Source organism: Tachypleus tridentatus, chromosome 8 (genome assembly GCF_004210375.1).
Source record: "Tachypleus tridentatus isolate NWPU-2018 chromosome 8, ASM421037v1, whole genome shotgun sequence".
Classification (NCBI taxonomy): Eukaryota; Metazoa; Arthropoda; class Merostomata; order Xiphosura; family Limulidae; genus Tachypleus; species Tachypleus tridentatus.
In genome coordinates, this window is record NC_134832.1 from 98,304,100 (window position 1) to 98,592,457 (window position 288,358).

At 33.6% G+C, this 288,358-nt stretch overlaps 6 protein-coding genes, 2 long non-coding RNA genes and 1 pseudogene across 33 annotated transcripts in view; 4 read left to right on the plus strand and 5 right to left on the minus strand.

Annotated features, from left to right (window-relative positions):
- The first annotated feature begins 4,587 nt into the window (after nucleotides 1–4,587).
- On the plus strand, nucleotides 4,588–39,603 carry LOC143223026 (uncharacterized). 3 transcript variants are annotated; one of them, XM_076450382.1, is made up of 8 exons: nucleotides 4,588–4,784; nucleotides 9,302–9,879; nucleotides 12,304–12,410; nucleotides 12,665–12,708; nucleotides 28,054–28,116; nucleotides 29,621–29,684; nucleotides 30,758–30,850; nucleotides 36,172–39,603. In XM_076450382.1, the coding sequence occupies exons 2-7, from the start codon at nucleotides 9,302–9,304 to the stop codon at nucleotides 30,793–30,795; spliced, it is 894 nt and encodes a 297-aa protein (XP_076306497.1). In that variant the 5' UTR covers nucleotides 4,588–4,784; the 3' UTR covers nucleotides 30,796–30,850; nucleotides 36,172–39,603. The 3 variants fall into 3 exon arrangements, with proteins under 3 accessions (XP_076306497.1, XP_076306496.1, XP_076306499.1); XM_076450381.1 differs by lacking the exon at nucleotides 4,588–4,784 and adding an exon at nucleotides 4,823–4,957; XM_076450384.1 differs by lacking the exon at nucleotides 4,588–4,784 and adding an exon at nucleotides 8,842–8,989.
- Nucleotides 39,604–57,945: 18,342 nt separating this feature from the next.
- LOC143223024 (serine hydrolase-like protein) lies at nucleotides 57,946–74,710 on the minus strand. 4 transcript variants are annotated; one of them, XM_076450378.1, is made up of 3 exons: nucleotides 74,267–74,708; nucleotides 73,181–73,528; nucleotides 57,946–63,137 (listed from the first exon to the last, which is right to left on the minus strand). In XM_076450378.1, the coding sequence occupies exon 3, from the start codon at nucleotides 63,072–63,074 to the stop codon at nucleotides 62,142–62,144; it is 933 nt and encodes a 310-aa protein (XP_076306493.1). In that variant the 5' UTR covers nucleotides 63,075–63,137; nucleotides 73,181–73,528; nucleotides 74,267–74,708; the 3' UTR covers nucleotides 57,946–62,141. The 4 variants fall into 4 exon arrangements, with proteins under 4 accessions (XP_076306493.1, XP_076306492.1, XP_076306491.1 ...); XM_076450377.1 differs by lacking the exon at nucleotides 73,181–73,528 and having other exon boundaries at nucleotides 74,267–74,710; XM_076450376.1 differs by lacking the exons at nucleotides 73,181–73,528; nucleotides 74,267–74,708 and adding an exon at nucleotides 73,702–74,070.
- An 8,630-nt stretch (nucleotides 74,711–83,340) lies between these two features.
- Nucleotides 83,341–89,070, minus strand: LOC143223025 (serine hydrolase-like protein). The gene is made up of 2 exons (XM_076450380.1): nucleotides 88,756–89,070; nucleotides 83,341–87,464 (listed from the first exon to the last, which is right to left on the minus strand). The coding sequence occupies exon 2, from the start codon at nucleotides 87,399–87,401 to the stop codon at nucleotides 86,472–86,474; it is 930 nt and encodes a 309-aa protein (XP_076306495.1). The 5' UTR covers nucleotides 87,402–87,464; nucleotides 88,756–89,070; the 3' UTR covers nucleotides 83,341–86,471.
- On the plus strand, nucleotides 88,064–93,282 carry LOC143223027 (uncharacterized). Of its 2 annotated transcripts, XR_013012620.1 has the most exons (3): nucleotides 88,064–88,340; nucleotides 89,442–89,620; nucleotides 92,442–93,282. It is a non-coding gene; the product is annotated as an uncharacterized LOC143223027 (long non-coding RNA). The 2 variants fall into 2 exon arrangements; XR_013012619.1 differs by lacking the exon at nucleotides 92,442–93,282 and having other exon boundaries at nucleotides 89,442–89,716.
- LOC143223028 (uncharacterized) lies at nucleotides 92,483–97,397 on the minus strand. Its single transcript, XR_013012621.1, has 3 exons — nucleotides 97,299–97,397; nucleotides 96,407–96,471; nucleotides 92,483–92,619 (listed from the first exon to the last, which is right to left on the minus strand). It is a non-coding gene; the product is annotated as an uncharacterized LOC143223028 (long non-coding RNA).
- Nucleotides 97,398–98,839: 1,442 nt separating this feature from the next.
- Nucleotides 98,840–101,491, minus strand: LOC143223969 (uncharacterized). The gene is made up of 3 exons (XM_076452440.1): nucleotides 101,476–101,491; nucleotides 99,149–100,453; nucleotides 98,840–98,951 (listed from the first exon to the last, which is right to left on the minus strand). The coding sequence occupies exons 1-2, from the start codon at nucleotides 101,489–101,491 to the stop codon at nucleotides 99,906–99,908; spliced, it is 564 nt and encodes a 187-aa protein (XP_076308555.1). The 3' UTR covers nucleotides 98,840–98,951; nucleotides 99,149–99,905.
- A 7,930-nt stretch (nucleotides 101,492–109,421) lies between these two features.
- On the minus strand, nucleotides 109,422–224,711 carry LOC143223029 (ATP-dependent translocase ABCB1-like). 16 transcript variants are annotated; one of them, XM_076450388.1, is made up of 28 exons: nucleotides 221,346–221,363; nucleotides 220,672–220,779; nucleotides 212,023–212,157; nucleotides 209,048–209,102; nucleotides 194,364–195,023; nucleotides 188,645–188,778; nucleotides 165,193–165,364; nucleotides 164,385–164,509; nucleotides 155,257–155,373; nucleotides 151,761–151,815; nucleotides 151,002–151,115; nucleotides 148,911–149,021; nucleotides 148,395–148,520; nucleotides 141,146–141,349; nucleotides 139,053–139,223; nucleotides 138,021–138,222; nucleotides 129,636–129,739; nucleotides 129,036–129,179; nucleotides 126,986–127,087; nucleotides 122,982–123,143; nucleotides 122,055–122,258; nucleotides 119,146–119,246; nucleotides 118,715–118,855; nucleotides 114,477–114,633; nucleotides 112,074–112,268; nucleotides 110,962–111,165; nucleotides 110,358–110,504; nucleotides 109,422–110,048 (listed from the first exon to the last, which is right to left on the minus strand). In XM_076450388.1, the coding sequence occupies exons 3-28, from the start codon at nucleotides 212,121–212,123 to the stop codon at nucleotides 109,848–109,850; spliced, it is 4,209 nt and encodes a 1,402-aa protein (XP_076306503.1). In that variant the 5' UTR covers nucleotides 212,124–212,157; nucleotides 220,672–220,779; nucleotides 221,346–221,363; the 3' UTR covers nucleotides 109,422–109,847. The 16 variants fall into 16 exon arrangements, with proteins under 16 accessions (XP_076306503.1, XP_076306507.1, XP_076306509.1 ...); XM_076450392.1 differs by lacking the exon at nucleotides 221,346–221,363 and adding an exon at nucleotides 220,995–221,110 and having other exon boundaries at nucleotides 212,023–212,154; XM_076450394.1 differs by lacking the exons at nucleotides 220,672–220,779; nucleotides 221,346–221,363 and adding an exon at nucleotides 224,602–224,711.
- A 3,780-nt stretch (nucleotides 224,712–228,491) lies between these two features.
- Nucleotides 228,492–229,103, plus strand: LOC143223970 (uncharacterized; annotated as a pseudogene).
- Nucleotides 229,104–242,489: 13,386 nt separating this feature from the next.
- LOC143223030 (D-glucuronyl C5-epimerase B-like) overlaps nucleotides 242,490–288,358 on the plus strand; it is a 162,227-nt gene continuing 116,358 nt past the window's right edge. Inside the window, exons 1-3 of one of the 5 annotated variants that reach the window (XM_076450404.1) lie at nucleotides 242,490–242,654; nucleotides 264,746–264,845; nucleotides 270,983–271,563. In XM_076450404.1, the coding sequence (XP_076306519.1) occupies nucleotides 271,547–271,563 (17 nt within the window). In that variant the 5' untranslated portion in view covers nucleotides 242,490–242,654; nucleotides 264,746–264,845; nucleotides 270,983–271,546. Of the gene's footprint in view, nucleotides 242,655–264,745; nucleotides 264,873–270,982; nucleotides 271,564–288,358 lie in introns of all 5 variants that reach the window. The other 4 variants (XM_076450405.1, XM_076450403.1, XM_076450407.1 and 1 more) reach the window with 4 other exon arrangements.

The window sequence follows — 288,358 nt, forward strand, 5'->3', positions numbered from 1 at the left end:
CCCTTTAAACAGAATTCAAATGGAAAAAAATACCTGGTAGAAAATGAATGTAATAATTAAAAACAAAAACTTTTTGTGGTTTATAATCACTAAAAATGATGCAAATTGATTGAATTTAGATGAAGAACTTTTTAACTATGTTCGAATGTGAAATAATACAATACATAATAAAAATTAGCCAATTAAAAGTATCTTAAATTCATGATAAAGGATACCACAAAAAATTAAAATAATGAAATAAACCCTTTAAGAATGTGCAGTCTAACACACAAACAATTAATCACCAGAAAAAGTAAAAGGAAAACAAATAGAATAAAACCCCTTTAAAACGATACATATTAATTTCAGTTTTAACAACAGTCAGCTGTTTCCTTGTGACAGGAGCAGATCAATGATTATACATTAACAAAATTTTAACTATATGGCAAAAAACAAAAGAAATTCTCTAAAATAATTGTGATACAACAAAACTAAAATTAAAACTAACATTTAATATAAATGAATTCAAAAATATAATTGTCAATGAAAAAGGAAAATTGACCATTTTTGGTCATACTCAAAGCAATTGTTGCGTACATTTGCGAGTTGTTGTATGTTAAATAGGAGAAGAATATGTGTAAAAGTCTTTAAACCACGCTTCATGCATAAAAATGCCACAGTGTATCATTACAAAAGTACGATCTCAATATATGTATATAAACACACATAAAAAATTAAGACTGAAAAATACTTAGCTTGTGTTTTCCACACACATTCACAAATGTGGAAAGAAGAGGGCATTAATTTTTAATGCTTATTCTATAAAACTTAAGCTCATTTCATAAGTGGTTGAGGCTTCGCTCGCTTTAACTCCACAAGTAATGCATGCAGTGTGACTTGTATTTCGACTAGTAGCTGTAGATGTGTTGAGGTTTAATCAGGCCCTCCTCAGGTTTTTAGGCTCCATTAAGCTTCATCTAACCTGTTCCACAGGCACTGAACTTTTTTTTGAGGATTTTCTGGTTCCCTGACATCTTTGGACTTTTCTTTGACCAGTTATATGTGGCCATACTGCTCCCTGTTGCCCCATCTAAACAACAGAAACATGACCGCTACACTTTCCTACCCACTCTCATCACTGGTCTCTTATTTGGTTAGCATATTAACAGAACTTCGTTCAAGTAGGAAGGAATAGGGTAGAAACTGTTCGAGACCCACACAATCAGGGCTTGCCTTTAGTGCCTGGAAATTTCTTTTGGCTGATATTTTTAAATGTTATCTCCTGATAATGGTATTTAAATATTTAAATCTGGTCTAATATGAGCCAAAATTGTCATCACCTAAGATGACTTAACAAAAAGTTAACTCACAAAGCTGTTCAATAGGTTATCTATACTTTTTCATGATGGGTATAAAAACTCAAATTTCAGTTCTGTAAGTCCTTAAATGTATCATTCAGCCATTGGGGCTGTTTTAGAAACACAGCATAAAACTGGGTTAAAATCACAGCTGGACGTTTGTTTTTCAGAACTACAGTTTGCCGTCTCCTGACAATGGCATTTCAATATGTAGGAAATTACATATGATTGTTGTTGAAAGAGGCATAAAAAAGTATGTAGTATGCCAAACCATCAAAGACAAGAAGGCGTTAGGTAGACATACACATATATTAATATACATACTGTTGTGGCTACAACGTTCTGAGCAATGCCCTTCTACAGACTTCAAATTAAAAAGGATGGCGCAGATACCCCTCGTGTAGTTTTGCGCGTAATTCAATACACGCTTAGAGATAATTGGATTCTCTTGTTGGTTGTAAATCCAACTTTTCCTATCAAATGTGATAAAAATATCTAGCAAATACTTAAAGACATTATCTGTAGTTTTCACTACTCAGGTAGGTTGTCAAAGTGATTTTCTCAAAGGGTTATTTAGTAACTTTAGTAATTTATTATGTAAAACATGATCTAATTAATTTATATGTTAGTATTTAATTCTGCTGAAAATGGTCCCGAATAATTTTATTGCCTGGAGATAAAGAGTAAAATGAGAGATGAAGACATCGAATGTCGCTTTGACTACCAGATTTCCAAATGTAGGTAGAATTTAGCAAACCTTTAGTCCTCTATTTCAGTGATACAACTGCCTCATCTTAAAAATCAAGTGACATACATTCAACTTTTCAGCAAGAGGAGAAAGTGAATAAATAGATATACACTCATTTTAAAAATTCTAATAACAGGGGAACCACAAGAATGAGACCACGACTTGAAGATGTTGAAAATCAGTTTTCTTAGCTGTGAAAGCAAATTTTTCAGTACTGTACATTTGACTTTATAGTTCTGTTTTGAACAAACTAATTCTATCATAGAAGTCTGTACCTAAAACGTGAGTCTTCTATGTGAGGACAAACAATATCAGCACCGAAGTCTGAATGGCTTTGCTCAAGTGCTATGGACTGAAAACAAGAATTATAAGTTGCATAATTTACCTTTACATTGTTTCAAACTAAGCATAATCTATTGACATCTGAGGTTGTGCTTGAAACATTGATTTTTAATACGTCTTTGATGGAAACAAAACGAGAGAAAAAGAGAAAATCTTATGTTTATAACCTCTAAAAGTTATTGTCTCAGCGAAAAGAGTATTACTGCAATAATAGAGATAAGGTTATAAACAGTAACGCTGAATATATGAAACAAGCCTTACTCATTAATCCAGTCAAAGAAAAAGTTGCCACCCTGGCTACATGGAAGAAAAACTATCGCAAAGATATCAGAAAAATCCGGAAAATGTCGAGAGATAGTTCTACGAAAGGTATGAGAATGATAGGTATAGAACCCACTCATTCTCCAGACTTACCACCAAGAAAAGCTATGAAAAGGATAGGCTTAGAACCCAGTTACTCTTAAGAATTGCCACACATAAAAAAGGCCATAAGATAAGAGCAAACATTTGTTAAATAATAAAATTAGAAAGTAGGAATAGAAGCATCAAAAAGCAAAGAAAGAAGGTAGGAAATGGCGGGTTAAACTTATAACACGTTATGGTTTTTAATACGACGCTTACAATTTTCCCTTAAAAATGCGGGTAGTCCCAGTTTTAAAATATTAAAATCTGAAATTGTCCAGATTTTATTATTAAAAACTTAGCTTCCCTAAATCGGAAGTAATAGTATAAAATAAATTAAAGATATATCGTACTATGAACTGTCGAAAAACAGAAGTTTTAAACCACATCCTTGTGCAGCTAGGGAGATCACAAACAATGTGGAATAAAGAAATTTATTCCCATAGATATGGGAAAAGTGCCATTATAGACTGTTTAGTTTGTAAACACACCAGAAGATAGTTGTTGGATTGTATCGGATTACTGAACACGAAGATAAAATAACAAAATTTAAATATTTCAAAATTGTTATTCAAAATAGGAATTTGAAAAACAGTCTTACCTCAAACATTATGGGTAAACAGCATCCAATCATGCTCTTTCTCGAGTCTAACAGTGATATATACATATGTGTTATTTATACCATGCTTTTATATGTATATAATACAATAGTATTTGCCCCTCGCTAGTAAGCGGTATGTCTATGAATTTACAACGCTAAAATCAGGGGTTCGATTCCCCTCGGTGGGCTCAGCAGATAGCCTGATGTGGCTTTGCTATAATAAAACACACACACACACAATAATATTTATTCTTGCTCCAAGACTCAGCGGTAGGCTTAAAAGACTTACATCGCTAAAAGCCAGGTTTAGATTTTCTTGGTGTACAGCACACATAGTTTATTGTGTAGCTTTTTGTAGTCACTTCTATGATTCAGTAAAGGCGTTAGCTCCGTTTAAGTAAAAGCAAGTACACGCATTGTTAGTGTTTAGTGTTTTAATAAAGAGAATGTTCATTTTGTATTTCATTTTGTTTCCACTCTCGTTATTTTATTTTACATCCGCTTATTTAGTGAAAGATTTAGTACTTCTCTGTAATCAATATCTTAAGCGAATTTTCTGTTATCTAATGAAACTATCTGTTTGTTTGTTTGTTTTGGAGTTTCGCACAAAGCTACTCGAGGGCTATCTGTGCTAGCCGTCCCTAATTTAGCAGTGTAAGACTAGAGGGAAGGCAGCTAGTCATCACCACCCACCGCCAACTCTTGGGCTACTCTTTTACCAACGAATAGTGGGATTGACCGTCACATTATAACGCCCACACGGCTGGGAGGGCGAGCATGTTTGGCGCGATGCGGGCGCGAACCCGCGACCCTCGGATTACGAGTCGCACGCCTTACGCGCTAGGCCATGCCAGGCCCCAAACACGAGCTCTGTCTGTCTGTCAGGAAACTATCTGAAGTAGCTCTATAAAGTTAATTCAGCTTTACCTGGTTATACCACACACACAGTTTAGATCCAAAAAGAAAATTGAATGTATCTATAGGATCAAACGCTCTTCCAGTTTGAATTAGTAGAGCAACTTGAGTTTAAAAGTAATTTTTACCAATTTGAGGTTATTTAGAGCTAGATATATTCTATTATTTATTTCTAAAATTATATATTTTTCTGTGAACTTTATTGTTAGGGCAATAGAGGACGCTAAATGAAATATTTATTATTTACTGTCATGGCATGAAAAACCGACACAGTGAGAGAAATGATATACTGGTGAAAGCGTATAGAGTTTGAAGATAAGAGGGTTAAAAATTAATTTTTCTTTGTGTTGCATTTCCAGGGAAATGTTTTTATTGGCTTATATATAGCGTTTGGAAACAGTATGAAAGTATAATTGGATGTTTGGCAATGTGACGTAATGTAAGTTCTACTTTATTATAAATGTACATTGTAATTATAACTTGTCGAAGCTCAAGTTAAAAGTATAAGTGACGAAAGTTAAGCATTATTAGTATCGATACGATGGTACTGTCACTTATAGCTTGTGTTGTAATGTTCAGCAATAGTGTTAGTACTTGTGAATGAGTAAAGACGTTTGCAAGTCGATATTTCAATTTGTAGTAAACTATCAATAGTATTACTATTAGTATACATACTCGTACGACTACGGAGTTATAGTGTTATGTTTAAAAATAACTATTATCATAAATTATTGTGAAATAAATCGTAACATAAAATAATGCAGAAATCATTTATATAGTATATATAATAACATACGTGGCTGAGTATCAATTCAAATAATAAGTTAATTCTTAGAACATAACGTTGTAAATAATTTGATAAACTGAAATCTTGATGTGATATGTCCTGTAAATTAATTTCTAATGACACTAGATTAAAGCGTAATGGCATTGGCACCATTATACAGTATGTAAACTTATTTTTTATATTAAATTGCATGTTAAAAGAAATTACTACATAATCTTATGTCTTTGACTTTACAGTTAGTGCAGCTGACAATGTAACCTTGTAGATATTCAGTATATGGTGTGTGATTTAATGCTTATTTGTGATGTAAGTATAAGACTAGAATTAGTAAGAAACACAAGCAAAGATTTAAAGTTAATTAGGCAGCATTGCTCTTGTTATTTGACAGTTTTGTGAAAAGATAAGCTCCTATAATATAGAAATCCAAACTACCACAAAAAATATCAGCCAGAAAATTATCTTATATAATTAAAAAATAATAACTTACAGTAATTTTTTAAAAAAAAGTAATGTTAATAATGACATACCCTTGTACATTGTGGTAATCCAGCATAATTACTATACTATTATTATCACTACTTTTCAAGGCCAGCCACAGATGTATATTTGTTCATGTATTATTAATTAAAATGATGGAGATAAAAATGTCTTATTTTCTATGGAGAAATGTTCATTGCACTGCCACTACATTACAAACAAAGCAACACTAATTGAATTATTAATAAATTGACATTTCTAGATGGTCACTAACAAACGTGACTGTATTTACACAACATCTATATACTAGCCAGGTAGAAAGTACAGTAAAACTCTTGTTTTACTAGCAACATAAAATAAGCTATTGATTGTCACACAATCCCAATTTGTTTGTACGTGGTCATAGACATAAGTACATTGGTTTTAAGAATTTATATGCAGAAATGTTGAGAACCTCAGGCTATTCAAATTTTTGTTTTTTAAACATTTAACTTATGTTAAGATCCCCAATAAAACAAGACAAAATGTTCATATATGATTGATAATGACAGCACTTGTTAATAGAGAATTTTGTTCTTTTTGTTAAACCTGTTGAAATTTTCTTTATTCACCATGTGTCAAAGTATTTATATAAAACTTTGTATGTAATGCAAAATGAAAACATGAGAATTGTAGATGTGTTTGTAACTGTATATTTAGTATTTAAGTTTGTAAAGCAGAAACTACTCTGTACTAACACAGTCTGAGAACTTTAATCCATGATGATTGGGGTTAGGAAGCAATAATGTTTGTATAAAAAGCTACAGACTTACAAATGGAGTGTGAATCACTGCTTTAACCTCCAACAGATGTCTGTCCTTTTCAAAAAATTAAGTTCAAGCTCAGGTCTTGCATCAGTATGTTTTTAACAGGTAGGATATCTATTTTAGCAGTCACAGTTATCACAATATATAATGACTAATTTCAGTGACTTACTGATACAAAAATTATTGAAAATTGTAACTACAATGAAGAAATGGAATAAGTGATTAGACACCTCATTTCCAGTGAATAACAAGGAGACTTTGGCCCCTATAGGCTACCCCTATTTCAACAGCTATCCTACTAAAATTATGTACTAGAAAAACCCTTTTTTGTTATATCTAACCCTGATTCCCATACTCATTCAGTCTTCTCATAATCTTCTAAAAGACAAACTATCCAGTAAACTGAAAACTAATAGAAAATAACACTAAGTGAAATCATTTGAATTTTCTGTGTTTTTTTTTTCAATATGCATTCAATTTTGTAAAAATATGGTTAGATTTCTCTTTCTTGAAGAACTAGAATTTGCTGTAAGCTTAGTTATTGATTATAGTTATATAATTAGACATACAGTGGATCAAAAAATATTGTCCTATATGTATGTTGTATAATATTTTCCTTGGATTTAAATTTTGAGGACCTATTTTATCGTTTTTAACTTAATTTCCAAAGTTTCAAGGAATTATGTACAATTAAAAACAGTTTGCTCTTTCCAGAGATGTGATTAATACATGTTGTCTAATATATTATTTTTGTTGTGTGTTTAAGAGTTTCATAGGATGTTGATTGAGCAAAGTAAACATGTTGATAAATAATTTGCACTCATTTAATTTGTTGAAGTACTTTTTTTCCCCTCAAAACTGGATTTTGATACTTAGTTAAGTGGATAGAAACAAATTACTGGACAAAATGTCTGTACAACTTTTAATATCAGTGCATAAGCAGACTGCAGGAACTTCTAACAAATTTGAGTGCCTGATTAAAGTTGCATCTGATTTTTATATACTTAAGAAAAAATAGGCCTAAAACTTTAAACTTCTCTGTTTAGGTTATGTTTGTTAGATACCATCCCAGTAAATTTACTGGCCTGTCTCACATTTTGATATCTGTCCTGTTGTGGGTGGACTAAAACTGCAAAGAATGTTCTGTGTTAGATTAGGTCTGTGCTTAAGCTTTGTCATACAGTTTTAAACAAATGTTGTTTTCACTGTTACATTTTTAATCCCTATGCATGCACCATAATCCATAACTCTATGATAAAGGCTTCAAGCTTTTGATAAAATCATATCACAGCCATTTTTGTTTTCATTTTTTTCCCACAAACTTCAGTACTCTTCTATCATATGAATTACAATTTTTTTCCAGCTTGAAACTTGAAACTTAATATTACACATTCTAGCATAGTTAATAGCACTGTTGAGGCCCTTTTGAACAAGAGAAATCTAAATAATACACAAATTTAGGGACATCCAGGTCGTCCTGTTTACTAAACTACAGATTTTGTTTTTAAGTACCAGTCCTTATTTGAATATTTATCTAAACCTTAAACTCCCATAAATTTAACACATCCACCACATTTGAAGGCAACACATTCCAAGGATCTGAATCATTTTAGGAAAATAAAACTGTCTTGAGTGTAATTCCTATCCTGCTAAAATGTTTGTTCTCTAGTGCTAACATTCTTACAATTAAGTATGAAAAAGATGACATCAGCACTGTCAGTTTCTTTAACAATGGTAAAGGCCCCAACATCAGGTGCTCTCAGGTTCTTCATTCTCAATATTTTTAAAGTTTTCAGTGAAATAATCATTATATTATATATAAGGTCATTATTGTGAATTTCTACATTCTTAGAAAGAATAAGTGCAAAAAGTATTTATTGAATGAACCAGAAATCCTGAAATTACAATTTTAAAAACTGGGAAAAGAGTTCAAAGAACCACTAATTAGTACCATATTTGTGATTAATGGTGAGTGAATCAAAATTTACAGTTTACTGTATGAACATAATTTTATTTAGAATAAACAAATTAATATATAAGTTTAGATCTGGTCTACAATTAAATTTTATGTATTCATTTTCTAGATATCTCCAAAGGTATTTTGAATTCCATCTGTTTCCTTCACATACTCTAACTTGTATTTACCTCCCAACTGAAAATATTTTAAATGCATTATAACTTTCAGAAATGTAATTTTCCAAAATGTTTTATATGGCATTTGCTTAAATATGTCCTGTACTTGTTTCAAAATTACCTTTATGTTCATCTGGTAAGTGTTATCTCACTCAACCCCCATACATATTTATTAGCTCGTTATTTTGCTCTAGCTGATGTACAGTGTAAGGTAACACATATAAATATATACTGCTAGTACCTGCACACTCCATATAGTAAGTGAATCAGTTCACAGTGAGGTAATATAGAAGGTAGGACACGTGCTTAAGTACTGTTTTAAAATTAAGTGTCAAGCATTAATTGCAGTTTAGGACTGTGCATTATAAGAATGTTTCAGCACTATCACATGTTTTTAGAATAAATGTGTGAAGGAAGGTGTTACAGCTCTTTCAACATATAGTAAGTTATAATAGATCTTAAATCAGTTAATTTAACATTAAAATATCTGTTTCCTGAAAAACTAATTTTGTGATTACTACTAACAACAAATGGTAAATGATGTCTTGAAGGCATGAGAAATTAAAAAAAAAGCTTGTACATGTATGCTGTGTTAGTAAAAAAAAAAGTTGTTAATACATTAACTGCTCTAAATTATTCTGTGAATGATATTTTTTATCTTTACTTGTAATGTAACTGATTTGGAATACATGTTGATGAGAAGTAATATTACTAAAAACCTGATTTTTGTTTTTGTTATTTGAATTTATCTAGATGAAAAATAGAGACAATGAAAAGGAAAATTTTTGCAAGTTAAATGTTGAGATGGCTAAAGAAAAAATTCCTATATTGAAACCTGACCAGAATGTTAAGAAAGATAGAAGTTTTGAAGATGATGTGAAACATTGTATGACTAGTGTCTCAGTCACAGAGAACAGGGTTAGGGATGTTCAGGAGAGAAAACGATTTTCCAAAATAGTTAATTTTTGCTCAGGTGAAAAACCAGAACCAAGTGTTCATGAAGGAAGCAGGAAAAAGGGCCAAAACCAATCAAAAACAAGTTTGAGGATCCAGAGCTTTACTGAACGTGGACTTCATAGGAAGAGGCCTCAGTTATCTGTAAGTGATCTATCTTGGCAACCTTCTCACTTGACTCACTGTCCAAGTGGTGGTTTTGGATTTCAAAGAAAAGGACCAATCCCTCATTTAGACTCATCATCTCACTCTTCTGGAGAGGCAAGGTTTCCCATATCGAAATATTATCCTCACCTGCATTTAGACTCTTTCCCTGAACGAGGTTGTCTTCTCCCTCGTAGTCTTAAAGAACAACATGCAGCACACAGGTGTGGTTGGTAAGTGTACAACAGAGAACTGTGTGGTAAGCATACATATCTTGTATAGTAGTTATCTTGGATGAGATTTTTGAAAATTTAAGATCTTGTCATGCAAAGAATGAGATGTATTGTTTCACATTTTATGAGACTTGGAAGTGTTTTATTTTTTACTCACACTAAGCTTATGAAACTTGTTTATGTAAACATTATTAAAAAGATGGACTTTGCCTTTTTGTGCTGTCACTTTCATTTAATATTTTTTTTCCTAAGTGAACAAAGTTTGAACATAAATAAAACAAAATGCTTGCTGCAGCATGTGTTCCCACACTCTTTGCATATGAGAAAAGTGATGAAGTTGGTTTTTGATCTGCATACATTTGGTTATGCGTATGTATGTAATGTTTAAAAATTTCCTATATAGATTTAGTATCATGTATTCTTAAATGAAATGTTTTAGATTTTACTAACATTTAGTCTGAGACTAAATGCTAGTTGATGTGTTTTTCATGAACTTAGTCAAATTTATAAATTAAATATTTGAAGTTCAGTTTTTGCTTCCATGTCCTCTGTTTTAATTTATATTTAATAAATATGATAAAGTACTAAAATAATAAAAATGAGCAGAGAAAGAATGTTACTACCTCATGTGTAGGTGGCTTTTTTACTCTCTGAACTTGGCTCTTTACTTTCCATTATTTTGTACCTGATTATCTTTGTACATATAAATTACTTTAAAGGATTTTATGTAATTGAAAAAAAATAACTTGAACAATATTTTGTATTTTAATATGTTATAGTTAGTAAAATTAACTTTCTTTCATGCTATGTGTGAAATGCTTGTTGAAAAACTCCAACAAACTTTTCTGATGTCATTATCATTACTGTAATAAGTTCCAGTTTACTTCCTTCATTGGAATTCATATTGACCTCATTTTGAAGTTTAATGATATTTTTATATTCACTAAAGGGGTCATAGAAAGGCATGATCTACTAAATATCATATCTGTAGGTGACTAATACATGTAACCTAATTTCAAATTTAACTCTCCTCAGGGGATAACTTGACCTTTTAAAATGGTTGTTTTCTAACCTAGTATAAAAATACATGTTTTTGAAATGCTTAATAAAATGCATATATGTTTGTTTTAATACTGAAATATTAACCACATTTGATTGAAACTAATTTCTTTTTATTAGTGAAATTTTAATATAAAAACTGGACATTATTTGTACAAGTAGGTCCTTTTCATGGGCTAATGCTACTTGTGAAGAGACATACAAAAGTGCTTATGAAACTTGTGCCACATCACTCTGTTACTCTGTATTTATGTGGCTATAAGTAAATTAAATTTGTAGTTGGCATTCATAGCAGATAAATATTTCTGAGATACAAGTTTTTGTCCAGGTTACACTATTTTGTAACAGTGTATATATCAAAGGAAAAACGTTTTAACTCTTAGTAAAAATACCAATTGTAGATTTTGATTAGTTGCAAATTCAAAATTAATAATTGATGACAAAATAATTCTTGTTCAGATTTAGTTATTTTATATTAAATTGCTTAAAAATTGTATCTGATTTTTATAATTGAAAATAGGTGTAATAGTAATTACTTAGTTAATATTCTCACAGTTTATGAACAGAACAATACAGCTCATGTTACAAGATTGCATTGTGCCATTTTGTAACCTATTTGAATATTTATTGCTACTACTAGTTTTTCAAAAAATGCATACTTGAAAATAAAAGTTACTTGATGTACAATGAGGATCATGTCAAAGTATAAAGTCTCAGTGGTGGCATAATACAAAAATATGAAATACTTTAATTGTATTAGACATAACTGGTGGGACAGTGGTAAATCTTCAGGTTTATAATGTTAAAATCAGGGGTTTAATTCCTCATGGTGGGCACAATAAATAGCCTGATGTGGTTTTGGTATAAAGAGAAAAGACCTACAATTGAAGGTACATTTAGAAATTGGTGTCTGTCTTGTACCCTGGAGGAAGTTCCACCTGTCTGAGCTACATGTATCTAAGTATACTTATGTTTTCAGAAATTCGTGAGATATCACATGAATTTTAGATATAAGTGGGATAAAGTGCACAAGTTCACACATAAGCATCAGTGGATTTAACCTGACAACTTTGTGACCTGTATATTACATAATGATAAAACATAATGTAGTAAAAAATATGATTGATTTTCTCAAGAATCTTATTATATATATATATATAAAGCTGTTAATCTGTTTGTTAAAAAATAATTTGACTTCTGCAAGGTTAATAGTAATAAAATGATTATGACTGGAATGGTGATAGATAAAGCCAGAAAGGAAGTGTTGCATATATTATATATGAATTATTTGATTTTGTGTAGTCTTTTTCCAAATAATGTTGTCTTTTTTTCACTGTGTATTTGGAGTTATTTTATATTTTTCAGGTCAGAATCAGGTAGTGGTTCTGGTGTTTCTCCAGCAGAGGGCCAGACTAGTCCTGGCTTTCATGATGTTGTACCTTCTTCAGTTTGCACATTTGATATAAGCAAAAGTAAGAATTGAAAATATTTGTTATATTTTAGGTAAATCATAGTGGTATATTAAAGGAAAAGTTGTACAAAGAACATTACTTTCACTTCATAATCTCAATGTGCAAAAATAAGGCTCAGAGAGGAGGTTGGAATTACTATCCACATTATAGTAATATGTTTGTGAAGTTCCTTCTAAAGAATATTCAATTCCATATTTAAAAATGTAACATGAGTCTTGTAGGTACTGAATCGGCTAATATTTTTTTCTCATTAGAATTGGATAAAGTTGAAAAGATGCAGAAAAGGAAAGAATCGAAGGTGAGTGTTTTTAAAAGTTTTAATGTGTTTAAATTAGTGTAAACAAATTAATATGTATTTGTAAAAGCATGCTTCAGCCTTAATTTTTAAATGCACTAACAAATGGTTATTTTTTTCTTATTAACAAACTGAAGACTTGTACTGGCAACAACATAAATTTAACATTATCTGTAACTATGTAATAATTAATTATATCAAGTGTTAAATGTTAATAAATATGAATATATTTCATTTGAATGTATAGATCAATATTCTGTCATTTTTTAAAATATTATTTAATAATAAATTCATTTTAATGACATGCAAGTTTTAAAGAATTTTACAAAAGTTAAAAGTTGGTCAGTTGGAAAGGGGAAACTGGTGTACCTGGTCAGAAGCATATTGCTCATTAAATTCTTCAGTATTCTACTACTGATTGTCACTGTCAGCTATTTTGTTATTACAAGCTATGGTTTAATGCAAATGCTGTTCAATCATTAGAAGTTAATAAGTCCATTGCATGTGATAATCATAAACAAATTAAGAGAAATGTGGAAAGGATGATATTTAGTTTATTACATTTCTACTTTATTATTACACCACACCATATTTCCCCTAGTTTAAGTCTAGCTAGCTGAAAATGCCTTGGTAACTAATTAAAGTAGTTAAAGCTATGGTCTTCCTAACTCCATTTCCTGATCATTAAACTGGGTATGGCATGCCACCATAAAGTCTGACAATGCTGTTAATCACAACTGTAGTAATCATCTATGCTTGGAATCTTTCAATAATTGAAATGTTTGTATATTGTGTATATTGATACTTGATAAAAAGAATGTGTGAACATTTATTCTGTACTAGCAATGTATTCTAGAAATGTCTGGTATTGGACTCTTATCTCTTGTGCTCACTCAGTGCTAGTCCTGAATAACAGAATTATACAGTATAAATATACATCAAGAGTGACATATATGCATCATTGGTTCAGCCAAATATCATTTGGGGGGTTTCAAACAGTGGCAGGAAAACATGAAACATCATATGATGTCTGAAGCAGAGAAAAAGTTAAATGGCAGAGATATTACTAATTAGGTTATCTTTTATACCAAAAAAAAAAAAAATGTAAAAAAAAAAAAAAATTGAATAAATAGATCATGTTCAAGAAGTTACGAGCTAAAGAACTTTCAGGTTTATGATATGAATGTTTGGTTTAAATTTCAAACTATCCATGAATGCTGTACAACATGATGAAAATTGATACAATTGCAATATTTTTATAAACGTTTTATTAGCCCATCTTAACAACTTTTTTCATACTTAAGGGACTTGTTATATAAAACTCCTGTAAAATCTCAATTACTAATAGAAATAAGAACTCTAAGATGTTGTAAAGAAATAAAACTTGAATAGTTACAACAGAAAAAAATGGTTAAAAAAATTATATCCACTTTGCTCCAGCAGTTCAGTACCTAAATTAAACCCCTTGGTGTGGATTCCTGTACATGGTGAGGGGACTTCCTCCCAGGGAAGGTTCTGTTCTTTCATTTTACCTGCTGTTGGATCTAAACATTCACCCATGCATTTACCATGCATGGTGATCCATGAAAAGGAGGAGAGGATCCTGGTGGTTGAGGGGTCCAACCTTAACACCCCATTTTGGCCTTGAATTCATGTAGATGGACAGCTTTGGGGTGGGCCCCTTGGTTCAGTCAGCTGGTCCACTTGGGCTAGGATCAACCAAGTATCAGTGTTGGATGTTCTCAACAGGTGTTGTGGACATTGCATCTGATGCTGGTGTTTGGGTATAGTGTTCACAAAACCCTGGTGTTGCTGCAGTGTCCTTGTTTGGCATTGTAGTGCATCCCCTCGTAGGGCTTCATGGTGGGTGGGGTCAGTGGGCACCAAAATTTTCTTTTTTTCCTATGGATCCTCCTACAAAAAATTTAAATAGTCAATAGATAAAGGACTACGTCTTGACGAATCTGACCAGCAATCTTCAACATCTGTACCACCAGTTGTACCTCATTTTCTCATCCAACATTCTCTTTCAGAAAAACCTTTAGGGCAAATGTCCCTAAAGAAGGGACTGCAGGGACTTGCTAGCTCTCCAAAGTCAGTAAAAAAGCTTTGATCTGGAGACATATTGGTTGAAACATCCACATCCCAACACAGTGAACTCCTCTTGAATTCAAAGGCTATTGGGGATTTACCTATTGAGGTTACCCCTCATGCTATCTTGAATTCATTATGAGGAGTTATTGTTGAGAGGGATTTGAAGAACATCCCCAAGTCAGAGATTCTCACTGGTTTCTTCACCCAAGGAGTTTCTGCAGTGAGGTGCATCTCCACTCGCAAAGATGGAGTTACACTGCTGACAGATATCCTTGTTTTGACATTTATATCACCACGTGCACCTGCCACCATCAAGGCAGGTTATCTAAATTGCAAGGTATGGCCGTATATTCCAAACCCTCTCCGATGTTTCCAATGTCAGAGGTTTGGCCACTCAAAGACGTCATGTTGTGGTTCCCTGACGTGCTCGTTGTGGTGGCAAGGACCACTATGCCTATGAGTGTGAAATGGACCCACATTGTGTCAACTACAATGGTTCTCACCCTTCCTACTTTCATTCCTACCCTAAATGGTTGGAGGTAAAAGAGGTGCAGCATTTGAAAATGGCTTGTAACATTACTTATTCTGAGGCTCAGAAATTGCTGTCCACCACTTCATCTCAGACATATGCTGCTGCACTTTGTTCCACCACCACAGTGGGAGTGCAGACAGATATCCCTGTTCCTCCGAGAGAAGCATTCTCAAAACAAATGAAAAGCCTTTTGACCTTCATGGTTAAAAAAGTTGATGAATCAACTTCTTCACCCATCTCTGTTCCTTCCATACATTCCAACAAACCCCATGATCCATATCCTTTGGTTCCAGGTACAGGCATTTCTTTAGATACATCTTTTTCTCTCTCCCCAAGTTGCAAAACAATCATTTGTTCATGTCCTCAGTCACTGGAATCCCCTTCCAACAACAAAGACCTGCCCAATCAACCCAGGGCAGGATCCATGGAGGTCGATAGACCTCCCCTGAATAAGGACAGTAAGGAAAAACGACATGGTCATAAACAGAAGGGTTCTCCAGCCAATTCACTTTCACATCATTAAAAATGGCCACTTTGATACAATGGAACTGTTGATGTTTACATTCTAATCTAGATGATATTAAAACACTGATTGCTTCCTGCATGTGTTTCCTTACAAGAAATATTTCTAAAACCTGATGATACAGTCACCATTTGGCAGTTTTCTCTGTACAGAAATGACAGGCTGTGTGATGGATGAGTACATGGAGGGGTGGCACTATTGTTTGATCAGCATGTGCCCACCCTGTCTTTGTCACTCAACACACCCTTGGAGTCCGTAGCCATCCGTGTTTCCTTGGGTCATACCATCACTGTTTGTTCTCTCTACCTGTCACCTGGAGAGACATATGATCAATCAGACCTTGATGCTCTCATTGAACAGTTGCTGTCTCTCTCTCTAATCTTGGGGGACTATAATGGATATCATCCCCTCTGGGGAAGTGCTGTTATTGAGAGGCAGAGTCGCTCTGTAGAGAGTATGCTCTCTGATCAACTTTTCTCTTTTCAATACTGGTTCTTCCACTTATTTTCACACACCTTGTCAGTCCTTTACTGCTATTGATCTCTCAGTTTGCTCCCCTTCATTATTCTCCCATTTATCATTGAGTGTTGACAATAATCCACGAGGCAGTGATCATTTTCTTATACTTTTGAGAGAGACTGGCCGTGGTTGGTGCCACACGACCCACATGCCTTGATGGGAGCTGGATCAAGCAAACTGGCCCTCTTTCACTGCTCTTGCAGAACTTGATCCTGCCATCATCTGTAAGCAATTAATAGATGCCTGTGTGGCAGCAGTAACTGACTATTATACAAGCAGCTGCTCAATGTATTCCTAAAACCTCAACATGTTTTCCACAATATCCTCATCCATGGTGGAATCCTACCTGCCACATGGTGTGGAAGGTTCAAAAACGGGCCTTGGATTCTTTCCATAGGTATCCCACACTCTTGCACAGAATCGCTTTCCAGTTGGCCCATGCACGTGCTCTGTGGGAAAGATGTTGGAACGAGAATGAATCTTGAATTAAGTTCACAACCAGCATATCTTCTACCATCAGTTCAAAAGTCGTATTGGATAAAATTCGAAAGGTCAGTGGGCAATATAATTCTTTCCCCCTCTCGATCTTGCTCTCTGATGGTCAGGAAGTAGCTGATACCCAGAGCATTGCTGATACTTTAGGTGAAAGCTTTTGCCAGGTATCTAGCACTTCTGCTTCTTCCTCCACCTTCTTACCCATCAAGACTCAGACAGAGCAGTCACCTCTTTACTTTTGAGCTGATTGTTTCTATAACTATAATTGCCCCTTTACACTGGTGGAACTCAAACTGGTCCTTCATCGGTCTGGCAGTACATCAGTTGAACCTGATGATATACACTATGAAATGCTGCACCATCTATCTCCTGCTTCTCTTGCTAGTCTTCTTATTGTTTTTAACCAGATCTGGCAGGAGAATGTTTTTTCTGATCCCTGGCACCACACTATTGTCCTACCTTTCTCTAAGCCTTGGAAGGATCCCAAGGTTCCTTCACACTACTGTCCATTTGCTTTGATGAGCTGTCTCTGTAAGACCTCAGAGAAGATGGTTAATGCTCATATCATTTGGTTCCTCGAATCAGACAACCTCTCGCCCACCCAGTGTGCGTTTCGATGACAGCACTCCATCATGCACCACTTGATTTGACTTAAGACGTCAATCAGAGCAGCCTTTCTCAAACGACCACATCTTGTATCAATATTCTTTGACATTGAGAAGGCTTATGATATAACATGTAGGTATGGCATTTTGCGAGACCTTCATATATATGGGTAACGTGGCCATTTGCCCATTTTTATTAAAAGTTTTTGAATGGAGAGGAGATTCCAAGTTTTTCTACTTTGACTGTAAACTGACCTTTATACCACACATCAAGCAGCTACAGGTCAAATGTACAAGAGCACTGAACATCTTCCATGTCCTCTCTTCCACCACTTGGGGAGTGAATCGATGTTCTATGCTAAAGATATATCGTGCTCTTATTAATTCGAAACTTGACTCTGCCAGGACCTTGGCCTTAAAGGTGCTGGACCCCATTTATCATCAAGGACTTCTGCTCTGCGCTGGGGCTTTCTGCACTTCCCAGTTCAGAGCTTATACATAGTCTCATTAGCCTTCTTTGCACCTCCATTGTTTGCAACTGTTTTTACTCTATGCTTTGAAACTTCATTCCTTACCAGAGCATCTCACCTGGGGTTGTGTTTTCCTTTCTCATTGGGCTATACTTTTTCAAAACAGATGATGTGCCATTGTTCCTTTTAGCCTTCATATCCATGTGCAGTTGGATGAATTGGGTCTGGCCTTGGATAACATTGTTGTATTTGCTGGTCAGCCCATCCCACCATGGCTTTCTACAGTTCCCAAATGTGACCTGTCTTTAACTCATCTGAGAAAAGCAGACACTCCTTATTGGAAATACTGTCTGTTATTTGCTGAACATCTTTTCAACCATCCCTCCATTCCTATTGATACAGATGGTTAATATTCAGGTGACTGTGTGGGCTCTGCCATGTTTTATTGTGGTTTGGTCATTGCATATAGAATCTCCTCTACAGCTGCTGTGTTCACTGCTGATCTGTATGCCATTTCTCTTGCCCTGGATTGTGTAGAAGCTAAGCAGTACTCAAACTGCACTATTTATATTGACTCGCTTAGTTCTCTACTGGTCCTGGAATCATTTGATGTTAGTTCACACCCTGTTCTCGCCAATGTTCAAAACCTATTTCTCTTTAACATTACTTCTATCCAGTTTTTCTGGATTCCGGGCCACATTGGTATTCGCGGGAACGAGCTCACTGACACCGCAGCTAAATCTGTCTACTCTGGCACTATCACTGCTGGTCCTGTATTCAAGGCTCAGCTCCAGCCAGTCAACTGCCAGTCAACTTGAAACAAGCAACATGAAAAGAAGCTTTTCCAAATAAAACCCTATATTGGACTTTGGTCCTCTTACTTCTGTAAGGATCAGAAAGAGGAAGTTATTCTAACTAAACTACACGTTGGTCACAGTTTTTAACTCATTGTTTTCTTTTATCTAGAACTGATGCACCAGTGTGTAGTCTGTGTAACACTCAGGTCACGATAAGCCACATTTTACTTTCTTGCTGTCATTATGCCTCTCGCCGAAGGCACCATTTTAAACATGTTCTATCCCAAGGTTTGTCCATAATGTTACAGTGTTATTGGTGATGGTGACACTGTCTACCTTGGAAATGTTTTTAGTTTTTTAAAGGCCATTAATCTTTAATGCCATTTAAGTTTTTTAATTTATACATTAGACCTTTTTTAATGTGATTCACTTTTAAGAATCAAAGTTCATCTAGTTTGATTTGAAATTAGGAAATGGCCATAACATCAAATAACTTGAAACCAAGACTGGAAAGGCCAACTTCGAGCGAACAACTAATGCTGCTGTTTGAACTACCCATTAGTCATCCTGGAGAGTTATTAAAATTTTGCTACAAGTCTTTTAAAACTTTTATTACTTTCATTTTTGAAAATAGCCATAACCTCAAATAACTTGGAATCAGGATTGGAAAGGCCAACTTCAGGTGACTGGTGGTTTTTGTACTTACCTGCTAGTCTTCCTGGCAAGTTATGATAATTACAATTATACTACAGAAAGTCCTTTACAACTTGTATTACTCTAGTTTTCTCTTAATGGTGTAGACTGATGTAAACATTTGTTTTATGCTATTTATATTATTTTCTTAACTTTGTTTTGTTTTACCTTAATTTCCTTTTATGAATTTTACTAAATTTACTTTAACTTTTTATTGGATGTTTGGTGCAGATAGCCTAGCTGTTTTGTGCCATAAAACATCCAATCAACCAACCAACCTAAATTAAACACCTACCTACCCAAAAGACTTGCAAGACACCAACCTTGTGACAATTCTCACATAAGTTCATGGGTGTTCAACCATATATTTATCAACATATGGTGATGTATTATAAAGCAAAACTCTCTACCAGTAGGACTGAGAGACACCTCATTTTACAAATTAGCCCTTTCCATTCATTCATGAAAATCTTCATTCTTTTACCTCATACAGTTGTGTCAAGATGTTTGTGTTTGCTTCAACTTGTCAAATAACTTTATTCTTTACTTGTGCAGATAGCCTAGTTGCTTTGTGCCATAAAACATCAAACCAATTTTACTTGTTTTAACATAATCTCTTTGAATTCACAACTCAATATGAATTCTCATTCAGTTAATGTGGGTAAAAATATCATTCACACTGACCAAATTGCCAACAATTTTGGAAGTTCTTTACCTGTGGAAGATGTGACAATCATTGTACAATATATGGGAGAATCCTCTACTTCTGTCCCTATTATATATTTCCCTTCTTATGCATTTGATATTGATGCTGAGGATGGTGATATTGAATGTTTTATTTCATTTCCAGGATTTTCTCTGCTTTTCTCCAATGCTTTGGAAAAACAACTTCAATTTTCTATGGGTTTCCAGAACCTTATTACCCAGATATATACTATTCTTTCTCTGTTTTCCATAACCTATAATGCTTCCCATTCCCTCTTACATAACTCTTTCCCCATTTTTTTTTGTTTTACCTTCTCCCCTAATATTACCATATGCATTCATTTTTCTGATTTCATACATTCCTTACTAGCCTTCTTGGCTACCTCTCTCCTCTTCACCTTATGATAGCAGCACTTCACCATTGTCCTGCAAGGCTCATTTTTAACTTGCTTTTTTTATTATTAGGGAGCCCTCAGAAATATTTTTTTTAGTGGTCTGCAAATAGTTTCAGGGATCAATTCTATAGTTCATTTTCAAATGTACCCTACAGTGGAAGTTATCAGAAAAAATCACTGAATTAAGTAGATGTTAAATGAATTGAAAGGAAACAAAAAATATCAACATATTTAAATTTATTTTGCTGTGAACTCATATCTCATGAAAAAAAAAGTTAAACCATCTTTTTTTTATCAGACCACTTAAGTTATTTTTATTTCAAAAGTATGGTATAACAGTAACTTTTTATTTCCCTTTAGAATAGTTCCTTTAATTATTAAAATAAATAATGAAAGAAAATGTATGTATCACTGCCAGTTTAATCTCTTCTTTTGTTCCCTTTTAAAGCATTGTCCTTTCCTGATCAAAATAAATAACACTATGTAACACAAAACTTTGTTCCTGGATAGTACGTGTTATTTCTTAATTGCTTGTGTTGTAAATGTACAGAAAATGGCTATTATTCCCTTCAAACTTGTGGCTTGAATAATGAAATTTAGAAATTAACCTATTTTCTATATAAAAATGAGCAAATTTCCACATTTTAATTTACATAAGGTCTGAATAAAACAACATATGAATCAATATTTTACATGTATTTATACTAAAGTTGTATAAAAATGAACAAAAATATTTAGAAATGACCCAACAAAAACACCAGCTTTGACCTTTGCCTCAGACAGCTTAGGGAAGAAGTCTCAAAGTCACTTGAAAGCTGCAAGCTCCTTATCAACAGCTGTGACAAATTGTTTTATAATTTAAAATACAGTGGTGGGAACAATACCTTCTGGAGGTCCACTGGTGATTCACACTTGACATTGTGCCTCTTCACAGAGAACTCTGTCCGTTGTGCCTCCTGTTGTAGTGTGCTGCAGTGTCCCTGCTGTCCCAAAGGCAAAGATAACAGGGAAACTTAGAAAAGCCTCCTTGGATACCCATCATGAATGCCACTATTTTGAAGTCTTCAGTAATCTCCCAGCCATACTCATCATACTTTAAAGCTTCTAGCAAGGTCTTAATACTGTTGTATTCCTCTTTGAGATGCACAGATACTTAAATTTTAAAAGATCTAAAATTTATATAATATGAAATCTTACTGTTCAAGCAAACAAAAATTGTCTATCTTCTAGTTTTTTGCAGTGCACACAGGTAAAATGAGGTGCCCAGAGTTTGTCTTGATCCCCAACAGGCATGCTGAAATATGTCTTGTAGGCTTCAAACATTTTAGCAGATGCTGTCACAAAGTACTTTTTCACTCTTGTCTTAATAAATTGGCCACATACATAGCAGAATGCGTTTTGAGAATGCTTGCAGCTTCTTGATGCCATCTTTGATACAATCAGATAGGTAGATGTGTTCACTTAGGCAGCTGGAACCAAACTGAAGTGAAGAGTGGTGAGCCCCTGTATATATATATATATTACTATGAAAAGTTCTAGAAAATTCTAAAAGGTTCTTGAAAATTCTTGTAAGTTTGAGAAAATTCTCTATCAGCTACTCAGCACTGAATTTACCTGGAATGTTCTGGAAAATGGGTAAATTTAAAAATTTCATTACCCAGGCCACAAATGCAAAGTTTGAAGAGAAAAATAGGTCTTTTTCCATTTACTTTAGGCATAAGCAATTGGGAAATAACACTTTTAGCCCAGGAACAAGAGAAAGTAAACATTTTGTTACATAGTGTAATGAACTAAAATCTCTGCATCACTGTCAATGTAATTTGTTCTTGTTCTTGTATAAGTCATTAACATCTATCTGACATATTTATCAATAAAATGTCAAACACTTTTGACAGAAAGGTAGAAAAATCATACAACTTATCTTTCCACTACTTTTACAGCAGTCACTTCTTTTATATCCTGAGACAGTTGTTAAATAGTTGTTCATGAATTTGAATTTGTAATAAACAAATACAAAATCTGCAAATTTGCAGCATATTGAAAACATGCAAATAACTTTGTTAGGAAGTGATGAGTTAAACATAAGTTAGTGTCCTTTCCTAATCAAAATAAGTAATGAAAGGAAGTCTAGTATGCTCATGCATCAGTGTTCAGTGATGTCCCAACATTCATTTCTTGTATTTTTCCATTGACCCTCTTCTCCATCACTGTCCTGCACCTGCTTCTCAATTTTTAGACCCTCCCAGCATTTGGTTTCCTTGTGGGAACTGATTCTGAGTTGTAAAGATGAATAACTGTTATGGAATCAAAGTCATTTATTGTAGGCAAGTGGTACATGATCAGAAGTTTGAGTAATTCTGTTAACTCCCAGAAATTTAAGAATGTATTTTTAATGATTTTTAGATAGGTGACTTATTTCAGTTTCAAGTATGTTTATTGGTTTGCTCTCTGTGATTATATTTTTTTTTTTTTTTTACATTTAAACTGTGCAACTTCAAGGAATTAAATCAAAGTTTGTGCCCAGTATGACATTGATTAGAATATTGCAGCAAATATTCATTTATTAGTTAACCAGATCACATTTTTTGTTGAACTTGGGGTATTATGGTGGGGAAAACAAAATACATGGCCTAGCTGACTAATGAATGGGTAAGTACTGTAAAATTTCTTTCAGTGTTATAAATGCAGCTATCAGTTTGGCTTCCAATTTTTGATCTTATTCTGTTAAGTCACATGCTCAATTTTTTTTCTGGCTACACCTTTTTTGTACACCTAAAATGTTTTTGATTTGATATGATAACTTTTTGTCAGTATAAACCACAGTAAGAATGTGACACCTGATAGTGATCAACTTTAACTTTAGGATTGCACCCCTATTATTCAGAACAGACCTTTACTTTACAGAACTTACCAAATTATTTAAAATATATGGTGATGGATTTCACTTTCCAAATCAGTGTTAATAACTCCCTTTATAGTTAATGTCATGGGATCTACAATAACATATTATCTTCACTAGCATGCACATGGTTTAGTAGTATCAAGCATTATTATATAATAATCTTAATTGCTTAAGTTAATATCATGTGATAATAAACACTCTTTGTTTTGGAGAATTTCATATAATTTAGGAAATTTATGCATAAAAGTTGGCAATGAATTATCAATAACAACCATCAATCTGTTTGATTCATTTGACAACTTGAACTAGAAACTGCTGGTTTATTTGGCCTAACCAATACTTATGTTTCTGCATGTGTTCTTATCCAATAGTTTTGCTGCTCAAAATCAACCAGTTTTAATCTAAAGGACAAAAACTGAAAACAGTCTACTGTTATTCTTAGGTGAAGCTTTAGTAAAAATTTTAGACCAATAGTTGAAATGACTTTTTGCATGAGTAACTGTCATAACCAACTTGTCATTGCATCTGTAACTAACAGAGGAGTGTATAAGCCTTTAGCAACAGTAAAAGCTGAATATTTTGTGATTTTAGGTGTCAAAAGAGACAGTGTAAGTACTGAGATTTGAAACACAGTCAATGAGAGTACATGTGTTGAACCAGGAGGTGAAAAATTTTGAATAATTCAACCAGCATCATGTGGTTCTTTATAATAATGCATTTAAAATTGACATTTTTTTCTTTTTTAAGGTTGTAAAGTTGATCATTACATATGTAATAAAGACATAATTAGGAACATTTTTTTAATAAAGCCAGTTTAAAAAATTATTCAGCAACTGGTTTAAAGATTTCTTTCTATCAGAACAAAAACTTTCAAATGTTGGAATATTTCATTTGGTTTAGGAAGTGGTTTTGTTTAAAATGTGTAGTCACAGCAAAAGTTTTCAAACTTTTGGCTGAAGTAAATGGTGAATTTAAGCAATGAACCTCAAGAATTTGTCTCACAATGGTGAAATTATGTTATACATCAGTCATATACTAGTCACAAAATCAGTCCCATTTTCAAGTTTCACTTGTTTAAATAAAAACTGAAAAGAGATTGTGATTTATTTTTTACATGGCACATTTATAGATGGCTTCATTTAAAATTTAATGAAATTTCAAAATATTTTCTTTGTAGTTGTTACAGTTTTACAGTTACAGTACAACAGAGTAGCATCATCAACTTTACTGTACGTAATTTGAATCAACAATCAGAATTGGGCCAGTTTTGCTCCATAATTACTGCAGTCTGTGATTTCTAATTACTTATTAAAGGTATTAGCACTTAGATTAAAGTAAAGTACAGAACAATGTTTCAACCTTCTTAGGTCATCTTCAGGTTGATAAAGTTTTATGTATATATGTAGCAGATATTTTTTATTAGCCTAAAGTTATTATTTCTTTCTGAATAATCTTTTATTCACTAGTTTCACTTGATTTTTTAAAAATCATCAACAAAATAAATTAACATTTTTGCTTAAACTAGTGAAAAATATTAAGTATTTTATGATAAAAATTTAAAATGCAGTATAATAGTTTATAAAGTGTTAAGTACTTGAGTCTTCATAGTACCTTAGTGGGTCAGCAATACCTTTATGGATAGGCAGCTCTAAATTCCTAGATTCATTTCTTCACAACATAATGAAATTAAATAGTCCATTTTATGGCTTTGTGCTAAAAAACAAAGAAATGTGAGTCATGTAAAAGACAGAATGAAACATTTGGATAGTTTGTCATTCAGTTCAAAACTGATGTTAAGTAGAAGAATACAAATATTAATTTAGATATGAACTTGGATTGTAATGTAGTGGTTAGTGTGCCAGACTGTGAATGAAGGTTCATGGTTTACTTCCACTTGCAACAAAATCATGCTTCACACTTTTGGGCAGTCTACACATAATGAGTGATGATTAAATCCCACGATTTAATTATGGTAACCCAACAGTTGGCAGTGGATACTGATAACTAGATGCTTTCCATGCAGTCTATCCATTCAAATTAGGGATGATTAGTGCAGAAAACTATTACAGTAAACTCTCGTTGTAACGAAGTCGTAGGGACCAAAGAGAATTGTTCGTTACAAAAGAAGTTCGGTAAAAAGGATTTTTTTTTTCATTCACTAGCCAAGTCTGGTAATGGTAGGCCCTATAACTGATGGCTGTTGCAGTACCGGTAATTGGATTAAAGACTCAGAAGTCACACATGTGTAAACACTTAAAACACATTTAATGAAATTCAAAAGGAAAATTAACAGCACTTGTAAAAAAAAAAACATGTCAAAAAAAAAAAACATTCATAATATAGACATATGTAATTATAATGTACAGGATACAAACACCAGCAAGAACGTCTAACTGGAGTCACTTGAAATATTGCACAATGCTTTTTTGCGAACTGCTGTCCCTCTGGCACTTGGTCACAAAACGCTCCATCATTTTTAATTGAGAGATAAACTGTCCTGCATTAGCCTGGTGTTCAAGATATCTCTGAAGTTGCAGGCACATCTCACGAGCTGCAGAATGTGTTGGGATGGGGGGTTCCTCATTGTCGTCATCTTCACTTTCACTGTCATTTTCTGGTGTCTGTTTATTTTGCACCATGGCCACAATATCACTGTCTGTCCGGGGCGCGCTAGTGATCAGATCATTATCAGCAGTCTCGTAGTCATCTGCTGTGCCATCCACCGTAAACCCAGTGTCATTCAGCCGTGTCAAGAGCTGGGCCAATGGTATGTCATCCTCGGGGTCCTCACTGTTTTCTGCTGGCTCTGGAGAGGAGAAGCCACAAGTTCTGAAGCAATTGGCTATGGTTGATTGCCTTACCAATGACCAGGCAGAGCGTAGCAGTCGCATGGCTTCAAGCACAGTCACAGTGAAAACACTTTTATTGTCTATTGAATCAATAAGACGCTGTAGCAGTAGGGTGCGGTAATGATGTTTTAGATTGGCAATGATGCCTTGGTCCATGGGCTGTGTCTTGCTTGTGGTATTGGGAGGCAGGAACACCAGCTTGATGGCCTTAAGTCCAGTGGGGTTGGAGTGGGTGGGGCAGTTGTGAATTATCATAAGGACCTTTCTTTTCTGCAGCACAAAACACAGTTTTGCTGCCTTTCCTAAAAAAAAAAAAAGAAAATGTACATGGTTAATGTCTTGAAATTAAAAATGAAACATTTACATGTCAATAATCTGAAGAAAATCATAAAATAACAACTTCTATAGAAAACACAGGAAAATATTTTAACCTGCTTTTGACACTCACCTATGACAAGTAAAGGAAGCTTCTCGGTGCCGTCCATATTGGCGCATACCAAAACAGACAGCCGCTACTTCGCTCGCTTCCCGCCGTGACAGGAGTCTCCCTTGATAACAAGAGACTTGTCTGGCAGAAGTTTAAAGAATAAGCCAGACTCATCTGCGTTGAAGACATCCCGTGGGCTGTAGTTTTCTAGCAGGCGTGGCAGTGTTGTTGATGTCCACTGGTTTGTTTGCTCTGGTTCTACACTACCAGACTCGCCACAGATCGTACGAAATTGAATGTCGTGTCTTTTTTTGAATCGGGTTAACCACCCATCACTCATGCAAAAGTCAGTGATTCCCATTTGATCAGCAAGTTTTTTTGCCTTTGCTTGCATAACAGGCCCAGAGATAGGAACATTCTCTGATCTAGCATTTTTGAACCACAGAAGCAATGCTGCTTCTAGGTCAGAATGTTTTGCAGTTTGCATGCGTTTTCTATTGGGACAAAAGTTGTCTCGAGAAGACAACATGGCCTCTTTATTTTTCAACCATGTTGACAAAGTGTTCAGAGGCACATCAAATGCTTTTACTATTTCTGTTTTTGTTTTAACTTTTTTTTCAACTTCTTCTATTGCTGCAATTTTAGTTTCTATCGATACAAGCTTGCGCTTCGCCATGATCAATGATTAATGACCTGTTTAATTTGACTGTGATTAGCCTTTTATAGGCCACAGCATGCAGGCTGCCCAAGCATAATCTACTCAAGCCATAATCTGAAAATTTTATATCTAAGCTAATTTTTGCTGGGAGGGCGGGTGAGTTGGGGCAGGCAGGGGTTTAAAGTGTTATTGACCATAATTGTTGTAAAAACATTGCTAGGCTAATCTACTACCCCATCTGCAGTCTGCTATTTCTCAAGTGTAAGATTTTGATGGTGGCACCACACATTGTTGCGCGGAGACTGACTAATTGCACTTGTTAGCGGCGTAGCGGGTGGTCGGCAGCGGTGACAATTAATTTAGGGAAGAAGAGAAAAATAAATATCTTCGTACCTGGTTTGATACAAAGGATGTAATATTGATGTTTTTCACACCCTAGGGACTATAATTATACATCATTACAAGCCGACACTTCGATACATGCAGTTCAGTTCAAGGGGCTTTTGTTACTATGTATTTATATGGACAGTTGGCCGGACCAGTCAACAACTTCAATACAAGTGATATATTCGGTTTTAGCGACTTCGAAACAATGAGAGTTTACTGTATATAGCTTTGCACAAATATTCAAAGCAAGTAATCAGTATAAATTAACCCATGTGTCTAACTTTGTTTGTCTTGCAGTTTGAAGTTTTTGTACCTTTATGTGATGTTCAACAGAGTTTAAAGAAAGGAGAAGTCATTGAGGTGAGTTTTTATTTTACAACAATTTCATGTTCTTGTTTTTCAATATGGCTTCCCAAATGGACAAGTTACTCAAATTATTTGGTCTTCTCTGTAGGCTGTTCTTTTGGTGAATACTATGTATTTTATTAGCACTTCTCAGTTGTTTCAGTTCCAGTATATTCTTATGGATTTGAAAACTTTGCAGACTGGATCTGCTTGGAGTGTAGAAGTGAATGGTACTTTGGTCTCTTTTCTAAGACTTTTTACGTTAAAAGTAAATGCTGTCTGACAGAGATTGAAATGTATTTCTCTAGTGTTTGTATTTAAACTTGGTTAGTATAACATAAATCTTTTAATATAATATTATGATCAGGGCTACCTTTACTAAATAGACAAGGTAGGCAATTGCCTATGGATAAAAAAATAGGGATTTTATAAAATAAAAATAATTTTACCAATGAATTCATTAGCCATTTGTTTATAATATTATCTCTCTCATCATGTTTCCCCTAATGAAACATGTCTGCTTCAGATAGATGAGTGGTTTCAGAGCATTTACTTTCTCTCTTTGTACAGTGCATTTTTTTGTTTTTACAGAATATGTGCAAAATAAAATTATTCTAAAAATTAGCAAGAGGAAATTACTGAACTTTTAAAAAGTAGGCGACTGTAGTATACATTTGGCAAGGTCATCAAACAAGTAATTTATTCATGAAGTATTTAAAATAAAAATATCCTTACAAAATTGTATTTAAGTTTTTCAAAAAAGGTGACAGTTAGGGCAGTGATGACTATAGTGGTTGAGCAGTATTTTTCAAACAATGTCTCTTATGGTACTCAATATCAAGAAAGAAAAGAGTAGAGATGCAAATTTGGTAAACTGAAACAATGACCTCAGGTTTTTGCATTGTGAAACTAAAAAAAAGAAAAAAAGTCAAGAGACAATAATTAAAATAAGAGAACTTTTAAAATTATCGTAAAGACAATTTTAAAGAGGATAAGCAAATAGAAAGCAAAAATGTATGTGTATTTTGTTTGGATGATGCAGTGTTATTGTCAAAAACTGACACAAAGTTGCAAAAGCTGTTGACTGAAATAGGACTGCTACATATGTCTGCAGCTGAAATATGGTTTTCCTAAAAATTGCCATGGAGTCAAATTCACAATGGTGGTAAAGAAATATTAGGAAATTAGTTGAGTAGTCAGTGATATGCAACTCAGTGTTTTGTTTTTCTAAAGAATTTTCAGCACATTTATACAGTTTTTTATTCTAAGTTATTCAAATATGTATTAAACAAATGTTTGTTATTCTTTCTTGTTTAAGTCATTACTTATGCTAAATTGTTTATTGATATCAGACAACATATTTCTAAAACATTCCTGCAATTTACTAAATGAACTGATTACATTTACATAATTACATTGTACATTGATTACATATACATAATGATTTCTAAAGAAATTTAGGTTTTAATATTAATAATGCTTGATTATTTTGTTCTTATTTTTCCTACCTTCCCTACAGGGAGTGCTGAAAATGAATCCAAAGGACTACAAAGACTCTTACATTAGTGCACCAATTATTCTTGGTAGTGTTTTCTTTTATGTTATGCTTTATGATGTCTCTTACAAAAAATAAAGATAATTAAAAATTAGAGTTTCAGACTTGGGAAAATTAGTTTTTAATTAGTTTTCATTGATTTTATTTTGTATTTCCTCTTTTAAATTGTCTTCTGTTTTACTTTGTTTTAATAAATATTTTTTTTGTTCTGTTTATTGTTTATTAAATAGATATAAGAGTAACTGGTGTTAAAAAAATATAACTAAATATCAACCTCCTTTATGAAAAGGAAAGTTTGAATTTGCCTATAATTTTCCTTTTTGAAAAATTGTTTGCTTTTGTATGTACTCAGTTTTTGTCAATGGTATATTCATAAATTGCTGTACATAAATAGTACAAAGTTGAATGGTTTTTATTCCTTTTATATATAAATTAGTTATTCAGGAGAAAAATGAATCATGGCTATTTTTCTTTCAAAATATGAAACTTGAATTTTTTTCTTGTGGAAAATATGGATCTCTATGACTTAATTTTTCAGTTAGAAAGTACACCACATTGAATAACTTTATTTTTGTCATTATGTAGCAAAAATATTATAACAACTGACATAAGTTATTTAAGAAATATATATTTGGTTGTATTAAAAACTTTAAGTAACCAATAGTCATTGTGTTGATTCTTAAAATCACTTACTTAAAAAATGTTATACAATGATAGTTATATAAACAGATGTATACAAAATGGGAAGAACCTTCTGAAACAACAGTAAATAATGTCTGTTTTTATTTTTATGTTCTTTGATAATCACTAATAACAAAGCTTTAAGGTTCTTCTGCATTTGTAAGGATTTAATTATAAACTGTTATTTTTTTTAAGCTTTCAATGATCTTTTAATAGGTTTGAAGTTTTTAACTTTGATATATAATTCAGGCACTTACTAAATGTGCTTTGTTTCAAAAGTCTGATATTGGTTAGTTAAGATTCAACATGTTAAAAGTATAAATAGAAAAATGTGGTTATGAATTTGAAAATAGTGGCGAGTTTAAAATGAAAAATATATGGTTTTGCTAACTGTTCTTATATACTTCATGCTGGATATAGGACGCTCAGATGGACATTTATACTGGAGACATAAATAACAAAAATGATTTGTTGTAGCTGAATAATTTATTCAGTGTTCCACGGAAGAAACAGGTAAAACTTGTTATAGCTTTTGTGTAACTAATATTAAATAACATTTTTCTCTATATAAATTGTATAATTACTTACACAAGTTTATTTTGGCCAATCTTAAAGAAAAGTAATTCTAATACGATGGATCACCTCCTTGCACAGATTAACTATTTTCCTCTTGAGATCACACCATTCTACCTTAGTCTTACATGCCATCAGCCTTGAAAAATCCCACCTAAAGTTTGTATGAAATGTGAAATTCATGATGATTTATCACACACCAAAACCCTCCACTAATAGGAGTGTGATACACATTCTTGTACAAATTCTCTCTCACAATTTGCACATTCTCTTCCTAAGCACATTTGCAATTATGTATGTATGTCTTTGCTGAGACTTATTAAAGTAATTACTTCTACAACTATATTTTCAACCTTTCAATATGAATTCACAGATTAACATGAATTCTTTTTTCTGCTGTTGAGTACAAATATCACTCGCAGTTTTTAACAATTTGGGAAGCTTTTGCCTGTTGAGATTGTGACAGCCTTCATGTATTGTGAAATGTGCTGTTCAGGCTGAAAGTGTGGTGTGAATAATAGTAATATTACATCTTCCACTTTGTGATAGGGTCTATATTGCACCCTGAGCCTTCTTCCATTCTTGTCACAGATTTTAAAGCAGAAGTTGGGAGAAATAATATGGAGCAACTTTCTACCCAGTACTTCTCTACCTATTGAATATCTCTCAACTTTGTTGTCTTACATACCAGTGTTTCTTTTCTTTTCCTATGTTAGTGCTGCACCTGGCATTTATTTCATGTTTCAATTCACTTCTCCTATTTTGTGCCTCATCCTTCCTGCCCTACCAGGTAACATGAAGATGTTGTTTAGATATATTTTGCTCACTTAACACACAAATTGTAGGACTTAATGTTTAGACATAGTCTCCTAATCCTTAATTATTTTATTGTGGAACTAGGCACATTGTACCTGCTAAATAAGCATGTAAGTAACCGTGATAGTATTGGGTTGAGGAATAATTCGTGAGCGTTTTTTCAAGTTAAAAAATATATTCATAAATGAAACGCTTTCGCAAAATATTTCATGTCATTTGGTAGATAATTTTTTGCTCTAATAAATGGTGTGTTTGATTTTCATATGTCTTTAATTTTTGCTTTCATTTTCAGCTCATTAAATGGAATGTCAAGTGGACAAAATCGAGCGTTTTCGACACCATCTGCTTTTCACATTTAATTTCTTGCAATTTCGTTTACAACAATGCATACTATATACCTATGTATTACATGAAATAAAGTATCATAATATATGTTTTGGGTGTAATGTGTTCATGCATTGAAGTATTGTATAGTCTTGCATGTAATGCTTGAATGAAATTATTTAAAAACGCTCACGAATTATTCCTCAACCTAATACTTATAACATTTGATATTATATGCATATCTCCACAAAATGTTTTCAGATTATCATTGATCATTACAAGAGTTTCATACACAAAATTTCAGGTCTTTTAATTAAGTATCAAAATTTTTAATTATTTGTCTAATATGCAAAGTAATTTTGATGTTAAAAATATTTTTCTTATCTATACCTTGTCAAATTACATTTGTGTAGTCTCTCTAACCTCCTAAATAAATAATACTTAGTACATGGTGTACTTAGTACACATCCTTGTTATTGGTTATTTATTACTAACCATGTACACACCTTGTTAATCTTTATTAATAGTTCTTACTCCTTAACATGTTCACATGTTAGATAATAAAATGTAATGTTTTGATGTAATTTATTATTCTTATCATGTCTACTTAGAAAGTAATGTTTACATATAGTTCATTATTTCTTTACATGTAGGCATAGAAGATAATGCTTTGTCTTAGTTGATTATACCTTGCTAAGTAAACATAATTGTTAACGTTTGATTCTAGTTCCTTATTTTTCAATATGTATACCTAGAAGTTAATGTTTTATGAAGATACTCATAGTGTATTGAACATTATTTTATGGAAACACAAAGTACAAAGTAATTATTAGGTCAGTCAGTTTGATTGACCTGGTGTTGAGAGAGTTAACATGTCCAGCTGGAAGATACTGTTTTGATATTGTTAATAACTTTTTAATATATAACTCTTTGGGGTTAATGTTTGCTGCAGTTCATTACTTTTTTTGTACATGTCCGTAAAATATAATGTTTAGATACAGTTACTTCCTCCTTGCTATCATACTTAAAATATCATATTTAGTCCTGGTTTATTAATCTTTTCCACACACACAACATTTGATGTTTAGAAATAATTGTATTCTTGTATGTTAAAGTTTATTTCTCATTCATTACTTCACATATACAGAATACATTTGTAACCATACTTCATTACTCTTTATGTCACTCAGAAGATAATGTTTTGTAATAGTACATTGCTGCTTAACATGTAGACTCAGTAGGTACTGATTACTTGTAGTTAATTGTAATATGTACAATGGGTAGTTGATACTTCAACCCAGTTCCTCTTTAACAAGCACACTTTGACATTCATGTTTAATTGTCTTTCATTACTCCTCAACATTTACATAAATTATTAATTCTGTGTTAATCTCCTTGACTTTGATAATGTTGTATAAACATCATTTGTTACTCCCTAACATGTTATCTTAACTATTAATGTTTTATCTTAAATCTACTTCATATTCTGTACCCATGGATGGTTGTGTTTAGTTCTTATCCATTACTCCTCAACAACACACACATATACAATACTATTTCATTGTAGTTAATTACTTCTTAGCATTTACATGTAGTGGATAATGTTTTGTTTTTGTTCAATGCTCCAAAACATATCCAGATTAATTACAACTTCACATACCCTTAGTAGATAGGGTATAGACACAATCATTTGCTCCATACATTGTCACTCATCAGTGTTTATATAGGCTGCTTACTCTGTAACATGTACTCTTAGAAGATAATGTCTAATTTTTTTCCACCTTCCTTCCTTCCTTTACATACACATCCCAAAGAGAGTATTCAGACTTTGTTTTGAGTCATTGCTATCAGAATGGGTTTCATAACTTGTCATGGCTTTTAAAAATAGGATTTTATGGTTACCTCATGCACTAGCTCCATTTAAAAAAAAAAAAAAATCCAGACTGAAGGATTGATGGTATACCATATGTGAATTCTCTTTCCTCCCTTGGAATGGAGTGTGGGAAACCTTTGCCACTAGGATGAAGGACCCTGGAGAATCCACAGTGGTTGGGACCTGAAATCAGGTGCTAAAACATACAGTTCCTCTATACTGAGAAATGGGGCAGGAATGTTTCTAGAGCGTAGTTTGGACCACCCCAAATGTATTTTGAACACTCTCTCCTTTTTACTTTGCCAACTCCTGTAAGGTCATAATCTCAGTGCTTTTGCTTGTGAAGTTATTGATATTTCTTCATATCTAACTGTAATGTATCAACTATTAACCCTACTACCACAGCTGGCAAGGGGGCCATCGAGTGTGATGGTTGAGTGGTGGTTTGTTAGATATCCTTATTTTGCATCCACTGCAGTTCTTTCCTCCTGAAACTGTTGTGGGACTTTAGTGTTTAACCAGTGAGGAGCTTTTCACAGATATTTTTCACATGTGCCCCTCTTCCACAGTTGGTAGTTGGTACTGAACTGTTGAGTCTGAAGGTCAAAGTTTGGACATGCCTCAACCTAATTACATTAATTGGCCTTCTAACAGTTTGTGTTCAAGCTCTCATGTACCTTTTATATCCCATTTTGTGACACATTTTGGGCATCACACCTCTACCCATTGTTCAATTGAGTGAAAAGTATAACTTGATTGAGATGAGATGCAATAGAACCCCTGCCAAATGATGTCACACTGAAGGGGTTTTCTTTTGTCAACCTTGAAGGCTCATTTAGGTAGTTTCTGCTCTGGTCTCTCCACCATCTCAGTGTGGGATTTTAGCTAATCTGTGATGGAGGTGTCTCATTGTGTAAAAATTGTTTTCCTCACCTGATAATCTTATTTATGGTATTACTCACCTCTGTACACCTATCTTTCTACCCAAGTGTACTTTTCTTGTTTGCCCTATCAAAGAATGAGAACTTTCACATCCAAATGAAGAGGGTTATTTTGCACAAGAAAGTGTGTTACACTCCTTTTGGTTGAGGGTTTTTCTACATCATACATCATCATGCAGTAGTGGAAGTTCACGTGCTTCATGTGAATTTCAGGTGAGAGTTTAAGAAGGCTGGTATCATGCAAGTCTTTAAGGTAGGACAATGCAAGCTTAAGAGGCAAATAGATAATAAGTGCATGGAAGTAAGTATCCATCAGAAATACTCTTTTCAGATATGGAAAATGTTAACTCTTCTTAAATGCACAAATACAAAAGAAACCTGAAAGCTATATGATGTTAGTTTTATTGCTTGTTTAATGCATAAAATGGTGTCAAATTTCACTAATAGGAGAACAATGATAAGTGTACTAGTAACATAAAAAAACTGAGGTATTAACAACCAAAGTTTACCTTGTTATTGTATGTACAATTTTATGGCTCTATCACATTCTTATTTTTCCACTGTTCAGACTTTTTTTTTCATGAAATAGAAACTACTGAAGTCTCAATACAATGATAAAATTGCAGCTAGGAAGGATAACTTTCTTCTCGTTTAGTGCTTTTAAATCACCACATAAACTAGCAATGCTTTCTATATTCATTGACCACATTTCTATATTTGATGAATTTTAAAGTTTTGTGGTAAAAATAAATCTTTTGTTTATTTTTTCTAAATATAACATTATAAGCTGTACATGCTAAATTTTATATCAAACTTAAGAAATTAGTCAAAATAATATGATGAAAATTTTGTTTCCTATATTAGTTTTTAAATACTATATTCTACTCAATTATTAAACATTAATGTTTTTACCTCTTTAAATTTTCAAAAAATATCAAGTATAAAAACCTTTTGTATTTAATTTTAACATCTTTAGGCATAAGTTAGTATATTAAAATATTGATTTTGTTTTTACTTTCAAACTCATTTTTATTAAGACCTCCATATTGCAGTACAATGTAAGAAAGGTCAAAGTAGAAAAAATAAAGACTTACATTCTTTTATACATTGGAAATTTTCAAATGTATGATGTAAAAGATATTTCAAAATGCTCATCTCTAGACACAAGTAATGTCTGAATTTTTCAAACCTTTTGATTACTACCTATTTTTTTTTCCATATTGTATAGTGTGATGTTTAAAGTCAGTATTAAGAAATAATATCTATCGAACTAAGATGTTTTAAAATTCTCCACTCGTGCTTTACAGGGTTCACAAGTTTATGAAGACCTCACTAGATACTAGGTGTTAAAAAACCTCACTGCATTGTTTCTGCCTTTCCATCTACTTCAGACTGGGGAAAAAAGTATCAGAAAGGTTAACACTTGCAGTGAGGACCATTAACAACAGACTTGGTGTTTAGAAGGAAACTGTGTTTTTTCTCACTATTACTTTTCTACCAGCATATCCTTTTGGAAGTTTCATTTTAAACTTATTTAACAGAATAGTTGGTTTATGTATATTTATGTGATTTATTTGTGGCAAATGGAACAAGTATTTCATTGCAACAACAGATTTATGTGAGAACAAAAAGTTGTCATTGTTTGAAAGACATTATACTGTTTAGGTATTTTTATATATGTTTTACACAACAATCATCTTTTACATTAGCTGTAATATATATCTAAATGTTTTTTTCTTCAAGTTTAAGACTTTATGTTTTGTTTTTACTAATTAGCTGCATTCTGAGACCAAAAGGTCTTTCACATTACACTTTATAATCTATATTTTTTCATGCCTGGCCTATTCTAAACTAAAGTTTGCCTCATGCATCTTGGCATTTTACTTGTACTCTGACAGATAGTTGTACTATAGTGAAAAACCTTCTTTTGCTACCATAGTAGTTTTCCTCATCTTGCATAGTTAGCTGTATTCCAGGGCTAAAATGAACCTGATTATTTTAACCTGGGAGCTTGTACTATTATATAGCAATATGCATATTAAGGATAATACTTTTTGTTTCTTCCAACTTGTCTTTTTATATGGTTTCTGATTCAATAGTTTGAACTATTTCATTGCAACCTACACTGAAAGGCTTAAATCTGCTTCATCTACATCATTAATTTGTGCCATTGCTTAGCTAGTTGTCCTCTAGGGCTAAACCACATCCTCATGTTAATAGTATTTACCATTTCATAAGTAGTTGTGCTTATTCAATCCTGCTTTTTTGTTTTATTAGTTTATGGTATTTTGTAGTATCGTGCATATCAGAGTTTAAAATTGCTTTTTTAACTCATTAGTTTCTACTGTTTGATAGCTAGTTACACTCTGAAACCTTCTAGTTCAGTACTTGGTACTTTTTCATAGCAAGGCATAGTTTAGGACCAATACTTTTTTCTTGAAACTTATATTTCCACTATCTCATAGTGAACAGCTAAACACCAGCTCTTTCTAGTTTTATTGTTGTACTTCTGGCTGAAACTGTTTTAAAGCAACCTATAGTCTTGATCTGAGAAAGTTTTTACATCTCTGTAACTGTTACTGTTTTGTAGCAGACTTTAGCCTAGTACCAACAGTTTCTGTTTTCTTAATAACTGGTACTGTTTAAAAGCAAACTAGCTTAATACTAAAGCTTCCTTCTGTTTCAGTAACTGGCATTGTTTCATAATGTATACAAATGCAAAGACTGTATTTAAAAATTGTACAAAAGAAGTAAGACAAAGTCTAAGAAAGAAAATACATTAGATACAATGTCAATAAAAATTCTAGTACAACTTGACTTTGATACAATGTTTCACACCTAAACTCTTCTTAAGGTGATGTCTGTTAAAGTCATATATGACTTGAATAATATCATCAAAATAAAGGTTTAGGTCTAGACTTTGTGTCATATTAAATTTTTTTAGATTTTATTTCCATTATACCCAGTGTGTTTTTCTTTCACAAATGCTGGAACTATTTCATAGCAGACTTTGTTTACTATTAATAATTTCTTCTGCCTTAGTATTGGTACCCTTTAACAGCAGACTTTAGTTCTAAGAGTTTTTTAATAGCAAATTTTAGCTTAATGCTAAGACTTTCTTCTGTTTCAATAATAGCCACTATTTCACAGGAAACTTTAGTGTTAGGTCTTTATTCTGTCTTAGTGTCTGGTATTTTTGCATAATGAGTTGTGATAGAGTTAAGAACCAGCTTTTTCTTATAGCTCAGTAATTTGCAGAACTTTAACTTGCTGAAATCCTGGACTAAAATCTTTCTTTGTTGATAAGTATTTTGTACTTCATAGTAAACCACTGTACTGGGAAAAAAAGCAGTATGAAAATTGTATACAACTGGATATATATTACAGGACTTGCTTATGCTACTCATGCAAGACATTAAATACATGGCTATGTTGTGCATTTCAGTGACTGTAGGGTTAAACCTAAGTAAGTTAAAACTTGTTCCACAACACGTGATACCTGCCTAAGATTTCTAATACAAAAGACACTTAAGCTGAATAACATGATCTCAAATAACAAACCCAATCGATTTATCAAGTTTGAGACACTGTATCTACTGATACTTTAAAAACCTGGATATGTAAGTATTGAAACTCAACAGAGTGAAGGTGCCAGTGATGTAAGTGTTTACAAACAAATGGAAAAATCGCACACAAAACCCTAACACACAAACATTGCTGTATGAGATCAGGCCTGGAAGGATGACAGATGCATTCCTCAAATACCTTTCCTTTACAATGTATAATACTACCTACATCCACCTCTCTCTTACACATGTGATGGCATCATCAATGTTACCCTACTCTTAATTTTGTATTTGGGTAACTTAATTAAATTTAAAAGCTTTCCACATGGGCATGTATGTAAGTTACTGCTTTAATTATATACATTGTTATTCTAAAATAATGTGCAATTCACTTTAAGTGTGCATGGAATTATGAAGATTATTTAATATTGTTGGCCATTGATATTTTTAGTGATGATTACTAAAATAAACTTATAATGGCTGTAGTTGTTGCTGTCAAACAAATTCTGGGCCATTTTTTCTAGCTTATGCCAATCAGTTTCAATGAATGCAACTCTTGTTTTATGAATTCATCAACCATATGTATTTCTCATGTGTTGTTCCTCAGATATTTATTACAGTTCACTCTGTAACACTTAAAATTATTTCCTTGTAAACTGTTGAGATTTATTGGTTTTAAAGGTAGAAACATGTGGGGAGGTTAATTGTTTGTGATATGGTAAAAAACTGTAGAAATTTAAAGATGTGTGGCATACTTCCACATATTTTTCCACAAACTTGATTAGTAGGCTAAAAAGTGGACATAGAGCTCTGTAACACATATGATTAGTTTCTCATTTGTCATTTGATTTTATGTTTAAATTGCACAATTCATCTGCTCTTTGTAATAACCACACTATCTACAGGTGTCAGAATTTTGTGTTCTTGTTTACTGATGAACTGCAAAGGTTAAATCTGTATTACGGGAACCAAGTGTGTGTGTGAAAGAATAACACATCGGGGCTTAAACAATGAGATTATTAATATTATTATAAAAAGTGATTAACAGTGTTTTAGCTTCACTTTAATAAAAAGAAAAATTTAAATAGTCTGACTATTTCAAGTTTAGAATGTTTACAGAATATAAACATTTATTATTCAATGCTTTTTGTTCATGAATTCTTCATGTGCTTTAAAGATTCCCGTGTAACACATTTTGATATTTTACATTAATTTTAAGGAGCCAAGTTGTACCACTGTTATAGATTATGCATCAGTCTTAACAAAATATTGTGGTTGTTGTACTTCACTCTTTAAAACACTGACACTAGTTAACAATTAAGAATATAAAGCTAACTTTTTAAATTAATATGTTATAGGAGAGAGGAAATAAGATGTTATTAATGTTGTATAATGTATTGCAAGAAATTCTTGCTGCCATATAATGACCCATTAGTGTTTAATGATGTATGTTTTTTTTCTTACTGCACATATTGTATTTTTTGTTTGTTGTTGTTTTTTCTTAAATTGCCCATAATAATGCCTTTAAGTAAGTGCTAAAAATAAACTAACTCAAGAAATCTATTTAATACTTCTAATTAATAGTGAACCATTATATACTCACCTGTTGTAAAGCACTTACGACAACAAAATCTCACTCGGCAACAGACGTTTATTCTGTGGTCGACTATTGTTATCTAAAGATTAAGAGAACTACTTGTTGTATGCATTCTTCTAGGATTCCAGTGTTGAACACAATCATACCAGCAATGAACAAGGTTGTAAACATCAATGTCCAAAAATTGCCAAATCTTCATTTGCTTATGGGTGGAATATAGTTTTTATCCTGCATTCAAGGCAGTGATTTTGTTTGTGGTGTCTTTCTTCTACCTCTAATTTATATTCTAGAGCTAATACCTGCTTCTTCTAAGTCAGTATTTAGTATAGTTTTAAGCTATTTGTGCTCTGAGTTTAAGATCTGCTTTTTTCATCTCAATAGAATGTAACATTTCATAGGTTGGTGCACTCTATAGCTAATATATTCTATAAGCTTAGTACTTGGTACCCTTTAGTGTGAGCATTAATCTGGAACTAAACATCTGTTTTGTAATGAGCTTTAATATAGAATTTAAAACCTGTTTCATAACAAATTGTAGTTTGGAGCTAAAAACATATTTCATAATGAGCTTTAAGCTAGAACTAAAAACATGTTTTACAGTGAGTTTTAATTTAAAACTAATAAAACCTGTTTCATAGAAAACTCCAATCTAGGACTGAAACCTCGTTTTGAAGCAAACTATAGTCTTGGGCTAAAGAAATGTATTTTATAGCAAATTGTACTTTCAAGCTGATAAAACCTGTTTTTATAGTGAATTTTAATTCAAAAATAACCTGTTTCATAGCAAACTGTAGTCAAGAATCAGTAGTTAATATTGTTTTACAAAACATTACTGTAAGCCTTATACCTTGTACATATAGCTTAGTAGTAGGTAATAACTCATAGTGAGTTGCACTCAACTGCCAAAAATTACCTGTTTCATAGCAAACTGTAGTCAAGAATCAGTAGTTAATATTGTTTTACATAAAATCATTACTGTAAACCTTATACCTTGTGCATATAGCTTTGTATTAGGTAATTACTCATAGTAAATAGCACTCTACTGCCAAAAACTTCTTGTGCCAGTTCTGTAAATTTGCACAGTTTCATAGTAAACTATAATTTAAGACTAAAGCCTTCTAAATCAGAGTATGGTTCTGATTTATAGCAATTCATATTCTTGGTCAAAGTCATCTGTTTCAGAAGCTGGTATAATTTTTGAACAAGCTTTAGTCCCTTGATAAACACTTCAGTCATTGTTGTTGGCATTATTTCACTGTGAGATGCAGTCTAGGCTAAGTCTTTTTGTGTGAGGTGCTAGTGCTGATTTATATTGGGCTGTAGACTGAGAACAAAACTTTATATTATTAGTTTTTGTAGTGTTTTGTAATAAGCAGCATATTTTATGGATCAAAGGCTCTTGTCCTTTGTCAGCATTTTGTACCTTTTCATTGTTAATGTGGTTGCATTAATCTTCATATGCCAAAACTAAATCAAACTCTTACTATTTAACACGGAGTCATACATTATTTTAGAGATGAGCATTTAGAACAAAATGTTTTGCTAGTAGTTTCAAGAAAGTTGCAATGTGTTCTTTAAATAAAAGTGACCAAGTGATATATTTTACAGTTCATTTTGAACTTGATTAATTGTTTTGTTTATATACATTCCATACTTTTGATATTCAACAACTTTATAAAAACTATATTTGAAACAGAGCTGAGAAAAGAATAAATTTAAAAGTAGGATGCTTAAAATACAGTGACAGAGAAAAAAAATTATACAGTGAATCAATAAATTGTGCCATAACTCTCATTGTTAGTGTAAAGTATTTCTGGTTGTCAAAAACTAATATTACAATAGTAGCCTTAATAAGAAAACAAAAAACTGTACTATTACAAGCTTTTTTTTGATATATTATTATAGTGACACTAATGATTATACATAGTATAAACATTTTATTACATGCATTTAAAATGTTTAATTTTTGTTTTCCAACACTTTGGTCATTCAAATGCTGTGCAATTTATAGATTACATGTGTGAAATTAAGATTGAAGTAGTAGAACTATTGATTTCATCAGCTTGTAGTAAATTTTTACTAGGAAGGAAATTCAGATATACATTTTGATATTTGAATATCTCTTGTGCTCAACCATGAATGCCAGCCTATTTATTACTTCAATTTTAAATGCAGATTGGTAGCAACATTAGATCCATGTGTGTCTGTTAGGAATTCAGTTTTCTTATCAAACAGTCTCCAACTTTATCTTCAACTCTAAAAGCATTTATTCATTCAAGAAATTGTATCTAGTCAAATTAATATGTGAAAAATATATTTGATAAAAATTTCTTTAGTTTGATTCTGTATAAACAGATGAAGTTATGGACTCTGAATATTATAAGAACCAAATAAATTGGTAATTTATTAAAAGTTCTAATTAGTTAAAATAGATTGAAAATGATCATGTGACTTTAGTTGGTTGTTGAGGTGTTTCTTTTAATTATGGATTTTACATAAAACACTACATCAAATTTTAAGTTTATTGAAAATTCCAACAAAATATGAATTGACATGTTATAATAAAATTACTTTTTGATGCTCAGGTGGAGACCACATACACATTGTGTATAAAAGTTACCATAAGTAATTAACATGTTCTTTTTTAATTAAACTTTTTTAAACTGTAAGTCACATTTTATTCTGTTGTTAACCCTTTATTGCATACATTATGAAAACACTGTGAGAAAAAGGTTTATTTTACATCCACTCAAATAGTCCTAAACTGCACAAAAAATTTTTTGTAAAATATTTTTGGTAAGTTTTCAATGATTACATTACCTATTAGTAACGTTGTTTAGTTGAGGAATCAACAAAGTAATTCTATGGTTTATTTACACTGTTACTTGGAAGTAAGAACATTTAGCCACAGAATTGAAGTATTTGTATGTGTACTAAGCAACAAAGATAATTTGTTACCTTTGTATTACAATGTGCAATAGAAAATTAAGAGTGTATATGTTTTAGACCAGCCAACTCTCCATTGAGATTGTTTCTTAAAATAGTTAACTACACAAGACCTAGTATTGTAATCTGACATCTGATGAAGGATCTGTGTGATTAAACTATTAGTCGTTTTAAGTTGCACCTAATTTTAGTATTAAAAGTATTTGAAGATACCATAAGCTATAATTAGGTAATTCTTTACTTTACCTACAGTAGTAATTTTGTTACACATATAAAACAAATATTATATTTGACAAACTGAATGATAGTTACAAAAGTACATTATTAATTTACATAGTGTAATGTCATTGTTTACTTGCCATATTGAATTTTCAGCTAGATGTTTTTTTAAGATATTGAACTTAATACCTCAAGTTGTAAGTTTTCTGATAAATATAATTTTATAAATTAAACTGTCATTACATTTAAAGGGTTATTGCTGGAAATATTATTGTACTTTCTTCTGTAACATTGTCACATAACAGTTTGCAGTTTAAGCAAGTAAAACTGCTAGAATATATGTGGCATGAAATCTATACATTTTCTTGTCCAAAATAATGTACAAGTTTTGTTTCCAAAATGTAGTTGGTCAGTTGTTTTTTTTTTTTGTTTTATGTTGATCAAATTTTTTTATTTTAAATTTGATTGATGTTTTTCTCAGTTTAGTTGTGAATATGATATTTAGATAAATATTTTTATACTGAATATTTCATCAATGTAAATTTTGATGGTTATAAAGAAAATATATTGAGAAACACTAGCATTGTATCTTTCAGCTTATATACAGCCTTCTTTAGGCTATTTTCTGTAATATATTTTATATTCTCTGTTGTTGTAATGTTACTTTTGTAATGTTTACTTTATTTTCTTTTCATCCAGTTACATCCCTTTTGCACTTAAATAGTATGTAACCTGTTTATAAACTTGTATTTTAATAATGCTTTGCAACTCATTTTAAATTCACTATAACATTCTGTAATTTTTCTAACAAAATGCCCTTATGCACTGTAAGATTTTATATATTACTGATTGGATTTAAGGTGAAAAATTAATCAAGTATAAATATTTTTGCTTTATTAGTTTTCCCATGTGTATTAATTAATGCTCATTATCAAGATTTTGTTATTCATTTTCTCATTGGTGCATTAAGTATTTGTACAGTACAAGGTTTTTAATTGGTAAACTGTTTAAAAAAGTTGATTGTTTCAACCTCTGTGAACAGTTGTTACTTTTAATATGTCCAACTTCTTCTGTAGACAGCATTTTCAACAATTAACAGAGGCTAAGAGAGATGGTTTAATACATTTCAGTGTGTGACAAAAAACTTAAACAGTGTTCATTAGTCAAATTACTCGCAAAGGATCTGAATTCAAACTTGTACACTAAACACTGAATATTTGATTTCAATTTGAATTTAGCTTGTTATTCAGAAAAAAAGGATGATTACATTATACTAAAATGGTTTTGAAGCTTCACCATACCATTATAGTCCATCTTTCCAAGTCCTGTCTGATTACTAAACATCTGGACAAATAGCCCTAAAGCATCATAAGGCTTTCATGTCAAAAGCAAACTTCTCATTCTTGCTTGCTTTCCATAATTTACCCAGTGCAGTAAAATGATGATTTCCCAGTGACTTGAATGGTATGTCCATATGAAATAGCATGAATACCCATTTCATTCTTCAGCTACTTGAGGTTTACAACTTTTGAACCAGAGGTAGGCCTGTAAATCTTTATATTAGTAAACTCATAACCTGTTTGTTTCATTTCTGGATATTTATCATTATTATATTGTGTACTGTTGCCTAGGGCACACAAACAGCTTTAGGCATTAAAAAAATTGTGTTTGTGGATTCCCACTTTGCTTATTATAGCTAGGGTACAAGTAGCTTTCTTAATGGTGCTGGGGCTCCAAAATTGATTCATGTACCTTTGTTTCCTAATTTCTTTAAGTACAAAGAATATTCCTGATTTGGAAATATTATTATCTGAGTTTATAAATATTTTATGTTAAAGGGTGTTACATTTCCATTCACTAAAACAGTTTTTGGTGGCATCACACTACATATGCCAAATAATGTAAAAAATGTAATTCTAGTACATTCCATTTCATTTCAACTTTATATTGGATGTATTTGTCTCATGAGTAATTGGTTTAATATTCAAAATTGTTTTAATATAATGTCTTCAATCCTTTATAAAAAAATTTTTAGCCTTATAGATAATGAAACTTTTTAAATCTAGAAATATAGATTAGATATATTTTCTTTTAATACAAGATCTTAATAAACAGGGAGTTCAGTAAGGTCCAGTTTTATCATTCAAAATATTTTACTGAGTGTTCAGAAGATTTCCAAGCAACATTCAAACTATTTTAATTTTTTATCAACATTAATTTACAATAAGCTTCAATATTTTATAGAAAATTCATAATGGAAAGTGAGTTTCAGAGTCAATTAAATAATGCTTGAGATAAAAAACAAAATTGATACTAATCTTTTCTGAGAGAAGCAAATATCCAAGTGACAGGTGGTACTATATGTGTTCAAAACATAGTTAAGATGTTCCAATTACACACTGAAATTTTATTAATTTTTTATTTCATAATTTTGTTAACTTCAGTATTAGACTGCTCAGGTATATCGGTTGTCTTTTATTGTTAATAAAACACTTCATTTACTCAGGTTTGTTAGTCATCTTACAAAAGAAATTGATTCTTGGTTTTAATGTTTATGATACTTTTGGAATTGTTTATTTATTTAGTAGTAATTAGTAATTTAAATATAGTGGAAAAAGTAGTAATGTATTCACGGAACATGGTCGATGTTTATAATATAAATATTATGAAATTGTTTTCATGGCATCCAGTATTAATGAAAAGCTTTTTGAACTAAATAATTAAATGATTCTTTTGTTCTTACCTCTTAGCAATTTGTTATTTTTTTAAAGTTTATATAAAATAAACCCTTAAAAACTGAGAAAATATCATTTGCAGAATATTCAGTCATCAGTTTTACAAAAAATCAGAGTAGATTATACCTAACGAAATTATTTTAAAATGTGTTGTAATGACATTCTATCATTGTAGTTCATTTTAGTATCTTGTTTTCTCTTAGAAGTCATGCATTTTCAATATTTAAAAAAATATTCAAATTTCTTTTAGTACTGATGTTTTAAAAAACACTAAGAACATTAGTCCATATCATGGTATTTAAAACTCGTATATATTTTGTTCACTAGACCATGACATGCAAAAACATCATAGAAAAATTTCTCTTAGAAGTATTAACTCACTATTGTTCTTTATATTGAGCTTATTTTTATATATATTTATATATATATAATGTTATTATCTACTTGGGTATTTTCTGGACTTGGTACATGTGGTTGTCATACATAAATAAATAGGGTTCAAGTATGAAAGTTAAAGTAGTGTATCTAGCAATTTTTTATATCTGAAATCATAGAAGACGTATGTACTAGCATACATATAAGTTTGTCCTCGCATCTGGGTTATATTTCCATTGTCATTGTGAAATCTGTGATTTTGCACAAAGGAATAAGGAGCAAGAACAAAACTGGCCAAGTAATCTGGACTGTATTAGACAAAATAGTTTTTTTTTTTATGTATGTCTAATCGCTTTTTGAAATAGAAGTATTACAATTAATAAAATCAAGAAGCCATTTGGATTTCCATGTGTCTTTTATTGAAAAAATATACCAAAGTAAAATAACTTTTTAATAAAAAAAATCATTCAACTGAATTGCATTTTTTACAAACGTCTATAAAAAGTTACATACTTCTGAAATACTATTGGATGTATCAAAACTAACTACAAGCTAATTTAATTGGAATTTGTGCATTCCACGTTTTAGTAAGTTTTGTTTTGTCATACTTGGATTTATTTTGTGGTATTCCAAGAAGAACCAGAAGCTGATTCAACTACATCTGGATAAGACACTACAAAAGAAATTTGTGTAAATATATTGCTAAGTGAAAGATAGCTAATAAATGATGTATTAAACAAATCATACACTATATGATATATAGTGTATATGATATATATATAAAACAGAACAATAAATTCATCACTTTTAAATTTAAGTAAAGTTAAATGTGATGGCAACTTACCAGTACTATAGTTGTGACAATATCCTCACATTACTTTGGTGAGGGAGGATCCCTCAGTATTAGATGAAATTCAGGACTTATTTCAAAGTACTGGAACATTTTCCAGAGATGAGAGATCATCCATCATATTTTCTTAATATGTTTAAATGGTACAAAGTGTCACCTAAAATAATTAGAGATATAACTTGGCAATATCATAAAAATAAAAGTAACACGGATAGAAATAAAATGGTCTATTATTCTATAAATATCCACCCAAATCATATTTCGTGTTATCTTTAGGATATACTCATACGTAAGTCTAGTGTAGGGGGTGCACAGATATCAACAAAATTGTTATAACATATCATTTAGCCTAAATCTTCATTTTTTACGAGTAATATTGGCTTTTGGAGTCGTGAAAACCCTACTTCGTTAAATAAACACGAAAATTAACGGGGGTTGCTTTATTTATTCATTCAATGTTAAATTCGCATGCTGTGTTAGTATATAATTCTCTCATTGCAGTTTAGGAAGACTGCTGTATACACCAATAATACAAATTATGGTACCATATGATGTATATCATTTTTTATCGTGTTTTAAGAAGTATTCGACACCTACTGTTGTCTCCAATGCTTTCAATATGCAAAGTCTATGATATTTCCTGTCTTAGAGCTTTGGTTAGCACTAGTTGCATCAAAGATTATCATATTTCGATGGTTCATATGATGCTAAAACGTGCACCCTAATACTAGAAATAAACGATTTTATAATACTAAAATGTTTTTGTTTCGCTTTACAGTTTCTTCAGGAGCGTTCACCTAAAACCCAAACCGAAAGTAACAACACGGAATTCTATAGTCAGTGCAGAACGGCGTGGCTATATTGGAGAAATAAGTTAAAATCAGTGAAAATATAACCTAAAGCTCTCAACCTATTGCTTACATGTCGTTTAACATCTCTTGAATTTTAGCACTATTTATATCCCTTATGCTCCTAGCAAGCCTTTACTGCTGCTATTTTATTACAACCATGTCACCTGTGTGGATGTGATGGGATGTGCCTGTTATGTGACATCAACTGGCCATTGCATTGAGTTTACATTGTTTGCAAACCTTCAACTAGATACTTAATATGGTATTCAAGAAGCATATTTGTTTTCTGACACTATAGAGTGGCTGCATTAGTCAGTTGCTTTGAGCTTTGTTCACCGTCATGGGCTCTGGAAACTGGCAGAGCCGAATTCAAAGCTGCTAATAATGCTTGTTACTGGTATCTTCTGCTATATCGCTTCAGATCACATCACCAACCACAGAAAGCACTTCAGTAAGAGATGAGACGTTTCAAACCTATGTGGTGCTACAAGGGTTGGCTTAACTCACTGATGAATATCTTATCACAATCTGAGGAATATATGCTCAGGAATTCCCTCAGTACAGTCTCAACACAATGCCTTGTACATCAACAATTTCCTAGCCACCAGAGAACAAGATAAAAAAGAAATAGGAAACACTTTCTAAATCTTATCCCAGGTGACATTGAACTGGAAGTAGAAAGACTATACCGAACTTAATTCAAATTTTCTTCTGGCCTTGGTCTCTGACCAGCTGGCACAGGCATGAGCCTGCTAGAAAGAGTTGAAAATGTGCAAAATATCCCAGCCCTGTTTCTGAGCCTTCCATACATGCTCTCAGGCAGGAGTTCACTGTGGTCAAGGATACTACCATTGGAAACGTTTCGAGGTTTTGGAATAAAACTAACGACTACTTGAATAACATAATCAGTTATTCCTTCACACAGTCGTCAATTCATGGAAGACTAACAACAGTAGATTTAAGTTCTGAAAGACTAATGAGGGAGAGCCAGTCAACTTGCTCCAACTTCCACAATGACACACGAGTTTGTTAAGTCACCTTAAAAAAATATCACTACCCTGTGTATCCCTACCAACCCTCCAAGAAAAATGGGGAAAAAGTAAAAGTGGGCAGATAGATAGATCAATAGCAACCAAAGACTAACTAGGTCCATGAAAAGAGGTAAAGAAACCAGTACTGAAGATGAAATAGTTGTGATCTTAGAGCATATGCTCCACAAAACAACGCCTCCCATCAATCATAGCGCTACCCCACAGAGGATTGTGTCAAGGTGAAGAAATGAGATTGCATCTTGTCAGTAAGGTCATCTAGGTCTGATTGATCGTGAATATTTTCTCGTAACAGGCGAAGAAAACATATCGTGATGGTACAACCCATAGAAATATGGACGACCACAGCCCTCACGGACACATTGAGTGGCACAAATGTGTTACATCTCCATCAAAACATTCATCACACTGGAAGCTGAAAATAAATAGAGAAAATGTTACAAAATTAGAAAAACTATTAGTTGAGGAAAGATCACAATTAAAAATTGCATAAGTATTGTATATTCTTCTTTATTAATGAAATAATAAAATTAATAACAAGTTATTGAAAGTGATAATAATATAAAATAAGAAATTCTTAAATTCAAAGATAATTCGAATATGTAAATCATTTTCAGGAAATCCGGTTATCAGGGGGGAGGGGATTAAGACGGGTCTATAATTCCAGGTCCAAGCTTTAGCAGAGCAGATGAGTCAGAGAAAAAGTACCAGTACTGTGGTGTAGAGTGTATTTTTGCAGTCATAAAATTTCATTAAGAGCAAGTACCAAAGTAGTTTGTTCTCTGCATAACGACATTTACTTTGAAATACTGGAGTTATTAGCTTAGTATGATACATTTCTTGTTGAACACATTAAAAAATGTGCAAATAGGGGAAAAATCATGATTTATACTTATCCTCAACTGTTTGTGACGAATTAATACAAATTCTAAACAAAGAAGTTTTTACTACTGTTATCCAGGAAATTTAAACATCCAAGTATTACTCAGTGTATGTTAATTCTATACTAGACATAATCCACACAGATCAACTGACAATACTCTTTTTTTTTTAGAAACAATGACTATGAAGAGAGATTTGCTATATTATTACCTATAAGTAATCACACAGGAGTATAACTTACTAGTACTTTCATTAAATTTTGAAAAGAATGATATAATACCGTGAGCAGTCCTACGACAATGCATCCAATATGAGCAGCGATAAACTGGCATGCAAGTTTTATTCAAAAAGAATAATCCACTTGCAGACTATGTTCCCTGCTGTGATCATTTGCTTAGTTTGTGTTCTCAAGACGACTGATACGGGTATTAAAATTTTTAATTGAAATAAAGTACAGAACAACGTTTCGACCTTCTTAGGTCATCTTCAGATTTGTTTGTTTTTATTTGAGAATACATTTTTATTTCAAGCGGGTTTTTCGTCATCACGATTTTGCTTAGTTTGGTTGTACATTGTATTGCGAACTGGTGTAAAGCTTGTTTATTCTTTGCATTTGTGCAGAAGCTTCATATGTGTTTCTCAGCTTCAACCTGCCTGTAAAAGCCTAAAAATGTGCTTCAAAAACTCATGTTCCTAATAATAAAGGTGGAGCACCCACTCAGTCACAATACAAGCTTTAAAAATTAGGTAGGAAGCCATAACGAAAGTTTTTGCTTCCATTACAAATAATGACTTTGAAAAGCCTTCAGTTGGAACAACAAGAAATAGTTTCAATCAGAATTATGGAGTGTCATCCTGAGAAAGTTTCATAAGTCGTTCCTCGCAAAACTCATAAATGTAAGTCAATACAACTCCTAATCTGCAAATATTTCTCAAGATATTCATGCATGAATTACAATATTTATTTACTGAATATAAGGAAAGGGTAAACAATTGCCAGGATACAAGATGTATAAGGTCCAAAGATCATTGAAAAAGAAATGGAATATGCCGATTGGACAAAAGGATAATAAGAACAGTAATTTTCTAAACTTCAGACGTTCTTAACCGTAACTGATAAACTGTCGTTTGTACTAAACAACAAAATAGTGGCATATAAAAACTTCAGTTGGGTTTCCACGAAATTTAGAGTACATGCCTATAGATGGACTCCACTATGCCATCAAAAAGTTAATTAGTATGTATCCTAATGGCATGGAAGGTTGAACAAAAGGAAAGTTGTTCAATTTGCTACCCGCTACAAGACAGAATTATTTTTTTAAACAACCACAGAATGCAAGGAACACATTACCAATTTTTCTGTTTCTGTGTGAATTCAAATTATTAGCACAATCTTCAGCTAAAAATTTAAGATGCACTGAGGGTTATGCAACACAATTTGAACAATCTTCAATCAATATTTGTTTGTTGGCATGTTATATCCAAAGCAACACTAACTACTCTAACAGTTTGAGCTACTTCACTCTTGTACATTGTATCAATTATTACCTCAATGACTGGTAAAGTATTTTTGATATAGTAAAAAACCAGAACTAATCTTATAATAATGATCTTATTTTGGAGATTATGACTGTATGAGCAAGCATAGATTTATGTTTTGTAAGGAAACAGTGTTTCAGAAATCACTTCAACAATACAGCGTTAGAATTAAGTTGTTGTGTTACCTGAGAGCATGAATGCCAAAAGAGATTATAACACTATCTTCTACATGCATTCATGCAGTTCGCTGCTTTCGTGGATCTACTTGACAATTTTATGCTTTCATTAGAGAACTACAGTTCATCTAGGGGATAAGCTATATTGTTATGAATCTATAGGGCATATAAACCCAAGATTCTAATATTTGAATCAATAACTTCCACTATTATTCTTGCATGCCAGTAATGGCACCAATCATGGTACAGAGTCAATTTTCTCCATACATTATACTTCGATCGCCTTTTGTGTTTATTGGCTGAAGTGATGGTTGCTTTTATAGTGACTGATACACTACAAGTTCAAGAAGTTTTGGCAGCGTCTATTTCATCTAAAAATTATAACTCAATCTGTATAATATCAAGCCTTACTTGATACTATAGAGTTTGCACTAACCACAACTCTTAAAAAAAAACAATGCAGATTTCTGTCAGATCAGTAAGCAGGTCTGATCTTAAGCTTGATACTTTAAATTAATAGATAAGTTTGTTATCTTCAAGCCTATTGTTCATTTTCGTTCTATTTGGAGGGTGTTTGAGATCCTGAAAACACAAAGAAAAATCACACTAGAAATGATAAAGTCGGTCACAACTACAAGAGAATTTCTTATTTTCCTTTGAGTTTTTTTTTTTTATTTGTATTATAAGCACTGCTGGTATGGCATGTTGGTTATACTACTATAGCTCAGGCTAAACTAAGTAGTGTTTGTGGATGTAGTGCATGTGCCATTGTTTCTTGCAACTTGTGATTTGTGCGTTCAAGAAGTGCATTTCTAACAGAATCTTTGCAGTGTATTTCACGATGAAAACTTGAAAGTAAAGTTTTTATACTTTGTTGTCACATACATAGCCTTTGTTGGACATAATATCTCCAAACCCCAAAATGTATGTATTCAGGTAAGTTTCACAGGCACTACAATAATGTGTTGTATTCTTATTTACATTTGGTGTATTTTCTACTGTGTTGAATTGCTGATGAAATTCTGTGACCATGGCTTTCCAGCTGTAGAATTATTCTTTAGTTCAGGGGATCCCATGCAGCTACCCGATGAAGCTATTTAAGGAATTAGTATAATGTTTTTTAGTGAATATCTAAATGATGAAAGTAAAATTATGTTTATTGGATTGCGATATATAATTATTCTATCTCTTGTTTTTTAATAAAACTTGACTTTCTTTTTCACAGCAGGCAGAGCGTTTTCTGATACGTAATTTGAAAACTGACCAATTTTATACTGAACAATAAATTTATTTACTTGGAATAATGCTTCTCATTATTTGTTCACTTATGATTACTTATTTTTTCCTTGTTGTCTATGTTCATTTTATTCTTTATTTAACATTTTCTGAACCTGAAGTGTATTACAGATTTTTGCACCTTTTTTGCACGAAATTGGTGCACTCAAATATCTCAGATTTAGTTATCAAATTACATTTTAGTATAATGTTTTTGAGGTGGTTATTTTAAATGTACTCTTTTTCTGTTTTATTCTAACTCTGTACGTTTTTAAGCCACAACTATAATAAAACAACATGTTCTGAGAAGAACTTATGGTGGAGAGAAATACGATGTGGTTTAGGTGAGAACATTACTTGATAATATTTTGTTATTCTAAGGTAAAACCGATTCTCCCAGTAATAAATAAAAAAATCTTCAGAATAACTACGATGCAATTCTAGATTGCTTGCTTAGAATTAGTGTGTGAAAAGATAAAGACTGGACACATATATGAAACACAAAATGAAAACAGTCTTCTTTCAAAAATACAAAAGAATTGTGTTTATTACAATCTTAGCCAAATTATTTGCATATACTTCTATATCGATTTTTGTCTGCATGCATGGAATAGTTACCGAGTAAATGTCCGAGTAGTAAAAGAGAAGCTAGCACAAGATCAGTGAAGCATGTTCGAGTTGTTATTTTTCTGACTGTATAAGCTGTTTTAAGCATTTTTTCATCAAAGCATACATACGCACCTGTTTTGTATAAAAAGGTGCATTTTGGGAATAATGTTTTTGAAACAGATCACTGCTTTATTCACACAAGTTCACTATATTTAGTGTAGAATTATGCCTCATCACGTGTCAGAAGTTATAAGGCATCAAATTGTTTGACTACCCTGAAATTGTATGAAGCAAATGGACATTGCCAAAAATAGGGTACCCTCAGTGTACTGTATTCAGAATCATTAAACGCCATCAGATTATAGGAAATGTTGTTCGAGAAAGTCTACCGGTAGATGCCAAAAATTATTATTCGAGATAGCCATGTTTAGATCAGGTTAACACTTCAAAGGTGAAAAAAGTATTGACACCTTACGACAGGAATAGCATGACCACATTCATTCCAAGGTATCCACAAGAACAATGAAAATGAGATTGGCGAAACAGGTTATTTTGCAAGAAATGCTGTCTGCATACCAATATTAACCAGAATTCATCGCTGCCAGCGTGTTACTTGGGCAATACAACATGCTAATTTATAGTTAAGACACTCTTGAGAAGCCATCTTTACAGAAAAGTTCTATTTCTGTCTTGTTAAGGATGATGGTAGGATTTGTGTTCATTATTTGCCTGGAGAGCAGATGAGGTGATGCAATACACATTTGAGCAGCTATTCATCATGGTCTACATTTATGGTCCAGGTTTTATTACAGTATTCACAACTGCTTTTGCTGTAGGCTAGCGAAACAATATTAAATACTAATAAATAAGAACAAATGAGCATTCCCTATTAAGAATCACTACCATGGTTCATGATGGTAATCCACTAGATATATATATATGTGTTTTTGTTCAAACAACAGTTTACGAGTGAATATCTTTCAGATACAGATTTTGGTCAGTCGGTATGGTTGACATGGTACATTCATCAAATCCTAAAAAAAATTGGAAACATCGACTATTCCTTCCTGTGAAGTGTGGCTAGATTGTTGAGAGAGAACTTCACCATTGTTTTTATAAAGCGAGGAAGTCGAGATAATGAAAAGTATCTTGAAAAATATTTTTTAGTAATTTGGAATTGCTTGGATGCCTCAGGGTTGATTAACTTCCAAAATTGACCCTATCCTGTCCGTTTAATATTGAAAATCATTGTCAAAGTAGATGCATAAATAAACACATTTCATATGTTGTTTCTTGCAGTTGTGTTTATTTATTCATCACGAAGTTCAAAAACAAACAAACAAGCCTTCTCTCTAGTCTTTCACTGCTAAATTAGGGGCGGCTAGCACAGATATCCGTCGTGTAGCTTTACGCGAAATTCAAACCAAACCAAAATTGTGGTCTATTTTGAAGAGTGAAAATTCGAAAAAAAAGAGTGAAAAATGAGCACACACATTATTAAGGAAAAGGAGACTCAAAACATGAGGTATTTAGTTCTAGAGTAACGATCACATCCTGGTTCCATCAGCAAAGCAGAAAGAGATCCAACTAGTTGTTGCTCTTGCATAACATTACTCCGTTGCTTTCATAGGCGATCTTACTGAAATTATAGTTCAGAATGGTAAAGAAAGCACTTTGGGAAGCTTACAACTCCATCATATCATGTGGAGTCTATTGATTAGGCAGATTGTCTCTCGCCTTGAAGAATGACTTAAAGTAAGAAAAACAAGCGAAAGAGCTTACAGTGTTGATCAATGAATCAATTTTTGTCACAATTAAAGATAACCTCTGCATCTCCATTAGTCATGTCAATAAAAGATGACTGTTGTAACAGCTTTTGTGGGACTGGTTGTTGTTCAAACAAGTAATGAAAACTTGTTCAATGCATTTAAGCAGATCTGGCAGCTGTGGGACTTGATTACATGCATTAGCTCTTCAAGTGATGGTGCTTCCACAGTGATCAAAGAATGGAATTTAGTGCAGATTAAAAATGTTCTACATTGTATAAAGAATAAGTACATGTATCATTCACTTGCACTTTGCATTCAACAAACTTTTGAGAAAATGTCATCTAACCGCGGCTTCTTACTCAAGAAAATTCCAAGGTGGCTCTCCAAAAGTATCAAATTAATAGAAGCTTTCAAGAATCCAATTAAGGTAATGAATCCAAACTTTAAATAGTAGGGGAAACCAACTTCATTACAAAAAATGTTGATGAAATGCAATGTCATTTACAATATTCTAATCAACTGAAAAAAACTTATTCCTGTATAAGAGCTAAAATGCAGGCCACTTTTTGCTACAAAGCGTGTACGTTATTGAATATATTGAATGGCCATGTAAGTTACTCCTTCCTCCAGTTGTGTCTACGTTTGAGAGGGTAAATGCCTTCTTCTAGACCAATGATATAGATCCTGTTGAAATGGCCAAAGAGCCATTTCTCCACCAAATGTTACTACATATTATAGTTTATAGAGCAAAAAAGAGTTGCTGCAACTTTCAAGTGTAGAGTGGAGCAAAGCTCACCCTCAAGGCAAAGAATTATATGCTCAAGTAAGAAAATACTAAAGGATCAAAATTAAAAGTGGAAAAAATAACCGAAAAAAGACGACAAACATTCCTTATAGAAGTCGTGAGCCAAGATGAAGAAAGGCTTCCTGCAAGTGAATGTCTGTTTAAAAGACTCAAGTTGTCCGAGTCCAAAATAGTCGTTTCTCAAACCGATCTAGTATTATATGCAACACTGCCAATGCAATACATCACTGACGATCCTGGAAACTTTTCAGTCATAGAATAATGATATAGAAAGATTTTTCATGTCAAAATAGGCATCATCAAACGTTTTTGATGGAGAGATACTTTTAGATACCGTTCAATTCTGGAATACTCAGATATGTGATCAGTAAGGGAGACGGCCTTTTCAAAATATCGCAAAGTATGCTCTTCTTACTTTACCACGCCAGTCACCAACGCCATATATGAGGGCATTTTCTCTCAAGTCACAACTCTGAATACCAAGTTAACAAATAGAATGCAGAATGAAATGTTGGATGTGATCATGAGAATTCAAGCAACATCAAAGGTTGGCGACAAATGCTGGAAGGATTTTAAAGCAACGAAAGAGATGCTACAACACTTTAATGCTGCGTTTAAGTATAACAATCAGGAAAAAAACAATGAAATCAATCTTTGAGAATATATGCGAATTACGTACGTAATTAAATGTTTTCAAGGCAATATGATATTTGTTTGTTTGGTTTGTTTTGAATTTCGCGCAAAGCTACTCGAGGGCTATCTGCACTATCCGTTCTTAATTTGGAAGTGTAAGACTATAGGGAAGGCAGCTAGTCATCACTACCCATCGCCAACTCTTGGGCTACTCTTTTACCAACGATTTCTAGTGTTGTAAGTCCACAGACAAACCGCTTTGCCACTTGGGAGGGAAATACGAGTCTTCAATTTTTCGAAAGAAAGTGGTCCTTTTAACTCATTTCATTTAACATCTCAGATTGTGTGCTGTGCTAATAATGGTTGTTTAGAATACATTCTAAAGTGGGATAAAATTTAAAATAAATTGAAATCGCGTTATGCTTAATTATGTAAAAAGTCCTTATTTGGAGTGTAAGATGATTTTAGATAAATAGAAAGTTGTTTTTTTTTATAAATGCCCAAAAAGTTGAAATGAAAATGAGTCCTTTTTAGAATTAGTTTTGGCAGTTCAGAAAGCAATATTAGTGTTAATAAGGAGTGATAAAAGTTATATTACTATTCCATGTTGAAATTAGCTTATTTGTATTAAAATAGTTTATTCGTACGTGTAACTTATCAAACTGCTCATTTTTATAATTTTTGGTTATGAGAAGTAATAATGTTTTTTACCTTTTTACAGTTGTTAACGTTTAGCTACAGTTTGTTGTCCTCGCCGTCTAATGTTAGCCTTCATTGGCCAGTAGTCTGGTAACTCTGTCTGGTTAATAAAGTTACGCCTATCTCATTTAGTCACAAGTGCATCACACAGTTTAAAAAAAAAAAGTTTTTAGGGTAATATAATAATCAAAATAACGCATCTAATAATACAATTACTTGCATACCTATTCCACTGAAAATTAACAGAAAACTCTGCAGTTAAAAAAACAAACGTAAGCAGGTGTATTAGTGTGTTAAACAGTGCCTATTCTTGAAGAACTCAGATTAACATATTTGAAAACACACTGATATATATTTACTTATCACAATATGTCTCAGTTAATAATATATATTTGTACTGTTAGCTGATGGCCATGTTGTATAATATTAAAGAAGGTAAAATACCATTCATAATATTTCATTACCAAATATTTCTTACTTTAATACTGCAGTTCAAACAAATGTTAGCTTTTCAATATGCTTTATTTTTAAAATACAAGTTAAACTCACAAAAAATATGCAGTGCGTACTTTAATTCCATAGTATAGATAAACAGTTTACATTTGTCACTAGAAGTACACAAAGCCCTAAATAAAAATCCAACTCAACATTAGATAATCAAATCATGTAAAATAATATAGGTTAAACACTCATTTTTGCAAATATAATCCACATACTGTACTACACAAAATAAACATCTTCCTTAGTAGGTTTTTTGTGTGTAAACTGTAGAGTTTACACATTATTTAAATAGCACTTACATACACTTTAATTCACCAGATCTGTGAATATGATAAAATTAACCAAATACTTTTTACATCTAAACAATCAGTTACTTAAAAAAAAAAGATAACAAACTATGACTTGTAATATACCTTATGACTGAAATTGAGTAAACAAGTGAAACAAAACCGAAGTTTATAAATATAATACGGCTGATACAAACCAACAGTGTGCAGACTGAACACTGTATTTCTTTGCCTTATAGTATGTAATTGTAACATATACTGTATATATGCGATCTGTGATAAGTATCCAATTTATGTCTGTTTCCTTACCCACATCTACTGGTACTTTGTGAGCATGAGATGTCAGAACTACTTATAACATTCATCTACAATAGAAGGAATATTTGAATTAAGTTAACACAGCCTAGAATGGAATGTCATGAAATACTCTTCCAACAATATTGAGGTAAAGAGTAATACTATATATTAAAAATGATTCAGAACATATTTTAGATTCTACACTTTGATTGAACTTCAACTATGTGTATACTAATTGAATATACCAGTTGTTTTACTAGGTTCAAGTGTTATTTACAAAACACTTCTATGCTAAAAAATAAAATAAATAATATGTAGATGATGTTAAGAAAAGAATCATTTATATGACGTGAAAGCCTAAGCTATAAAAGCAAAAAAAGTACTACACACGTTATTTTAATACAAAAATAAATGACTTTACAAAACCAATTTTGTTATTTTTCTTCAATTGGACACTCAATTTTTGTTCAATTTCAAGCTCTGTACTGTCATTTATGAAGCTGTAAAGTACTGGGTGTCCAATTAAAAATTGAAAAAAAAAAAAGAATTCTATTGTAAGGACTTTCATTTCTAAAATAAAATTACTTTCATACACTAATATGCACTAGATAAATTAGATAATCTTTTATAAGATGTGAATGCCCAATTAAATAATAAACTTTTAGGCTATAAGGCCCTCATAAAAATTGTTCATAAACTCTTACTAAATCTAATTTGGGTAAATGTTTATTTAATAAAAGGAAGTTATTTTAGGCTTTTATGTAATGCCTATAAAATGGTTATTTTATTAATACATACCTACATCAATTACTTTGTTACAACAAATCAAATAACAAAAATGGGAATGAACATACGTGTTCCACACAAAATAAAAGTTCTGGTGAGACTAAAAAAAGATGTTACATGCAATATAAGTATTTCAGGTAAAAGATTTTCTTTCATTTTTCTTATTAATATCATGTGATCACTTTAACTATATCTTATAATGTTTAGTTCTACTTCATACAATTAGAAGTCATGAAACTTTATCACCTTAATGACCCATAAATTAATTGACTAGCATGTTTTAGATAGACAACCTTATGTTGTATTAAATATAGTTCATTCCATTAAAATACAAAACTATACAATACTTTGTTAATATTCTTCAGTAGATTTGTAATTTTAATAATATAATATTTGTGTACACACAAGTATTGCACAATACAGTAAAATTTATGCACAACAATATATTACAGATACCAAAACATTATATAAAGACTACATTTTCTGTAAGTCTACCTTTTTTTCAAAACTAGAAGGTAATAAAACTGCAATATGATAAGCAACATTCTTAAATAATAGGGTAATAAATAAAATGTTTAATATGTTATTAGAGAACTGATCTGAGTGAACGTCAAAACAAAAATATCTAACGTGAGTTTGTAGATAATGTAAAAGTTAACAATTTTATAATAGTTTTGGATCAAATAGAAGTTTTATAAAATACCTTTTCTCTAAGTTAAACAGAAATATCAGACAAAAGACAAAACAAAATACCATATGGTGGACTACCTCTTTTAGTGCTAGAACTCAATAACTGACCAGAAATAAAAGATGTATCTGGCAGGTCACAACCAATATCAAGATAAAGTATGCAGATAAATTCTATGTAGCATCAGCAAAATAACCATATGTTGATCTAAAAATTTCAAAAGCTAAATAGTCCTATGGCATCACCAAGATAAACATCTGTCGTGAGTTCTCGAGAGGCATTACTTCAAAAGCAATCCAGCCAAGAAAACAAATTGTTTCAAATACCAGAGTCAATTCTATGAACAATTTAAAAATTGTCCAAGGAAATATGGTGTCAACAACTGTATTGTAAAAATGTTTATTCTGAATATGAAAACTGTAGGAGTTAAGTCAAAGTGCATATCAAACTATATGGAAGGACTTTTACAAGGAATAAAAAAAAAACTACAGCTGGATTTGAAGTGATTTAATATATTAAACACATCTCGTAAATCATTTGATGGATTAACAACACACCCACATTTTTGACTACTGTCAAAGATACAGTCCAAATTGCCTATCCCCCCCCCCCCCAAATTTAGATGTGTTAAATTGAGACACTTGTCTAAGGGTTGAAAGATGCAAATTTAGTTCACATATGTATTCAAATATGTTTTCAGTACATTTCCTTACCTTCCAGAAGCTCACACTTACATAAAAATATTAACACTGAATATACTGGTGAGATTTTATCTGTTTAGTTTAACCTTCTATTCCTGAACTCATTTCTAAAACATACATGTAATATTATTGTAATGCTTTTAAGAAAATTCAAATTAAAGCTGCAAAATTCTGAATGAAAAAATAATGAACAGATCACAGAATAAATAATGAAACAAAAAACAATACCTGCACATAGAATCATAATTTTGTGGTGTTGGAGTGAACTTTCATGGTAAAGGTTGAAATGTACATTTTGTTTTTCACATGTATATTACTCTAGACTACAGCAAAAAGAAATATTCAGTTGAATATTCAGGTTGTACAGATAAAATAGAAAAAATACTGCAAAATCAAATTACAATTAAAATTTATATTGCTAAAGCACATTATGTTATCATGAAATAAGACCACTAGAAGTAAAACATTTAATGGACCAACCTATACCTTAACTCGAGTACAAATATTGCTAACAAATTCTAGTGCAATCACTTTATTAAGAGCATAAACCATGTTCATAATGAGTTTGTGCACAAATATTCTTATTACATATTTTTAAATATTCAAATAACTCAATAATTGGCTAATTCATTAATGCTATATTTCAATAACCAACAACAGAAATAAAATCAGAACAATTCTATAAAACATATAATTTTGGTTTACCAACATTATATTCAATAATTCAGTTAACACAGAATAAAAGATTTAATACATTTTTATCTAACATCGACAGGTTATAAACATTTTGATCATCTAAACAGTAAACTGGTGTCCATACATAATTGAACTTAAAAATTACAAACAAAGCCAAGAATATTAGATATATTGTAGTGTGTCCATTATTCGAACCTATACTTAAAATTACATATACATATATTGCTTAACCTGTAAGACTGTTATATAGATATACTGATACTTTTACATAGCTAACACAGGTTATGGTAATAATTTTCTGTAAACTATTTTCTTCCTACCTACCTTCATATTATAACTAAGATTTAATAATACAGTTATACTTGACACAGTTAAAACTCGAAAGGTTAGCACATGCAAAATCAAACATTTTAAGAATAAGACTTATCTAATAATTCTATGTCTTGACCAGTCATTTATATATCCAGATTTATGTACCTTATAAGAGATTGTGTTAAAATCTGAAAAATATTTTATAATGTACAAAGATATTTTAACATAAATTATACATGAAGAGGTATTAAGAAAATAAAACTCAAGAACAAAAGCTGTGTTAAATTAACCTTCTGTCAGAGTAAATAAGACATAAGATTTTGTTAACTAATAACAACAAAAATATTCAAATAATCCCACAATAAAACAACAAAATGTAACTTTTATATACCACTAAAATATAATTCATAAATTTCATTAAACTATGAGTATGCTTAAAGTTTTTCTTTATTCTCCAATAACCTCTTAGAGATGAATGTATTAATTATTGGTGAAATTCTTTCTGGGTTATTCAAGTGAACAAAGTGGGAGCCCTCAACCTCAGTGAACTGAAATCTTTTGCTATTTCTTGCATACAGGTCTAAGAAATCTTTTAGTATTTCTCGATCTTCATACCAAGGTCCTTCTTTTGCCTTAATAATTAACAGTTCACATTTCAGATGTGATAGAATGAGTTTCTGTTGTTCAATGTCAAAGTTAAAGAGAGAAATTTTCCTTGCATGTATGTCTCGGGTGAAAATTAGACCCTTTCCATCACTAGATAGTCTGGTTCCCCTTTTCATCAGGATTTTGGCTGACTTTTCAGTAACCTGGTTTTGCAATCCATCTATTAGGCGTTGAAGAGCCTGATCTTGTGTGTAAACTGGTGGTTCTTGTGAACACTTCTTTTCCAATAGCAGATGTTGGTCAATAGCTTCAGCAGCTCTCCGAGTTATCTTCTCCACAGGTGTAGCTACAGGCTTTATGAGATCAATACCAATCACACAATCAACTAGATTTGGATAAAGACTTGCAAAAAATACTGCTAATCCACAACCAAGACTATGGCCTATTATAGTAATCTTTTTCCATTCATAAAATTCAATAACCCTTTTAACATCAATGAGAAAATGGACAAATTCATATATACTACCAGGAGGCTTGTGTGAAGACAGACCATGGCCTGGTAAGTCTAGTGCAATAACTCTCAAATTTGGAAGCAATAATGGGATTAAAGTGTCAAATGAACCAGCATTGTCCAACCAGCCATGTAAAGCTAGTAGAGGTAGTCCATCTGGTGGTCCCCAATCTTTTACAGCCATATGCCCATATGGAAGAGGTATTTGTATCTCTTTTGGACCCAGCCTTTCTCTTTCTGAAGTCATCATTAAAGAACTCTGGTGTTCTTTGTAACCAACAGATCCCTTTAACTTAATCGTTGAGCAAATTCTCTAAATGTGGAAAAACAAACAAGTCTTGATACATATATTAGAAAACTAATTTTCCAACATTTAATGAATGATGAAAATCTTAGCTTCAGATATTTCTGAGAAGATCATACTAATTTATATATCATATCAAAATATTATAATTCCCTCTAAATATATATTCCATTTCAACAGCAGTTTAATTAATTCTATATAATATGATAATATGTTGAAAACAAGATAAAACTTGAATTTATGTGTATTCATCTACAAAATTTGGTTGTTTCTTTGAATGTTTCCACTGTGGAGTTTGTGAAAAGTAAACAGGATACTGCTCAAGATCAATTGTAGGGATAAAGTTGTAAGAAGAGAAAAAAGTTTAGCATAAGAAATTACTACAGCATACAGATTGGAAAATACAAGAGTCGAAGGATGAAGGTTTTTGAAACTGTTTAGGATGGCTTTATTGACCAATTGGTTAAGGAATTGTTAAAAACAATGCCATTTTAGATATATTAACTTCAAATGCAGAAATGATTGAGAGGGTGGAAATTGGGAAATGTTTGGTTGAGTTGATTGATTGATTGATTTAGTGTTTTATGGCACAAAGCAGCGAGGCTATCTGCACAGACATTCGGTAAAAATGTAAAAAAATAAAAAATAAATGTAGTAATAGACATAAATGGAAATGAAGGTAAAACAAAAAAGTATAAAACCAATGTTGACACCTAGTCTACAATGTTAAGATAGAAGGCAGATTATAAGAAGTTGTAAGGTATTTACTCTAGCAAAAAGGTAATGATCATAACCAGCCAGGAAGACTAACAGGTAAGTTCAAGAACCAACGTTAGTCACCTGAAGTTGGTCTTTCCAGTCCTGGTTCTGGTTATGTGTCATAGCAACCAGTATCAAAATGTAAAAGAATAGAAGTTTTAAAAGATATATAGCAAAATTGTAACAATGAGTAGCCAAATGTCCAGTAAAAGATAAAGTCAAGTAAATGGAGTAAAATTTGTAAAAGTAAATGAAGGTAAAAACAAAACAGCAATTAAAACAGAAAATGGTGTAAAACCAATGGTGACATCCAGTCTTCAAAGTTGTAAAATATTTACTCTAGCAAAATGGTAATGATCATAACCTGCCAGGAAGACAAACAGGTAAGTTCAAGAACCACCGTCAATCACCAGAAGTTGGCCTTTCCAGTCCTGGTTCCGGGTTATGTGTCATAGCAGCTATTATCAAAATGTAAAAGAATAAAAGTTTTAAAAGACACTCCACAAAATCGTAATAATGAGTAGCCAAATGTCCAGTAAAAAGATAAAAGTCAAGTAAATGGAGTAAAATTTGTAAAAGTAATTGAAGATAAAAGCAAAACGACAATTCAAACAGAAAATGGCGTAAAAACCAATGTTGACATCCAGTCAACAAAGTTGTAAAGAACTACCTGTAGCAGAATGGTAATGATCATAACCTGCCAGGAAGACTAACAGGAAAGTATAAAAACCACCGTCAGTCACCTGAAGTTGGTCTTTCCAGTCCTGGTTCTGGGTTATGAGTCAATATGGCCAGTACTAAAAAGTTAAGTAGTAAAAGTGTGAAATGATATGCAGCAAAAGTATAATAACAACTCGCCAGGACGACTAATGTTCAGTAGTGTCAGTCACCTGATAGTTCAAACAGGTGTTGAGTTATTTAATGTTCTGGCCACCAATGTCAAGTTGGGAGAAAGATTAAAACTGTAAAAAAGGAACCACAATTAAAAGGTGTAATGAATAAATATGCAACACTTAAATGAGATTAAAAAGATTAATGGCCATTAACAAATTAAAAACATTATCAAGGTGGACAGAGTCACCATCACCAATAACTCTGTCCAATGTTAGAGACTGACCCTGGGAAATAATATGTTTAAAATATTGTCGTCGTTGAGAATTGTAACGATGGCAAGAAAGTAAAACGTGGCTGATAGTGATTTGAGTGTTACACAAACTACACATTGGTGCATCAGTTCCAGATAAAAGAAAATGATGAGTTAAAAAATTGTGACCAATGCGTAGCCTAGTGAGAACAACTTCCTCCTTCGAACTTTACGAAGCTAGATGGCCAAAGTCCAATTTTGGGTTTGATTTGAAAAGTTTGTTGTCACGCTTGCTCACTCCAAGTGGACTGCCAGCTGGCACGAAGCCGAGCCTTGAAGACAACACCATAGTTCATGTAAGGAATAGGCATAGGAGTGATGGTGCTGAAGCAGACATATTTAGCTGCCATGTCTGTAAGCTCGTTCCCGCAAATACCAACATGGCCTGGTATTCAGAAAAACTGGATAGTAGTAGCTGCTAATGAGAAATGGGCCAGTCGGTTTCGAATATCAGCAAGAATAGGATGTGAGCTAACGTGTAGCGATTCCAAGGCAAGTATAGAACTAAGCGAATCAGTATAAATAGTGCAGTTGGAGTACTGCTCAGCTGCAATATGATCCAGGGAAAGAGATATGGCATACAGTTCAGCAGTGAACACAGAAACTGTAGAAGGGATTCTGCGCGCAACTACTGACCCATAGCAGAGCCCACTGAATTACCTGATTTGGAACCATCTGTATAAATGGGAACTGAATGATTGTTTGAAAGATATTCATTGAATAAAAGACGGTACTTCCAATCTGGGGTATCTGCCTTTTTTAGGTGACTGAAAGAAAAGTCACATTTGGGGGCTGTAATAAGCCATGGTGGGATGGGCCAACCTGTGGAATCTGCAATGTTATCCAAGGACAGACCCAATTTATCCAATTGCGCCCGGATGCGAAGGCCAAACGGAGCAATGACAGATCGTCTGTTCTGAAAAAGTACTGCCCACCGAGGAAGGAAAACACATTTCCAGGTGGGATGCTTTGGTAAGGAATGAAGTTTCGAAGTATATTGTAAAGATAGTTGCAAACGGCAAAGGTGTAGAGAAAGTTCATGAGATTCAATGTATGTACTTTGAACTGGAGAGGTACGGAAAGCCCCAGTGCAGAGTCGAAGTCCTTGGTGATGAATGGGGTCCAGCATCTTTAAGGCGGAGGGTCTGGCAGAGCCATAGACCATTGATCCATAATCGAGTTTCGATCTAATAAGAGCACAATATTTTTTAACATTGAACAGCAATCTGCCCCCCAACTGGTAGAAGAGAGAACACGGAGGATGTACAGTGCTCTTGTGCATTTGACCCGAAGCTGCTTTAAGTGTGGTATAAAGGTCAGTTTACGATCAAAGATAAGCCCCAAGAACTTGGTCTCCGGGACCACTGGCAGCAAAACTTCACCGATATGAAGTTCAGGATCAGGGTGAATACCCCATAGATGGCAAAAGTGCATGCATACAGTTTTGGGGGAGAGAGAAATTAAAGCCGTTCGCCAGAGTCCACTTCCGTACACAATTGAGGGCGGTTTGTAGTTGCCACTCAATATATCTCATGTTTGACGACTGACATGAGATGTGAAAGTCGTCGGCATACAGCCCATTCGCAACAGTGAGAGGGAGTTGTTCAGTGATGGCATTTATCTTTATACTGAAGAGTGTAACACTCAATACACAGCCTTGAGGGACTCCAAGTTCCTGTACAAAAGAACGGAAAGTGTCGAACCCACACGAACTTGGAATCTCCTGTCCATTAAAAATTTTTTAATAAACATGGGTAGATGGCCACGTAACCCATATGTATGGAGGTCTCGCAAAACGCCATACCTCCATGTTGTGTCGTAAGCCTTCTCTATGTCAAAGAATATTGATACAAGATGTTGGCGGTTGAGAAAGGCTTATCTGATAGATGTTTCAAGACGAATTAGGTGGTCTGTGGTGGAGTGTTGTTGACGGAACCCACACTGGTGGGAGAGGAGGTTGTTTGATTCAAGGAACCAAACAAGACGAGCATTAACCATCCTTTCTAATGTCTTACAGAGACAGCTCGTCAAAGCAATTGGACGGTAGTTTGAAGGAATCTTGGGATCTTTCCCTGGCTTAGAGAATGGAAAAATAATAGCCTGGTGCCAGGCATCAGGAAAAACATTCTCCTGCCAGGTCCAGTTGAAAACAATCAGAAGGACATCAAGAGAAGCAGGAGATAGATGGTGCAGCATGTCATAATGAATATCATCAGGTCCAACAAATGTACTGGCAGACCGATGAAGGGCCATTTTTAGTTCCACCAGGGTAAAGGGACAACTATAGTCAAAGAAACAGTCAGTTGGAAAGGAAAGAGGTGATCGCTCTGCCCGAGTCTTGATGGCCAGGAAGGTGGAGGAACAAGCAGAAGTGCTAGATACCGGCAAAAGCTTTCACCTAGAGTGTTAGCGGCGCTATAACATCAGTCACCTGACCATCAGAGAGTAAGATCGAGAGGGATAGAATTGTAGTGTCCATTAACGTTTCGAATCCTGTCCCATATGATCTTGGAACTGGTGGTAGAAGATATGCTGGTTGTGAACTTAATCCAAGATTCCTTCTGGCTTTGATGTCTTACCCACCTAGCATGTGCACGGGCCCGTTGGAAAGCAACCCGGTTTGAAAGTGTGGGATATCTACGAAAAGTATCCCAGGCCTGCTTTTGAGCCTTCCGTGCTAAGTGGCAAGGAGGATTCCACCATGGATGAGGATATCGTGGAAAATGTGTTTTAGGAATACACTGAGCAGCTGCATGTGTAATACAGTCAGTTACCGCTGCTACACAGTCGTCTATTGATGGCTGATTTACGATGGCAGGATCAAGTTCTGCGAGAGCAGTGAAAGTGGACCAGTCTGCCTGATCCAGCTTCCACCGGGGCACGTGGGTAGGGTGGCATCGACCACGGCCAGTCTCTCTCAAAAGGATCAAAAAATGATCACTGCCTAGTGGATTACTGTCAACCCTCCATGAAAAATGGGAGAATAATGAAAGGGAGCAAACTGAGAGATCAATAGCAGTAAAGGACTGACTAGGTGCATGAAAGTAAGTGGAAGAACCAGTATTGAAAAGAAAAGATTGTGATCAGAGAGCATCCGCTCTACAGATCGCCCTCCCATCAATAATAGCACTTCCCAGAGGGATGATGTCCATTAAAATCCCCTAGGATTAGAAATGGAGATGGCAATTGTTCAACAAGAGCATCAAGATCTGATTGATCATATGTCTCTCCAGGGGACAGGTACAAAGAACAAACAGCGATGGTATGACCCAAGGAAACACGGATGGCTACAGCCTCCAAGGGTGTGTTGAGTGACAAAGACAGGGTGGGCACGTGTTGATCAACCAACAGTGCCACCCCTCCATGTACTCGACCATCACACAACCTGTCATTTCTGTACAGAGAAAACTGCTGAATGGAGACAGTATCAGCAGTTTTGAGAAATGTTTCTTGTAAAGAAAGACAAACAGGATGGCAGGAAGCAATCAGCTTTTTGATATCATCCAGATTAGAACGTAAACCTCGACAGTTCCATTGTATCAAGGTGGCCATTTTTAATAACGGGTAGGTGAAGTGGCTGGTGAACCCTTTGGTTTACGACCATGTCTTTTTTCTTTACTGTCTTCAGTTGGAGGAGGTCTATCAACCTCCATGGATCCTGCTCTGGGTCGGGTGGGCAGGTTTTTGTTATTGGAAGGGGAATCCAGTGACTGAGGACGCGAACGAATAATTGTTTTCTCTCTTGTGGTGGGAGAAAAAGATGTATCAGAAGAAATGCCTGTATTTGAAACTGAAGGACGTGGATCTTGAGGTTTGTTGGAAGGTATGGGAGGAACAGAGATGGGTGTGAAAGTCGATTCATCAACCTTTCTAACCACAAGGTCAAAAAGATTTTCATTTGTTTTGAACACGATTTTCTTGGAGGCACAGAGAGATCTGTCTGCACTCCCACTGTAGTTGTGGAATGAAGTGCAGCAGCATATGTCTGAGATGAAGTGGTGGGCAGCAATTTCTGAGCCTCAGGATAAGTAATGTTACAAGCCATTTTCAAATGCTGCACCTCTTTTTACCTCCAACCATTTAGGGCAGGAATGAAAGTAGGAAGGGTGAGAACCATTGTAGTTGACACAATGTGGGTCCATTTCACACTCATAGGCATAGGGAACCACGACATGACGTCTTTGAGTGGCCAAACCTCTGACATTGGAAACATCGGAGAGGGTTTGGAATATACGGCCATACCTTGCAATTTAGATAACCTGCCTTGATAGTGGCAGGTGCACGTGGTGATATAAATGTCAAAACAAGGATATCTGTCAGCAGTGTAACTCCATCTTTGCGAGTGGAGATGCGCCTCACTGCAGAAACTCCTTGAGTGGAGAGACCAGCGAGAATCTCTGACTCGGGAACGTTCTTCAAATCCCTTTCAACAATAAATCTCGTGAAGAATTCAAGGTAGCATGGGGTGTAACCTCAATAGGTATATCCCCAATTGCCTTTGAATTCAAGAGGAGTTCACTGTGTTGGGATGTGGATGTTTCAACCAATATGTCACCAGATCGAAGATTCTTTACTGATTTTGGAGAGCCAGCAAGTCCCTCTAGTCCCTTTTGAATAAAAAAAGGGGACATTTGCCCTAAAGGTTTTTCTGAAAGAGAATGTAATATAAGAAAATGAGGTACGTGTGTTACTGATGTTGAAGATTGCTGTTCTGAGTATTCAAGACGTGGTCGCTACCCATTGACTGTTTTTTTACAATTTTATTTAAAGTTTTTAGAGGATCCATAGGAAAAAGAAAAAATTTCGGTACCCACTGACCCCACCCACCATGGAGCCCTACAAGGGGACGCACTACAAAGTCCCGCAAGGACAATGCAGCAATGCCAGGGTTTCGTGAGCACTATACCCAAACACCAGCATCAGGCACAATGTCCACAACACCCTTCACGGGTCGACACGCACGGCAAACAAGTGGGTGGATGTTTAGATCCCAGAGAAGGTAACCAGATAGAACAGAACCTTCCCTGGGTACCGGAATCCACACCGAGGGGTTTGGGTGAGAGTGATCATTGTTCTATTAAGTTTGATGCTTTGCTACATATGGAGACAAAAAATAACAACATTTTAATTACAAACTTCAAAAAACAAAATTTGAAAACATACGACAAGAATTATCTTCTGAACTGAGCTACAATGTTATTTGGAGATACTGATGAAATGTATAAAACTTAGATATTCAAAGTGAACACATTCCTTATGGAAAGGAAAGAGTAACTACAAGTAAAAAACTAGATTGGCACATAAAGAGTTTAAGACATAAAGTAAAAGAAAAGTATCATAAATTTAAAATGACTCATATGACAGATTTAAAAGATTATAGAAGAACAAGGAAGTTGGTGAAAGAGGAAATTAAGACATCATAACAGATGTATGAGAAAAGGTTAGTGAAAAATGTAAAAATTAACATTCAGGATTTCTTTAAATATGTTAAGGACAAATAAAATGTTATCATGAAAAACCTTGAGGAATGATAAAGGATGGCTTGTATCTAATGGTTAAGAGATGGCTGGTTTTTCTTCAGTTTATACTAACAAAGATTTAAACAGTATTCCACATCTTGGCAGGGTAGGAGTCATCTTCAGTTAAAGATACCTTCATTTTTTTAAAGTGGTGGTTGGCCTTTAGATATTTAGTACTGGGAGTAAATTTAAGTGAGTTTCAGAAAAACCTTGATAAACATATGAATCATAAGGGTTGGCTTTAAGATTTTTTAAAAATTATTTTAGTTTTGTTAAAGGATGGTTCTAAATTTTTGCACAAAGCTACACCTCAGCTATCTGTGCTAGCCACCCCTAATTCAGCAGTGTAAGACTAGAGAAAAGGTAACTAGTCATCACTACCCACATTCAACTCTTGGGCTACTCTTTTACCAATGAATAATGGGATTTACATTATAATGCCCCCACAGCTGATAGGACAAGCATGTTTGGTGTGACAATGATTCAAACTTGTGACCCTCAGATTGCAAGTCAAGTGCCCTAACCACCTAGCCACAACAGGCCAGTCAGAAGATGGAACAGCAAAGATGGACCAACAGGTTACATGTTGTCCCAAAATCATGTTATGTTAAATAAAACTAAATTGATTTCCACTACAAAATACAATCACTCCCTCCCAAAAACAACTAAGAAAGTCAAACCTAAATTTGAAGTAGTTTGTGTCTAAGTGTGCTTGGAGACCTTATCTTTTAGTCTTAATGCTATGCTTTTCTCAACACAAAACTTCAAATTTACTGATATACAAAGATAATATAATAATACAGGGTCTAAACATGGTTCTAGGAGGAAAACAGAAACAAAATATTCATGATATTTACAAGATAAATGTTGAGCTTGAAAGTCTACTGATTGCACACACACACTCATATATAAAACTGTAGATGAATCATAATTACAAATAAAATCAGTTAGTAATGAATTTTTCAGCCAAATAAATATCTGATCTGAAAACAACTGCCTAAATATGAAGAAAATATCAACATTTCAATATCACAACTTTGTATGACATTTTTAAATATGGTATGAATATCTTATATGATAATAAAATCTCTCTCTCAGAAAATAAACATACAAAATCTAGCTACTCGTATATTAATTTATTTGACATCATATTGTAGTACAAGTTGATCTGCCCAAAAACAAAATAACTCTGTTCACCTATAGCATGAAAGTAGTTTTAATAATGCCCTTTTCACAAAGCATCATTCAACTAGTTCAAGGTTATCCTTAAATATCACTCCTTGAGAGAAAGTTTGACTGCACCCTCTATTTTTCAGAACATTTAGTGTAAAGTGCTGGTCATTTATACTGCTGATGGAAATTAACTCCATAAATCAATGATCTTTTTACAAAAAATAAATTATTTTCAAATCTTGAATGTGCATCTTCTCATCTTGTCACCTACAGAATACAGTACCAAGAAATCAGATGCCTTTATCCTATTGATTCCATGAAAAATCTTGTAAACTTCTATAAGATAACCCTTCAATTCTAGGAAACCTTTCCTCTGAACCATTTATTCGAAATATATACATGTTAAAATTTTACACAAGATTCGGAGTAGGATGCAAAAAGTAGTTATCTCTTTCCACTTGTAATAAATAAATATAAATACACCCTAAATTTCTGGAACATGGAACTAGTTGTAACCTATTTGAGATGTTTAAAATCATAGGGGTGCTTCAATAAACAGCTTATAGGAGGTTTCTTAAAATAATAGAAAGCTATGGTTGGTAACAAAGTCCTGAATACTGAAAAAAATAAGTATAAGCTAGGGATTCCCACATCCAATCTGATTATTTGGCAAATTTTATTCACTGTTACCAAGTGTTAAACGTAATTAATATGTGAAATAGTCTGCTAAGTTATGTGGTTAGAATTCTACTGAATTTTTGTTGGATAATTTTATGGATATGTTTAGGTTAAGTTGGTTAACCTTTATATTTGTTATATTTGCTTAAAGTATTAAGGTCAGCTGTGTGACACATAAATGACTATATAAACAACTGCACTTGCTGAAAAGCTATATTTATCATTATCATATACATATAGTCACCTCTGAGGGCCTTATTGTATGAAAGGCATATGTACTGGTTTTCAAAATTAATTTGTGGCAAAGGATATTCTCATCTTGAGCAAACTCTTTTATCTTAAGCAAAGAGAGAAACTTTGTGGAAATTCTGTTTTTTACATGGATAACTATATAGAAATATTAATTGCATCACTTAGATCAGGTCTGTGTGTACCTCATCTAGTTGAAACTAAAAAATGTTTCAAACGGTTGTGAATATAGACAAAACTATAAACTTTGTGCATCAAAGTTGTATATTGTTGTTACATTGTCATTTTGATATTACTATACACACAAAAGCTATGCACACACTCTGTTGCAATTTATTTTCATTTGATAACTACTGTGTATGTGAGAATGTAGTTCAACTAGGTAAGTTGAAACTAGTAATATGTGAAATTTCAAATTGACCAAAATTATAGCTTGAATTAACATTCCAGGCATTTATTTCTCCCCCCTTGAATTAATATATTATTCTTTTAAACTTATCAATAGTAAAGAAAAAAAACTTTAAACTGACTTCATTCTAACTGTCTTTGTTCCTTTGTCATTCTCTTAAAGTTTCAGCTGTTTTATCAGGAAATAAGTGGTTAAACTGCTGCACTTTATATGATCAAATGTATCTCACAGCTGTGGCCTCCCATCAATAGTAAAGAAAAAAAAAACTTTAAACTGACTTCATTCTAACTGTCTTTGTTCCTTTGTCATTCTCTTAAAGTTTCAGCTGTTTTATCAGGAAATAAGTGGTTAAACTGCTGCACTTTATATGATCAAATGTATCTCACAGCTGTGGCCTCCCATATGCTTCAACAAGAATAACGAGTCATGTTGATAGCAGTTAGTCAGCCTAGGTAAAATCTCCCATTATCTACAAAATAAGAAACACTTAAAATTTGATTTTGACAGGTTAGTAAGTTATTTCAGTCTGATCAGTTTGAAGAAATAATTCCATTCCAATACAACTTGAAAGCAAAGGTATTTGTGCTGTATTCAGATTCTCTTGCATTCTGGGAAACTCAGTATTACAAATACTATATGTACCTTATCACATCTGTTATCCAGCAGGCTCACCCTAGTGAATATGGCTTCCAGTTTCAGTGTATCGTAAAACATTACACTTTAACGTTTTATATAGAATAATTGTACACTATATATATATATATATAATAACATGCTAATACTACTAACGTTTGTAACTAAACTTGATTATGAACACACTCATAAGTTATAACTAAGCATTGAAATTGAATAATAATACATTAAACTAAACAAGTTATTGCAATATTTAAAATATAATAAACTATACAACTTCAATTTAAATACATTATTATTTAATATTCTGCTTAATACTTCGTTAGTCTACTACGTTAACATATTGAAAAACACTGTACTTTCTACCTAACGTCGAAACAGATCGTCTGAAAGTGAAACTAAAGGTACCTTACGTTAATTTAAGTATAAGATAAATCGGTTAATACTGAATATAAAATGTTAATTACAAATCATGAAGCTGGTATTATTTGCATAATCAAGAAAATAATAGGAGATTCAAAATATAAAATTATTGGATATATTTATATATAAGACAGTTAACATTATTTCCAACCTTGATACCGTAGAACAAACCAGATGCGTATTTCATCACTATATATCTTCTATCAGAAGCGTAGGAGATACAAGTAAAATTGATTTAATCGATCAAGAATTTGCGATTGTTAGTTACATACGGCTGATTCCTTTAAATGTAATACGAAAGTTATGATTTAGATGGTTATAAAGTGCCAGTGTTAAATTTAGTATTTTTAGAAGTGATAGTTTATCGCAATTTATTTACGTAACTGTTTACGAATCATTTGTTGTATAGGCCAATTTTTGTAAATTGACGTCACGTTACAGAATCTTCTGAATTTTTTTGTTGCTTCCACTTTAAGTATGTATTGTTAAATCGTAAGGCCTCATAACTTGTATAAAATTCTAGGCCTCAGTCGAATATTATACATATGGGTGACCAGCTTAAGTAAATAAAAAAAATCAACAGAACAGTCGCCAAGTTTCCGTTATCAGCTGTACGATCTGACGATGAGCGCTAGCGCGAAACGTCACACTTCTTCAAATAAAAATATAAAACTTGGCGATCGATTTACACAACCTGTTCTTTAATTTTGATATCTTTGTTGCCTATGCGGGTTTGACTGTATATTTGTTTTGACCAAGTTAAGTAAGTTTAGTTCATGAAAATGAAGTAAAAGTGAAGGTAAACTGTGTGTCAGTTTAGCTGTAACAGAAATTCCTTGAACCCCGTCTTTGTGGACAAACACAAAAAAGACACAATTATTAAAAGCTCTGAATAAAAGTGTGATAACCAATTGTGTACCCGGTTGCGCCAAACATGCTCGCCCTTTCAGCCGTGGGGGCGTTATAATGTGTCGGTCAATCCCACTATTCGTTGGTAAAAGAGTAGCCCAAGAGTTGGCGGTGGGTGGTGATGACTAGCTGCCTTCCCTCTAGTCTTACACTGCTAAATTAGGGACGGCTAGCACTGATAGCCCTCGAGTAGCTTTGTGCGAAATTCCAAAACAAACAAACAAATAGTTGCTGCAATTGTCGAGAATTTCACAATACGTTGTTTTTGTTGTTCTTTTTTTATCAAAAAACTTCAAAACGGGATAGCCCTCGAATAGCTTTGTGCGAAATTCAAAAAACAAAACAAACAAACAAACAAACGAATGGTGTAAGGAATATTTGTGTATAGTTTAAATTGTTTTGAATATATATATTATTTAAAACAAGTGGATTGCAAGCAGTCCATTTATTATTGAAATCTAATACCAATAACTCACAAACAATTGTTGTCAAATATCGTGGTTCTGTAAAAACCAGATAGTGATTATAAAGTAATGTTGTATCTTTGAGTAACTAAGTTATGAAAATGAATGAAATAAAATGACTGGGTGCAAAGTGAAACACAAAATGAACATAATTATTATAAGTTTTTAGGAGAGAAAGCAAAGAAAAGAACATAATAATCTCATTACATATGTCATATCCAGTACTGGGGAGGCTTTTTGCCTAATAGCAAAATTAATCAAATTGACAAATATATGACAATAGTTGTGGCAGGAATTTAGGTTGTTTTAAAACCATCGATGTTCAGAGATCAGGTAACCTCTCATCTCCCCACTCTTGGCAATAATTTTTTGGAAATGTTTTGTGACAAAAATAACAAAACATGTGGAAGTGACATGGGTGATTTAATAAACTCAGAGATGTCTCAAGCAGTCAGAAATAGTTGAAAAAGCCATAAATATGGAAGATCCAGACATCAGTGCTTCTCAAAACAAATGGGTACCTGTGGGACAAAAGATCCTTCATGATGGCAGGGATCCATAAATCAAATGACAGAAAATTTTTGCTGTGAGGTGAAATGGCAGTGCTCCAAGAAGACTCACTTCCGTGGACACAGCCTAAAAAATCTGCCTGCAGAAAAGTCTAGAATGAAAAAGAAAGTCAGTGACTGAAATGGCAAAGTGAGAAACAGTAGATTAGTTTCTCAGGAGATAGTTGTGATCAGGATATTCCAGGTTTGAAAAAGAACAATTATATTCATCATCTCTGCTCTTATTATGATAGTTTGAGTCAAATACGTCTTTTGATTGTGTAGGATCATAGAATATTGGCATGTGGGATTGGAGTCTTAGAGGAAGGTTTTAACAAGGCTGTTTATCACAGATAAGAAATTGTGGTGTTTCTCCTCATATGGGGTTTGGCTTGTGTGGCAAAAGTAGTTATGTTTATTGACACAGATGAGTCTTTGCTTTTCAGGAAAGTCAGTCTGGGTGGTTTGATCACTGGTGGAAATCTCTTGGCTTGTTTGAATAAACTGGTTGGTAGAGGAGGAAATGGTGCATGGTGGTACTTAGGTTGAAGTTGTGCCAGTTATTTGATAGATTTAGAAGTGGTGGAGTTTGTTTACTATTACTCCTTTAAGAATTTTTGCCCTTTTTGGAAATGGCAACAAGGACTGAGGATAAGATCTACTGTTGGTTTTGATAGTGTAGTGATTGTCATAAACTGGGTTGTCTTGCTGGTTAATTGGGAGCAGATCCAGTGAACTGCAACTTTTTGTTGGTTGATTGTTTGATTTCTTTAGGTGTCAGGCTAAACTAATTATGGAATATATACATCCCACAATTTACATTTAAACATATTTGATGTGCAATCAATGTTTAGTTGTAGAGTTAGTGTCAAAATGTTGTTTGTACCCTAAGACCCACTATTTTTCAAAGTGAATGTAGCCTATAGAAATGCTATAAAGGGAATAAACTAAGTTCTTATTTGTTTGTGGATTGGATTTCTCTTGATTTGAGAAGTAATCATAAAGAACTTGCCTAATGATAGGACAGTTAAAGCACTGATGTCAGAAGCTGAACTACTTTGACAGGGCATTAGAATTACTTTTGGTATTGGAGGGACACCAAATATTCCTTAATTTGTAATATTAACATTCTTCAGTTATTTTGTCAATGCAACCCTTATTACTCTCATAATGCCATATTTAAATGCAATCATGATGATAACATGCATAAGTTATAACCTCACCTATTTCCAAACTCAACAGATTTAAGCAATTAATATAATATGGAAATAAATTAAAACGTTAAAGATACACACACACACATACATACATATATATATATTGATAATTATTTTTAAAACACCATTATCTGGATTTGCTAAAAACAAAACAAATAACATTAGAATACATCTTACATTTAACCTCCAAATAAAATAGGCTTTTCAAAAGATGATTCTTGAAAAAAAAATTATTTATAAATATAACAGTCAATAGTAGCTTGGTTTTATACATGAACACAAATTACTAACACAGAGTAAATTAAACAAAGTCAGCAGCAAGGTGGTGTCTACAAACCCACTAGAGATTCACTTTGTTCAGAATTAGCAAACATCAAAGAACCTGCATGAAGTAAGAGGATTTCTTGGTCTATATTCTTACTACTGTAATTTTGTAAAATTGTTTTCTGATACAGCTCATCTACACAAATGATCTAAAAATGTCAAATAATTGTTATTTGGCTACCATTATGAACAAGAATTCAACAAATTTAAGAAATAATTGACCACTACTCCTGTATAAGAGTACCCCAATTAAATGGGATGAGGTGGGCCATATGGCCTAGGCATCAAATGTAGACAGTTATTTGGTGCATATGGCATGTTTTGTGACTTGTTTTTATGTGCATAAAAGCTAGAAAGTCAGTTATTAAATATTAAATAAAAATGTTCAAATTATGTGTCACTTTTCTTTTGGATTAGTGATTATTTTACTTTGCTTTCATGTGTCATTGTTCTTTTTTTATCACAGCCAGGGTTATCAAACAACAGAAATGGTCCAGGTTTCTCTGAACCTCTGAGGGGGTCTGCAGTTAATTCTTGAATATCCACTCATTTAAGTTATAAATACCAATTTTGTTTGCAGTGATAACATTGTCGTCACAAGTACAACACAGAAAATAATGTTATTTCTTACTATAGTAAGGCAATGAATGCTGCAGAAAGAAAGTATTGTACAACTCAAAAGATAGCTCCTAAATGTTATTCAAGCCCTAAGTCATTTCCATCATTACTTATATGGACAGTGTTTTGTGTGTTTTTCTAATAGCAAAGCCACATCAGGCTATCTGCTGTGTCTACCAAGGAGATTCTAACCTCTGATTTTAGCATTGTAAATCTGTAAATTTACTGTTATCCCAGTAGAGGAACATATGGACAGAAGTTTGCACTTCAAATTGATCATACAGCATTGACGTGGCTGGAGAATCTTCATGATACAGAAAGCCAAAGGGTAAAAAGGCTCCAGATCACTGGGAGTACAACATCACTGATGTATTATCCTGAATACCTTTTGTTAACTATGAATATAAACTGAAAATATGGAAGTATAAGATAGCAAAAAGTTTTAATCTCAAGTACAACAAAATATAATCTAAAATACAGCATCCATAAATAATGATAACAAGCTAATAAGGCCTCACAACTAACTGAAAGATACTTAGGAAAGATATGCTGGTTCTAAACCAATTGTTCAATGGATCAAAAATAGTGCAAAAATGGATATGGAAAACAGTCACTCCATACAGCACAAAGACAATGTTTTGAATACATTAAAATTCATTATGGTGGTACAAATATCAATAAATGAACAAGTTCTTCACTATAATGAAAAAGTATAAATCACAGCATACGCATTTCTGCAGACGGAATTACAGCTAATCTGGTTGGAGTGTTTTAGATCCACGTTTTTTCCCCTTAGGATTACTATCAATAGAACTCAAACATTATTATCCAAATATATGATATAGAAAGCATGCTTGAGCTCAACATGTAAATTCAGTTTCTTTGTCCAACAGACAGCATCGCCTTGTAACATTTGTTCTCTCCTAGCATTTATTCATTTAGGTTAGTCATTTAGCCAATGTCGTATGGACAAGTAAAGGCTATTACAGTGCTAATTATTTCAATACAAATGTTGTGTGTTACTGCAATATCCTCTTGCACATAATAGACATGGTAGAAACTAAAATAAAATGATCTCAATGACTTTCTGAGACTCTTGTTTATCACCATCACAGCATAAAAATTAAATAAAAGTTCTTAAAACTTTCTATCTCACTAAAGCAGGTAGAAAACATGAAATGCCTGAATACCAACAAATTATACACTGAAAACTTAATCAGTCAGTCATGTGGATGAAAATAAGAAAATATGAGATAAAGATCTTCCACTGTTTCTTATGAATTATTAAAAAAACTCTTTAATGTCCAATGACAAATTCATACATTCTACACAATCCTTTAACATGTATAATTATGATGAAAGATGTAGACAAACATACATAATATCCAAGACTGAAATAAATAAACATAGTATAGACATTTACAAAATATACATTTAATTCAATGGCCAACATGAAGTCCAATTCTTCTCACCCTTATTTGAGTCCTGATAGTAGTTCCTCTAAGGTGGCTGTAAATTTTCTATTGACTATCACCATTTATTACGTGATACATTTGGCTTAAGCCCAACTTCTTCCTGATATGATCCGCTGCTGTACATAGCTGGTGAACCTTTTCTTTTAGTTTGGAAAGTGGTGTTGATCACCATCAAAAACAATTTTCTTTCTCGATAAACAAAACCCAAGTATCCTTGTCTGTATGGTAGCCATGTACTGGGAATAAAACTTTAAGACCTGAATCTGTAGTAAGGTCAGAACTATTATCATTATAACCTCAGCTATCAATAAGTTAACTTCCAGAATTTCTAGTGGTGATTTGATCACCCCTGAGGTGAAGGCACGATTATTTGCTTGATATATTGATTTCATTAATTTTCTTAATAATGGTGCTGATAGTAGCTCTGTATCACCAGTCTGTCGTCTTCCTTGGTCCTAGATGTAGTAGTCCTACTGAAACTGTGTACACAATTTATGGTATTTCTTAATTGTGATTATACATTACCAAATAGATAATGAATGTGAGGGCATTTTTATTTTAATGCCCATCAGGACTCCTTCTTTACAGGGGCTAAAAAGTATTATATATTCTTGCTTGTTGCTATGCCACCAACAGAAGTGTCTCTGCCACAAGGTCAAATCTGTCATAATTTCTGAAATAGCCAAGATAATTTTGGATTGTTCTGACTGGTTCAAGATTGACAGAGAGTGCTAAGCCCTTGAAGATATCAGGCCTAGCCCAAAACAGATGCAGCAAGATCCCCTAGATCATATATATTGATGAGCAACATATCTTCAAAAGGCAATAACTTGAGTGGCATTTTTGCTCAGAGAGTATGGAATAATTGTTTCTGTGTACATAATGTTATGGCCTGGCATGGCTAGGTGGGTTAAGGCATTTGACTTGTAATCTGAGGGTCACAGGTTCTAATACTGATTGCACAAAACATGCTCGCCCTTTCAACCATGGGGGTATTATAATGTGACAATCAATCCCACTATTCGTTGGTAAAAGAGTAGCCCAAGAGTTGGCAGTGGGTGGTGATGACTCGCTGCCTTCCCTATAGTCTTACAGTGCTAAAGTAGGAATGGCTAGCGCAGATAGCCCTTGAGTAGCTTTGTGCAAAATTCAAAAACAAACAAACAAACAATAAAATGTTATATTATCTACACCTAGAACATAATATCTGAAAAGATATCTTCAGCATAGATAGAGAATTCTAAAGTTTCTTCCTGTAATATGGAACTACCACTTGATATCCTGTGTTTCTGTAAATGTGTCACTTCATTTGATGGTTTGGATGAAATAGTGACTGATTTCAGTCTGTTTAACTATTTTCTTATAACTCAATCTATGAATATTTTCAGTTGTAGTTCACTGATTTTAATCCTATCCATTATTCTAATTATTATCCTTATCTCTAAGGTAAATCAGTGAATTTGAAAATATCACAGAGAGAAGAAAACTCCTCCATTGGATGTAGACCTTTTGCTAATGCTAAAAAGCCCTATGACTACTATAGAAGTCTAGCCACAAACTTGTCATCAAGAAACCTATTCCTTAACCATTTCACTGTTTGGAATATGTGGATTCAAGAATGGGTAATATGATGCCCAATCTTGAGCCTCAACAGACTATTTCTTGGCTTGATGGAGCACTTGGACAGGGTATAAGCACAGATGGAGAAACAAATATCTAGAACACTAAGTGCAAGGCTTAAGAAAGGTCCCTAAGAGAGTTTGGTCACTTATGTGGATGATTTGCTTTACTACATTGTAAGGCATATTTTCACTGTGGCATTGGCTTATTGGAAGGATATTATTAAAGTTAAAAAACTACCAAGTGAAGTATGTAGCATTGCATTTGTCTTAAAGGCATCTACACTCAAATAGATTCAGTATCTCTGGTGACAGTGTTCAAAGTACTAACGATGAGTAAGTCACAAAAAACAACTGGAGGTTTGTAGCAGCAACTTCAGTGGTTGCATTTCAGCCAGATTATCCTCCCGAAATGAAAATGTTATTTTTCTGCTTAAGAATACCCAGTCACAACACATCCTAGTATCACAACATGGCCACACTAAGTAACCATGAGTAGGAAAGACAGCTCACAGCATTCAGTGATTGTTGTACCATAGAAAATGCCATATTGATCTGACAGGGAGGCATAAAAAGATGTGCTGTGAGTTAAATGGCACCTATTCTTGAAGTCTGCAGATTAACATATTTGAACACATAATGACACAAACTTACGAATGACAATTTATCTCAGCAACATAGTTGTACTGTCAGCTATAAGTTACAATGTATAAAGTCAGGTACGGTAAAATAAATTATATTTCTATATCAAATATTTGTTACTTCAATTCTATGATTCAAACAGATATGCTAGATCTATTCTGTTCTTCTTTGTAAAACATAAGTAGAACACACAACAAATATGCAGTAAATCCATAGTACAGATATATATTTTATGTTTTTCACTAAATACATAAAGCCATTAAATTAAAATTCAGCATTAGTGAATCAAATAAAGTAAAATAATGTATCTTCATTTCGTAAATATCAACACAAGCCAGGTCTAGAAGTGTGGAGTTCTCTTTAGTCCAAACTAAATTCATTTCATGTGGAACTTTGATACCTAGAGCCAAAATACATTTTCTGAATACATAATGTTCTCTTTATTATTACAGCAAATACACATTTCTAGTAAATTTCTTCTGATACGTATGAAGTTGCACATCTGAACCCCCCCAGGCAACCCAATAAAAACACCCTTCTCTTAAAAAAACTTTTAATGAGGTAAATTGTAGTGTACATCTTATCACATTTACATACATTTTAATTGACGAGGTCTACATATACATTAAATAACATTAACCAAGTACGTTTTTACATTTAATTAAACAATAAATTCCTTTCCAAAAAAAAAAAGAAATTCCATACTTTGACTTGTAACATACCTTAAGGCTGAAACAAGTGACAGAAAACCAGAGCTTCTAAATAAAATACACCTGATACAAACCACCAGTGTACAGCTTGAAGACTTTCTCTGCCTTATAGTATATGATTGTAACAAACATTGTACATATGTGATAAGTAATTAATTTATGCCTGTTTCCTTACCCATAACTACTGGTATTGTGTGAATGTGCGAGATGTTAAAACAAAGCCTAGAAAGTTATGAAAAATGTTTTAGTCAATACTGCATTAGGAAAATAATACTCTTTATTAAAAATGATTCAGAACATATTTTACATTCGACACTTTGAATGAACTTCAACTGTATGTATACTGATTGAATATACCAGTTGTCTTTCTAAATTCAAGTGTTATTTATATAATAACATGTACATGGTGTTAGGAAAAGAACAACACAAGTTAAATAATCAATTATATGATGCAGACTCACATGCTAGAAAATCAAAAACACAAATTAATGTATTATTTATATGATCTGGATCCCTAATCTAAAAAAAACGATAGAAGTACTTTACATATCTTCTAAAGGATTTTAATACTTGAAATAAATGTCCTTATAAAACTAATTTATTATTTATGTTTAATTGGACACTCAGTATTTTGCTTAAAAGCTTCTTCAGAAGCTGTGAAGTGAAGTATAGATTGTTCTATTAAAGCAAAAGAAAATCCTATTTTAAGGACTTTTATTTCTTGAACAAAATTGCTTTCATACACCAATTGGTACCACATAAATTAAATAATCTTTTATAAGATGTGAATGCCTGTTAAAAAAAACTTTCAGAATATAAGGTCTTCCATAAAATATTGATCATATGCTCTAATTAAATCTAATTTGGTAAATGTTTATTTAATAAAAGGAAGTTATTTTTGGTTTATACATATTGCCCATATAATGGTCATTTTCTTTATACATAACAGCATCAATTACTTTGTTATGACAAATCAAATAACAAAAATGGAAATGAATATATATATATATATATATTCTACACAAAATAAAAATTCTGATGAGACTAAAAAAAGATGTTACATGCAAGATAAGTATTTCAGGTAAAACAATTTCTTTCATTTTTCTTATTAATAATGAAATCATGTGATCACTTTAAGTATAACTTATTATAATTTTTAGTTGTACTTCATCTGATCATAAACCATGAAACTATTAGCATATTTTAGATGGAAACTTTATGTCTAAATAAATATAGTTCATTCCATTAAAATACTAAATTATACTTCTTTAATATTCTCGGGCAGATTTCTAATTTGAATAATTTTTGGGCACACATTTACACAATACAATAAAATGCATGCATCACAACACACTCCAGATGTCAAAACATTAAATAAAAAATACATTTTCTATAAGTCTATTTTTTTGCAAAACTAGAAGTTAATAAAACTGCAATATGATAAGCAACATTCTTAAATAATAGGGTAATAAATAAAATGTTTAATATGCTATTAGAGAACTCACCTGAGTGAACGTCAAAACAAAAATATCTAACTCGTGAGTTTTTAGATAATGTAAAAATTAACAATTTTCTAATAGTTCTGGATCAAATAGAAGTTTTATAAAATACCTTTCTTTAAATTAAACAGAAATACCATATGGTAGACTACCTATTTTAATGCTAGAACTCAATAAATGACCAGGAATAAAAGATGTACTTGGCAGACCACAACCAATAAAGATAAACAAAATAAGCAGAAAAATTACATAAACATGTACCATCAGAAAAATAGCCTTATGTTCATCTAAAAATTTGAAAGGCTAAATTTTCACACTACATCCCAAAGATAAACATCTGTCATGAGTTCTTAGTAGGAAGCACTTCAAAAGCAATCCCAGCAATGCAAAAACCCATTTTTCCAAATACCACAGTCAACTTCATGAACAGCTTATGCCAAGAAAATATACTGCAAGCAATTGTAAAAAATGATCCATTTTGAATGTGAAAATTGTAGGATTTCAGTTATGATGTACATCAAACTATGGACATATTTTTTTCAGAACAAAAGTGATTTGATTACTAGACATATCCAGTAAACCATCTGATGAACTGGCAACACAATTATATTTTTGACTACTGTAAAAATATTTCTGAAATAGGAAATCAATTATTATAAACTGAAAGCTTTCAGAAAATTGAAGAAACTGAACACTGCTTTATTAAAAAAGACTGCTGACACACCAATGAAACCCACAGTTATCATCAAAATAAAATATATTTGTGTATAAAAATCAGAGGACCACACAAATAGATAAAAGATACAGTTCAAAAATTTGCCCCAAAAATTTAAACATGTGAACTGAGATACTCAATGAGTGTTGAAAGGTGCAAATTTAAATCACATAAATATACAAATATGTTTTCCGTACATTTCCTTTCCTTCTAGAAACTAACATTTTCACACAAATATTATTTTTATGAAAATATATATTTATACTAATTTTAGTTTTATTACTTTTATTGTATATTTTTGTTGGATTTTATCTATTTTGTTAAACCTTCAAATTTGTATCAATTTCTAAAACACACATGTAATATTATTGTAATGCTTATAAAAAATTAAAATTAAAACTGTAGAATTCTGTAATGAAAATTACAAACAAATCACAAAATAATTCTTTTAATTCTGAGACAAAAGCAATGCTTGCACATGGAATCATAGTTTTGTGTTGTTGGAGTGAACTTTCTTGGTAAAGGTTGAAATGTAAATTTTGTTTTACACAAATATTACTCTAGACTACAGCAAAAAGAAATATTCAGTTGAATCAATCTGTCTTTTAAGTTATTTTTACATATAAAATAGAAGAATACTGCAAAATCAAATTTAACTAAAATGTATACTGCTAAAACAAATTATGTTACCTTGAAATGAGATAACTAGAAAAAAAATGTTTAATATACCAAACAATGGCTTAACTATAAATATTACAAATAAACTATAATGCAGCCATCTTTATCAAGAACATAAATCATTACATCCTTGATAAGTTTGTGCACAAATATCCTTATTACATATTTCTTAAATGATATATTTAAAAAATAGGGAGAAAAATAAAATTAAAATTTTATAAAACTTCATAATTTTGGTGTACCAACATAATATTTACTAATTTAAATTAACACTGAATAATATATTCAATAAATTTATGTTTAATATATATACAAATTGTAAACAATTCTATGATCAAAACAGTAAACTGATACTCCGTATATTATGGAACTTAATAATTTTAAAGCCTAAAATATTATCAAATGTACTTTATTTTGTCTATTATTTGATGGTTGTTACTTAAAATTATGTACACATATATTAGACAGACCCTATATTGCTTAACTTGTAATGTTGTTATACAGATATATTGATACTGTTACATATTCTCAAATGTAGCTAACACATGTTAAGGTAATAATTTTCTGTAAACTATTTTCTACCCATATACCTTAACATTATTACTTAGGTTTAATTGTACAATTAAAACTCTAAAGGTTTGCATGTGCAAAATGAAACATTTTACAAATAATAATTCTTTGTCCCGACTAGTCATTTATATATCCAGATTCTGGTACCTTATAAGAGACAGATAAAATATTGAAAATGTACATAGATATTTTAATATAAATCAGGCACAAAGAGGTATTCGGAATACGGAAATAAAAAATAAAGGATATGAAGGATTCTGTTGTCTAATAACAACAAAACTGGTTAAGTAATCCCATAATAAAACAAAATACAACTTTTACATACCACTAAAATATAAATGCTAAATTACATTAAACTATGAGTATGCTTAAAGTTTTTCTTTATTCTTCAATAACCTCTTAGAGATGAATGTATTAATTATTGGTGAAATTCTTTCTGGGTTATTCAAGTGAACAAAGTGGGAGCCCTCAACTTCAGTGAACTGAAATCTTTTGCTATTTCTTGCATACAGGTCTAAGAAATCTTTTAGTATTTCTCGATCTTCATACCAAGGTCCTTCTTTTGCCTTAATAATTAACAGTTCACATTTCAAATGTGATAGAATGAGTTTCTGTTGTTTGGTGTCAAAGTTGAAGAGAGAAATTTTCCTTACACGTATGTCTCGGGTGAAAATTAAACCCTTTCCATCACTAGATAGTCTGGTTCCCCTTTTCATCAGGATTTTGGCTGACTTTTCAGTAACCTGGTTTTGCAATCCATCTATTAGGCGTTTAAGAGCCTGATCTTGTGTGTAAACTACTGGTTCTTGTGAAAATTTTTCAAATATCAGCTGTTGGTCAATAGTTTTAGCAGCCCACTGAACAGCCTTCTCAACAGGTATGGCTGGAAGCTTTATGAGATCAATACCAATCACACAATCAACTAGATTTGGATAAAGACTTGCAAAAAATACTGCTAATCCACAACCAAGACTATGGCCTATTAAAGTAATCTTTTTCCATTCATAAAATTCAATAACCCTTTTAACATCAATGAGAAAATGGACAAATTCATATGTACTACCAGGAGGCTTGTGTGAAGACAGACCATGTCCTGGTAAGTCTAGTGCAATAACTCTCAAATCTGAAAGCAATAATGGGATTAAAGTGTCAAATGAACCAGCATTGTCCAACCAGCCATGTAAAGCTAGTACAGGTAGTCCATCTGGTGGTCCCCAATCTTTTACAGCCAAATGCCCATAGGGAAGAGGTATTTGTATCTCTTTTGGACCCAGCCTTTCTCTTTCTGAAGTCATCATTAAAGAACTCTGGTGTTCTTTGTAACCTACAGATCCCTTTAACTTAATTGTTGAGCAAATTCTCTAAATATGAAAAAGAAAATCCAAAAGGAGGCTTCATATGTATCTTAAGTAATTGAAAAGTAATTTTATAAAACAAAAAGAATAACCACACTTAAGATAAACAATACTGTTTTTTTTATAACAGAAGACAAATGTTTTATAACTTTACAGATTTTCTCTTTAATATATAAAGCAAAATAAAAGAATTACATCATTACTAAACAAATAACTAAAATACACAGCTGCAGTAATGACAATTAATCATAACTAAAACACGTACAAAGTGAAGGAGTAACAAACAAAAATACTGCACATATTAAAAAATGTAAACTTAAAAGAAGACTACATGCAATTCAGTTGGTGAAAGTTGTTTTACGTGGAGTTTTTTTAATCAGAAATTCAAGACAAATGTTGGCCTTGCAAACGATATTGAAACTTGATGGATATTAATAATACCCCTTCACCATAGTGGGTAAAATGTTTTTATGAAACCAGCGCTGAAATTATGCAAATAACAAATGTATGTAGAAACATGTTCACACGTATACAGGTACATTTACTTTTGGTTCACACGTCTAACGATTAAAATAAACAACAGAGGGCTATTAACACGCTTTTTTTTTTTAGTTGTTATGCCGTGGAGACAAGAAAGACAAAGTAATTACACTCCCCAAGCACGTAAATATATACAAGCCACGATCAAAGAAAATTGAGAGGTTTTTAGTACAGTAAAAATCCTGTTCTCGTAATGTAGGTTTAAAAACTAATCAGAAATCAACTTGGGGGTAGTAATGAAGAATTATGCCATTAATTTGACTTCATAAAGTTAATTTTTCTTACCAATGTATGGAAGATGGCTATATGCAACAGTAAGTTTGGATAAATGTAGTAATCAGGGTAAGTATCTTAGAACGAAGTTAGTAATTATTTTTGTGATACATATGGATAGCTGATGCATTTTAGAGTATACTGTAGTTGTAAAGAGAAATTTCTCAGTGTAGATTTGGGCACGTAGAACATAAATTATGAGGTCTGTTTCATAAGCATATTACAAGATTTATTTTGTATATTGACGAGATAACACTACTAATTTGTGTGAACAGTCCAGTGCACGTCTTTTTTGCTTCTTTTTTTAGTAGTGTATGTTGATGTACCAAATCCACTCGTTTTATGGTCAACGAGAAAGTCTAAAGAAATTAAATTATTATTTCCAATCACGCAAATTTAATGGTAGGATGTTGTGAGTTAAAGTGTCCTAACAATTTTGAGCAGTTATCCTAAATGTAAAAACTTAAAACTATCGTCTACATACCTACTGTACAGAACACGTACGAGACCAACGAAGCAAGTGTCAAGATACAGAAAATATACGCGAACTAACGTTGAACTATAGAGTTATAAAAAGAGAGAGCACTTTAACACAGTGACCAATCACAGGCTGTGACGTAATGAGGTTTCAAAATGGGAACAATGTCAACAACACACAAGCACATGTAAGTTTCGAAAGGGGTGAGAATTTCCTGAGAAAACTATATAATTGACTAAACACGTCTGCGATTATAGCAATTATGAAGCAAATTACGTGCATGAACTAAATTTGCCCAGTTAACAGCCTGCCTTATTGTCGAATAACGTACCTGATTCCGTAGAAAGTTAGTCTTTATATTTACGTATGAGTACGAGCCATACATCCTAAATTCTCCTGTAACGTTATATATATTTCAACAAATAAATTTCCCATACTTTTGTGACTAAAAAGCAATCTGTAGGCAGTCTGGAATATAAAAAATTTTCAAATTTCCTTAGGATCAGTCTCACATGCCTTCAATTCATTCTTAATAAGATTTATGTTTAGTGACATTAAATAAACTTGCGCTTTGGTGAGAAGATTCTTTTCTGTTAGTATTTGTAGCAGTTTTGCGATAGATTCAGTTTTCCTTTTTATTTTTTGCTTGCATACTCTCAAATCGTTTTGTACTTTTTTTAACTTGTCCTTAGGTGCTTCAAGCTAATCTTCCACTGGGACAGTTGAACAGTATGAATGCTCGACACCTGATGTCTTTTTCTTCTTCGCAAGTACTGGACATGTTTTCTTGATTTCAGGAGCTCGTTTTCTTGGAGATGGTCTACTTTATGATTTTACAACTTGCTTATGTCGAGGATGACCTGGAAAGATGGTAGGCACTGCGAGAGGTTTCAGTTCATACTTCAAGATGTCATCTTGTATGTCTCTTAGGTGCACTATTGGAAATAAATGAAAACTTTTTTTTTAAGTTTTGTTATTGGAGCAGGTTTTCACAAAGAAGGCCACTGGTAGTTTGTTATTATATTATTTTTTAAACATACCTGAAATTAAAGATACATGTCCTATAAACGGTAACAAGCATAGGCAGTCATTATGTATTTTACATTTGTTATGAAGTCATTGATTTTATTTTTCAAAGATATTATTAAGTACTGATAGTATTGTCCAAGTCGTTTTATACCTCTCACATAATCTTTTGCCAGAAATTGTTCATTGCACATCCTGTGATTCCTGGATGGCTGAAATCCTTCACGACTTCTTCAAATGTTGACGAACTGCTTCATCAGAATGCAACCTAAAAAAGAAATTGTACTGTAACTTATTTTGATGATACACTTTCCAACATCTCTCCGCTACATCTGTCTAAAATCGTCTTTTCAAATTTTAAAATTGGACAAGAAAAAAAAACAGCATTTGGACCAAAATCGTGTTTAGTCTGCGCCTAATTTTTACCAGCGGCCATTACCATTCATGAATTGACTGCTTGTTTGCTTCGTCATACCTAAATACTGGTATATTTAATACCTCAGTCTAAATCAGTATCATATCAAACTCAATTCTGACGTCCAATATCTTGTTTGTTTTTTGTTTGTTTGTTTGTTTAATTTCGCGCAAAGCTACTCGAGGGCTATCTGCGCAAATTATAACTCTCCCACGGCCGAAAGGGCGAGCATGTTTGGTGTGACGAGGATTCGAACTTGCGACCCTTGGGTTACGAGTCGAGTACCTTAACCATCTGGCCTTGCTGGGCCATATTTGTAAATAGGGAGGTAATATCAAAGCTAGCTATAAAATGTTTTTCGAGGGAAGTGGAGGTTAGTTGACTTAATCTACATGCAACTTTGTAAGAATCGGGAATAATTTGTTTTTATTTTGCGCAAAGCTACACGAGGACTATTTGCGCTTGCCGTACGTAATTTAGCAGTGTAAGACTAGAGGGAAGGCAACTAGTCATCACCACGCACCGCCATCTTTTGCGCTACTCTTTTTACCAACGAATAGTGGGATTAACCGTTACATTATAAATCCCCCACGCCTGAAAGAGCGAGCGTGTTTGAAATAATATGTTAATTAAAGCAGCAGCTGACGCACATGTGTATTGTAGTACTTTTCCAGACAAAGATCCTTCCTGATCATGTTGCGTTCTATTGTCTTGGACATGTGGACAACTTTTTCCTCTGACCTTTGCGGTCGTGAATTGTCGTTTGCTACAAATCGCCATATTGTTTATTATGGCTGACGTACAACTTGTTATAGGCCTCCTTCTGAATAGTTTTAGTGTTCCAAGCTGTTTCGTGCTTCTTTGTTTGCCATTGATATTTAATATTTCCATCTGAGAAATTCTTAATCCTCTATTTTAACACATTTCTATGATTACATTGTGTGAATAACTTACATTGGTTCCCCTCGGTGGACTCAGCAGATAGCCTGCTGTGGCTTTGCTATAAAGACACATACATCTTACCTTGGAATGGGCTGTTACATATGCATTCCAAAAATAATCAATCTTAGTGCATAATGCTGTATATTATATTAATTAATGTGAAAATGTAGTTTGGAATACACATTAGCTAATATTAACAGTGATTGTCACATGAGTTTGTGATTTGAATATTCGAAATAATTTATATGTAATTTACTCAATGCTCTATGTGTTATAATTGTTATAGTTTGTTTGTTTGTTTTGGAATTTCGCACAAAGCTACACGAGAGCTATCTGCGCTAACCGTCCCTAATTTAGCAGTGTAAGACTAGAGGGAAGGCAGCTAGTCATCACCACCCACTGCCAACTCTTGGGCTACTCTTTTACCAACGAATAGTGGGATTGACCGTCACATTATAACGCCCCCACGGCTAGGAGGGCGAGCATGTTTGGCGTGACTCGGGCGCGAACCCGCGACTCTCAGATTACGAAGCGCACGCCTTAACGCGCTAGGCCATGCCAGGCCCCCAATTGTTATAGAAATTTAAAAACTAATCAGGTTTATGTTATGCGTTAAATGAAAAAAAAAAAAAACTGTTTATATCTTGAAGTAAATACGGTTATAGTGAAAGAGAAGGCTTTAAGTATCCCTGCGAATATTTGACTTGTAATATGTCAAGAAAGAGTAAGTAACTTTTAAAAATAAATATATGACAATGTAAGTTTAAGAACTAAGTATTGTGTACTGTATTCATATGGATTATTTCAGCAAGAAGTAGTAATATCTTATATGTTGGTTATACTTGTAGTTGTAGTTGTTCTGCTAATTTTGATTTAACTTTCCGCCATGTTGGATTGAATAATTTAAAAACTGCTGGATTTAAACATTTCAGTTTTAAGTACATTCCTCGTATTTTATATTGTACTTCTAAACAACCTACACAAGTTAAACAGTTAACGTGGAGAGTTGGGGTCTTTCTTTCATCATAACCACAACTATAATTCAGGAAAGCAAGAACTTCAAAATTATAAATACAGCCGAACCCTAAGTTACGCGAGATGCATTTGTGAAAAACACCGTGTAAGTTGAAATTGAGAAACTCCAGGCATTAAGTCTATGGAAAATAAGAGGATAGGCGCATGGACCAAGACATGATAACTTTATTACACATTGAAAGAATATTTAAAAACAAATAAATGAAGTTAATATTATTATTTACAAGTTTCAACTTGGTAAAATTACCAATTAATATTTTTTGTATATACCTAGAAGTTACAGATCATTTGATGAAGGGATAATCTGACTTCACGGGGTTATCTGGCTCCTTCTTTCAAGAGGTGCTGGCAGTCTCGGAGGAGGCAGGTTGAGACTTAAAGAAGGAGGTGATTCTTTGTTACTTCACATTCCTGTCCAATTCCTCATCAAAGCAATTACTTACACTCAGTTTCTAGGAAGAAAAAAACAACTTTGCTGAACACAGCTTTGTACATTTGAGATTCTAATTCAGTTTAACAGTAACTAAACTTTTCTAGTGAATCTAAATGTGTTTCAAGAGCTAACATTAGTAGATCTAGGTACGTAGTCTGGTCTTAGAAACACCCTGATTCTGATGATGCAATGTTTGATTTCAGAGATGGTTTCGTTGATTGATTCATCTTATACTCGTTGCAACCATATACTGTGAAGGTACCTTCTTCAGTTGAATGAAAGGATTTTCTATAAATCAAATATAGGCTTATTTTAACATTTAATTGAGTAACTCTGGCATAAATATGCAAAATATTAATAGCATTTTACATCTGGACTTTGTGGTTGTTTTCTCTCGTATATAGTTAGAAGGAACCATCTTCAATTCTATCAATAGGATTTCAGATTAGTCCAATGATGGATTACATGAATAAAAGAATGGTTTTACTGATTATTTATTTGTTTGATTTCGTGTTTTAGAAGGTGAATTCATTGTGCGATGCTGTTTATTCTAAAAATAAGATTTTTACACGAAGGTTGTCTGTTCTGACTGAATTTCCAATAATAAAAAAACAGTTGCATTTATTAACTGCTACCTTGCTGATCATAATAAATTTGTTGTTTAAACTGATCTTAAGAACAATCGTTGATTTGTGATGATGAAGGGAATGTTGTTTTATTCACAGCATGTTAGAAAGATGGATTTATTCAATAGAAATTAGAGATTTTGTTGATTCTGATATTCAGATAAAGATGTATTAAATACATTCCTGTTTGAGAGACTTTGCTAAAAATTTAATCATTTTTAGGTATTTGTTGGATATTTTTGAAGCTCAGTGGCTGGATACAATTATTGGTTTAGTAGATTTTCATATAAATCAATAGATACGCCGTTATTTATAATTTCTCTTTCTAACTATTTTCTCGTATATTCGATTCGCCTCCACAGTCAGAAGGAGCCACTTTCAGTTTAACTGATTGTATTTCAGACAACTTTCCGCCATAGATTTTGAATTGTCGTCTTGCTTTTTTTAAGTTATTCTTTCTTGAAGCTAATAACAGAGACTATTGCGAAAGACGAGTAAAAGGTTGCGTTGGAGCCACATTATAAACGTCATTTATTCCTAAAGTTAACTGTATAGACTATAAAAGAATTCTCGGGCATATAAATGTCATTGAAATTTTCAGAAGCTTCAGTTCTATGTTAGTTATTTTTTAAAATGATTAATATGAGAAGATGTACCTGGAGTGGGGGAGGATAAGTTGACGGGGATTTTGATATGTTATAAATACATTTTTTTTGACAAAACATGCTTATTTGACTACTACTTTCTTCTTTAACTTGGTTATCCGAGTATTGTAATGGCCTTGGTGTTTCATCAGTCTCACTACAATTATAGTGGATTTCCTTATCTTCAGCAAAAATATCAGACAAGAATCAGGATGAATTGATCTTGCGTATCGTTTTATAAAATTACGTGTTAAACCGTAATGCAGCGAAAGTACTGTTAACTGAGCTATATTAATTTATTTGTTATAGATTACAATAATACGTTATCAAACAACAATCTTATTAAAATATTCAAATCTTAAGCAAAATGATGTCTCGATAATTGAATTCTAAGAAAGGGAAAGGTAGGCGAAGTTTTTACACATGTCGAAATATTTGCGAATTTAGTGGTTTTGTGAAAAACTTTATAGACAGTATGATTTTTCTTTTGTACTAAAGATAAACAGAGGAAAACAAGTACTGACCAGTAGTTTCAGAAATTTTATATTTATTTTTAAACCGTAAAACTTGAGAAAAATTGAATCTTAGCTCTTACATCTACGTTTTTGAGAATGAGAAACTGTCTGTATGATGTATATTGTTTTAGGTCTGAAGGTTACCTGCGTCCATTACAAATGTTCAGTTTTGAATTCTACAGTTTTTATGGGCGTTTTTGATCACTACTTCTTCCCCTGTTCATGGATCTTCACCACATTTGGCAAGAAGTTTTGTTAGGTCTATGGAAAGACAAATACAAATTTTCAATTTTCAGGTTTTATGGGCTCTTTTCCCGCTACTCATTGACGGATTATCACCAAATTTGGCATTACAATTTGTTTGGAGATGCATGAAAATGAGTAGTTTTACATTTTGTCTTTTGCAGTTTCTATGGGCGTTTCTACTTTTTTTTGTTACAATTACATAAAAAGAAAACTAATATAGCCTTTCATAAATCATAAATTTACATGATTTCCGTCCAGAGGACGGGTACTCTAGCTGATATAAATATAATAAAATGAACTTTTTGTGATACATAAAAGAATCCAACATTTTAACTAGAATGTTTCTATGTGGCATAAATATAAACAATCTCAGAGAATTTCTGCTGTTTGCAAATTCTGGATGACGAAAGGAATGTTTGAATATCAGGTAAAAGTAAAAAGATTTGTCAAAGTACTGTAGTGATCTTATTAGAAACAAGGCTCTCAGGATCTCATATACTTTGACGAATGTGGTTTCTTAGACAGCGAAGGAAAATAAGCAAATATAATTAAAGAAATTAATAGGCTCTATTCACAATCATAGGGTAAGCTTCGAATTAATAGCCAACTTCTATAATTCGTTTTATGAACTAAAACTGGATGCTGGGGTTGATAACAAAATTTTAAAAATTTCGCAATGAAAAAAAAATACAGCAAGAAGAGTAATGAAGTACCACGCTGTCAACTTACACCAGATGTGTGGTGTGATATCTGAAATTCCTTAGCTTACACCAATATGGTAACTGTCACTCCACGCTGTCAACTCACACCAGATGTGTGGTGTGATATCTGAAATTCCTTAGCTTACCCCAATATGGTAACTGTCACTCCACGCTGTCAACTCACACCAGATGTGTGGTGTGATATCTGAAATTCCTTAGCTTACACCGATATGGTAACTGTCACTCCACGCTGTCAACTCACACCAGATATCTGGTGTGATATCTGAAATTTCTTAGCTTACCCCAATGTGGTAACTGTCACTCCAACTAAATATATATGTAGGAAATGATACCTCAAATCATACATATTTAAATCTATATCACCAAATTAAGTGAGTACGGCCCCACTATCGCAGTTAATGACTCGTAAACAAGCGAATAAAAGTACATGGAATGAACTTTTATTAAAGTTTGAATGGGTAATGAAAAAACATTATGTTATAAATGTACAACACTTTGAGAAGGTTATATCATGAAATACACATTTAATCCAAAGTTACAGCCTTCCTATATTACAGTAAGTGGAGTGTAAACTGCACGCAAAATATCAGCGTGAGAATATATGAAAAGTATATGAACATGCGTGATTAAAGATATATTACATATTCCAGGTAGAAGAAAATTCCGCATTTTTTTTGGCACCTTCGTTTTTAAATTACTGTAAAATTATCTTCTGTCGTTTCCATGGTTAACAGGGATCTGTTTGTTCTATAAGTGAATATTTAATGTATTTTCTTTCCTCGTCATTTATATTTCCTTTTTGCACTGATTAAACTGTTTTATGTCGATAGCACTTCGAAATAATGACACTTCGAAAGAACAATACCAATTAATAAAAGGAGATGATTCAGTTCGACTATGATTTCGACATCAGTATTGTTTATGTTGAAAAGGGAATCGAGTTATAATCTTAGAATGTTTCAAGGAAAGGATGCTTTGCCATTAATATTAATAATTAACAACGAAAAAATAGAGATGTTTCCACCTGAAACAACGGTAAGAGTAAGGACTTACAACGCTGAACTCATGGGGTCTATTCTCCTCGTTAGATATAGCTGATAGCCCACTGTGGCTTTGCTCTAGAAAATCAACAAATAGAAATAGGAGTAAAATGTTATAATTTAATAATTATTTCACTTGCTCACACATTTCAATTTCAATATCATATTAAAAGAAATTAAAAATTGGTTAAAAGAACCTGTTTGAATTATGATGTCTTTCATTATGTCTAAAGATAAGATAGTAAAAGTTAGTTAGCGAATCCAATGTTAAAGAATTTTGTAACTTATATTTATATTAAATTAATTTACGTACCTTAAACTAATTGTAATAGTTCAGTGCAAAATTATACTTCCAAGATGTTATACATTTTAAATTATGTATTTGTACTAATACAGTGTATATTACACCCTCAGTGACACAGCGGTGTGTCGGCGGACTTACAACGCTAGAATCCAGATTTCGATATCCGTAGTGGGCAGAGTACAAATAGTCCATTCTGTTGCTTTGCACTTAACTTCAAACAAACACTATAAATACTGTGTTTGTTTATAAAACAGGTTCAGCATTAAGATATTTACAGGAAGAATATTTTATCGAAAAAACTTATTGTATTCCAAAAAAATTCTCCCAAATTTAAATTTTAAATTATATTCCACATTTAATTTATAGTAACACGTAAACTAACGACGGTCATTTTCCCTTACCTCCCTTTTTCTGTTACAAAAGTTGGGAACTATTTGATTATTCTAATTAGAAATAAGGTAACTATTGAAAAATTCTGATTTCTCAACCACTTCGAATTAATTATTAAATAGATACATATATTACACAACTACAAATAACTTAGAAATGAAACTGAAATTATTTTTAACAATACATTAAAAATTACGCTTTTTGTTCTTACCTTAAGGAAACGATATTCCTGCTACAGCAGTCATGAAAGGAGAACTTGCTTGTTCTAATACTGATGGTACTGAAATGGAGAAACATAAGTTGCTGTTTGTTATTAAGCACAAAGCTACACAAAAAGCTATCAGTGCTCTGCCCAGTACGTGTATTGAAACCCGGTTTCTAACTGCATAAATCCGCAGACATGCCACTGTGCTAATGGTGGACACGAGAAATATCAGTTACCAGCAAATTACTTGAGTAACTTACAACCGAGCGTAAGTTGTGTTTGTTGTATGATAGTTTTGTGACGAGATTGTTTCGTTTAGTATAGTGTATCAGTATAGATTTACTTTCTTCCATGAAATCAAAGTAAAGATATTTAATTATAACATATTTAAATTTATTTTGTTTTAGGTTTGCAGCTTATAACATTCAGATACATTGAGTGTGTTTACGCATCAAAATAGACTGATCACGTGAATGATCACTATTAATGCGAAGATATGTTCATAACAAGACCAAAGGCATGAACAACGATTCATCAGATTTTCAAAGATGCATGATTGTCGATACCTGCTCACTAGAAAATTTGAAACTGAATATCCCTTACTTGCTTTACTGTTCAACGACATTTATAACTGGAGTCTACCTAAACTGCAAACGGAAGAGAATGCGTTTGTTCTAGGATAACTATGATTTACAGTAGAAAGTGAAAAGTGGTTGGACAATATTTTTAGTGCAAGCAGATATAACGTTATGCTTCAGTTGAACTTTTTTAAAAAATTAGTCAAGACCTGAATAACCCGATAGTACCAGGAGATATTTTATTATTTTGAATTTCACGCAAAGCTACTTAAGGGCTATCTGCGCTAGCCGTCCCTAATTTAGTAGTGTAAGAGTAGAGGGAAGGCAGCTAATCATCAACACCCACTGCCAACTCTTGGGCTACTCTTTTACCAACTAATAGTGAGATTAACCGTCACATTATAACGCCAACACGACTGAAAGGGCGAGCATGTTTGGTGCGACCGGGATTCAAACCCGCGACCCTCGGATTACGAGTCAAACACCTTAACACACCTGACTATTTATGGTTGGCAATTACTATTCCAAAATATTACCTCAGACATAAACAAGAAAACTCAAACTGTGAACAAGGAATTTTTAGAAATGAGTGATGTGGTTTAGTGAATCGTGTTTTACCTAAGTTGCTTGAGGTGGCAAAGTGGTAACCGATATATGTATTTTTTTAGAAGAGTGAATAATATCCATAATATACTGGAATAGTAAGTATTATGGATCGTGCTTTCACCACATCATTACAATTTTATTTTCATGAATGAGGGGTTTAAGAGAATAATTAATTTAATTGGGAGAAAGAACAATACGTGTTTCACACAGTCGTCGGATATTATCCTATACCGAGTCATATTTTTCTATCACGAAATTTTTCAACAACTTTTCTACACATATATCATCTTACATTGAAATTAATCTTTAAATAATCTGATTTATCGATATAACTTACTGCTGAATTTGTGTAAGTGCCACTTAGACATCGGAAACACCGTATGAGGCCACATAGATCATTGTAATGGTCATTTGGTCAAGGAATGCATGTCGATTTTCTCCCCTCCCCCTTTAAATTGTCCTGATTGCCAAGGGTCTGAGAAAAATGTTCTAGATTTAAATACTGTCAACTTTGGCAATTAAAAATAAAATATAAAGTGAACTATGTAATTACAAAATAACTGCTTAATTTATTCAAAGCTGTTTATTATTTTGTTATTTAGTGGAAAATTAGAAGTAACATCACAATTACTGTTCATGCATATAAACGATTTGAAGCAAAGCACAACTTACAACAGTTGCTTCATCTCAGCATGTATCGTCCAGGCATTGGCTGTCTTTCTTAGGCTGTGCATATGCTAAAATAAAGTACAAAGTAGTTTATGATTAAACTATTGGAAACATAATAAACACTACTTTGACAAATATGAATATCTGTAAATCGAGAAAATAGTTTTCGTTAAATAGTAAAATAATAAGATACACGATCAGAATTAGCTAATTTTGTAACTGGTAAAAATACATGTTAAAACATCAGAATTAGATTACACTATGTAACACAAACTTTGTTCCTGGATAGTATGTGTTATATCTTAATTGCTTATGTTGTAAAAGTACAGAAAATGACTACTATTCCCTTCAAACTTTGCTTTTGTGACCTGGATAATGAAATTTAGAAATTAACGTATTTTCTATGTAAAAAGGGTAAATTTGCACATTTTTATTTGCATAAGGTCTGAATAAAATACCATATGAACTAAGATTTAGTTGTATTTATACTAAAGCTATACCAAAATATTTAGAAGTGAGTAGTTTTTGGAAATTTGTGACTGTAATGTAAATCATTTTCACGTATCAGCCCCCAAATAGTCTCCCATCATGTTTTCGTTATACGCTCCTTGGTAGCAGCGTTCAAAGTCCAGTATATCTCGGTAGAAGCGCTTGCCCTGCTCCTCTGAGTATGCTCCCACGTTCTCCTTGAATTTACCAAGATGAGCGTCAAGGATATGGACTTTCAGGAACATCCTGCAGCTAATTTTGTCGAAGTTCTTCACCAGAGTTTTAACCAGTTCCACATAATTTTCTGCCTTGTGCTTGCCCAAGAAGCTCCGAACCACTGCGACAAAGCTGCTCCAAACTTTTTTCCTTCATACTGAGCTTCTTGGGAAATTCTGTGTAATCCAGGATCTTCTCTATTTGTGGTCCAATTTGCCTCAGACAGTTTAAGGAAGAAGTCTCGAAGGTACTTGAAGGCTTCAGACTCCTTATCAAGAGCTGTGACAAATGGTTTCATAAGACCCAATTTTATGTACAATGGTAGGAACAACACCTTCTGGAGGTCCACTAGTGGCTCACACTTGACATTGTGCCACCCCACAGACAACTCGGTCCATTGTGGCCAGTGCATCCTGTTGTAGTGCGCTGTGGTGTCCCTGCTATCCCAAAGGCAGAGATAAAAGGGAAACATGGTAAAGCCTCCTTGGTGACCCATCAGGAATGCCACCATTTTGAAGTCTCCGATAACCTCCCAGCCATACTCATCATACTTCAAGGCTTCTCGCAAGGTATTGACGCTGTTGTATTCCTCTTTGAGGTGCACTGAAAGATATTGAAATTTTAAAGATCTGAAATTTGTATAATATAAAATCTTATTATTCAAGCAAGCAAAAATTGTCTGCCTTACCTTCTAGAGTTTTTTTTTTTTGCAGTGCTCGCAGGTAAAATGAGGTGCCAGGGTTTGTCTTGATCCCCGACAGGCATGTCCTGATTGCCAAGGGTCTGCTGTTATGAGGTGGCATAGGATAACCACCTATGTTTATCCTATATATCCTATATAGTCTGTTAAAATAACAGACATTTTAATGTCTGTAAATTATGACATATTTTAGCAGATGCTGTCACAGATTACTTTTCCGCTCTTGACTTGATAAATTGGCCGCATACGTAACAGAATGCGTATGGAGAATGCTTGCAGCTTCTTGATGCCATCTCTGATAAAATCAAATAGGTCTATGTGTTCGCTTAGGCAGCTAGAACTAAACTGAAGTGGTGAGCCCCTGTATACTATGGAAAGTTGTAGAAAATTTTAAAAGGTTTTTGAAATTTTTCGTAAGTTCTATAACATTCGTTATTTTTTTTAATATGACACACGTGACAGTCTATATTTAGTACAGTGCAACTGGAATAAAGATTGAAAAAAATATATAAGAGCAATATATAAATATTTGACCAACTATAATAACTTCATTTCATCAATGTTCATCAACACAAGATTAATCCATTTTCAAATATGCTTTCCTGAATATATATGTATATAACTTCTAGCTCGATTATGTTCTTTATGTTGGTTCTTAAGAACGGTCAGTTTCACAGACCGTCAAACAAAAAGAATAAAGTAAAAACTGCAATGTAATATTTTTACATTTTTTTATCGCCGTTGTTCTATTATTTCAGCCACATTAGTAATTTCATGTTACACACATTTTGGATCTGTGGAAGCTTAAAGTTTTAACTTATTTTAAAATTATGAAGAATAAAAAAAGCTTGTGTTTTTCTGGACTTTTGTAATTTATAATAAAGGATAATGTGAAACTGGTTTTAATTTATACATACCAGTGCACCCAGTCTGTCAGCCATTTCTTTATTTATATGAATCACATTTACACACAAATTATGTCCATTTCAAGTTGTCATATTATAATGACAAGTCTTATCTTCAAAGCTAAGTCCATCGATGCTTCTTTTAACCCTCTATAGCAGGGGTGTGCAACATTTTTCGTCGGTGGGCCATATAACCAACTTCATCAATCAAGCGGGGCCACTTAAAAAACAAGCTTATTCGTGTACATGCACAATAAATTAAAAAAATTCTCAAAATGCAAGCAATAATATTTTATATTTTTGCATGAGTGATCATTTTAGTGCGACACTTGAAATTTAGAGTCCTTGCAGAGCTTGTCAATATCAGCTTTGACAGAAGTGGTTGCCACTCTTAACTGACTGGTCAAATGTTCATCAGTCAGCTGACTTCTACATTTGGTTTTGATGAGCTTCATTTTGGAGAAAAATTGCTCACAGCAGTAGGTGCTACCAAAAAGGGAGGCAATTCTTTGTGCATGACGGGACAAATTGGGAAACTTTTCACGTACACAGAGTTTGTAAAGTCTAGCAAACTGTTTTCAGAGAATTTCCTTTTAGTGTCCATGTCAGCCTGCAGTTCAATGAGTTCCATTTGGCAATCATCAGGACTGTCTTCCACTGCCAAATCAAAAGATTGAGCGAACAATTTCAATGTAATTTCAGTTTGTCTGAAATCTGGAAATCTGTTTGCAAACTCATCACGCAGCTTTTGTACACTGGTTCCATATTTGGTGCAATCCAGATTAGGAAATTCCAGTTTCCTGGTTGCAAGACATGTAAAATGGGTCAATATGGCTCTTCTCAACTGAACCTGGAAAAGTTCCAATTTCTTCTCAAAAGCACAAATATGCTCAAACAACTTATTCACAAGTTGACTTTTCCCTTGTAGTTTTAAGTTTAAATCAGACAGATGCTGTGTAATGTCTGTGAGGAATGCTAAGTCATTCAGCCAGTTCTCATTGCTCAAGAAGTCCACATTCTGACGTTTGCTCTCCATGAAGAACTTAATCTCCTCTCGCAGATTCCAGAATCTCTTCAAAGTAGCAGCTCTACTAAGCCAACGTACAGCAGAGAAGTACAAAACATCTGAATACTCACTGTCAAGCTCATCTAAAAAAGTTGTAAATTGTCGATGATTTAATCCTCGTGTTCGAATATAATTTACGCATTGGACGACATTTTTCATGACTTCTGCAAAATCCAGAACTTTGGTGCACAAGCTCTCTTGGTGAATAATGCAATGGCTTACAACTACGTCTTGTGCTCCAATTGCAGTTAGAAATTTCTTGGTGAATCCATTTGTCCTACCTGTCATGGAAGGAGCACCATCTGTTGTAACACCACATAATTTATAAGGATTCAGTTCAAACTTTTCTACAACCTTAAGCACTTGTTCACAAATATCCTGTCCTGTGGTTGTGGAGGAAAGGCTTGCCATATCTAAAAACTCTTCGAAAACATCAAAGCCTGCAGTAACAGCTCTGATGAAAATGACAAGTTGGGATGTGTCATTGATATCAGTGCTTTCATCAAAAGCCAGACTGAAAGCTTCACACGAATTCAATTTCTCTTTCAAAGTTTCTTTGATGTCCTCTGAAAGATCTTTTGTCCTGCGTGAGACAGTAAAGCGGGAAAGGCTAGTTTGCTCCACCAAATATTTTTCTCTGGACATGCATATTCTGTGAATATTGTTAAACAATTTTAATAAATTCTCCATCACTGAAAGGCTTTCCCTTTTCTGCCATACATTCACAAAGCTTAAAACACAGTTTTGTCACCAGTTCTGAATTTTTCTTGAAAGTGGTAAAACACCTTGTTGCTTTTCAATGGATGTTTTTAAATGTTCAATTTTGTCCTTTCGTGCCTGACCAACAATTTCATCAAACTGGGAGGAGTGCTTAGTTGCGTAATGTCGCTTAATATTGTACTCTTTCACGACTGCAATTGTAGTTTGACAGACGAGGCAGACAACACCTTGATTATGTGCGACAACAAGATATTTTGTGCACCATTCACTGTTGAATAACCTTCCCTCATCATCAATTTTCGTTTCTTAACTGCTGACATTTTACTAGCCCTGAAATCAAAACAAAAATTATTCTCACGAAAATAGCAAAGTAGAAAAAAACATAGAATTTATTTACACATGGAACCTTTTATGGACAGAAACACATGTTTCTAAATTGGCATCCGATCATAGCCTTCCGGTACTTAAATTAATTGAGAATAGCAAAATACAGTGTGACCTCGCCTATTCGCGGGTTATGCGCGAACTGCGTTTTGTAGGTCACAGAGACTGAAAGGGCTTTTCGAGGAGATTTCTGTTGTATTTACTCAATCAAGCCGTTTTATCAATTGTCGTCTTCACCAAACAAGATTGGACTGCTATTGGCTGACTGCCTCAGCTTCCCCAACAACGCAAACGGCAAAGCACAGCCCGGTAACGCACGGTACAATTTAGTGAAATACATAACAGTATGCAATATTGCTACATTATTACTGCATCAATGAGTATAAGTATCATTAGTGTTTGGGAAGCATTTCATATAGTATATAATCGCATACATATACGTTTTAAAATTGCGTCCAATATTCGCGGTTTTCGCTATTCGCGGTAGGGTAAAGAACGTAACCCCGCGAATAACGAGGTCACACTGTACATAGAATCAGATGCATCTGAAAGCAAAAATTTTAATAAATTCAGTAAAGTCACAACAATATGCTAAATAATAATCAATTTACCTTCAATCTCTTGTAGTAACTGTAAAAGGTAATAAAATTTTCACCAATAATGAATGACGGACAGCAGAGGTTAGGGAAAATTGTCGCCAGCGGGCGAAGGCGAGGTTCAGGACATGACGTTGAGTCGTAGACAATAGTGCTAGTGCACGTCACCTATTCATGCCCTAAGGAGGCCGACCAATCGAATTCGGCCTGCTCCTCTCTAGCAAAGATAATTTTAGAAGTTTGTCGAGTCGAAGCCTGGGAATCCCGTCGGATCGATGCTTTTAAAAATATTCCATTTGCGTTGGATTACAGATCAGGCCACATGGTTAGATTACAACAACTAGCGCCACACTAAATGGCTTGGCGGGCCGGGTTGTGGCCCGCCTGTTGCACAACCCTGCTCTATAGTTTTAACCATATTCATTTTGAGAAAAATATAAGTTATCAAAAGGGAAATATCATTAGACAATCATAATACAGGTACCAAAACTGGAAGGGTGTGTGGGCATTTGGTCCACGTGTTTTTCCTATCACTTCACTTGAATCCTTTTATTACTGAACAATGTTATGCCCACGAATCCCGGCCTTTCTTTCCACTGCTGCCTTTGCCTCCACCCAAAAGAACATCTAGTGAGACATTCTCCACCCAAAAAGTCAACAATAATAACGATAATTAATTTATTAAAATAACAATAAAAAAAAACACCACTTAATCTTTATAACAATCCACGAAAGGGGACGAAGAGGAACTACAAAGTTCCTGAACACCCCAGTTGGAGAGAGAACTCTTCTGATTTCTCTCTCTCTAAACTGAACCCCTGCCACGTTAGTTTAGTTTAGTTTAGTTAGCCCACGAATCTTAAGTGTCAGTCAAGCGATGCTACTGTTAGATTAGTTTTAAGTCAAAAGATAGCGTTTCGTCTGGTCATTGCTAGCTACTCTGGTTGTAGGCCAATTACAGTAGACACGATAACATGGCTCCAGGAGCTTACATATTACTGTTACATGCAATAGTTTATTTTTTCAGCTTATTTTTTGCCACTTGTATTTCAAATTGTAATAGATAATAAACGTGCAGTGAAACATTTAAGAAATATAACACTTGTGTACGTTTGTTTATCGTTTTTATAAATAATGGTCGGTAATCATATTCGTCTTTAAAAACAGAAATCACAAAATTTACACTAATTACTTTTCTTTATATAAAGAGAGTGGTTCGTGCAAAATGCATTCCTTATTATATGTATACTCTGACATGCAATGAGCAAGTAAATAAAACATAGCACCTGATAACGTATTTTTGGTTCAGATAAATAAATACAGAAATCGGAATTTGTATTATCGAACTCAGGTTATCTTTTCACTGTAAGACCTGGGAAAGATCATTAGAATCATGAACGTTTTTTTTTTTTTTTTTTTTGTCTGTGGGCGCTTTAATTAGTAATGATAATGTTAAATACATCATTGAAAAACAAATTTTCAGGATTATATTTGAAGTTTGCAAGTTTCATTCCAAATGCTTAAAAAATTGTCAAAATATTATTTCATCTTGTCCCCGGGTAGTATAGTGGCATATCTGTGGATTTACAACGCTAAAAGAAGCAGTTCGATTCCCTTCGATGTGGCTTTGCGATAAGAAAACACACACATTATTTCATCGTGCATATAAAAATAAAATATATAACGCATAAAAAGTTTTATTGCATCAAAAATTCTTGTACAAAATTATTTTGTAATCTAAATAATACTTCGTAATTATTTGAATTAGCGAAATATTAGTACACCATGTACAATTGTCTTTAGGCTACAACGTAGCCTAAACGTTTGTTTTTCGTTGTAATTCGAATTGTTCCTGTTGATTCTATTGTGTACTGCATGGCCAAGGACGTAAGGCGTGCAACTCGTAATCCGAGGGTCGCGGGTTCGCGCTAAACATGCTCGCCCTCCCAGCCGTGGGGGCGTATAATGTGACGGTCAATCCCACTATTCGCTTGTAAAAAGAGTAGCACAAGAGTTGGCGGTGGGTAGTGGTGACGAGCTACCTTCCCTCTAGTCTTACACTGCTAAATTAGGGACGGCTAGCGCAGATATCCATCGAGTAGCTTTGCACGAAATTCAACAACAAAATGTTCTTCGTCTACGAAACTATCAATTTGGTAGTGAGATGCACCTGTCATCTTAGCTCAAGTTACTCTATTTCAGAATTGACCAGTAAACGACTTTGATAATTTTCCTTATTTAATTTATACGCAACAGAAAGACAGTTTTAAATCTATGAATGGTGTATAAATTATATGAATTAATGTTTGTGCGTTTTTCACTTGATGCAGCCAGTATTTGGTCACTTGCACCCTCTAATTAAAAAAATAGTTGAATTATTAAGATTTTTGTTTGTTTTTAATTACGCGCAAAGCTATACGAAGGCTATCTGCGCTAGTCGTCCTAATTTAGCAATATAAGACAAGAGGGAACTACCACCAGCTATTTGGCGATTCTTTTACCAACGAATAGTGGGATTGATCGTGACTTTATAACGCCCACACGGCTGAAAGGGCGAGGATGTTTGGTGTGACGAGGATTCGAACCCGTGACCCTCAGATTGCGAGTCGAGCACTCTAACCACCTGACCATGCTACGATGTAAAAGGCACAGATCATTCAATTTGAAAATTTTGGTGGAATTGTTCAGATGCAATATATAATGGATTTTTAAGGCGTTTATGCAATAGTTAAAAAGCCATTGAAATTATAATCGGTATAAGATATTGTTGATTTGTTATTTTGTGTTTTTAGGTGTATTTGTAAATGAATAAAAATATTAACCTAGCAGAAATATGATTGTAAAAGTGAGACTTGAATTTCACTGACACTGGACGAGTATAAATCCACGTGCAAGCCCGCTAGTTATGTAATTAAATAACACAGCACTCGAAGATGGTTTAAGCTGTACACAGTTAAAAAGGGCACTAAGACAACAAAGTATAAAAAAGGAAATAAAATATTACAAGCTGTAAACTATTCGCTATAATCACATATAGTTTAGAGGCCAATGTTTTTATCAAGTACACGTGCACACTGTGCTGTATCTAGATTAGAACTAGTGTTCTTTGAAATCTTATTCCAAATCTCTCTAATACACTCACATAAAGTTTCTTTGGAAGCAATGTTAGATTTATTAATTTTTTTATTTATGAAAACTAAAATGTGCTCAATTGGGTTGAAAATGTGGCTCTGTGGGGGGCCATTGCATAATTTGAGTGACTGGACCTTCTCTTTCAGCTAAGTAATTTCTGCATAGGTTGGTTGAGTGTTTCTGGTCATTATCTTCTTGGTAGTAAGAATCCTTTAACAAAACACAAACTACTGGATATACCATGACAGATCGGTATCTAATAATACATGTACTGGTCCATTATTCCATCTATTTTGCAAGTATCACTTGCTGCCTCAAGAAAAAACAACCAAACAATCACACTGCTTCTCTCATGCTTCATGGTAGAGGATATTCATTCAAGCAAGTATCTACCACCTTTCTTCCATTAAATGTAAAACCTATGTGTTGAACCAAATATTTCAAACTTGGACTCATCTGTCCATAACACCCTTTTCCAATCATCAACAATCCAGTTTCTCTACTTTTGAGCAAATTTCAATCTCTTGACAATATTTGCAGATCGAAATAAAAATTTCTTAACTGCTACATGACCAAATATTCCATTCTTGTTGAGTCTTTAGATATTGTAGATATAAGCACTTATCTGTCATTTGATAAATGGTCATTCATCTCATGCTTAAGATCAGTGGCAGTCTTCATTCTGTCCTGACGGCTGTTTAAACAAAGATATTTAAAATCAGTATCATTGAATCTAAATGTTCTGCTTCTTTCTTTCCTATTTCTAAATTTACATGTATTGATTTTACTATCAATAGTGTATTTAACAGTGTTTGGAGATCATTTCAAGTTTGCTGCAGTTTGGGGAAGAGCCCAACTGGTATCACACAAAGCTTTAATTCAAACTCTCTGCTTTACTGCCAATTCTATACAGGTTTTGGGCTATGGCATGACAACAAAAGTTAACACGTAGTATTAAACACTGATTATATCTAGGTTTATTTGTGGAGTGCTATTAAATTAATTTCTTCTAGCATATACTGGTACCATATGCTATCTGCATTCTATATAGTTAAAACACTGCATGGGGTATCATGACAGTTATTTCAGACCCTAAATTTGATTGGTACGTTCATTCAACCAGAACCTTTATTACATTCTTTGGTACAAGTATATGGGAATTCTAATAAATGATAAGTATTCTCACCCTTACTCATTCAATTGTAAACTGGGATCAATGAAACATTAACATAGTGCTGAAAGTTACATTCTATTATGATATGGGTGAATTAGCCCCATAAAACAGAAAAAATGAAAACATATTCTCTTGTTCTAACACTTTTACACAGTATTGTATAACTTATTGTCTGATTATTAAGTTGTTTTTTTTCCCCATGTAAAGCTTTTACGTAAACTTTGCCAATCACTTTGTTTTAGGTACATTAATTATTTTAGTCAGTTATGCAAGTATTAGATTATCATGAAATAAGTAAATTTTTTACAATTTACAACCATCTTTTCCATAAATGAATTTCATTAATACTCACATAAAAGCTGCTGTTTATATTAATTTCGTATGTCTTTTTTTTTCCTTTCTCCGACACTTTTTAACAAGAAAAAATAAGACAGTGAAACAAAAATATTAAGAATTATGGCAACATTTCTATTTCCAACTTAAAAAGTATATATAATCAGTCTTGAAATATAAGATTCTGGTGACAAAATGCAGTCATGCAAATAACTGTGACACAAATTTATAGTACTTTTAAACGGATTAAAAACTTATTTTTCAGTATGTAATTTATGTAGGTGTTTAAACAAAGCAAACATTATATTTTCAATTAAAAGTTCATACACAGTTTTAATAACATGAGAAAATAACCATTTATATGATTTTTTCCCAATGGCGTACACGAACCATAACAAATTCATATTATGATTTTAAACATTAAAAAAAGAAAGTTTTAGTAGAAACCATAAATTCACTTTCATTAAAAATAAAGCTCCATTCCCAAAAGTTTGGACAAAAATAACAAAATACAATAAAATGTGAAATAATGAGGATATGAAGCACAAAGAACATTCAACATCATGTTTACATTGGAAATTTATTAAAATATTACAAAAATAATACAAGTTCTTCATATTACTACACAGTAATGATATACATATATTACTTAAGTACATCACAGAGTGAGATACAATTTGTAATCACAAATAGGATATTTGGCTTTAAGAATCAAAAGTGTAAAAATATTTTGATCAAACTAATTTGAAGTGAAAAACAGAAAAAAATAACAATAAACAAAAAATTAGTGAACATTATCCCACTTTATAAATTTTCTATAAAATGTAACTTCAGGGATTGGTAAAAGACCAAATAAATTTCTAAAGTATATTGCTTAGTTGCCCAAGTTAGGAAAAGATTCACATCACTTCGTATGCAATCAGAAGAGTTCTGAACTTTGAGGTACACAATAATGTTTACATATTTTACGTATGAAACCACAAACCATCACTTAATGATTCTCTGTCGCTTAGTAAGGTGATAATAAACACCTTTATTAAGTAGTAGTTGCTCGTGATTGCCCTGCTCTACAATCTTCCCACGGTCAATTACAGCTATACAGTCAGCACCCTGGATTGTTGATAAACGATGGGCAATGACAATACAGGTACGACCTTGTTGTGCTTGGTCCAATGCTTCTTGTACAAGCTTTTAAGAAAGAAGGAAGTTAGTAACATCAATATCTTGTTTCTGTGAAAATGCCAAGAGTTATGAATAACTTCATACCATTTAACTGATATATATATTTGCAATATTATATTTGAATCACACCAGTTTATTTTCTTTATTGCAAACATTTCTCATCTTTAAAGTTCCTCATTCAACATCAAATTTCATTGATTTGGCTATTTAAATCTGTCACATAGTTTGATGTCAGTGCTAATCATAACCTTTAACTTATAATTATTACCAACAGATTATATAATATAACTATAACCAAACTATTATTTTTGGCACCTTTTCACTTTCAGTATCAAGGGCTGATGTTGCTTCATCCAAAAGCAAGATCTTAGGGTCTCGTACAAGAGCTCGGGCAATGGCAATCCTTTGTTTTTGTCCACCTGATAGCTGTGTCCCTCGCTCTCCAACCATTGTATTGTATCCCTGTAAAAACAACAGCTCCCAAAAGTTTCAGACAGTTAAAATTATTATTTAAAATGATAAAGACTACATAAATAAGTCTGAGAAAAATGAAAAAGGTTCAGAATCAGTATCTATAAACATTGCAATGGGTTATATACAACATTTTTTTTGCTCTTCTCTCAACATCAAGTGACTGTTTAACTTTTGTTACGTTTATTACCTCCTACACTGAAAATTAAATGGCCAATTTAAGGATTGGATTTATAAAAATTTAAGATTCTGGCTGATATATAACCATTACTACTTGAAATGAATTTTTACCTAAAGTTATTTTTAATTTTTACATTTTCTTGTAAAAAATAAAATAATTACAAAGTTTGTTTGGAAATATGTACACAAAATTTTTATCCTAATGCATTTGATATTTCTTATAAAAAAAGTGGCTATAAGAAATCTTGGGCATAAAAGTTTGTTTTACCTGAGGTAGACTTCTGATAAAGTTATGAATGTTGGCTATTTGAGCAACATTCTCAATCTGCTGTTGTGTAACATGGTCTTCTATTCCATACTTAATATTTTCAGCTATTGTACAGTTGAAGAGAACAGGTTCCTGACTAACCACAGCAATGTGTTTACGCAGATAAGACAAGTTCAGAGTTTGAATGTCATAGTTGTCCACTTTCTAAACATAGTTAAAACTGAGGAATAAATAACTAAAAAATAATCATTTGTGAATAAAATTGTAGGATAGCATTTAATAAGTCTTAAGCTTATATTGAAAAATGTGAAATTATAAATATATCACATAGAACTTGACTTTAGAATTATAATTAATATGTCATTCACATTAAAGCCATATAAACATAAACGTTTTTATTTCATTTGTTTGCTGTATTTTATACTGTAACTTTTGTTTCACCATGGTGGTTTCAATTTTTTTTTTATTCTATTTTCCCTGCTTTTCTGTTTCATTAAAAGCAACTGCTTTTCCAAACCTGCATGAAGTTTTTGAATGGATCACTCATATTTTTTTCCCAATATGTTTTATTTTTATGTATTTTCCTATAATTTCATATCACACATGAGCTTGCTAAGAGACGTTTAATCTGAAAATAATGCATCATTTATCACTCTGCTATGTAAGCTCTAGTTTTGTAAATAGACCTTTTTCTTATTTATATACAATTTAACTTTTCCTAGTTGTATTTATCTGTGCCTTCTCTGTGTGTGGTGCTTCTTGTTTTTGGTTTAAATGATGAGAATTTTATTAGATATCATACTAGAAAAGGATAAGGTGTTTATTTCTTTAAGATGTTAAAATTAACAATAACAACTGTCATCTTTATAAGTACATAACTTGTATGTGTGTGTACGTGTGTGTATATATACGTACATAATACATATACGTAAACATACACCTAAAATTAACACAAAATGTACAAACTAATAATAGTTAATTTTACTAATTAATACAACTTGATTACTCAAAGTTGTATATTCCTTTCAATACTAAATTCAGAAGCTTTAAGCAATACCTAAGTTATAATACTTAAGCAGTGAATAAATACAGATGTTATCTTCAGTGCTTACTATATGGCCTTTCTGTGGGTCATAAAACCTTTCTATTAATGACACGATAGTACTCTTTCCACATCCGCTTGGTCCAACAAGAGCCAAAGTCTGACCACGTTGCACGTTTAAGTTAATCCCTCGCAGTACAGCTACATCTCTTCGACATGGATATCTGAAGTGAACGTCTTCAAAAGTCAGTGCACCTCGAATTTTCTAAAATTCAAATGAAAAACAACAACATTTAATATTATACCTCAGGCTATTCCTTTTTAAATTATTAACTGAAAAATATAAAATGCAAAATAGTAAAATTTCTACCAGGTAGATATATAAATAATCAAAATAAGTGAAGGAATATGAAACATGAACAAATAAAACTTAAACCCTTTCACTGCAGTTTGGCCATATATTTCACAGTGCTCACACCCTTTCACACTGCAATTGGGACAAATGTTTCCATTTGTCATTGGAGTTTATGCCTTCGTCTGCTTGGTCCAGGTTTATCATCCTGATTATCATCACTAGATGGAGAGCTAGGATTTTTTTGTTTCTTTACCTCTTCCATCATCACACATTTAAGCACCACCTGAATTATTTTCACAATCTTCCAAGCCATCTAAGCCAAAAGCATCAAGCATATTTACACAGTAATTAGGTTACCATACGTTGCTCTAGAAATGTGGACATGGTTGGCACACAGTTATTATACATTCTGCTTAAGCATCTTGTTGATTACTGAAGGGCTTAGTGGAAAACACTGAGGAAAACCATGTACCAACATTAGGTTGGATGTCAGTAAATACTTTCTAACTCATTTTACTCCCACATGTGATAATTTTGCAGTGTGGAGTATCTGAAGCACTGGAATATACATATCCAAGATGAAATGAAATGTTTATTTGATAACTTATTCAGTCTTCATAAAGCATAAAGACATTACTATTAAAAACATAGTTAAGAAACAACAACTAAACATTGAGCTAATGCCATACACCTCCCATTCAAATCTGTTATACAGGATTTTTTTTTTCATTTTATTTGCAAATTACATTGTTTATGCTATCCTGTTATCCTTTAGACATACACTGATTAGTAAAATGGAAAGAGTACATCATGCACAAAGTATGACATCAGTTTAAACTTTCAGTATTCCTGAAACCATTAAGAAAAAACAGAATTACAAGATCTCTTTAATGGATTAAATAATGTCTACCTAAATAAATTGAAGTAGTTTTAGGTTTTGTTTTTCTCCAGTTTTTCCCATTATTATGTTAACTGTTAAACTACATAAAAGAAGAAACTATAGAGCACTACTATGTTTAAAAGGTTTGTTTTAATATCAATTTTTTTCTTCCTTTCTATAAGATTCTATCAGAATCATCATGGTCATTACTCACCTTCAGAATCATCATGATCATTACTCACCTTCAGAATCATCATGATCATTACTCACCTTCTTTGGTTTTGTATCCAGATAATCTCAAATTTCCAATAACCTTTAAAAATTTAATAATTTGACTGTATTGCTTTTGGCTGACATCTTCTCTGCTACTCAAATGATCAAAATGTATTAAAGTTCTATTACTATGATGCTCAATACATTTTGTAGGTAATATGTTACCACTTTCCTCAGGGATATTTAAAACTATAATAGTATGATGGAAAAAAATGTTAAACAAAAATATATCTTAACCAGTGCAATTTGATCAAATTGAAACATGTATAAAGAAAATTATTTTTGAAACCTTTGTAAGATGAATTTTTTTTTGCTGGTTTAACTGAGCATAGCATATTTATTCATTTACTTGTGATGATTTAGAGGAAAACAATGTAATGGAAATACACACATTGAAAGCATATATTACAAAATAACAAAAACATAGAAAATACAAAAAAACAAAAACAAAAGTAAGTAAACATCTAAATGTTTTGAAGTATTTTATGAAATGTTATTGGCGTATATAAAAAAATAATAATATACACAATTTGATAAAATGAGAATAACATGATCAAGTGTAAAACAAACTTTTAAATCCTAAAATGTATGTATCATTTTTGCTGGTCTAACTGGACATAACATATATTTTCATTTATCACAATTTTTATTAAGCACAAAGCTAAACAATGGAATAACTGTGTTTAGTCCACTATATCTGAGCTAAAGACTTTGGTTGCACTCTAGATTATAATGATGCAAATGTAATTTTAATCAGAAGTCCTTCCCCTTTATTCAAGATAACAAAACTGTTTAAACAGTAACTAGTTTACATTATTAAAAGACCAGTAAGTTATTCATTATCCCAGGCAGATAAACATCTGAAGCTATTGAAACCTTTAAAATGTTTCTGGAATAAAACATGGCAACTTACATCCAATCTGTGCATAATTTTAGAAGCTTTACAAGATTTACATTATACTTACTGGTCTAACACCACCATTGGAGTAAATGTCAATTGATGGTGTTTTCTTAATTAAGTGAAAAATAAGTCCCGCAGAAAGACGAGCCTTTGTATAGTCAGGTAGGAAAGAAGTCCACTGGCCGACAGAGACAGCACTGAACGCCATTGCAAAGAATACTCTAACAACAAAACAAAATCAAATGTTTTTATATCTGACTTAGCTACTTTGAACATTCATTAGATATAAATACATTTTCAAATTAATCTTTTCTTTACAAACTTGAATGTTTATTGTAAAACATCTTGGTTATTGGGCTAGGCACGTTTAATAAACACACAAATTATAGTCTAATGATATGCTGCTTAGATATTTAATTATAAACTTTAAAGAAAAACTGAATATCAAAGCCTCAGCATTACTGTGTACCTTTTCATTTGGAATTTAATTTTTTTTGTACTTAAGTTTACTTTTACTTTTGTACAACTTTTCTGGAACTGATGTTTCCTTGTACAGTTCCCTTCTCATAATAGCAATCTTGGTAAGAACATTTCTTTGACAATATAACAACAGTACAGGTGTAAGAAGTGGTGAACAGATACTATTTATGAACAGTGTTTATATGCATGTATATAATTTTGCACAATAACTCATGCATGGGCAACTACAATATATAATTTATATAATAATTGATAAATAGGGTGCATTATTGTTCACAGTATGTGTATATAAACATGTAGTGAGTAAGCTTCAAACTTCAACTACAAAACATGTCAAAAAACTGATTGTACATTTTCTCTAATCAAAACATTTATTAGGTTATATTAAAAGTGCATAATATGTATAAACTATAACATGCACCTGAATGTAAGTTGAATATATCTTTTTAAATCGCAGTGCAATAGAAAGTAACACCCCTTATCCTAGGTTTTCCCACTGTTATACAGTTTTAGCTTTCCTTCTAACTTGATGTAGTCAGTAAATCAAATCTTCTTTGAATTCTTGATGAGAAGTCTAGCTAGTTTTAAACCTCTGAAAATCAATACAGCTCAGTTACTAAGCTCAATAAATTATAGCAGAATTATATGATATTAGTATAGTTATATATGATTTTTTGGTTATTCAAATGTATATATAAAACCTGAAAAAAGTTGATATTTTCCATATGCAAAATTATAAAATGCTTAGCAACTTGTGTCCAGCAGCAACCGAGTTCAAAGCTTGTAGATAGAAGAGATAACAAATTGTTTATGTTATACTAGTTAGAATAGCATAAAATCTTAGCTAATAATTCGTATTTTATGAGTATACATCTCATAGTGTTATTGCTGCCTTTTTGGTTTTCATAACTTGATAGACAAATTGTCCTAAGAGCATCACGTTTGTCGCATCTACATCACATAATGCATATTCCTAGTTTTGACCTCCTTCACAAGATACACATACTAAATGTATTATTTCCTCACCTATTTGTTTTTCCAGTGTAAATGCTGTTATTCAAACTTAGAAATTGTCACTCAGTGACAAATCCTTCATTTTATATTTTGCAAACATTAATTTGTTCATCAAATATATTACAGTATTCAACTTATAATGGGTCAGTGAATCGTTTGTGACAGGATTTTAACATATTTCCAATAATATTGATAGCCTCACTGAGGTCAATATTTTACAGCAACATCAGTATCAACAAAGTGACATAACTGTAGGTAATGTAATTTCCTTAGATTGCTTTTATTATGCCTGCATCCATAAGCTGTAGGTGACCGGTGATGGTTGGTTACAAGGAACAGATCTTCACATTAGTTAAGGATGATATTCCATTTTAGTCATCAGTGGTTTGTTGCATTTTCTTCAGATGCAATTGTCACATTGCATTCCTTGAACTAAAGATTTAATCTACTAACTGAATATTACATTCAGGCTTTCTTGTTATAATAGCACTGAAGATAGAAACAGAGTGAAATTTCAGAAGATTTGGCTGCATTGATAATCACCAGTGGTGTTAATTTATCAGTCCTAATCAGCAACAGCAGTAAAATACAGTCACACAACATTTAGTCTTGATACCTTTGTTATATTTATTAGTGGTTAACTCTCTTGCTCTGAGTATCTTTTACTGCTCATGTACAAAGTTTTAGTGTCATATATATTCTTAGCTAATAATTCATATTTTATGAGTATACAAGTTTTAGATTCTTAATTCTATATGGCAATATTTAGAAAAATCCTAAACTTCCTCTAGGGTGACATTTTTTCTAGGCATCTAGTCTTCTCTATTTTATACATTACTCTTTCAAAAACTATGGTATTAAATGTAAATTACTAATTATAAAATTGTCATTACTCAGACAAACCATAACTTTTATAGCTTTCAATTCTGTTTGGTGGCAGAGCTATCTACTCCTCCAAGAAATGCAAGATTTAACATAAATTACTTGTTAAATATTTTCATCACTCAGGCAAAGTATAATTTACATAGCTTTCAATCTTCTTCAGTTGCAAAGCAATAAGATAGAAAATCAGATCCCTCTTGTCATGTCCACCTGCCTCCAGCTCAACTTTTATCCCATGGGAAACACATCAGTTACCTTAGCTGAATTTCTAACAATTATGAGACACATTCTGCTTTAGTGTGTTATTATGATGATGTCCTCTTTGGAGCATTATATAATTAAATAAAAATTATTTAGTGCATTACTACTGCTAGTATAAAAAAGTTTGGCTTAAGTGTCCTTGACAATCAACAGAAAGAAAAAAAGATTGGGTAAATACTTTTTTATTGCTTTTCATTAGTATTTTTGTTATTACAAAAGTAACTAAAATGTAAAAATAGATATTTTTTTAGATAAGATAAAATTAAAAAAAGTTTTGCAAGGTACACACATGAGCAGCTCCTGAATAACGTAATATGACAGCATAACATGATATGCACATGTAATGGATATACATGGTTCAAAAAGCAACAAAACAATAAATTTCAAATATAAGTAGATGTATGCTGTTATAAGCTTAAAGCTACTTAGGATAAATGAATGTAACAATTTGAAGTTATTCTAGAAAAAAAAAGGCCATTTAGATTTATTTTGATATTTTTTTATGGTTATGAGATCAATCCTATTTTGAGATAGGGTAGAGAACATAACAGATAAAATATAAAGTTTTACTAGAAAAAAAATTGAAATGTATTTAGGAGGTTTTAGGGATTACAAAAAAGAAATGCAAGATAAGAAAACATTTTTACTATTAAAATTAGTTTGCATACAGACTATTCAAAACAAATACTTCATTAAAATATGTGATTTTTCATATGTGAAAGACACAATGCTAACTGAAATACTCCCAAATTTTGTAAAAATATACTCACTGTATTGAAAGTTAGAAGCATTAAATATATAAAAACTTTAAATGTGTACAGCATCCTGCACTAAAGTTCTGGTTTGTTCATGTGATAAATATCTTTTCAAACATATTGTACAGTCAGCTTTACAGCTGAGGTTCTTGGCCTTATTTCATTATAATTTCTCACATGCCAGCAATTTTACTACTAATTATACAATTATGGAGGTGAAACTTGTTACTCTAGGTACCAAAAAAAAGTGTATTTGTTGCTCAAGACTTCTTCAGTCACTGGAACATTGATAATATGCACATAATCAAAGCCTTTTTTTTTTACTATTACATGTACTGTAATTTTGATTTTCATCATCACTGATTCATGACAATCAAGAAATTTTTAGTTATAACAAGATATCTGAAACAGTTCATTCTTTGACAGGATAACTTTTATGTAGCAGTGACATAACTTGACAAGTCTTGTTGGTGAATTTAAGGTTACTTTTAGCTTAATCACATAATGCATGCTTCTATTCAACTGTAAAACTTGAATGCTTTTTACCAGATGCTACTTTAATACTAAAGTGTGTTTGTATAAAATTCGAGGTTAAATTATACTGTTTACATATTTTATGTAAGGAGGATTACATGAATGATGAAATGGATAAGAAAAATATACAAGACAAATCTGTCAAAATATTTGACAACAAGCAAGGGTGGATACAAGGAGGGAGGAATATTCTTCTCAGAGTTGAAAAAGAACTGGTGTTACTGGATAAAACAGTTCCTCAGCTAGTTTTTTTTATGCAAAAACTTTTATTATTTTTAAGTTCATAAATATAATTTGTAAGTAAAGAATAAATTACTCTTTGTTGAGATTGTTAGTATTAGTTCATGCAAAAAGTTTGTGAACACCATCACCTTACCTGTAAACATTAGTAGCATCCATGTCACCAATAGTGATTAAATATGAACCAAGCCTGAAAGCTGCAGCATAGATAAGAAACATAACCCCTTGAGAAAAGGCAAAGGCAATGGCATAAACTTGAGCATGTTTCTTGTTCTCCCTATTGGATGGTTTAAATGTTTAATGGTTAAAACTTAGCACTACATAGTTTATCCACACATTCATAGAATTTTCATCTCATTATGCAAAATCTTTCCACAATAGTAACTTTAGCAAAATAAAACAATTGATCTGAAGCAAATAACAAGAATATGGAAGTATAATTTATAAAATAAATAGAAATATTGTATTTTACTCTGAATACAAGTAAATACCAGATAATTTTTGTTGCTGCAGTACACAAGTTTGTTTTTTTTAAATATCATATACAGATAAACAAACAGTACTTACATGTATGGTACCAAGAGATGACCTACGTATTTCTCAAAAAAAGTCTGTTCTTGTGTCAAGGCCTGCACAGTTCGTATATTTTCGAGACCTTCACTTGCAACCTAGTATTGAATCAAACACTAATCAACATTAATGTGCTGCAATTAGTTACACCAATATAATTTTAGTTCTCTTTACTTGACCATCATGTTTGATTTTGTGCTGTGTAAAAGAATAAATCTACTAATATATCCTTGCAAAAAAAAGTTTATTATACAATGTAACAAAATAACACAAATTTTTTTTACTATACAAATTTTTCAAATGTACAATTTTTTATTTATCTTTAGGAATTACAGGAAACACCTTCTTTATTTAGAAACTATACATACTTAGTAGAACAAATACTGCTTAATGTATTAAATGCGACACTGAAACTATAACTGAAAAGCTCTAGGGCCAAAAACAAGTTATGATTATAAAAAACCCAGACGACTCATCTTTTTAATTTTTTCAAAAGATACATGACTTCCTCAATTTAGGGAAGATGATAAGAAAGATACTTTTAAAAAATGCTTGGGTAATCAAGTTATTTTGATTATGAGTTTCATTAATATTAATTTCACTAATGTACATGCCAAAGTAGTTTGGAAATATCTGACAGTTTCATTTTGTTAGAAATATATTTTTTAACTCTGTGTACAAGCATCCTTTACTGTACACTTCACAAGGTTATTAGGGACTTACATTCAACATTTAATCAAACTACTTTTGTTTATATTATGCCAATTAGTATAGCATAAAGTCATAGCTAATAATTCATATTTTAATAGTATACAAGTTTTAAGTTCTTAATTTTTAAGTAAATATTAAAAGCAATCATGAATGTTCCCTAGTGTGAGAAATATGAATTTCTTTTCTTTAGACATCCCTTCTTCTCTATTCTTCCCCTCCAATAAGTGCAAAATTTAATGTAACTTACTCACTATAAAACTGCCATCGTTCAGACGAACCATAACTTCTATAGATTTCAATCTTGTCTTGTTACAAAGCCATCCAATAAAAAAATCATACTCATCCTGCCACACCCACCTATCACATCCTCTCTTTCAAGATTTGTTGATAGTTCTCTCTTGCATTTGATAACATATTATTTATAACCAATAGAAAGCCAAGGTTTTCATCTATCAACTAACATATATTACACTGTTTTCAATGGAAAACTGCCAACTTTTTTTTAGTAGAAGCTTCGTTTCCAAAGATATCAAACAACTGGGATGAATTTGTAATTGTTCTTGTAGTGAAAAAGTGAAAAAAACCCAAAAAACAAACAGTTATGGAACATTATCTACTTTTAGCAAGTTATTATTCTATGTTCATTGGTGCATTATTTAATTAAATAAAAATTATATTGTGCATTACTACCATTACTGTAAAAAAGATTAGGGTTAAAGGTTGTCAACAATTGAAAGAAAACAAAAAGACCTAGGTATGTATTTTATTTCTTGTTTTTCATGTGTATTATTTATTTATTATTACAAAAGTAACTAAAATATGAAAACAGAAACTTATTTACAATAGTTAAACTTAGGTTAGGTAAAAGAAATGATGATATAATAAACATTTTCCATGAGGCATGCATGTGAGCAGCTCATGTATAATACCGTTCAATAGCATAAGATAAGCTTCACATTCCCAAGTGATTTGAACCTTAATAGTAGTTAGATACAGTTCAAACAATAAAATTTAAGTATAAATAGATGCATATTTTTATGGGTTGAAAACTACTTAGGATGTTTGTTTATTTTGTTGAATTTTATGTAAAACTGCATGAGGGCTATCTGCACTAACCCTGTATAATTTAGCAGTGAAAGAACAAAGGGAAAGCAGCAAGTGAACATCACCCACAGTTAACTCTTTAACCAACAAATGTGATTGACTATAACATTATAATGCCTCCATGGCTGAAATGGTGAGCATGCTTGGTGGAATGGAAATTCAAACCCCTGAGTTCAATTCTTCTCGCTGGACACAACAGAAAGCCTGATGTGGCTTTGTTGCAAGAAGACACACACACACCACACTACCCTAACTCCATACAAGGTTGGTCAATTTGGCATTGTAAATCCAAAGACTAAAAGCTGTTCCACTGGGGGACTTAGAACGGAGAAAATAACAGGTGAAAGTTTGAAATATACTTAGGAGGTTTTAAATATTACATAAATGAAATTTGGGATTTTAACATGAAAATATCTCCTTTTTTTTTAAATACCAGTCCAAGTGCAAAAAGACAACATATTCATGGAGATATTTTTTTATAGTTTCTTAAAAATATTTCACTAAAAAGTTAGATTTTTTTTGCTCGAAAGATTTATAACGTTTACTGAAATTCTTCCAACTTTTGTGAAGATATACATATTAGAAAGTAGTAGTAGCAAAACTACAATGACATTAAAAAATTGCAATGCAGTCACATTTGGCCTATTCAAACATGCCTGTCTTAAAAGAGTTAATGAACTAGAACTAAATTTAGGAAAATGATAAGTCCTAAACGAACCTAAGGAATTAATAAAACTGAGAGAACAAATTAATATGGAAGGAAGCTTCTTTATCATATCTGTTTCATAACACAACTTTTGTATATAAATTTCCTTCTTCAGTACACATTCATTTGAGCTGATTAGATCTGTATTGATAATTTAGACCCATGAGAAAACATTAATATGTGTGTGTGCACCCACGTGCACGGTAATAATTTTTATCAGACTTAAGCCTCATAACAAATAACATCCAATCTGGTCAATAAAATTAATGCTGATGGTGATGTAATGTACATAACACAAGAACAACATATGAAATATGTGTTGAAGAGATTAAATACACAGAAATAAGACTTTTTATGAGTTAAAACGTTCTGATGATGGTCATACATTTCCAGCATTTTCCATCAACTCTGAATCACGTTTCTGGTTGCCCTTTAGCACTTTCATCTGAACCGCACCAGCTACCAACAGGATAGGCACTACTACCAGCAGTCCCAAGGCTAGCTTCCATCCAAAAACAAAGGCAATAACCAAGCTGGTAAAAAGAGTGACCACTGCTGACACCACAGTGCCTATTCTGTGACCTGCAGCCTAAGACAAAGAAATTTGCAAGCAGTTAAAGGTGTCCATGAACAAAGCGAAAAAATATATAAAAATAAGAAAGTGACAAGCCTCGCTGAACAAAGCAATCTTTTAAAATAATTGCAATATTTAGAGATATCCAACAAAACAAACTGAATATTTAAGTACTTGCTACACTTAAAAGAATGATTTAAACCTATAAAAATATTAAAGCAACTTGAGAGTAACTGCAGGATTCACACAGTTATAAACACTCAGCATTATTTAGCACTGTTTCATTTTCTTGAATTTGAAAACTAAAAACTAATCAGAAGTAGAAATTTGTAATTATCTGACACAATGTGATTACTGATCAAAAGTTTAGTTACATCTATTCACTAAAATATAGTCAAAATATAGTAAAAAATCAATTAACTTAATTTTACACAGTAATCTATAACCATTTTCAGCAACAATGAAAATAAAAGTTAATTAAAAAATTTTTTCAGGCTAATGATATTAAAAATGTTTAAAAATTACTACTTTTCTACACAAGTAAAAGTGAATTAATATACTATGTATTTGACAATCTAACAGTAGAAATCAATAGTTTATAATAAATATTGGCCATATTAACTTAGTTTTTAACATAGAAATATCTTTTGAACTAAAAATAAATAAAAATGCTGTTTATTTGACAATTCGACAGGAGAAGTTGAAAGTTTCTAATAAATACAGGTCATATTAACTTACTGTTTTCACCATAGGGACATCTGTTGCAAGCCTTGTGCTTAATTTTCCAGTTGAATGTTTTTCTTCATCAAACCAACCAATGTTCTGCCGAATGATGTTTTTAAATGTTTGATGCCGGAGTCTCATGGTAAGCTCTTCTCCGGCAAAACCAGTCCCTGTGGTCTAAATATAAAACATGTAATTTATGTCCTAATCTTAGACAGATGTTTACTTTTTATATAGAACTCTTTCAAAAAGAAACAAATATTCACCTTACACAAAAATATGAATCAAATATTGTCTGGAAAGTTATAAGAATGTACATTTCTTATGCAAAACTTTTTTCTATGAATTCGTATATACACACACACAAAATTTTTAAAACGTTAATTTCTAATAATGTGATTGAAATAAGTTAAACTGTCAACCTATAACTATAAAAAATAAGTTCAGCATTTTTCAGTAAACAATAATTTATAGTAAGATATGATTTACCACATAAAAGTATTTTCTTATGGCTTCCTGTAACATGTTTTTTGTTTTATCATTAGCCAACATGGTTCAAGTGGGTATTGTTTGTTACCAAATGAATTTTTTTTTTTTATATTTCAACTTAACACCTAATATTTTGTTCTTAGATTTGGTTTGGTTTTTTTTAATTTTGCACAAAGCTACTTGAGGGCTATCTGCGCCAGCTGTCCCTTATTTAGCAGTGTAAGACTAGAGGGAAGGCGGCAAGTCATCACCACCCACTGCCAACTCTTGGGCTACTCTTTTACCAATGAATAGTGGGATTGACCATCACATTATAACGCTCCCACGGCTGAAAGGGCAAGCATGTTTGGCGTGACGGGGATGCAAACCCTCAACCTTCAGATTACGAGTCGCATGCCTTAACACGCTTGGCCTCTTAGATTTGGAGATTCTAGAAGTTGCTATATATCTAATTCTAAGAACTTAGAGTGAAAGTAAAGTCAAATATATAACCATGTGTCAACCGCATTATACCTGCCATATCCATTGCCAATGAAGTCTTTCATCCAACATAAATGCTCATCAGATCTGCTAGTACACAACAGGTACAGTTGTGGTTGAGATGCTACTGATATTATCACACTGCATAAACAGCAGTTATTATTATGTGAATCTGATTAATTAATTAAAGTTTAGAACTTGGATGTGTAAATGAAATACTATTAATGTGTATTTTCATAAGGTTTAGGTTATTACTTGTGCTTTTCACATATTTTAAAAGTTTCAAAAACAAAATAAAGTAGTTTAACTATGATTGGTTACAGAGAAATGGGGCAAGCTTAATAAAAATCTGGAAAATTGGCTGGAACATTCCATAAAAAATAAGTGATTAGTTGAGAATGATGAGTATGGACATTTCTTTTCGGACTGAAAAGTTTACACTAATGTTCAAATCATCAAGTATGATTTGACTTAATTTCAACAAGTCAATGTGACCAAAATGTTCACATTTTGTACATATTGCAAATCTCTGTATCCATCTCAGCATTTGTCTGTCTCCTGTCTGGAAAGCAATGCACACAGACAAAACTCCATATTCACTTTTGAAATGACGGGAAAATGGGCACGAATAGTTGACACCAAAAGTTTTTTCACAAGCAGGATGATGAACATTAAATTGTTAATAACATCACATTATGATTCAAATTTCAAAATGTGATGTAACGTAAAAGAATAAAATTACAGATTTACCACATGTTTCTGGTTCTTATCATGATTTAAATGTTCAACAATTACTTTTTGTGGTGGGTGTATGTAACTCAGAGTTTTGGCTCTGAGCATAACCAAGAATACTACACAATAAACCTTTTTAATGTCCATGAAATAATTTAAATTAGTAGATTAACTTAAACTTTTCTTTTCACTTGGGATCGATACTTTTGCTTCATTTTTAATCAAACATGGCATTTAAATCAGAAAAGAATTTGTCAGATGCAAGAAATGCCAACAACAAATATTTAAGGTTTATGCAGATTTTCAATCTCCAAATCACTTGGTGTAAATGAATGGAATGATGTGGCTATTGAAAACAACCAGACATACTCTCACTAAGTTCAAAGATAACAAAACACTAATGTACAAGCTGATGTTTTTATGATGAAGTAGATCCAAGAGATATTGTACATCAAAAACACACAACAGCAGATAAATAACTTATAAATAAATAGCAGATAAATAAATAAATGATAACATTTTCCAACTGTTGAAACTTTTGATTTCACCTAGCAGAAAGGGCAGCTAACACAAGTGTCAAGACTTGGAGGAAGATAAACATATTGAAATCCTGGGTGTAATCATATCCTAACAAATTAATTGTATTCTCTGATTCTGATAAATATAGTTAGTCACAAAGTATGGAGTAAAGAAGTTCAATGATGGTCAACTATTATCATTACACATTTAAAATTGCAGAAAGGATACTGTTCAACAATTATCTGCAAGTGCTTGTGAGTGCAATTAAAAAACATCCAGTTATGTGAAAGCACAATAAAATAACATGGTATGCCATGTTACAATGGAAAGATAATTAATCTTCTTATTGTGAATTTTAATTTTGACCTCTAACATGATAAAAACCTAGACGGTGTCAACAGAGATACAGCATGCAAGAGCACAGGTTGAGAATGAAGAATATACTCAATATGGTAATTGTAATGGCAATCATTAGTGGCACTGCAATTAGTAAACATTAATAAATTAGTGGCTTAAAGGATCAATTAAGAATGAAGAAAATAACTGAAAACGACACTTCATAAAGACAGAAGGTAGTAATTCAGTGACTTGTAGTTAGTGGCTGTGTTTTTATTACAACTGTTCAGAGAACTCAAGAAAAAATCTTATGTACCTTACTAAGAAAGCTACTGGTAAAATAATATTCACATTACACATTACAAGCAATATTTCTTGGGTATTAACCTTTTAATTATTCAACAGGAAATTCATATTTGAAAAGAAAGGGAAATTTTATAGTCTTTAAATTTCTGGAAAGATTGAAACTTAATATCTCTAATCCACAAGACAAACCAAAATTGTTTGCATCAGCTTTAAACTTTTATTTTCTGATGTTTCAAAGGGTGTTGTTGCTTGTCCTAAAACAAACTCTTTACTTCTATAACTAAGATGTTTTTTTCTAAAATGTGAAGTACTTGTAAATTGCTTTTAGAAATAATTCTCCTGTGATATAATGATTTAATATTAAATCCTATCGCAACTGAACAGTACAATATTACAACATAATCTTGTTTAGACTGCCATTGGATTGTGATGAGATTCCACTGAAGTGTTTTACTAATTCCCACTAAACAAGTTAAGATCATTCATAATAAATGCCAAGTAAAAAGAAAATAGTTTACCAGCCAAAAATTATTTTATTTACATTTAAAGTTGTCAGCACATGTAGTAGTTCAAAATGATAACAAGTTCCATTAAAATAAAGTAATAGAGGTTAAAAGTAGAGGCAAAATTAGCACAACTGAATGTTGGACTGCTTATCTTCATGCTTACATGAAACTCATACATCTAAAATACATTTTCTATTCATTTTAGGTTACTGATCTCCAATTTATATTAATGAATTAAAATGAACTTTTAATCATTTTGTAACTGTGAATATCATGTTGAGGTTTGTTTTATTATTTTGAAAAGGAAAGAAAGTGTAAGTGCTTATAATCTCCTATATGTACTAATATTAAACATATACATTATTAAATACAATTTTTCTCTTCATTTTTGACTCTATATCAACAGTACTTATCAATTTTGGTGGATAAAATAGGGATTTGTAGCTTGAGAAAATAATGTAGACACTACTTTCTAGCCTTGTTTATTTACTTTTTTGATTCAACTTGTTTCTGCACTTTTCTGATGATCTCCATTACCCCCCCCCATTTTAAATTAACAATTTTTCCTATTTTGTGTTTTTAATTTTGATTTTAGATAAACACGGCTCAACATGTTCAGTAAACTTAGTTACATAACACTTAAATTCTTACTCTAAAGAAATGTCCAAATGCTGTGGCAGCAGCCAACACCAAGAACATCATAGACCAGAAGAATGCAGCATTTTTTAGGTCATCACCAACAAGAGTGAAAGTCTAAAAAATAACAGAAAAATAAACAATTCAAACATTAGAAAGAGTTGAATGCACACCATATCCTGCCCTTAGTACATGTATAACGACACTGAAATACAAGGAGTGCAATAAAGTCCTAACTGTATGTTTCCTTTCTATCTCTTCTATCAGTTTTTTATATGAAAAATATAATAACTTTTACAAAAGAAAATTGTAAAACCAAACTGCATTAACTGTTCAATACCCATTTACATAACACTCAAGTTCACTTGTGTATTTGACTTCTACTGTGCAATAGTGCATAGTTTATCAATAAGTTTCTTTTCCTTTTATGTAAACATCTTCACAAAATCACTGTTATTGAACCTGGAATAAAAATTTTAAACAAGATCAATTACTGTCTAAACATTTATAGACCAAGTAAACTTTTGTGCTCCTTTGAATCACTCCTTGCTGTGTGAGCATTACAATACAAATATTGTGACAGAAGTATCAACCTGAGTGTCTTGGTCTCACTAACTGCATATCTTTCTTCCTTTACTGAGCTGTAACTCAACTTTTAATTTTTTATATTAACTTTTAATATATACTTTTATAAAAAGTATATATATATTCTAGTTTTAATAATAAGTTTCCCAATTTGAAAGTTTGACATCACTTTTTGTTTCCCATAAAACGTTGCAAAATATTACAGTTGCTTGTGAGCTCGGTAAAAGAAAACTGAAAAATGATTGATATATTTCATTAATGACATACATACTAATAAAGACAATACACACTGATTCAGAATATAAAATGATAGAGTAATAAAAACTATTAAATATGTAATCCATTTCTAAAACTAAAAATCTATTTTAATACCTACTTTTATTGTTGTTCATTTAAATTTTGAAAGCAATTAACATCCATTCATTGTTCAAACTCCGTCCGTTATGAACATTAGTTACAATAAAAAAAAATTCCATATTATAACACATTGTTTATAGCTATGGATTAAAATACTATTTATTACTACTTAATTATCTATATTAATATGAGGTCTATAAAATTTAATATTGTATACACAGTTGATTGTTATATAGAATATAATGACCCTGCTGCATAGTTTCCATTAGAAAAGACTCCATTGTAAGGCTATTATGTCCAAAGCACACATTTCCACCTGTTTTCTACATTGTCCATCTAATATATGAGGTTTCTAACCAACTATTTCAATGGTCCAATTACATAGAAATATATAAGTGCTCTCTAGTGACTTGACCAGTAAGTCTTTGTATGGAATAAAATAGTGCATTTCATTCTTCAGCCATTTGAGGTATGACATGGAATCAACTTGTGCACAAGAGACTTCTGTAACTTTTCCAGACAGAGATCTTTCTTAATCATGTTGTGCATTGTTGCTTGTGACATGTGAATGTTTTTTGGCTTCTTTTTCACTGATCTTTGTATTTGTCAGATGCTACATTCTGCTTACCATGATTGGTTATGATTTGTTGCATGGTCCTGATGCACCAAACTGATCCATTAAATACAAGAGATATCATCATATTGGAGGTACTAAATACCTGATACGAACACACAGTTATGACCCGAGTGTAGAGAGATTTTGCATTACAAAGAATGGTAACATATCCCCTTCTCAAAAAAAGGATCAATTTTTTGTGACATCACAGAACCTAATAAACACCAAAAAATGTAAACATGTAGTTGTTCTGATACATTATTTTGCATCATGTGACTTGCTAATCTGAATATGAAAAATTGTTTTCATATACCATATTCAACCTTCTGTAATTTTAAATATTACACTTACTTCATTTCCAAAAAAAATATTTTGTGGAATGTAAATAGAAAATATAAAAAGTTATGAAAACAAACAGTCTATAACCCTTATATCATCAGGTTGATTAGAATGCCTGAAAGTGTGTGTGTGTGTGTGTGTGTGTAAAGGAAAGCATAGAATACTTACTGCAAATATTTCACTGTAGAAGACAGCAAAGGCAGGCATAGTTCCTCCCACAACAATTGAAGCTAACACAGCCACTACTATGTAAGCCCATTCTGGTGCAGCTGATTTTAAAATATGAAAGGCAGAAGGCAATACTACTTCTTCCTGCAAAAAAATAAACAAACATATTCAGTTTAAATATATTGAAATTTTCAGATACAGATATAATTAGGAGCTGCAAATTTTAGCAGTACACATTTACCAATCTAGAAAAGCCTGACTGATATGTATATTCTCTTTTGTTATTAATGAGCATTGAAAAACTAACATACACTTTAAAAATCAGATACTATGTATAAAACCAACTCAGCATTTTTGAAGTATAAATTACATTTATCTTTAGCAATCATATTGTCACAACTTTACACAAGCTTATCAAACTGTGTTATATAAAAACATATCTTAAGATATATTCACCTTACAAAAACATTGAAGACATAAAAATGATCATAAGATTACTGATTAAAATGTATTTGATAGTATATGTTGTTTTTTCAAAATAACATAAGCAAATTCAGACTTAAATCATTCTCAAGCAGATATAAAATGTAACAAAAATACCTCATTAACTTCACTGATAAGTCTGCTAACTTCTCTGTCTTGAGAAATAGATCGTGATCGGTTGAAACTCTTCCGTCTCTTCAGGGCTCGACTAGATTCTCCTGCTACTTAGTAGGATAAAATATTATCAAGATAATAATAATGAGACATAAACTGATCACTACATATGTAAGCAATAAATTAATATTAAGAAACTGATACAAGTTTCCATTTAATAACAGCAGATAGTGTCATAATTGTTACTTGAAGATGAGCTAACACAATAATGATTCTGAGTATGTTAGTGGTTACTACACTGAAACCAAGGTTGATGAAATAGCATACAGCACTTTCCTCATATGCATCTACAGCAAAGAGACAAAATTATTCTTGTACTCAGTACCATGACTTGATTAATCTACTTTTTTCTACAACATACCTTCCACCATACCATCAAAAAGCAGACATACAACACATGCAATCAAAACAATTAAGAAATATTATTCAAATGAGCCATGAAGTGACTTAACAACATTAGTTTTTGTTTGCAACAAGTTAATTGACTGCTTTGATGTCAGTCATTACTACATCAGCCAGTAGTTTCATCTGGCTGCATTACTTGTATGATTGGTCAGTAGTAATAAATATACCCAAATTAAAAACTATTGGAAATAACATTGTAATCAGTATCTGCTCCTGATATTAGCATATACAATGTCATTTTTTATCATTCATCAGAATAACAAGTGAAAATAAATTTGAGGAAAGTTTACGGATACAAAATTTTTAATTTCGTTGACTTTGTAATACAAGTTTCTTTAAAATCATAAAAACAATGGCTGTATGAGTGTAGTCTCTATTTTTATTTTCAGTAAAATATGTCACAAATTACATTAGAAAAGTTTTTGTTCTAGATGCATATGAGTACTGGGACGTTTTTACTGTTAAGAAGTTCAGCTATGATATACAACAAATTATTTTAACACATGTAATAAGTCTAGTACAAGTCTACTTCATAATCAATATTGGATAGAATTGACTTAATGTTGACTGTAGTTTGATTAACATAATATAGACACATATGTATTAGCAAATATTTATATATATAGTGAATACCTGCCAACAGTCATTTTTCATTATCCTTGAACAAGTTCTACTATTTTAGAATCTGTTTAATGTGACCAATGGTCACTATTTTCTAGATCAAGTATAAGTAAACATGTGCCCACCATAGATTTCTGAATGAATATTAATCAGAGCACAATAACATATTAATTGCATAAATGTAAAAAAGAGAAATCCATTACAACTAATACCTGCTCCTTATCAAAAGTATTCTTTTATTCATCATGCATCACTGACTGTCTGCTACAAAATCAAACAAGTATCACATCCTCTGATGCAAGGTTTAAAGTAATATAATTTTCAGGAAATGGCAAGAGTGTTAAGAAAAATACTCAAATATTTTGTACAGAAAACACAAATTTAAACTATTCAATCACATATCACAGAACTATGAAAATAATGTACTAGATCTATTGAGTGAATTTTAATATTGTATACTAATTACAAAAACATATAATCATCACATTTATATATACATATAGCCTAGAGGATAATTACAGAGAGAGTGAAATAAAATAGGTACCAAATATGATCACTATTTTAAAATGAGATACTCTGTTATTCATCCAATCAGAACCACATTAGCATAATTCTTACAAAAGTAGAGGCAATTATCTTATCTCATAAATAGTGTGGTGAATGTATTCATAGTTCCCTAAACAGAGAAAAAAGTCACATGACAAACATATAGAGCTCTAAGTTTTGGCTGATAAAATGCCAAGTGTCAGTCGGATATGTATGAAATGTCTGCAGAGAGAATTATTTTTAATAGAAGCACTTAAAATAAAAAGCCAAAATTCTTCAAAAATGTGATTAAGTGTATCAAAATATTATTCATATGATACATTACAATCCAGTAGAGATCTTGCTATTAACACAACCATAAGTAAAGGTGTGAATATTACCTCCAGGACAGTAAAATGCACGTCAGCAAGAAGTGATCTCAATGGTTGTCTAGCTGCTCAGAAAACAGCGATTAACAAATATAACCATAATGATGAAATAAGCATCAATCTTCAAAAAATGGGAAGGTGCATTTTTTTCAAATAATCTAAATTCAAATTGTTTGGCAACAATCAATGATAGTTTGTGTATGAAAGATCTCATGGTCAATATGCAACATCTACAATGAAGCATGCTGGAGGACCAATACCAATCTGAGGTGCATCTCAGCCAACGATGTTAGAGCTTCACACTGATGGCATCATGACTGTTGAAAGGGATTCTTCTAGCTTGAAGTATGACTGTGATTCCAGCTGTGCAGAAAATGTAAAAATTCTACCTGGAAAAAGTAGCTTAACAGAACACTCACAACCATCACATGACTTGCATAAGATCTGATACAAATATTATGAGGCTGTACAAGCTTATACATAAACTGAGAAGGCCAAATGGAAACCAAATAATTTTGTTCAATTGTAGGGAGTAATACAGGATATTCAGAACAATATTTCACAATTATAAACCAATAAATTTAGAACAACAGAAAAACAACAACGTACATTACTCTGTTTAACTCTCTCACCATGGACTCAGTAAAATTGACTGACCATACAACCATTTTGTACTATTTACTGTTTCAATACTATAACTTTTAATGATATACATATATTCACAAAATTTGGCAGACCTTTAGTTAACATTACAAGTCTTTTGAACACAAAAAACAGATTCTGTACTGAAGTATTTCTACTAATGATTTGTTTGTGAATATACATAATATTTTTATTAGTCCAAGTGCAAAGTGATTTCTACATTAAGATTAAAAATACTTTTCTTTGCTTCTTAAACCTCAAATATTACTTCTGTAACCACTACGATCTTCTAAATACACTTCATAAAACTTTTATATTTTACCTGCTACTTTCTATACTATAACTTTATACAAGATTGATCAATTTGACTGACCTCATGACCACCAGAAAAATCTAAATTACACTTTTTTCCTTCTATAATGATTTCAAATTGTAACATAAAACTAAATTTATTTATTCTAGATAGCTTTAAACTTGTAACAGTATACATCTATTTATACATAAATTTATGTTTTATTGCTCTTTGAACCCGAATCACTATTCATTCCATTATAAGTTGTATATCACTTGGTGAACAAGCATCTCATATTATGCTATCAAATTACATTACACACAAGCCTCTCACAAACTGCACATAAGTGTACCTCATGAATGTTTTTTATTAGTTACTTCACCTAATTTAACCTTAGGTACCATAAAAAATTTCCTATGTTTACAATTTAATTACTTTTATAATATTAAGTAACAAATACACAAGAAAAACAAGAAATACAGTATTTACTTAGGCCTTTTTTTTAGTGTCAACTACCAATGACACTTAACCTTACTCTTTATACTAATGATGGTACTGTACTAAATAATTTTTATTTAATTAAATAATGCACAAAAAATACAGAATAACAGCATAAAAAAAGCAGATAATCTCCCATAACTATCTTAATTTTTCTGCCTTTCTAACAGTGCAACAAGAGCTTGAAATGAAACTAAAATTAACAATTCTGTTTACATAAAACAATGCAATATAATGCATTATTTGACAAATGAAACTTTGGCTTTCTATTATTTATATATAATATAGTACTGGATCACAGAGAGAAATACTGGTTATAAAGACAGGATGTGACAGGTGAACATGACAAGAGGGATTTGATTGTTTATTTCATGGATCTATAACCAAGTAAGATTAAAGGCTCTTAAAATTATTATTTGCTTAAATAATAACAATATAATTGTGAGTAATGTATGTTAAATTTTGTACTTCTTGGAGAGGTGGTAAAAAAATTAGGGAAATTCTAGATTTTTTAAAATAGTGCCTTATAAAAGTAAGAACTTAAAACTTGTATACTATTAAAATATGGATTATAACCTATGTTTTTATTCTATATTTATTGTTATACTATAAAAAGCAATTTAATTAAATTTTGAATGTAACTCACTAAAACCTCCCTGACACTCACAGAAAAAAAAGCCAATAACGAAATACTAGTTCACTGTATAACTTATTTACCTTTCTTTTATTTTCTGTAATAATGTACCAATCATAAGTTGATTGTTTTGTTGCAATTACTCATTTTTTCAACATCTGTTTGTGTATAACTTGTGCATTCCTAATATTGTGTGTATTTATATATACATAACAGACAAAAAAATTGTAAAAAACAGCAATTTTATCTGGAACTGTTTCAAATAGCCACAGACATGCTTTTTTAGAATTTCAAAAATATCAGAATATTTTAAGACTGTATAGCAAGTTTCAGTTACTTTTATTTACAAACAAAATATCCTACGTCTGTCTAGCGATTGTCATTATTAACTCACTGCTTATCTTAAAAAGGTATTGCAACTTTTAAATGATGTTTAGCCCACCAACTGTCTGACATGTTGAAATTCTTAGCATATTTCTTTTTCAGAATAAAATTAATTTGAAATTGATTTATATAGTGGAAGTGCAGTTTAATTAAGAAACAGAAAAGCAACAATTTTAAACATACTTAATCAAATGTTCGAGGATCTACAAACCATCTAATCAGTGTTGAAACGTAAAAGTAAACAAAAAACATTACAACTACAATGATGATGATGCATAAAACTAAGAATGTATAATGTACAAATAAAAAATACTGAAATATATCAGGAAAATTAATGGATCCATGGACCTGTGGTCCACATTTACAGGGCTGCTATAATGCAAGTTTAATTTCTTCAAACAAGTTACAAATGATAATTAGTAAGCCTACTTGTTTACACAAACTAATGTAAAACAATGCAAAACTTGGGGTCCACGTTTGGGAAACTCCTATAAAGTTGTTTTTGCAAAATACCTGGGTTCCCTAAGGGACTGGATGAAAAGTTTTACCTTTATACTAATTTCAGGGCATAGAAAATTTGTTTGGCACTACTTATGAGTTTTTAAGTCCAGTAATTTAAGAGGAGCTATGTGACAAACATATGTTGAATCTTATTATAAAACCTTACATAATTTATAGCACAAAAATATGAAGATGGAGTTTATACTGTAAGGAAAAAAAATCATTTTTTTTTCAAATAACAGAAACTGACAGAAACTATATTGTTTTTCTGCATGGTATTCATTCATTAGCAGTCAACCTTCTTAGATGGGAAAAACTGTGCACTTGAGGATACATTTAAAGAAAGTAGATCTTTCAAATAAGCACAATGTCTGCATCATAACACAAAATTCAGAAACATGTCTTTATATCTACTAAATAAACCAAGCACAATTCTCAAACCAATCTTTATGATTCATAAATGTTTTGACCTAATAACATTTTCCTACTACTCTACATTCAAGGGCCATTTACAGTTTACTACAAGGCAACGTACATTCATATAACTTTACACCAATGTGTCTGTGAATACGAGTCTTATTGATTAAAACTCTAAAACCCGATTCTTCTAAACCCAATATACACATACAAAACAGCAACACTATCCTCACTGACAATTCCAAAATTATAATCTTACATTCATTCAACCAGGAATATTCCTGAAAGAAAGTTTATGGAAATTGGATGAGCATCCAAATCTAAAGAACAACCTTAGTTTAACTGTATTTATTTTAAGAAATAAATTTTTTTCTTTAACACACAAACTCCAATTTCTGTTGTTTTTTTCTGTAAATAATTTAAATATGATTTAGATATTTCACAACCATTTTCACGACAGAGATATCTTATTGAAAAAAAATTTATGATACAAATAAAACAAATTTTCCATTAATGATACAATTCTTGGATGAAATACCTAAATACACTAAATTTTTAATATTAAAGAAAATATTATTAATCTAACATTTTAGTTGGTATCATTCTAAACTCACATCTATAAACACACATGCACATTTCATTTAAGGACAACAAGGAATTTATTAGTCCATCTAAGCTCTATCATCCACTAAATAAACTTCAAAATTAAAATAGAGCATTCAAAAACAGCCCTTATCATTCAAATATTTAATAAGCTTTCTCATAAAGTTCCTTACATTAACTGCATCTACAATACCTTAAGGCAACACATTCCAAAGGTCTTAGAAAAATAAAACTGTCTCAACTAAAGATGGCTTCTACCCTGTCTAAGTTCATACTTGGGTACTCTATTTCTACAATTATCACTGTTAAAAGAAAAGAAATTGATACATTAATGTTATCAATTTTCTTAACAATCTTTTAAACACCTGAATCAGATACTATCTGATTCTTCTATTTTCAAAACAAAAACACTTGCAGAGATGTCAACCTAATCTCTTATGTCAACCATCCCATCCAAGGTATTATTCTAGTAGTTCTCTTGTGAACTCTTTCCAACAATTAATTGTCTTTCATAAAGCAAGGAAATCAAGACTGAACACATTATTTAAATTTGGTCTAACCAATAACCTATGCAATAAAATTATAACCTCTTTACCTGTATTCATTATTTCTATAAATACATTTTGTAATTCTACTTGTTCTGCCACAAGCAACAGTTCATTGCTTGGATGGCTGATGAGACACTATCCAACTAGAATACCAAGATCATTTTCTTCCATAACAATGTTGAGGTAACTTCCGTCAAAATTATATTCATAATTCAGATTATATCTCACTGTATTACCTTGTATTTATTATAATTAAAATCCATATGATTTTGATAACAACTGTTGAGCCTACTGCACAGACACTACCAACGTATAAAATGTTAATTTATACTTATCCATAGTGTGTTCTTTCTCCACAGATTCAACTGTGACATGTGACATTTTTTCTCAAGCCATTCCTCTTTTGTATTTTATTTACCACTTCTTCAATAAGTAATTTAATGTGAATAACTTACTATAAAATTGTCATCACTCAGACAAACCATAATTTTATAGCCTTCAATTTCATTTGGTTACAAAGCCATCACATAGAAAACTACACCCTCTTGCCACACCTACCTGTCATATCCTCTCCTTCAGGCTTTGTTAATAGTTCTTGCTTATGTTTAATAATATAGAAAGTCAAGCTTTCATCTATCAAATGATGTATTAAAGTATTTCAATTGTCAATTTATCTTTTTTTACAAACTAAGTTCCCATGGAAAACATGTCAACTAGTTTGGATAATTTGCAGTGGCTGTGGTCCCATAATTAGAAAGCTAGAAAAACTGTGATACTTGTGAGACTTTGTCTCCTTTTTGAATATTATTATTATTATATGTTCCTTGAAGCATTATTTAATTAAATAAAAATTATTTAGTGCAGTACTATCATCAGTATAAAAAATAGGATTAAGTGTCATCATAAGTTGGCAGCAAAAAAACAAAAAATGGACCAAAGTAAGTACTTTATTTCTTGTTTTCATGTGTATTCCTTCTTTATTATTACAAAAGTAACTAAAATGTAAAATAAATAATAAAAATATTTCACAAGGCATGCAGCACGAGTACCTCATTCATAATGTAATTTGATACCATAATGCACATTCTACAAGTGACTTTGAACTTATAACAGTGCAAACGGTTGTTAAATGTAGTTCAAAGTGTAATAAACAATGCAATTTAGGTACAAATAGATGTATACTGTAATGAGTTTAAATCTATTCTGGATAAACAAATGCAGTTTCATGTTACAATCTGAAGTCATTCTAAAAAGAAAAAAGGATAATTTAGATTTATTTCAATTTCTTTTTTGGTGGTTACAAGGTTGGTCAAATTGAAAAAACTTGTATAGAATTAGGGTAGAGAAAATAATATACAATATAAAGTATGTTTTAAAAAAATATATGCCAGGAATGTATTTAGGAGATTTTAGAGATTATGCAAATTAAATTTGACATTTTTTGAGAAGAAAAGTAATTTTAATCTGAAAATTAAATCACTTTGCACTTGAACAAGTAAACAAACAATAAAAAAAGGACTTGAAATATTCATGAACAAATCATTTTTAGTTTATTAAATATATTTCATTTAAAAGTTGATTTGTTGTATGTGAAAGACTTGCGACGATTACTGAAATACTATATACTAAATGCTCTATTAAAAGTTACTATCAAAACTGTAACAACTTTGAATAAGTACCAAGTGGTCATGGGGTCAGTCAATTCAATCAAGTCCATATAAAGAGGGTTAAATTTCTTTTCTATCCTAACCACTTATAAAGCAAACTAAATGCACCAGAATATTTTCTTTTGTACCTGATACATGTAAAAGACAACATTCATACAATGATCTAAATATTTGTGCTTATCAGAAAAACAAATCACACCACCTTGTTCTGATGTTGAATAACCACTCTGGTCAGTAAACATTTGGTTCATCACCAAAGTGTAATAGACTCCTTCCTTGTCCATAAGTTCTTGATGAGTCCCATTTTCCTTTATTTCTCCATTTTCCATGGCATAAATTATGTCAGCATCTTTGATTGTGGACAAGCGGTGAGCAACTACGATGGTAGTTCTTCCTTGTCTAGCCTGAAATGTGTCAAAGAATTGGAAATACAGTACTAAAGATTCAATGATTCTTAAACATTTAAAGAATGATTAAAAAGTGCTGAAAATTACAGAGTAATGTTCAATTTTGACTTTTAATACCAAGGATAAAAGAAATCTTGATACATACAAGAATAGCAAAAAATATAACTGATTGCTTCAGATTCCTGATTTAAATGAGAACAGTGTCATCAAATAATTCTAAAGTGCTCTAATTTCACATGCATCTTATTTACACAATAAATTACACATTAATACATTATGGTATTTTATTTAAAAAGACATTACAATACCAACCAATTTTTTCTCTTAGTATCTCATGCACTTATAAATTTTACCAAATACTACTTATGTAATCTTAAATTATGGACACTTACAGAACAAACTAACAGGATGTTTTATTTTGCAAAAGGAACATTTAAAAAACAACATTGATACATTTCAGTGTTTGTTTCATACCAAAAGTACACAAGAAGCAAATTAAATATCAATGGATGTTTTTTTCAAATACAGCACAAAATACATTGTACTGAATGACTTCTACTTAAACAGTAAGTACATAAGTATTACTGAAGACTTTCTTTAATCTTAACTGGATTACTGAAGAAAACGATGAATAAGATCATATACTTGGCTATGTTATTAAATTATATAAACACATCAATACACACACACACTGTTTATGTGTCCCAAAACCTGTTCACTTTTACTTTTGTCTTTGACCAATTCAAACACTCTTTACATAAATATTAGGAATAACTGATTGATAATTATAAGTAGAGAAACATCAAATTTCTGCTAGTTTGACTAACCTTGTCCAAAGCTCTCTGTACTGTAGCTTCACTCTCAGAATCCAAAGCAGATGTGGCCTCATCTAGTAGTAAAATCTTAGGGTCACGAACAAGTGCTCTTGCAATGGCTACTCTCTGTTTCTGACCACCTGAAAGCTGAGCTCCTCTATCTCCAACTAAAGTATCATACGCCTAAGATTAGGGGAAAAAAAAAAGAAAAAAAGAAGATACAGTCTATACAGGTATACATATTTTTAATTTTGCAATTAAAAAGAAACATTTTGCTTTTATTTGTTTGTAATGATAAATAAAAAAGTTATAATTTTCCAACACTGAAACTTTATTTCTAATAGAAACTTTCCTTTTTTCACACAAATAGCTATTCTAGTTCCATGCTACCCTCTATATGAAAAAATCTGTTAGCATGGGATAAGCCTTGAACATCCCACTTATCCCACGATCTGTGTAGTTCAAAGCATTTTTGCATGTAAGTCATCATGCAACAACCCTCCACCAATACAAGTGTAATACAGCTTTATGATGCATGCAATCCTCCATTCAATTCTACCTAAATAAGACCTTGAAATTAGGCAAAAACAAGCACTGGTTTTAAATGGGAAAAATTGGTGGGAACTGTGAGTGGAAGTAAGTACATATTGGAAATAAATTTTCAGTGCTGGAAAATTATAAGATATGATACAGTATCTTACCTCCCCTCACATATATAGTTAGAATCCTGCATTTCACAGGTGGAGGGGTTGGTGCCAAGAATATTAAATATCTTTGAAAAGCATCTGAGTTACACCTATGAGGTGTGAACCTCCACTTGGAGAGAAACACATGTGGGAAACCATACCATTTCTTTACCATGCATTCTCATTGTTCTGTGTGATGATAGATTTCAAATACACAGGAAAAAAACTGGGAAGAGAATATTCAAAACTGGGCAGGTTCAAACTCAAATATCACAAATGACCAGAATCTGAATTCTGGATAAAAATGAATGTGAGATATCCATGTGGAATCACAGTGGAAAGCTAAATGGATGTACCCCATGGTGTAGAATGGCTAAGGTGTGTAAGATCATATCTAGCAGGTAAACTTCCTTAGAAAGTCACAGGTAAGTCAATAAAATAAACAGAAAAGAGAGAATAAAAAACTGACATGCAAAGCAGTAGTAATATGATTTTGAAGTCATGACACAAACATCAGAATCCTGAAATTAAATTAAATAAACTTAATAAAAAACTGTCAAAACAGAAAAATTGTTTAAGTACCACTTAACAAAACTAACAAACATTTTGCATGAAAAACAACACTGTTATAAAAGTCTGCAGATCTGGGATTTAGAAGATGGGAGTGTATTAAAGACATTTGTAGTAAAGTTTCAAAGGACACTTTGATGAAATATATTGCAAAAATACCTGAAAGACTCTCTGTAGTCATTAAAGCAAAAGGAACACACACAAAATATTAACTGTTTGCTGAACTTAGCACTTCCACAAATTTCTATTGTACTAAATATGAACATTAATAAAAGTTTAATGTTTTATCTTCAATTGTTTTTTGAGAGTAATCTGAAATCTGATTTTGTCCTAACACTTTTGTACTGTACTGTTGTATAAAAAAAGGTTAAATATTGTATCAGATTTTATCTGTTTTTATAATTCAGTAATATTTTCTAAAGAAACAAAAAGTACAAGTCTTGCTAATGTAAAGTGCTCTTAAACCAGCTTTAAACCTTAGTAGTATCATTAAAAGAACTCTAACTGTTCCATTTTTTCAAGATAATCTCTAAAACTACTTTTTTGCATAACAACTTTTAAACATATTTTACCACATAATCAAACACTGTATTAAAAACACACTAGTTCTGATTCCAATGAGAAATAAGGGAATTTCATTAATTGTGCTAACTTCTTGTAATGTTCTCATGCAGGCTATTTTATCCACCATCTTTTAACAGCACAAAATTTAAAATTAAAATCAAGGGTTTGTTTATTTTATTTTTAATATGTTTCATTCCATAATTACACAGACATAGAGGATTCAAATATGAAGTAAACATTAATGAAAAAAAAAATTAATAATTCCATTATAATTCATATCTTTACCTCTGGAAGATTGATGATGAATTCATGGGCATTTGCCATCTTTGCAGCTTCAATAATTTCCTGGAATGTAGCATTATCACAACCATATCTGATGTTTTCAGCAATGCTACATCCAAAAAGTATTGGTTCTTGATTCACAACACCAATGATACTTCGCAGCCAACGGACATTTAGATTTGTCAGGGAATATCCATCAATAGTTATCTGTTCAGTGAGACAAAAACCAATGAGGTTATTTTCATTCTAAAATCATGGTTCCTGCACTCTTGGGTTGGTAATATTCTAGAACACTTACCTTACGACACACTTCAGAGAAATATTTTAAATTAAAAAGGGAGAAGTGTTTAGAAAAAGTGCATATCAGTATCTACAAAGCATTTGTTGAAAACTTATACTACCAATCATTATCTGGAAGACTGTCATATTTGTACTTGATATTCTCTGGTTTCACAGATGAAAATTATTTTCTAGTTTAATTTTTTTAAGTAAAAGTTGGTACAAATGTATACTTCAGAGAATAAGTGACATCATGTTCTACGAAATGTGGTGTATGCTACATGTTATTATTTCCAAAGTTCACATCATGTTTTTATGAGTACTTGTCTTTTGAACCATTTGTTTGCATGGAGTTTATTTAGCACAAGGCAACACAATTGGATATCTGTGCTCTGCACACCACAGAAATCAAAACCAAGTTTCTAGCATTGTTTGTCCAAAGAAATACTGCTGTGCCACTGGGAAGCATCTTTGGAACTAATGCAATTCTGATAGATACTTCTATAATGTCCATTAAATGTAAATTGTGCTTGCTAGTGTCTACATGTGTATGCTTTAGCATGTTATTTAAAACTTTACATTAAATAATTATTGGTTTAAAGAAACTGTATTGTGTCTCATGCCCTGCTCCCTAGATTAACAGTGAAGTTGATTACCAAAATTATATCTAAAACAAGTATTGTATGTTTATGTATACTTATTGAAGTACAGCTGCATGTACTATTCTTTGACAGTGAATAAATATAGAGCCAGAGATTTAAAAATGTCTTTTATAGGATGCTTCTTAATACATAAACTATGAGTTACCTGTAACTGATTTAAATATCTAACACTACTGAAAGCAGAGAACAAACTAGTTCATAACAAACAATATATTTCTTACAAATAAATATCAGCTAGAAATCTGATACATGCCTTGAAATAACAATAGTTTCAACAGAAAAATTCTATAATTTTGAATTAAAATCTTTAAGCTAGAATAATCAAAATTATTTGTTTTTAATTATTACAATTTTTAGCAAAATAAAGTTTTGAACACAGTAAAAAAAATAAGACATGTATCATGCAAAGAGTATGTTACTGTTTAACATTTATAACACCCCATAAGGCAAATGAAACTTACCAGTAGCTGTGATGAATTGGAAAAACAAATCTCAATAATGGCAAAGAAAATGTATTATTACTGTCTCAAAAACTTTCCCAAATAATGACTAAGGGTGTACATCAGTAATAACACAATGTAAATTAAACCATAAAAAATAAAAGTTTACCATGTATAAGTTTAATCTATTTAATACACTGACAAATACATTGCACAACAAAGTTTTTGCTTCTTGAACACTGTTGGGTGTTTCTTTTAGATGTTTGGCTGCTGATCAGGAAACTCACATCCAAATTTGCCCATCACGTACTGTTTCATGGAAATCTTCAGTTTCATCATGTTTTTTCTTATATTTGTGTCCAAAAATTTTCGTTTCTGTAAAAGACCTATGAACAATGTTTTGTGCAGTCTGGGCATTCCAGGCATGAAATTGGGCCAGATTGGAAGCTGTTCTGTGGAAGTATGCAGCCCTGGCATGCATGGGCAGGCCAGAGCCAACTTGACACTGTCTCAGCAGGCTATAAAAGTGGCTTGCATACACAGATGCTGCTCAATGGATTAATAGCATGTACGTATTGTTTCAGAATATAGCATTGCCTCAGTAGCACTGTAACAAGTTAGATGTTATAGGTGTTTTACAGGATAATTGATGTCGGTCAATATGTCTCATCAATGTCGTAACAGCCTCGATACATTCTACTATATTTGTGGCGAGTATACACTTGTCCATCAGAGATGCTCAATGACTGCTCTTGTGAAGAAAGCATATCATCTGTACTTCGGCAGTAAAATTGGTGATCAAGACCAAGAATGGGCACCTCACATTTGTTGTGCAACATGTGCTGTCTGTCTGAGAGCTTGACTCAGAGGCACTTAAAAGACAATGCCGTTTGCTGTCCTGATGATATGGTGAGAACAGAAAGACCATGTGACGGACTGTTACTTCTGTTTAACTAATGTGTCTCGTTTCTCTGCCAAAAACAAGAAGTCAATTGAATACCCTAATCTGCCTTCAGCAACGAGACCCATGCCACATGACAATAGTCTTCCAATTCTGAAACCACCAGAGGAATGGACCTTAGATGAACCAGATGAAGAAACTGCAATGCAGGGAACTGGCAGTGACATTGATCCAAATTTTGAATTGTGCTCCTCAGGCAATTCCCATCTCATAACACAGTCAGAATTAAACGATCTGGTCAGAGATTTGGGTCTGTCAAAAGCAAAAGCTGAATTGCTAGGTTCAAGACTGCAGGAATGGTGTTTGCTGTCAACAGGTACGAAAGATTTCTGTTTTTTCAAAGCCGCTAAGATGATATAACCAAATTATTTGTACAAATTGACAGTCTCTGTTTCTGTGTTGACATCGAAGGATTGTTCTCTGCTTTGGGTTGTGATCATGACCCACAAGAGTGATGTCTCTTTATTCATTCATCAATGTAAAGCCTCAAAGCTGTTCTGTTACACAATGACAACGTTCACCCTTCAATACCCATTGGCTATGCAGCACACATGAAAGAAACCTATGAGAACATAGAAATGTTGCTGAAGCACATCCAGTACAGTAAGCACAACTGTAGAGATCTGAAAGTCGTTGCTCTGTTACTGGGACTGCAGCTCGGCTATACAAAGTACTGTTGTTTCTTCTGTGAATGGGACAGCCATGCCAATGAGTCACATTATTCTAGACAGAGCTGGCTACTCCATAAAAAGTTAGTTCCAGGACAGAAAAATGTGGCGCATAAACCACTTGTTGACCCGGCAAAGATTTTTTTCCCTTTTCTTCACATAAAATTAGGACTTATGAAGAATTTTGTGAAAGCAATGAACAAAAAAGGAGAAGGTTTTCGTATAATTATGCAAGAAATTCCTCTATCAACAGGAAGGCAACACATCTCCATATACACTAACTCCCTTTATTCAAAACACGTGTAATTTTCATTCTCTGATGAGGTAAAAAGAAAAGGTGCAACAGAAACGGGAAGGAGAACAAGTCCCATGTGTCACAGGGACAAACAGAATAAGAACATGATCATCTGAGTATTTGCACAGTAGTAGTTGGACAGCCAACATGTATAGTGTGGCTGAGGCAAGTTCAGACTACCTCATGTACTCACTCATCTCAACTGTACTGTCATATTCCTATTGCATAAGGATGGTACAGTAATAAAAGTTGTAATTCATATACTTTGTACTCACTTTGATTCAACTCTACAGACACTAGCTGCAGTAGGAGGGCATGACGTCATAATGCATGCTCACCACAACCCTGTTGAATGGACTCAGGAAGAGAGCACCATAACATATTGTGTACTCACTTCAACTCTAATGAAGAGACCTAGGCTGTAAGACGAGGGCACAAATAACTTTCACTACACTGATAACAGTCTCATTTGCCACTGTATTGGAACTCAACTGCATGTTACCTGAGCATACAAGTCAATCAGTGCAAGTTCTCCATAATCCATAACCACAGTGGCTATGAAATAGTAAGTGGTAAGGGTCTCCCATACTTCATGCAATGAAAAACAAAAGGGGAGATTTTGAAGTCCTTCAGACCAGAAGGATCGTTTCCTGGAGATAATGCAATGGGTGAACACACACTTGTATTTTTAAAAGCCAGCATATGCAAGCACGAGACATGGACAGAATGCACCTAGTGCTGACCTGTCCCATTACAGTCCATGAAACAGGTAAGACCTGAAATTGACAATTAAGAAATATATGTGTATGCATGCATGTATATACACCTACCATGACAATACCTCAAGTGTTTTTACAGTGAAGACGAGTAAAGTCACCAAAGAATAGAGCAATTACGTTTAAGAAGTAGAAAGGGAACGAAGGTAGTAGTCAGGGTATGGTCTAGTCGCTATGAAAATTCCTTAAAGAAATACTGAAAAAAAAAGTATTAAAGAACCCTACAAACTAAAATCAGAGGTTGCTAAAGTCTACAGAATGAGAAACAAAAGATTGCCTAAAAAAAATTAGGAATTCTGGGGAAGCCATAGTCCTCAGAAGCAAAAGATTATCTTATTCAGGAAGAAAATAAAAAAGTTAAAACATGGTAGTTAGATATGCTATAGCTCACAAGTGAAGAAAATAAGTTAAACTTGGTTGAAACAAGAGAAGCAGAAAATGTCCAAAAGTACCAAACAGATCCCAGAATAACCCCTCCATTCAAACCAAAAAACCACACAAAAGGAAGATAGATATGGGAAAAGGAAATATCCAATAATGGCCTAAAAAAAGAAATAGTCCAAGAAAAAAAATGTCAGTCACATACCATGAATGCAGCAAGCAAAGATCTTGACAATGCTAAAGAATACAAGTGCCAGCTTCAAATCAAAGGGAAGAGCAAGGAATAGGGGAAAGATGTAATAAAAATGGATTAAACATAAAAAACAAAGATGAGAGAGATGCATAGTAGGGTATCCAACAAATCAACCATTGCCAACCTTAGATCAGCTGAAAAAAAGACCAAAGAGGGGTTTGAAGGGAGAAGAAAAAGAAGAGATGAAAAACGTGGAAAATTAAAGTGGTGGAATGGCTGTTGGTACAAAGACCAACAGCAGAAGAGAAGACAGGTACATGTAGAACTGTACATGTGAGATAGTAACTAACAAGAGAGAAGTCAAGAAAAATAGGAAAGTCTAGAATCTGGAAGTGGAAGTTGAGAAGGAGACAGATCTAAACAGGGAAAATGAGTAAATGGTAAGGGCATGAACAATGAAAAACCTAAAAATATAATGAGAAAAAAAAATCAACATACCAAGTGATCAAATTGAAAGGAACATCACTGAAGATATCTGTGCAAAGAAAGTGAACCAGACAAATAAGAAGCATACAAGACAAAGAAAGGGTTAAAGTTAAGAGGAACATAATCCAAGTTAACGAGTCCTGACAACAGTGGAATAAAGTATGGATGCTTAGAACAAAAGAAGTGTATCGGACAAGCTGAATGTCTAATGAAGCCATCAAAAGCATCAAGAAATACCTTAACCTTTTCATCCCAGGTAGATTCAAGTATACACATTAAGATGTTTTGGAGTTTTCTTTTTAAAATTTTATTATATAATATTTTTACTATTTAAGTCAATGAAATTGAAATCAAAACACTGTCAATAATTTAACTTTTAATATCATGTTTTAAATTCTTAATTTAAAAGGAAATGTAAAGGAAAAATGTTAAATACCAATTTTTGTATGGCACATAGCACACCCATTTGTCTTATTGCTGGTTTTCCATTTTATTATGCCTACCATACATGTGTAAGTAGCTAATGAATTAGAAAGTCAAAGCTGAGATATAGACTAGCTAAATATTAACTAAGAACCTCCCACCTCATTGATTTGCTGAGATAGTAATATTTTATGGAACTCCACAAGAGTAGCTCCTCCCACTACACCAATCTTTTGAAAGTTCTTGTTTAGTCCCACCTACTACTCTTGTTTATAACCAATAGAGAGAACATCTACCCTTTTTTGACAGTTATTTATAAATAGTTTGAAGGAGAAAGTAATAATTTTGCTAAAACTGATGATGTGAGATGCATAACTCATTGTTCTGTATAGGAATGGGAAATTTTAAACCCATATACAGTTTATTTAGACACCCCCAACTAAGTTTCAGAAACTTTGATTGTACTAATACACTAATCTCACAATTTTTGGTGTTCTGAAATTCATCTGAAGTTTACAAAAATTAATATCTCTACTACTTCCACTTGGAAAGCTTAGCATATTCGATGCATAAGCATAACATTTTGTAACACAGTTACATACTGAAAATCTTTATTTTTCAGTGTGTTTCTTATTTACCTTTTATGTTTTAAGAAATATAACTAAAATGTAAAGATTTACGAGTAAATACTAATATGTATTCGTATATTCATATGTAATGTGCAGTAGCCAAAAATATCACTGTCATTTTCAATATACCCGTGTTATAATCCCATTTGTATTTTGTATGGTAATACATAGTTATCCCTACTGAAGTTGCATTAGAAGACTCACAAAATAAAAACTGAATACATATATTTGAGTCACATAACAATTAGTTTATTATTGCTTTGTGAAATAAATTAAAATTGTTCCTTCCTAGGTTAACATAATTTTGTTTTAAGCAAAATGTTAATAAAATATTTAAGAATCGTTGGGTGAAGTTTCTCTTAACAATGAATTAAAAAAACTGATTATCTATGGTCAGAACAAAGATATTTTTAACCTTGACACAGAAATAAACACGAATATATTTTACAGTTCTTCAGTTACAACAAATACTCATCATGATCAGTTTGTGTTTCATAACAAAACTATAAGACCATAATTTCTTAAAATATTAAGTATGGTATACAAATATCAAAGTTACAGTGCTCTGGTATATAAACTCCTCCAAAATCAGTGATATTGTCTGAAAATATCCACAGTACTTCCACACCCACAATTTACATAATTCTACTGAGCATGTAAAAGAAAAGTTACTGGGTACTGATGGACCTGTTTCTCCTTAACTTTGTACTTGTATTATACTGCAGATTGATAAAATCATCATCAACTCTATGTTTAGACTATTAATTTTTTTATGTTAAGGCATTGTATTACTTTCACAAATACAATTAATTTATAATTTTTTTTTAATATTTGTGCTGTTTTTAACCAAGACCATGAATAACTGGAAGGCATAAAAATTCATAAAGTTTAAAACTACTAATTCAATAAAAACAATAATGTACTAATAATGTTTAAACAATATGTGTATAATTGTGTTTAAGACCATACCTTCAGCCAGCATAAAACTATTTTGACAGTTTAACAACCCTTTCATAGTTTGTCCTCTATTTTAAAGCTATATAACTCATTTGAACTTACTGATCCTTTCTGTGGGTCATAAAACCTTAGTAATAAACTGATGATTGTAGATTTTCCACTACCACTGGAACCACAAAGAGCCACTGTCTGACCTTCCTTTACAGTAAAAGATACATCTTTTAAGACCTACAAAAAGAAAAGAAAGTGTTGATTACAACATCTAGTAAGAAATTTATACATTGTCTGAAATTAAAACCTATAAAAGAAATATTATATTAGGGATAAAGAATAATAGGTTGAACACTAGAACTTCTTAAGAAAAATCATTCATGGTTTAGCTTCAATCATTTAATTTTAAGAAGATATGACAGTAACGCATGTTTAAAAACCCTATTTTATATTTCAATAGTCTTGATGAATTTGAAAATAGCTGCAAAATAATTCCTGATAATGCATTAAATGAAAAGTTATTACTACAATAAAATGAAAGCATTAGAGAAAAACTCACAATGTTGAAGTTTCAAATTTATTTCAATTAAAAACAAAGTGTACACAACAGAAACTTCTGTTACTAACCTGAACAGTTTTTCGACATGGGTAGTTGAAATTTACTTTTCTAAGCTCAATGTTAGGTGTCATGTGCTGTGGAAAAATGCCTTTGTCAGAATATGGATCGATTTTAGGTTTCTGAAATAAGAGTTACACATTCAGTCATCCTCTAACAAAACAAAAATCAAGGTCCACTGAATATTTAAATATGAAAAATCAGTTCTCTTTTGAACTTTTTTAATGGTGTTTTACAAGCATGATATAAATAAAAGAGCTGTGGAAAGATGCCTTTGTCAGAATATGGATCGATTTTAGGTTTCTGAAATAAGAGTTACACATTCAGTCATCCTCTAACAAAACAAAAATCAAGGTCCACTGAATATTTAAATATGAAAAATCAGTTCTATTTTGAACTTTTTTAATGGTGTTTTACAAGCATGATATAAATAAAAGAGCAGAAGAGGTATATAATAGTTTAACAGATACATCATAAAAGTATTAATATGATTACACAAGCCTAAATTTAGATGGTGAACACATTAAAACTGTATCTCACATGAAGTACACAGAAACAAAAGATTTGTAATTTTGAAATCATTTTTTTATCAGGAATATTACACATCTCCTTCTAAACCAAATTACTGCAAAAAAGATAAGCAGCAAATATAAAACAAACTTTGTTTGTAGTTAAGTAAAAAAGTTCACATTTGGACTATCTCTATTCTGTCTAGCACTGGTATCAAAACTCAGTTTCTAGTGTCAGAAGTCTACAGACATACTATTGTGCCACTGGAAGGCTAAACAAAGTGATATCCATATTAAGATTAAAAATAGTTGGTCAGTATGACTAACCTTATAACCACCAACAAAAGAAAAAACTAAATAAATGCAACTTACTCATTTTTATTTCTAGAAAAACTTCAAATTATAAAACACAAAAATACCTGTTTATGTTAAACAACTTTAAACTTTGTGACAGTGTGCATCAAGTTATATTTAATATCATTGCTTCTGTATCCTCTTAAACTGTGTTTAACTACTATTCATACCATATAACTTGTAAATTATGTGGCAAAAATGCAGCTCACATTACAGTATCAAATTACAAATGTACAGACCAACTTATGAGCAGCTTGGAAACAAACCTTGTGAAAAATTATTTATTTTTCCTTATTTAATGTAAAACATTTCCCATTTGTACATTTTTGTTACTTTTATAATAATAAATAAAGAAAACACATGAAAAACAAGAAACAAAGCACTTATCTGGGGTCTTCCTTTTTTTTTTTTTTGCTGTTCACTGTCAATAACACTTATCCCCACTTTTATGTACTAATGGTACTACTGCACTAAATACTTTTTTTTCAATTTAATTATATAATGCTCCAAAGAACACAGCATAATAACAAAAAATGCAGAACACATTCCATAACTATTAGGAATTCAGCTAAGCTCACTAATGTGTTTCCCATAATATAAAGGTTGAACTGGAAACAGGTGGGCATGACAAGATGAGCCCAATTTTCTATTTTATTGCTTTGTAACTAAATAAGATCAAAAGCTATGTAAATTATGCTTTACCTGATAGATTAAAATATTATAATGAGTAATTAACATTAAATTTCATACTTCTGGAAGAGTGGTAAATAAATCAAAATTGGGATTGTCTAAAGAGAAAATGTCACAATTTTCATACCAGGTAATATTCACGAGTTTTTAAAATATCTTGTAAAATTAAGAACTTAAAACTTTTATACTATCAAAATATAAATTATTAACTTAGATCTTATGCTATACTTATCTATATGGCATGATAAAATAGTAGTTTAATTATGTTCTAAATATAACATGATCCTGGGGGTCAAGCTAGTTGGAATTTCACTGATGATGCAATAAAAAAGTTATTAAAACAACAATAAACCTTCCACAATACACCTTAACAACTGAATAGCAGTGACATGAAGAAATGATCAAATAGGAAATAAGCATAACTTGATACATATTTTAACTTCAAATAAAACCATGTCTATCAACCAAAATGTAATAGTAAATTATTCATAGTTAAGATTCCAACATTAAATAATATCTAGGGAGTAATTTTTCAAGCAAAAGTCTCACATTATCAACTATGTTGAAAATAACACCCGCTGCACCTTTAGCTGTGGCTATGGCTGTTAGATGAGGGACAGCATTACCCAGGGAAAAAGATCCAATCAATACAGCAAAAAAAACCTGAAAAATCAAACAAAAGCCATATAGCACAAGGAAATATCTACTTGTGTCTCATGAAATTATGCAACTATTAAAAGTTATATTTTATTAGACATATAATATTGGTCAATAAAAGTGAAATAAAACAATAAAGATTTACTGTAATATGCAGAATAATTATTTTTGCTTTCCATTTTATATAATTTTAAATTCCTTTGCTAACTGTTAATTTTCTTTAAACACAAGTTTTAATTCCCACAGTATTTGTTTTACAACAGCACACTGTTCTATCTGCTGTATTAAATGTAGGGAATCAAACCATGGATTTTAATTTTCATAAGTAACCAACTAATTAATTTCAAATATACTTGCATTTACACCTCTAAAATCTTTGTAACACTACCACAACTCTTTCCTTTAACTTGCTAACTTAAAGGAATACTAAACTTCTAAAAATCTTACTACATCAATTCCAATCATACTAAAGTCTAAACATAAGTCTATGTTCATCTCTCTTTTAAAATTAAAATCAGAACAGGTAAAAATTAATTCAATTATATATTTAAAAAAAATAAACTCACTAGTTCAACAATTGTCATATAAATATCAGAATAAACATGTAATTAAACAACTAGCATTTAAACATATTTTTCATGTTATACTTACTGTAAACACTGAACCAGGATCCATACTTCCATTTAATATAAGAACAGATCCATACCTATTGAAAAAAACAAAAATATATATTTAATTATACTTTTAAGTACTTATGTTCACAAAAATATTTACCCATCTATATGTTATTTTTTCATTGCCATATATTCTGCTGTGTCAAAATACTTTAAAGAACAGGCAGTAAAACTGCAACCAATTAATTCCTCCATACACAAACAAAACATTACTATTTGAATAAAGTGCTGTTTGTGGCTTTAGTAATAACAACAAATTCAGAAGAAATTAAAGGTTTGCTTCATTCAAACAACAGGTTAGTGATAAATGAAAACAAAAATACTGCATAAAACAAATTACTGTCTTCTGGCAAAATTCCTGTTATGATATCTTCTAATAAGATATTTTTTCATGATTAAACTTCAATCCAGAGACCACAGAGAAGTAATTTGATAAGAATGACAAGAACTCAGTGTAAGATGTTTATAAACAAGTTAAGATATGCCTGGTTTAAAGTTTATCAAAATAACTTATATTTTATTATAACACCACATCATGACAGATGTAGAAAGTATTCACTCCAACTCAAAATACACAGAATAGTCATATACTTTTGACAAAACTATGAGAATAATTGCTAAAATTATTTTACTTACATGCTACAATTAAATTGCTATTATACATTCACTAATTTTAATTGCATACTTCCTTCTGTTAAAAAAAAACTAAATAACATATTACCAAGTGAGATTACAATTTTGCACACAAAGAAAACAGGCATTAGCTAAGGAGAAATAAATTTTACTGGTCAACAGAGATGAAATAATTAGTAAGAAACTATCTAAGGACAGAAGATCCAACAACCTAAAACTTTTAACAGAATTCAAGATTATGCTGAATCTAAAAAATATAACAGGACAGAAGAAAAGGTTACAAGTCAACAACTGCAATTTAAGTCTCTCACAATCCCACAAATACAACAGGAAACAGAAAAGTCTGATCATTGTTGATATAAGTACTGATGACTGCAAAATATCCTTAGCTTATCATAATCCTAATGTTGCCACTGTTTATGAAAGTAGGACAAATTTTTTTTTTAAATCTCTGATAAAATGTAATCATGAATACTTAAAAAAATATATATGTGAAACCAAACATTTCTATAAATATGCCAAAAATAATTCTGATAAAAAAAAAGTAGCATATAGTGTCACATACACAATGAATTTCAAAAACAAACCTAAAACTCCAACATTTTCTAAAAGGAGACTAATTTTCTTCAGGAGAATAGTCAAATGTATCAAAAACAGACTTTTAAAACTAAACTACTCAAACCATTGCCAGCTCTTTTTGACTGGTAAAATTACATCAGATGAAAGTGCATATTATTTAATAATGACTTCATTTTAATACTGTTATATAATTTTATAGAAATCCCAGCTGAAGTCCATTACAAAATATCATATATAATTCTCTAATTTAAAAAACATGTTTAAGGAATCTACTATATTTTGGTAGCGTTTAACACATTAAAAAAACAACAACTGAATGATCAGTGTTAAAACTCAGCTTTTACTTTCTGAGAATACAGCAGATATAAAGTTGACTGTTCACTGTAAAATATTATTTTCAATATAACAATTATGATTACAAAGTTTAAAAAGTCGTACTGTAATAATTAATGAATTATAATGTTTTGAAATTAGACTGTGATGTCACATTTAATAAATAAAAAAAAAACTTAACATAAAAGCTGAGGTACCCATTCTTTGTCCAGGTGAAACTTAAAATAATGTAGGGGTGATTGTATGATAAATAATGCAAAAATCCTAACTTTTGCACAATTTATTTATAAAAACTATATTACTACAGTAATCATTATTACCTAACCAAGAGTTCTGCACAAACTTTAAGAATATGTATATATTTAAAACATGGTATGCATTATGTGGTGGGCAGGGTGACTGTATGTAAAGGTAATGGGAATAGGGTGCTTTCTTTTACTCACTTTCATCACTCAGCTTTTAATGTTCTTCCACAGTGGTTAACATGATTAATTGATAAACAATTGTTGATCACGGAAGTATTTTATGGGCTGCAACTGAAAGGTCGTGAGTCAAAGTAGCAAGTGGGTATAATACAAGAAATGGTTCTCCATATCAGCCTTATGGCAGCTGTTAGAGTTAAAACTTCAGCTAATTTTGTTTTATTGTAACAGTGGTGGTCATTGTTTTCATTCCATTCCTCTACAGAAAATTGCTAACAAACACTGAAGTATACAGAACACTTACATGCCCTACCAAGCATTAAGTGTATGTTGTGTTATAGCAAATTGAATATATGGTATAAGGACATGGTACTGTAAACTTACATCAAAGTTAAGACATGCTAAATGACAGAAATAATGTGGGGTTGTGAATCCCTCATAAGCATGTCCCTTGTTCCAAACCATTATCCCACGAAGTTTGATTGAGACTGACCCAGTGACCTAGGTGTAGTTTTACTGACATATAAACCATAAATTAATTTTTGTTCTTTATATATATAAATAGATACTCATCATTGAGTTTGAAAACAGAAAGATATAGATTAAATTAACAACAACTAAGTCATCACAACATAGATACAATGCTTCAAAAAATACAAATCAAACATTTTATAATCCCATTAGCTCATACATTCAAACATATTTTTAAGAAAAATCAGTCAAAGACAATGGCATCAATAATACAGATAAAGTACTGTGTGTTACAGTATGGCAGCTTATTTGTTACACATTAATTGTAGCACAAGATCTTTCCTGTTAAGTATAATTAGTTTCAAACGCTTGTGTAAATGAAAATGCAGGTTAAAGCAACTCATATTTGTATTGTTGCTTGCATCAAAGTAACACGTAACTATAGTATTCTGAGAGTTACTTCCAAGTTTCATTTACTTCCAAAGATAGTGTATTCTGAATTATTTAATTACTTATCAATGAAGAGAGCAACAAATAATTACCTCCAATGATAATGTACTCTTAAATTATCATTTACTCTTGTAAATATGCTTAAAAATACTTTCTAGAGATCAACTGGTCTCAACTTTCAGTTAACTATTTTCTAAAGTATATTCATAAGCCAAAGACTGATAACATATGCTAAAATTCCATTGATAATGTATTTTAATAATCTGACATATGTATAAAATGTAATAATAAAGTTTGTATATACATTAATCTTGAATACCCTATCTTTAATAGATAAAATGATCTTTAATTAAAAAGTATCCTAATGAACAGATATACACAACACATGAATGATAGCAATAAATACATTTATCATTAACTTACATACAGCTATGTATTTAGGGAAGTAAAGAAAAACAAATGAAAAAAGTTAACAGACTATTACAGGTTCACGTTATAATTTAATCCAATTCTTGTTCTGTAAAATTCACACATTATTTGTTATTGAAAAACTATATATTACAGAAAAAACTATGTCCAACTCACCAGAAAGCCAAAGCATATGAACCATATAGCACAAGAAAAGTGAAGCCTAAACCAATGGAAATGAAAATGTATTTTCGTATTGCTACTTTCTTTCCAGCTAATAAAGCTTCAGTATATCTAAAAAAGTTGTTACATAAATTTATATATATATATAAATAAATATACAAATACATACACAAACAAATTAATCACAACATAAGTAGCGTCATTATCAAAGAGTTGTTTCAATTTATTCACATTTTTCTATTTTTAGATGCTTAATTTTCCTATGGTAATTTTAACTTAGAATATTGGAGAGCTGGAAAATTGTATGGATTGCTGCTGCTATTTTAGTTGTAGTAACCCAAGTTTTACATTTTCAATTATTTTTGGAATAGAATTTAATATAAAAACAGAGATAAACCAGTTTATAAAAGACTCTGTCCTAGTGCATTTAAAACTTTTAAAACAATGTAAACATCTATTACTTGAAACAAGGTTAAATTGATGATTTTCAAATGTTAAGAAATCTCACAATGACATATTAAGGTGTAAAATATAAAATATACTAGCAAATAGAGTCTCCTATATTATGATTAAAATAAGAAACTCCTCTCAAAAAACAGGTACCTACTTTACAATACAGTATAACAGGTCATGTAAGTAATTTATATGTACACAAGTTTCAATAAATCTGAAAATGATTAGAAGAAAAGGCTTTGAAATGAAATTTTTTGAAACTGTTTCTCATTAAGTGTTTAAGTTGTACTTTTTCATTTATCTGTTCTTCTATTTAAATATAGTGTTCAAAGTAAGGAGCATTATTGCTCTATAAAGTATTTTTAAATCATGAAATTGTTTAATTTATTTAGTTTCCTATACATAATGCTTAAAATGATGTGAAACACACACACAAAAAAGAGACAATCCTACTATTTTAAGTACATGCTAATCTGTGACTAACTTTGGTTGTGAAGCAGTTTTAGACTTCAAAGACACATTAGTTTAAAATAACTTGTGTTACATAATAATGTATTAACTGATGAACTAAATATCTCATGTCTGAAAGTGTTGCATGTTTACAAATCCACATCATTTACTTATTCTGAGTAGAAATCACTCACAATTTCACAGATTTTAAATATAAATAATACAAAAACATGTTATATGCCTCTGTTAAATCACTTGTGTGATACCATATGCATCTCTTTTATTAATACCACTCAGATCTTTTCAAAAATGGAGTTGGAATAATAGTGCAAATTGCTCAGCAAAAACATAATCCACATGGTTAGCCACTCCTTTTCCATTCATATTCAGCTGTATTTATCTCTGTCCTTTACGTGATGTACTGTTTATAATAAATACTTTTTATAACCAAATCAATACGACTAAAACTTTCTTAATGTTATTGAAGACAAAAACACTTTAAATTATCTGATCATTCAATGAAATATCAACCCTTTGTTGAGAAAGTTATAATTTCCCTATACTGGAAATGTGTTTCCAATAGGTACTTCCATTCTCTCACAAAACTGTTTCTCCCCATTTTGTGTCACCCTCAAAATGCAAAAGTTTGTACAACACATACCACAAGCCTCCTATGCAACCCCCACATTGGAATCAAAAGTTCTGACATGTCTCTCCTGCAAATCATCATGTATCATCTCTCCACTAATAGGAGAAATGTACTACCACATGTGACTCTCTCTATAAACTACTAACAAACCATCACTTTGAAGTTTGGCAGGAGATGTAAGCACTGGAAGATTGTGAGGAGTAAGATGGTAAGTGTGAGCAGAGTACAGGGAAATTACAATTTCCAATACGATGCTTCATTCTGCAGACAAGAGTAGCTAGAATCCCACAATAAAGAGGAGTAGAGACTGATGCAAGGAAAGAACAGATATACTCCCCTAAAGCATATGACAGTTACTTCTCTATAGGAGAGAAAGAGATCAGATAATTGGAAGAGGGACACAGCACCACTTCTGAGCTAAGTTATTTCCTTGCCATGACCAACTAAGAACAAAAATAATGCAAAAAGAAAGGAGCACATCTGAGTGGGAGAGGATAAGTCAGGAAAGTGATCCCAACCAGATAAATAAGGAATCTCAATCCTACAGAAGTGGGTAATGTAAGATGTATCCTATGGTGTAAAATGGCCAGGGCTTGGCAGACTGTATCTGGTAAGTCAACTATATCCAAATCCTTCTTCATGAGTAGTGACAATGGTAGGATGAGAATCATACCAGCTTCACCTCAAGCTCTAAAATCACAGATATGAAAAAAACACTGAAGTGTCATTGAGCCAGATATCTGGGACTGTGTCATCCAGTATCCAAGGAAAGTTAATCTCATGCAATCAACTCCAATGACCATGAGGATAAGAGAGTCAGTATAAAAAGTGCAGTTTGAGTACTGCTTAGCTTCTATGTGATCCATGGCAAGAAAAACGGCGTACAGTTCATAAGTGAACACAGAAGCTGTAGAGGGGATTCTGTGCACAACCACTGAACCACAACAAACCATGACAGAGCCCACACAGTCACCTGACTTCGAACCATCTGTATAAATAGGAATGGAAGGATGCTTTGAAAGATGTTCAGCAAATAGCAAACAGTATTTCAAATCCAAAGCGTCTGCTTTTCTCAGATGACTTAAAGATAGATTACATTTGGGGACTGTAATAAGCCATGGTGGAATGGGCTAACCAGTGAATACAGCAATGTTATCCAAATACAGACCCAATTCATCCAATTACACATGGATACGAAGGCCAAAAGAAGCAATGGCGGATCATCTGTTCTGAAAAGGTATGGCCCACCGATGAAAGAAAACACAATCCCCTGTGGGATGCTTTGGCAAGAAATGAAGTTTCAAAGCATATAGTAAAGACAGTTGCAAAAGGAGGAGATACAAAGAAGGTTCATGAGACTCTATGTATAAGCTCTGAACTAATGAAGTGTAGAAAGCCCCAGTGCAGAGCAGAAGTCCTTGATGATGAATGGGGTCCAGGATCTTTAAGGCTGAGAGTCTGGCTACCACAGATCAGTGATCCATAGTCATGTTTCAATCGAATAAGAACACAATACATCTTTAGCATAAAACATTGATCTGCTCCCCAGGTGGTGGAAGAAATGACACGAAGGATGTTCAGTGTTCTTGTACATTTGACCTGTAGCTGCTTGATGTCTGGTATAAAGATCAGCTTACGATCAAAGATACGTCCCAAGAACTTTGTCTCAGGGACCACAGGCAGCACTAACTTCACTGATACGGAGTTCAGGATCAGGATGAATACCCTGTTGGCAGCAAAAGTGTATGTAAACAGTTTTAGAGAGAGAGAAAAGTTAAAGCTATTCGCTGTGATCCACTTCAGTAAACGATTGAGGGCAGTCTGTACCTCATGTTCGACAACTGACATAAGATGTGAAAATCATCACATAGAGCCTGTTTGCAACAGTGAGAGGGAGTTGTTCAGTGATGGCATTAATTTTTAAACTGAAAAGTGTGACCCTCAAAACACATCCCCGAGGGACTCCAAGTTCCTAAAGAAAAGAAGAGAAAAGTGTTGAACCCACATGAACTTGGAATCTCCTATCCATTACTACTTTTTAATAAAAATGGGCAAATGGTCACGTAACCCATATATATGGAGGTCTCACAAAGTGCCATACCTCCATGTTGTATCATAAACCTTCTCAATGTAAAAAAATATTGATACAAGATTTTGTCATTTGAAAAAAGCTTTTCAGATTGACGTTTCAAGTCAAATCAGGTGGTCCACAGTAAAGCGCTTTCGTTGGAACGCACACTGGGTAGGCAAGAGGAGGCTGTTTGGTTTCTTGACAAGATGAGCATTACCCATCTTCTCTAAGGTCTTACAGAGACAGCTTGTCAAACCAACTGGATGGCAGTTTGAAGGAGTCTTGGGATCCTTCCCAGGTCTAGAGAAAAATAGGAGAATAGCCTAGCACCAGACATCAGGAAACCACTATCCTGCCAGATCCAGTTAAAAACAATCAGAAGAATAGCAAGAGAAGCAGAAGGTAGGTGGTGCAGCATTTCATAGTGTACATCATCAGGTCCAACTGATGTTCTGCCAGCTGAATGAAGGGCCAGTTTGAGTTCCATCAGTGTAAAGGGACAATTATACTCACAGAGACAATAAGCTCGAAAGGAAAGAGATGATCACTCCACTCGAGTCTTGATGGGTAAGAACGTGGAGGAAGAAGCAGAAGTGCTAGATACCCGGCAAAATCTTTCACTTAAAGTCTAGGCGATGCTCCAGATATCAGCTACTTTCTGAGCAAGATTGAGAGAGGGACAGAATTATATTGTCCCATGCCCTTTCGAATCTTGTCCTATATTACTTTGGAATTGGTGGTAGAACATATGCTGGTTGTGAACTTGACCCACATTCCTTCTGACCTCTTACCCACGGAGCATGTACACGGGCCTGCTGGAATGCAATGCAGTTTGAGACTGTGCAATATCTACAGAAAGTTTCCCAGGCCCATATTTTAACCTTCTGCACCATGTGGCAGACAGGATTCTACCACACACAAGGATATAATGGAAAACATGTTGAGGTTTTAGGAATACATTGAGCAGTTGCTTGTATAATACAGTCAGTTACTGCTGCCACACGGTCGTCTAATACAGATGATGGCAAGATCAAATTCTGTAAGAGCAGTGAAAGAGGGCCAGTTTGTGTGATCCAACTTCCACTAGACCACGTGGGTGGGGTGGCATCGATCACGGCCAGTCTCTCTCAAACTTATAGGAAAATGATCATTGCCTCGTGAATTATTGTCAACCCTCCATGAAGAATGGGAGAATAATGAAGGGGAGCAAATTGAGAGATCAATAGCAGCAAAGAACTGACTAGATGCATGAAACTAAGTAGAAGAACCAGTACTGAAAAGAGAAAGGTTGTGATCAGACAGCATATGCTCTACAGAGCAATCCCTCCTATCAGTATCAGCACTTCCCCAGAGGGGATGATGTCCATTAAAGTCCCCCAGGAGTAGAAAGGGAAACGGCAACTGTTCAACGAGAGCATCAAGGTCTGATTGATCATATGTCTCTCCAGGTGACAGGTAGAGAGAACAAACAGTGATGGTACGACCCAAGAAAACACAAATGGCTATGGCCTCCAAGGGCATGCCGAGTGGCAAAGACAGGATGGGCACAAGCTGATCAACCAACACTGCCACCCCTCCATGCACTCGTCCATCACATAGCCTGTAATTTCTGTGCAAAGAAAACTGCCAAAAGGTGACTGTTTCAGCAGGTTTCATAAATGTTTTCTGTAAGGAAAGACATACAGAATGGTATGAAGCAATCAGTGTTTTGATGTCATCCAGATTAGAATGTAAACCTCAAAAGTTCCACGTATCAAAGTAGCCATTTTTATTTATGTGTAGGCAAATTGGGTCAAGAACCCTTCTGCTTATGACCACGTCTTTTTTCTTTACTGTCTTTATTCGAGGAAGGTCTATCAACCTCCATGGATCCTGCCCTGGGTTGATTTGGCAGGTCTTTGCTGTTGGAAGGGGATTCCAGTAACTGAGGACGTGAACAAATGATCGTTTTGCATCCTGGGGTGGGAGAAGATGTATCCAAGGAAATGCCTGGAGCTGGAACTGAAGGAAGTGGATCTTGGGATTTGTTGGAATATATGTAAGGGACAGAGATGATTGTTGAAGTTAATTCATCAACTTTTTTAACCATGGAAATCAAAAGACTTTTCATTGGTTTTGAGAATGATTCTTTTGGAAGCACAGAGAGATCCATCTGCACTCCCACTGTAGTTGCGGAATGAAGTGCAGCAGCATACGTCCGAGATGAAGTGGTGGACAGCAACTTTCAAGCCTCAGGATAAGTAATGTTATTAATTGTTTTCAAATGCTGCACCTCTTTTTCTTCCAACCATTTAGGGCAAGAATGAAAGTAGGACGGGTGAGAGCCATTGCAACTGACACAATGAGGGTCTGTTTCACACTCATTATCATCATGGTCCCTGCCACTACAACAGCACACGTCAAGGAACCATGACATGATGTCTTCAAGTGACTGAACCACTGACACTGGAAACATTGGAGAGGGTTTGGAATGTATGGTAGTACCTTGCAATTAAGATAACCTGCCTTGATGGTAGCAGGAGGACGTGGTGATGTAAATGTCAGAACGAGGATATTGGTCGGCATTGTAATTCCATCTTTGTGAGTGGAGATATGCCTCACTGCAGAAACTCCCCGAGTGGAGAAACCAGCGAGAATCTTTGACTTGGGGATGTTCTTCAAACCCCTCTCAACAATAACTCCTCATGATGAATTCAAAGTAGCATGAGGTGTAACCTCAATAGGTATATCCACAATTGTCTTTGAATGCAAGAGAAGTTCACTGTGTTGAGATGTAGATGTTTCCACCAATATGTCACCAGATTAAAGCTTCTTTACTGATTTTGGAGAGCCAGCAAATCCATCTAGTCCCTTCTGAATGAAAAAGGGAGATATTTGCTCTAAAGGTGTGTCTGGAAGAGAATGTAGGATAAGATATTAATATATACAACAGGAGTTACAGGTGTTGAAGATTGTTGCACAGAATCTTCAAGACGTGGTTGTTTACCTATGGACTGTTTTTTCACTATTTTATTAAGTTTTTATTTGAAGGATCCATAATAAAAAAAAGGGAAATTTTGGTGCCCATTGACCCCACCCACCATGGGGCCCTACGAGGGGATGCACTACAATGTTAAACAAGGACACTGCAGCAACGCCTGGGTTTCATTAGCACTATACCAAAACACCAACATCAGATACAATGTCCACAACTCCTGTTGAGAACATCCAACACTGGTACTTGGTTGACCCTCGCCTAAGTGGATCAGCCGAATGACCAAAGAGGGCCACCCCAAGGCTGTCCATCTACAGGAATTCAAAGCCAAAGTGGTGTGTTAAGGTTGCACCCCTCAACCACCAGGGTCACCATGCACAGCACACATGTGGGTGAATGTTTAGATCCCAGAGGAGGTAAACTGAAAGAACAGAACCTTCCTTGAGAGGTCCCCTCACCACATACAGGAATCCACATTGAGGGGTAGGGTATGAAGACATGTAGAGCACCATCCAACAAAAAATACACAGCACCAAAGCCACCCCAAATGGTAGGGCATGAGATTGGTACACCATTCCATAATGGACAAACTGAAGATAAGTACAAAAATGCTTTGATACAGGAATATGCAGACAAGTAATAGATATGTCCACCTTAATTATAAGGAGATCCAGAAATAAAGTCCACCAAAAAGTAAAGTAAGATTCCATAGTGAAGCATGGGGTATGAAAATGTGGACTAAGACAGGACAAGTCAATGAAAGGTCTCCAGTTCCCTGTCTTTTTGAGAACTAAAAAGAGGCAAAAGTTAAAACTCCTCACATCATGGAGGACAGGGTTCAATACCTTGTTTGGGGAGGAGATTTTGTACTCCTTGAGATAAGACACTGGTGTGACAAGAGATCTTGAGGAGGAGAAAATAAAGCAGGTACAAGTAGTAGTAGATGAATGTTAAGAAAAGATACAACAAATCTCTCTGATAAAACTTGGTGAATCCAACCATCAAAGATTAGGAGGCTCCACCAATGAACAAAGGTCACTAGAAAAGCTTCCACTGGACCTGAACCCAAGAGTAGTCACCAGTACTGTTTCTGGCACATCATGGAAAATGACAAACAGCAGTTCTGTTACAAGAAGGAACAGACATGGCCTTGGAAGGGGAGGGAGAAATGAATCAGTGCCTCACTTTGCTCTGACAAGGACAAATGTATCATTAGATGAGAAAGGTAGAATGCTGTTGGATGAAGTTATCCTTGACTCCAAATATTCTAGAATCATGTCAAACATAAAACATCTCAAAAATGAGGCCATCCAAAGGTCCCACAGATAAGGAACCAAGCTCCTGACAAGATAGCATCACAACCACAAAGGCCCCAACAGACAAACCAATGCTGAGGAGGGAAAGGAAAGGACTGACACAAAGGCCATGGTGGATGAAGCATACTAACACCATCACCTAACTGGAAAGTTAAATGCTCAGTTTGAGCCTGATTATCAGAAGATAGTAGGAAAAATTGAGGTTTGAGGCATAATCATGTAATAGAAAAGGTTGTGGAACAACAGAAAGAACATATCTAAGAAATGAAATCCAAGAAAGGTGATGAAGGCCTAACAGAATCTTCAGGTAGAGTTTGGGAAGGCACAACAAACTCCAGATTAGAATACAAATGATCAAATTCCTTGTCAGCCAGTCTCAAAAGAAACAGCAGCAACAGCAGGAACAAAAGTTCTCTCATGTAACCCTCAATCTGATAGATCACCCGCATCTGCAGCCCGAAGTATGGTATTAAATGAGATGTACCCAAGGTGGTAACATTTATTTCAAAAGTTATGCTTGATACCAAACAAACAAGTGAAATATTTTGCAGCAAAACATATGTAAATCAAACATCTTCCAAAATAAAGTGAAACAAAAATTCATGAAATAAAGTAAATTAAATTAAGTTAAACCACTTCAAGAAGTAAGGAACAAAAAGTTGTATGAACTTACACACTGCCAAATGAGAAGTGATCATTCAATAATGGCACATAAAGGAAGTCATGTGATAGTAGTGTTTTACTACTGGTTGAGATGATGATGCATGAAACATTAGAAACTTTAATTTCAATAAGGCATGTGAAAGGCTTGAGTTATATAAAAAGTTCACATACAGAAGGCAGCACAATATGGGAAATCTAATCTCAAGAAAGATGAAAGTACTATATCACCAATGGTTTAATTCTTAAACAAAATAAAATTATGAAGATATTTAGCTGTGTCTGGCTGAAGGTATCTTTTTCTGAAACTAAAGAATGATTTTTGTTTTAAAAATGAATATAAACCTCTACATTTATGTGAAAATTTGACCAAATAAATAGCTATTTATGTTCATGAAATATTTAGCTTCATTTTTTTTGTTCAATATTTTGTCATTTAGGCTTCTTCAGGACTACTTTATACCCTATACAATTTTAAAACAAAATGTAAGAAAAATACAACAAATATAGTCACAGTACTAGAAATGATAATAATTATTAAACAGTTACCTAGTTACTTCTCTCTTTTCTCCTCTAAATACAGCTACTGTCCTGATGTTTCCTAGAACTTCTTCAGCAACACTGCCAGCTTGTGCATACTTCTCCTGTTCTCTGGCTGATGAAGATGCAATCATCTAAGTTGGGGCAGCAAACTGCCACTTTAGTTTCTTTTTTGAAGGAGTACAAAAACCACAAGTTTCTCAACTTCTTCTAAACTCTTTTAAGAGTATTACTAGAAACCATTAGCTGGATTTTTTTCTCATATTGACATTCTGGTGGTTATGTAAAATCCAAGGCTATGACGTTTTGTAATCAATTTATGTAATATAAAAATTATTTCCCAAAACATTAACCATGCTTTTATTTCATATAATATTTCAAATATTTTTTGTGGAAAATATAAGAATTGAAAGATTTCAGTTCAGCTTTAAAATGTTTCATTTTAAATGCATTTTGATAGTTTGAATTTGCTATTGTAAGTTTAAAAAATTAATTACTTGAAACTGATAAACATAATTCTATAAAACACTTTCAGACATTCATACACACTACAGAACAGAATTTCAAACTTGAAGTAATCTTATTAATATTGTTATTGTGCAATCTACTAGAAATCTGTCAGAGTTCACGAAAACAAATATTAAAATTAATTTTCTTAGAAATCTGAAAACTACATACCGTTACACAACCATTTTTTTCTATTCTGATATTGCCTTTGTTTTCAGTGACAACCTAAATTTCCATCAGAGGTTAAATATCAGGTCAGCTAGCAAAAGATACACATCACAAGACAGACAAAAATTCCACAATTTTTTACCTTTCCCATAAAAGCAGAAGATAAGGCCAACAATGGAGTTAGTGACATGATCACAAGGGTCAATTCCCAACCCACAAAAAAACCAACAACAAATCCAGAAAGAAACGTGGCTGCATACTGGATAAACATGCTGAACTTGTCACCTATCCCTTCTCGTATCCTTTCCAGATCACTGTAAATTACAAGAAATTCACAATTAACTACTTTAAATTGTTTTTTTTATATATAAATTACTCAGCTGATTAATGAAATTTAGAACAAATATCAAGTTTAAAAGGCTTAGTGGAACAGAGTTTGGTTCAGAACTAGAGGTTAAAAATGCAGCATCACATCTATATGTGTTGGTTAAGTTCTGATACATATAGATAGCTTGCTCTGGTCAACAATTACTGAGAAGGAAAAGTTATTGACCTTGCATACACAGTTAAATCTAAGCATACAAGTATAATTATAGTTAAGGAAAACTGTCACATGGTTTTTGCACTGTAAACACATTCAAAATATTAAAATCTTATGAACTGGGATGTATGAAGGATTTAATGAAAAGAAACCAAAAAACATCTGTGCACAGGGATTAAAATTAAAAGTAGCTAGCTGGCAAAAATACAATGGATTCTAGTGTTGATCAAGTGACCATCAAGGAACATTGGAATATTTTTTCCATCTGTTAATCTAGGTGCAATTATGAATATTCAGACCAGTTTTCTATAATTTTTAAAATTATAAAATTGTTTGCAAACACATTTATGTGAAAACCATAAATTGCTGATAAATCAGTCCATAAACATTACTTTCATTTGATATTATGAAATGTAATTATTATGAAAACAACTATAAGATTTGATAATATATTAAAATATATGAAAAAATGTATTAGATCCTTGAAAATTTAAATCAGTTAAATATTTATAACTACAAAGGACATGTCATTCATGAATTGTCTAGCTTTTTTTTGCACCATCATGTTAAAAAGAATGTTATTAGTCTTTAATCTACATTAAAAACTTTCATCCGTAAGCTGTTTTTAATGCATCATATACAAATGCACATTCATATATACCTTTATTGCTAATTAATACATTTCAAAAACAACAGCTAAGAAAGATAACAGTAAATATATTAAACATGGATCCAAATATTCTTGGAAGCAGAACATACTACAATGTGTTCACTATAGATACTTAGTCATAAAAATTCTAAAGAAATTCAGAGTAATATTTTACTCAAAAATATTCTGTCACTCATTTTTTTTTTTCATACATATACTTGCTTCTCAAACATATTCTATTCTAAAACTACATAAAGTATGATACACAGGTTTAGGAATCTTCCTTGAAAGAAACAGTAAATGCAACCTTTTAAAGAAAAAACAGTTTGAAAACTTAAGCATACACTGGTACTCTATGGTAAAGTATAGATTCAATCATATTGAAATTTGTTAACATGCATAGCTGGATACACAAATGATATAGGAAATAATTTCACAGTAGAACAGCTGTAAGTAGAAAAGGAATATAAAAACCCACTAAATTGGATGTGATAGTTTCCAAGGCTTTATTTAGATCATAAAATAACTGTACATACAGTGATGAAAATCTAAGGACCTCACTGGGAAAACACAATCACTGTTAAAATCTAAAATCATGAGTTGCATATTTGCATGTTCACTTATAACTGACAAACCAATGGAGTAACAGCCATCTAACCTGGCATAGGAGTCATTCCATGCCAACTGGGAAAAATTACTTTTTCTGGGCAAGTTCATGTCCTAGATTTCTTTCAAAAAAATTCAAGCAAAAACTTCATTTTAATTTATTCAACCATGTAAAATCTTAAAGCTGTACTGTATGGCTGAAGAAATAAAAATGGAGATTTTGCATAATTTTTTCAAGGAAATCTATGACATAAACTGGAAAACCCTAGGTTAGATGGCATGGAATGATCCATAGACCATTATGACCACCTCCAACAAGTAACACAGGGGTTTAATGTTTTGATCTAATCTCCTTATGTCACCCCTTGAGAGCATTTAAAGTCTTTCTCCTAACCAGGCTTGTTCATAACTCACAAACAGCTAGACTAATTGTACAACCCTGACACATTCTCTTAGGCCTATACCTTCATAGGTATTCATTTGGATCTGGCATCCCTATGTCATTCAACAAGAGTACCTACCAGTTAGTCTATATTTATTTATTATGAGCTGAGGTACCCATTCTTTAGACAAGTCATGAACTTAGAAAATGGTGTGCATGGATGCTATGATAAATACAAAAAAATCCTAACTTTCAAACAATATAATATATTATTACAGCATTCATTATTACCTCACCAAAGGTTTGTTATAAGCTTTAATAACTCAATATGTATATACTGAAAACATGGTGTACACTGTGCAATGGTCAGGGTGATTTTTCGAGAAAGGGGTAGCAGAAAAAGTTGCAACAATAGGGGTGCTTTCTTTTACCAGGTTTCAACACCCACCTCTTAATGTCCTTCCACAGTGTTACATGTGGTTAATTAACTGATGATCACTGGATGCAGAAGTGTCTTACAAGCCAAAGTTGAAAGGTCATGGGTCAAAGTAGGTAAACTGATGAAACAGCTTTTCATATCAACATTATGGTGGCTGTTGGAGTAGATACTTCAGTTGAGTTTATGTTTGATTGCACTAGGTGTGGCCATTTTTTTCTTTGCATTCTTTCATAGAGTATTAGTGCACTCTAAAATATATAAAATGTTTCTATGCCCCCCCCTCAATGTATGCAAATATGTTTTATAAAACTATTTACTTGTTTAATGGTGTTGCATCATCTATGAATGTAGCTAACATTAACTTACATCAAAGACAATAAATGATCAATAACAGTAATAATGGAGATGGAAGTGGTCACAAACTCCCATTAACATTCCATTTATTCAAAACTATCATACTAATAACCTAGGAGTAGTTAGATAACAGACAGACACACACAAATTTTTTGTTCTCTTACTGTTATATATCATACAAGTATACTAATCCTGCTTAAGGAAATACAAAGGTTTATTGCATTTAATGATTTATTAAAATTATTTCAAAAGTAAAATTGCTCCTTTAACATTTAATGTTTTAAAAATGAGAAATCAAACTGACAAATTTTTAATGTTGATAATATGAAAATATTATTATAGTAAAATGAACTATCACAGGTTTCTTAACATTCTTTCACAGCCTTAATACCAATAACTTTTCATAGAAATGTAATATACATAGAACTCTGTAAGTAAGCTGATTTTTCTCACTCCTAAATCCAAGTTGATCAGTCTAGGCTTTTTGTAAATAGTTTTTTGTTTATATTTTATTTTTAATTTCTGTGTAATATCATTTAAACTGTCTCTAAAGAATGAAATGACTAAAACCAAAAATCTACCATTAAAGCACGGCAGGTGAGTAATACAAACATCTTTTGCTGAAGATCGAAATAAAATCACAATCTGTCATTAACTCCACAAGTTGATAACTACACAATGCCAAAGTGATGAATATAAATAATGAATAAATTTGCTAACCTACAGCCAATATCTGAAGTAGCAGTTACTGTGCTTACTAAAGAAAGCAAAACTTTTTGGCACATACTAAGTCTTTTGATCAAAGAAAGTCAGTTACATTATTATAAAACTTATATCTTCAGATATAACTATATGATAGTGAATTTAATAACTAAACAGCATACTTGACAATAAAATAAATAAAAGAATGGTATATACAAGTTTCATCAGTCTTTAACCTCGTGTCTGAACGGTGTTTACTAATATCGACACTGAGCATTTTCTCTGAATCAGTGACATAATGTTCATTAAATTTACAACAATACATAATTTCTCAGGAAGTTAATTTAGTCTTTCAGTTGATACATCTTCCCATTTATTTGCAAGAATTTTGTACTTTTGAGATTTTCTGCATAATAGGTGTATATTTTAGAACATGACTCAGGACACGAATAGTAGACAAGATATCTGAAAGCCAGTGACAACTCAGAGTGGATAATATGTTTCTTAAACTTAATGGATAAAGATGAAGCAGTTTATATTAGATAATGGTGGCATTACAAGATGAAATGTTAAAAAGTAACCTCCTATGACAAAAGATATTTAAATTAAACAATTCATATCTACTTATTTCTAGACTTGACATATAAGTCACTAAATCATTTCTGAAATACATATAATTAAGGTTTAACTGAATGTTTCTGGCCCTATAGTTGAGCAAAGTATTCTCAACATTGCTTTGCTGTTATTCAACATAGATATTTTAAATCTTTACTAATTTTTACAGGAATCAAAAACTGGATGTACTAATGACTCCCTACCCTAGTTCCACCAGTATAATCTAGGGGGTAATTCATATTGGGAGTCCTGAGGAACAGTGCTCTGGAAACCATGCATTAAGTAAACCATGTTCTTTAATGTTTTAAAATCTAATCAACCCCATTTTATTTAATCTGAACATCAGCAAGAACAGGCAGAAGCCCCTTTAGCTTTACTTGTAATATTCCATGATAATACCATCTGGCAAGTGCCTAGATGGTCATGTGGAACAATCATTTCTACAGAGCCTGTTTCCACCAGCAGTAAGAATAATAAAATAGGTTGCTAGTGCAGAATTGGTCTGATAAAAGCACACCTATTTGGGCAACACTTGCCACAAAGTGGGATCCAGTGAAAGCAAGATGTAAAGGACCTTGGAAAATACAGAAAAGATTATGACAAAAAGTGAACTTCAATACTAGAACTTAAAGTACCCATGAATCTTCAGTTGAAGGAATACCAGGCTGGTAATCTGTGTTATACATCCACAAGTCAACAGCCAAAAATACCAATTAAGGAAAAGATGATACATGAGGATAAAGGCTTGAATGGTTGTCGAGACAATGCATGTAATACCATCCTAATTTACTGGTTAAGTTACTGAAAAGACCATTTGGGAAGAATGTTGGATAGCACTGGAGAGTCCAAAACATTTAGAAGTTCAGAAAAACTAAGAGTAATTGAAAAGGTTGTTTGATCTAAACAACAGAAAAACCTAGACCCAAATGAAGATAAGGTCAAAATGAGATATTGTGAACACATTTGATAAAGTGTGAATAAACTTCTTGTAAATCACACACCAGGCAACTTTAGATATTAAGTCCCAGTAAGTTTGGAAAAGTCTTGGTGGAAAACATGGCATTGAGGATACCTCACGAAATACAGCCAAAGAAAAACATGCAGAGGTGGACTTCTTGAAGTTACTGTAAAAGAGGAAATCATACTTAGTTTGGCCAATCTGTCTCTAGCAACAGCTCACTAGTAGAGAATCAAAACATAGCTAGAACTCTGAGTAACAGATGAACTGGGAAAAAAGTAAAGAAAAGGAATCCAATCCAATCAGGACTAACTGCATCTACCACCCAAGCCTGAGTATGAGGAACTGAAGATTCCAAAGTTTGTAGTTGAGAATCAATAAGTGACCAAAAATGATCAATGGAGACCCAAACTGAGATCAAATCTATTGGAAAAACCTTGCAATGTAAAATCCATTTGTTCAGTTGATAGTTATGGCTGAGATTGACAATTTACAAAATTCATCACCAAAAAAATACTGCAAACCAGAAGGCTAAAATGAGTAAAAGAAGACCCATAGAAAGAGAATTAAAAATAGCCCCAAAAATGCATATCTCCACAACAGTAAATTTAAGAGTCCACTGTAAAATTGATGAAATGTTTCACAAGACATTACTGCCTGTTGGAGAGCAAGAAAATCTAAATTACTGATGCAGAATAAAGGTTCATCTTCCATTAATTTACCCTGGATTACCTGACACACCTCATCCTTTATGGGAAGTACCTGTGAAGAGATAAACTTTAGATAGAGGGGTAGTAGACATTTACACAAACACAAATAATTATATATATAAAATAATGGTAGGATTGATCCAAACCAACTATCACTCAAAAACTAAAATACTGAACTTGCTGAAAGAGACTGGAGGATTCAGTGGATCCAAATTCCAGATCCATTAGCTGTACTGAGACTACTAAAGGGATACCATGTGTCCTAATCTCAAAAATTCAGATTCAAGGAAAGCTCACAAACCTAAAGACATAGAACCATCCCTGTAAGCAAGACTTCAATTTTCCATTCCATAACAAGGAGCTGGATGTGAGGTGGTTGAGATGGAGTTAAAATATGGTGAAAATTTGTAAAACCCAGCAGAAGACATATGGTGCTAGATATGACTAGAACCCTGAACTGTGTAACTTGATCTGTAGTCAGGTACACCACTGATTTTCTGGCACCCTTGATTCTGGAGCCTTGCCAGATTATCATTTTTGCCAGACCAATAATTCAGCAATACACCTCTAATCCACTAATTACACTCCTCCTGTGTCTCTAACCAATAATGGGTTGTTAGAAACTTAAATAAAACAAATATTAAATGTAAATTAAACTATTAACAAAATACATTAGTGCAGGCATAAATGATAGATTTATTAGTACAGTAGAAAAGAAAAAGGTTTATTAATTACTGTACTTACAAAGAATGTTGCAGTAGTACTACTTCCATAGTGACAAATTTTAGGATTTTACGGGAATTGTAGAGCTAATCGCAAAGGTCTGGAAGTTGAGGGCTGTCAAGATTACAATCTGTTTCATCATGGATTTGTGATGTTGCAGGGGAGAACATCCAGGGTACTAGAAGCCACAGAATTATCAGAGGTAGGCCTACAGCTCTGAAACACATTCTTCTTGGCTATGTTTTTATACATTTCATCCAAGTTATTTTTTATGCTTTGATCTTTCCCTGTGCAATTTTTCATATAGCAAATGAAAAGTCATTAGCTCTTGTTCTGTCATAGAGTAATGTTGATTTAACCCACTGATTAATTCATCCATCAACTTAATTAACTTGTTCACAGTAAGTCTTTCAGCTACATCTGTTTTATCTTCATCACTTTCATTGTTTTTATCAGGATTTAGAGCAATATCCATAATTGCAGAGTCAATATAGTGATGAACAATAGGTGTTTCTTTGTCAAAATTCATCCACTTGGCCAGACTTTCTTCATTAAGCTTACATGCTATACCCTTGTAAGCAGGTCCCATAAAACTTTCTGCATAGTAAAGCAACTTGTGAACAACTTCTTTCTCCATTGATACATTAAATCCTGTAAAGTCAGTAGGTAGCCTGTCCCAAAAGAGAGCGTGCCACATGCAATGCCATCTGTGGCTGCCCAGTGAACTTATCTGGCAATCACAGGGATTTCAAGTGTGCTCTCATAATTTTGTCCAGATTAAAGGAGGTGCTGGATCATCAGTTGCCAGAAAATAGGTAGTATACCTGTACTTGAAACATAGCAAAAGGCAAATTAAATTCACTATGAGAATGTGGAGAAAAGATTCAGCAATCTCAAACCTGGACATCCACAGACCTGGCTGAGAATACCAATGAAGTGCGAGAAAGAACATTTCTATGGAGCTGGAAAGATAGTAAGAATTGGTTGAGATAAGAACAATAATCCACAAATTGCCTCTTGTCCCAAGCACAACAAACACACAGGAATAACATTCTAGAAAAACAGCATCAACTGTCAGTATCACCTCAATGACCAAAAACACTGATTGCTGCAAAATGAAAATTCATACATTTGGAGGATAATGGAAGTGGAGAATTGAATGAAAAGTCCAACTTCACTACTAGAACCTGAAGTACCTCTGAATCTCCAACTGAAGGAATACCAGGTGCCCATCAATAATGCTAACCTCACTAACTGCCTCCTCCCCTGACTGTAGAGAAATGCTAGATAACAAAGGAGGAATAGGAGAGGTCAGATAAGCTGTCATGCTGACAACAACAGTATAGGAATTCATACTATGAAATATCATGTTTAATTTATTGTTGTTGTTTTTTTTAAAGAAAATTATAATTAACTAGAAATCCATAAGGTGACGTAAAAATCTCAAACCATGACAGAATGACATGTAAGAATCAGAGAAAGCTATGACCAACATTTGTAAAGAATAATTAATCCCATTATTTGAGTGAGCTGTTTATAAACAGTACCAGGATGGAAGACACAAATGTTGGTGTAGAGATTTGAAAATTAGATACAGCCAAGAGCATTTAAATGGGGTATAAAAGACTGCAGCATGCAAAAACAATACTTATATAGGCAAAGCCAGTGTCAAAGAAAACTATGGTGTCAGCAGATGGTGAGTATATTTTTGATTATGGATGAATTGTTTACTTCTTGATTCACAGAATATCTGCTGTATTACAGAAGTTTTATTAATACTGAAGATAGGAGGTAACCTGGCAAGCAATTATAGAATACAGTTCATTACATGATTATGAATATTTCTGTATTTTGAAATCATAATAGTAAATAAGTCTTAGGAATTCTGTCATACTTTAGGTAATCACAATTGTTATTTCCCAAGGTTTATTATTAAGTCTTAAGAGGTGTAGTTTTATATGCTTCATGGTTGTTGAATTCCTTTGCTTATTTATAAAGATGTGTTGTTTTTCAGTAGTGTGCTACAAATTAGACAATGTATCTGTAACTTGCCTCAGTTTACCTGACCTGAATCTGTGAAGAATGGGACATTTCCAATGAGGACTCTGTAGTAGGGGTGATAGCCTTCCCATAATATGTAAAATAAACCAATATAATAAACCATAATTTAATTATGCAGAAAAGGATGGCTTTTTATGCACTTAATTTTATACAGCATAAAGAAATTAATAATCTTTATATATGGGAACTCTTAACTTTGATAATGTCATGCATGACCACGGCTAAGAAGGAATTATGAACACGTTTTGTTTAGCTTGGTAACAAACTGTTGTGAAACCAGACAATATCTTTCATGCACTGTGCATTTTACATTATTTTTCTTTATTAAAATATTTCATATATACATATTTGAAAAGGTTCATCTCAAAATATTATATCATCATATCCCCAATAAAGTAGTTGGACAGCATTCTTTGTGCTAGTAAAGTTGTATAGTATTCGCATATTGCTGAACTAAATATCAGGAAAAAAATTGAGTTTTTATTCTTCATTTATTTTTAGTATACTTAGCTAAGAAAAACTTTGAATAAGAATTCAGTTCAAACACTATAAATTTAGTTTTACTATATAATATCTAATGTGCATGTGAGGTATATCTATCATACAGAAGAACAATATAAGCAAAGATAAATTTATACAACACCCAAACAAAACTTGATAAATTCATAGAATTTATACTTCAGACAATACAGATAACACTTATGAAATCAAGAATGCTAAGTATTATGGGACAATTCTCTGAAGGTCACTAACAAATCTGATAATTAGTAATCTATCAGTCTGTTTTGTTACTAGCAGCAATAAATTCTTACTGTTACTAGTTTTATGTTTCCCTGGATGCTATAATTGACAAAAGCATTCATATAGAGAAAACCCAGCCAAGAACAAAGCCATAAAAAAATATGAGGATTAAAGACCACAAAGGATCCTGACAGAGGTTCCACCAATCATGTAAAATCTACTATCAAATAATGCACGAGCACAACTAAAGTGGATAAAAGGTTTCAAGGAAACCAAAGACCCCAAAAGATATTGAATTTCTCATACAGAAAGAGAAGGAAAAGCCAGATTTGTGAAATCATGGCCCTTTATGGTCTGTGAATGCAGCAGAGAAGCCTGTACCTTGCAAACACAGGAAGTGAAGTACACACACAAATGAACCAGATACAGGATGGTTTGTGAGATGATATTTCTCCAGCTTGACTAACCAATCTGAATGAAACACCTCCAAAAGAATTACAAGGATATGCTTGGAGAAGTTCTTCTGGAATGAAGATAAAAGAGTAAAAAAAGCTAGTAATGCATATAATAGTAGAATCTGCATTCCAAGCTGTGAATGTGATGAGCAACAGTAAATATTAAGCAACAAAAAACGTAAAGGGTAAAAAACACCAGGCCAAAAGAAAGAACTCAGAAAGGACAAACTCAGACATGGTGTACAGATTAAAGATAAAAGATCGGATGATGGAGAGATGAGAATGTTAAGAGAAGTCGATCTTAGTCATCCAAAGCCCCAGAGAAAAAAAAATCACTGAAAGGTGAGAAAACACGCTGCATTTAACTAAGGAAAATCAAGAAGCTGATGTAGACATGTAGAAATGATTACCAAATGATTTGATGTAGTGGAGAGCAACAAACAGGTGAGAATAAATCCCAAAGTATAAGAAATTCTCTCAACAACATCCTTGGCCAAAAGATTTGACACTGCCTCAGAGAGATGCTGGGGGAAGACAGGATCTTCTGGAGGAGCAGAAGAAAAACAAAAAGGCTAACAGATAGAACTGATAGCCCTCAACAGTTGGTCACAAGATGAATTCCTAGATTCACAAATCAAGACAAATTGGCCCCAACTGTTCCAAACTCCAGAAGACAGTAACTGATAAGACCACTGGTGTTAATATCTACAAACAGTGGAAGAACAGATGGGAGAAGAGCAATGGGATGGAGGATGAGAGACAGAAACTGAAAGAAAAAAGTCTTGGGAAAAGGAAAGATGGGACAAAAAGGTGGTTAAGGAAAAAATACTGGCATGTGGCCTCAGTCTCTGTGGTTCCTTACCCAACAAATCCCAACAACAGAGTAACCAACAGAGAAAAGTCAAAGTTGAAAAAGACAAAACACAGAAAAAACATAGGAAATGAGTGTCTACCATAAACTCAGCAGAACGATAAATTGCTTCCGAAAGGAGGTAGGTAGATAGGTATTTCATGTTAACTGGCACAAAGCTACTAGGCTATCTGTGCCAAACAAGATGTAGTATACTATATTGCTATATGGAAATGAAAGTAAAAAATATGTAAAATAAAGACCTGTCAGAAAGACTGAAGCATTAAGTTCAAACTTGCTGTCAGTCACCTGAAGTTGACCTTTCCAGTCCTGGGTTCAGGTCAAAATATAATTTTAAAATCTGTAAAAGAAATCATGCTAAAACAGTATATAGTCCAATAAAAACCCTAAATTAAGTTTAAAAAACTAATGGCTCTTAAAAGTGTAAAAACATGAGTGAGGTGGTCAGTATCACCTATGACACTGGCTAATGTCAAGGGTAAACCTACCTTAAAAACATGTTTAAAATGGTGGCGGCGTTCTTGGTTGGAACAACGGCATGATAATAAAATATGTATGATTGTGACCCGAGTGCCACACAAACCATACATTGGAGCATCAGTACCAGATAAGAGGAAGTGGTGAGTTAAAAAAATGTGACCAATGCATAGCCTAGCCTTTCGATCTTTACAGAAACAAGATTGCCAAAGAGCTAAAGAAGACTTGATTTGATAAAGCTTATTATTTTATTGCTCACTCCAGGTCGACTGCCAACCGGTGTATAGTCGGGTTTTGATAACTGGACCATAGTCCACGTATGGAACAGGGACGGTGGTGATAGAGCCAGAGCAGATGCACTTTGCTGCTCTGTCAGCTAGCTCATTCCCATGAATGCCAACATGACCTGGTATCCAAAAAAACTGGACATATATAGATGATAGAGAGAACTGGGCCAGTTTGTTTTGGATATTGATAAGAATAGGATGGTAACTAACATGAAATGATGTCAGAGCCAATAGACAGCCGAGTGAATCAGTATAGATTGAACAATTCGTATACTGCGCACAATTCAGCAGTGAACACAAACTGTAGAGGGGATTTTGTGTGCTACAAGTGAACTGTAACAAACCATGGCAGAACCTACAGAGTCACCTGATTTTGAACCATCTGTATATATGGGAATGGATGGATCGTTTGAAAGATGTTCAGCAAATAAAGAGTGATATTTCCAATCGGGAGTGTTGGCCTTCCTCAGATGACTCAAAGATAGGTCACAGTTGGGGATAGTAATTAGCCATGGTGGAAGAGGCTGATCTGTTGATACTGCTATGCTATTCAAAGATATATCTAATTTTTCTCGGGCTATTTTACGAAGGCTAAAAGGAACAATGGCAGGTTTTCTATTATAGAAATGTGTAGCCCACAAAGGATGGAAAACACAACCCCAAGTAGGATGATGTGGTAAAGAGTGAAGTTTGGAAGCATACGTAAGAGACAGTTGCAAACAGTAAATATACAGAGGGGGTTCATGGGACTCCACATACAAACTTTGGACTGGAGAAGTGCGAAAGGCCACAGTGCAAAGCTAAAGCCTCTGATGGTGGATAGGATCCAGCATTTTCAGTGCTGAAGTTCTGGCAGAACCATAGACTATAGACAAGTTTGAATCATATAAGAGCATGATAAGTTGTAAGCATGGAGTACTGATCCGCTCCCCAAGAGGTGGAAGAGAGGACACGGAGGATGTTCAGTGCTCTTATACATTTGACACGAAGTTGCTTGATATGCAAAATAAAGTTTAAGTTACAGTTAAATATAAGACCTAAGAACTTTGCCTCAGGGATGACACGAAGTACATCATCAATACGAAGTTCTGGATCTGGATGAATACCCTGTTGGTGGCAGAAATGTACACAAACAGTTTTAGGGAGAGAAAGTTGAAAACCATTTGCTGTGGTACACTTAAGTATATGATCGATTACAGTTTGTAGCTGCTGCTCAATAAACATCTTATTTGACGACTGACATGAGATATGAAAGTCATCAATGAAAAAACCATTTGCAACTGTAGGGGATAGCTGTTCGCTGATGGCATTAATCTTTATAAGGAAAAGTGAGACACTCAGAACACAAACCTGAGGGACTCCAAGTTCCTGTGGAAAAAAAACAGGAAAGTGTTGAGCCCACAAGGACCTGGAATCAGCAGTTCATTAAAAAATGATCAATAAAAAGTGGCAAATTGCCACACAATCTGTACTAATGAAGGTCTCGTAAGATGCTGTATCTCCATGTTGTATCATAAGCTTTCTCTAAATAAAAAAAAATAGAAACAAGATGTTGTTGCTTCAAAAAGGCTTCTCTTACTGATGTTTCAAGGTGAATTAAGTGGTCGATTGTGGAGCACTGTCTTTAGAACTCACGCTAAGTGGATGAGAGAAAGTTGTTTAATTCAAGGAACCAAACAAGTGGAGCATTAATCATCCTCTCTAAGGTCTTACTGAGGCAACTCATCAAAGCAATGGAATTGTAATTTGAAGGAATCTTTGGATCCTTCCTAGGTTTAAGAATAGGGAGTACAATAGCTTGGTGCCAAGCATCAGGAAAGACATTCTCCTGCCATATCCAGTTAAAGACAGCCAGAAGAATAGTAAGAGGCAGAAGAAAGGTAGCATAGCATCTCATAATGTATATCATCAGGTCCAACTGATGTATTGCCAGACCAGTGAAGTGCAAGTTTGAGTTCCACCAGCATAAGAGGGCAATTGTAGTCATAGGGATGATCAGTCAAAAAGGAAAGAGGTAGATGTTCAACTCATGTTTTAATAGTTAAGAAGGAAGGGGATGAGTTTGAAAAGCTAGATACATGAGAGAAACATTCACCAAAAGTACTGGCAATGCTCTGAGCATCAGCAACTTCATGCTCATTTGATATTAAGATCGAGAGGGGGACAAAAGTTGATTGATTGATTTAGAGTTTTATGGCACAAAGCAGCTAGGCTACCTGCACCAAACATCCAGTAAAAAGGTAAAAATAAATTAAATGTAGTAAAATACAGAACAGGAAATGAAGGTAAAACAAAACATCATTGATAAACAGAAAATGCATAAAACCAATGTTGACACCTAGTTTACAATGGTAAGAGAGAAAGGAGAGTAAAAGAAGTTGTAAAGTACTTACTCTAGCAAAATGGTAATGATCATAACCCGCCAGGAAGACTAACAGGTAAGTTCAAGAACCACCGTCAGTCACCTGAAGTTGGCCTTTCCAGTCCTGGTTCCAGGTTATGTTTCATAGCAGCCATTATCAAAATGTAAAATAATAGAAGTTTTAAAAGACATATAGCAAAATCTTAATAATAATGAGTAGCCAAAGGTCCAGTAAAAAGGTAAAAGTAAAGTAAATGTAGTAAAATTTGTAAAAGTAAACGAAGGTAAAAACAAAACAGCAATTAAAACCAGAAAATTGCATAAAACTGATGTTGACATCCAGTCTATAAAGTTGTAAAAGACTTCCTGGAGCAGAATTGTAATGATCATAACCCACCAGGAAGACTAACAGGCATATACCAGAACCACAGTCAGTCACCTGAAGTTGGTCTTTCCAGTCCTGGTTCCAGGTTATGTGTCATTATGGCGACCAGTACCAAAGGGTAAAGTAATAAAAGTTTAAAAGACATGCAGCAAAACTGGAATAACAACTCCCAGGATGACAAACAGGTAGTTCAAACGGATAGTTCAAACAGTAGCGTTAGTCACCTGAAGTTGGCCTTTCCAGTCCTGGTGTCGAGTTATTTAATGTTCTGGTCATTTTTCAATGTCAAATTGAACTAGAGAGAATGAAACTGTGAAAAGGGAACCACAATTAAAAAGATGTTGAATAAATATCCAACACTTAAATGAGATTAAAAAGATTAATGGCCATTAAAAAACTAAAAACTTTATCAAGGTGGACAGAGTCACCATCACCAATAACACTGTCCAATGTTACAGGATAAACCCTGGGAAAAAACATGTTTAAAATATTGCCGTCAGTGAGAGTCCTAATGATGACAAGGTAGTAAAATTTGGCTGATAGTGATTTGAGTGTTACACAAACTACACACTGGTGCATCAGTTCCAGATAAAAGAAAACGATGAGTTAAAAAACTGTAACCAATGCGTAGTCTAGTTAGAACAACTTCCTCCTTCTGAACCTTACGGAAGCTAGATGGCCAAAGCCCAATATAGGGTTTTATTTGAAAAAGCTTGTTGTCCCGTTGCTCACTACAAGTGGACTACCAGCTGGCACGGAGCCGAGCCTTGAATACAAGACCATAGTCCATGTACGGAATAGGCACAGTGGTGATAGTGCCAGAGCAGATAGATTTAGCTGCGGTGTCTGCAAGCTCGTTCCCGCGAATACCAACATGGCCTGGTATCCAGAAAAACTGGATAGAAGTAGCAGTTAATGAGAAATGGGCCAGTCGGTTTTGAATATCAGCGAGAACAGGGTGTGAGCCAACGTGCAGAGATTCCAGGGCCAGTATAGAACTAAGCGAGTCAGTATAAATAGTGCAGTTGGAGTACTGCTCAGCTTCAACATGATCCAGGGCAAGAGATATGGCATACAGTTCAGCTGTGAACACAGAAGCTGTAGAGGGGATTCTGCGCGCAACCACCGAACCGCAGCAAACCATAGCAGAGCCTACTGAATTACCTGATTTGAAACCATCTATATAAATGGAAACGGAATGATTGTTTGAAAGATGTTCATTAAATAAATGACGGTACTTCCAATCTGGAGTATCTGTCTTCTTCAGATGACTGAAAGAAAGGTCACATTTGGGGGCTGTAATAAGCCATGGTGGGATGGGCTGACCTGTGGAATATGCAATGTTATCCAAGGACAGGCCCAAGTCATCCAATTGTGCCTGGATGCGAAGGTCAAACAGAGCAATGGCAGATCGTCTGTTCTAAAAAAGTACAGCCCACCAAGGAAGGAAAACACATCCCCAGGTGGGATGCTTTGGTAAGGAACAAAGTTTTGAAGAACATAGTAAAGATAGTTGCAAACAGCAAAGGTGCAGAGAAGGTTCATGAGATTCAATGTATAAGCTTTGAACTGGAGAGGTGCAGAAAGCCCCAGTGCAGATTCGAAGTCCTTGGTGATGAATGGGGTCTAGCATCTGTAAGGCCGAGAGCCTGGCAGAGCTATACACCATTGATCCATAGTCGAGTTTTGATCGAATAAGAGCACGATATACCTTTAACATAGAACATCAATCTGCTCCCCAACTGGTAGTAGAGAGGACATAGAGGATGTTCAGTGCTCTTGTGCATTTGACCTGTAGCTGCTTTAAGTGTGGTATAAAGATCAGCTTACGGTCAAAGATAAGCCCCAAAAACTTGGTCTCAAGGACCACTGGCAGCAAAACTTCACCGATATGAAGTTCAGGATCAGGGTGAATACCCCGTTGGCAGCAAAAGTGCATGCAAACGATTTTAGAGAGAGAGAAATTAAAACCGTTTGCCACAGTCCACTTCAGTACACGATTGAGGGTGGTTTGTAGTTGCCGCTTCAATATATCTCATGTTCGACGACTGACATGAGATGTGAAAGTCGTCGACATACAGCCCATACGCAACAGTGAGAGGGAGTTGTTCAGTGATAGCATTTATTATTATAATGAAAAGTGTGACACTCAAAACACAGCCCTGAGAGACTCCAAGCTCCTGTACAAAAGAACAGGAAAGTGTCGAACCCACATGAACTTGGAATCTCCTGTCCATTAAATAATTTTGAATAAACATGGGTAAATGGCCACGTAACCCTTATGTATGGAGGTCTCGCAAAATGCCATACCTCCATGTTGTGTTATAAGCCTTCTCAATGTCAAAGAATATTGATACAAGATGTTGGCATTTGAGAAAGGCTTCTCTGATTGATGTTTCAAGTTGAATTAGGTGGTCTGTGGTGGAGTGCTGTCGTCGGAACCCACACTGGGTGGGCGAGGAGGTTGTTTGATTCGATAAACCAAACAAGATGATCATTAACCATCTTTCTAAGGTCTTACAGAGACAGTTCCTCAAAGCAATTGGATGGTAGTTGAAGGAATCTTGGGATCTTTCCCTAGCTTAGAGAAAGGTAAAATAATAGCCTGGCACCAGGCATCAGGAAAAACAAACATTCTCCTGTCAGATCTGGTTAAAGACAATTAGAAGGACATCAAGAGAAGCAGGAGATAGATGGTGCAGCATGTCATAGTGTACATCATCAGGTCCAACAAATGTACTGCTAGACCGATAAAGGGCCATTTTCAGTTCCACCAGTGTAAAGGGACAATTATAGTCAAAGAGACAGTCAGTTCGAAAGGAAAGAGGTGAACGCTCTGCCCGAGTTTTGATGGCCAAGAATGTGGAGGAACAAGCAGAAATGCTGGATAACTGGCAAAAGCTTTCACCTAGAGTATCAGTGATGCTCCGAACATCAGCTACCTCCTGACCATCAGAGAGTAAGATCAAGAGGGAGACAAAATTGTAGTGCCCACTGACCTTTCGCTTCCTGTCCAATATGACCTTGGAACCAGTGGTAGAAGATATGCTAGTTGTGAACTTAATCCAAGATTCCTTCTGGCTTTGACGTCTTACTCACCTAGCATGTGCACGGGTCCGTTGGAAAGCGACGCAGTTCAAAAGTGTGGGATATCTACGAAAAGTATCCCAGGCCCGTTTTTGAGCCTTCCATGCAAAGTGGCAAGCAGGATTCCACCACGGACGAGGATATCGTGGAAAACATGTCGAGGTTTTAGGAATACACTGAGCAGCTGCCTGTATAATACAGCCAGTTACCGCTGCCACACAGTCGTCTATTGATGGCTGATTCACGATGGCAGGATCAAGTTCTGTGAGAGCAGTGAAAGTGGACCAGTCTGCCTGATCCAGTTTCCACCGGGGCATGCGGGTAGGGTGGCATCGACCACGGTCAGTCTCTCTCAAAAGTATAGGAAAATGATCACTGCCTAGTGGATTACTGTCAACCCTCCATGAAAAATGGGAGAATAATGAAGGGGAGCAAACCGAGAGATCAATAGCAGTAAAGGACTGATTAGGTGCATGAAAATAAGTGGAAGAACCAGTATTGAAAAGAAAAAGGTTGTGATCAGAGAGCATATGCTCTACAGAGCAACCCTCCCATCAATAACAGCACTTCCCCAGAGGGTATGATGTCCATTAAAGTCCCCAGGAGTAGAAAGGGAAACGGCAACTGTTCAACGAGAGCATCAAGGTCTGATTGATCATATGTCTCTCCAGGGGACAGGTAGAGAGAACAAACAGTGATGGTATGACCCAAGGAAACATGGATGGCTACAGCCTCCAAGGGTATGTTGAGTGACAATGACAGGGTGGGCACGTGCTGATCAACCAATAGTGCCACCCCTCCATGTACTCGTCCATCACACAGCCTGTCATTTCTGTACAGAGAAAACTGCCGAATGGTGACAGTATCAGCAGGTTTTAGAAATGTTTCTTGTAAGGAAATACACACGGGATGGTAGGAAACAATCAGTGTTTTGATATCATCCAGATTAGAATGTAAACCTCGACAGTTCCATTGTATCAAGGTGGCCATTTTTAATGATGGGTAGGCGAAGTGGCTGGAGATCCTTTCTGTGTACGACCATGTGTTTTTTCCTTACTGTCCTTAGTCGGAGGAGGTCTATCAACCTCCATGGATCCTGCCCTGGGTCAATTAAGCAGGTCTTTGTTATTGGAAGGGGATTCCAGTGACTGAGGATGCAAACGAATGATTGTTTTGCCTCTTGGGGTGGAAGAAAAAAGATGTATCAGAAGAAATGCCTGTATTTGAAACTGAAGGATGTGGATCTCGAGGTTTGTTGGAATGTATGGGAGGTACAGAGATGGGTGTGGAAGTCGATTCATGAACCTTTTTAACCATGGAGGTCAAAAGGCTTTTCATTTGTTTTGAAAACGATTCTCTTGGAGGCACAGAGAGATCTGTCTGCACTCCCACTGTAGTTGTGGAATGAAGTGCAGCAGCATATGTCCGAGATGGAGTGGCAGGCACCAATTTCCTAGCCTCAGGATAACTAATGTTATGAGTCGTTTTCAAACGCTGCACCTCTTTTTCCTCAAACCATTTCGGGCAAGATCGAAAGTAGGAAGGATGAGAACCATTGCAGTTGATGCAATTTGGGTCTCTGTCACATTCATAGGCATTGTGGTTCTTGCCACCGCAATGAGCACATGTCAGGGAACCACGACATGATGTCTTTGAGTGGCCAAACCTCTGACATTAGAAACATTGAAGAGAGTTTGGAATGTATGGCCGTACCCTGCAAATTAGATAACCTGCCTTGATGGTAGCAGGTGCACGTGATGATGTAAATGTCAAAACGAGGGTATTTGTTGGCAGTATAACTTCATCTTTGAGAGTGGAGATGCGCCTCACTGGAGAAACTTCTTGAGTGGAGAGACCAGCAAGAATCTCTGACTCGGGGGACATTCTTCAAATCCCTCTCAACAATAATTCCTCGTGATGAATTCAAGGTAGCATGAGGGGTAACCTCAATAGGTATATCCCCAAGTGCCTTTGAATTCAAGATGAGTTCACTGTAGTGGGTTGTGGATGTTTCAAGTAATATGTCTCCAGATCGAAGCTTCTTTACTGACTTTGGAGAGCCAGCAAGACCCTCTAGTCCTTTCTGAATAAAAAAGGGGATAACTGCCCTAAAGGTTTTTCTGAAAGAGAATGTAATATAAGAAAATGAGGTACATGTGTTACAGATGTTGAAGATTGCTGCTCAGAGTCTTCAAGACGTGGTTGCTTACCTATTGACTTTTTTTTCACTATTTTATTTAAATTTTTTGGAGGAGGATCCATTGGAAAAAAGAAAAATTTCGGTACCCATTGACCCCACCCACCATGGAGCCCTAGAGAGGACCCACTACAATGTCATGCAAGGACAATGCAGCAATGCCAGGGTTTCGTGAGCACTATACCCAAACACCAGCATCAGGTGCAATTGTCCACAACACCCGTTTAGAACTTCCAACACTGGTACTTGGTTGACTCTAGCCTAAGTGGACCAGCCAATTGAGCCAAGGTGGGCCACCCAAAGGCTGCCTGTCTACAGGAATTCAAGGCCAAAGTGGTGTGTTAGGGTTGGAACCCTCAACCACCAGGATCCTCTCCTCCCCTTCACGGGTCGCCATGCACAGCAAACACGTGGGTGGATGTTTAGATCCCAGAGGTGACCAGACAGAACAGAACCTTCCTTGGGAGATCCCCTCACCACGTACAGGAATCCACACCGAGGGGGGGGACAAAAGTATACTGTCCACTCATCTTCCGGATCTTGTCCCATACGACTTTTGATCTGGTGGTTGAAGAAATGCTGGAGGTATATTTAATCCAAGATTCCTTCTGGCTTTGACATCTAACTCACCAAGCCTGTGCATGGGCTTGCTGAAATGCAATGCAGTTTGTAAGTGTGGGGTATCTACAAAATTTATCCCAAGCACACTTCTGAGCTTTTCGTGTTATAGAACAAACAGAATTCTACCAAGGGCTGGAATGCCGTGGGAAAGATGTCGAGGTTTTAGGGATGCACTGAGCAACTGCTTGGACAATACAGTTAGTTACTGCTGCTACACAATCATCTGTCGATGATTTACATAAGATGGCAGAATCAAGTTCCAAGAGAGCAGTGAAAGAGGACCAGTAGGCCTGGTCCAATTTCCACTGAGGCACATGGGTCAGGTGGCACTGACCACAGCCAATCTCTCTTAGCATGATAAGAAAATGATCACTACCTTATGGATTGATCTTAACCTCTCAAGAAAAGCAAGTGAAAAGCGAAGGGGAGCAGACAAAGATCTATAGCAGTAAATGACTGACTGGGTGCATGAAAATAAGTGTAAGAGCCAAGTAAGAGACAAGTTGTGATTTAGTAGCATATGCTTTATAGCATGACCTCTCACATCAATACTAAAACCAACCCAGAGGGGATTATGCCTATTAAGATCCTCCAAGAGTAAAAAGGGGGTTGGAAGTTGCTCAATGAGGGCATCAAGGTCTAAGGGATGATAATTTTTTCTAGGGGTAAGGTACAGAGAGTAAACAGTGATGGTACGACCCAAGGAGATACGGACAACTACAGCTTCCAAGGGTGTATTCAATAACAAGAACCAGGTCGGCACATGTTTATCAACCAGCAATGCTAATTCCCCATTACCTTATCCTACACATGACCTGTCATTTCAGTATAAGGAGTATTGTCAAATTGTGACTATTAGTAGGTTTTAAAAATGTTTCCTGTTAAGAAAAGACATTTGGGATGATAAAAGTCCATTCAATGACAAGAACCGACTCGGCACATGTTGATCAACCAGCAGTGCTAATTCCCCATGACCTTGTCCAACACATGACCTGTCATTTCAGTATAAGGAGTATTGCCAAATTGTGACTATTAGTAGGTTTTAAAAATGTTTCCTGTAAAGAAAGACATTTGGGGTGATAAAAGTCCATCAAATCCTTGATGTAATTCACATTTGATTGAAAACCTTGATAGTTTCAGTGGATTAGTGTAGCCATTTTTCTTTATTTTGGAGGATAGTATGGCACAAAGACCTTCTGCTTGCAACCTCGTTTTTTTTCTTTACTGAATGTGGGTCAATCTCTCTCTAGTAATTCTGCTCTGGATCAAGTAGGCAGGTCGGAGTTTGTAGACACAAGTTCTAGTGATTGAGGATGTGAACGAATAGGTTAATTCTTAGGGTGTCAAGAATAGTAGTGAAGTTGGGCAATGACTGGAAGATGTGGTAGGGACAGAGATAGAAGTAGGAATGGATTTAAGATGCGTCAGCATAAGTCTGAGATGGAATTGGGAAGAGTAATTTCCAAGCCTCTGGATAAGTAATATTATGAACTGCCTTGAGACATTGTACTTCTTTATCTTCCCCCATTTTAGGGAAAGAAGTAAAATAGGAAGGATGTGGACCATTACAGTTAACACAATGTGGTTCTAGTTTGCATTCAAAAGCATCAGGTCAAGGAACCATGGCAAGATGTTTTTGAGTAACCAAATCACTGACAATAAAAACATCTAACAGGGTTAGAAATATAAGGCTGTACCTTACAATTCAGATACCCTGCCTTGATTGTGGTAGGAGGATGTGATGTTGTAAATGTTAATATCAGAACATTTGTTGGCTCCATAATCATGTCTCTATGAGTAAAATTTCGGCGCACGGCTATAACACCTTGGCTGGCAAAACCTGCAAGGATCTCTGACTCTGGAATAGTCTTTAAATCCCTCTCAGCTATAACTCCTCTGGTATATCCCCAATGGCCTTCAACTTCTGAAAGGAGATAGACTGAGAATAGATAATAAAATGACAGTAGGGTAAAGCAAAGGCATGAAAACTGAATTTTAGAAAAATAAACAAAGAACAGCAGATCAGAACTCCAAGGTTGAAAAAGAAACTTCAGAGTTTGGGAGTTCAAGGAAATGGTTCAACTCAATTGCAAGACAAGACATATCTGTCAACCAGTTGAGAAGGATAAGGCATATTGACACCAGAGTGAAATTCAGAAAAAAAAAGTTCAGTAAAGATTTAGATATCAAGGGAAGGAGAGGAACAAAAAATATTCTTAAGAATGGACCAAATAAAGGAAGGGAAAGTGAAAAATAATAACAAACAGGAGACAGTAAAAGAAGATGATCTAACTGAGAAGTCTTGGAGTGATTAAGAATGTTAAGATAAATTCACAGCTGCACTGGAAGAATTGTTTGCAAATTTAGGTGGTGAGAAAGACAGCCTAAAGTTCACAACATTTCTGAAAACAATTATAAAAGGTGGAAAAAGACCATATTAAGGCTCCAGCTGCATAATGGCCATCACATACCATTACATAAAAAGAAGTACCTAATACCATTGTAGCAGTCTATCTAGAGTGAACAAAGTCTAGATGTTCAACACTATGCAGCATGAAAATGACTATCTCTATGTAATTTGTGTGGTGGAAAATATGAGCCACAATGTCTGCAAAGGTAGTATTCATTGAAAATACTAACAAAACATACTTTCGCAATAGTTAGTTTTGTACATACATCAACCAAATATTGATGTTGAGAATTCTCAAAATAGCCATAAAAATCACAGGAGTGTTAACGTGAAATGTGATGATTAAGCAGTCAGATTAGAGGGAACCAGCTGTGCAAGGAAACAGTGTTACACTCCTATTTGTACAGAATTGTCACATGCTCACAAGCATACAACAACACAGCAATATAATGTGATATTAGGTGGAAGCCTTAAGGTTAGTGGAAAGCAAAAAAAAAAAAAAAAGTTTGCATACATAGAACTGGAAAAACTAGATGCGAGAGATGTTACATATCAGTTTTTTTTTTCTTAGAATGACACTTTTAAAAACAGTTTAAAATATTTTGATATAGCATTTGTTTACTAGGATGCTTAATTATATTACAATTTTTCAAGGTATTTATAAGTCTGGAAATTGAATTCATAAACTTCCAGATTTTGAGAGTTTTGTTTTCATACCTAGTATACAAACACTGATAAATAGGTACAGGACTTGCTAAAAGTTTGAAGAAAATGTTACTTATCAATAAAAATTTTGAATGCTTACTCATTAAGTCTTGTTGTGAGTTCTCCACTCTGGTGTTTGTCAAACCAACTAATTTCTTGTTTTCATACCTAGTATACAAACACTGATAAATAGGTACAGGACTTGCTAAAAGTTTGAAGAAAATGTTACTTATCAATAAAAATTTTGAATGCTTACTCATTAAGTCTTGTTGTGAGTTCTCCACTCTGGTGTTTGTCAAACCAACTGATTTCTTGTCGCATGATTTCGTAGAAGAATTCTTGGCGGAGTCTATAAACTTGTCGTTCACATGCAAGCATCCAACAAACAATCTAAACAACAATTCAACAAGTTACATGTAACAGAATAACATAAGCATTAACAAACAAAGAATATTTCACTTCAGCCTACTTTTTTTTACATGTAATGGTTAAATTTAATAAATTTTAACATGAAACCTTTAGTTCATCACTGAAATAATAACAAAACTAATTATGATACTCACTAATATATATATGTAAAATGAAATTGTATCTTTTTTTTTTTTTTCTAAAGTCAAAACACAACACAAAGATATAAATGGATGTCCATGATCACAAAAAAATACAGTTAAACCTACTAAGAACCATAATGTAAAATTTTCAGGTTTACAAGTTAAACCAAATGTAATACATATTAAATGTAGTTTTGGAAGAAATTATGAAGATATTCAACTTACATCCATGGGTTTATATTTCTTAAAATAATGCTAATAAAAGTAACATTTCTTGTATATTTATAGAAAAACTTTCAGGAAAAACAAACTTGCACTAAAAGATATTTTTATTCTTAGTTTGTTTAGTTGCACTTTAGTTTCAATAAAATGCTTTAAACTTATAACTGTGTAAAAATTAAACTGTATCGCTTTATAATTTTTCATGACTTTAGTTCTGCAATAATTATAATAAAATTTAAAATAAATCTAAGAAACATCTGTAGCCAGATCAGATAATTATCTTGTCTCTTTCACAAAGAACTACACCATTGGACATCATTGCAAGTGCATGAAGATAAAGTCTGAAGTTCAACAGCTATAATTAATTTCTGACAACAAGCAAAATGTTATCTGTTAGTGTACACTAACAGTGTTCTATTAATTACTGCTTTATGTCTCAGTGGTATCACATGTACATAAGATCATTTCCTAACTTTATCTTTTGTTGAAAAGAAACATAACTTACACCTAACACACAAATACATGTATCATATTTATCAAAAGCTAAGGCACAAATCTCCATTAACAGCTCCTTGCACAATAGTAGTTTAAAATTGTTATAAACAACACTTGTGTAAATATACTAAACACTGAGGTATGATTTTAATTTTTTCAACTTTTACAGTAATCAATTTACACCATTTAATACATTTAGCAAATAAGATATTACAAGGTACTTTCATTTGTCAAAGAGGAACTTTTACATTAAACAATTGACTTAATATAATTATTAACATTTATTTACATTATGTTGGTAAAATATTAGTTTTATTACAAATGACTTTCAATTATACAAGAAAAAACACTACAATACTTTATTTGAGAGAGAAATACTCAAATTTTTTCTGTGTTTCTGCTGAGCCTAGTATTCAAGAATCTGTCAATATGCTTTACAGATTCACAATAAACTTAAGTTACCAAATTAACCATTACAATAGGGAGTTCATTATTTCAATATTTTTTAGATATGTTTGAATGAAATTTAAGTTTCCAGAGATTTCCATTTATTTCTAAGAAGGAACATTCACAACATATTGAGTTAAACATTTATCAATTAATCACTCAATGACTTTACACCACAATGAACTTATTAATGATTAACTATTATGCTTGGAATTCTTGAGAAACTGATCCCTCGAACACAACCATCTTTTGCTGAATGTGTGCAATTATTACACAGGTATTAAAATAATTAAGGTGCCTATAACTCTTTATTAGCTATATGGCACCATTTGGTCATCTGGTAAATAAAATTTGTCTTCACCTTTGGTAACATTTAACTACTTAGTGTTAGGTAAGCAGTCTATGACCATACAAGACTTAATTTCCTTTTTTAATTAATATTCTATTTATAATTGTTCTTTTTTTTCTTCAAATAAACTTAGTTTACTCATTATTTTTCATAAATCTGAATTTAAGGTCCTTCAAGAGAGCAGCGGATTCAATGATTGCTTTTCAATGTACAGTAACTAGGACTACTGATTTTGAAGTTTATTTTTATTTTGATCATCTGTGTTTTTCTTTTTAGGTTGTGTAAAAAGATAATGGTTCTCACAAAGAATCTTTTTAAACAGTTACCTGACAAGGAAGTATTTTAGTTCTTTGTTGTTGTTTTTTGTTATGATTATAGGCAACTATTTACCAAATTCATAAATGTTCATTCATTGACCATTCTAAAATAAACATTTAAATTATCTTTTATATTATAACTAATTGGTATATTTTTTAATTAATCAAAAATGTTCACATAACAAACTGTATGAAAAAGGAAATGTTAGTAGTTACATACTGACCTATGCATAAGCCTGACAGCCAACAAATTAACTTCTACATTTTTTAATTAATTTCAAACAAGTTCTTACCTCTGAAAACTGAAAGCATTTATTTGTTTGAATTCAAGCTGTCAATAATGCATAACTCAAAATTTCCAAATGTCCTTCATATATTTACATACAATATATATCACTTATCCTTAATACTCCACTATCCCACTATTGTGAATGGATCAATGAATCTCACCAGAAATTTGCTCTCTGGCCATAAAGTAGAACTAACAGAAAGCTGCCATCCTGATGAAAAATTGGTTCTGGGGGAAGAAATAGGTAAGTACTTGTGTGAACTTCATTTTAATTCTAAATAAGTAAAATCAAAATCAGGCAGATTTAACTCTGAAATCACAAAACCAGAATACTGTAAAGGAGTAAGAACTACAGGGCAAGAAGAATACAAAAATAAAATGTGACAAACACAGTCAGAATAAACTCCAATTTAAGAAATAAATTATTAGAACTGGGTCTGAGGAAAAATGACTTGAGACTTACAGAAAGAAGAGTCTAGACACAAATAACTCTTAGAAAGAAGGTATTCTTCTAAGCAAGGTACCTTTTTACCATAATGTTCTTGAGGACAGCAGCACAAGGGTCAGTTTTGTGACAGGTAAAGTACTGGTAGAGCCAACAGTAAGATACAGGTGGTAGCATTAACACATAAGAGGAACACTACATTTTGTTATTGCATGATAGGTTCTCAAAATGAGCAACCTACACTTTTTATGAAATTTCATATCCACAGGCAAACCATGTTCAAGTTGATCTCACATTCATTAACCATACAATTAATAAGAGCTCTGCCAGAACAGTGCAAAAGAACATTGAGGCATTCAATAAAAGACCTGGATGAATGAAATCCTGGTTGAAGTATAGAGATTAAGTGAAATCTATAATGACACACAAAAACATGTATCAAGATGTGAGAAAGTTATCCACTGATGTATTGTTAGCCAACAGATGGCATTCTTATTCCAATTTCAAATAGTAACACCTCCTTATGAAGCTCCAATTGAAAGAGTGAAGTTTGTGTATCAATGACTAACACAGGAATACATGCAACTTGGAAGTCTCAACTGCTTTTTTAAAAAAAACAAACACACACACATACATACATATATATATGTAGAGATTCTACACACATTCAAAATCTCAACCCTAGATGCTATAAGATCATTAACAGGGATGTTAATAATTACAATGATAATGGGTTGCCAAGGACAAACATAGAAGTTAAGGAATATATCTGAGTCTAGACAGGATTAATTTACATGAATACAGGACTCCATATCTGTTTTTTGCTCTTTGGTGAAATAAAAATAAACAAACACATTCTGAAAACATTGAACAACAGAGCCAGAGCAGAAGAGACAAAAGCACAAAATTTACCAGTTACAGATTCTTTTGAAGATAGAAATAACCAGATGGAAAATAGTCCCAAAACTAAAAGAGACAGCAATATGATGAAAGTAGAACTGCAAAATTATAATGAATTTGTCATCATTCTGACCTACAAGATGTACTCTAAAAGGCAACAAGACAAAGATGCCAAATTTTATGAAATGTAACCCAAACTATGGTGTTTAGAAATATCAGAATAAACAAGTTACAACTGCACAAAACAATTTGTTAATATAGATAGAACAATATCCTGGAGAAAGATTTATTGTACAAAATAAATAACCTGTGATGAACATGTCAAAAATATTGCATTTTTGAAAAGAATATATCTGTAAGAAATAAATGTTGGGGAAACTCTTACCACATACCAATTTTGGGTATTCAAAAGAGCTCTACATTGGCCAACATCACATTAAGAAGATGAAGAGAGAGGCAGACAGACAGAAAGGGATTCCCCAAAGGCTGACTCAAGGTATCCACTAACAATGCAATGTAATCCAAAATAAAAAGCAATAAGCAGCAGAATATAACTGACTGCCATTACAAATACACTGATCATGGGTCTACCAAACTGGATGAACTTGTAATTAAGCATCAAAGAGTCCACTTAACTTGGAGAAACCAATTATAATCATAAAAGACAATCTAATTATAATGTTCAAAGTCTTGAGTATATAACAACCTCAGTGAGTAATACAGTTAGAATGTTGCCACAGAAGAAGAGGATCTGCAGCAAACTAAAGGCTGTGAGAAAAAGTCTCACCTTGACTGTTGATATAACCATACTGGAAGTGTCTATGCACATAAAAAAGGCAAGAATTCAAAATGCTCATGCAAAAAATGCCCAAAACTTCAACAGATTTATGAGAGACCTGTATTCCTCAGCAGAATATATGCCCAAAAGATGATATTCCCAGAAACAGTCTCCCCAGCCCTGGAGAGAGAATCATTTGTGAACAGATACAAATCCAGAAGAGAAAGAAATGGGGCACCTACTGTGATAAATTCTTGATTTAGTTTCACCCAAAGGTAATAGTGAGAAACTGGAGAAAGAAAAAAAACTCAATGATACAACAAATTGGAGACTATGTACCACAAAGATACAAGATCCCATTAAATGAGTCTCATGCAACCATGAGATATGGGAATTACCTCTAAGAGAAAGAAGCTGTCATTCTGAAAACAGAATGTCACTAGCAGAGGAACAAGAAGAGAGAAACAGGTGCACCTAAGATTCTAGGGATTGCAAAGCCAAATGTGATAAGTAAATAGTGTCTAGAATGGTTTTGATTCAAAACTCAAAATATACACTCAGACTCGTGAACAATCTAATCAGAGGAGAAAGCCAACTGGGTGAATCAATGAGCATGAGTAACTGACTGATGAAACATTACAGAGCCAGAGCACTGTCATTCATTAAATAATGAATATTCAGTCTGTTGGTCATGTAAAGACCAGCAAAAGCTCTAACTACACACATGGACATAGGAAGCTGAAGCCAGGTGTAGACATGAAAACATCAATTGAAATGTGTACACAATAAGTAATGAGGTATGTCGGAGGGTGGAGTAATTTGGGTAAGTAATGCATATAGAATTATATACACAGAATTCAGAAATCTTGAATTGCATGTTTAATTAATAGTACGAGTTCAAACATAACAAAGAAAAGCTTACAGTATTTCAGAGGTAAGTCTGTCCAATTTCACTTAACATTTGAATGTTGATTTTATTTTTCAATAATATATTTTTTCTATTTCTTTATGTCAACAAATAAATACAGAACTACTTCTACTTCTGGCATAAAATTCAACTTGGTAATTAGAAAAATCAAAGAAGGTACAGAAAAATTAGTTAAAATTGTTGATATCTAGTTAAGTTTAATTTTATGAATAGGTTTGCAATCATCAAATAAATTGTTATAATTTTAGACTTACCTGGGAATAAGAAGCAACAAACACAGCTATTCCAATGTATACATAATAGAGAGAATACTGGTTCATCATGGATTCAAACACAGTTGAAGGGATTGAATCAAAACCTGAATAACCTTCTGGAGCAAATGCTGCCATAACTGCTTTAAGTAAACTAGTTACAGCTGACCTGGTGATATTACTCGAAGAATTATCTGTCTCATCGAATTTAGGAACAAGTGGACTTTGGGAACTATTTGTATTTTCTGTGGTTTGCAAATCATCTAAATAAATATTCACGGTTTCTGTAACAGGAACAAATCTGTTAGTGAAGGTGGCACTATAATTTTTAAGAAATAATGAGGTATTATATTCATTGGGTAGTACAGTTGTGATAAGACTTGAGTTGATTGATGTTGCATGTTTAGTGCTCTTGCTTAAAATGGTTTTCAATAAAACATCAGGCACCACTGTTTGAAAAGTCTGAGGAAGCAGAGTTGAGCTAACAGTAGATACTAAATTTTGATTCTCAGGCACTAGAAATCCTGACTGGGCTTGCTGCACAAAAGTATTAGTCATTTCACCAAATATCAAGGCCAGCATTGGCCATCCTGCCCCGTGAACGAATGCAAACAAGGATCCAAGGATAATAAGAAATTTGTCCAATAAGGAAGCATAACGGAACTAGGAATACAAAAATGAAAAATATTTATAAGCTCAAACTTGTACAAATAATATTCTACCATGTACTTTACATTCAAGCATCAAAATTCAACTGAAATAAAAATAGTTTACATGTAACAAAAGTGATCAGCTCTTAGCAAATACTTCATGACTTAATTACTTTTTCCTTTTATACATAATGAACCCAATTTAATTACATACAAAGTTAGGCAGGAAATGGACTACAATAAACTATTTGCTTATTCAACATCTTGAAAGCTTGGGGAACATAAACAAGTACATAATTCTTACAATCATGACTAATTTTAAAACTACTGTTAATATTAAGCAATCTGTTACAAAAACAAATAACTGATATATATTTGCCAAGTGTCTAGAAATAATTTCATATTTAAAAACTTACCAACTGTCTATAAAGTTTAAATTACAGTGCAGAAAAGTTTACTCAATTTATAATCCAAATTTTAATAATGTTAACTTTTTTCAGTAGTTTTCATACTTTCAGGCTTAAGTAAAACATTTTAAATAATATTGGTGAAATTTAATTAAGCACAAAGTATTTTATTTTAAACAATTATGGCAATACTGAAGAAAAATTATAATATTTCCATACTGAAAATGTACATTTGATAGGTACCTACCTACCTTCTCTAACACATACAGCTATTTATGTTCAGCAATACCCTCTGTATCCAAATGTTTTTTCTTATCCCACAAGTTTTGAGTTCCTATGCACCCCATGATCAATGTACTTCAATTTCAACTCACATGCATATCATCATATGACAACCCTCCTCAGTAGGAATGTGACACATCCTCCTGATACATGCAACTCCCTCCAGTCGATCCTACCAAACTATCCCTTAGAGTTTTGGCAGCGGGGAGGAAGGATGGGAAGTGTGAGTGAAAGTAAGTACCTACTGGAAATATATTTTCTGCATAATAAAACTATAACTTTCAGTTTAATACACTGTTTTCACTATAGATAAGCTAGAATTCCACATTAAATAGGTGGAGGAATTAGTGAAAAAAGACAGAAATGTCTTTTGAAAGCATCTAAAGAACACCCAAAAAGTGGAAATTATCACAGAAGAGGATCACATGTAAGAAACCACACCACTTGTGTACTGGGTATACTTTATGCCCAGTGTAAACAAAGATGTCACAGATATTGATAGAAAATATGAGGAGCCAAAACACCTGATACTGAAATCATTCCCTTTGATGATTTGATGACAGTAATATGGATGAAAGGAAAAAGAATGTGTCCTAAAGTGTACAGAGGATAGGGAACAATAAATCGTATATGGCAAGTCAACTGCATACAAAACACAGCAACTTGAAACTGACATCCATGTGGAGGTTGGAAATCAATTACAATTAAAAACCTAGCCATTAGAAACCAACATCCATGTGGGAATAGGAAGATCATACTGTCTTCACCTCAGATATCATACCCACTAATCTGTGAACAGGATACCCATGAGCAAAGTTATAAAATGCTTTATCAATCTGAAAGTTCAAGAGCTGGACAATCACAACTATAAAGATGTCAATGTATCATAAAATATCCCACTCAAAAGCAGTCAAACAGGAACCATGCCCACTATAGTAATGCCCTTGGTATATGAAAATCTTTGTTATAAAACATTTTACCAATCTTGGAACCTAATACCTTGATGATCACAATTATAAAGAAGTCCCTGTATTATGAAATATATCACTCAAAACCAATCAGACAGGAACCATACCCAGCACAGTAACATTCTTGGTATATGAAAATCTTTGAGGGATAGCCCAAGACAAAGAGCCAAAGCAATCTGATTATTCATCCTCCACGGCCCACAACATAGTAGCAGTAAACATAAATCAACCTACTGCAAGAACAGAGACATCTGTAATACATGTGTAAAAAGTTATGTTGATTGGTTCAGCTCTAAATGTAAAACCCAGCCACTGGGAACTGATGACCATGTGAAAATAGAATGAGGGATCCCAAAGGAGTGAACTACAATTTTGACAATCACCCCATAGCTAAAAAATCCCCTTGGATAAACCCCATTCAGAGACAGAGCATTACAGTGGAAAATATCATCTATATCAACAGAACATTACAACTCTCCCCCTAATGAATGGATTCAGTATTGGCTGCCTTGTTTACATCAATCACATTCAGAAAGATCCACCACCTAAGCAACTTGGAACTGGAAGTAGGATGGACTTCCATATTCCACTACAAGAAAATGAGAGATTAAAATATAAAGCTGAGACTAGAGATATGTCAACACTATACAAAGTGCAAGGGGTAGCCACAAAAACCCTATTCTGAGAAGCAGACCACTCCTGATTTATTCAATCTATGGTATGGCAGAAATGAGCAGCTATTCCCAGCCATCAGAAACAAACATCTATGTATAGTCTGGAATAAGTATATTATGGAAACAAATACATTGTGAGGAAAACCTACAAGTGATCTTGTGAAATGCCCCATCTCAACAGAGTGCATTCAGTGGCCATGGATATTATAATTATTAAGTCATCATGGCCTTAAAAGTGAGGATTTGACTAGTTTAAGTATCATTGGACAGAAACCACTTATCACAGAGTGGGATATATAAAAGATAACTTATCCAGTCACAGTCTCAATAAAGTCGGAAGAATAGAAACAGGTAGGATGACAATAACAAGATAAGGAAGAAACAGCAATGTGATGCAGATAGTGAAAGATGAACATACGTAGTGTGGTCCATATGGGAATGAAAATGGTTGCTGCCTTTATGATGGATATAACCTACCATAATAAAATTGCTGGAATGGATCAACTGGACAACTCCTGGCAAGATTATGAAGATTATCCAAAGCACAATGTATGACTAGAAGCTCCAAGATGATGATAATGGTAAGACCTCTTAGCAGGAAACCACTGACCTAAAGTTTCTTGCTGACTGACCCACACATCCCAGTCATTTAGGAAAGCACCCATGAAGATATGCAAAGGCAGAAAAAAGGGAGAAAGCAGAATGCTCGCCTACGTGTTGGCCTTGTCATACAACCAATGCAGATTGTTCACAAGGGAAGAGGGACTGAAAATAGAAGCTTCCATGGAATCCCATGCAAGGTTCCACTGGTTGTGCACAGATTTCATATCCACTCCACTCAAGTTTCTATAGAATTCCACAATCCCAAAAGAAATAGTACCTTGTGAGAAGTGAAAGGGGGAGAAGTAAGGCATAGAGAACTGAAACTTCTATTAAATGGAGTTGAAGCAAAGAAGGTTGGGCCTAGCTGAGATGGGAGTTGAAAGAGACACCCACATGGATGAGATATTGGGTAGGTATAAGGAACGATTTTATGCAACTTGATTAACTAACCCATATGAGCTTCCTCCAAGAGTTGATTGATTGATTGATTTAGTGTTTTATGGCACAAAGCAGCAAGGCTATCTGTGCCAGACATTCGGTAAAAATGTAAAAAAAAAAAAAAAAATAAATGTAGTAATAGACATAAATGGAAATAAAGGTAAAACAAAAAAGTATAAAACCAATGTTGACACCTAGTCTACAATGTTAAGATAGAAAGCAGAGTATAAGAAGTTGTAAGGTATTTACTCTAGCAAAAAGGTAATGATCATAACCCGCCAGGAAGACTAACAGGTAAGTTCAAGAACCACTGTCAGTCACCTGAAGTTGGTCTTTCCAGTCCTGGTCCCGGGTTATGTGTCATAGCAACTATTATCAAAATGTAAAAGAATAGAAGTTTTAAAAGATATATAGCAAAATTGTAACAATGAGTAGCCAAATGTCCAGTAAAAAGATAAAGTCAAGTAAATGGAGTAAAATTTGTAAAAGTAAATGAAGGTAAAAACAAAACAGCAATTAAAACAAAAAATGGTGTAAAAACCAATGGTGACATTCAGTCTTCAAAGCTGTAAAATATTTACTCTAGCAAAATGGTATTGATCATAACCCGCCAAAAAGACTAACAGGTAAGTTCAAGAACCACCGTCAATCACCTGAAGTTGGCCTTTCCAGTCCTGGTCCCGGGTTATGTGTCATAGCAACCAGTATCAAAATGTAAAAGAATAGAAGTTTTAAAAGATATATAGCAAAATTGTAACAATGAGTAGCCAAATGTCCAGTAAAAAGATAAAAGTCAAGTAAATGGAGTAAAATTTGTAAAAGTAATTGAAGATAAAAGCAAAACGGCAATTAAAACAGAAAATGGCATAAAAACCAATGTTGACATCCAGTCAACAAAGTTGTAAAGAACTACCTGTAGCAGAATGGTAATGATCATAACCCGCCAGGAAGACTAACAGGTAAGTATAAAAACCACCGTCAGTCACCTGAAGTTGGTCTTTTCAGTCCTGGTTCCGGGTTATGAGTCAATATGGCCAGTACTAAAACGTTAAGTAGTAAAAGTGTGAAATGATATGCAGCAAAAGTATAATAACAACTCGCCAGGACGACAACGAGTAGTTCAAACGGATCGTTCAAACAGTAGCGATAGTCACCTGAAGTTGGCCTTTCCAGTCCTGGTGTCGAGTTATTTAATGTTCTGGCCATTGTCCAATGTCAAATTGAAGGAGAGATATTAAAACTGTAAAAAAGGAACCACAATTAAAAAGGTGTAATGAATAAATATGCAACACTTAAATGAGATTAAAAGGATTAATGGCCATTAAAAAATTAAAAACATTATCAAGGTGGACAGAGTCACCATCACCAATAACTCTGTCCAATGTTACAGACTGACCCTGGGAAAAAATATGTTTAAAATATTGCCATTGTTGAGAATTGTAACGATGGCAAGAAAGTAAAACGTGGCTGATAGTGATTTGAGTGTTACACAAACTACACATTGGTGCATCAGTTCCAGATAAAAGAAAATGAAGAGTTAAAAACTGTGACCAATCGTAGCCTAGTGAGAACAACTTCCTCCTTCGAACTTTACGGAAGCTAGATGGCCAAAGTCCAATTTTGGGTTTGATTTGAAAAAGTTTGTTGTCACGTTGCTCACTCCAAGTGGACTGCCAGCTGGCACGGAGCCGAGCCTTGAAGACAACACCATAGTCCATGTACGGAATAGGCATAGGAGTAATGGTGCTGAAGCAGACATATTTAGCTGCCATGTCTGCAAGCTCGTTCCCGAATACCAACATGGCCTGGTATCCAGAAAATCTGGATTGAAGTAGCTGCTAATGAGAAATGGGCCAGTTGGTTTCGAATATCAGCAAGAATAGGATGTGAGCTAACGTGTAGCGATTTCAAGGCAAGTATAGAACTAAGCGAATCAGTATAAATAGTGCAGTTGGAGTACTGCTCAGCTGCAATATGATCCAGGGCAAGAGATATGGCATACAGTTCAGCAGTGAACACAGAAGCTGTAGAAGGGATTCTGCGGCAACTACTGACCCATAGCAAAGCCCACTGAATTACCTGATTTGGAACCATCTGTATAAATGGGAACTGAATGATTGTTCGAAAGATATTCATTGAATAAAAGACGGTACTTCCAATCTGGAGTATCTGCCTTTTTTAGGTGACTGAAAGAAAGGTCACATTTGGGGGCTGTAATAAGCCATGGTGGGATGGGCCGACCTGTGGAATCTGCAATGTTATCCAAGGACAGACCCAATTCATCCAATTGCGCCGGATGCGAAGGCCAAACGAGCAATGACAGATCGTCTGTTCTGAAAAGTACTGCCCACCGAGGAAGGAAAACACATTTCCAGGTGGGATGCTTTGGTAAGGAATGAAGTTTCGAAGTATATTGTAAAGATAGTTGCAAACGGCAAAGATGTAAAGAAGGTTCATGAGATTCAATGTATATACTTTGAACTGGAGAGTGCACGGAAAGCCCCAGTGCAGAGTCAAAGTCCTTGGTGATGAATGGGGTCCAGCATCTTTAAGGCCGAGGGTCTGGCAGAGCCATAGACCATTGATCCATAATCGAGTTTCGATCTAATAAGAGCACGATATACCTTTAACAGTGAACAGCAATCTGCCCCTCAACTGGTAGAAGAGAGAACACGAAGGATGTTCAGTGCTCTTGTGCATTTGACTCGAAGCTGCTTTAAGTGTGGTATAAAGGTCAGTTTACGATCAAAGATAAGCCCCAAGAACTTGGTCTCCAGGACCACTGGCAGCAAAACTTCACCGATATGAAGTTCAGGATCAGGGTGAATACCCCGTCGAAGGCAAAAGTGCATGCATACAGTATTGGAGAGAGAGAAATTAAAGCCGATCGCCAGAGTCCACTTCCATACACAATTGAGGGCGGTTTGTAGTTGCCACTCAATATATCTCATGTTTGACGACTGACATGAGATGTGAAAGTCGTCGACATACAGTCCATTCGCAACAGTGAGAGGGAGTTGTTCAGTGATGGCATTTATCTTTATACTGAAGAGTGTAACACTCAATACACAGCCTTGAGGGACTCCAAGTTCCTGTACAAAAGAACAGGAAAGTGTCGAACCCACATGAACTTGGAATCTCCTGTCCATTAAATAATTTTGAATAAACATGGGTAAATGGCCACGTAACCCGTATGTATGGAGGTCTCGCAAAATGCCATACCTCCATGTTGTGTCATAAGCCTTCTCAATGTCAAAGAATATTGATACAATATGTTGGCGTTTGAGAAAAGCTTCCCTGATTGATGTTTCAAGTCGAATTAGGTGGTCTGTGGTGGAGTGCTGTCATCGGAACTCACACTGGGTGGGCGAGAGGAGGTTGTTTGATTCGATAAACCAAACAAGACGATCATTAACCATCTTTCTAAGGTCTTACAGAGACAGTTTATCAAAGCAATTGGATGGTAGTTGAAGGAATCTTGGGATCTTTCCCTGGCTTAGAGAAAGGTAAAATAATAGCCTGGCGCCAGGCATCAGGAAAAACATTCTCCTGCCAGATCCGGTTGAAAACAATCAGAAGGATATCAAGAGAAGCAGGAGATAGATGGTGCAGCATGTCATAATGAATATCATCAGGTCCAACAAATGTACTGGCAGACCAATGAAGGGCCATTTTTAGTTCCACCAGGGTAAAGGGACAATTATAGTCAAAGAAACAGTCAGTTTGAAAGGAAAGAGGTGATCACTATGCCCGAGTCTTGATGGCCAGGAAGGTTGAGGAACAAGCAGAAGTGCTAAATACCCGACAAAAGCTTTCACCTAGAGTGTTAGTGATGTTCCGAACATCAGTCACCTCCTGACCATCAGAGAGTAAGATCGAGAGGGGGATAGAATTGTAGTGCCCATTAACCTTTCGAATCCTGTCCCATATGATCTTGGAACTGGTGGTAGAAGATATGCTGGTTGTGAACTTAATCCAAGATTCCTTCTGGCTTTGACATCTTACCCACCTAGCATGTGCACGGGCCCATTGGAAAGCAACCCGGTTTGAAAGTGTGGGATATCTACAAAAAGTATCCCAGGCCTGCTTTTGAACCTTCCGTGCTAAGTGGCAAGCAGGATTCCACCACGGACAAGGATATCGTGGTTTTAGGAATACACTGAGCAGCTGCATGTGTAATACAGTCAGTTACAGCTGCTACACAGTCGTCTATTGATGGCTGATTTACGATGGCAGGATCAAGTTCTGCGAGAGCAGTGAAAGTGGACCACTCTGCCTGATCCAGCTTCCACCGGGCATGCGGGTAGGGTGGCATCGACCACGGCCAGTCTCTCTCAAAAGAATCGGAAAATGATCACTGCCTAGTGGATTACTGTCAACCCTCCATGAAAAATGGGAGAATAATGAAGGGGAGCAAACTGAGAGATTAATAGCGGTAAAGGACTGACTAGGTGCATGAAAGTAAGTGGAAGAACCAGTATTGAAAAGAGAAAGATTGTGATCAGAGAGCATCCGCTCTACAGATCGGTCCCTCCCATCAATAATAGCACTTCCCCAGAGGGGATGATGTCCATTAAAATCCCCTAGGATTAGAAATGGAGATGGCAATTGTTCAATAAGTGCATCAAGATCTGATTGATCATATGTCTCTCCAGGGGACAGGTACAGAGAACAAACAGTGATGGTATGACTCAAGGAAACACGGATGACTACAGCCTACAAGGGTGTGTTGAGTGACAAAGACAGGGTGGGCATGTGTTGATCAACCAATAGTGCCACCCCTCCATGTACTCGACCATCACACAACCTGTCATTTCTGTACAGAGAAAACTGCCGAATGGAGACAGTATCAGCAGTTTTGAGAAATGTTTCTTGTAAAGAAAGACAAACAGGATGGTAGGAAGCAATCAGCATTTTGATATCATCCAGATTAGAACGTAAACCTCGACAGTTCCATTGTATCAAGATGGCCATTTTTAAGAACGGGTAGGTGAAGTGGCTGGAGAACCCTTCGGTTTACGACCACATCTTTTTTCTTTACTGTCTTTAGTCGGAGGAGGTCTATCAACCTCCATGGATCCTCCTCTGGGTCGGGTGGGCAGGTTTTGTTATTGGAAGGGAATCCAGTGACTGAGGACATAAGCGAATAATTGTTTTGTCTCTTGTGGTGGGAGAAAAAGATGTATCAGAAGAAATGCCTGTATTTGAAACTGAAGGACGTGGATCTTGAGGTTTGTTGGAAGGTATGGGAGGAACAGAGATGGGTGTGGAAGCCGATTCATCAACATTTTTAACCACGGAGGTCAAAAGGCTTTTCATTTGTTTTGAAAACGATTCTCTTGGAGGCACAGAGATCTGTCTGCACTCCCACTGTAGTTGTGGAATGAAGTGCAGCAGCATATGTCGAGATGGAGTTGTGGGCAGCAATTTCCAAACCTCAGGATAACTGATGTTATGAGTCGTTTTCAAGCGCTGCACCTCTTTTCCTCCAACCATTTTGGGCAAGAATGAAAGTAGGAAGGGTGAGAACCATTGCAGTTGATGCAATTTGGGTCCCTGTCACATTCATAGGCATCGTGGTTCTTGCCACCGCAATGAGCACATGTCAGGGAACCACGACATGATGTCTTTGAGTGGCCGAATCTCTGACATTGGAAACATCGAAGAGGGTTTGGTATGTATGGCGAACCCTGCAAATGAGATAACCTGCCTTGATGATGGCAGGTGCAGTGGTGAAGTAAATGTTAAAACGAGGGTATTTGTTGGCAGTGTAATTCCATCTTTGCAGTGGAGATCGCCTCACTGCAAAACTCCTTGAGTGGAGAGACCAGCGAGAATCTCTGATTCTGGAACGTTCTTCAAATCCCTTTCGACAATAACTCTTCGTGAAGAATTCAAGGTAGCATGGGGTGTAACCTCAATAGGTATATCCCCAATTGCCTTTGAATTCAAGAGGAGTTCACTGTGTTGGGATGTGGATGTTTCAACCAATATGTCACCAGATTGAAGTTTCTTTACTGATTTTGGAGAGCCAGCAAGTCCCTCTAGTCCCTTTTGAATAAAAAAAGGGGACATTTGCCCTAAAGGTTTTCGAAAAGAATGTAATATAAGAAAATGAGGTGCGTGTGTTACTGATGTTGAAGATTGCTGTTCTGAGTATTCAAGGCGTGGTCGCTACCCATTGAATGTTTTTTACAATTTTATTTAAATTTTTTAGAGGATCCATAGGAAAAGAAAAATTTCGGTACCCACTGACCCCACCACCATGGAGCCCTACAAGGGGCGCACTACAAAGTCACGCAAGGACAATGCACCAATGCCAGGGTTTCGTGAGCACTATACCCAAACACCAGCATCAGGCACAATGTCCACAACACCCGTTGAAAACTTCCAACACTGGTACTTGGTTGACTCTAGCCCAAGTGGACCAGCCGATTGACCCAAAGGGGGCCACCCAAAGGCCGCCCGTCTACAGGAATTCGAGGCCAAAGTGGTGTGTTAGGGTTGGACCCCTCAACCACCAGGATCCTCTCCTCCCCTTCACGGGTCGCCATGCACGGCAAACACGTGTGTGGATGTTTAGATCCCAGAGAAGGTAACCAGATAGAACAGAACCTTCCCTGGGAGGTCCCCTCACCACGTACAGGAATCCACACCGAGGGGTCCTCCAAGAGAAGCAGATGAGCGTGATGAGCAGTCTCCCATTCACAACAAACTAACAGAAGCTTGCTGTCCATGTAATGGTTTAAGTGCAATTCCATACATATATTGGGCAAAGCCTTCCCTATTCAACAAAAGAGATAAGAGGCCAAAGTAAAAGTAGGGCAAAGAATTGATACACTACCCCATGATGAACATACTGAAGATAGCACTTTGACCAACAAATTACATATAAGCATTCAAGATGTCTACCTTGAACATCCATAAACCTGGAGATAAAGCCCACCTGAGTATGAGAAAAGACACCATGGTAAAGAGGCGCAGAACCAAAAATTGCTGGAGATAAGACAGATTGCTCTCAGACCTCCAGTCCCCAGTTTTCTCAGGCCCAAATCACAGCCTGGAATAAAAACCTTGTGGATGGCGAGGTACAGGTTTGATGGCTTTCTGGAAGAGAAGATCCTGTACTGCCTCTGACAGATGTTGACTGGTTGTAGAATCTTGGAATAATAGAAAGGGTATGGGTGCCAAAGATAATGGAAGATGGGAAAGGAAATGGATGGCAAGTCCCTCACATAAGTCCCTCTGTGGCAAAACCACACCAAAGGGGAATAAAATTGTTAAAGCAAGCTCCCACTACACTGAAATCCATAAGGTAATCACCAGTACTGTTGATGATATGTTCAATTGTATTGAATAATAAAATGACTGAAGGAACCCTAAGAGGTATAAAGGCAAGGGAAAAAAGTGGGGTAAAAACAGCAATAGGGAATCAAGTAGTTTCAGAATGAAACAAATGATCAACCAAAGATGAAAGGGTCAACTGCTGTCTCATTGATTTCACATGGGATTCTAAAACTTTAGGTAAATCTCCAAACAAAGACCATTATATAAAAGAGGCCACACCTAAGATTCAAAAATAAGATGTCTTAAACAAATTTGGGACAAAACATCATTTTTCCCCAGAAAATTTCAACAATAGAGAAACTGCATGTGTAAGGAAAGAGCCAAAGAAGACAAACATACCAACACGGAGGTAATCAGAATGAGGGTACCCCCTTGAAAAACTCTCATGGTCTCATTGGAATGCCTTGGAAAAGAGGTGGGAGGAGAACAAGTAACATATGAAAGTCAGTAAGGTAAGATGAAGGCAGAAAAATTAGGTATAGGATAAACGAACAAAATAATCAGGATATCCCCCACACACATACAGATAAGTGATTCCAGCTGCTGATAATAAAAAAACTAAAATTCAGTATGATGGTAGATTAAATCAAATTGATAACTGATCCAAAACTATGGAGGGTGAGGCATGGTAACACCCTCATGCATCTGAGATTCAAAAACTCTACATAAACACTCATATCTGGGGAGGGTATCATGTAACAAGGAAGGAAGAAGATTATAAAAAAATCTGGGAAACTGTCAAAACAAAATGCACAAGATAAATCATGTCCAAAAAGCCATATTAGGCTGCGCTGATTCTGCAGTAGAGGCATACGAAAACATCAAAATCAGATGGAAGAAAAATGTTCAATTCCTCATTGTCCCAAACAGGTTTGGCATGCTCAAGAAAACAATTGTCAACATCAAAAGTATGATTGAAAATGATGATCAATCTCTAGTCAAATGAGTGCTGATAATTCCAAAACTGAGCTCCCCACCTATGTATCTACTAAGTTGTAATGCCAGTTTCTGAATTCATCATGAAAGTTGAATGACCAAACACAACAAAGTTAGAACAGGCAAATGAAAAACTAGCAGAAAAAACTATTGTTATGTTTGTGAATGTTTAAAAAAATTAAGATAATTCCACTTCAGAATAACTTACAAAACAATTCAATCAATGTTTAAAAGAAACAATTAAAAAACACAATGAAAAATATCTTGACATAAGCACTGTTGTACAAGAAGTGATAGTTTAGTACAATTCAATAAAGAGAGTCACATTTGTCAGGAGGGTATGTTACACTCCTATTGGTAGAGGGTTGTTGCATGATGATTTACATGAAAGATGCAGTTGAACTACATTGACTATGGGGTACATGGGAGATTAAGGTTTGTGACATGCAAAAAAACATGTTTGCCTATCAAAGGCAGAACTGAATGAGAATAGCTATACCTGTGAGTACCATATCAAAAAATGTTATAAAAGACAAATACCAGTAAAAATGTAATCCCTTTTACTGTGTAAAAATAAAGAAAATAAACCTGAACCAGAGAAAAAGACACATATTTGTAGTTTACAGTACGATGGTTTGTTCTCATTTGACCAATCATAAAATATAGGCAGTCACAATATGCTGAGCAGAAGTAGTGCAAATCCAGTAATGGCTTTCTGGACTGACATACTGCATACCAAACAAGTAGAAGTAAAAGTTTTAACTGGCCAATACATAGCCCAAAGACTTCATGTTTCAACAGAAGTCGTATGCAAGAATGAAGGTACATAAAATTAAAAACAAAACAAAAAAAACTTCTCCAAAGCGATAACTATCTCAAGGTATTGTCTTTATCATAAAGATTATAATTGAGCATTTATCTTGCCATCAACCTTGTTCTAATTACAGTTGTAAATAATACACTAGCATGGCCTCAATGGATACTTAAAAAATGTTGCTGAAAAAAGATAACAAGTATGAAAGGTTGAAACTGGTATTGAACCACAAGTAATAGAATGCACAAAACTAGAGACACATGATATTTACAGATGAAAACAAGTTTAAAATATTTGTTAGTAATTACAGTTTGGGCTGAAGGGGAGAGGAAATTGTATCATAGTCAATGTACATATCTATGGTAGAGAATGATATGGTGATCACAATAAATGTGTGACTGCAGACCAGTAAATGGTGTTGGTTATAAACATAAAATTGATGTTACCCTGTTTACTGATAACTGAGACAGATTCTGATCCATCATTTAGTTTCTCAGAAATGCAGTTCATTGGGCATAGAATTAATCTTCCAGTAAAACAAAGATCCTAAGAATACAAAAAATACAGAGAAACAGTATCTTAACAGCAGAGACCAAGAGAATCACAACCACGGCTTGGCCAGCAAATATTTTCCATATGAACATGTTTGAAGTTGTATGAAATTATGTGAAAACTGAGAGAAGTTATAAAAACCTGGTAGAATTGTGGAGAACAACAAATGTCATTCGGAATAATGCTTCACAATCACACATTGATAAAGTGAAAGATAGCATGAAAACAAAGTGTAATGTTCTGTACAAGTCAAAGGCCTCACACAAATACTAGATGACTTATTTTTTTTTTCGAGTTGTTTTATACTATTAATAAATCCCCCATACAACTGCATTTAATTTTCATATTTACATATTTATATACTGCTTGAACCTGTGTTCTTTTACATTATAATTATATTCACCATTCTATAGAAAGCTGTCAGTCATTTGTTTTGTCTTAGACACATATCTTAATTCTGATATTTTTGTAAAGTAAATATATGTGCAGTAAGCCCAAATATTTAAGCTGTTAAATAAACTCTGCACATGACCATGCACATTTATGCACTGTTTGATTACACATCTTAAATTGAAATTGCAACTTTTCAAGTCTCAAAAAGGGGTTTTTCAAGAAATCTTATTTAACTTCAATTAACTTATTATTTGCCATAACAAATGATTTAGCTTTCTCAAAGAGCCAAAAAAATTGAAGAATAATAATGCACCTACTTACAAATAACAAATTTTGACCTATTATAATTTTCTATTAGTGTATTATTACTAATAACGCTTCCTGTATTATCTAATTAAATGGAATCTTAAAATGTATATTTTGATTCTTGGCTTAGCAATGTGATAAGAAACATCATTAAGATATTCTGTACAGAGATTATATTAAGAAACTATACTTGACAAGAACATTTCTTCTGCTTACCATCAGACATACTTCTAAGCAATATGCATTTTATTTTTAACTAAAATTATAAAAGTGAACCATATGTTTTGTTTTTTGTTTTTTTAACAAAATATACTTACAAGGGCTCTAAGGGATACTTTGGGCTTGGGTTCTTCTGCTGCTTGCTGATTATCTCTAATGTGGTTAAAGAAACAGAGAAAAATACTGATTCACTTGCCAACTACAGCATAGTTTGAATAATGTTGATTTTCAGAGACAAAAATTTCTTAAAAACAAAACCACTCACATGGTTATTGAATTTAACTTAATCACTTTAGTTTTTAATCTTTAATAATGTTTTAACTATAAATATCACCAAAATTCACCTTTTGTCAGTTTTATTGAGAATCAGAAAACATTTTTATGGTTATCCTCAAAGGTGAACTTTGATTCTTTATAAATATTTATTGTTATTAAATATCAAGAATTAGAATTGATGGTGGAACCACAAAAACTTTAAGTAAAAAGGGATGCAAGGCAAGGTGGTATATTGTTTGCAAGTTTTTACTTTCTTTATAATTTGTTTACTTCAACTTGAGTGATTCAAGGGTCTTGGGTTTGATTCTCATTCCCACCAAAACAGATTGCCCTATCTTTGTTACTGCAATGTTGCTAAGGTAATATGTCATTGTTACTAATTTGAAACTGATGACTACAAGGATGAAAAATGACTGGAAATATCCACTGGTAGTGGACCAACCTTTTTGTTCTTTCCTTTTATTAAACTACAGACCAGAGGAAAGCCAACTGGTTGGCAGCATCTCCTGCCATCTTTTTTTTTTTGTATTTTGTGCTTGTTCAAGCCATATTTTGCAGAACAGTATTGATCAATAAATTAAATGTAATGGGGATATGAATTAATGAGTTAGCAAATACCAATAATCACACAGGTATACAAGGTACATGTTACAATATCATAAGAAAGTTAGAAAAATCAGAAACACATGAAGAAATAGAAATATTTTGAAAGTTAGATAACAAAGAATAGGAAATGCACTAAAGTTTAAATGATGAGTTGGATCATCAAGATTACACTCTAGGGCAACAAAGAAAATACTCATGATGAATATTAAAATTGAAAATGTGGAAAGGTCATTATATGTCTACTCTTGTTTCTATGCTTGAGTGCAAAGACTGGATAATGACAAATGAGGTAATCAACAAAACAAATACTTATGAAATGCAGAGATGTCAACTATTTCAAATGACTGAGCGTAATGATTGTAGACAGAGCCAGTACAGATATCGTACAACCACTGGATACAGTTTTTAGTCATCCATGTCTGTGGATCCATCTGTGGCAAAACTGTAAACACTGTTAGTAAGTATGCTTAAAACCATTTTGTCATTTTCACAACATAACATTTGTATAATGGCTGTAGTTTTGGTTCTAGCACAGCCATATTTTTTCACTATATCAGAGTCTGAGAACATTTTTCTGAATAGATGTCCGGCATGATCGGCTACAGCTTGGGGTAAATTATGAGCAATGACGAATTGCGTGAACATCACTTCTGCATTTATAGTTTCATATTCTGAATTCTTACTCATAAATGTCATTATCTGCATTTTTGTCTTCACCTTAGCCTTTTGATTGTGAAATGCCGATTTTGTATGTCTGGAACAATTGTTTATCCCGCCATGCGCCACAGAAAAAAATCGATGTGACAAACTGTACAAAACGCATGATTGTCACTGACTTTTGATGCAATGACCAGATATTTTGCACTATACTCTTTCCTAAATTTTTGATTCAAAGTTTTAGTCCTTTTAGATTTGCTAGAAACAAGACAATCTGGTGAACAAGGCCTCTTTTTTTCCATCTTATGAACAATCGCATTGGTGTTTCTATGCCACTTAGAAAATGAGAAATACCCATCTACGTGAGCACTGATTGGCTGACAAGCACTGATGACGTAACTATGGATTCCCCCACATACCCAGTATGGAGAAGCACATACCACACTCAAACTATTGGTAGACATTGGAGATACAAATATTTTTTATTATTTCAAGCATAAACATGATTATTGCAAGTAGCCATTTTGACTATGTCCTTTATTTATCATCAAAATTAATTGTATCTCACTAGAAATTTTCTTTTCACCCCTTTCAAGCCCTGGGGGAACAATTTATCACTTTATTGTATAGGCCTATATAATATATAATAATTTGGGAGTTGCAACAAGTCATAATATTTGTCTGTATGAGCGTATAGTTGTAATGTATACACCAAAATCGTAATGATTATGCTCAAATCGTAATGGTTGGCATCTTGGGAAATGTGGGATTATCACAGGGTGATGTTAAAATTCATATGAACAAGCACAGCATCAAATAGAGTTTCTGAAAAGGGTTGAGCAGTACATGGCTGAGTTGGGTTCCAACTATTGTCAAGAGGAATATTATGTTTGCTGGGCATATGTAGAGAAATTCAATTAAGAGAGATATATTACTGAAGACAGTATTGAAATTATAAAAAACTGTTAGAAAGGCAGAGAAAAATTTGAAGAAATGACAATAAGATAATTATGAGATCTAGAGAAATGCTGAAAGTAAGAAAGAATGAAAAATCACAACTGCCATCTTTTGACTTGGAAACAATACTTGATAGAACTGTTAAAGCTAAATTTTATGTGTATACACACACACACACACACACAGCTAAACACTATCATCAAATGATAACCACCATAATATATTTAATTTTAGTTGTTTTTTATATGATCACCAAAATTAAACAGTTTAATTTTAAATAAATTTGTTATAAAATATTAACAATATACATAGTATCCAAGCACATCTAAAAAAACAAAAAAACAGTTCTACTTGAGTTTTTTATGTATAAATAATATCTATCTTGCATTTTTCAGAGATTAATGCAAAATTTCTTCTTAAAGAAAATACTCCACAACTTTTGCTAAACAATCTGTTTGTAAGCTTGTATATGATTTTCATTCTCTGTGGTCACACAGTTAAAACATTTTACAACATTAACACTACCAAGTTTAATTTTCCAACTTTTTACATAGTAAAAGCAATTGTGAGACTTTACCTTTTATTTGTTGTATCATAGCTCTGGCCTGGTCTTGTTTGACTTTGTTTGCCCAAAAGAGGCTGCTTCTCTTCATCATCTGTATTTGGTTTTGTAGCCATTTTTTACATATGATTATCCAGGAAAAACAGACTGCTGGTAAAACAAAGTATAATGCATAGAGACAACTTGAAAACATTACAAGCATAACAGGTGATAAGATTAACAGTTTCCCACTTGGTGCTAAATTTAAGGATCTTATAAAAAAAATAGATGATATACAATTTAGTTGCAATGTATTTAATATGAATGATGTTAATACTGATGGATCTCTGCAGTTACTGATCAGATAAAAAGACCCAGTTCAGAGTTTTAATGAAAGGAAGTTAACATTTTCCCACATTGAAAATGTATTTCTGATAGATACTCAGCTCTCTCATATGCACCTCTCCTGATTTAGTCACACCCTCTATAGGCAAACTTTCTCACTCATCACTAGCCTTGAAACTCCCTCCTAAACTCGTACATTTCCACACTGGTGCATGCAAATGAGTATATAACAACAATCCACCAATAGGAGTGCAACACACCTTCCTGGCATAGCTGACTTCCTCTACACAAATTGTTCAACTATAACTTCAAAATTAGGCAAGAAAAGATGCACCACAGGTGTGAATGGTGGAGATGAGTATCTATAAGAGATACTTTTTGAATGGTGGTAAATATTAATATCTGATATGATATAGATATATGACCTCTTCTCACATATAGCTAGAATCCCATATGAAGTAGTGGAAGACTTGGTGCAAAATTTACCTAGGTAAGCCCTCTTTGGAAAACACCCAAAGAGAACCCATGGAATTATACACCCTACATCACAGAAGTATAGAAACACACCCATGGGAGACTGCACCTAGCCTGTGCCAGAGTACACTCTTTGCCCATAAAAAAGGGTTACTAGGATGATTGAAAAATATAAGCATAGTCCAGAATCTGCATCAAACTCACAGAAGTGATATACACAATGTGGCTAGAGCATATCAAACCAAAAATGGGTGCAACCAGGAATGTATCATCAGGGCCATGCTAAGAGGAAGGTCCCTACCATCTTCACTTCAATACCACTGAGGCAGAATTGGAATTTATCATCCAAACTGCAAATGGGTGAGGACTTGCATTGACTTGTCTGAATATCTGGACAGCAGTTGGATGGAGGAAAGTCAGCTAGAGGAGTGGACTGTACTACATGGACAGAAAATCACTCAATACTCTACTGAGTAGAATTGATCATAATCAAAAGGCAATGCCCATGGTCCACCCACAAAGCAACTAGAAGCTGGCAAGTACCAAGGACTTCCATGCTCCACTACAAAAAAAAGGTGTTCAAAAGCATGTTGGTGAGCCTGGAGAAATGCATCACCATAAGACAGGTCACAATGAAATTCCTATTTTGTAAAATCAAGCCACTACTAGGTTATAAACTAGGCATGAAGAATATGCAGGAAAAAATCCTATACTTGCTTTATTAATGATATTTCATGAGTGGTAACATCTGAATCAGGCCTTGTTTAGTTCAATAAATCCTGTAAGAAGGTCTTATGAAACACCTCATCTCTTGAGTGAGTGCTATCTAAGGCCATGATTCCATGATGGGAAAGGTAATAGAGGTGACAAGAATGAAAGAACACAGCAAGGACCAGAAAGTAGTAAATATAAGACTTGGGAATCAGCAATAATCAAAACTGATAAGTGCTGGTTAAAGAGCTCAGTGAAGTACAAAGACAGATGGAGAACTAGGAAACAGTGGGACAAGAAAAAGAAAAGGAATAACACAGTGATGAATCAGAAACATTATGCCATTTCTGCTGATACACATGATGGTGGACAGGTAAACAGAACAGGATTGGAGGGAGACTAGATATCATATGAAAAAGAGCCCCAAACTTCATGCAAAAAACTAGACAAATTTTGTGCATGAAGTCAAACTGATGACATGGCTAGATGAAAGAGTAAAATACAAGGCTGAAGAAGAAAAGGGGTGTGGGAAAATAACAAAGTATGATGACAAGAAGCTCAACAGAAGAACAACAGAACTAGCCAGTAGGGTGCCACCAGAAGCATTGGAAGTTAGTGTCCTGCATGACAGTGAGAACACAAGGAAGGAAACATAAAGAAGGCAAATCTAAAGGAAGTGGTTGGATCAGTCCTGACTAAATTTATACCCACTAGAGCTGATGGATGAAAAACAGCAGACCAGAATGGGGAAAGCTTAGCATTCTAGTAAGTTGCTAAAGTATCAATATGAAGAGTGCCAGAGAAGAACACACTCCAATATAAACACAAGAAACTGAAGACTATTGCATGGAAACAATTTTTGTCTGGCCATAAGAGACAATCCATGGCAAGCCATAAGGTAGACATGACAAGAATGGGCTCAATACAGGAGATTGAAGGTTCTGAAAGAAAGAGTTACTGAGTACTCCCTGGTTATTGATATAGGATAACACAGAGAAATTGTCTGTATAAATCATTATCAAATACCCATATACTATATAAATGATCCAAAAACTAACAGCCCTATACAAGCTCCAATTAGTTGATATGAAGTGCCAATTTCTCCAGTTTCAAATGACACAATACCTCAAAGGAGTCAAGACAAGTACCCCACTCCATCAGGGAAGCATCTGTAAAAAGGAAAAAATGCAGATATGTGAAAGAAAAAGAAACAACTTTTATAGCACTGGTCTTGTCAATTTACCAAGTGAAACAGCCAGACAAGGAAGGGGGAAGATAAATAAGAGAAGACAGGGATTCCAAAAGAATCCATAAAATGGACAAAGTCTATTGAAGAAAATACAAGCAAACATGTCCCAAGGGAATAAAGGTGCTATGGAAGTCCAAGTCCCTCTAAAGAAAAAGAAATTTCCATGAAAGAGGAAGATAGAGTTGTTGACACTAAATTCACCATAATGTGCCAATGAAGCAAAGGCTGAGCACTGCAGAAATGAGAAATGAAAAAACACATCCAGATGAGTTACACACTAAATGAGTGTGCCATGAAACTACTACAGCATGACCCACCAGCCAAAACAAGTCACCTCCTGAAGAATGAGAAAAGCATGTTTGTAAGAGTCATTATGAGATGGAATGAAATCCTGAAGAAAGATAAGAAACTCATTTGATAGCATCTTTGACCAACATGTCTGAAACTACTCCTGAAAGATGCTGATAAAACACTAACTCTTGTAGAAAAGGAAACAGAACATGAATATGAGACACTGGAGAAGGAAAGGAAACAATGAAGAAAAAACCCTCCAATAACTTATAGCACACAATAGTCACCCACAAATGGAAGTTCCAGATCAGCAAAGTAAAGCAAATGGGCCCTTAATGGCCATAAGCAGATAGAATAGTCACAAGCAAGATTGGCAGTGCCAATTAACCATACACAGAGGAAGAACAGATGAAAGAAAAGAATGAAAGAGGCAGGGAAATGAAAAGATAAAAGTGGAAGACTATAATGAGAAAAAAAAAGTTAAGGAGAGACAGAAGAACAAGGGACAACAAGAAAACATTTATGAGATTTCAACTGTGACTACAGAAAATAAATTACTCCATCAAAAAAACCTAGAAGAAGACAAGAAGCCAGACAAAGTTCTCCAAGATAAAATGGAGACAAATATACCAGAGCAAGAACAGCATACCTCACCAAACTTCTATAACTAAGCAACCAAGTCAGAAGGGATGAGGCCAAGGAAAAAGAATTCACCAATGTAGAAAAGATAAGGGAATGTGTTTCCACTAAAACTCCCAAAAGGGCACAATGGATTGCTTTACAAAGAGGAGGAAAGAAGGAAAAATAACAAGTTAGGGTAGGACAAAACTTTGAAATTTGGACTTGAGAAAGACAAGCAGAAAATAAAGGGTCTAACCCATACACCTAAAGAACAGACTCCAGAATTCAAAAACTTAAGCCAAGGCACATGGAACAACCAGACAAGAGATTCCTGTGCCAAAACATAGTCAAGAACAAAACTGTTCAATATCAACTTGAATGTCTGGAGGAGGAGGCATAAAAGACAGAAGCAGATATTGAATTAAGAAATGAAGTAAAGGAAACTAGTCCATAAATGATAAAAAGGCTTAAGTAACTTCTGGATGGAATTGGTAAAAGATCTGACATAGGTAAAAGGTGGGAAAAACAAATCTATCAAAATCACTTTTATCACAAACAGGATATAAAGTAAAAGGTTAACAGGTTGAGAAGGTCAAGGCCACATTAAAGGTTCCATCTCATAGCACACAATAGTCATAACTTCCTCAACAGACAAAGAAGAGCCTAATGCCATTTTAGTTCTTTGTCTAGTATAATTAATGTAGTGTTGTACTGCAGCAGACAAAGTGGAAGTTACTGTCATTTGTCATACTGAAAGTTTATGTCACAATCTTATTGAAAGTTCATATGCTCATTTGCATGAAAAAATGCAACAATATCCCATGAAAACATGAGTTTAATAGTGAAAATGAAAAGTTCACATACAGAAGGCAGCAATGAATCAGGAAAGCTGTATGTGAAAGATGTTATTTATTCCACAGGAACTATTAAGTACAATTCAACTCTTTCAGGAATCTTACAAGGTGTTAGTTGCATATTATAACATATAATAAGAGATTTAAAAAGAGGATAAAATTATTACTTAGAATATATTTGAATCAGAATATAAGATGATAAAGGTTTACATATGCTAGACTTCAAATAAGCAGACTGAAAAATATATTGGTGCACTAAATTGTTTTATTACACACCATTTGAACTAAGTTTAGAAAAAGGTTGGTGATGCTCAATGATCTGAAAGTATTGTACAAAATATTTCCAAAAATACTTGATAAACAGTCAAATACACTAACAGGGAAGTTTCAGATATTCATACCAATATTTGAAATCTTTGTGATAAGTAACTAGAATTTAAGGTATGGGTTATTATACTTTAAATGACATTATGATTACTGGATCCTGTTTAAATGAAGATTATGAATAGATCTGTGCAAGTAACTCAATTACTTACTTGTATCAATTTTATTGATTAGAGTCACAAAACATTTTATTTTTTCTATAGAAAGTATGATTAAATTGTTAATTTCACAAAAATAATCAACTAATAAAATATCAGTTTCATTTTAAGTTTACTTAATGATTAAACATTATTTTGTTAGACAATTAAGAATGATCATACCAGTGCTCAAAGTTTTGAACTTGTTCTGAAAAATTAATCTTTCTCACAGTAAAAACTGTAACATGTGATAACAATGCAAAGTGCTGCCATTATCATTTCTCATTACAGTCAATTAATTCAAGGCTGTTCAGCTTAGTGTTATGATTCATGAATGATCATCCAAATCAAATTTCATGTTTCTAATTATTTTTGTTTTTGATCATTCCAACTACCAGTCTCCTGTGTGTATAACTGAGTATTTGATAGTAACCAACTAATGAGTGAAATAATTAACTGTTTAACAAATTCCACTAATTACTCAGCTGTGGATGAGACTACCATGAATGATCTTATGTATCTTAACTTGATGGAAGTTGTTTTAAAGACTGACTTAAAAGTAAATTGTTATAAATATGCTGAATATATTAAATTTGGATAAAAAACATTGAATAACTGGTAAAATACAGATTCCAGTAATAAAGAGAAATTTGAATGTGAATACCAGATAGATCTCAGTTGAACTTCATGTAGTTATATTATAAGCCTGTGGTCCATTATTTTAACAGCAACATAAAGAATTAGCATATTCAGTCAAATTACTTCTCTGTTAATTCCAAAACTGTGAAATGGTTTATTTAATATGTTGCATGTATGTACTGTTAATTTGAATTAATCTAAACTAAAATCTACTATATGATGGATGGATGGTTACATGACATATTTATATAATTTTTAGCTTGGTTTGTTGTCAAGGGTGGAGTAACTTGTGACCTAGACAGACCAAATATAACATTTTCCTTAACTGGTTATGTATTTTAAATAGATATCTCTTCCCAAAGAATAACTTTATACCACATGAATCTTACTATAAAACTGGCATACAACCAACCATAAGATAACTCTCACCTATAAACTCACTCATTTAACATGAAACGCACTAGTCCATGATGTTATAATCATACAACAATAGCCCTCCACTAGTGTGAAAGTGAAACAATTTCATTGTGAAGTAATTCCCCTAAATATTTACAATAACCTTATTCTTAGATCAGGAAGGACAAAAGTGCACTAAAAGTGGGGATGACAAGAGGGAAGGTAGATGGAGGTATCTATCAGAAATGCATTTTTGGGTAAAAACATTAACTTTTGATTATATAGCTTTGTATTAAACAACAAATAAACATAATGGAAATATTCTGATTACTTAAATAGTTGAAATATCAAAACAATAAATCATCAAACCAACAGAAAATAATTTTCATTAGTTAACTGTTTTTGTAACAATCCATATAATCATAATTTCAATTAACTGATTGCTGAAATAACTGAAAACACTAGTTTTGATTTGTTATTATTGTGACATTAACCTGTGTGCATTAGTTGGGGTCAAAGTGTATATGTCACAACTTTTTAGAGTTCCATTCAACTTGGTATTATATGTTTGATATCAGAATTACAAATTATTAATTTTACCCTACACTTCTGACTTAGAAACAGGTATTGGAGAGTAAATACTAAACACGGTATACAATGATATTGGAAAAAACAACTAAATATGCATTTTGGAGGTTCAAGAAATTATGCAAATACATAAACTATATGGAGAAACATACTTTGTTTCTTCACATGAACATTGTATTCCATTCAAACTTGTCAGCTTGAATCTGACTGACGTCATCAACTCACAGACATATCTTCAGTACAAATACATTAAGGTATCTGCTTTCACGTGAACAACACTTATACAAATTACTAAAAGCTGGTCACCTTTAATATAGATACACAGATTAAATTTAGAATTATAGTCAACATTCCTTCTCCAGTATAGAGCTAGTCCAACAAACTGCACTTGTGCACATTTTGTTAATCAATTAATAATAATTTTTATTTATTAATTAATTAGTTTACAAGACACTAACCAATGTAGTCACTTATCATAGATAATTATATTTCACTCAGCTCTGAATATGACTTTGGTCACAACTCTAATGTTATTTCTAAGGAAAAGAACAGTTGAAAAAGATCAAGGATGCCCTATTAATAAGAAATAAAAGTTGGTGATACTTCTACTACTTTCTGACTGGTTCACTTAAACTGATTTTGAAATGTTTTCTGAAACTCTCACTCATGATTATAATTAAACTTGTTGAAAATTGCAATTTTTCTTTTTTTTATCCTTCCCTACAGCAATTTTGTAAGTTTATTTATTCACTTTGCTGTGGGATTTCACATTTATGTATGGTATTCAGTTTGGTTTTATATTTTATTATAAGCTTTTCATTTTTTTCTACCTGTATATGGTATTATGTGGGATTTCCACAGGGCTGAGACTGAGTTATACCAATTCCTTGACCAATGTGCAAGTTTATATGCAAAAACAGCTCGTTTGGGTTGAGAAAATATTTTATGTAGAAGAGCGAACAACGTTTCGACCTTCTTCGGTCATCGTCAGGTTCACAAAGAAAGAAAGAGGTAGCTGACCACATGTTTGGAAGGGGTTGTGTAACTGAGTGTTGGAATGTAGAGGACGGTGTTAGATGTCTGAATATATAATTTTATTTTATTATATTTAATATAGGTATAAAGGCATTCCTTTATATTGGTTTATTTTGGGTTTAAGTTGTTGTATAAGTAAGGCTTCTTTAATTTTGCATTTGTTTATGTTTGTTTCTTTATTTAGTATTTGAGTGTTTTCTATGGTTATGCTGTGTTTATTTGACTTGCAGTGTTTGAAAACATGTGAAGATGACTTTTTATGTTCTTTGAATCTGGTTTCCAATTTTTTACTTGTTTCTCCAATATAGAAGTTGTGTATCTTCAGGTTAACAAAAAGAGTTTGAAATTGATCATTAACCCAAAGATGACCAAAGAAGGTTGAAACATTGTTCTGTACTTTATTCTAATTAAAGTTTTAATACCCATACCAATTGTCATGAGAATACAATTTTACTTCATGCAAGTTTTTTGTTATGAAAAGCAATGGTTCTTCAGTAATCAGTAAATAGTCACTGGTGTGCATCTTTTTACTGTATATATATATATATATATACAACTCATTTCTTTCTTTCCAAAACTTGTTACCATAATGATAATGCTAGCAGCAAGACTTGTTTAAATATAAGAAAGCAACACTCAACTAATGAATAGCACTTAGTAAACTGCTACTCCCAAACCACTTTTCTCACAATAAATGAAACCTCTTTAAGTAGTACTAGGAGTAGTAGCAAGTTATTTTAATCCAGAAGGAACAATCAAAATGTTTGAATAAATTAATTACTATATTTTTCATTAATAATACTTATTCCTTCTCTAGTTGGACAGTCAAACACTAGTAGTTGTAATACTAACAACAGCAGTGTGAGATGAAAAACCTATAATAAAACAAGTTGTTTGTTGCAGGCCTATTCCTAACACTATCAGTTTAAAATCGTATTATACATATTATAAATAAACTTACCTAATTAATATTAAATACTAGCATTAAACTGGTTCTTTTCCACACACGTATAAATCCTTCAGCGTTACTGGCTACACAGTGACAGTCTTGTAGTATGAGACGGATAAACTTGAAAAAGTTGGTTATACAACGTATAACTAATGTTATAATCGTCCAATGTGTCAGCAGTATGTTTACCCTAAAACTAGGAGTTTAAACTTCAATTTACGTGGTGAACAGAGAGCATATAGCCTATTGTGTTCTTTTGCGCATAAACAAACAAAATCTTAATGTTATAACAATTCAAATTGCGAAACATGTATTACATGATCAAAATAACTTACCAAATGAATAATACTACTAATATCAATGTCACAAATAAAAATAAAAAGTTAAAACACTATAAATTGGACATTTACACAACTGCAACTTGCAACGAGAAATACACTTTCCACGATTGATTATAAATTATGTTACGAGCGGTACCAGTGGTGATTTGTACATGTACTCTGTACTATACTAGTTTAGTTACAATTCTACTCGATTAGTCAAGTTAGTACGTTCCCACCACGTGAATTCACAAAACAATACCTCAATACCCCAACAATAGAAAACATGCAAGATAACGAATAAAAGCAAGATATCCCCAATTCATGGACAAATTTTATCTGATAAACTATTTATCATCGACGTACATTTTAGTTTTAGATTTCATAATGCCACGATAATAAAATTCATTCTTAAATCAATATCAACTCTTTCCATCTTCGACAAACATATTTCACTGTCTTTACGATTTACAAAACATCGTAACACAGAATCGTATTTATTTTGGTACATATAATAACATAAATTAACGTCATATCATTTCCAGCGAAAATAAAACGTGGCATCATTAACTACAAAAACCTCACAACGAGAAAAAGTAGTTGGAAAATTGTTTTAAGTTTAATCATTTAAATAAATTTAGAAATACTCATCGTGATATTTGTTATTAATCCAATAGATAAAAAATATATATAATATTTAAGAATAAAGTTATCAGGAAAAGTATTCGAAAGACGGCTGGTTTTAGTATGAAAACCTTAATTAAAATACAGAACAAAGTTTCAACCTTCTTAAGTTATCTTCAGATCATCATGAAAGTTATCAGGAAAAATTGTAGGTCCGTAAAAACCCAATAAAATAAAGAGATATGATTATGACGTTGCTCTTTTTAAAAACATAATATAAAACTTAAATCTACAGGTTTTGAGTCCGTTTTATTTCACTATATAGTACTTTAAATTAATTTAGGCATGTTAATAATGTTACAACATTTCACCGAATTCGTTATTCAATATTATACAACGGACCAACTCCGGTGAAAAAGAATATAAAACATAATTTTAAATAAAACTGTCAAAATAACATACCAAATGTAATGAACTATATAACGAATTACAACATTGATAAGTGTAAAGCCACATATAGGTCTGTTTGGTTTGGTTTTGGAATTTCGCACAAAGCTACTCGAGGGCTATCTGTGCTAGCCGTCCCTAATTTAGCAGTGTAAGACTAGAGGGAAGGCAGCTAGTCAATCTCCAATCCTTAGACTGTATAATGATCAGATCGAATGGCGTATTTTGAATGTCACTATAATAATATACTGAAATGTAGAGTTTTTTCTTTTGCGAAGTGGGCCTAGCATGGCCTGAGGATTAAGGTACTCGACTTACAATTTGTAGATTGTAAGGTCGAAATTTTGTCCCCGAACATGCCCGCCCTTTCGGCCGTAGGGATCTTAGTAAATAATTCGTGGTGAGTGATGTTGACTAGCTGCTTTCTCTCTTGTCTATCGCTTTAAAATTAAAGACGGCTGGCAAAGATAGTCTTCGATTGTATTGTACGAATTTAAAAACAAACAAACAGTTTTTGCAACAATGGTTGGGAAAGTATGAACAGTGGGATTCAAAGTCCAAGAATTCCAAAGATAGTATTTCAAATCATCAAAATAAATCATACATTTAAGTTTGTTTTTAAAGTACAGACACACAAGCAAACAGAACTAATGTTGATAAATTGTGTCAATAACATTCCTCAGTTCACGTTTATACAAAGCAAGTATAACATAACTAGACATGTGCGCATTTCATTGATATATACAAGTAACAGAAATAAGCATTGTTATAAGTTAACAGTTTAAACAACAGTATAGCATGTAAAGACATTTTGAAACATTCGAAATACCCTAAAGAAGTCATTTGAATATTTACGTGACGTGAAGACCAATAATTCAGCTAGACGATTTTTGGTGTTAAGAGCACAGCTACCCAATAGGCTATCTGTGCTCTGCCCACCACGGGTATTGAAACCCTGTTTTTAGCGTTAGAAGCCATCAGATTTACCAATGAGCCACAAGGGGTATAATTTATGTAGAATCAGGTCATACACAAAAGTCCATTTCAGAGTGGCTAGAGTATCATAAAGTGTAATTGGTAGGGCGTAGAAACGCTTTAAGACTAGCAATGCACTTATAAATAAGGCAGATTATAGAATCAACATAACCAGCTGGCCTCAACTTTTCAAAACAATCAACAATTTAAAGAAAATCTGGATGAAAAGTCAATATGTAAATGAACAGAATAGGTTTTCTAAGACTAGCCAGTAAAGATAGCTCTCGTGTATTTTTGCGCGAAATTAAAAAAACAAACAATAAGACTAGCCATTATGCCAGAAAATTACTTATGCGCACTCCTTTAAGATATCGTCACAAAACGGTTTGCTTTCAGCGATATCATAAACGGATAGATCGGTCTAATGACTATGGGCAAATCTCTTCATTCAGAAATAATCTCGTCTTACTTTACAGTCATATAAAAGCCGTGTGCACATTTAGAAAGTCTCCAAAACAAATCCAACACCTATTTCACAGAGGAAAGACTCGCGTTTAGAGTGATGACATTGGAAGGAATCACTTATGAGGGTCGAAGACTTTTTGTGAGTTACGGCATGGCATAATAAAAGCTATATCGTATAGGAATACAATGCTGTAGCTGTTAATATTGCGAAAAAAAGATACACTTTTTCACAGTTTTCTTCAAATGGATAATAACATGTTCTTTCACAACGTTCAATAGTAACCAAATTCCTATAATAAGAGGATATCGAATGAGCATTGTTGATAAGTTAGAAGCAACTCCGATGGAGAGGTGAGTTATGTTGTCCTGGTAATTCATTTATCAACTCATTTAAACCATGCTAAATTGATAAACAATTTGCATTAGTGTTCGAAATAAAGATAAGCCCTATTAACACACGTTTTCTAATCATTTGATCAAATGCAAAGTATGAAATACGAAATGATCACATGACTCGTCATTTGATACCTGTTTCAGTAAGACTGTCTTAGGCCCTGCTCGCCATCTAAGGGTCGCGAGTTTGAATGTCCCTCACACCCAAACGTGTTTCTCCATTTAGTCGTGAGGATGTTATAATGTAACGGCCAATCCCACTATTCGTTGGTAAAAGAGTAACCCAAGAGTGGGTGGTGAGTGGTGATGACTGCTTGCCTTCCCTCTAGTCTTATTCTACTAAATTAGGGACAGCTATCGAAATTCAAAAAACAAAACAGTATTGTTTAATAAAACAGTTGTTTAACAAAGCAGTTGTTCTTTCTTACAGCTAACATAAAGAAAACTCTTTTATCAATAATTGTTATGAGCAATGTGTATATGACTGAGTTTTTTAAATATCCGATTTTATTTTCAATTGTTTAACTTTTAAAGCTTCTTGTTTCACTCTAAATATTTTGTCTTGTGAACTCTATCATTCAGTATGTTTTCGTTTAATGCCTGGAAACTTTTGTCTTAAAAACTGATGAGACTAAGCGTAAACATGAAATAAAGCATCATACTCGTAAAATTCATCAACAAATTGCTAAATATAAAATCAACTCGGATCATCGCTTACGTTTTTCTGTTGTACTTCTTAGACATAATAGGATTACATATCGAAGTGACGGATTTTGCTCTCCAGTGGCACAGACTCACATCGCTAGAAACCTGGTTTCGATACCCGTGTTAGGCAGAGCATAGATAACCCTTTATGTAGCTTTGTGCTTAATTCCAAACAAACTGACGGATTTTAGTGATTCGCCTCCAATGGAAAATTGTATTACCACACAGAAATAGAAATCCGGTAAACTTTCTAACTACTAATTTTCCTCTTTTTTTCAATAAAATTGTTGTGCTGCAGTCATGTTTCAACTACTAACATATTTTTTGTGTAATAAAAACTTGACAGAACCAACGATTTCAATTTATTTTCAAAAGTACTTATCATCTCTAGCATAAACAGCTTTTCTGACAATAATACGAATGTGCTGATGTAAACGAAACACTCAACTGCATTCTGACCTTGTCGTTGTTAAGAGCATAGAGATAAGTGCTGCCACCTGTAGTTAGGAATAACTCAAGGAGAACATTATTCATGACAGGAACAGGAAGTATTGTGATGTCACACTTTGTATTTTTTTTATACATGTGTACTCAATGAATAAACACATATCAACAGGTTATGGGCCCAAGAATGCTCTAATAGTGCTTAAACAGATGAAACTGTTTTAAAATTGTTAGTACAAGTAATCCAGGAGATACTGAGGATTACTGTAGAACAGTTTTGGATGACAATTTTTTGTTGGATGGCACAGGGTTCACATGGATACTTTATCACAAACGCTGGATGATTCGTTTCCTTTGTCTAGAAGTCATTGTGAAATACCAAGATAAACTGTAAGTAAAATATTGATTGACACTCTATTTTCTCAAGTCATATAAAGGGAAAAATGGATCTAAATCAAAGAAAGGAATATTACAGTTGTGGTTGAAATAGTTTGACAATGGAAGATAAAATATCAATTGATAAGTTGGAAGAAAATAATTGGAGCACATGGAAATTTCAAATGGAACATTTATTGAGAGGAAAAGGCCTATATGATCATGTGACTGAAACAGAGTATTGGCAGAGACAGCCAATGATCAAACAAGGTCAGATTTCAACAGGAAAAGGGAAAGAACATTTTCAATAACTGTTCTGAATATTCAAGGTGCACAACTCTAACTTGTCACCTCATGCACAACTCCTAAGGAAGCATGGAATGTACTGCGTGCTCACTTTAATAGGAACACACTAGCCAATAAACTATTTCTGAAAAAGAAGTATTTTCGATGTGAGATGAAAAAAAGCATGACGGTCCAGGAACATTTGAAACAAATGAAGGAATTAACGGATCAGCTTGCTGCGGTTGGGACGGAAATAGTAGAAGAAAATCAGATTGTTACCTTACTTGGTAGTCTGCCAGCTAGCTATGATACACTTGTAACAGCCCTGGAAACCAAAATTGATGATATTTCATTAGAATTTGTGCAACAGGCACTGATTAATGAAGAATAAAAAGACCACATCGAATGAAACATCATCAACTGCATTAGCCACTCGTAGCAACTTCAAACCACATGAAACACAAGAAACAAAGAAAAGGGGTAACAGCTTCAAGTGTTACAAGTGTGGCAGAGAGGGACATATAAAACGCAATTGTCCAACACTGAAGGAAATGGTCCACAAAGCTAAGAATGTCGATATTAATGTGGCGGAAGATTATACTGATGGAAACAATGGTGTTGCCTTTGTAACAAACCAGGATAAAGGAATGGGAAATGGTTGGTGGATTCTGATGCGTCTAGGCATATGACACACCAGAGGAACATATTATCAAATTATCACAAGTTTAGCGCACATCAGCAAGTTAGGATTGGTGATAGAAGAACTGTTTAAGCTCTTGGAGTTGGAAAGTGTAAACTAGAAATGACATTTGAAGTCAGTATTTCAAAGCATGTCACAATGCAGAGTGTCCTTCATATACCAAAATTAGATAGCAATCTATTTTCAGTAGGAGCTGCTATTGAAAAAGGAAATATTGTGTAGTTTGGAGTTAATCGCTGTTACATCCGAGGTAAATCAGGACAACTCCATGGCATGGGTACAAGAAAGAATGATGGTCTATACCAACTGGACTGTAAGACCAGTGTTATTGAGAATGCCTCAGTAGCCTCAAACAGCAGCATGAATGACTTGGACATATGGCATCAACGACTAGGGCATGTCAGTGTTTCACAGTTACAGAAGCTTATCAGGAGTGGAAATGTAAATGGAATCAAATTCCAGAAGTCTGATGAAGCCAGTTTCTGTGAGGGATGCACTGAAGGTAAAATGCACAGGAAGCCATTTAAGTCAGTGGAAGAAATTATATCAAAGGGAAGACTGCAACTGGTACACAGTGATGTCTGTGGTTCTATGCAACCTCCATCTATTGGAGGTAGCAAGTACTTTGTTATATTTATTAATGATTACTCAAGATGCTGCAGAGTGTATTTCTTGAAACAGAAGTCAGAAGTCTTTGAGAAATTCAAGGAATTTGAGAAATTGTACTCAAATGAATCTGTGCACAAAAACCCTACGCACAGATAATGGCGGAGAATATAAGTCAAATGAGTTCCAGAAATATTTGAAGTCAAGAAGCATTCATCATGAGATGTCAGTAGCATATTGTTCAGAACAAAATGATGTTGCTGCTAGAAGGAACAGAACTCTTGTGGAATCAGCAAGAAGCATGCTGTCACATGCTAAGTTACCAAGAATGTACTGGGCGGAAGCTGTAGCTACTGCAGCGTATGTGGGTAACAGAGTATCCACATCGGCAATAAAAGATGGTAGTACGCCATATGAGAGATGGTATGGGAAGAAGCCAGATGTAGAACACATGAAAGTGTTCGGATGTCTTGCATATGCACATGTGCCAGATGCGTCAAGACAGAAATTAGACATGAAGTCTATGAAGGTACGTTTCATTGGATATGATAACTGCACCAAGGGATATCGACTGTATGATGAAAAATCCAGGAAGATTTTCATACGCCGAGATGTTATCTTTAATGAAACAGAATTTGATCAAGAGCCTGTGACAAATGAGTATATCTCATCAAGTGAACAGATAGTGGACCAAGAAACAAAAGTTAAAGCTGAAGGACCAGCAAGAAACAGGAAATCCCCCATTCGCTATGGATATGATGAGTATGCTGATATGGCAGCAGCAAATGAATCAATTTTTCACACTGCAAACTTATGCAGTATGTTAAAGCCAAGCACATTAAGTGAAGCAATGTCAAGTGACAATGCAAAGGAGTGGAAGTCAGCCACAGATCTGGAATTTGAGTTTTTACAAGAAAATGACACCTGGCATCTGGTGGAATTACCAGTTGGAAGAAAACCTATAGGTTGTAAGTGGGTATTCAAAGTTAAGTATGGAAATACTGGAAATGTAGAGAGGTTCAAGAGTAGGCTGGTGGCCAAAGGTTACTCGCAGAATTATGGTCTGGATTACGAGGAAATCTTCTCCCAGTGGTGCGCTATGCATCAATTCGCTCCTTGATTGCATTTGCTGTGCAGAACAAGTTGAAAATTCACCAGATGGATGTCATAACTGCATTTTTGAATGGAAATTTGGATGAAGAGATATGCATGGAACAACCAGAAGGCTACGCTGTTCCAGGGAAGGAAAACCTTGTGTGTAAACTGAAAAAATCACTGTATGGATTAAAACAGTCACCACGCTGTTGGAACAAATCATTTAATGAACAGATGATGGAACTGGAATTTGTTTAGAGTTCAGCAGATCTATGTGTTTACATACGGAAGGGTGAAAATGTAGCAATAGTTGCGGTATATGTGGATGATATTATTTTGGTTGCTGATAGTGATGATGAAATAATCACTATAAAGAAGCACTAAAGGAAATTTTCCGCATGAAAGATCTTGGAAAGCTCCATTACATCTTTGGACTCAGTGTTGTTCAGGATGAAAAGAATGGCTGCGCCTGGTTAAATCAAAGACAGTATATCCAAACTATGCTGGTGAAATTTGGAATGACTGAGTGTAAGGCAGTTGCAACTCCATCAGATGTAAACGTGAAACTGCAAAAGGATGATGGTGTTAGCACTCAGGTTGACCGCAGTTTGTACCAGTCGTTGGTAGGCAGCCTTCTGTATGCTGCAATGGGAACAAGACCAGATATTGCATATGCAGTGGGAGTAATATCGAAATATTGTGCTCAGCCCAACACAGCACATTTGACAACAGCAAAGAGAATCCGACGTTACTTGAAAGGAACAGCTGATCTTAGTCTTAAGTTTGAAAAGGTACCAGGAGACGTCATTACTGGTTACTCAGATGCAGATTTTGCTGGAGACCTGGGTGATAGGAAGTCCACATCAGGAAATATTTTCATTCAAGCAGGAGCAGCTGTAAGTTGGATTAGCAAAAAGCAATCCACGGTGGCCCTGTCTACCTCAGAGGCAGAGTATATAGCCTTGAGTCTTGCAGAACAGGAAACAGTAAGGTTGAGAAGAATACTATAAGAAATAGGTTCCGAAGTTGATGATCCTGTTCGTATCATGAAAGATAACCAAGGAACAATCGCAATGGCACAGAATCCAGTGGGTCATGCAAAAACAAAACACATTGATATTCGTTACCACTTCATTCGCCAATATGTGCAGAACGGATCAGTAAAACTGGAATATTGTCCCACAAACAGTATGACTGCTGACATTCTTATAAAGCCACTTGCTAGAAATGCATTTGAAAGGTTTAGAGATAATGTTGGATTGGCACCAATGGATAAATGAACCAGATAAAGTGACGATTATTATAACATATTGAAAGTAATTGTAAAACATTTAAAATAACTGTAAGATTATTGACAGTAATTGTAAGTTTGTGTAAAACTTAAAATTAAGTGGAAGTGTTAAGAATATTGAGATAAGTGCTGTCACCTGTAGTTAGGAATAACTCAAGGAGAACATTATTCATGACAGGAACAGGAAGTATTGTGATGTCACACTTTGTATTTTTTTTTAAACATGTGTACTCAATGAATAAACACATATCAACAGTCGTATCCTTCGCGTAAATTACGTGTGTTAAAGAGGAGCTTCTTGGTCATTCTGGAGCAACTGGCCTGTGGTGTTAAAATATTTTAGATAGTATTACTGCTATTGTTTTGGTTATTATAAGAACTTATTATTGTTTACTTTATTTAGTGAAAGTAATTTTGTTTTTATGTTTAATATAATTCCAAAAATACTGCTGCTTAGAGTAAATTTAACTGAGATGTTTAAGTATTGGTTAGGTCGAGCAAATTAGATAACCAGTTTTCAGCCTATATTGCTGTTATTCTTAGTTATCTAGTTAGTGTTAATTTTGATATTGACCTCTGAGTAATGTATTCTAACGTAGTGGAAAGAGTAGTCAAATTCTAAAATGTAAATACACTGTTAGATTGCTGAATAGTGATTTAAATACTAAAGCCTTCTTTACCAATGTGTGTATACGATAATGACATCAGTGATAAAAACCTCGTACTTGTTTTAAATAATTCTTTCTTACTATACCAGTTCTAAACTTGTAATAAATAACATTTATTAATGCTATCTTTCTAGAAATAAAAAGGTTCATGAACTCTCCTATGTTTTCCTTCAATCTTTACCAATTGTTACTTCATCTCACAACATGACCATTCTAGTCCTAGATTCTCTCCAATAACAGGCGTCACTAGACACTTAAAAATTTCAGAGCTCTGGCTCATGGACGAGGGAATTTTCAGTGTTTCATTGTGATATTGATCATGTTTTTTCATTATGATTTTTCAAGACACAAACTGGGGCAAGGCATTATAAAGTAGAATCAGCGCACAGACCCCATATTTCACAACTTAGCGACGCTTCTGTGCCTCTTATGATGTTTGGAAAATTTTCATGCAACAAATAAACAATAAAATAACAATGGAAATTGTGCAATTTTTTAAATAGTACTCAGTTGGCAGTAACACATATAACATTATGAGTATTACAAGTGTAGTAAATTACACAAATAAACCCATCAGATCTTATCACAAGTACATATTTTTGTGTAATGCTTTATTTACTTTTGTTACCCATTCTTTAAGATGTACAGGTGTGTTGTTACGGTGCGGTCCACCAGGAAAAAAAAAAGTGTTTTCTTATAGCAAAGCCACATCGGGCTATCTGTTGAGTCCACCGAGGCAGAAAGAGAAATAAAGAAGCACTAATACTTATACAATCAATAAGAGAACTCGACACAACACTTTGTGTTTCTAGTCGCAATTGAAATACCTATAGACGGTCCGATTGATATAAAGCCTTGATGCTGCTGCCATCTGTATTTTTTTTATTATGCTTTAGTATGTAACTGAAAAACAAAGATATATTTCTCAAACTAGTGCAAAAATATAAATAAATGTTATTTAATTTTATCACGATGTGATAACTGAGCCTAAAATACTACTTCGTTATAATTAAGCCGAAAGTGATAACGTGATGTGAAATCACATAGCTTTTGTTTGTTTTGTTTTTGAATTTCGCGCAAAGCTACACTAGAGCTATGTGCGCTAGCCATCCCTAATTTAGCAGTGTAAGACGAGAGGGAAAGTAGCTAGTCATCACCACCCACCGCCAACTCTTGGGCTATTCTTTTACAAACAAATAGTGGGATTGACCGTTACATTGTAACGCCCCCACGGCTGAAATGGCGAGTATGTTTGGTGCGACGGGGGTTCGAACCCGCGACCCTCAGATGACGAGTCGAACGCCTTAACCCACCTGGCCAAACCACATAGCTTAGGCCTGAGTGGATAATATTTCTCATGAAAGAGAAAATATCAATTAGATTTTAAACAAAAATAATTTTTGAATTAAAGATGGCCCGGCATGGCCTAACGCGTAAGACGTGCGACTCGTAATCCGAGGGTCGCGGGTTTGCGCCCGCGTCGCGCTAAACATGCTCGCCCTCCCAGCCGTGGGGGTATATAATGTGACGGTTAATCCCACTATTCGTTGGTAAAAGAGTAGCCCAAGAGTTGGCGGTGGGTTCCCTCTAGTCTTACACTGCTAAATTAGGGACGGCTAGCACAGATAGCCCTCGAGTAGCTTTGTGCGAAATTTCCAAAAAAAAAAAAAAAAAACAGAATTAAAGATATAATATCATTATAACATCACTAAATTAAAAAAAAATCATAACGCATACACGAAATTAAGAAACGAACTTTTTTTTCAGTTTCGTTGTTTATACATTTCACTTTACAGTTTTAGCTCATAAACTAATAACAATGTGGGGGATAAAAACAAAATGTTGTAGGTCAAACCATCAAGAATTTAATTACAGATATATATGTATACTATTGTCGATACAACGTTTTGGTAATGTCCTTCTTCAGGTGTCACTAACTGAACTGTAGATCAGTTCCCCGTGCCGTTGTTTAGACAATAGTATATACAGGGTGGCCCGTAAGTCTACCCATCCATATGTTATTATGTTATATTCAATAATACTAATGATGAGTTGAAGGCAGCTGTTACCGTGGCATTTGGAACAATAACCCCTGCTATGTTGAGGAAAATGTCTCACAAAACATGGCGTCGCATAACATTATGCAGCGAGAATGAGGGACAGCACACAACTACACTGGATACATAAGATATATGGATGGGTAGGGACTTACGTGCCACCATGTACAGTAAAACCTGTCTAAGGCGGGACCAAGTAAAGTTTCCGGCTTAAGCAGGTTTTCTGGCTTAGACATAGTGAACATGCATTTCCTTAATTATATATAATTTTTGAGCGGAACCAGCCCTGGATTAATCACTAAGCAAAATAAGCGCGTGATCTGGGCACCAAGGGATAGGGGCACCACAGAGTTTTCCCCCTAATTATCATGCTCTTAACTCTTTCACTGCCACACTCAACTTTAGTAGATATTTTTGTAATTGTGCTTATCTGCCATGTTCAACTTTACTCTGCATTGTTAAAAAAACGTTTTCTTTGGCTTGGTGAGAGACTAAAGTTTCGAAAAACTATTAAACTATGTATCTGAAGTAAGAAGTCTTTGATTTGCGAAATATTACTGTAAATAGCAGTACAAAATGTTGATAAAACTTTAGGTAAAATATGATCGTATGTTATGATGTCTAATCTTGAAGATGAAATATTTTTCTCACTCATTCCTTCTGTTGTGGCTATTTATCAGAAATTATAGGCACTGGAACTATTTTGTTTTGGCTTTTGCTACTTTACTCAGTCACATCTACAGATAAAATAAGTATAATACCACAGAAAGGTTAGTCATACGAAATGGTGGCAGATGTGTAGAGAAACGTGGCTAGTTTTATGTTTATTCGGCTTCTGTTTTCGTACGTTATATTTGGGTTATTGTGTAGTTTATTTTGGTTTTATTTGCGTTAGTATTGCATTATTCATGTGTGTTTTGTAATATTTTTATTAGTGTTTCTCACTGAAGATTTTCTGAGCCGTAATTTTTTTGGCTTCAAACAACTTGCTGTAAAAAACCTCCTTTGTGGGTGAGTACATGTTTTGAAATTTATCATTCGAAAAAAATTTAGAAAGGAATGCCACCGTTCATAGATTACATGTAACCTATATATTTGGACATGCATGTATTCCCTTGTGATTATGTAATAATATAAACAGATCTGCAGCTGAGATATACTTAGGGGATGAAAAGCCAACAAAATTTTGTCAAATATGGCATTTTTAGACCCAAAAATGGCGATCACAATTATTTTCTCCTTACTTCTTCCTTGATCCTCTCTAAACGTCATAATGCCCCGACTCGGCCCTCTGGTGATATTTTTTATGAGACGAACGAATAATCCGAGACAGAAAGACAGAGACAACTACTACAAACTTTTAGGTGTAATTCAACTATTTTGCGACTATTAATTCAGATCAGTATGTGCTCTACTACATTTCTGAAAAACTGGGAAAACAATTGACTGATCTGAGCAGTGTAAAGGCGTACGACGATATGATTCTTAACGTTGTTATATATACACTATAATACTGGTAGTAGTACTGTACTGTGGCACCGTGGTCATACAAAGATACTATAAAGAACCGACAAATCATCAAAATCAATTTAGGATTTTCTGAAAAAATGCATAAATTGAACAAGTTTAAGTGAGCAAGGTTGGTACTGAGTACTAGGCTTAACGTTAGTGGCCTCAGTTGCAATGTATTAGCATTAGGCCTAACGTCGGTGTTGTTATCTGAGAACCGAATGACAATAACGTTAGGCCTAAATACTGTAACTAGTTTAGTGTAAGTACACTGAAAACGCTGCTTAACCTGGAATAATGAAATGGACTGTTTCCAATTTAAGGCCGTCGTTCTGAATTTGCCTTCGCATCCAGGCATGGAGATAAAGTTTCAGACATATGCCTATTTTGTTGATGTATGATTTGTTGGCACATCTAAAGTCCCCAGGTCATAACTTGAGTCCAAAGTTGAGGTTACAACTCATTCTTCAGATATTTGATTAGGATTAGGGTACTCTAGCCTAGGCCTAGCCCAGTATTTAGTAGTTCAATGTGCAGTACAGTTTACAATTGATTATATGTTTTGTATGTGTACCAGTACAGAATGATCACTGTGGCTACTACAATATGCGTTTTTGATGACAATGGACTTTTAGCTCACAATGGATTTGCATATTACCATTGACATTACTTCTTGCATACAGCTACCATACCAACAACCTTTATGAAATTTTTGCAATGACTGAAAACGAATTCTCCTAAAATGGATTGAAGCCAGTCTAATCGATTCGAAACTTGTCTCGAATGGTTTTCAACCAATCAGAATGCAACAAATCAATGAAGGCATTTATGAATTCATGTTTATGTGTTGATGGACCTAGATCCAGAATAACTTTCTGACAATCTTTGTATAAATGTAGACCTAGAGATTAGTATGTTTGACTGTCTTATTAACGTTTTTCTTTATGAATTTCAGTGCTTTTCTAATCATTATAACTATATACGATCCACATTCTTTTGTGTCTTTTTATTTTTGTTTCCGTATTTTTCAGACTGCAAGATGAAACGTGTTCAATTAAGTGGTGCACAAAAGAGAAAACTGGCAAAAAAATAACAACAACAAAAGGCTTTGAATTTAATAGCCAAGACTGGAAAGCTAATTTTTTTTTTTCATTTAACTTACACAACAGGATCTCTCAAATCAAAACCCATCTCCGCTATCAGAAGTCACTTGTACTGCATCTGACTCTGACAAGATTGAAGTTGAACTAAGCTTCACACGTACAAGTACCACTTTGTCCATTTCAAGGTCAGAACATTGTGATGACGTTCAGGTGTCACAAACTGGCTCAACTGGCACAAGTCTCACAACTGATCTCACTTTGACTGTAAATTCTCCTGATATCTCTAGGGTTAATATTGATGCAAGTTGCTCTAAAAGACAGTCTGAAGTTGAAATAATTGCTGAAAATGAAAATTTACTAGTAAAATGCTTCAATCTACAAAAGATGAAGAAACTAAAGCAAAAGATCCAGGGTTGTAACTGGACTTCTCTGATGATGATGTGGCTTATTGGATTGCCTGTGGACCAGCTGACTATCAACACTACAATGGGTTATTTAACAAATCTTGCCGGACTTTCAATAATGGCAAACTTACGAGATACAATTTTGTTTGTTTTTTGGAATTTCGCACAACGCTAAAAGTGTAAGACTTTTCTTTGGGGTAAAACGCCAATGGTGAGCAATAACCCGCGACCCTCGGATTACGAGTCGCACGCCACGAGCTAGAGAGAGAGTGGTTATTGTATTCACCATCAACAGGGGCTGTTTACTGCTTTGTTTGTAAACTTTTTGCCCCTAAATTTTCTTCGTATTTTGTTGAAAGAGAATGGTTCAGTGACTGGCGAAATACTATTGTAATTTATCATCATGAAAGAAGCACTGCTCACCGAGACTATGCTAACATACTTAACTCGCAGATAAAATTTAGGCTTGAGACAAGGTTTGGAAGAACAAATTAAAGAAGGTCACAATTACTGGAAACATGTCTTGGAATGTGTAATAGCTATTATTCCTACATTAGCTGAACGTGGCCTGGCTTTTCGAGGAGCAGACGAAAAATTTGGTTCACTGCAGAATGGGAACTTTTTTATGGCTACTTGAGCTTATAAGTCAGTTTGATACATTTTTAGCAGGACACATTTCGAAATATGGAAATTCTTGAAAAGGAAATCCTTCTTACTTGTCCAAAACCAGCTGTGAAGAACTCACTGAACCAATGGCTCAGAAGATCTGCGCGATCATTGTTGAGGAAGTAAATTATTCTTGTTATTTTAGCTTGTCAGTAGACTTGATGCCAGATCTATTACATATAAATCAGTTAAGTATTGTGCTTCAATTCTTAAAAGATTGACAGCCTATTGAACACTTTTTAACTTTTCTGGAACTGAGGAAACGGCAAATCAGGTATTGCAGTACTTACGTGAAGTTTGCAAACTTAATTTTTCAAAACGTACGGGTCAGTCTTACAGCAATGCTGCTAACATGTCTGGTCGTTATAAGGGGATGCAGCAAAGTATTTTGGAAGAAAATAAGTTTGCCATATATGTGCATCCCATTCACTAAATCTGACAGGCCAAAGTGCTGTTGACTGCTCTCAAGTGGTAGTTAATTTTTCTCTACAATGCATTTGCTCTATACATTTTATTCAGCCTCAACCAGCCGTTGGAAAATTCTTAAAACTTGTCTTGGAAATGAAAGTGTGTTAAAATCCCTCTTTGGTACCAGATGGGAGGCACATGCTATGGCAACAACAGCAATTTTGAAGTCTGTATTTAAGATTTTGGAAGCTTTAGAATATCTAGTTGAAGACCAGTCACAAAAGGGAGACACAAGAAGAGAAACAGATGATATTGCAAATAAGATGCAGAAACTAGAATTTGTTTTCATGTTGATCATGTGGGATGAGATTTTGCAAAAAGTTTCATAAAGTAGGTCAAGTTCTGCAAATTGAGGATGTGAACTTAAAAACATGTGCAGATCTGTACGGGTCATTAGCTGACCAACTACACACTTTAAGGGATGACACTGAAAGATTTGAAGCAGTTGCAAAGTAAATACTACCAGATTTTGATTACAGTGCAGCTCAAACTCGCAAACGTGTCAGAAAGAAGGTACTCAATGGCAGAGATGCCCAAGAAGTAGATATGAATGCCAGAGATAAATTCTGTGTCACCACCATCTGCACAATTATTGACAAACTAGAAACACAGATGAGAAGAAGAGGAGAGGTGTACAAAGAAATAGCAAACAGATTTTCTTTCCTAAGTGATGTGCCAAATGGTGTCACTTCATCTGTTGAAACTGAAAGGTACTCTCAGTGTTCCCAACAGCTAACTGATGCCTACTCAGAGGACTTGGACACTAATCTCTCTGCTGAGCTTCAGAAGTTTCAATTATATGTGCACCATAAGTTTAGTGCAATAAAAAACCGTAAAATGCAGATTCAGTCATGCTGAATTTTATAAAATAATTTTAGAAGACAAAATTGAGTGTGCGTTTCCAAACATAGACATTGTATTGCGTATATTTTTAAAATTAATGGTCACAAGTTGCTCAGCTGTGTGTTCGTTCATTTTCTCAACACAAGCATATTAAAAATCTCAACAGAACAGCTATGTAACAAGATTGGCTGGATGCCTCGTCTCTGCTAAGTATAAAACAGATTTGTTACGCCAAATTAGTTTTGAGGACTTGATCAAAGACTTTGCAATTAAAAAATCTAGAAGAAAACTTTTTCAAAATTTAAATAAATATTAAGGTATAAGTAAATAATTTACTTACAGGGTTTTAAGTTCAAAGTGAGAAATTGGTAGCATCAAAGTGGGATTTTTTTAATAAAAGGGTTTTCAGTAAATTTTTTATTTTTGTTACATTATAGTGTGAATTTATGAACATCAAATTGCGAATTTTTAACATCAAAGTTTGAATCAAAGTGAGAATTGTTAACTCAGAGTGAAAACAGATATACAGTAAAAATAATTCTTTTTAATTATCATTAATCAAAGAAGTGATTAATGATAATAATTTCTAAATAAAAGGATCAGTCATTGTTTGATTTTGATCCGTGCCCAATCTGTTAAAAAAATAAAAAAGTATTTTATTTAATATAGTTGTGGGGTCTGACCTGGAAGAAAACTGAAAAGGGTTATAACTTTTCTAACTTTTATTTCACTTTCAGCACTTATTGAGTATCAGTGTCTTGTCAGTTAAGCAATGGAGGGGGGCACCATTGTTGGGCTGTGCTTAGGGCATCAGTTGCCCTTAATCCGGCCCTGAGCAGAACGTTATACTTGCTTGACTCAAGGAAAGTAACACGCTTGTGAATAAAGTTATACTGTTTTGCTGTGTTTCTTAGAATAAGAACAATCTAGATATTCAAAATATACACAAAATCTTAATCAAATTTATTTTAAGAAAATGTCCAATTTCATTTGTTTCGTGTTTGTTTTTTTAATGGACTTTCTTGCGGTTAAAAGAGAACGCCAATTCTACTGCCTATTCACGAAGTTCATTTTCTCCTTTCATTTTTGCATACAATTTTATAGCGTTAATATAACTTAACAATTGCAATGAAGCAGGAATTCTATTTCATCACTATTTTTTCCATATTGTTCATCTTCTGAATCTCTCACACTGTTACCATCTTGCGATTCTATTATAGATTTAAAATCAATTTCATCATTTTCTGTTAAAACATTCTTGTCAACGTTCACAAGATCTTTTGCGTTTGCATAATCATCTACATCAATCTTCTCAATCAGAGTTTGGATTTCACTAGAATCGTCATAACAGACAACTTCTTCATAATCTCCACCATTATCAAGAATAAATCTACAGTTTCTAAAGCACTTTATTACGCATTCATCTTTTACGCATTTGAATGAATGACTTAAAAATGCAATTGCATCTAACACGTCAGTTTTCATGGTCATTTTAGATGCTCTCTTAGAGTCGTCCATGTTTGGAATAATATGTTGAAGCATCAGTTTTCTGTATTTTAATTTTATACACTGTATAATTCCATCATCTAGTGGCTGTAGAACTGATGTTGTACATGGAGGTAGAAAGACTAAACGAACATTTGAAAGTTGAACTTTTGGGTGACAAGTTGCATTATTTAGGAAAAGTAGAAAATTCCTATTTTCTCGTTCCATTCTTTTGTTTAATTTGTTCAAAAATCCATCGAATATAGCACTTGTCATCCATACTTTATTATTCGCTTTCCATTCCCAGAAAGTTGATTCCTCTTTAAATTTTCGAAACAGCGGGGATTTTCACTTTTACATATTATCCATGGTAAATTTTCCCTAAATTTTAAAATTAGGGAAGATAGGAATTAATTTTGCGTGAGAATTATTTAAAGAGTAGAATTTTGTACTTAAAAGACATATATTTCTACAAATCATGAATATAATTTGAATGCAAAAATAACGACGGCAGAAAAAATGAACAATATATTTAACCAATACTTACTGTAACATAATGTCCGAGAATTTAATATTTAAACAAATTATTCATAAATTAACATGTAATCAAAAACATTTTTTTCTGCATTACTCAAGTTGTTATTCTACTTGTTGATAGATGAAGTAGGTGAAAGATAGTTTTCCGTCCGATTTAGGCAGGTTCCGCCATATAGAGGGCCTTTTATAAGAGAAATCTTAAGATAATGCTGCAAAATTTTGATATTTCTGGCTTAGACAAGTTTTACTGTATTTGTTAAATATATTAGTTAACTTCTTGGTATTTTGCCCTACAATTTCTTCTCATCTCTTTCAACAACCACTACGCGTAATTTCCTACACAATTTTATACATACGATTGCAATGTAGAGTTATATATATATATACTGTTGCTGCTAAACGATATAACATTTTCTTTGTTTTTTTAATTTCGCGCAAAGCTACACGAGGGCTATTTGCGCTAGTCGTCCCTAATTTAACAGTGTAAGACTAGAGGGAAGGCAACTAGTCATCACCACCCACCGCCAGCTCTTGGGCTACTTTTTTACCAACGAATAGTGGGATTGAACATCACATTATAACGCCCCCACGGCTGAAAGGGCGAACATGTTTTTTAGTATAGTATATATATAGACATAAAGATGAAATATTTGATTGTTTGCACAATAACTACTCGTAGTCTATTCAGGTAATTTCAACCATAAATTATATTTAAGCACATTGAACTTTGGGAAATGTCCAAAGGGAGACAAAATTGAACTTCATTCTGTTTCTATTTTGTAAAGTCTTTTGTTTAATTACTCCAAACCTATTTGGCCCGGTATGGCCAAGCGTGTTAAAGCGTGCGACTCATAATCTGAGGGTCGCGGGTTCGCATCCCGGTCGCGCCAAACATGCTCGCCATTTCAGCCGTGGGGGCGTTATAATGTGACGGTCAATCCCACTATTCGTTGATAAAAGAGCAGCCCAAGAGTTGGCGGTGGGTGGTGATGACTAGCTGCCTTTCCTCTCGTCTTACACTGCTAAATTAGGGACGGCTAGCAGAGATAGACCTCGAGTAGCTTTGTGCGAATTTCAAAAACAAACAAACCAAACCTATTCAGTCAATCTAAATAATTTTTGGCAGGTTAAAGTTTTAAAAATGTTGAATACTCTAAAGGGTTTCAACATCAAAGTATGAAAGCTGCTGGATTATTTTTCAAATAACCATGCTTTTCTCATGGTCAGTGATATGTAGGGTGGGATCACCTCAAAATAATTATTTATTTGTATATGGAAAAACTGTTTGTTTGTTTTTTATTTAAGGACAAAACTATACAATGGGCTATCGGTGCTTTGCCCACCGCGGGTATCGAAACTCGGTTTTTAATGTTGAATCTTCCAATCTACCTCTCTTTATATAAATATGTCTGTTTATCCTAAAATTGAGAAAGTTTACCAGTATTATTAATATTTATTTTAATTTTTCAGGTATAAATGTAAACTGTGATTTTGGTTTTAATTGGTAATATTTTAGGTATTTTAGTGTAATATGTTGAAAATCATTTTTTCCACTTACCTTCTTTCACATTTCTTTTCAAAAATATTTTAAGGTTGTCCATTTTTTTTTTTTTTGTTCTTAAGATATCTTAAACTACTCGTTTTGAAAATGTAATGTGAAATATTTCTAACATATATAAAGTTACGCAATCATTTGTCATCAATTAAGTGGAGTGGGTTTCCAAGTTTCCTTACTTTAATGTGAGGTTAAGATGTTTAATATCCATTTTAAAACTCAAAAGTTCAGGAACGTTTTATCGGGTACCAGTATCAACCATTATCACATAGTAAATGATTTGAGCTATATGATTTTCTCTAAATTTACATGTTGTTGTTTTTTCTATTCAGAGTGTATTGTCAGTTTTATATCAACAATTTTCTTTTTTATATTTTATATTATGTAGTAAAAAATTAACAGATATATAAATGTGTAAAGTGAAATGAGTTATGGTGTGTCTTCTATCTTGTATTATTACCATCAGGCTAATGGAGTCTACGGCAGAACATAGTAAACAAACCAAAGGACAACCAAAAATAAGAGGCAAATGCAAGAAAATGGTAAAACCAAGAGAGAAATGAAAAAATAATAAAATATCTAACTTTTATAAACGTAACAAGGCTGTGTGTGATATCTCTGTAGTATGCAGTGACACTTACATTGCTTTTCTACAATATACGTTTCCTATCCGCAGAATGTTTCTAAGTTGTACGTGACATTCTCAATTTCAAATGATAAGTATATATTAATGACATCGCGACATCTAGTCAACTTGGATGTGACAGCCAATATACAAACACCGAGTAGGAATATTCAAACGTTAACTGTATAAAAAATACATTTCATACTAGTTTTGGAAGATGTAGAAATTAGTAGGTACATGAGCTATGAAATATTCACTTGCATCATAAATGTTGTAGTTTAGATTACAAAAGTTTCTGAGAATGAAGGTGTTAGCTGAAAGTAGGAGTTTTCTGATAGCAAAGCCACACCGAGTTATCTGCTGAGCCCATGGAGGGGAATCGAACATCTGATTTTAGCGTTGTAAATCCGTAAACTTACCTCTGTATTAGCGGGGAACGAGCATAAAAGAGAAAATAAATCCAAACAATTGACTACATATCATGTAGAAACTAATGAAAGTGTGTGTGTGTTTTTCTTATAGCAAAGTCACATCGGGCTACCGAACTCCTAATTTTAGCATTGTAAATCCGGAGACATATCGCTGTACTAGCGGGAGGCACTGATAAAAGAGAAAATAAAATTGTCTTTTGTGTATTTCTATTTTTAAAAAGCTAATGACAGAAAATAAATAAACCTATGGTTTCAAAAACATTAGAAAAATGAGATTCGATTAACATATTTGTTGTATGAGTTTTGGCATTGGTTGTTCTGCAATAAACTTCCTTCTCAGGAATGGTTTTAATTAACTCTTGGACAATTCTTTTACCAACTAAAATTTGATTTTGTCGTCACGTTGTGACTTCAGCAACATTTATCTTTCAATTCGAGTCTTTAATTCACCAAGCCATAGAAGGCCAGCGATACGATACTAGAAACTTAAAAAAGTTCCATTTTTTATTAAACTGATAATTAAGAAAAATTCATTAAACATCTTGGTAATTGAAGTATTTTTTCTCAAATTTATTTTAATACCCAATTTAAGAGATTACAATAATCCAAAGGAAAGTGGTTATCTAGTTAATGGAAGAGACAGAACAGTTGTAATTTATTTATTGATTTAAAATATATACTATATAGAATATTGTGCTTATTTTATATATTTACCCCAGTTTGCCCGTTTAGATGACAGGTGGCTCTTTCTTGTGTTGTCAAGTTATTGAAAGCATAAGGCGTGAAATCTGCTAGTTTGGTGTTAGTAGTTTACACGCTATGGTATTGTGTTTATGTGAATATGTTATTACACTGTATAACACTAAAAATTATTATTGAGTGAAATGCAGATAAAAGACTCGTAGAAAGGTAAGTCAATGTAAGTAAACGTACGTAAATCATTCACATATGACCGCAAGTTTTGTTAATATTGTGCCGCAACTCCCGCATGCATAGTTTCTTAATTAATAATAACATCAATTTTATTACTACTGATACTAGTACTACTGCTAGTACTAGTATTAGTACCAATACTACAGTACTAAAACTTGGCATTAAAAATTGAACAGTTGTATTGGAATTTAAGTTCGTATCAGAAAAGTTATATTGTGATTAACAATTTGATAGCACAGATAGCCCTCGAGTAGCTTTGTGCGAAATTCCCAAACAAACAAAAACAAACAAAACAATTTGACTTTTACCTACCTAAGAGACAAAAATACCTCAAAGTCTTAAAGTTAAGAGGTAGACTTAAGTGTTAGACTAAAGTAAAGCATAAACTAGTAGTAAGTGTTAGTAAATAAACAAGTTCAAATACTGCTGGCACTAAATTTTAAGGTGTAGATGGTATCTTGTTATTAAAGAAAACTAATTGCAATTGTAAGTTTTACACAATAATACACAGACATACTAGAGTTAAATGATGCATCTTAAGCACAGAGTAGGCCTGGCATGGCCAGGTGGTTAAGGCACTTGACTTGTAATCCAAGGGTTGCAAATTCTAATCCCAGTCACGCCAAACATGCTTGCCCTTCCAGTCATGGGTGCATTATGATGTGATGGTCAATCTGGTCAATCCCACTATTTGTTGGTAAAAGAGTAGTCCAAGAGGTGGCAGTGGGTGGTGGTGACTAGCTGCCTTCCCTCTGGTCTTGTACTGCTAAATTGGGGATGGCTAGCATAGACAGCCCTTGAGTAGTTTTGCATGAAATTCAAACCAAACCAAGTAAATGGAAGAGTTGTGGAAAGAGTAATTAATTGGATTTGGAATATAGGATAGTTAAATGAGAGAAGACTAAAGATTATTACTAATTAAGCTAAACTGGACTCTTATTAATAGTGAAATGCCTCAGTGTCAATGTTTAGGCTTTTGTTTTTTGTAGTTATGTTTAATGGTATTCAAGCAGTGTGATTAGCAAATTAGCAAAGTTTGTTGAGGATAATCCTAAGTATTTCTAACTGTGTTGAGGATATTAAATTGTTTGTGAATGACATGACTCTACTGGTAATTCTGAGAACTTATAAGTGAAAAATAGTGCATAATTTGTTATTTTATATCAACCATACTATATCTGTCATGTAGAAAAATATTTGTCAAATGAATTTTAATTACAGTAATTGCAGGGGGATAAATTATGTGTATTGAAACACATAAGATATTGATGGAAACCCACTCAGTCTCATGATTAAAAAAAATGATCTTTGCCTGGTAGTAAATAAGTAACTCAAGCCATCAAAGCAGTGCTCATGATAGTGAAACTAAGCTCTGAAATTGTTTTTCCTTTAAAAATAATTATAGGTGATCTCATAGAGGTGTTAAAGATATTTAAGAGAATTGATAATAATGATGGTAAGAATGGTGGAACTAGGTGTGAACCAAGTATAACTTTTGGCAGGGTGGGAGTGTTTTTCAACAAAGACAGTTTTATTTTTCTAATAGAGTGGTTAATCTTTGGAATGTAATGGATGCATTAAATTTAAGGAATGTTAAGGAAAATTGTGATAAAAAGATGAATAGTACAGATTAGGTGGCTTTGAATTTTTTCTATAGTTTAGTGGAGGCAATGGCCCAGATGGATGAACAAGTTCCTCATTGCCCGTAAACTTTGTTAAGTTATAAACTTTAAGATGAGAAAGAAATAGGATGAAAGGTTTACAGAACTTGGAAGTTGGTTAAAAAATAAGTTAAGAAATTCAAAAGGGTTTATCTGGATGATAACATAAAACTAGTACTAAAAATGTTTTAAGCATAATAAAGGAAGGCAAAATGCCAAAATGGGGTATGTACTCTTAAAGTATACTACTAATGACAAAGGTTTTGCTAAAGACTATGAGGTGATTTAGTTTTTAAATGCTCTCTCTTTACAATAAAGTGTTTTAACAATATTCTTGACTTTCTGGATGTATGAGAAATATTAAAATTAATTTGAATCACCCAAATATTAATTGTTTGATGATAAATAAAAAGCAAACAAATTGAAATTATGATTATGAAAGTTGAGGAACCAAATAGTCTCTTACTAAAGAGTTTTAAAGAAGAAAAAAATCAAATATTCAAATTGCTTTTTAGACAGAGAATGTGGGGAGATGTCCAAGGATTGAAGAGGTGGTGATGCTACTCTTTAATATAGAGTGGTCACAAGAGTTGCTTTGGAAATTACAGGTTGTTTTAGGAAAAATTGTAGATAGACCTAGAAGTTTGGCAAAATCATTAGGTGCAATATATCATAAAAGAGAGTGTAGATGGGCTTGCTAAAGGAAAACCTTGCTTTCATAATCTGTTGATGTTTTTGAGGATATTACATGCTATCTGGATAATGGAAAGCTCATGAATTTCATGTACTTAGATTTACAGAATCTTTATAAGATTCTGCACAGAAAATAAGTTATGGAAATTATATTAGTAGGATTTGGGTAATTTTTCAAGTAATAAATCCTTTGAATTCATTTTGGTACCTGAATATTTATTGTTTTTCATCAGTCAATTTAGCTAAAAACAACTGTAGCAGAAAGACATGTTTCAGAGGCTACAGTATTAACAAGGTATAATTATAATAAAATACAATGACTGCATTACTCTTAAATGAAGAAATCTGTGTAAGTGATACTAAAAATTCTCTTAGCTTCTTTGACCATAAGAAAAGAATCTACATATAATAGTTTCTGAGTAGTTACATTTGTTTTCCACACAATCATTGCTTTTCTGATAAAGGAAGCAAGTTCTTTCCCAACTTCAGTACTCTACAAGTTTATAATCTTGCACTTCACTATATTACATACAAAACTCATTTTAGTATTTTGATCTATTGAATAAAGAGTGTACAAATGGTTTTTTAAATAAGAGAAGCATTCAAAACAGATGAGGCTCTTCCCAGAATTTTAGCATTTTCAGAGACCCTAGAATTATATACAAGAGATATAATTACAAAAGCTGTCTAAATGGTTAATGTAAATAGTGGACAACAAAAATCTGAAAGCAATCTCCTAAAGGATCCATTTAGTTTTGTAATCTCCCACTTGCAAAAATACTCATGTATACAAGCACCATAATTTGCTTTGAACTTCTTAAGCCAACTTTTTACATTAACGTTATATTATATGGTTTACTAGTTAATTTTTTGTGAGACCCCATATAAAAATCTTTCTGAAAGTCAAGATGTCTCATCAAAACACTAATAAACTAGTAAGGCAAGAAAACTGTGTAGAAAACCAACAACAACAATGCTAAGAATTGTTCTTTAAGATTCTCACTTTTCAGTAACATTTGTAAATGGCTCCTGGTAAGAAGTTCTAACACCTTGTTAACATTTACATAGCCTTAGTTTCCTGTATTCTTCTTGGCCTCTTGAAATCGAGATCATATTACCAATCTTTATCATAGGAACTCCAAATGGAGCCTAATTTGAATTTTGACTTGAAAAAATAAAGTTATATTTATCATTAATAACTCTAAGATTTTAAAGGGTTTTTGAAATAATTTGTGTAAGCATCAGGAGTCTTTTTTTTTTTTTTTAAGAAAGCTTTCTCTTCAACAGGAATAACACTTAAGAAAAAATCATTCATTACTTTGAGAAAAATGAACAGATGAGAAATCTGTTAAGTACTAACCATAGATAACAAGTGAAAGAAATAGTGTGGTCTTTGTAACTCATGGATTTTGGAACATGTAAATAGCTAAGTTATAGTTTTTCAATAAGTTTTTAACTCTAGAATTTCTTTAGTATTTAGCAACTTATATATACTACTGGTATTACTAATTAAATGAAAATTACAAGGATGTTATTTTAGAAGTATTTTAAGACTTTTCATGTAATAAATGATTTTCAGTGTAGTTTTAAAGTTTTTGTCTTACTACTAGTGGGTGCATAAGTGTTTCATAAACACAATTTGCACTTGTTATGAAAGTCTTTGGTAAGGTGCCACCTAAGGTATGAATAACAAAGATAAATGCTTATAGAATTGGTGGAAAAATTAAGTATTGAATAGTATAACATAAACTGACCTAGTAATGCTAGTATTGACCTAAGTACAGATAATAGGGATTCCTCTTGAAGAATGTTGCTAAGAGGTCCATGAATGGTCTGGTTTGGGAACTTTGGTATTTTTTATTTACATCACAGGATTGAAAAGAGTTTTTATAAGTTTGCTGGTGATTCTGAGATTTAAGGAAGAGCAGTATTTTCCTGATTTTTACTACTGTTTGAAACTACATTGGAAAAGAAAGTTCTTTATTTACTGTTAGGAAGTTATCACATTATCAGATACTTTTATAATGTAGGTGAAGATTATTAAGGCATGTCAAGTGGAAAGCTATATTATGGTGACAACTAAAACTCAAAAATGTTGTGAAAATTTAAAATTATAGTGTTTTATTGTTTTTGTATAATTGCAGTGCTAAAATATAAACATTTAAGTGTTTGATACTCTATTATATGTGCTTTAGTAAAGAACATTATTTCTTTTTTATCATGCCAGTGATACTAAGAGAATACTAAATAGATAATTTTTGAGGAAGGAAGATCTATGATATGGTGGCTTTTACATAGTAAATTTTCCTTTCAGGAGTAGAAAGGTCTACTTTCCAATATTGTTATTACTTAAGTATGACTCTTGCTTTGCAAAATTGTAATTTCTTTTTATGGTTAGAAAGTTAACAAAATCATAGTTGTTAAATTGTTTTTTTGTGGAACAAAGTAACTGTTAATGTAGTAAAATGTATGAGACCAATGAAGGCTTCATATTTGTTGGTATGTGTGTACTGTATAGGTACATGTAAATAATAACTTTGAATCTGGTGATAGTGTAAATAAAGATATGCATTTTTAAATTAACAAAATTAAAATAATATTGTAACTAATCCAGTGAAAGTTGAATTTAATAACAAATTGCTAATAAAATAAGCATCAACATAATAAGGAGTTAGTGTAACTACATGAAAAATCTGGATGAGGATAACTGAGAAAAATTGAATGGCAAGTCAGGACACCCTTCTGAGATGTAGCACTCAGGAGTATAAAGATGTTTTCTCCAGTCATAAATTAACATTTTATATTTGTCTATAAATATTTTTAAAAAAGCAAACTATATTTAATGTTCTTTTGTCAAGCAGTTCGGAACTCAGAATAGAAAAATTGTGGGGTTCAAATAAAAGGCTCATTATATATGTATGAGTGAAATTGCAAACATATTTTGTTAGTAGGAATTTATTTAAATTTGCTTATTTGATAAGGTAGAGGGCCTGTAATGCTCAGATTTGGGGGTAAATGCTGCAATGAGCACAGCATAGCATAGCCTTGTGCTTAAAGGAAAGTTCACAAATGTGCAAAAGATTAATGTTGTGATTATTTTATATCCTGGAAACTCTGAATAAGTCTAGTAGGTGGACAACAACTTGGAAGATGAAGCTTGCACTTAATAAGTGTAAGGTTGTGTATACAGGGTGTAGGAATTGTAGTATGGGGATATAATATATGTTTTATACCCCCTTAATTATAAAAGTCAAATTTTGAAAGTTAAGTTGCTTCTCATATTTCTACTGATAGAACACAGTGGTTATTAACTTTCATTGCCCTAAAGAGGTGAACAAGGTTAAGTGAAGATTAAGGAGCCTGGTTTGCTTGTTTCACTTCCAGGAATAACAGTTAGTTTGTAATTAACAAGTTGAGTCATTCTTGTTGGTGAATCAGATAATAGTTGGGAATGGACTTGCCTGTGATCTTCACTGGTCTTTGACAAACTGATGTAACAGCAATCAATATTTTTTTTATTTATTGTGAGTGGAGTTTGAGGGTTTTTTTTAAAAACATGTTGAGGTATTTAAAACACTTAGGGCTTAGGAGAGTAAATGTTTATATAGATTTTACATAAATATACAAAAATGTTTGTGTGCATTTTTATTCAATTATGTTCCGCAGAAGTTGATTGTTTCTTATATGGGAGAAGCTTTAATTATGTTCTTGCTTTAAAACAGCATGTTTCTGCATGTTGGTACCTCTTGGTTTTGTTTTATATTTGTGGTTAATACACCTATATATTTTAACGCAGCCCATAAGTTTGTAAGTTATCGTTTTAAGCAGAGAACATCCACGTTAAAATGACATTAAAGCAAGATTTCCTGTGTTGATCACGAAGCGTTTGAGTAATTGAATAGTTACAGATACAACGCTTGAGGCTTTAGCATTGTAAATATGTTTATGGACACGTAAAACAATACTAAATTATATGGAATAATAATAAAAAAATATTTTCGGTTGAACTTATTTTTATCACAAATATATGGCGTATTAAAATAAAATGTCTGGAAAAATATTCACGGTATTTTAACAAAAGATTGTATAGATAGTGCAGGAGTTTAATATATAGCCCTAGAGATGTTGAAAAAAACTACTTATGTTTGTCATCGTAGTGGAAATTATAAAGGTTTTTCTTTTTAAATAAAACTTGAAATCCGCACAACTCTGGTAGGTAAATGCAATAAAATCAGATCACAGTTTTAATAGGCATTATGTTTTTATATTAAGCCTAAAAGAACAGTTGATGAAAACGTTGCTAGAAAAATAAAATTCTATCCATTTCAATTGCGCTCTTATAGTGATTTTATTAGTTTTAGAAATATCCGCTATCCCATATACCACTGCAACGTGCTTGATGTTCGAGTTTCAAGATGCTATAGACACTGTAGGTAAGGTATTACTTCCAAATATCTTCAGTTTCCGCTGTAACACCTAGTTATTTTTCGATGTATCGGTTTAATTGTCGTTAGATCCATTAAGAGGGATATCAGGGAAAGTGCACCGTTGGTTTTCGACTCTTGTTGTTGGTAGCATGTTCTTAATGTTTAATTCCTGAAATCATAACGTGTGTAGTCATGAAAAGTGCGTGAGTCTCCGATTCCATTTAAACATATCGTACAAACTATGTAAGAACAAATCACATATCTGGGATGGCCCGGCATGGCCAGGTAGTTAAAGCACTCGACTTGTAATCTGAGGGTCGCGGGTTCAAATCCCCGTCACACCAAACATGCTCGCCCTTTCATCCGTGGGGTCATTGTAATGTGACGGTCAATCCCACTATTCTTTGGCAAAAATAGCCCAAGAGTTGGCGGTGGGTGGTGATAAGTAACTGGCTTCCCTCTAGTCTTTAATAAATTAGGGATGGCTAGCGCAGATATCTCTCGTGTAGCTTTGAGCGAAATTCAAAACAAACCAAACCACATATCTGGGAAAGTATAACAGTTTACTTCACTGTTCTTTTCATTCCATGTGTGAAAATGTTTTCACATTACATTTTCCAAGTTAATTAATTGTTTATTTGTATATTATACAGCCTGTTTGTTATGATAATAGTTGTTGCTCTTCTCATACCATTCATATTCTTTCCTGTTATCACACATCCTATAGTATTGTTTTCTGAAGTGTAACTAACCATTTTAGTGCCTCTTCGAGTTTATGTTCCAATTACTGAGATTGAAGGCATATCAAACAATTCCTTGTTTCAGAATCTATAATCATAAAAGTTCAGCGGTAAGTCTACGGATTTACAACGCTAAAATTAGGGGTTTGATTCCCCTCGGTGGGCTCGCAAATATCCCGATTTGGCTTTGCTATAACACAAACACACACTTTTTTTGTGGGCCGATGGCTTCTCAGTGGTTTGTATGCTGGACTGTGATTTTGAGGTTCTGTAGTTCGAAAGCCCCAGCCAACAATAAAACTAAATCCGTAAGTGCATTACAAAGTGATTGTCAAAGCTCATTATTCGATTACAGTAGTCTACGGGTTGGTTTCCGTATAGCTTTCCATTTCAAAGTTAAGGAAGGCTAGTGCAAACAGCATTCAAGAATTTTGTACAAAATTCAACAACAATAAAAACGGTTGTTTTTCAGTGGCCTAATGATTATCGTGTCTGGAATATTGAACTTAAGGACCAAATGTTTGTTCGGCCCAGCATGGCCAGATGGTTAAGGCACTTGACTCATAATTCGAGGGTCGCAGGTTCGAATCCACATCACACCAAACATGCTCGCCCTCCCAGCCGTGGGGACGTTATAATATTACGGTCAATCCCACTATTCGTTGGTAAAAGAGTAGTCCACGAGTTGGCGGTGGGTGGTGATGACTAGCTGCCTTCCCTGTAGTCTTAAACTGCTAAATTAGGAACGGCTGGCGCAAATAGCCCTCGTGTAGCTTTGCGCGAATTTCAAAACAAACGAACTATTGTTTGTTTCCGATTGCTGTAAAACAATTATCTGTACTTTGGGGCTGTGAGTGTGATATAAAACTAATGATCATTTCTTATTGTGTCAAACAGGTAATCTTAGCTCAGGTGGTAAGTACAGTAGATTAGCTGCATTTCCTCAAGCTCAGGGATCACCAAACTTTTTTCACAGGGGGGCAGATTACTTTGGGAATGAGAAGCGTGGACCTCATGATCATTGTGTCCAATACTCATAAGCTAGAACGAAAGCTCTCTGTAAAAGACTTAACACTAAGTTTAGGATGCCACATTAGCCATGTGGGAGTAGCATGCGATACACACATATAATAAAAAACAAACATAAATACAACCAACATTTTTATTTACCAAAAGTTTATCAAAGAAGGTGACATTAGCAAAAACAATTGTCACATCGCACATAGTGAGTACATATCTGAATTTCACTAAGCTGCAAAAAAGTTAGTGAGATTTATGAAATTGGAGTTTGGCTTTCAAAATATCTTCAATGTTCGGTTTTGAATTACTCCATTTAATCATTAGAATTGCTTTCAAATGTTCATCAGTCAACCTTGATCGATGTACCGACTTCACATACTTCATTTTTGAAAATGCTTGTTCACAGACATAACTTGTACCGAACACTGATGCCATACCAGATGCGAACTGCTTCAGCTTTGGAATATCATCTTCAGCTATGCAGCTGCAAAATTCAGTAAGTTGCCCCTCTCTGTGTTTTGCTTTCAACAAGTCATTTTCTTGTAAATCGATGACCTCCAGCTGAAGGTCCACTGGCACGTCATCAATGACACAATCAAAAGGATTCTGAAAAAGGAGAATGTCACTTTCGATTCTGTCGAGATCCGAAAATCTCTCTAAAAATGCTTATTTAAATAACCAATAATCTTCTTCTGAAACTCCAGGTTGACATCTTCTGTGATTCCAGCATGAAAATCATTGAAACACTGAAAATGAGAGAGGTTTCCTCCTTCCAAATGTGCTTCAAACAATGACAGCTTTCTCCGAAATCCTTTAATGATTCTATATAGATCACAGTCAAGGTTATTCTTCCCCTGAAGTTTCAAGTTCAATTAATTCATGTGGGATGTGATGTCAACCAAAAATGATAACTTTGACAACCAGGTTGGGTCCAACAGAAGTGGATCGGCTCTATATTTCTCGATAAGAAATATATCTATTTCTCTTCTCAGCTTATAAAAACGAGACAAGACTTTACCGCCGCTGAGCCAGCTCATCGCCGTGTGATAAGGCAAGTCACAGAAATTCGAATCAATTTCTTTAAGAAACGCTTTGAACTGGCGATGATTAAGTGCATGACCCCAAATGAAGTTCACTGCAGAAATGAATGACTGGTTTCAGTACGCAAGAAATATCTTAAGTCTTTTCCACAGAGTGCTTGCTGATGTATGATGCAGTGTATGAACAGAGTGCTTGGGAGTTGAAGATCTCTCAACTGTTTCCTGATCAGCCCCACCAGACCCTTCTTTACTCCAGTCATGTTTTTTCCTCCATCAACTGTTACACCTCTAGGTTGATTCCACTGAAGGTTATAGTCTTGCAAAATTTTATGCACTTCCATGAAAATGTCTTCGCCAGTTGTTGTTCTTCCGTGCACGCTGCAAACTGATCCCAACTCTTCCGTGATCTGAAAGTCGAAATAACTGAAGGGTGTTGTTAACAAGTGCCTGCGAAGTCTAGCGAAGTTCAGTGAATTATTTCCTTGATTTTTAGTCCTTGTGCATAAAAATGGAAAGATTTTTGAACATTAGTAAGAAGTGTAGCAGTGAAGAAAAGAATGGTGAACCACAGACCAGTGGCAATGTTGTGAAGAAACAGAGATATTGGAAATATGACGATAGTTATTTAGATTTTGGTTTTACTTCGGTAGATGACAATCATAAAGTGTGTCCGCAGTGTGTATTGTGTATAAATGTTTTGGCTCCAGAATGCATGCTTTCAAGTGAACTAAAACACCACTTAGAGACCAATCATCCTAACATGGCTAGTAAATCCTGTGATTGTTTTACCAGAAAGTTAAAAGAAATGAAAGAACAAAAAGGTACATTTTTAAACAAGCATCAATACCAAGCAGTGCTTTGTTAACATCCTAGAAGGTGGCATATAGAATCGTGTAATGTGAAAAGCCTCACACTATCGCAGAAGAACTGATTTTACCGGCTGCAGTAGATATTGTGAATATTATGGTTGGTGTATCTGCGGGAAGACTGCTGTCAAATGTGCGTTTATCCAACAATACTAACAGTCATCGAATCAAACACTAGGCCGATCAGCTAACTGAAGAAAAGAAAGGGGAAGAATTTGGGTTACAGCTAGATGAGGCGATGGATAGTAACAAGGATGTTCATTTGATTTGCTACATACGGTTCGTGGGTGGTGACAAACTGTGGAAAACCTTCTCTTTTGTAAAAGTATCACTGCAGGTACAGAGGCTCAAGACTTGTTTGAGATCTTTGACACTTTATGTGAAAACAACTTAGACTGGACTAAGTGCGTTGGTTCTTATGGAGGATTGCAGGCACTCATACGAAGCAAAGCTCTTTATGCACTTTGGACCCACTGCATAATCCACAGGGAAGCCCTTGCCTCAAAGCACCCAAGTCCTCAACTGAACCTAGTCCTGGAAAGTGTGTTGAAAATGGTGACTGTAAATCTCACTATTCGTTGATAAAGAGTAGCCCAAGAGTTGGCGGCGAGTGCTACCGATTGCATTCCCTCTAATAGGCAGTTCAAAAAATTAGGGACGACGGCAGATAGCTTAAGTAGTTTTGCCGTTAACAAAAACAGAGATGCATATAAAAAGCCAATTGTCCAATCAATGGTTTGAGAGTTAATCTACTAAGGATAGCTTCTTCATTATTTTACGTGTTTCCATAAATTACATAATAGCCTGATCGTTTTCTGATAAGTAACAAATATTATTGAAATTTGGATAAATATATACCTAAAGCAAATATCCTTGGATGTAGTTAATATTCTAGTTGATTTAATTGAGGATACGAGGCCCGGCATGGCCTGGTGGGTTAAGGCGTTCGACTTGTAATATGAGTGTCGCCGGTTTGAATCCCGGTCGCACTAAACATGTTCGCCCTTTCAGCCGTGGGGGTGTTATAATGTGAAGGTCAATCCCACTATTCATTGGTAAAAGAGTAATCCAAGAGCTGGCGGTGGGTGGTGATGACTAGCTGCCTTCCCTCTAGTCGTACACTGTTAAATTAGGGACGGCTAGCGCAGATAGCTCTTGAGTAGCTTTGCGCAAAACTCAAAACAAACAAACAATTGAGGATACATCACTACAACAAGGTGAATTAGCTGTGATGTAAAGTAAATGACGATATTTTATAATAATGGTTTTTCTCATCTCAGAGAAATCTAACAAGCGTTATAATATTCTTTGAGTCTTAATTTAGATAGATGGTCGCTATTGTATAATTATATATTTCAATTTAATTTTTGAAACGAGCGTGACCTGACGTTTGGCGAGCTCGGACTACGAATGTGAGGGGTCATGATTCACAACACGTTGCCTCAGAAACACATTCCGCACTTTGAAGCTGTGGATCTATTTTAAAGAGTGGGAGCCAAATCGCAATATTCAGTCAGACAAAAGTAGCTTAGGAGCTGACACTGGGTGCTTCCTCCTACCAGCAAGTCTTCCGGTGGACCAGCGGTAACCTTCCATGCTTGAGGCCGTGTAATAGGAGGAACTTCATTCGAGTAAGACAGCTTGATCCACGATATAAAAGTAATTTTGAGCCTTAAGCATTTATTGGTCAGAGACAGTGATAAGTCTATGGACTTAAGACCTTAAAATACAAGATTCTATTCATAGCGGTGGACACAGCAGGTAGCCCAAAATTAACTTTGCTTTATATTCTGAAACAAACAAACAGGGAAAGCTTAAACTAAAGGTACTGTAGTGAAAAGCCGTAAGACGTTGAAAAATTGTTGTAAAAGGGTGGGCGGGTGACCAAATGTATACCTTCGAAATATAGCTAATAAAATATTTGTTGTTGTTTTTATAGATGTGTTTTAATATTATACAATGTCTTTTGCAACAACTTTAGGCCTACCATGTATAGGTCAGGGAAGAACGTTTTAAAATTCTTTCGCACGTATGCAATGTTCTGTGTTTAATAACAATTATGTAATACACATTTTCAGTCTGAAAAGTACAATAAAATACCAACAACTTTTCAGGATTAAAATCAGTAAAAACCTGATGAGACTTGAAAACAGCCTCATGCACGCTGTATACGTTTCAATTTATGTCAGTGTGTCATCACTAGGAGTGTTAGGTGTTGTTAACTATAACCCTGTATTTATACAATTATCAGAAGACTTAATTTACATATTAAAGACTTTCGTGCCATCTGACAACATTTTCATCACGTCCATCATCCTTATTTAATAATCTAAATTTACTTTTTTATTATTTAATTATTTTAATAGAATCACGTATATTTATACTCATTAAATTTCCAGGTTGTGTTAAAATAATTAAAATAACATTTTTTTCCCATTGAATTGCATGTTTAGTATCACTGATGTGTTCTGCTAAGGTGAAATAGTAATGTTAATGTTTTGTAGGATATTTGCCACAGAAAGATCTAACAAACTACAACAGGTGCACAACATGTTTTATGAGAAAATGTAACTAAAATCATGAAAAGTTCAGGTATTTATTAAAGCCAGTGTTAAAAGTATGATTTGGACCATGTTTGAATAGATCTCGTCGAGTGCGTTATAAAATCATATAGTTTTACATATTTTTCTGTTATGTAATAAAAGATATAACAATTTAACAGTATATTCAAAGGGAAGGGCAACCTTTTTGTTCACCCCCGGATATAAGTGATTAATTTTAGAGTCTATCGTATATTGAATTAAGTATTGTAGAAGAGATCAGATAATTCACTTCAGGTGGTGATGTTATTTCAAGTGTTCGGAACTCTACACCAGCTTGATGTGAATAGCGAATATTGAGGATAGGAGGTAAAAGATTCAGATAAAAAAAATTATTATTCACAGGCGCTTAGCAGTTTTACAGAAGTAATTCTACATATCATTACATCATAAGAAACCTCATAGGCGAACGGGGGATATTTCAGAGCGTGGGAGATGTACAGTGTTTGCCCGAATGAGGTTATGAGTAAGAAACTTCTGCAATCAATTTTTCCCAAATGATGGTTAAACATTGCACGAATCATCATATTTTCCGTTTCTAATTTTGCCCAAATGGCCATACGTATTGCTAGGTAGGGGGCTACCATACGCCTTAGATAAAGTTTTATAGTATCCACGCAAGACACATTTGTAACAGGCTCATTACTGGAATGTAATTTACAAACAAGAAAACTAGAACTAAAACAATCGACTGAAAATGTGTTGAGGCAAAGCGGAGGCCTTTACTTCAGTTAATCCACTTTATAGTATTCAGGAACGTTTTCTTTTATATCTGCACTCCATTAAATCCCCTTAGAACTCGGCATATTCACTTGCTTATCATTGCCTTAGATTATATCCAATTCTGAGCCACATCTTTCATGTTAGACAACACATGTTCTCTCTGTCACTACTGAGAGCACAGATAGTCTAGTTGCTTTGCGCCATAAAACACCAAACCAAACCACTTGTAAGTTTGGATCTCCGTTAGTTGAAACCATCATCGTTTGTTACGACGCAAATTGCTGCTATTGTATTTTTAAGGGATCGCAAACAAAGTGTTCTGGAAAGTGCACGCAGAACATTTGTACGATCAAATAGCGCATACTACATGTATTTATTTAGCAAAGTAAGTGAATCAACATAATTTGTGATTGATGTAAAAAAAGACATCAATTTGTCATCAATATATATATATATATACACACACACATCAGTCGTTATCTTTATCTCACACGCACACAGAGAAGATTACTCTAACCCTTGGTAAATTTGAAGAATCTAACCATGTAACGATATGTTTAAACGCAGATTACACAGCACGGACCGAGAAAAGACAAAACTCTTTAAAAATTTAGACTTGTGAATTTATCATATCAAAAGAGAGAAATAGCAATGTGTCATTTGGTTATCACGAGAGTATTTATTCATTATTTTGAAATTTTGTCTTCCTTAACTTAAACTCTTTAAATAATTGTGAGGGCGTTATAATGTGATGATTAATCCTACCATTCGTTGGTAAAAGAGTAGCCCAAGAGTTGGCGGTAGGTGGTGATGGCTAGCTGCCTTCCCTCTAGTCTTACACTGCTAAATTAGGGACAGCTAGCGCAGGTAGCCCTCGTGTACTTTTGTGCGAAATTCAAAAAAACAACAAACTGTGTTTAAATAATTATATATTCATATTTGAATGCACAGTATTATTTCTGTATATATGTTTAATACTTTAAATATAATTGTTGTTTAGGTAAGGCCACGTCGTTTATACGCCCAACAGTTTGAAATCATCCATGATAAAATATGAAGCTATTCAGAAGAAAATAAAAATTATACGTTGATTATGCCATTACGTTAAAATGCAAATTTATGTAACCCTTACCTAATATAAAAAACAGTTTAAAAACAATAGTATTTAAGAGAACGTTAAGGTGTGATTAATGCAATTACATCAAGAGTAGCAAATTAATATATTTGTTTCAATGAAAAAACATCAGTAAATTCACTTAGACGTTAGAAATCCTTTTGACAAGCTAGTGATCAGTAAGCTGGCCATCAAGTACCAACGGACAAGCAGCTACAAACAAAGCCGTAAGTTTGTTAAAAAGTGTAAATATCCTGACAGCGATCTAGAGTTGACTTCACCAAATGCAGATATTCAATCTTTAATTATGCAGTTAGGTACAAATTATGCAAAAAAATGCTGAGGCCGCATAATCGCTTTATTATTTTTTTGGAGGGGGATATATAAATCATGAAGATAAAAATTAAAAGATCTTTATCTATTATTATATGATAAACTATGCCTTATTATTTGGGCCCGGCATGGCCTAGCGCGTTAAGGCGTGCGCTTCGTAATCTGAGGGTCGCGGGTTCGCGCCCGAGTCGCGCCAACCATGCTCGCCCTCCCAGCCGTGGGGGCGTTATAATGTTACGATCAATCCCACTATTCGTTGGTAAAAGAGTAGCCCAAGAGTTGGCGGTGGGTGGTGATGACTAGATGCCTTCCCTCTAGTCTTACACTGCTAAATTAGGGACGGCTAGCACAGATAGCCCTCGAGTAGCTTTGTGCGAAATTCAAAAACAAACAAACAAACAAGCCTTATTATTTACGCTGTTTTTGTGTTATAAAATTAAGCTTTCGTTTAATATCAACTAAAACTGTAGCACAAAAACTTATTAAATAATAAATTTTACCAGTAATGGAGAAAGAAAAAGAAATTCGCTCGCTACAGCTATGAATGTGGTGATAGCATGTGGGGTATCTTGACTCCATAGAAGATAAGTAAAACAGTACCTTTTGTGTATATATAACCGTCGTAATGAAACCTGGTATTTGGTAAAGAGTAGCTATGTATGCAACAGGTGCGTTCCTTCTGGTCAGCTGTTTTGTAATTGAGATGGCTAAGTCTCTCACCTAGGTCAATTAGGTAAATTGTTACAGCACGTTTTACTTTAGACGTAATGATTGATAATCATTCCTATGTTCTATTGTAAATAATTACAAACAACACGTTATATGGTCTAAGGTATTACAACAAACAAACTCAGCATAGTGGTTCTTTGTAATTGAGTTATTTCCATTGCATATTGATTTTGACAATTTCAGAGTAATGCATTTATGTGTAACTCTTCATTCGCTTCGATCTTACACTTCATCATTATGGACATTGCATCGCTAAACTTTGCATTTTTCATGTTATAATTAATTAATGATTACGCCCCAGTTATTTGTAGATTCAAGTAAAAAATAATAAGCTAGTCTCTTCACCATGAGCATAAACTCAAACCGTAAATTTGATCGTAATTAGACCTACGCAAAACGAAAGTAATGTTGCTACGTGATTGGAGATGAAATGATTCGGTGCAGAAAGAAATGGAGCTTTAGACGATAAAAACGTTGGTTATCACTTATTAATACTGATTTACTAGGCATTGAGCTAGCCCTTAAATACTAGGTTAAGAAAGAGGATATACCATTATCATTAAATCATTTATTTAACAGTAAGAAAATTAAAGTATAATATTAGATGTTATTACATGTTACTAAAGGCAAAAGGTAATGTTTTTACTTTATTTTTTTATTAACACAACATAGGATTCATTTAATTGATATGTGCTTGGTACCTTTTATTGATATTATGTTTTAAGTACTGTTGAAAATGTAACCTTAAAGGTCTCACAAAAAAGGTCAATTTGTATACACAGTTGGCACTTGTTGAAAATACCCATTTGTATATGGGTCTCTTTCAAGTATAAAAATACTGAAAAATCAGTGCTGCTTCTGTACCTGAAATTGGAACTCAAAATACATATGTAAAAAGTAAGTTATTCATTTTGCATCCAAATTATGTATTTTCCATAACCAAACTCTCATTGTCTCGGAGAATACTGGCTGCTTGTGATTTCCCATGTCCACTGGTAGAGCTCTCTTAGATCGCCCATTACACACACACATACACACATTGTCTCTCTCCGTCAGGAAATGGCCTTAGGCACCGTGCGACCGCTCCAGCTTAGGAGGTGTTAAAGCGTTAAAATGGTAAATAATTTTTATCACACGTTACTTGGTTAATAATACACATACGATTAAAATACTTAATAAAATATATTTTACAATTCTACTGTGTGTTAAAAACGTACTCATTTTAAAAAAGGCCTATTTACATAACATACAATAAAGACTTTTTTTTAGTTATTCGTTCAGGCGGGACAGCTGTGCAAAGTATTATAGTGTCAAAGTTGTTAGTACTATTTTCAGCCTACCGTTGCTAAAGGTGGTGCTGAAGGAGATTAAAAGTGTGGTATGTACGTGTTGAGTCGTTTTTTTGTATGTTTGTTTGTTTTCCTCATGCTGCTTAATTCAACGGACGTTGAGTTGTATGCTTCCTCTGGTAGTATATGCTTATTAAATTTAGTACTAATGTAAGTAGTCTCAAATAATTACCCCCTTCACCCTCCCAGTGGCACAACGATATGTCTGCATATATTTTTTATATTGAAAATAGGCTCATAAAAATGGAAATTAGGCTTTGAACACGAGATCGTTACCCTGATGATGACGTCACGTTTGACAGGTTTTGGAAGGGTTCCGGCACTAAGATTTAGTATAACTAACTGCTGAAAATTATGAACTTAGAAAAATAATATAAACGTATACCTTTCTTGTGAGAGTTTTGATTTACTGTGCAAAAAATATATTAAAATATTTAATGATTTTTTTTTCTAAAGCCTTACATTTGTATAAAAAGTTGTTGATATATAGAGATCGACTTTAAGCATAAAAAATCTTTTAATGAAAGCATGCCGTTGACACAACGTTGTTAAGGTCTTGAACGATCCAGTTTGAAAACGTGGGAAATATGAGTTTTATGTAATAGTCTTAGTTAAATCCCTTTCGAATTCTTGATTAAATAAATGAACAGTCGGTGTTTAAACAGCAATGCTGTATATACTAAGTTCGCTATTCAGTTAATTGTCAAATACAAGTGCTTACGAAGACCGATTTTTCTTCCCGCTAATTTTTTATATGGGGTATGAAATGGTTAACCATAGACTGTTTACAGAAGTACTGACAAAAATGATTTTTCTGACGTGTGCTTTTGTTTTTCTGTCATATCTTGGCACTTTTTATTTTCTATATGGGTTGAAAACCTGCTCCAGAACCCGTATTGTTATGATGCAGATATAGTAGTAAACCTGTGCCTCATAAACTGTATTGTCATGCACTTTGATGCAGCAAGATTAATACTAGATCCAAGAGAAGGTACTTTGTAATACAGAATTAAGACTTCTACTGTTATATTTTTTAAATGGTATAAGTCTAGAGACTCCTACAAGACTATTTATTTTATAATCTCTAAAACATTCTGCCCCCAGTAGCTCAGTAGTATGTCTACAAACTCACCGCTAGAAATCGGGTTTCGATACCTGTGGTGGGCAGAGCACAGACAGCCCATTGTGTACCTTTGTGCTTAATTCCAAACAAACCAAACATTGTACTATCTGTATCTTTCTCTTTATTATTTAATGTTTTTAGTGACTGACGTAATTCCAATGAGTAATTTTTTGATTACCTTTGTTAAGAGATTTTTTTTTAACTCTCGATGTCTCTAAATATGTCATGTGGAGATTGAAGTGTGTAGAATAAAGATTCATGCTTGATGTAAAAGTAATATTTTTTTGTTTTGGATTCCGTATAGCTGGAAACGATTTGTTCAAAAGGACTATAAATTACTTTAGGATTAGTGTCGGCGTAAACGTGCCTAAAATTTGAAGTGTAATTCACATTTTACTTTGGATTAATAATTATCATAAATATTTAAAGTAACAGCTATACCTTGTGGTAGATAGTTAAAAATTTGTAAAAAGCTGGAGATAGGATTTGCTTACCTAACGTTCTATTTTATGATTGGTGGTGTTGAACACGTCCGAGCGTTAATTGTGATATTATATACATGAAGCCGAAATTTGAACTGAATTAACTCGTGTATTTTAAAGAGATCAGTAGCATAATAAAACGCACTTTTTTACAGTTTTTTTATTCATTTTATCGGAAATGAGACTGAAGTTTAAAACTGCCATAAGCTTGTATTTTAGTGTGATGTCACTACTTGTCATCATCGTATCTGAAATACGAACTGTAATTTAATTATAAGTTACACTGGCGTCATTATCGTTCATCTCATGACTGACATTTGAACTGCAGATATTATCTGGAGTTATTCTGGTATTTGTTGGTTGCAGCAAAGTTCTTAGATAACTTCTGATATGGGAGCTTTTGGGAGAAAAGGATAGAGTAAAATTAATAGAAAGGTTATGAATGTAGATAAATCCACCCCATGCGATACATTAGGATCAGCACTCGTTACCAGTGTTTTAGCATTGCGATGATTATAAAACAATTGTTTTAAAACAGGTGTTCTCCAAATTTCCTAACGCAAAACCCAATTGACCAGCCAGGCAATTTTCTACTCAATGGGGAACTTGGGGTAATGTTCAGCTTGTTTTTTTTTCTATAACATTAAATAGTTGGTTGTTTTATTTTGTTTTTTTCTTAAGCTTAAATCTACATAATGAGTTGTCTGAGCACCACCTTATATTTTGTATTGTTTTGTTTGTTTTGAAACGTTTAAGAATAATTATTTTTATGTACTTTGAAGTAGATTAATGTTTATATCTTACTTTGCCCTACCCTGAGACCCAACTTGATATTTGGGATCGCTGTTTTAACATATTTGTAAGAAGAAAAAGTCGTGGAAAATCAGAGGTTGAAGTTTCAGTATTAGGTAACCAATTTTGCTGTTTTAATTTTTGGCATGGTTTCAGTTTTCGGTATTGGCCTGTCTCAAACGACAGTGTTTATAGCCTTGAAACATATATGGTTGATATTTTCTTGATTTCGTTTCCATTAGGGACCTCAGTTTGAGTGAAATAAACGATAACGTGTGTGGGGATCAACTACTTACTGGATTACACTTTTAACCAGCTAGTGTCATCAACTAGTTTTAATCGTCAATAATATTACAAAACGACAGAGCTTCTTAAACGGTAATTGATTCGTCTCTTTAAAATATTTTTAAAACAAAATGCGTATTTCTAGAAGGAAACCTTTGTTTCTGGATATTGAGATTCAAAAGTTTTTGGTGTTTTTTTGGCGGAAAAAATTCCATTTTCTGTGGAAAGATGTAAAAAAACACTACGAGTTACATTGCATATGATCAAGTTTTTACACATGGTTTTAACAGTATTTCAGTGTGTTTTAACGTTACTGCGGATATGATGTTCTATCAGGAAATCACACACTATGTAACCACACGCGACAAGAGTGACAGCTGATTTCCTTTTATGTAACAACACATACATCAAGAGCCTACAATATGTCTTTATCTAACCAAAAAAACTTGAAGAGTATTAAATACATCCTTTATCTAGACACACACACTTTAAGCGTACACAATACGCCCTTTATCAAATTACACACGTCAATTGTATAAAATACGCCTTTTTTATCTAACCACTCACCCATTAAGGGTATAAAATACACTCTCTATCTTATCACACAATTCAAGAGTATAAATACACCCTGTATCTGATCATACAATTCAAGAATATACAATACATCCATCATGTAATCATACTCACTTAAGGAGGGATAATTGTTCGATACTCTTTATCTGACTCAGCACATATATCAGTGGTGATTAAAAAACAACATAATTTATCTGCTTGTTATACATGAAGAGAGGCAGCAATACGTTTTTGACTAACATGCATACTACAGCGATGGTATTACTGTCTCTACGTGTCAAGAATTCCAACATTACACCATTAATCCAACTATATACGTGACAAGAGTGCTAGCAATATGGCATTTTTTTCCGCTTAGTTCTTAAGAGTGATAAAATGCTCTTTACATGCCTGGTATACGTTAAAAGTCATATCTATCTATAACATGTCCTTTATCCCACATCCACACTAGATGGATAATAAAAAAGACAAAAATACCAACAGTTTCTCCTCTGAAGTCAAATTGGTACCATTTTATTACTCCAAGTACAATTATTTTATCAAAGACGTAGGATTGGCTATTATTAGTTAATTTAAAAGCACGTACACTTTTTTGTGGTATGAGATTAAAATATTAGCATATATATCATAAACAAAAATTTGTGTGGCTATACTATTATAAGTTTAGAAAATTAATAACACTCGTGTGTAAAGTGTACTAGGACTGACTGCTATAAACATTGTACGGTTTGAATTCATTTATTTGATAATTTTCCTTACGCTCGTGTATCGAAATATTCTGTCTCAGAGACCGTATTGGTTTCATTGACTAGCTGGAATAAGTGGAAACAGACTTCTAAGGTATTTATTTTCACGTGACGCACATTCGTGTTTGTGAAATTGATCCATGTGCGTTAAAATATGATGCAATCCTCGAGTTTTGTAGACCAACTGTTTGGCTGAGACTTGGGATATACGGACTTGCTGAATGTTTTATCCCTTCCTCCCTGTGTGTGGGATTTAATATATGATGTTGTCATACTACGTAATTTTTCTTCGGATTTCGACCACAATAATTTGTTAGCACAAAGTTGTTCCTGTGTGCGTTCGTTAGACTATATGCTTATCTGTTTTGTGATATCATTTAAATTAATGTCGTAATATAATATCTCCGAATTCCAACGTATGTCGTTACTATATTCTGTACGGTTTATGGTTTTCAAGACCTATTTAAAAACTTCTGAAATGAAAGTTGGCACACGTGTTGGAGATTTCTGCAAGGTTGAATATAAGAAGAACTCGACACAAGTTGCCATCTGGATGAAATGTTTTATAAGAAACTATGCTGATAAAGTTTAGAACGCTTAATTTAATTAAGGCGCTCTTTAATATACGTTAAAATTATATAATTACAATAAAGTAAAATAGTTTCAAAAACTTTATAGGGCTCTGAAAAGTACAGGGTGGCCCGTAAGTCCCCACTAATCCATGTGTTATTATGTTATATTCAATTCTCGTGTATTATAAATTTGTTTCTTTTCTTTTCAGAGAAATATGGCCGATTTACACTTGAAGTACGTGGGTACATGAGCGCAAGAATACTGGTGACACCACACAGATACACTGGATACATAAGATATATGGATGGGTAGGGACTTACGGGCTACCCTGTAGTGTAAATATTGCTGTTTATTAGAACATCACTGGAATACAATTGTTAAGTGGTGTAAAGTAAAATCATATAAGCTTTGATGTAATAGTGGAAGTACAGAATATTTTGTTTGTCTGGATTTTGTTTATATTTCCTTCTATAACTGCCGTACATACATTTATGTATGTATGCGCTCCATAGATTGATAAATGCAATGCATCGAATTAATTATAGGTGTTCATACTAGAGGTAAGAGAGTAATAAATGTACGTGATATTAAAACAATAATAAATAAGCATAAGGTTAAGAGAACAATGAATATACGTGGCCAGGCTTGACTGGCAATATGAGTGTCGCGGTTTTGAATCCCCGTCATGCCAAGTATGCTCATCCTTTCAGTCTTGGGAACGTTATAATCCAACGTTCAATCCCACTGTTTGTTGATAAAAGAGTAGCCAAAGAGTTAGTGGTAGGTGGTGATGACTAGCTGCTTTCCCTCTATTCTTACACTGCTGTATTAGGGACGGCTAGTACAGATAGCCCTCGAGTAGCTTTGTGCAAAATTCAGAACAGAATGTGAAGTTTAAGACACGCACAGAAATATACGTATATCGGACGTTCGGGCAAATATTGGAATCATGCTGTCAAACTAACCACACGTGGCAAGTGACTTAATCAATAGTCTTTCCATTCGGCAGTGAAATTAATACAAGTCCTGTTTTTGTTGACATTCCGTATTTGATTATTTGATACTATTGTTTCGACAAATATGTTACCAACATACATTTATCACATTACACTTAGTACGTTCCAAGTATTTTTGACTTTCTTGGTCGCCATGTTTACATTGAACAGTTACTGCCACCACCCCCCTCCCGATATATATCATTCAACAATTTAATGACAACAATAACACCCAAAGCTTTATTGCACCTAACACCAGGAGAGTGTTCATGAATTGTCAGGTAACCTTCGTTGTACGTTTACTCTTATCGTTAGCGGGCCGAGCGCGTAAGGCGTGCGACTCGTAATCCGAGGGTCGCGGGTTCGCGCCCGCGTCGCGCTAAACATGCTCGCCCTCCCAGCCGTGGGGGTGTATAATGTGACGGTCAATCCCATTATTCGTTGGTAAAAGAGTAGCCCAAGAGTTGGCGGTGGGTGGTGATGACTAGCTGCCTTCCCTCTAGTCTTACACTGCTAAATTAGGGACGGCTAGCACAGATAGCCCTCGAGTAGCTTTGTGCGAAATTCCAAAACAAACAAACAAACAAAATCGTTAGCGGTCGTAAAACAAAATATATTTAGGTAGTGTTAGCATACCATCTGAGCTAAAAGAATTGTTGGGCAGTAATTGACCTATCTATCCACTTTGACCTTTTTTTTTGTAGAACCCTTGATCACTTTCTGAGCACAACAACTTGAAGTTTGAGAAGCTTCTTGGCTGAAGATATGTTTGTCCTGTGGAAACATTTGCTTTGTGGTTACCATCATATACATATTCAATGTATCCTGAAAGTTCTCCACATCATCACACTGCTGTATTTCATATCTTGACAAAATATTTTGTTTTGGCTCATTATTTGTACGTTTAAACTGCGCTATGTGTGTGTGAAGTTTTGATAGATTTGGATCAGGTTTTATCATTCACTGTTCGTGTTGTTTACTTGTTAAATTTGGTATAATGTATTAATGGTATGGTACATTTCTTAACTCATGTTTGAAAGTAACTGTTTAAAACTAAAAAAATGTCACTAAGTGCGCAGATGTTATCATCCCAGTGGGACAGCTGTATGTCTGCGGACTCGCACCGCTAGAAACCGGGTTTTGATAACCATGGTGGACAGAGCATAGGTAGTCCATTGTGTAGTTTTGTGCGTAATTAAAGCAAACAGAAGCTCACATAGTGCTTACAGGAGAGCAGTGGGAGAAAAGTATCGACATGAGTAAACTCCCATGTTATAGTTTGTATACCCTTAATATCTGTGACCAACTTAAAATAACTACAGGAGTTTTATAAGTTACATTTAAACTCTTTATCACCACTTCGTCACAGTGCATGATTCCAACTCTGATCATTGCTCTATTTGACAAGTGTTTCTTGTAAATAGGCCTGCAGCGTTGATTACATTGCAAGAGGCTCCTTCGTAAGACTGTCACGTCTATACCACTCCACTCTTTCCTGTTTGCTTTCCGATATACATCGTTCAATGACAAAAAACAATAGGCGTTTCGTCCAACAACTTCATCGATAATGTCGTATAAAATAGTATGGACATTTGTTTCAACCCCCGGCTAGTTCAGGTTGAGCGCGTATGTCGCGGAAACAAATTTTATAACTTTTTCCAGACGGAGATTCTTTTTGATTACATCGCGTATTGTTGCCTGGAGCATGTGGTGGATGCCATACTGAACTTTGTGATCGCGGATTCTCACCTGTTACAAGACGCCGTCCTTTGCTCACCATCATTTGGTAGGACTTGTTTAAGGTCTTTTTTTATATCCCAAGTTACTCCACATTATTTTAATTCTATTGCCATTAAATACAAGGGATATTCTCGTTTTGTAAATCTTAAATCTGACCGAAACACATACCTGTGATCTGAAGATTATAAACATATTGAGTCTGAAAGAGCTGTTATAAAACACTCTTGAAAGCTATAACGAGACGGTGACATCATACTATTTACGAACAGCCAAACTACGTCGAAATGTAGGTCAGGTACTTTCTATTCTACAGCGGTTGTGGTTGTCACGTGAAGTGTCACTCTTTTGAATTTTACTCTTATATCCAATCTTTCAATAGAAATGGTTAGATGCTTGCACTATGCTTACATACCCATAAGAAAGATTTCTGTATCATATGTCTAATGATACATTTATTTTTGTGTTATAGACAGTGAACCATTTCTTTGTCAGGTTACTTATGATAATTCAGATGAATTACTGATAGAGTAATCGTTATTTATTTAACATAATAGAATGTTTCTTTACTTGCTCGACCGTTTTGTTGATCTGTCTATTTATTCATTCTTCGATCGAAATAGTTGAATGAAATCTTCGTTCTTTTCATTCACAGGGCATCCTATGATAAACAACATGCCTTAAAATTTGTATTAGAAGGGGCCTGAGGTTTGTTTGTTTGTGTATTTTAAGTCATGTGAAAGATTCACACGTCTTACTGTTTTGTTTGTTTTTGGAATTTCGCGCAAAGCTACACGAGGGATATCTGCGCTAGCCGTCCCTAATTTAGCAGCGTAAGACTAGAAGGAAGGCAGCTAGTTATCACCACCCACCGCCAACTCTTGGGCTACTCTTTTACTAATGAATAGTGGAATTGACCGTCACTTTATAAAGTCCCCACGGCTGAAAGGGCCGAGCATGTTTGGTGCGGAATCGCGACCCTCAGATTACGAATCGAATGCCTTAACCCACCTAGCCATGTCGGGCCTCTTACTGTTTTGAAGAGATGTCTTTATAACAAAATTTAAAACAAAATGTCTTCTAAAGGCGTTTAACTTTAATTTCATTTAATTGGTAAACTTCTACGTGTTTTTCATCCTTAATTACAGTCAATATAATTCTGAGTTTATATCCTGAGAACACGTTTTCCAACACATTTGTAGAAATGGATGTGACAGCATTACGAATACTAAGTTTCAGTTCCTTAAGATTCTTTGGTTTATTATGGTACACTTTTCCTTACAAACACCCCAAACCTAAAAGTCCAAAAGGGTTAAATAGTGGAAACACTTCGAGAGTTGTCTTTTTTTCACTCAAAAAGGGTGAGTTCTGAAATCTGAAATAAAACACATTAATAAATAATAATAATGAGATAAACAATCAAAGTAATAAAAATAATAATAACTTAAATAAAACTTGCAAGTTTCTGGAAGATATGTTGTTTTGAATTTTGTTGTTATTCCAAATAATTAAAAAAGTTATTCAACTTTTTTTTGACATATTAATTTTGGGACAACTTGTATTTGTTAGACTTGGTAAGCTTGCTTTTGGTTCAAGAATCAGATGAAGTAGAGCCTGGGTAACAAATAATTGTGTAGCCAGTGAATAAACTGAAAGAGACTTCTAAAGTTTTGTGATATAAGCGACTATTCAGATTGTGTTACTGTTTACAGATGTCTTGCTGCAAAAATTTTGCAGAATATTTGATTGTATGATGGATGCGTGAACTACAATGTTCGAGTACTAGCAAATGTATTCCCAGGCGTGGTAATTATTACGGTGGCTTCCGGTAGATGGCGGAACAGCGTGTGTGTGATACCAGAAAAGGCGAAAAGTAAACTGAAACAACTGCCTGACTCTTAAAAATTAGGAAATGAATAAGTAAGGGGTTTATGAATATCTTTGATACATATTCAAGAACCCATGGAAGTTTTATGGTGATTAGAATTTGAAAGGTGGAAAATTTTGTCACAGACAAACACAAACCATTTTAACATACGTGTAGTTATAGTAGAAGTGAGTAGGGTTATTTTTTTGTTTTGTGGTAAATGCATCGTTTTTAATAATACCTAGAAGAAGTAAAACTAGCTGATTTGTTGTTGGTATATAAGCTACCACAAAAGTGAAGTTTTACGATTTAAGACAACTAGTGTTGTTTCTCAATAAGTCAAGCTCACCACCAACATACACACACAAATTAATCTAAAGAAAAAATCTACACAGCCTAACTGTCTTGTTTTTCACACTTTTGTTTAAAAAGGAAATAATTTGGATATCTGTGTTTGACTGTTAGTTTCACAGTTTTAATTAATGGATTGTGTTAGTCAAGAAACAAACGTGAAGGACTTTTACCATACATATGCTTCCTGTTGCTGATGGTTAAATATGTGAATACCCTGTGGGTATTTGCATCAAACATAACTGTTTGAATATGTGAATACCCTGTGGGTATTTGCATCAAACACTGTTGTTTGAATATGTGAATACCTTGTCGGTATTTGCATCAAACACTGTTGTTTGAATATATGAACACCGTGGGTAATTACATTAAACAAAATATCATTTTGTTTTTTATTTTTTATTTATCATATTATTAATATTACAGAACGAATGTGAGTTTTATACTGAATACAAATTTATTGTTGTAAAAAGTGTTGAGATTTAATGATTTAGGGTAAACAAGTGATTTATTATTTGCAGTTATCATTTATAATTAGCCGAACTGTTTGTAAACTATGTTTTTTTTCGCTTTTAAGCGATTTAAACTTCGGAATACTATATTTGATCTTTGTTCAATAAAGCAGTTATGAAGGTCTGTTGTCTGTGTTGTAAGAGGTCCGGCATGGCCAGGTGGTTAAGGCACTCTATTCGTAATCCGAGGGTCGCAGGTTCGAATCGCCGTCACATTAAACATGCTTGCCCTTTCAGTCGTGGGGGCGTTATAATGTTAAGGTCAATCCCACTATTCGTTGGTGAAAGAGTAGCCCAACAGTTGGCGGTGGATGGTGATGATTAGCTGCCTTCCCTCTAGTTTTACACTGCAAAAGTAGGGACGGCTAGCTCAGATGTAGCTTTGAGCGAAATTCATTCCAAACCAAACTGTGTTGTAAAGGAAGGCACTGTCGTTTCTATCTTGTTTAAAGATTATTTTTCCATATATAAGGTGGTACAAAAAATGTATCCATCATTTAATTTATGCATGTTCTGTATGTAGATTTTAAAAACTTTATTTTCTTTTCTTATAATATCGGAGGATGTTTAAAAATAAGTCCAATCTATTGACGAATCAAAGCAAAAAATTACAAATGTTTTCCACCGAATCCGAGTTGAAAATTGTACAAAGCATATTAGGCAGTTCGTCATAGATATCACGATGGTTTGAATGCTGGTGGAGTCACGTTTGAGCGTATCAAATAATGCAGCAGTGTATGTACAGTTAATTTGTTGTATGAAATATTAATAAAGATATTCAGCTGAATTGTAAGCTCATTTACTATAGTCATATGAGCATTAGAAACGTGATTACATTTTTAAAGCCACCTTGTATATATATATATTTATATATTTACATTTATAGATATCAGTATTTTATCGTTAAGAAGAAAGTTACAGAATATTTAACAGATTAATGTAAACAAATATATATATTATGCAGTTCTTTTTCATTCCTATAGGGTTACTGTCTTGGTACGGACCTGACCAGCATGAAGAGATCTGAAGTAAAAGAGATGAAGTTTTAAACCACATGTTTTTGTTATTTCGTTCTTTTAGAACTTCACTAAATTTTTTAAAACATTTGTATTTGTGTGTACTAAACAAGTGGACATGAAATACATGAATTCATTCACACTCATGCAGTGAAACCCAACAACCCTTGTGACATTGAGTGGACGCGCTGCATCTCCGACTGGCAGAAAGCCACAAATAGCAGCGGTGCTCGGTGCAGCCAGGACAGCGTGTGTTGCGATGTGCTGACTTTCAGTATGTTACCGAGTTACCTCGGCAGCTTGACAACGGCTAGGGAAAGAATATAACTTTAGCCACAGGCTTTTGACTCGCAGGTTGAATTTTAGTCCTGTAAGAACAGTACTGTGAAGAAAATAAATTACCCTGCTACTGACAGCCATCTGGTTGTTAAAACAACACGTAACATCTGGACTTTGGTCCTCAGTGCCGTAAGTGAAACTGTTCTTTCCCAACCTGTTGACAGGACAAAGAGCAGCAGTGTTCTGAAAACTATGAGATGTTTAAAAAGGTGAGATTCTTAGGCAGTTGAATTTATAATATTTGTTTTCGCGCGTACACACACGTTGAATTGAATCTTTATTATACCCACTTAATATGTTTATTTTTAATAGAAACTTTAACAGTGTTTTAAACAATTATAGTTTTTAACATACTAACCTTTCCATGTAAAAAAAGAAATTGACAGTTGTTCTTCATAATCACAAGCGGTTTCATGTTGATTTCCAACCAGCCCTATAATTAGTAGTACGTTCACTTGATCAGCGTATACGAAAACACGTAACAACTAGTATGCATTAAATACAAAACAACCAGTTCGGGAATACGAATTATGACAAACAACATATTGGTGTTTTTGTTTACACAGTAACTTAATTTACGAAACTATGTGTACCAGTACAGAGCAGTCACTTCGTAAAGTCTTAGTTTGTTTTGATTCTAGGACTTTTGTATGTTCTAAACACAAGTTAATTGCTGTTCAAAAAAATTATGTCGACATATTGGTATTCTCTCGCACAGATTTGTTTTGAGAAGTCTTTCAAAATTAAGCATCTTTTTCTGTCTAAAATTTTCTACTGTTGAAATATCCATTGCAACTGCAACAATTCTATAAAGTTGCGTTGTGTTGAAAAGAAGGGTACGTTCACCTCTTGCGTGTTAACGGTGGTCGATATTCAAAACGGGCAACTATATAGTTGGTTATCATAGTTAATAATTAACAGTCCCTGTAAAAGTGCTTTTCCAACTTGTCACAACAATGAATAATAGAGCCGGGATCACAAGCGCTCGTGTACATTATTTTTAACGTAGCTGAGGTTCAGAGGGGAAGGGGGGGGGAATGAAAGAAAAACTATACGTATTGGGAACGAAACGTCATAAGGTAAGAATTTCAACTCTTTTCGCAATATTCAAGTTCTACTTTTTGAAAACCAACTTGTGTTTTAAAATTACATTATTTGGAAGTTAATATTTCATCCATGAGAAAGCTTTGAAAATTTAAAGTCAGCAAAATTTTATCTCCAAATTGCTTGGATGGTGATTGTGGTAGTTATAACGTTTACAATGCAATGTTTAGTGTGAAAGTTTTAAAAACAGCTGTTGACAAATGGGACTGCTTCACATTGTATTATGGTGTGTTTGCATATTACTTACTTGCTTTTTATACTTCGGCATTAAAGATAACTTGTAATATGAATTTTTTGAAAATTCTTTGATTTTTTAAAATGTCTGTGGATTTAACGTTACATTAAAATCGTGTAATCGGTACACATACGAATAAAGCAAACTCAATGCTTATTAGAGATATACTGTGTAAAATAGAAAATCATGCTTGTTTTTTTCTAGAAGAAGAAAGCTAAATTATTTTTCCAGTTGCTTTATTGCAGTTGTGAAAAATATTTTCTAAAGTGTAAAGTTTATTTACACTGTCTATATATGATAATTATGAAAACTACAGAAGCTGTTATTGATACGATTTTGGAGCATCACTGCGTCGTTACAGTCTCTCTCTCTCTTTGAAATATCCCTGAAGTGTAGTTTTCATAGAAAACGTTTCTGTCATAAGGCTGTCATGTCCAAAGCACTTGCCTTTCCATATGCGTTCTATAAGTCATCTTTCCAACGCCCATTTCAATAGTCCTGTCGCATAGAAATATGTATATATGCTGCTTTGGTCGATTTAACTGTTTTCATGTAGAATAGTGTGAATATTCACCCGTTTCCTTCTGCATGGTTAGGGCACTCGAATCGTAATCTGAGGGTAATGGGTTCAAATCTCCTTCACACCAAACATGCTCGCTCTTTCACCTGTGGGGACGTTATAATGTAACTGTCAGTCCCACTATTCGTTGGTAAAAGAGTAGCCCAAGAGTTGGCTGTGGGTGGTGATGACTAGTTGCCTTCCCTCTAGTCTTACACTAATAAAATTAGGGACGGCTAGCGCAGATAGCCCTCTTGCAGCTTTGCGCAAAATTCAAAACAAACGAACCGTTTCCTTCTCCAGGTGCTTGAGGTATGCGACGGATATGTCGTGGAAGCAACTTGTACCAAGGCTGGGGTACGACTTCTTGCAAGTCTCTTTTTGAATGGCCCTAGAATCACCAATTCATCCATATTCGTTTTTTTGATTCGCTATCAAATGTAAAGGATATTCCCAATTTGGAAATTCTAGATCCTCGATCTGAACGCATCTTTACGATTTGAATTTATGAATATTTAACGTTTAAATTTGTTGTCGCATATCCTTTCTAAAAGTGATCAGTTTTTGGTGGAATTACAATACCTACATAACATACAATGTCAGAATGTCTAATTCTGCTGCTTACCATTCTTAAACGTCATGTTGGCTGTGGCAGTCACGTGACTTGATATTTGCTATTCAGAATCGTTTAAATATAAAGTATTCGACCCTATATATAAGAAAAGATTGTTCTGGCTTTACCTTTTGGACCCGTGCTCATCAAATTTGTTTCGGTAAAATTCGCTAAGTATCAAACTATATGTGAAGGTAAAAAGGCTTGATACAAAGGTTTGTCATAATTTAATATTATTTTAGTATTATGTCGCTGTATGCGTTTGACGAGGAATGGATTCATTGTTCTTTAACATTTAAGTAGATATGAAATATAGACAGTCATTTGTCCTTCGAACACACTACGTTTTTTGGCGTGTTTTACTGCATTGTTTTATATGACAGAAATTTCGTAGAAGTCAAAATACCGGTGAAATGTTTAGTCGTACATTATAGTTGAAGATTACAATAAAGTGATAGTCCGATATTTCACTGCTTGCTGAGAGTTATAATGTCAGACTAATTCACAGTGCAGAGTAGTATGTGCCATCTGTCTCACTTCCGGCTTCTTGTTGAGTTGGCACACACAGTTGATGGTGAAAAGAAACCAAAGTAATCTGATGTTTTCCATGTGCCTGACATGTCGCCACATTTATGACACACACACACACACACACACACGTATATATGTGAATGTGTGTGTCATAAATGAATTTTTTCTTCAAAGTGTCTACTTTTGATTGTGTTCAATAATTTATAGTAAAATCATAGAACTTCTCAGACATTAATGTTATTCATTATTCATAGATGTCTTTGTCTGTACCCGTTTAAATGTATTCCAATATGTGTTCGCTTGTCCTTATACGTCACATTTCTGCACACAACAGGCCCGGCATGGCCTAGCGCGTAAGGCTAGTATTTCACTTTTATATGCTGACAGTGTTTTTTTTTTTTTCTTCCTTTTGCTTGTTTGATCATTTGACATTTGTACTTTCAAAAATCACAAACATTACGCACAAAGTAGACTTGATTTATAACAAACTAGTGTTTTCACAGTGGATTCTTCTTACTTGTGGTGTAGCTAATTTTTCAGCTTTTACTTCTAATGTTCGTAGCTTTAATGGTGTTTATACTTCTTGGTTCTAAAATTAACGTATTGGCAGAAGTTCCAGTGGAAAGCATGTGAGGCGTGACAGTACGTTTTATTAATAATTACTTTATAGAAGTAAGTAAGAGAGTGAGGTTATAGTAGATACAAATTGGTTTAGATCGATTCAATATAAATTCAGTTGAAAGAGATAGTTAAGCACTTTAGGTGTCATACCGTGTTTGTAGCGAAAAAATAGAAGAGTTATTAATTGTAGCTAATTCGTTATCTGTTTTAAAGCAGTAACACCAAACTACGTAGCTCAATAGGCCCCCTTCCTCCCAGTAGCACATCGCTATGTCTGCAGATTTATAACACTAGAAGCCAGTGTGAGCGGACACAGATAGCACAATGTGCACAGTCACAAACAAACAAACAAGCTAAACAGCGAACAACTAAAACTGAGTACCAGATTTTGTACTGCCATGAAGAATGTTGCTCATTTTTATGACTGTTCTACGCACCAGGGAAGAAACGTTAGTTCGTGTGTGTGTGTTTTTTTTTTTGTTTTTTTTTCTAATAGCAAAGCCACATCGTTTTGACTATTTGCTGAACCCACCGTTGAATCGAACCCCTGACTTTAGCGCGTCCGTTCGTTCTACAGCCTCTAACCAATAGTAAGTCCGGGCACGGCCTAATATTAGCGCTCCAGACTGTTGTTCGAAGAACATGTTCCTACGGATCAAACAACATGCGAATAAGAGAGACGTCTGTACGTTGCAGCCAATAAATGATAAGGAGATCGGGCGCGGCTCAGTGGTTTTCGTGTCGGACAACGAGTTTATAAAACGTTTCGACCATTCGGATATTCGATCAAAATAAGACTTGTAGAGACATTTGCACGTTTTGCAGTTACTAAATGATACGGAGGCCGAATTCAGAACCCGAGAGTTTATGGTTAGAGTCCCATTGTCCGCAATAATAAGTTTATTTTGTTGCCTGGGGTTTGTTGCACAGTAAACTGTGACCATTGAGGAAAGAAACTGGAAACTACCTCAGTTTTTATTAACCGTAACGGACACAATGGTTTAATGAATCTACCTATCCATGTCATCAGTTGAGATTAAAACATGACAGGAGTTCGCGTCAGTTAATTAACTTTAGTACTGATCGTTATCAGGAATGTTTCATGATCTGTTTGAACTTGTAACAGAAAGTCATGTTAGTTGTGTAACATTTTTGTAAATAAATCTGATTAAATTAAATAATTATGCTATTTTTGACATAAATAGAGGGCGTAACCTTTTTGTTTTAATAAAACGGATAGGCTGTGAAGTCAAACAGTTATTTTCATATTCACTTCAAGATTTATTGGGTGATTTGATTTTTCATTTGCCTATCTTAGGTTTTCTTTTTTTTTTTTCTCTTTGATAGTTTTTTTCAACTTTTAGATTTTAAAAATATATATTTGCATTTCACGCGTTTGTTTAGCATAAATTGTTTAGATTCATCATAAACTGAACGGCTGGCACATTCGAAGCATGATTTAATCGAAAATGTATTATTCTTATAAATAAAAATAACTGCATCTTAACCCGCATGAACAGTGTCATGGCTAAGTTCGATCCTAGTGACCTCTGACGTCAGTATAAATTTGATCTGTGATTCTAAGTGAACAGTACCACATGCTTATTAGATGACAAAAGTGACCTATGTTATCAATCATAAAAATCCATATAGATTTGTATTTGATAATGGCGCTATGCTTTCTACTTAATAATAATGACCTTTGGCATATTAGAGAATTCGTATGTCTCTGCCAGTCTTTCATGATTCCCAGATGACACTAGCGTCTTGTCTTTTAATGTTACCTTCACGTTAATTAAGATGATTTAGTTTGAGCTCCACTCTCCTTGGGGGATAGGAAATCCTGTATATATACTACCATAGTATGTTTTTTTCTTGCCATACCATCTATATAATTATTGAGCAACAGTCATTTTAAACAGCTTTACAAGGCTTGGTGTTTTTAATTATTTAATGTAAAGCAGGAATACACCATTTTTCTCCGTATAATTTTCAGTTTTTATTTGTTCTTGCATCACAGATTCATAGTCCCTCGTGCTTTCAGCGGTAAACTTAACAGCTGTTAGACTTTACCGTGCACGTAGAGGGGAAGTAGAAAAGAAACACGCTCAACGGTTTTAAGTTTAACTTTATATTAAGAAAAAAACAAACAAAACAGAATGATTCGGAGAAGTTGTTTCAAGTTCCTGCAGTACTCTTCACGTTATGTGTATTCGTTTTCCTAGCGTCAAGAGTGTTTCAGATCACTCGATCGCGTATGGACAAAATTAATTCTATTATGATAAGAATGTTAAGAAAAGTGGAAGTTCTGTTTTGTTTGCACCACTTATACAGAAAGAATGAAATAAAACAAGTGTTAGTACTTCATGACGTTATATTGTTTTCCCTAAAGTTAAATAGGTGTACAGTTTTCTGTTGTTTTTGTCATGTTTTTAATGTTGATAATTTCTCATTATCGTTTGGTGAAATTTTAATGTTTTATGTGTGACTATCTTTCGAAACACACGGTTATCCCAGAAAGAAACTACGTAAAAAATGACCATGACATTTGTCAACTATTGTTTTTCTATTATGTCTATCAAGTTGGAGATTTGCATTACAAAGGTACTTGAATAAATAATAAACTCTTGTTAAATTTATTCAGTACCTCATGTAGATTTTAACTTAAGGATAACGTTTTATTTGTGCTTTTTCATATTTTATTCGATGAAGTTTTTGAAAATGCTAATTACGAAATTTCTGTATGTTTATTGTTTTTGAATTTCATGCAAAGCTGTACGAGGGCTATCTGCGCTTGTTTGTTTTTTAATTTCACGCAAAGCTACACGAGGGCTATCTGCGCTAGCCATCTTTAATTTCGCAAAATTAAGACTAGAGGGAAGGCAGCTAGTCATCACCACCCACTACAAACTCTTGGGCTACTTTTTTACCAACGAACAGTGGGCTTGACCGTCGCTTTATAAAGTCTCCAAGGCCGAAAGTGTGAGCATGTTTGATGTAATGGGGATTACGAGTTGAGTGCCTTAACCACCTACCTGGTCATGCTGGGCCGGTTTGCAATTCTACACCCATATAGAAACATTAAAACAAGCAATTTAAAAAAAAAAACAAACTTGCTCCTACATTTTGTTTTGCAATTAATTTCAAAGTTTGGTGAGAACATGTGACAAACAGCAGGAGGATTGTAAACTTTATGATAGTGCCAATTCTAGCTGAAACCTCACCAGCATCATTAATGTATAACTGCTCAAGTTGTTGTTCTGTACAACGTTAGAGGCAGGTGAAAAGTAACATAAAAGTTTCTTATCTTGAACATGATAGTTAAGCTACACAAGTCTGCAAGTTTACTAGTTTATGATTGATTATTCTTAGTTAGTCTTGTTTTGAACCTCTGGCAGTGAAGTCATTGGGGGTTTTTCATTGTCCTTGCTGACTAATATACAATAATTCTCATGTTATGTGTCACTTTCACCTAATTCATTTATTAAATATTATCTTGACTGTGTGTTTACTGGTTTTTCACAGTTGGGTCTAGTAATGAGCCATGAGACAGTATAGAAGCTACAACAGTAGAAATAGTATTTTCTTAAATGGGTAGAATGAACTGCCATAACTGAATGAATACTCCAGTTTTTTGGTCCATACAGATGTTCATTTAAGACATGGCAAAGGTAGAAATAAATGCTTCAGGAACATATGATATATCATATAGCATGCAGTTCTTACCAGTAGTCATAATAAGTCCAATAATGTTTGTTGACACATTATCAGTGTCATTTTTATAGTAATTTGGATAGCTTTATATTTTTAATGTTTCAGATAATATTTTGATGCAGTTTGAATTTCCTTAAAATACATACATATGTATGTCACATCCTAGTTTGTTTCTTTCCTTGCAATGTTATATTTGAACCAGAATATTTATTACATGCAGATGTTCATTTTTCTCTGATGCAATGACTATTTTAAAACTTTGGAAGATCCTTGTGTGTGTGTGGGTATAGAAAAGTTGACACATGTAAGCCAACTCATTTCTTAACATATTTAGTAGTTATAATTATCAATGCAACTAGAAACAACTATAATATATATTGAGAAACATGATAGTGTATAATATCTTACTTCCAATATTTGTTTTGACACAAAAAAAAAGCCTTGTGCATATCAAATGAAACATAAGTTAAAAGAAAAAAAATGTATGAATTGAAAATGCCAAGTTATTAGTCATTGACAATGTTTCCAAAGGCCTTTTTTAAGTAAGGTGACAAAGCTTTCTTGGTTTTCTTTTTCTAATCTTTACATTTGACATTTTTATTAGGTTAACCAGGTATTTACATGAGCCTGAAAAAGTGCGTGTGTTCAAAAACAGTATCTTAACAACAAATTACACAATAAAAGAGAATGTATACTTTAGACTATTGTAGATAGATGTTTCTTGAAAACACTGCATTGGTATTTTGGGTCATTTCTTTAAAGAAAAATTTATTGTACACTGCTGTACTTACTGATCTCACTCTGTAGGATCGATGCTAATTTTCTAGTCTTAATTTGTGATAACACAGTTCTGTTCTACAGAAATTGATGACTTACGTGACAGTAAAGAATGTTTCACGCCATTGCTAGTGTACATTCCCACTTCTGTTGGCCAAAATCATAGTGTAATCTACAACAATGGCATTGAAATAATAAATGTTTGCAACACAGTGGAAAATCTTCTTAACCAAGGCAAGTCATGAAAGTGAAATGTCTTCATTTGCAGTTGGTCTCTGCAGTGGACCATTGCTGAAGATAGGCTTATGGAACTTTTGTGCACTTGCTAAACTTAATTATTTTATTATGTGTGATAGAGCTTACCCATACTTCATATTATGACTCAGATGCTAGTGAACATATTTTTGAAGTATTGTGCCACATACTTTGAAGTGCCCAAACAAATACACATAGATCAGGGAGCAAAAATTAACAACCAACTGTTCACGGAGACATATCAGGCATAAAAATGGTGAAGTCTTGGACTTCAAAATTTCCTGAGTCAAAAGGTCTTGTTTAGAGAACTGTAGATATGATAAAAAATAAACATGCAAATTTTGCCTATCTTAATCAGATCAACAGGGATGACTATCTTCAGTCACAGATTGTCTTGTTGAGCTACTAGAGAGCAGTTTGATGGTTGATTCATGACGTCTCAAAGTGACATCTTTGCAAGATATTTGCTATGGAATAATGTGACTGACTTTCAGTTCTTAATAAGGTTAACAGTCTGTCAAATGATATTAGCACAATTAACTAGATTACAAGGTTTTTAAGACTAGCATTTACTGTAGCAGATGCCTGTAGATATCATGCATAGCTCTTTACCTGTTGCAGGAGTTATCAGTTTATACTTGAATATATGTAGCCAGTGAGCATGATATTTCTTAGTAAGGACTGGGAAAAAGCTGTGTGGTAATAAAAGAAGGGCTGTGATAATATGGTTAGTAAGTGCTGGTTTACTTGAGTAGACTGGGACTACTTATTTTTTTGATCTGCTGAAGCAAACAGGTAGTTGGCTCCAAATGAATGGGTTCTTCTTATATAAAAGTTAAAGTCAGTTGGTAAGTCAGATTATGATAATGAGATGTAAATGGCAAGGTTGAACTTTGAGTTTTATTGTTACTGTGTGGTTCATTGTTTTGTTTGTTGACTAATGACTGTGAAGTGGGCCTTTTAAAAGTGCTTGGGTCATAGAGTTTTTACCATCTTGTATCAAGACTTCTTGAGCCTACATGTTTTTCTGATATCATGAATGGGAGGAATATGTGGTAGTGTCATTACACTTTATAACTGTTTTGTTAATATTTATCAGTAAGTAATGGGCTTGAAAATCTGTAGTTACAAGTTAAACAGCAATGTTCAACAACATGCATTATGATTAATCATTGTGATTACCTTGTGGAGATGATGTTTGCATCTCTGCTGAAGAAAGTAAGGAGAGTAATTAGGATCACTGTTGTGCTCTTAGGGGTAGGAAGGAAGTCATAATTTTCATAATTCCTCTGGAATCAGAGTTTAGAACTTCTAAAACAACAGATGGTGCCTTAAGAATAACACTGATCAGTGTCACTACACAACACCAGCAAGTAGTGAAATTCTCCATGCATAGACCCAAGATCAGAAAATAACAGTACAGATGTATGGTTTGTTTTGTGGCTGAATCACAGTCAGGACCTGTTACTCAAAGTATTCTCTTGAGCCTTGTGGAGTGAAGAACAACCATATAAAGTGATGAATGGGTAGCAAGAATAAGACATTTGAGTTCTGTTCTAACTATGGTTTTTGCCAGCAGGTTTATGAACTGGACGTAAAGGAACTGCTCAAACTATTCCAACTGAAGATACTGATGTTATGGGTGGAGACCTTATAACAGTAATGTTAGGTTAGATAGATGGACATAAGTTTGGTCCATGATTATCTAATAAGATAGTGCAGAATTAATTGAAAGATATGTAGGAGGGTCATGCTAAAGATGGGATTAATTAAAGAAGACTACAAGAAAGTCTCATTTGGAATTCCTGTAATACTCAACTTAAACAACAGCTGAGGTTCTCTCCATCATGGTATCTTAAGAACCAGTGACCTCTGTTTGCTTTGAATTAATTGTGTCCTCTTATTTCACAATATCTTTTGGTTGATTTATAACCATTATAGTTAGTTCTATTATATCTTGATAGGTAAAGATGTGTATTTATGTCCTGTGATGTAATTGGTGTTTAAATTGAACATCTGTATGCTTTTGACAATAAATTTATAACATGTTTAACTTAAATGTATTTTTGTGTTTGTTATGTTTCATCTTCTTACTTATAAACATCCATACTATAATGTTTCAATTATTATACTGATACATTATTGCATTCTGATTTTTACATTGTGAGATGAGGTGACTTTTTTAACTTTCATTATTGTTTGATTTTTATTATGTTAAATTTTGTTATTGTTATAGTATTTTCAGTATAGAACTTTAGTATTTTTGTGATTTATTAAGATTTGATATCTTTTAATACGAATTCCAAAGGCTTATGTGCTGTGTTTTGTTACTTGTATTTTAATTAGATGTTAAAAGGTTTTGTTTACTGGTTGCTGTTAAACTTTTATATCTATTTTTGTCATTTTTTGTTTTTGGTTCAGTGTGTCTAAATGTCTTAGTTTAGGTGGTATAAATTTGAATCATTATTGATTTTATGTGATAGTTTGAGTAGGAAACACACTAGTTTTTATGAAATAATCAAATGTTTGTGATGTTGAGTAACTAGGAATCTGTTGTAATTGTGCCCATTCTTGTTTTCATCCAAGTTTTTGTATGTGACAAATGGTGTACCACGTTAGAACTGTTGTACATCTTTGGATTTATAACGCTAAAATCAGGGGTTTCATTTCTCTCAGTGGACACATCAGATGACTCAATATGTCTTTGCTAGAAGAAACACACACACATATATTGGTAAATTGTTTGGCTTTTGAATTTTGCGCAAAGCTACACGAAGGCTATCTGCACTAGCCGTTCCTAATTTAGCAGTGTAAGTCTAAAAGGAAGGCAGCTAGTGATCACCACCCATCGCCCATTATTTGGCTATTATTTTACCAATGAAGAGTGAAAATGGTTGTCACGTTATAATGTCCCCATGGCTGAAAGGGCGAGCATGTTTGGTGTAACAGGGATTCGAACCAGCGATTCTCGGATTATGAGTCGAATACCTTAACCACCTGGTCATGCCGGTCTGGTGAATGGTAATGATACCTGATACAATTGACTAAGGAAAGAAATAACTGTATTCGGGAAATGTGTTTTCAGTGAATTGTTTTTCTTGTATTGTTTTTGATGTCATTTTTTCCCTGAAACAAAGACCAACTACACTGACGAGCTTCGTTATTATTTTATTTCCCTGAAACACAGACCAACTACACTGATGAGCTTCGTTATTATTTTATTTCCCTGAAACACAGACCAACTACACTGACGAGCTTCGTTATTATTTTATTTCGTTCGCCGCTTTCCAATTAAATCCTCAGATTTTTTTCAGAGGTATTGTCTTACATTTGGGAACTTCAGTAACCCTCAGAATACTCTACAAATGTATGATCATTCAACTTGCACATGGATTTAGTGTGATGAAGTCTAGATGTTCAGAGTGTGTAAGTAGAGGAAGAGAGAAATAATAAACGTGACGTTAAATGTGATTTCCGTCAGTTTTTAAAGCTAAGAAAGTTGTATTTCCAGAATAGTTTAATATTTAATTACGTTACAGTAGAGAATCATAAAAGTCTTGCGTGCATGCATACACGTATTCGTGTAACAGTGAAAGTTGGTGTGAACAGTTTCTAATAAGTGCTGTGTGTTGGAACTTTTTCTTCATGTATGTCACTGCTTATGTTCTGTTTCATATCTGCTGTCATCTTAGCGTATGTTTCAGGCGTTAGTAGAGACGCTTTTGCAAACTTCTCGCGTGCCAGTTTTTAGTGTTTTCTAGTATATTTTGTTCATATTTACACAATATTAAACTTTTCCTGTTTAAACCTTTTATGTTTAGCTTTAGTTAAATTGTTTTTCAGGGTGTCGTGGGACGTGACTATGGTTACTTTAAAAAGTATTTCCAATAAACTAGTTTTATATAGTAGGCTAACAATGTCAAATATAATGTTTCATGATTCTGAGCTACCCATGGGTGTGTTTCGTATATTGTTTAGTAAGGTATGCTAAGTTTATCTCAATAAATAGGGAACTGAGTAAGTGGAGCGTTTATTGTGTGTGTGTAACACTATACATTGTACGAATACCAATATCCCTACCTATTTATTTATCTTATGAAATCAGCTTCTCGCCTGAAACAGCAATAATCTTAACATTTTTTGATGGTATTATACCGGTAGCTATCCCTAATTGGGGTTATAAATTTACAGCTTATTCTACAGTGGGTTCCCATTCTGTGAGATATTAGTTGATCTGTGTGGAGATTTTCGCTGCTTCCTGTTTTTGTGGTGTTGAAGTTATCACTTCATTTCGAATGTTGTAATTTTTATGTCGTATATATTGCTATTAAATTAAGCTGAGAACAAAATAAATAATAAATGTAATGTATCTGTATCATCATTGTATTTCAGAATTTTTTCACCGCGTTATTCAGCAGGTTCCATGCATGTTTCGAGCGCTCTGTTTATCTCTCGTTATGTAGTATATAGGTGTACACTTTCCAGTATACTGCTTTATGTTCTTTTTATTTAATTAGACTTTGAACGTTTCGTTTAATTTATAGCTTCTTCGTGAGAGTGCCACTAAAACACAAACTGTAACTGCTAGTATAAAGCTTCAGTTGGTTTAAACTAGTCAGTATTCCGTTTATACAGTGGCTTTAAATTTGTATTCAACTAGGTTATTTCGAAACAAACGAAATATAACTTTTGTTATATATACACAAAAGAAAGAAACGTAGAGTAAACATTGTTTTTTTCATAATTATTACGATTTTTTTCTTCTGGTTAACAAACTATACGGCTACAAAAAATATGTGAATGAATAATCCTTGATGTGTACATTTAATTTATTCCGTCTTTGAACTTCTACTAGATTGTCTGGCTGCTTTTATTGAAAACAGAAACAGAGAGGTCATATCTTGAGCAATAAAATCTGCAAGTCTTCACCATATCTATTTAAAGGAAGAACGTAATTGGCCATCACGACTATTTTCTGCAGTCAAAGGCTCACCCTTTTCCAGTGCTGTATATTGTAACAAATTGACTGAAATGTACGAGACCGTATTATGTGTATCAGTCATTATTTCATTCTTCAGTATAAAAGCTCAGCAATGATGTGGAACTCTGAATAGAAGAAAATAAATAACAAATAAGGCAATAGGAAAAACACATTATAACTGATCATTGCTAATCCTTTCGTTCCCACCTGCTTCGTGACCATCACAATGACCTTCAATTATTAATGTCTTTGAGTCTTTGTCCTAAGACTTTGATGATGAATTTTGCAGGAAGCTTGACCTTTATCCTTCTGCTGCTATAACATTGCTATGAAACTAGATTAGTATATTATGATGATGTCTTAGTTTATGAGTTTTTTTTTTTCTTTTGCAAGCATAATATGGATGATGTCATTTATGGTGACCTTGACTTGAAAGTCGTGTATGAAGTTTTGTTACACTCGCCGAAACAAGGAAGCTGTTATTTCTGTAATTGTTTATACTTCGTTAAGAAACTCCTTTCAGTCAATGACATCACCACTTCATTATACTCACACTACAATTCCAAGCTCTTCCCTAGTCTGTTATTATGAACACTGAGTTTTTTTTTTTTTTTTTTTACTTACAGGATACGTTTACGGAAACTATATAGTAATGTTGGTGATAATCATGTCGTGTTCATGAATTATCCAGTTTTACACAAATATAGATAATTTATCGTAATTTCTTAATCAAGAAATTCATGTCAAATGAGAGCTATTAAATCCAATATAAGAGGACAACTTGTTTTAACTCATAACCACGTTTAGTTAAAAATTCTCGATACATATAAATAATACACTGTATGGGACGACCCTGGATGTAAAACCATTTTATGAAGTTTGCTTTAAAGATGACAACCAGAACCGTTCTTTTGTACTAGTAGGCTTAAAAAGACTGTCTGGCTCTCTATGATGTCTTTGCTGTAAGGTATCTGTGATATCAGATGCCATGATGTTACCTCTGTTTTAATAACACAGTATCATCTGTAGTATTTAAAAAGTTGGAAAATCATAGTAAATGGAACAAACTTCAATTTTAAGTCTTTTAATAGTTTATTCACCATTGTTAAATTTTTGTACTAACTTTTTATCACCTGTATTTCTTCTTATTTAACAGTTGCTACTCTGCTAATTATGAAAGTCAGAATTACCACTGACTGAGATACTGGTTCGAAAAACGTTTTGTATAAAATTAAACTTCCAACGCTGTTGAACCCCCCCCCTCACCCATATTTTTTACTTTATTTACATTACATGCATTTTAGGTTTTCTCATTATATTTCCCTTAACCTTTTACCTTTTATGAAATCTTGTGATCCCCCATTATTATAATTTGTAGTTTATTCGAATTAATTATTGTTAATATTTGAACGTAGTTTTCGATGTTTATCTTGGTCGATGTTATATAAATATTGTATATACATCACCGTTATAAGATTCCTAACTGCATTTGTCGCTCTCTGCTTTATTAATAAAACTGTTAATACCCATACCAGCCGATCTGAAATACACCAAAGTTAATTTAAGTTACTATCTGGTGAGACCAATGGAAATGAAACTGTAAATCTTATAACTTTTATTGTTGTTTTCTTTGATCGATTTGCATCTTCTCCAACTCCTAAACGCATTTCTTTCCATATTTCATGTTTTTTTTTTTTTTTAGGCCACCAAAGTATTTCTCTCAATTGTGTTTCGGTGTCGTTGTTCTCTACCAATCAGGGCTTGTCTGCTTATCTCAGTCTCTAAACGTATATCCTGTTTTTCTGAAACATGGGCCACATTTTATATTATTCAGTAACTTAACGACATTTTTTATAATTAATCGAATACTACTTTTCACGATCATAGAACAATGGTGTAAAAAACGCTCGTGCTTTATTCCTGTCGCAAGAGTGATGGAAGATAAAAGAAAGCGAAAATATTTTGTGTAGATTGCCTTTAATTCGATACCAATGTGTAAAGTAAAACTGTGTGTTTTCCTACTAGATTATTTGTAGGTGGATCAATAATGAGACGTGGAGCACACTAGACGTTTCACCAAGTGCGACAGCTTGATATACTTGATGGCTCGGAAAACAAATACTTTAGTACAGCTTTTAATCACGTGAGATTCCTCTATAAAAAGTAGACTCGGACAAAAGAGAGTAAATGTGAAAAGTTGACTCTAGGGGAAAGTGACAAGCTCTTGCTGTAATATGTTATTTACTGTATGCACTATTTTTTGTTGCAATGATTGGTGTCTATTACCTGCACACACGTTACTTTGTGTACGTGATATTCGTTTACATTGATGTGAGATTACGTCATGGATGTTCTATTACATTAAACTAAGTGACACTGTGTTGTAGAGTATCATTATATTTTGATATATCAGTGAGACCTGTATGTATTTACGAATACTGTTCAACTGGTTTCGTATGCCTTCCTGTAGTAATTTTCAAACGAGACCCAAAACTCTAGCGCTTTCGAATAGTTCACTGTTCTTCTTTATTTACGTTGTCCCCGGCTGGTACAGCAGTAAGTCTTTGGATTTACAACACTAAAATTAGTGATTCGTTTCTCCTCGGTGGACTCAGCAGATAGCCTAATGTGGCTTTGTTATAAGAAAAATACCCAATCTTCTTCAAGTTATCTAATTATCTCATTTTCAAAATGGCGTTAAGCATAAATGATTTTAACGTTTTAAAGCTTAACTACCATTAATGGTAAGTTTTTAGACGTTTGAATTTAAAATAAATAATATATATACTTGTTAATCAGTGAAGGTGCTACATATTCTAGAACATTTTAGGATAACCAATGGTCATTATGACAAATATGTTGGGTTTAGATCTCATAATTCATGACAAAGCTACAGCTCCGTTGTATAAACTGCACTGCAACTACTTCTGCCCCACCCCGCTGGTACAACGCTAAAATCAGGGTTTCGATCCCCCTCGGTGAATTCAGCAGATAGCCCGATGTGGTTTTGCTGTATGAAAACACAAACACGCTACAACTTCTATAATTGGAGAAAGCGATTTATGATGTATTTAAAACAAAGTATGGCTTTTCTATTGTACTTTTTTCCTCCTTTGTTTTGTTTTTACATGTTAGTTTCGAAGTCCTGTTCAAAATTTGAGTGCTGTTCTGCTTCTTTGTTTCTTGTTTTTTTATAGTTGTTAAATCTAATGGATCAAAAGTGTGTACAAAAGAAAGACCGCTGGAAATTTCTTTTCTCGCACGCATCTTGTGTAAACGCTGTTAGTACTTTTATTGTGTTTTGTAAATCTGCTTTTATATATTTTTGTACTGAAAAATAACGCAACTTTTATTTTTCTTCTTAAATATACACACCTAGTTTGTACAGTCACGCAACATCTCCTTTTCGGTTTCGTTAACAGTGCACTTATTTCATCTTCAATTATTTTTCTTCAGTTTCGTGCAAAATATCCCGAGGACTATCTGCGTTAGCCTCTTCTAATTTAGAAGTGATAGACTAGAACAGTGGATCCCAACCCTTTCGGCTCGGTATGGCCAGGTGGTTAGGATGCTCGACTCGTAACCTCAGGGTCGTGAGTTCAAATCCCTGTCAC

What these genes read in the sequence shown, in the direction of transcription:
- LOC143223026 (XM_076450381.1), top strand. An exon ending in AGAAAAGGAAAGAATCGAAG is followed by an intron (nt 12,709 to 28,053) that starts GTGAGTGTTTTT and finishes TTTGTCTTGCAG; the next exon opens with TTTGAAGTTTTTGTACCTTT. An exon ending in TAGTGCACCAATTATTCTTG is followed by an intron (nt 29,685 to 30,757) that starts GTAGTGTTTTCT and finishes TGCTGGATATAG; the next exon opens with GACGCTCAGATGGACATTTA.
- LOC143223024 (XM_076450376.1), bottom strand. Translation starts at nt 73,773, where the DNA reads ATGTTTTACGATACACTGAAACTGGAAGCCATATTCACTAGGGTGAGC. An exon ending in TGGATAACAGATGTGATAAG is followed by an intron (nt 63,138 to 73,701) that starts GTACATATAGTA and finishes TTCCACATTTAG; the next exon opens with AGAATTTGCTCAACGATTAA.
- LOC143223025 (XM_076450380.1), bottom strand. Translation starts at nt 87,401, where the DNA reads ATGATGACTTCAGAAAGAGAAAGGCTGGGTCCAAAAGAGATACAAATA.
- LOC143223029 (XM_076450394.1), bottom strand. Translation starts at nt 212,123, where the DNA reads ATGGCTACAAAACCAAATACAGATGATGAAGAGAAGCAGCCTCTTTTG. An exon ending in TTGTTGCTTCTTATTCCCAG is followed by an intron (nt 188,779 to 194,363) that starts GTAAGTCTAAAA and finishes ATTGTTGTTTAG; the next exon opens with ATTGTTTGTTGGATGCTTGC. An exon ending in TCATATGCTTTGGCTTTCTG is followed by an intron (nt 151,816 to 155,256) that starts GTGAGTTGGACA and finishes TTTTTTCAATAG; the next exon opens with GTATGGATCTGTTCTTATAT.